Source organism: Choloepus didactylus, chromosome 4 (genome assembly GCF_015220235.1).
Source record: "Choloepus didactylus isolate mChoDid1 chromosome 4, mChoDid1.pri, whole genome shotgun sequence".
Lineage (NCBI taxonomy): Eukaryota > Metazoa > Chordata > Mammalia > Pilosa > Megalonychidae > Choloepus > Choloepus didactylus.
The window spans coordinates 3,072,127-3,331,028 of NC_051310.1; the positions used below are offsets into that span (position 1 = coordinate 3,072,127).

Genomic DNA, 258,902 nt, shown 5'->3' on the forward strand with positions numbered 1-258,902 from the left:
CAAAATACTTGCAAAACAAATTATACACTTCTAAATAACGCACAAGTCAAAGAAAAATTCAGAAGTAAATTATCAAGTATTTTGGATAGAATGAAAGTGAAAGTACAACATATCCAAATTTGTGGGATGCACTAAGCAGCGCTTGGTGCCTGCATTAGAAATGATGACCTCAACTTCCACCCTAAGAAGCTTGAAAAATAAGAGCAAACAAAACCCAAAGTAAGTAGAAAAAAGGAAGTAACAACAGTCAGAGCAGAAATCAATAAAATGGAAACAAACAAATAAACAAAAATAGAGAAAATCAATAAAACCAAAACTGGTCCTTTGAGAAGATCAATAAAAGTGATAAACCTCTATCCCGACTGAGCAGAAAAAAGAGAAGACATAATTTTCCCACATAAAGAATGGGGCCATTGCCACAGATTCTACAGATACCAGGAGGATAAAAATGGAATATTACACACTACTTCATAACAACAAATTCAAGAACTTAAATTACATAAATTCCTTGAAAGACGCAAACTACAAAACTTACTCAAGAAGAAATAGATGACCTGAATAGCCCTATTTCTACTAAAGATACTGAATTTGTAGTTAAAAACTTTCCAACGAAAAATCTCCAGCAGTGGGGGAGTAAGGCCAGGGCTGGAATGTCCCTTCTGGGGGTGATGGACATGTTCATTGTCTTCATTGGGGCGATGGCTTCACAGGTGTGAATGTATTTGAAAAGTCATCAAATTGAACTTCAAATGCGTGCCCTTTACTGTATGTCAATGATACTTCATTAAACCTAAAAAACAAAAATAGAGAGAAGGATGGCCCCCAAGAGGGGCTTGAGGAGAGCCTGCAGATCTGAAGAGAGGACAGACAAGCTCCTAAATTACTCCAGGATGAAGCTGGCTGCAGCGGGAACCCGCGGGAGGTGGAGAATGCCCGGCGGCTTCCTGGAGGAGGCAGACAGGCCCTGAGGGCTGAGTGACCCTTACCCCTGGCGCCCTCTCGGAGCCACCAGCAGCTGCTGCGAAAGCCGGTCACAGCTGGCCTCGCACCCTGGACGGACAGGAAAGACGGGTCCTCCCCAGGGCTCGCGCAGCCGCAGGGGGTGCGGGGAAGGGGCTCGGGCCCTCCCTTCCGCTGTGGCTGGAGTCCCACCTGCAGACACATCTGGAACCCGACTCCCTGGAGCCCGCGCCAGGGGCCTGCTCGCTGTGGCCTCTCCGGGGAGGGCCAGAGGGCCGAGGGGCGGCTCGGTTCCGGCCCTGCTCCCGTGGGTGTCAGCGGCCTGAGACGTCTCCAGAGCCGGGCCTCACCTCCCCACTTCAACCCTTTCCCTGGCGGGGGCCTGAAGACGATGGTTCTCAAACGCGGGCCCGTGGCCGTGCCGGGGAACACCCCGCCCGCTCCCCCAGCGCCGCCAGGCCCCGGTGAGTCAGAGCCACCCGCAGCCCGAGGGCCACTGACTCAGAACACCGCCCGGCCACTTCCACAGACGTCCAAACAACAGCGGCTTGAGAAAGTTGGTGTCTCCTGTGGGAGAGCTAAGCTGGGTGACAGCAGGGTGACGACTGTCCCGCTCGGCCCAGGCGAGGCTGTCGGCGCTAAGCCTGGAAAGCCCCGGGCAGCCTCATGCAGGGATGGCCCTGGGGGGTGGCCCTCCTCCTGCGGGGCCCACCCCAGCTCTACCCAGAGAGGGGTGCAGAAGGCGGGGGCAGGCAGAAGGGAGCCCAGAGCCTCCCCGGCGGCCAAGGGGCCTGGGAAATGCGGGCTCGCAGGGCTGACCCTCGGGGGCTTTCTTACCAGAGAGGAGGAGGAGGGAAGGTGGGGCGTGGAGGGAGGTGGGCGAGGGGGCCTGTCCTCCCAGAGGCCCAGGACCCAGCCCCGTTGCCGCTCGGGGCCTTCCGGTGACCCTCCACACACGGCCCACCCCGGAGCGCCGCCCTTCCAGAGCCCCCCAGGCCCCAATCCCCCATGAGCCCTACGAAGTGAGCACAGCACCCCGCTTTGCAAGAGAAAGAAATGGGTACAGAGACCAGACAAGGGGCTTGCCCAGGCCACGCGCTAGTAGGCAGCAGAGCTGGGATTTGAACCCAGGACTGACTCTCACTGTGGGCCATGCCTGGGGTGGGGGGGCACAGGGGAGGCAGCACAAGGCAATCCTCTGCCCCTCCAATCCCTCATGCCTCCAAGTCTGCCCCCGCCCGTGGCCAGGCCCTGGGGCCACAAGACGTGGCTGGAAGCAGGGAGGGCCGTGTGGGGTGGGCCTGGGGCCGCTTGCACCGGCTTCAGTTGGGGTCCCTGGGGCCAGACCCTCAGCCCCAGGCGACAGTTCAGAGCAGAGGGGAGGGTGTCCCGTCGGGCCCAGCTCAGCACAGGCCCCCTCTCCGGGCTGACAGCAGGAGTGGCAGGGGCAAGGGCTTCCAGGTGACGAGCCGGCCACCTCCACCCATGGCCGTCCCCTGCCTGCTCCTCTGGGGTCGGAAGGAAAGGGGGGTTGGTTGGCAGGAGAGACCGCCGAGGCCCAGGAGAAGAGGTCGCCAGCCGCGGGACACGGTGATGGTTTGCAAATTCAGTTTATTTATTTCAATCTGCAATGTATGTGTTCACACCAACAGAAGGATCCCAAGCTACAGAGAAGGGAAACGCCCCATAATCGCCCCCACCGGTCCCCCAGCCAGGAAGCCTTTCTCGCCGAGCTGCTGGGACGCCAGGAGCCACCGGGAAAGGGGGTGGGAAGTGAAGGCACCCCAGGGAGGGACCCTCCACCCACCCAGCCTCAGCCTGCCACGGCCGAGCCCCCGGTGAGCCTGAGAGGGACCGCGCTGGGCTTTGCGGCCAGGGGGCTGCAGCCTGGGCGGGGCCACATCCTCCCATGGCTGACCCTCGGTCACTCCTGCCAGGAGAGCAGGGCCCCCCACCTCCACCAGGGTGAGGGTGGGGCTCAGCGAGGGGAGGGGCCCGGCCAAGGTCCCCAGCCACGTCTGCCACCCAGGTCTGCCTGACCCGCCTCCCAGGCTGCCCAGAAGTCGCCTTAACCACTGGGCCGAGGAGGAGGGGACCTGAGGGGTGCTCTCTTCACCCCAGCTGGGGGGTCACCCTGAGGAGCAAGGCCGGCTGAGAGCACAGCACCTCCAGGTAGAAGAAGCCCCAGCAGGGCTGGAAGATGGAGCTGGGGTGCTCCTTGCTGAGCCCCTCCAGGGGGCCACTTGGGGCCTTCACATGGAGCTCCCCTGCTTGTCCCCCCACAAAATGGCTCAAGCAACACCACTTAGCAGGGGCGCCCCAGGCCTGGGAGGGACGTCTGGCCCCCGGCAGACAGGCCAGCAGCTCCCACCAGCACCGGCCCCTCCACTCCCAGAATGTGGTCTCCAAACTTACCCGCCACCCCCCAGCTTCAGTCCCTCGAGGGTCCTTCATTCATTCCACGAACTTCATTCATTCACTGCCCAGGCTCTCGGGGAGGCATGGCCGCCCCACAGGTCAGAAGGGCCTGACCCTCTGCCAAGTGGAGACTTGTTCTGCTGGGTGCTCCGGGCTCCTCCAGCCTGAGCCCCCGAGGACGCCCCTAACGCGGGCCGAGTAGGGTGCAGGCGCCGCCGCCCTATCCCGGGCGCCCAGGAAGCGGAGCGCAAGGCGAGCTCCGAGCGGGGTGGGGACCCTCGGGGCCGGCCGGCAGCGCCCCGCAGCGTGGACCGGCCAGCGCCCCCGACCCGAGGGTCCCAGGACTCGGCGCGGCCCCGACCGCCCTCCGCGGGCTCGTCCTCGCCGCGCGCCCGGGCCCCGGGGAGGCACGCGGGGTGGCCGGGGGGCGTGGAACCCGGCCGGGGGGCGCCCCTCGGGCGGTCGCCGTGTCGTCGCCAGGCCCGCCGGGACTAGTGGTCCTAAACATTTCACAATTGCGCTACAGAACTGTTGAACTGTTAAGAACCACTGGCCCCGGCGCGCGAGTTCGCGGAGAGGCGCTCGGAGCGCGTCCGGCCCGCGGCCCTTTATGCGCGCGCCGCGCCCCGCCCGGGACGGCCCCGCGCCGCGCTCGGCCGACCGGTTTTTTCCGGGCCCGCGGGTAGCGCGGAGGCCGTCGGCGGCCGGGACCTGCTCGGCGCGCCCGCGGGGGTGGCCTGACTCAGCCGCCGCCCCGCCCGGCCCCGGCGCCCCAGCCCCGGAGCACCTGGCCGGGTACCGGGGGCCGCGCGGGCCTCGCCGGGGACCGGGGGGTGTCTCGGGCCGAGGCGGCGTCCAGGCGGCACTGGCCGGGGAGCACCAGAGCCGGGGAGCCGGGCCTGCGAGCGCGCAGGGAGGGGGCTGCCGGCCGGGCCCCCCACGCCCGTCCCGTTCCTCCAACTTCAAAGGGAACCAGGGGTGCGGGGGAGGGAGACAAAGAGAAAGCGAAACCAGAGGGCGGAGGGCAGAACCGGCCCGGCAGGGTTTTGGTTCTCAGACCCTTGTCTCCTGCCCCGAGGGCTGAAACCCCCCTCGGCCCACACTGGGGGCCCCAGGCCTGCCCCCGCCCCGGCCGCGCCCACGTGCTGTGGCCCCGCTTGTTTGGCGCCGGCCCCCTTAGTCACCCGGAGGTGTTGGGGCCTGAGCGGCCTCCTGGGACTCATGTCACAGCCGAGCTGCCCACGCAGGAGAAACGGGGACTAGTGGGGAGGGCTCAGGCTTAAGCGGGGAAAGTTGGGGGGAGGTACCCTCTAAAGTCCTGAGTCTGGGGGCACTGTGGGAAGGGGGTGTCACAATCCATTCAACAAAATTGGGGGACCCACCCACACACTGACCCCAGCAGCCCGGGTCCCCAGGAGCCCCAGCCTCAGCGGGCAGTGGGCTCACAGGGCATTTCCGCATATGCTGTGTGCCACCCTGTGAGGTGAGTAACGAAGCTTTTATTATTTCCATTTGGCAGTCAGGGAAACCGAGGCTCAGAGAGGGGCAGGGACCCCTCCCAGGTCAAACAGCTGTCGGGGGTGGAGTGGCCACCCCGTGCCTGGGTGTCTGTGTTGAGTCCTTAGGCCCAGTGTCCGTGTGTGGGGCTGGGGGCGCCTGGGTGGGGGTGTTGACCACCGGTAGGTGATGGGTGGGTGTGGGGAGAGGAGCTTGGGAAATCTCTCCTGCCCCCCACATAGCCACCGCTGCCTCCCCAGAAGAGAGGGGCGGAAGGAGCTGCTTGGACCCTCCCCCCACCCACCCCCCGGGCGGCACAGTCTCCAGCATCAGAGGGGACTGACGGGGGTGGGGGGACCCAAGTATCTGTGCTTCCCATTGCAGCAGGAAGTACTGAGGTGTGACCAGAAGGGGAACTTCCTAACATTAAAGACAAATGCAGGTTACCTGTGGCTGGGGATAGGGGTGCCCCTGGATGGAGCCCCCACTGAAGTGTCTGATTTAATGATAGGAAACGCTGAGAACACTGATGGAGCGAAATGAAAGGCAGGTGGTCCCCAGAAGGACCCTGGGTCCCGGTGACTGTGGACCAGCTGTGGGAGCCGAGGCCCCTCCCAAAGTGGAATCACCAGGTGGGGAGCGTCAGGGTGCTGCCCACGCTAACCGAGCCCTCGTCGGCCCGTTCGGTCCCCCCACTGCAGGCCACCCTTGGCCATGATGGGGGGGGCATGTGCACCCACCACGACCGGGGCCTGGACCCCCTCCGTGCCTTTGTTTCCCAAGCTGGAAACAGGGAGGGAGGGCAAGGGGTGCCCTCAGCGGTGACAGCAAGGCCAGGACATGCCCACGGGGCCAAGCCTGGGCTCTCCCGGGGGTCCCTGTCCCGGCCGAGGAACCGGAGGCCCTGGGAGGCCCGTGGCTCTCCCCGTGCAGGGCTGTGGGAGCCAGAGAGCCCTGTCCCTTCTCCCGCGGCTTCATGGGGACCCTCCGAGGGGCTGGCCGCTCCCCAAGGGCCTGGGCTGCCATCTTGAAACCGAACAGCCCCCAAGGAAGTTTCCAGAGAGAAGTGCCTGAGACCCTTGCAGCTCTGTGCCTTGTGCCCAGTCCATCCCTGCAGTGCGTGGAGGAGGCAAGAATGGGGCTCTGTCCCCACTCTCAGGGGGAGCACCCCACGTCTGCCCTTGGGGGGGGGAGCTGTCTTCTGCCCCCCTGCCCCGGGGGCGTCCCTGTCAATGACCCACTTGGGAAAAAGCCAGCTCAGCAACTGCTGTCTATGGGACCGCAGGATGCCGTGGGCGTTTCCACGCCGGCAGGTTGGCACCTGCTCGGCGGGCGCTGCCAGCTGGGGCAGGTGAGCACCTGCGGCTCCCACACTCCGGGGCTCTGCTGCGGGCCAGGGGACGGCAGGGGGTGGCCGGCACAGGGCGCAGAGCAGGAGGAGGCAGCCGTTCCGGCAGGCCCTGGGGTGCAGCGCTCCGGGGACACCAGCGGCGGCTCAGGCCTCGCTCCCTGGTGACCTCGCCGCCCGGCCCCTGCTCCCTCCACACGGCGTCTGTCCCGCTGTCCTGCGCCTGCCTGCGGCTCCCTGAGGGGCCCGGCCCCACCCAGGTCGGCGGCCCCCACTCATCGAGCCTCCCTTTGGGGTGCAGGGCAAAGGCTCCCCCGCCCCACCCACCCCGTGCGCCGCTCCCCGGTTGTGCAAGGGCTGGCTGCTGGGGTCTGGATGGCAGCCAGCGCAGGGCCCGCCCGGGCCTGGGAACCAGCTGGGAACCCCGGGGGTGTGGGTGGAGCCACCCTGGCCAGGACCCGGGTGCTCGGGGTGCCCACAGCCAGCTCCTGGGGTCACCCCTTTGCCCAACACCTACAGAGCACCCGCTCTCAGGCTCCAGCCCTCCCGATCCCCCAGCCCAGGGCCCAGATGGACACACGGACCGCAGAGTGGAACCCCATCTGAGCAGTGAGAAGGGCGCCAAGGCAGTGGGGTCCCCGGGAGGCCGCCCCCACGGCCCCTCACACCCCACACGGAGGGCTCGGGGACCGCGGGTGACGGGAGGGGCAGGGGCGGCCCTGCCAGCGGCGCTGCTCGAAGCTGGGGTTCTGGGTTTGGGCCTCCGGGTCTCTCCGGCGTTCTCCAGCTGGGCCACCACGAGGCCGGCAGCTGACCCCGTCCGGTGGAGCGCCCGACCCCAGCCTGGGCCTGCACTGCCCATTGGCACACCTGCCAGGCAGGCACAGCTCACAGTGGGCGAGGTTTGGGGGCCACAGGCAGAGGGGGGGCCTGGAATCACCAAGCGCGAGGAGCTTCCCTCCGAACAAAATGCCAAGTCCTCCTTTGGGTGCACACTGCCCCTAACCACCCCGGAGCCCTGCCGTGCCTCCTGCCCTGTGCTGGGGGCAGGTGGGGGGCACTGCATGACCAAGAGGCTGTGCAAGTTCTTGGGAACACGGAAAACCATGCAGGGCCCATTGACCCCAACACGAGGAAGCACTTTGCCCCTGAGCCCGGGCCCAGCCCCCTGCCCGTGGCCCTCTCCCCAGCCCTGGCGCCCAGACAGACACACTCAGAGCCAGGCTGTGGGGGCCTGGGGAGGGATGGTCCCCAGGGCAGCACTGTATTGTCACCGTGTCCAACAAAGGGCCCTGGAAACAGGCACAGTCCCAGCAAGGGGGCAGGTCCTAGTCACAGAGACGTGGGGTGCCTGACATGCCCCTCACCAGGTCACAGCAGGAGGGGAAAGCTTGCTCTGCAGCAGGAGGGCTGCAGGTTAGACCCAGGCAGCACTTCCTAAGGCCCATGTGGCATGGGGGCAGGGCAGACAGACATGCCCCAGCCCGTGGGGGTCCAGCCTCTCACAGGGGGCTGGCCTGGGCAAGCCCAGCCAGCCTTGAGACTCTAGGGGAACCAGATAATGGGGTAGGGGTGTCAGCTGGGGGCTGAGACACACAATCACACATAGCCCAGTGCCCCAACCCTTCCTGGGGTTTGGGGATGGTCCCAGTGGGGTGGGTGGGGTGGGCATGACATGGCAGGGAGAGATGTGGGGTCCCCTCCGGGCTTGAAGAACTTCAGTTGGGGCTGGAGCCCTCCAGTGCTCGGGTCTGGTATGTCACGGGGTGGCCTGACGGGACAGAATGCAGCCCTTCCTTCAGGCAGCCCTCCCTGACTGCTCTGGTCCCCTCCCAGCACATCCCGGCTCCCCTGCAGTGGGTGCCCTGCCCCAGCCGACCCTCAGACAGGGTCCCCAAGCCCGATCTGGCTGTAGGCCTGGGAACTCTGTGCGGGGGCATCAGCCTGCCTGGGTTGGGGGCTTACTGGGCCGGGGGCCTGGCCTCCAGCCTCAGCCTCCAGGCTCTGCAGCAGGGTCACCGTTTCCAGGTTTCCAGTGGCTTCCGCCTGCAGAAGGGGCACATGGAGGGGTGCTGACCAGGACGCTCCTCTGGGAACCCTCCCTCCCATGCTCCGGCCGCCCGCGGGCCTCTCGGGCTTGTTGGCACCTCCAGCGTCTCCTCCACTCTCGTCCCCCAGCTCCAGGTCCAAGGAGGAGCCTGGGACAGGGAAGGGGACGGCCACCACCCAGCTCCTGCCTGTGACGCTCACCCACCAGGAGGAAAGCAAGGGAGTCCCTGCGCTCTGGGACTTGAGCGTTTGGTGGGGAGGGGGGAGGGGAGTGGAGCTGGTGGCGCTGTCAGGGAGGCCTTCCTGGAGGAGGTGGCAGAGTTGAGCTGTCGGGGGGGGGCACTGGTGGCCACTCACGACATGCAGGGCGCTGTGCCCGTCATAGCCCGGCTGCCCCAGGTCAGCCCCCGCCTGCCACCACGCCTGCAGGCCCTCGCCGTCTGCCCGGGGTGCCAGCCCGGGGAGGAGGGTGCTGCCATGCCCTGCTGGGTGTCCCCCGTCAGCCCTCCTGCCGGCCCAGGTGCCCAGGGCGCCTTCCCAAAGCCGGAGCTGGATGCTGACCGCGGCAGTGGGTGCGGCCGGCAGATCTGAGGGCGGGTTTCAGCCAGTCGGTCAAGGATGTGCAAGCACGTACACACAAGTACACACACACCCACAGACACGTACCCATGCACAACACACTCGTACAGAGGCGTGCACACAATGCACATAAACGTGTGTGTGCACTGCATGTGTGATACATACACACACCCTTACGCAGACTCCACTCGCTCACGTGTGTGCGCACGCCCTCTGCTTGCCGAGCCGCCTGTCAGTTTCATGTTTCACAACACAGCTCTCCCCAGGGCAGGGCCGCCCGTGGCGGGAAGCGTGTGGCACCGTGGGGTTCAGAGGTGCACCCCACCCCTCAGAGGCCTACCCCCACACCCCCCCCACCCCCGCTGGGGAGGCCGGGCTGGGCCCAGGGAGTACCCACTCCAGGTGTGCCAGCCCCTCCTCGAAGGGGACCCAATGGCTTCCTAACCAGAAGGACACTCTGCAGCAGCCCCCACAGTGGAGCTGGGTGATTTCTGGGGTGAAACATGCTGGATGGCACCACCAGGGCCCCCACCCCGCCTCCAGATCCAGCCAAGCAGCTCCGGGTTGAACGAGCTGCCTCCCGAGCAGCCCCTGGCACGATGGTCCAGTCCCAGCCACTATGGGGCCTGGCTACCCCTGCCCCTCTCCTGCCTCAGTCTCCCCATCTGTCAACAGGGCCAACAAGGGCCCCTGAGGTGCAGTCCTGGACTAAGTCACCGGGAAGCACCTCCGGAGCGAGACCAGCAGGGCAGGGACAGCCAACAGGATCTGCCCTCGGGGAGCCCTGACAACCAGTGGGGGGGGGATGGGCTGAGACCAGCGGGGTGTCTCCTCTGTATCCCCTTATCTAGGACTGGAACCGAGGCACTATTGGGAAGGGGGAGAAGCTGGCCCAGGGGTCGAGGTCCCACCAGGGTTCTTGTCCTGTCAAGCGCAGCCTGCCCCGCTGGCAGCCCACTGTTGTCCCCTGCACCCAGCCCACCTCATCGATGGCCCCCTCCCTCTCTCGTCCCCTACCCCAGTCCCTGACTCCTCGGGCAGCCCAGGCTCGGCACAGGAGGGGCTGGCACTGCGTCCCCGGGCGCAGGGGGGATGTGACCTCTCTGCCAGGGAGAGAGGAAGGAGCCCCCCGCCCCCAGCTGGCCCTCGTCCAGCGCCCTGAGGGGTCTCGGGGGTCCCCGGTTCGGTCTCGCCGTGATGAGATGGCGACGGCAGCCACACTGCTGCGTGGTGGCTGGGAGGGGAGGAGGCCAGGCAGGACCACGGGCCCCTGTGAGGGCTGCCCAGGGCCGGGCCACCCCAAGGCCTTCGCAATCGGGGCCGAGAAGGACCCTGTCCTCGGCAGCCCGGCCCAGCCCCCGGCCTCACCTGCACAGCTCCGTCCCCGCGCCCTCCAGCTCCTGGGGGGACAGGCGGGCCCCGGCACCCGCAGCAGCCCCATGACGCTCCAGTGCCTACAGGGAGAGCTGCGCTGACCGCCGGCCCCGGCCACGGGGTGCCCTCTCGGGCTCGGCCGTGTCCACCTCCCCAGACACCTGCCCGGGCCCGAGGCGCCCGCACCCAGCCCAGCCCGCACCCAGCCCAGCCCCTCCACCCGCATGGCCCCAACGTGGTCTCCTGCCACCCATCCCGAGGGCCCCAAAAGCCACCCAGCTGCCCGCCCCCACTGCCTCCCCAAACACATATCAGATGCCCGGGGTTGGGTCTGGGGAAACTGAGGCCACCGGGCCCAGACTCTGCCCCTGAGAGTGGGGTGGGGGCGCGGCAGGGGCAGGGGAACAGTGGGGTGGGGGGCCTGGGGACCACGGGGTTGCTGGCCGGGGTGGGGGCCCTCCCGGCCTCAGGTGCCTGGGTGTGCCCCGTAAATTCCATAATTCCATGCTCACCCCAGGCCTCGCGCACACACCCTCGCAGAGGCCCGCTGGGGGCTGCCGTGACAGCAGGAGGGGAGGGGCTCACCGTCCGCGCCTGGAGACGCGCAGATCACCCCAGACCGCGCCCTGCCCCGCAGCCCCAGCCTCCCGCCACCTTCAGGGAAGCCTCAGGACCCCCGGCTGGGGGGGCCCCTCTCCCGGCACCCCCCGAGAGCGCCCCCCGGAAGGCGGGGAAGCCCGACTGCACGCTCGCTCCGGCTCCCGCTGAGCGGCCAGACAGCTCTGGGTGCGTAACTTTCACAGAGGAAAGCAGAAGTTACTTCCGCACGTAGGAAAAATAAAGATTGCGAAGGAAAAAATGCAGAAACTGTGATTCCGGCAGCCCCAGCCCCCGCCTGGCACGCATGCGCACACACACAAGCTACTGCAGACACATGGTTTGGGGAAGGGGCAATGGGCGGAGACCCCGGCAGCGTGCGAGACGCGCCCGCCCCACGGCCACAGGGGCCGCCTTCCCGGGGTCAGCCGAGCCCCTTTGGTGGGGGCCCCGCCCCGCCCCGCCCCGCCCCGGTTCTGGCTGTCAGTCAAAGGCGGACCCCGCCCAGGGAGGGAGAGGCGGAGCCCCCACCCCACAGCCGGACGCCACCGGGGTCCCCAGTGCCCTCCCCTCGGCCACATGCCCGCCGGAGCCCGGCCCCACGACAAGGAGACTAGGTCGCACCCCGTGTCCCACCCCCATCCCCTGCGGGCGCCGCCTCTCCCTGGGGGGCATCCTGAGTCCTCACCCCACCCTGCCCGGCGCAGCCCCGCCCCCTGCCAGGCTCCTGGAGGGCGGGGCCAGCCTGGAGGAGCCCCTCCCACCACCCTGCAGGCTGACCCCTCCCCGGGAGGGCACCTGCGCCACATCCCACCCACCTGGGCACCTGGGCACCTGCCCCAAGCCCAGGGCTGGTCCTCGTGGGGCCTGCTCAGCCTGGAGGTCCCCTCCTCCAGGAAGCCATCCCAGCTACAGAGCCCCTCCCTCCCTGAGCACCGTCCTCGCCCGCCTGGAGAGTGGGACAGGTGGGCACAACCTCCTTGCTGGGACCTGGGCCCAGGCTGGGCCGGGGGTTGTAGGTAGCAGATGCCCTCGGCAACCCCCCCCACCCCCACTACCAGCTCATCCCAGGGAAGCTGTGTGGCCACTGCCGGCGGCCAGCCCTCTCTGCAGCTGCTTACAGCTGTCCTCGCAGCCTGAGAAAGCTCTGTCCAGGAGCACCCCAGCACAGGGCCACGACCCCAAAATACCTGCCCATTCCCCGGTACAATGCCCAGGGTCCCAAAGTAGCTACCCGCACCGCTGTGTGGCACCCACCCTGGCCCCCGTGCTCATCTGGGCCCCCACGCACCTGCCCCGCACGGCCAGCAACAGGGGGCTGTGCCCGTCCCCATCGAGGGCGTTTGTGTCCACCCGCCTGCGCAGCAGCAAGCTGACGGCACCAGTGTGACCCACCCGGGCAGCCGCGTGCAGCGGAGTCTGGCCGCTGAAGTCCTCCTGACTCAGGTCACTGCCCTGGGGGGACACGGGCACATTGGGCAGGCCCCAGGGAGGGATCCTGGGGGAGGGCAGCCTGGGGGGCGGGAGGCCTGGAGGGGTCTCACCATCTCCACGAGGGCTTGCAGGGCCTCCAGGTCGCTGGTGTGGGCTGCAGCCCAGGCCAGGCTGGGCCTCAGGACATCAGGCACGGTGTCCACCTCCTGGGCGGGGTGGGGGACAGTACCATGGAGCCCACGACCAGCGCTGCCCCTTACCCGGGGGCAAGGGGGGCTGGTCAGCAGGCCTGGGAGCAGGCGTGTGTGGACCCCGCAGCCTGGTCTGGGACAAGGGTCCGGCCACCTCAGTCATACCCACAGGGACGGAGAGCCCGAGGCCACCCAAGCCCCCAGCCCCGGGAGCCGCTCCAGGCGTGAGGCCCCCAGGCTCGTCCTCGCCAGCTGTGACCCACCTGGCACCACCCCTGGAGGGCCTGCACTTCCCGTCCGCACCGCTGTCCCAGATGCAGGCGGATCCGTGACGAACGGCCTGCTGGGGGTGCGGGACGGGGTGCTGTGACCCCTCGCCTGCAGGGAAAGGCTGCCCCCCGCACACCAGCACCTCTCTGCCGGGCCCCCGTCCCCAGCGCAGGCTGAAGGTGCTCTAGGGGCTCCCCGCGATGCAGAGGCCCCCCATCCCCTGCCGTGTCACCAGGTTCCCACGAGCCAGCCCATGGCACTTGCACCGTTAAAGGCAAAGCTGCCCTCACAGCAGGCCGCACCCAGGTCCTTTCACCTGTTGCTCCTGCAAGTGGCACGGAGCCCCGTCCCCAGGCTGCAGAGGGAAACCGAGGCACAGGGTTCACGCTGTGACCCCCAGGCGGAGCTGGGAGGCGGTGCTCTCGGGTGCCTGATGGGCTCCCAGGCCAGGCTCTGGCAGCAGGGGGCAGACATGGGGGGCCCTGGGGGCTTGGGACCCCATGAGTCTGGCCCAGCCTGGCCCCACATTCCTTGGATCCCCAGCCCCGCCTTGGGCCAGGACACCCTGTCTGGGTGCTGGTGGAGAGGAGAAGGGGCCCAAAGACGCACTGGGGGGGCGGCCACATCAGCGTTCTCACCAGGGAGCCCGCCCCAGGGTCAGCCCTCCAGCCTGTGCCTGGTGACTGACTGCCTGTCCCTTCCGGCGTGCCCCTCCACAAGTCCCCGTAAACCTCCCTTCTCCGCACCCCAAGTCCTCCTCCTGGGCCCGGCACTCAGGCCTGGCCAGCTTCCCGGCCGCCCCGGCCCCCTCCTGCACCAGGCAGCCCCCACCCCCATACCTGGTCTCCGCTCAGCCCAAGGAACCGGGCCACCTGCAGGCCAGGGGCGCTCCCCTGCAGGGAGGGCTGGGGCTCCCCCGCCGGTGGTGTCATCTCCCCCCACAGGTCTGTGGCCAGCAGCTGGGGGGACAAAGAGACCCACCTGCTCTGCCAAGGCCCGGGACCACCCGGACCAGCCCCCCAGCCTGGCACCCTAGGGGTGGCCTTTCCCAGCGTCCAGCCGACCTCTGGCACACACCAGACCCCCTGGGACCCCGCAGCCTCTGGCCCAACAGGGGGTTGGTGGCCCCCAGCTCTGGGGCCTGTGGTGTCCGTAGCTGAAGGGGTTGCAGGGAGGAGGGCATGTCCGGAACCATCCAGGGGGCCTCAGCTGGAGCCTGGGACTGCAGCTCCCAGAGAAGGGCGGGTCAGCCCGGCCTGGAGTGAGGCCTTCACCACTGTGGGAGGCTGCCCACCTCCCAGCCCCTTTCCAGGCCCACACGTGTGCACACACATGCAGACTGCATACACACACACCATGCACACACCACACATACATGTACACAATGCATACACCACACACGTGCACACACAATGCACTCACCACATGCATGCACACACAGACTGCACACGTGCATAACTACGTATGTGTACACACCGCACACGCGTCCACACAGACTGCACACATGCACACACAATGCACACACCCCATGCATGCATACAGACTGCACACAATGCACACACCACACAGTGTGCACACAGACTGCATACATGCACACACCACACACATGTGCACGCACATGTTGCACACGGCCTTGGGGACCGCTGGCACCTGTGTGCCCCATGTCCTCGCCCCCATGCCCTCAGCCCTTGGCCCACGCACCTGCTTCCTGTCTTCCAGGCTCAGCCCCGGCTGGCCCAGCACGTAAGACAGCTTGGCCAGGGCGGCCTCTGAGGTCACGTCAAAGCCGGAGACAACACCAGCCCCCACCATGGCCTGCAAGGGAGGGGCAGGGAGGTGGCTGCTCGCCCGCCACCCCCCAGGGCTCAGGGGCTCCTCCCCCGCCCCCACCAGCGGGCCCCCCCACCAGGCTGGCCGCGTAGTCTGAGGTCACGGCGCCCTGGAGGCAGTGGGTGCAGCTGACGATGAGGAGGCCGCGCTCGGCCGCCGCCCGCAGCTCCTGCAGGAGGTCCAGCTTGGTGGGTCCATTCCCCGAGCCGAAGCTCTCCATGACCACGCCCTTCGGGGGGGGCTGCAGGAAGGCCCGGACCTGCGGGAGGGGGCAGCTGGGGCACCGGGCCTGCCTGCCGCCCGCCCGGGGGTACGTGGGGATGAGCCCTGGTAGAGCCGGGCTGGGAATTGAGTGGGGTCCCCACACACAGGGGCCCCCCCAGCCCCTTCTGCAGCACACGGGAGGGCCTTGCTCCACGGGTGAACACGTCCTTTTTGGAGACAGTTCTGCTCCGCCTGAATGTGACCTTATTGGGGAAGTTTGTGGATGTGATGGGGGCCCAAACCTAGTACGTCTGTGTCCTTATAAGGGGCACCGTGCGCACAGATGGGCAGAGGGAAGAGCCTCTATGACGAGGGGTGCAGGGGCGGTGGCAGCTTTTTCCTTTGGGTTTCAGGGGCCTCCCCCAAGGGGCTTCCTTCATCGGGACCCAGGAGCCTGGGCCCCGGGGTGATGGGAAGGGAGGCCGGGCCTGCACTGGCTGGGGAGGCCCTGGGGAGCCGTGGGGGGCACGGGAGTCAGGGAGGGTGGCGGGAGGTGGCGGGCACAGGCTGGGCCGGGCGGGCGTCCCTACCAGGCTGGCGGGGATCCCCGGGTAGAGGTGCAGCAGGGCCCCGTCGTGCTCCACGCAGCTGTGCACCACCAGCGCGCCCCGCCGCCGCGCCTTCTGCACCAGCTCCTGGTTGACTGGGGCACGGGCAGAGTGGGGACCAGCTCCGGCCGCCCCACCGCGTCCCCGGCCCGAGCCCCTGGAGCCCCTGCAGGCGTTCCCACCGCCTCCTGCCCTGCGTCCACTCCCGGGTTCCAGCCCTCCCAGCCTCAGCTCGCCCATCCAAGGAGCGCTGCCCGGCTGTGCCAGGCTCTGTGGCGGGCGTGGCGTTCACAGGAGGCCAAGTGGCCGCCTTGGAGGCCAGAGCTCGATGAGCGAGCGGGGGCTCCCTCTCGTTGGTGAGGGGGCAAGGCTGACCCCCACCCCCAGGAGAGGGGGCGGCGGAGGGGAGGGAGTGCAGGCGGAATAAACGGTGTGTGCAAAGGCTGGAGCCCCAGGGCCCCCCTCGCCCCTCGGCACTCGGCGGCCTCGGGCAGAGCAGGGGTGGGTTGCCTGCCCTCCCGCCAGCCAGGGAAACCGAGGCACAGGGAGGGGAAGCTACCCAGCAAGCCTGGGCAGAGCCAGGAGGAACACTGGGGCTCCCCGGACCCCGGATCAGGGCTCTCCCTTCTCCCCAGCCGCACACCAGCTAAGTGTGAGCCTGTGGCCTTTCTCCATGGCCATTTGCATGTGGCAATAAATGGACACACGCTGCCTCCCCAAGCCTGGCTGGGGGTGGGAGACAGGGAGCGTCTGGGGGAGGGAGGCGGGACAGGAGCGGGGCCCCCGCCCCCCCGCCCCCACCCGGCTGCGCATCAGTCAGCCCCGCACAATAGCCGCACGCGCCGCCTTTAACCTCAGGCCGCACCACTCAGCTGGCAGCGCAGATAAAGCCGCACCGGGGGTGCTGCTGCCACCACCCGAGAGTTATGGCTCCAGAGGGGGCTCATGCAGGGGGGCTTCGGCACGGAAGGGACAAAGAACGCCCCTGCCAGCAGCCCCCCAGGCCCCCAGGCTCCGGGGCCTCAGCTCAGGACCAGGCAGAAACACCCCACCGGGGCGAGGGGAGCTGCCGAAGGACCCCACCACTCCCCAAAGGGGATCACGGCTTCGGCCCTAGCTGAGGGCTGGCCCCTCCTCAGCCCGGGGCAAGGCCTCCAGGCCCCCGAAAACTCCCCCCAAAGCTCGGCAAGTGCTGCCGGCCCTGGAGCCTCCTGGCGGTTCTGGTGGGTTCCCCGTAGCCAGCAGGTGGGGACAGGGCCCGAGCTCTGCCAGGTCCTCCCCCTCCACCAGGAGTCATGGTGGGTTGGGGGGCTGCCTTTAAATGCTGGGGTCCAGAGCAGAGGCCAGGCGGGGCCCACAGGAGGGGGTGCCAGATGGGAGTCGGGGAGGCAGTGAGACCCCGGCTGGGGTGGGAGCTGGGAAGGGCCCGTGGCGGGGGCAGTGCCCTGTGGAGGGGCACCCCATGGAGACGCAGCCCGGTGTGACCCCGTGACCCCATGACCCCGGGCAGAGCCGCGGCACCAGGGGCTGGTGCAGTCTGCCGAGGACGGGTGGAGGAGGCAGGCGGAGGGCCGGAGGACAGGGGGCTGCAGGACCCCCAGGGCCCCACGGAGCACACTGGGGACGGGGCCTCATGGCAGGAACCGGGGGCCGAGAGGCCCAGGCAGAGCCACGGGCAGGCAGCGGCAGGCACCCCGGGCTCGGGTTCCTGTGAGGGCTGGGGCTCTGCCTGGCCCCCCGGCTTCTGCCCACACCCCAGCACCCTGTCCCCCAAGCCAGGCGGACGTGCCCCGGCCCTTAGTCAGGATGTCAGCCCCCATGGTGGTCGGGGGCAGGTTGGGGGAGCAGAAGGCCGCGAGCCTCCGGGAGCCCACCTTGGCCGCCCTGTTGCCCCGGAACAGCTGGTTCTGGAAGAACAGACAGACCTGCGGCCAGGGAGGGTGGGGGGCTCAGCGCTGGCCCCTCCAGGAGCCCCGGCCGCCCGCCCCCGCCCTGCAGCTTGTGCCCGTGGGGGAGGCTGGGATGCAACCTGCCCCCCAACCTAAGGCCGAGAAGGGGATCCCCGGACAGAAGAGCCCCTGGACCAGGACTTGCAGCCTGAGCCCCTTCCTGCCTGCCGGGCCCGGGGAGGCCAGCACGGGGGCGTGGGCGGCTGCTCGGATGGGGGTGCCACGGCCCCCCCACGCCCTCTGCCCCTGGCCCAGCTTCTCCAGGGGTCCCTGGTGAACTCAGCCCACAGGGAAGAGAGGGGACCCCCTCCCGGTGCGCACGTCCCCCCAGAGCCCTGCGGAGCTTGGGGTGCAGTTCTGGCCGCCCCAGGGCTGGTTCCCCAGGGGGGCGGGTGAGACAAGGGACCTGAGACTGCTGCTGCCAGGAGAGCCCCTCCAGGGGGCTGCAGACCCTCCCCAGGAAACGAAAGGGCAGCAGCGGGCGCCTGGCCGAGGCAGGGTGCGGAGGAAGCGCCGGGCGCCGTCCCCACGAGGCCAGGAGGGAGGGGGCAGCCCGTGTCCACAGAGGCGCCTGCCGTCGATGGGTTCGAAGCCCGGGGGGACAGTGAGCCCCAACAGCGCAGTCCCCGGAAGGGAGATCGAGGGAGACCGGCTCCTTCTGCGCTCTCTAGTTGTTTTCTTTTCTTTTCTTAGTCGTTTTTGTTCATTTTTGTTTTTGTTCTTTATTTGCTATTTAAAAAAAAAAATTTTTATAATAACCTGCGTCACTTATGAAATGAAAAGATATTTTTAAAGAAAATGAGAAGATGGATTTTAAAAGCCAATTGCTTCAGCTCATGCCCCACCTGAGGCCCCCCAAGGGCATCTGGGTCCCGGGGAGCACGTGGGCCCCGGCCGGCCGGTGAGCTACCTCGGGGAGGGTGCACTGTCCGGCCACGAGCAGGGCCCCCAGCAGGTTCTCCCGGCCGTCGTTCCACAGGGCGTGGATGGGCACCTGCAGGGCAGAGACGGGCAGAGGGGCTGGGGCGGGCGGCCTGGAGCCCTGCGGCTGTGGGACAGCAGGGCCGGGCAGGCTCTGGGCTGGTGGGCCTGGGGCTGGGGGCCGCTGGGAATGAGGCCGCCCGCAGGGCAGGGGGTGCCACCGGCCACCCCCGAGGCTCCTCGGCAGCCCTCAGCTGACATCCAGGCTGCCTGTGCAGCCGCCCCCAGGCCCTCCACACTGCAGCCCTGCTGGCAAGGCCCCCGCCCTGGGCACCCGGTGGGGGAATGAGGCCCAGGGCCAGGCCAGAAGCCAGCGGCCGCCAGTCCCCACACTCGGGGTGATACGCGACGGGCCTCAGGGTGATGCGCACCGATCCCTCCCCACCCCAGCCATGCCTGTTCTCTGCCTTGGGGTGGCCACACCAGGCCAGGCCGAATCGTGGAAATGTAGGAACGTTCACCCACGTGCACACTGTTGGGGGCTCACCACCGGCCCCTGGCCCTCTGCTGCCCTCTCTGCTGTGGGGGCCATGGCCAAGAGGGGCTGTGGGCGTGCCGGGGAGGTGCAGAGGTGCTGGGAGGGTGCGGAGGCCAGCGCAGCTACACGGTCAGCACGGGGCCCCAATGGGCAGCCACGCTGGGAGTGCCCACGGCCCCCCTTAGTGACGGAGCAGGGCTGAGTTGGACGTGGGGCTCCAGGCACCCCCAGGCCTCACAGAGGAGCTGGACCCAGAGTCTGGCAAGGCCCCAGAAGCCCATGGGCCCCTACCCATGGGCTGCCAGGGGTCAGCACACCCCAAATCCTGGCCTAGCCCAGGCAGAGCAGGAGTGGCCTCCAGGAGTGACCCCTGCCTCCACCCCTGCTCTGACCCCCACCTTGGACCCCACCTCTGAGCCCCACTCAGATCCCACCCCTGACCCCGCCTTGGACCCCAGCTCGGCCCTGTTGCACTAGCCGGCCATGGCTTCAAAGCCTGGGGGTCCTGGCCTCACCTGGGCCCCTGTGAGGACGACGGTCTTCCGCAGGTTCTCCAGGACGAGGGATAGCATGGAGGCGGTGAAGGCCATGGTGTCCATGCCGTGGATGACCACAAAGCCATTGTACTGCTCGTAGTGCCTCTGGGGGATGGGGGGCAGGGCACGGAGAGGGTGATGGGACCCCCCGGAAGGCGAGAGCCCCCACATGCCCCCGCCACCAGGACAGTGTCCACCAGCCCTTGTCCGAGCTGATGCGGCCTGGGACCCCGGGCAGCCCCTCAGGACAGAGTCCCGTCCATTCCTGGCCTGCAGCGTTGCCCCCGGGCACAGCCTAAGGATTGTTCCAGAACTCAGCCCAGTGTCTGCAGCTTGCACAGGGCTGTGGGGGCTTCGGGGTGGGTGGGCCGGGGCCTCGGCCTGCTCCCAGAGCCTCATGGCCAGCAGGAGGGACAGGTGAGGACAGGATGTCCAGTGCAGCCAGGGCCGGGAGCCAGCCAGGTGCCCTGGGAGGTGCCGATGAGCAAACACGGGCAGGGGTCCCCAGAATCCCATCCTCTGGACACCCACAGGGCTGTTCTGAGAGCCCCGAGCTGTCCCCAGGCCCCTGGGGGTGGGCTCTGCTGGCCACGGCACAGGGGCGGCCAGGGCAGGGTGGGCGGGACACCAGGGACAGCAGGAGGGAGCTGGCGGGGCGGGGAGGGGGTTCCCAGCTACAGGGGAGGCAGCCACACCCGGCCCTGCGGCCCGGAGCCCCTCCTGGGGCTTTGCAGCCTTTGCGGGGCCTGCAGCCACCACGATGACATGGCCGGGCGGGCGGTGGGGGCCAGGTCATGGGGAGCAGCGCCCCTCCCGGTGGGATCCAACCTCCGACCGCCCAGGACAGACGCCGCCCGTTTTCGCACCTGGAGAGTGGGCGTGGCCCTCACCTGGCCAGGCCCCGGCACTTCCCTGAAGCGGCAGCTCCCCGGGGCCCCCAGGACTCAGGTGGGACAGGCAGACCCCACCGGGGACCTGGGGGCTCTCTGACCCAGAACGCCTTGCAGTGCAAGCCCCGCCCACCTCGATGGTCTGTGCGATCTGAACCCAGTCGGCGATGGTCACGTCACTGGAGTCAACCGTGGCTGCCACTCCAGCACAGTGCAGATGATCCTCTGGCCGGGCTGGCCGGGCTGTGGGCACAGGAGGCAGCTCCAGGCTCACCCGAGCCTCCAGGACAGGGATGCAAGCCGTGGGGGGTGCCAGCCGCAAGGGGCAGGGAAGCAGGCAGGGGCTGGGTGGGCACCTCCCCATTGCCCAGCTCTGAGGGAGGCTGTGCCCGGCACCCACAAGCCAGGGGCCGACCGTGGAGGGACAGCAACCCGGCCGTCAGCCGTGAAGGGCGCGAGGCAGCTCGGGGCCCAGCCCCAGACATGAGGGACTTCGAGGCAGAGATTCCCACCCGGGTCCCCGAGCCCCAGGGAAGGAAGAAGAGGGCAGGGGTCCCAGAGGCCAAGCCCAGGGGTGGGAGGTCCCAGGAGCGAGGCCTCAGTGACAATGCTGTGCGGGGAAACTGCCCAAGGTGATGCAAAGACCCCAACTGGCTCACAGGGTCCTGCAGGCCTGGCCCCTGTGGAGAGCCGCTTCCCGGGTTAGGGCCTGTTGGGCACGCCGCGACCTGCTCTGGAGTTACCCCCGCCCATCGAGTGAGCCAAGATGGCGCCTGCATCCCGTTTCCGCATATGACGCTTAGGGCGGCGGTTGCCTGCTAGCCTATTGTAAACGCTTACGTAGTGCCTGCACATTGGTTGTAACTATCGTATATAAGAAAGTGCCCGCGCTAGCCTCGGAGAGACAGCCCACAGGGAGCCGTGCCTGACGGCCGCATAGAGGTTGTTCTCCCACGGGGTGTAAGGCCTCGCGTGGAATATGTAACAGAGAAAGTTTTCTTCCTGGCTCCAGTAAAAGGCTTGCATTCACTGCCGCTGTGTGCCTCAAGTGTCAGTTTGTCTGCGTCTCTCCCTCTTTCCCTCTGTTCTCCTTGCCGGCCGAGGACAGGACGCGTGGGACCGAGCGAGAGGGCGCCGGACAAGTGGTGGCCCGTACGGGGAATTCGAACACTCGACCAAGCTCTGACCAGCTGAGCTGGTGGTGGACAGCGGACTTCCTGCGCCCGGCCAGCGCGAGAAGGTGAGTGCTCCTTTTACGTGAGAGTCAGGGCCCGTGGATTCTCAGGCGGTCCCGGGGACTCGGAAGAGCTCTCCGAGTGGTTGAAAGTACAGTGCCGACTGCAAGCATGGGGCAGTCTAAAAGTTTACCCTTGTTAGCTCCTTTAAAAGCCCTCCTGAAGCAGAGGGGTATTTCAGTTAGGAAAAGCTCCCTACAGAAGTTTCTTAATGATGTTGAAATTTTTGCCCCCTGGTTTCCCTCCTCCGGCAGCCTCGGTCTGCCTTCTTGGCTGAAGTTTGGTCACGATATAGATTGGGCGCGTCGGACTAACGTTTGTCTGAATCCACCTTTAGTCCCTATATGGGAGACCGTTCGCGCGATCCTTGAACTGGGGGTTGGCCGCGAGCCACCCGGGAGGCGAGAGTGTGTGCAGCGGTCCAGGCACTTAGAGGAAGAGAGAGCCGGCGAGAAAGGGTGGACTGGATGCAGATGGGAGCTCCCGCCTGGGCAATGTTTCCTTAACATTGAGAACACACTGCTAAGGGCAGCCACATTCTTAGAATTGTGTTCCATGTGTTACTTGAGAAACTCTCCTTTCTTACAGTAGGCATTTCAATGCTGTTGACTGAAATGAATACATTCATGTTATAGTACTGCTTTGAGGAAAGACTACATAATTTTATTCTCAGGGAAACATAGTTCATGATGACAACCATATAGAAGAGGTGCTGAGTATATAAATTATATAAACAAAAATTTGATCTGGACATAGGAGCCACGTCTTTCAGTTTGCTGTTGAATTGTACTATTAAGATCACAGTGCAAATCATTTCCATAACATGCACTGGAAAGTTTTTCCCTGATGGATTGTCTTTAGAGTTTAAAGGAATCTTATCATATAGCTGCATGCACTCTGTACTAAAATGGTGAACTCTTTTAATTTACAGATCTTTGTTTGCTGATAATTTTATTTTGCAGCGGCATAAAAATTTAAGATTGTGGATTAAAAGAAACTCTATAAGGTGGAAAAGGAAAAATTTGCTCTGAAATAATATTAATTTGATTTAGAAGCATTTAAAATCTTTAGGAGACATAACAATTCGAATCAGGGCTCTGGTTCAAATATGATTTTGATATAAAGCACATGGTGAGCTTTCTGTTTGAAAACAACCCTGTGTTGCTCCACCATTACTTAGGTTTTAAAGCTATAATTAAAGGCCTTAGCCATGCCCCAGATTTTAACCCATTACCTGGGGTATCTATGGAGGCCATCACCACATTGCACCTACAGGTACCTGCTCACATTTAAATCTCAGTGTGCAACTTCCTAATGATCCCTCCTGGTTACTCGGTCGAACCTGGGGCTTTAGGATTTATTGGAAAGGAGTCGACCCAGGTTCCCTTATTCTTGTAAAAAAGGAGGCTGTACTAAAGAACCCCTCTGCCATTGGTCCCAATAAGGTCATTAACCGAAATTCACAGCCAACCACCCGCACCTCAGCTCCAACCACCCGTACCTCAGCTCGAGCCAGCCACGCCTCAGCCGCAAGCAACGCGACGCCAAAACCACCACCCAAACCTTCTCTGCCCCCCTCTCATTATTCCTCTCCCCTCCTCAGCCTTATCCAGGCAGCCTTCACCTCACTAAATGTCTCCTACCCCAATTTTACTTCCTCCTGTTGGCTCTGCCTCTCCACCACTTCCTCACTGTATGAGCCCATCGCCTCCAACTTCTCCTTTTCAGAAAGTGCAGGAGACAACCCCTCGGAGTGCAATTGGAATACCTCTACTGTCCCCCTAACTTTCCATTCAGTCTCCTATACAGGAAAGTGCATCCGCCCTCGTTCAAGTAACTCCCAATCTCACAGCCTGTGCCAGCTATTCGTCTCCCAGTAGCTCTGCCAAGTTTCTCATTCCCCACAACTCCTCCCAATGGCTCTGCTCCTCTACAGGACTTACCCCCTGTCTCAGCACGAATGTCATCAATGAATATAATGAAACTTGCCTCCTGATTGTCCTTATCCCTAGGGTCCTATACCACAGTGAGGAAGACTTCTTCCTCCGCCTGGAAACAACTGCAGTTCCTGCCAAGCTGCAAAAGCGAGAACCCATCACCGCCCTCACGGTTGCCACCCTCCTAGGTCTTGCAGGCGCTGGCACCGGGATTGCTGCATTAGCCAGTCAAAGTTCCGCCCTAACTCATCTCCGGGCTGCTGTCGACGAGGACATCCGTCACCTACAAGACGCTATTTCCCATCTTAAAAATTCTATTAATTCCCTCTCTGAGGTGGTGCTCCAAAACCGCCGAGGCCTCGATCTTCTGCTCCTCAAAGAGGGAGGCCTCTGTGCCGCCCTAGGGGAAGAGTGTTGTGTGTATGCCAATACCACAGGTCTTGCAGAGAACAGTCTAGAGAAGGTCCGGGAAGGACTGGAAAAACGTAAAAGAGATTGTGAGGCTGCCAGTTATTGGTCCAGTTTCTTCGCTCTCGTCCTCCCATATATCCTTCCCTTTCTTGGCCCCCTAATAATAATTATTCTAGCTCTTGCTTTAGGACCATACATCATTCGCAGAATCGTCCAACTTGTGAGGAAGCAGACCGGTGCTATCTTTTACCAGCAGCTCGCCACCTCTGATGACCACTGCTCCGGAGGACCAGCCAATCCTCCGCGACCCCGTCGCCATCGGTCGGCTCGACGGCCACGAGGCTTTTCTCGGTCGCAAAAGCATCGCACCGACGCCGCGCTCCGGCTTCTCTGAACTGTTGGACTTTGAACCTCCCTCCGCCTGTGACTCCTTCACCTAGCCCGCAGCAGCTAAGCCATCGACAATCGACAAAACGCCTTGTCACTGCTGAGCCCCCGACTCGCTGAACTATCGTTGATTCCCTTTACTCCTCCCTCATATTGAACAGCAGGCTCTCGACTGATCGATCCCCTTCGGGGTGGGGCACTCTGGGGCAGGGTTCGCGGCAGAGTCCATAGCCATATCCCGGATTTAGCTGATAGTTCCAGCAGTCTCAAATTTTGTCTCAGGCGAGTCTCGTAGGTGGGAGCCCGGTGACGGCCGCACGGGGCTCTGGCCATTGCACAGAGACGCCTAGTGACGCCTTTGACGCTGGATGCCACTCTCCTGTCCCAACTATCACTACCCAGTTACAAGGCAAAGTCCGGTAGGGAGAGTCACGTCGTTTCCAGCTCACGGGCTCTCCGGTCTCTATATGAGGTAAGCATTCTGGTCGGTGCCAGAGGTTCTGCCGTGAAATGGCAGGGGCCTAGTCCAGACTCCCCAAAGCACCAAAACATGTAGTGGGTCACTCAAGCCCACGGGAGTACACTCATCAATGGAGACACTGGGTGAAATATATAAAAAAGGGGGAGATGTGGAGAGCCGCTTCCCGGGTTAGGGCCTGTTGGGCACGCCGCGACCTGCTCTGGAGTTACCCCCGCCCATCGAGTGAGCCAAGATGGCGCCTGCATCCCGTTTCCGCATATGACGCTTAGGGCGGCGGTTGCCTGCTAGCCTATTGTAAACGCTTACGTAGTGCCTGCACATTGGTTGTAACTATCGTATATAAGAAAGTGCCCGCGCTAGCCTCGGAGAGACAGCCCACAGGGAGCCGTGCCTGACGGCCGCATAGAGGTTGTTCTCCCACGGGGTGTAAGGCCTCGCGTGGAATATGTAACAGAGAAAGTTTTCTTCCTGGCTCCAGTAAAAGGCTTGCATTTACTACCGCTGTGTGCCTCAAGTGTTGGTTTGTCTGTGTCTCTCCCTCTTTCCCTCTGTTCTCCTCGCCGGCCGGGGACAGGGCGTGTGGGACCGAGCGAGAGGGCGCCGGACAGGCCCCCACTCCCGGCAGCGGGACCCCCAAGGGAGCGCACTCACGGCAGCACCAGCGTGTTCTCAGGGAACCCCCAAGTCCGGGCCTGCTCCTCGTCGTGGAACATGGGCAGTGTCCCCAGGATGGCAGCCAGGCCCCTCCCAGGCACCAGCACTGCGGGCAGAGTACGGGGGCATGGGGATCAGGCCCGCTGTCCCCACCCCTCCTCACAGCCCCCAGCCCAGAGCCACTGCGAGCCCTCCTCTCTCCACTGCAGCCCTAGGGGCCTCGCCCTTTGCACTTGTATCAGTTTCCCACACTGCGTAACAAAGCGCCTCGAACTCACCGGTTAAAACCACCCATTCTAGAGCAACTAGTAAATGGCCAGGAACAATTAGTAAACAGTCTGGAATAACTGCTGGGGGACATCTGTGACTGCTCACACATCATTCACCAGTCAGAAATGGGTGGAACGGCTGAGATCGCAGCATAAAAACTGTAAATTAAAACCGCAGACCGGCACCCCTACCCCCGGCATGGCAGGCCAAGCTGCAAAACTTTGCTGTGGGAAAAAGCAGCAGTCCCTGCCAGGAGCAAGGAAAAGTAGCTCAACCAATTTGGACTACTGAATACAACCTACAAGCACAGATAAGCCCTGAGCAAACAAGAATCTGTGGTTCCTCCCGGCAGAGGGGAGGCAGGGCTGAAGGAAAAAAAAATACACACACACACGCACAACTAAATAAAAACAGAGGCTTTTGGAGACAGCTGAGCTCAGAATACTGGAAAACAGCTGTGTCCCTAAAAAGGGAGCACAGAGAACTAGGTTCAAACTCTGGTCTAACGGCCAAACTGAGGGGCTGAGGACTGGCTTTGGAAAGGGGCTTTCACTCTTTTTCCATTTTTTTTCTCTCATCCTAAGCAGCTCATTGGAGAAAGCCTCAGGCATTTTCAATTGCTGACCCAGGCAAAGGTGGAGTTAAGAGTCAGAGAGACAAAGGAGGAATTCAAGTGTAGAGGAGAACTCCCTGGGGGGGTGCTGTATCTTCCCTAAGAAAAGGGGGGTAGGACCCAGCTTGGGTGACAGCCCTCCCTCAGGAAACTCGGACCCCAGGGACTGGGGGAAAACAAACAAACCAGAAAGTTTGTCCTTGGCCAGGACAGGGTCCACTGAGAATTAGTGAGAATTAGCACCTCTTTACACCTCTTTATACCAGTGGGGAGCTGCAGGCTAACAAGCACCAATTGCTGGGCTGGATAGGAAAAGCACAGAGTCTAGAGGCCTCACAGGAAGGTCTGACTGCGGTCGTCGTTGACTTGTCTATTGGGGGGGAGTGGCGGCCGGTTGCTAAATCCTAGGCTCTCAGGATTGCTTGGAGGGTACCGGCGGCGGGGGCTCTTTCCCGGAGGCGAAGGCGAGGCGGGGGACTGGGCCCGGTCCCCGGCGTAGGCGTGCAAAGTATGGAGGGCGGCGAGAAAGGAACAGGCGGGACACGGTTCTTTTAGGGTGAAGAAGCCAAGAGAGTTTATTAGGGGAGAGTACAAGCTTATATCGGGCGGTTTAGAGGGCGGGGTAGCTGTAGGGGTTAAAGGCTTGGATTGGTTCTGAGAGGGCGTGAAGGTTGATTGAAAAGGTGCGGGAGTTGCTCCGGTAACGAAGAGGGTGGAGGGTACGGGTAAGGCACGGGGGTGGGGTATTTCTCCGGCAAGCCCTCCCCAACGATTGTACTTTGGGGTGAGGAAATGGGGCCTGCCTCCGGCCTCACTTTCTCAGGCCTGGGGGGCTGTGGAGGGTGCTGTCGCCCGTGCCCACCACCCTCCCCAGGGGCTGATCAGGTCCCCCAGCCCAGGCCCACCAAGTCGAAGCACGTAATCAGTGTCCCGCATTTCCCCCTTCTGTTTTAATTAAAGGAAGAAGCTTACCGGAGAGGTCCACCAAGGGATGAGGGAAGGGGAGGCCGGGGAGGGGAAAAGGGGTTGACGGTGGCTCAGAGAGGCTGGAGCTCGGCGTTGGTGTGGCGCCCGGGCGCTCGAGAGGGGCCTCGCTGCTTGCGGGATGGACGAGGGTGGCGGCGCTGCGGAGGGTCAGCTTTTTCAGTGGAGGCAAGTCGTTGATACTGGACTTGCACAAATGATGAAAAGACAGCATCGGCTTGGTTCTTAGCAAGTTGGACAATTTTGCGGATAATGCAGGGCCCTAGGGTGAGAGCTAGAATAATCATTAGTAGGGGGCCGAGGAGAGGGAGGAGGTAAGGGAGGAGGGGGGTAAAGATGTGGGACCAATAGCTGGTGGCTTCACGGTCTCTTTTGCGTTGTTCCAGTCCCTCTTGGACCTTCTTTAGGCTGTTCTCGGCGAGACCCGTGGAATTGGCATATACACAGCACTCTTCTCTTAGGGCGGCGCAAAGGCCTCCTTCTTTGAGGAGGAGAAGGTCAAGACCTCGGCGGTTTTGGAGCACTACCTCAGAGAGGGAATTGACAGAATTTTTAAGATGGGAAATAGCGTCTTGTAGGTGACGAATGTCCTCGTCAACAGCCGCCCAGAGGTGAGTTAGGGCGGAGCCTTGACTGGCTAATGCAGCGATTCCGGTGCCAGCGCCTGCAAGACCTAGGAGGGAGGCAATCGTGAGGGCGGTGATGGGTTCTCGCTTTTGCAGGGGGGCAGAAGCTGCAGTTCTTTCTAGGCGGAGGAAGAAGTCTTCCTCGCTGTGGTATAGGACCCTAGGGATGAGGACAATTAGGAGGCAAGTTTCATTAGTTGTATTGAGGGTTTGCACGTTAAGGCAGGGGGTAAGTCCTGTAGAGGAGCAGAGCCATTGGGAGGAGTTATGAGGGATGAGAAATTTTGCAGAGCTGCTGGGAGATGAGTAGTCGGCGCAAGCTGTGAGGTTGGGAGAGTTACTTGAGCGAGGGCGGACGCACTTTCCTGTAAAGGAGACTGAATGAAAGGTTAGGGGGACGGCAGAGGTATTCCAATTGCATTTCGAGGGGCTGTCCTCTGTGTTTTCTGAAAAGGAGAGGTTGGAAGCAACTGGCTCATACGGGGGGAGGAAGTGGAGAGGCAAAGCCAACAAGAGGAGGTAAGATTGGGGTTGGAGGAATTCACTGAGGTGAAGGCCGCTTGGATAAGGTCAAGGATGGGAGAGGAGTAACGAGAGGGTGGCAGAAAAGGTTGGGGTGGTGGGGTTGGCGATGCACTGTTTGCAGCTGAGGTACGGCTTCCGGTCGCGCTGCTTGTACCTGAGGTGCGGCTGGAGGGCTGCGGCCTAGGGGGGTTGAGAACTTGGTTGGGACCTATGCCAGAGGGTGGTTTTACTGCAGTATTTTGGCATGGTTGGCTTGCAGCCTCCTTTTTTACAAGAATAAGGGAACCTGGGTCGACTCCTTTCAAATAAATTCTGAAGCCCCAGGTTCGACCGAGTAACCAGGAGGGATCAGTAGGGAGCTGCACACTGAGATTTAAATGTGAGCAGGTACCTGTAGGTGCAATGTGGTGATGGCCTCCATAGATACCCCAGGTAATGGGTTCTTCAGGTGGTTTGCAGTTAAAGGGGGCCCATCTTAAAGTTAGGTAAAGATCAGTGGCGTAAGGCTTCCAAGCAGTGGCTAATGTTTCACACCCCCAATATGCACAGTAATATTGGTTGGGAGCATTGCAGTACTGTTTTCCGGGGTTTGAGGATGGGCACATGTAATATTGAGCTTGATTAAGAGCACTAAGGGAGCCAACGGCGTGTGGGCCGGGAAATAGATCAGAGGCATAAAACACAAAAGAGGGGCGTCCTGCAGTGACATTGCAAAGAATTATTTTGGAATCTTCCCAACGTGCCAGGGTCCATTTCCAAGGCTGGTGGGGGGAGTGGGGCTGGTAGATAGCCTGGGTAGAAGAGGCGAGGGCCAGCATGATCGTTAGAAGGGAAGCAATGCTTGGGTGGGGGTTATGGAGGTGCAGGGGGCTGGCTTTTGCCCGTCTATAGAGGCGTATAATCTCTCTGATTTCTTGTTTCTCCGGGGTTTCACTCGGACTGGGGTCCAGGCTCAGGCGCACTGTTATCATTTGGTGCACCAGGCTGCGGAGACGACGGCATTCTCGTCTCGTCAGACGCGTGGCTGCTGGTGGCGGGTCGGATTGCTCTTCCTGGGATCCAGATTGGCTGTGCTGCATCATCTGGGAAAACACAAGCAAACCCGCGCCCCTGGGCGAGGAGTGGGGAGGGACCCTTCCAGGCATTATTCTCTGGGTCCTTCCAGTAAACCATCGGGCCCTGGGTGGGCCTATACGAGGGCCGCCAATGTTTATGTAGGGGCGAAAGTCCTTCTTTATTGAATGTGAGTAGATTAAGGTGAATGAGGGCTGCTATGATAAGGTCCCCTGGAGTTGCCTGGGGGAGCATTGCCCTCTCTTTTTCAACTTGTGTTTTTAAGCGGCGATGGACTGCTTCCACAATGGCTTGCCCCTGTGGATTATAAGGGATGCCGAAATGATGGGTGATGTTATATAACTGAAGAAAGGCTGCAAAGGAGGCACTGCGATAGGCAGGCCCATTGTCCGTTTTTAAGTCCCAGGGGACTCCCATGAAGAGAATTCCTTGTCTTAGGGCCTTGATACAGTGTTTGGCCGTTTCCCCGGCAAGGGGGACTGCATAACACATGGCTGAGAAGGTGTCAATCATTACATGTACATACTTGAGGCGCCCAAAGGACGGAACGTGAGTTACATCCATTTGCCATCTAGAATTGGGTTTTAGGCCTCGTGGGTTGACTCCCTGAGGTTGCAGGGGGCCAAGCGGCGCAAAGGGCGCACAAGTTGCACAATTGCGGACAAGATGTTTACAGGTATCTAGGGGGAGGCCACATAAATGATGCAACGACGTAGCCGAAAAGTGAAACCTGGAATGCAATAACTTGGCCTGGTTAACAGCGTCCCCCGGAGGGGCCGCTGTGTGGGTCAGCATAGCTTGCGTATTTTGAGCTGAGACCGCTTGGTCTACTATACTGTTGCCATTAGCCAGGGGCCCCGGAAGGCCTGAATGACTACGAATGTGGCTAACGAACCAAGGATCCTGTCGATGCTCCAGGATGCTTCTGAGGGTAGAAAGTGTTTTATCGATGGCCGAGTCCCCAGGGAAAAAGGTGGAAAACGCGAGGACTCGGCAGACCTGATAAGTGTAGAGGCTGTCAGTGAAAATGTTTACTGGGTGGTTACAGTGGGCGTTTAGCGCGTATGACACTGCCAGAATTTCCCCCACTTGGACTGAATGAAGGTTGACATAACTGAATAGGCGGGGTTCCGGGTGGTCCTGTGAATAAGAGAGGAAGGCGAAACGGGTTTTGGAGGCGTCAGTGAAGACAGTAGTGGCACCCGGGATGGGTGCAGAGGAGGGGAAAGGGTGGAAGGGGCTGCGGAAGGGAAGCTTGGCGAGTCCCTGTAACAGCCGATGGCTAGGATAATGACAGCTGAATTCCCCATGAAATCCTTCTAAGAGGATTTGCATGTCTGGGTTATCACGTATAAGCAGGCGGGTTTGGCCTGCGTCTAGGGGCCAAACAATTTTTTCTGGCGGCTCTCCGAATACATGAACAGCCAGGGTGACTAGATCTGAAGCTAGGCTGATCCAGAGCCGCACTGCGGGGCAAATTTTTCTAAGCCGGCTTTTAGCAGGGTGCACCCAAAGTAGAGGGCCTTCCTGCCACAGGCAGCCCATGGGTGTGCCGGGCGTAGGAAGGATGAGTGCTATAAGATTGCCCTCTTTAGTGCTGAACCTGTTGAGACAGCAGGCGGCGAGTGCCTTGTTAATTGCGGCAATGGCTTCCTTTGCCTCCTGGGTGAGCTTAATGCGCCGGGAGATTGCTAGCGGCGGGGCTTCAGGGACACTCAGCAGCATAAAGAGTGGTTGGAGCTGCGCGGTGGTGATCGGCAACGCAGAGCGGAGCCAATTGATCTGACCGCAGAGCTGTTGAAGCTCAGTGATAGTGACCCGATCCGGTATGTCCAGCTGGGGAGCGGACGGGGCAATGGTTTTATCAATACTAAACCCTAAGAAGGCTAATGGTGGCACAATTTGAACTTTATCGGGCTGAACCGTAAGGCCGAGGTCAGCTAAATTAGCGGTGAGGTCTTTGAGGATTAGAGGAAGCGCCTCGGCGTCCTCAGAGGCCACCAAGATGTCATCCATGTAATGGATGAGCATGGCCTGCTTTCGCAGGGGGGCCACTGCGTGATTAACATACATTTGGCAGATGGCCGGACTGTTACGCATCCCTTGAGGGAGGACTTTCCATTGGTACCTGCTAGCCGCGCCCGCGTGATTGGGGACGGGGACTGTAAAGGCAAAGCGAGGGCGGTCTCGCTCATGTAGCGGGATGGAAAAGAAACAGTCTTTGATGTCAATGGTGGCTACATGATAGTGGGCTGGGATGGCTACTGGATGGGGGAGGCCAGGCTGTGGGGAACCCATGGGAAGAATATGCTTATTGATTTCCCGCAGATCATTGAGGAGCCTAAATTTCCCTGTGGCTTTTTTATGAATAACAAACACTGGCGAATTATAGGGACTAGTAGAAGGTTCTATGTGGCCAGCGTCCAATTGTTCTTGGACAAGGGCTTGGAGTGCTACTAATCTATGCGTGGGAAGGGGCCATTGCTCCACCCATATAGGTTCCTCAGTATCCCACTGCAGGGGAACGGGCGCTGGAGGTGTTAAACGAGCAGTGGCGCACATTATTGGGGGGGGCTGCGTGGTGAGCACTGCCCCAGAGGCGGCGAGGATGTCACGGCCCCATAAAATTTGGTCTATGGTGTGTAGAAATAACGGGCGGAAGGTGCCTGAGTGGCCCTCTTCATCCTCCCACTTAATGGGCCCTATGGCCTGAAGAGAGGTGGAGGTACCAGTGGCTCCCACTACTGAGGGACCATCGAGAACCATGCACATGGTGGCATACTGAGCGGGCATGCAAGAGACTTCTGCCCCTGAATCGAGCGTGCCCGTGTACCATTGCCCCTCTATTCTTAATTTACGAGTAGGCTTTTCCGGAGTGATAGGGACTGTCCAGAGAAGCGTTTTATTGCCGGTGAGGTGATGAGTTTTATTAGAACCGGCTGGCACGTTGCCTCTTAGGGGCGGGGCTGAGGCTTGCCCCGCTTGGAGTTTAAAGCTTGCTCAGTGCCTTGGCGCTGACTGCCGTCAGGGCACCAGGGATAGCAGAGGTTTTTTAAGCTATCCTTGCTAAGATCTCTGGGGCTGCTCTTGCAATCGCGCGCCCAGTGATAGCCACGCTGGCAGCGTGGGCAGGGAGTGGGAGGGGGCACCCATTGCGCTGCCTGAAAGGCGGGCGGTTGATTTCTGCATTGGGGCACTCCCGGGCAAAATGACCGCTCTGCCCGCACTTAAAACAACCTGTGGTGGCGGCTAAGGCGGCAGTGACAGCGCCAGAGACAGCCTGGGCTAGGGACGCGGCAGCTGGGTCAAAGGCGCTGCAGGCGAGAACCCAGTCATCTATACTTTTTTCCTGCAAGGGGAGAATGGCTTGCTTACAGGGGGGGTTAGCCCCTTCTAGAATGAGTTCCCGGGTGAGAGCTAGCTGGGCTTGGGGGTTGCTAACTTTTCTAGTGCAGGTTTCTTCGACCCTGGATACGAAGGTGGCGAAAGGTTTGTTTGGCTCCTGGAGGAGCTTGGTAAAGTTGTCAGGTCGACGGGCAGAGCAGTTGGCAAACGCGCGTAAGGCGATGCCTCTGAGGATAGTCCAGAAGGTGGCAGGGACATTAATATAAGCAGACGCATTTAGAAACGCTCCCGTGCCTAGATAGGCTTCGGGGTGATGATAGACTCCAGTGGCTGCGTCTTGCTCACTTTGCTTAGCTGCTTCCGCCTGGAAGTGAGCACGCCAATCAACAAATTGGCCGGGGTTAAGAATGGAACGGGCAAGCGAGGCCCAGTCTTGGGGGAGGCAAAAGTCTATGGCGAGATCTTGCAGTATTTGGGAAGCGTATGGGCTACCTAACCCGTCCTCCTTGACGGCCCTGCGAAGCTGCTTGATAGTATCTGAGTCAATGGGATACCAGTCGTACGGTTTCTGTGGTGTGGGGGTAAGGTTAAGAGGAAAGCAGCGAAAAGCACGAGAGAAAGGAGGACGCGCTTGCAGAGGGCTTGGCGCGGGAGTGGGGGTAGGGGGAGCGTTGCCCCAAGGGTTGCCTTGAGGTGTAGAAGGCAGCCAGGGGTTGTTAGTCGGCAGGGTGGGAGGAGCGGCGGCAGCTGCCGGCAGCGGCTCCGAGGGGGAGCTTGACGGAGGGGGAGGCGGAAGTGGGAGGCCCCAAGCGTCGCAAGACGGCGGCGCGGTGGGAGTGGCTAAGGCATAAGATGGTGGACTAGCTCCGCCCTGTGAAAGGGCGGGGCCCAAGGCATAAGATGGCGGACTAACTCCGCCCTGTGAAAGGGCGGGGTAAAGCGCATGTGGTTTCCGGCCCGGCTTAGGGCTGACGTCATCGCCGGAGCATTTCCTCCCCTCAGTGGAAGAAGAAGGAGGAAGTTCGCCATTTTGGAGAGGCTTAGTATTGCTTTGTTTTTGGGGGGCGACTTCGAGCGCGTTGTTAATTTGCTCGACTAAGGATTCAGTGTCCGAATCGTGGTCTACATTAGTATCGCTGTCTGAATCTGTTGACTGGGTTGATAGGGCCTCCTTGGATTTAATGGGGCCTCGATCAGGGGGGAGGGAGCCTTGAAGGCAGGAGCGGACGGTTATTAAGGTGGGGAGCAAGCCGGGAGGGAAGCACTTGCTCTCATGTTCCATGGCGCTGGTGACCCGATCAATAAGGCGATCATAAGTGACGGGGTCCCAAAGGTGGCAAGTGGTGAGCCATGGGTTAAAGGGCAGCAGGAGGTCCCAGTATACTTGCAGCTGCCGGACAGATACCTTACAGCGATGTGTGTCTAGGAGACCAGCCAGAGCACGAACTTGGGGTGCTTGGCGTGCAGATAGACGATTACCCATAGAGGAGGGAGAAAAGAAAAAAAGAGGGGGGTTGATTATTGAGTAAAGAAAATGAGGTAAACCGTGGTCGCGAGGCCGAAGGAGACGGCAAGAATAGAAGGCAGGAGCCTCTAGTAGCGAGAGCAGTTTGGGGGGGCGGTCACAAAGAGGCACACCGCGTGAAACAAAGAAACAAAGACACAAAGGACCACAGCAAAGTAATGGAGGGGAAGAGGGAAAGCTACTGGAGGAAGAGTGTTAGGAGGAATGGGGGGACATAGGAAGAGAAGACGAAAGGTAGTCGGGGGTAAGAGTTAGGTTAACGCGGGAAAGGAAGAGCGGCCCGGGCGCGGAGCGGCGTGGGAGAGGCGGCTCCGGACGTGGAGCGGCGAGGGAGAGGCGGCTCCGCGGGGCGGCGAGGGAGAGGTGGCCCTTACCTTGCAGGCGAGGAGAAGGGGAGTTGGAGAGGCGTCCGGGCGAGCGGGTGGTTTCACTGGACCGCTGTGCGGAGAGGACTTTTAATTCCAGGGTCGTGGGTTCGTGCCCCACGTTGGGCGCCAGTTGCAGTCGTCGTTGACTTGTCTATTGGGGGGGAGTGGCGGCCGGTTGCTAAATCCTAGGCTCTCAGGATTGCTTGGAGGGTACCGGCGGCGGGGGCTCTTTCCCGGAGGCGAAGGCGAGGCGGGGGACTGGGCCCGGTCCCCGGCGTAGGCGTGCAAAGTATGGAGGGCGGCGAGAAAGGAACAAGCGGGACACGGTTCTTTTAGGGTGAGGAAGCCAAGAGAGTTTATTAGGGGAGAGTACAAGCTTATATCGGGCGGTTTAGAGGGCGGGGTAGCTGTAGGGGTTAAAGGCTTGGATTGGTTCTGAGAGGGCGTGAAGGTTGATTGAAAAGGTGCGGGAGTTGCTCCGGTAACGAAGAGGGTGGAGGGTACGGGTAAGGCACGGGGGTGGGGTATTTCTCCGGCAAGCCCTCCCCAACGATTGTACTTTGGGGTGAGGAAATGGGGCCTGCCTCCGGCCTCACTTTCTCAGGCCTGGGGGGCTGTGGAGGGCGCTGTCGCCCGTGCCCACCACCCTCCCCAGGGGCTGATCAGGTCCCCCAGCCCAGGCCCGCCAAGTCGAAGCACGTAATCAGTGTCCCGCATCTGACAATCTGCTGGGTCTCACCCTCAGGGAAACCTGATACTGATTACACCTTCCTCCTGAGACCTGGGCCCATCTAGTCAGGGAAAATCTGATTGGGGAAATCAAGGAAACCAGATGCTGAGACAATGAAAGACTTCAAGTCTCCTTAGGAAAAACGAAGATATGGCCCAGTCAAAGGAACAACCTTACTCTTCAACTGAGATACAGGAATTGAAACAACATTATCAATCAAACAAGTCTCCTAAATCAATTCAAAAATCAAATTAATGAGTGGAGGGAAGATATAGCAAAACAGACAAAGCATATAAAGAAGACATTGGGTGAACATAAGGAAGAAATTAAAAATGTGAAAAAACAATTGGCAGAACTTATGGGAATAAAAGGCACAATACAAGAGATAAAAAACACAGTGGAGACACGAAACAGCAGATTTGAAGAGGGAGAAGAAAGGATTCATGAACTGGAAGACAGGACATCGGAAATTCTACACACAAAAGAGCAGATGGCGAAAAGAATGGAAAAATATGAGCAAGGTCTCAGGGAACTGAATGACAACATGAAGCACATGAATGTACATGTCATGGGTGTCCCAGAAGGAGAAGGGAAAAGGTCATGTGCTGGTTTGTATCTATTATGTCCCCCAGAAAAAGCCATATTCTTTAATGCAATCTTGTGGGGGCAGATGTATTAGTGTTGATTAGACTGGATTTCTTTGAATGTTTCCATGGAGATGTGACTCAATCAATTGTGAGTGAAATGTTTGGATAATTTCCATGGAGGTATTACCCCACCCATTCAGGGTAGATGTTAACTGGATCACTGGAGTACTTTAAAAAGAGCCACACAGGCCCAGACACAAAGCAGCTGTGAGTGACATCTTGGAGAGCAACTAAGAGTGACATTATGGAGAAGCTGCAGCTGAGACAGACATTTTGATGATGGTTGTTGGAAGTTGACGCAGACATTCTGGAGAATGCCATTTTGAAACATGATCTAGGAGCAAGCAGATGCCAGCCATGTGTCTTCCCAGCTAACAAAGGTTTTCTGGATGCCAGTGGCATTTCTCCAGTGGAGGTACCTGTTGTTAATGCCTTACCTTGGATGCTTTATGGCCTTAAAACTGTAACTTTGTAACCAAATGAACCCCTTGTATAAAAGGCAGTCCATTTCTGGTATTTTGCATAATGGGCAGTGTGATGCTTGGGTTCATGTGTCAACTTGGCTAGGTGACCCAGCTGTCTGGTCAAGCGGGCACTGGCCTGACAATTGCTGTGAGGATATTTGAGGCTGGTTAATAAACCAACAGGCTAGTTTGTTGGATCATCAGTCAATTGACTGCGACTGACTGATGACTCATCAAGGGGCGTGCCTTCCACAATGAGAGAATGCAATTGGCTGGATTTGGTCCGGGTGATCAGTTGAAGGCTTATAATCCGGACGGTTAGAGAACCTTCACTTCTTCGGCTGCCCATTGAAGCATTTCCTGGGGAGCTCGTCGAAGTTGCCGGTTCGTTTCCTGAGGAGTTCATCAGACATCTTCCTTGGAGTTGACAGTGTTGACGGCTCTGCAGAATTTGGACTCATGCATACCCACAGTTGCGTGAGTCACTTTTACAATTTGATAATCAGAGACATCTCTCATTGATTCTGTTTCCCTTAGAGAACCCTAACTAATACAGGCAGCATTAGCAAACCAGACATTGGCAGAAACAATAATGGAGGAAATAATCATTGAAAATTTCCCATCTCTTATGGAAGACATAAAATTACAGATCCAAGAAGCACAGCATGCCCCAAACAGATTAGATCCAAATAGATCTATGCCAAGACACTTAATAATCAGATTATCAAATGTCAAAGACAAAGAGAGAATTCTGAAAGCAGCAAGAGAAAAGCGATCCATCACATCCAAGGGAAGCTTGATAAGACTATGTGCAGATTTCTTAGCAGAAACCATGGAGGCAAGAAGGCAGTGGTGTGATATATTTAAGATACCGAAAGAGAGGAACTACTAACCAAGAATTTTACATCTGGCAAAGCTGTCCTTCAAAAATGAATGAGAGTTTAAAATATTCTCAGACAGACACTGAGAGAATTTGTGAACAAGAGACCTGCTTACAGGAAATACTAAAGGGAGCACTACAGACAGACAGGAAAAGACAGGAGAGAGAGGTTTGGAGCACAATATTGAGTGAAGGTAACACAATAACGTAAGAACACTGAACAAAGACGACTGTGAGTAAGGTGGAGGGAGGAAGGTTAAGGGGCAAGTAGGATGACAGGGGGAAGGACAGAAGATAAAGACTAGATCTGTATAACTTAGTGAAACCTAGAGTGCTCAATGATTGTGATTAAATGTACAAATGTGTTTTTACATGAGGGAGAACAAATGACTGTCAACTCTGCAAGGTGTTAAAAATGGGGTGGTACTGGAGAAAAAAAATGCCATCAATGCAAACTAGAGTTTATAGATAACAGCCAGATTATAATATGTTTCCACTAATTGTAACAAAGGCAACATACCAAAGCTAAATGTCTGTAAGAGGGGGATATAAGGGAGGGGTATGGGGCTTCTTGGTTTTGGTGTGTTGTCTGACTTTTTTATTGTATTTTATTTTTATTTTATTTTTTCTTTCGTTGCTTTTTAGTTGTCATTTTTTCTTTTCTCTTTTTACTTTTTTCACCTCTTCCTCTTTCTTTGTGGAAGAAATGGAAATGTCCTTATATAGATAGTGTTGGTGAATGCATAACTATGTTATATGGGGAACCACTGACTGTTTACTTACGATGGAATGTATGGTATGTGAATAAAACTGTCTAAAAAACAAACAGGGATACAAGTGCTGGAGAAAATGTGGAGAAAGGAATGTACCTAATCACTGTGGGTGGGGAAGTAAAATGGTGCAGCCCATCTGGAGGGCAGGGTGGTGGTTCCACAGGAAGGAACTAAGCATGGGGTTGCCATAAGGTCCTGCAACTCGGTTATTGGGTATATACTTGGAAGAACTGAAAAGAGGGACATGAATGGACATTTGCACAGTGGGGTTTATGGTGTCAGTATTCATGATTTGCAGTGGATTGAGGTGGCCTAAGGGTATATCATCTGATGAACAGAATGGTGAACTGTAGTGCATGCATACAATGGAATATTGAGCTACTACAAGGAGTGCAGTTATGCGGTGAATGGACACTGAGGACAGTATGTGTGCTGGTTTGAATGTATTATGTCCCCCAGAAAAAGCCATATTCTTTGATGCAATCTTGTGGGGCAGACATAATAGTGGGGATTAAGTTGAAATGTTTGGATTAGGTTGTTTGCATGGAGATGCGCCCCACCCAACTGTAGAAGATAACTGATGGGATATTTCCATGGAGGCGTGGCCCCACCCACTGAGGGTGGGCCTTGATCAGTGGAGCCATATAAACGTGCTGACTCAGGGATGGAACTCAGTGCAGCTGTGAGTGATGTTTTGAAGAGGAGCAAGCTTGCTAGAGAGGAACGTCCTGGGAGAAAGCCATTTTGAAACCAGAACTTTGGAGCAGACACCAGCCACGTGCCTTCCCAGCTAACAGAGGTTTTCCAGATGCCATCGGCCATCCTCCAGTGAAGGTACCCAGTTACTGATGTGTTACCATGGACACTTTATGGCCTTAAGACTGTAACTGTGTAGCCAAATAAATCCCCTTTTTATAAAAGCCAATCCATCTCTGGTGTTTTGCATTCTGCAGCATTAGCAAACTAGAACAGTATGTTTAGTGAAATAAACCAGAAATGAAAAGAAAAATAATGCCTCACTAATATTGACTAACTATAATGTGCAAGCTCTGAGAATTGAGTCTGAGAGCACAGGTTATCAGGGGTAGACTTATTGTAAATGTTCCTAGATTGTAAGCTCTTACAGCAGTCACATCTATTCATGAGCTGTAATGGTTATCTCTAAACACTGAGATGCTGAGCTCTTTGTGTATAACCTGGTCAGTCCCTGGAACTTTGGGTATCTGTGTGACATCTGAGACTCAGAGCCAGAGTCTGGCAGCTATGAACACCAGCATTACCCCTTGAAGCAAATGTTAAGAGTCTGAAAAAAAGAGACCAGACTTCATTTAGAGAAATGAACGAAATGGACTTGGTTAGGGCTAAAGTAAATCAGAATAAAGGGTAAAGGACGATATCGATGGCATTTTTGAAGCTTCAGCTTCTGTGTGGGACCAAAGGAAGAGATGTTTATTAGGTGGAAGATCTATATTTTTGATAACACATTATCTATTTTGACTTGCATGGTCAGTTTATGCAAACAACATAATTACATGGAACACTGATTGGGGAGTGAGGTCTGGTTGGTTTGTGCAGGTTAGTGTGAAGCCCCAATACACCCCAGAACAATTCTGGCAGAGAATGAAGATGTATTTGCAAAGCCCCCTTGAGGGACTGGGGGAAACTCTGGAAATACTGTATTTCCCCACCTGGGGAATTAATGATGTTCTCACACGCATTGGAGGCTACCAAATTAGAAGACTGAGCCTGGGGCTTGCCCTTGTGAAATTTGTTGCTGCAAAGGAGAGGCTAAGCCTACTTAAAATGGTGCCTAAGAGTCACCCAGAGAATCTCTTTTGTTGCTCAGATGTGGCCTCTCTCTCGAAGCCAACCCTGCAAATAAACTCACTGCCCTCCCCCCTTACGTGGGACATGACTCCCAGGGATGAGCCTGGACCTGGCATCATAGGATTGAGAAAATCTTCTTGACCAAAAGACAGAAGTGAAATTAAACAAAATAAAGTTTCAATGGCTGAGAGATTTCAAATGGAATCAAGAGGTCACTCTGGAGGTTATTCTTACGCACCATATAGATATTCCTTTTTAGTCTTTAATGTCTTGGAATAGCTAGAAGGAAATACCTGAAACTGTTGAACTGCAACCCAGTAGCCTTCATTCTTGAAAATGACTGTGTAACTATATAGCTTATACTGTGTGACCACGTGATTTTGAAAACTTTGTGGCTTCCACTCCCTTTATACAGTGTATAGACAGATGAACAGAAAAATGAGGGCAAAAAGTTAATGAATAATAGGGAGGGAGTGGGGGATGGGATGTTTTGGGTGTTCTTTTCCATTTTAACTTTTATTCTTATTCTTTTTGTGTGTGGTAATGAAAATGTTCAAAAATTGAACGTGGTGATGAATGCACAACTATATAATGGTGCTGTGAACAACTACACTGGGGCTGACTGTATGGTATGTGAATATATCTCAGTACAATTGAATTTAAAAAAAATTCCACCCACACATCATCTCACAGTTCCGTGGGTCCAGGCCCCTCACGGCCAGGCCCAGTGGGCTGCGTCCTTCTGGGGCGACGGCCCTCTCCGAGCCCCTCAGCTAGAGCTCCGGCCTTCCTCTTCCGGGGCAGGCAGAGAAGGGGCTCCACCTCCAGGGGCTCAGGTGACGTCCCCGGTCCTTCTGGATGACCTAGGGTGAGCCCCCACCTCAGGCCCCGCAACCTCAAACCCCACTCTCTGCCAAGCCTCCTGGGCCCTGTAAAGTGACACAGTCACAGGCTCTGGGGTGAGGACACGGACACGGCTGGGGGGCACCACCCTGCAGGCTGCACTGGGCGTGGTGGGGGGCCGGGTGGAAAAGGCCCCTCCATCTCTGGCCCCAGGCGTGGAGAACCCCAGGCCTGGCCTCCCTCCCAGCCCAGCCTGCCTGATGCTCTGACTCCTCAGTGAAGGGCTGCCAGGCACCCCCTCCCCACCCACCCCCTCCCATGGAGGAGCCCAGCGGCCCCCGCCTCACACACACCCTACCTCGGCTGCCTGCCCCAGGCTAGGGCGCCTCCTTCTCGGGGCCACCAAGTCCGTTCCCTGGACATGGCGGGAAGCCCCTGGGGGCACCAGGTGAGGGGCTGGATTCCCTCCCCCAGCATAGCTCATTCCCTCGGGGTCACTGGCTGCCCCTGCCCTTGGCCCCTTGGCCCAGGCCTCCCTGGTCAGCCCTGAATCTGCCCCCTGCCCCCTGGGCACCCCTAGTCCTGTCTGGCCTTCACCCTTTGCAGGGTGTATCTGTTTCCTGTTGCTGCGTAACAAGCAGACCACAGATTCAGCCACTAAGTGACACCCGTCAGCACCCCCAGCTCTCCAGGTGGAGCCTGCAGAGCTGCTCCCTCAGCCTTACCAGAACCCTCTTTCCACCCCCAGGGGACCCTCATGGCTCTGGCTGTGCTCCCCACCCCAAATGTCCCTGTCCATGGTTCCGCCCACTGAACCCCAGGCCCCTCCTCGCTGCCTTGGCTGCTCCCTCGGGGGTGTCATGGTGCTGTCCATCCCCTAGGGAGGGGCCCTGGGGCAGGAGCTCCTTGGCCGCTGCCTAAGCCCCTGGCCCTCACCCTGCACGAAGTCCCCTCGCCGGGGCTCTGTGGACATTTGCTGGAGGCGTGAGCGGTGCAGGGTGAGGAGGGTGTCGGCTGCCCAGGACAATGCCAAGCCCGCGGGAGAGCCGGGCACCCATGCAGCTGGCCCAGCCACCCAGGCTCCCGGTGCCTAGGGTCTCTGTGAAGGCTGGGGCTCCCTACGGTTGGGGCTTCAGAACCTGGGCATCTGGGGAGAGCTTGGGGGCAGCCCGTCCACCCAGCAGTGATGGCCGGGTGCCCCCACCCCCAGAAAGCCCTGCGGTCTCCTCTCCCACAAGCACTGTCACCGGGAGCCCCCGGCCCCCGAGGCCTACCTCTGAGGCTTGCCGCCAGCCCTGTGGGGTCTCGGGTCCTGGCTCTGCCCATGGACAAGGGCAGGTTTGCTGGGAGGCACCTCATGGCCTCCACAGGGCCCCGAGCTTGCAAGGCCACCTCTCTTATACAACAGCAACTGGTGACTCGGTCACTCGGCGGTGGCCCCCAGAACCTGCCGAAGTGGCCTTATTTGGAAATTGGGTCTTCACAGATGTAATTAGGTTAGGGACCCCGAGACAAGGCCATCCCAGATTGCCAGGTGAGCCCCAACTCCTGGGCTTCCCTGCTGGCCTCTGTGCCCCCAGCGCCTGGCCTGCTTGTCCCCTGCGGCTTCTCCGGCCCCCAGGGTGGAGGCCGCCCTGGTTCAATGTGGCTGCAGCCAACTAGGCACTTCAAAGACCCCGCTCGCGAGCGAGGCCACACCATGACCAACACTGACCCTTCCAGGGCTCCTTCCGCCAGGGACCAGGAGTTGGGGCCTGGGCATGTAGGGCGGGTGGAGGCTGCGTTGGGCACACAGGGCCTCGGACGGTCCCTTGGCCAGCACCCAAGGGGCAGCTGGTCCTGCGTGGCCCCGGGCCCTGGGGTTCTCAGCTCACTTTGGATTCATGCTGCCCCTTGTCCTGTCACTACCTTGTGGGACCCAGAAGGACCGGGCCGAGGGGTGTCGCTGCTCCTGCCACCCACCTTTGCCCCGTCCTCCCGCGGCGTCCTGAACTTTGGCTCTGGGCGCGCTGTGCGCTCTGGCAAGATCGCTGTTTACCAGCAAACGCAGGAACTGTTTTGACAGTGACATACAGACAGTTTGCTGCGGTCACTGCCACCTCTGCCACTTACTGCCCTCATGGGAGCCAGAGGCCACATCAGCCGGGGTGAGTTAATCATTGATGCCCCTCAGCATCGGGATTCTAGGGCAGGGCAGGCCTTGGGGTCTCAAAGCCCCTTAGGGGGCTCAGAGAAGGGGCAGGGAGGGGGCTGCAGGCCACAGAGCCAAGGACCAGCCCCTCGGCCACCCGCCCCGCTTCTCCCTTCTTCCGCAGCCTGCAAGTGCTGTCTGTCCCTGCTCCTGGGCCTGAGTTTCCACTACCTGTTCTCAAAGGGGCCCTGGCCACGATCCGTGTGACCCAGAAGGACAGGTGACTCCAGGCACTCGCCCAAAGGCCCGAGAGCCTCCCGCCCTGGTCCTGCAAGTGCCCAGCTCCCCAGCCGTTTGGTGCACACGTTTTGTCCCCTCCACTGGATCTCACGTCTTCTTGTCCTCTGTCCTCTGGGGCATCACCCCAAGCCTTCCTGAAGACGAGGGACACGCTGACCATGGGCTCCCAGGAAGGCTCCTTCTGGAAGCTTCTGGTCTGGTGAAACTGCTGTGCCTCCTGCCTCTTCTTGGGACAAAGGCAGAGATGATAGCACCCACCCCCAGGGCTCAGAAGAGCAACAGCCCCAACTCGCCAGCGGAGCCAGGTCACTGGGTGGTGGGTGCCAGGACCAAGGGCAGGGCTTCCCGGGGCTGCCGCTGGCCTCCCGCACACAGGCAGACCCCCTCCTGCTCGCCGCAGTTCTCCCGGGGACTGAGGGACCCTGTGCAGCAGCAACTGCTTTGGGAGGCTAAACTTCCACTCATCTGGAGATCAGTGCACCCCAGCCCAGCTTTACAGCATGGAAGCCTCTTGTCCACCCTTCAGGCACTGGACTCTGCCACCTTCTGGGGGTGACCGTGGCCCAGTGTGCAGAGGGAATGGTGGCTACGGCCCCCCCTTGTGCCTCCCGGGGCCGCTCAGGGCTCTGAGGAGTCCGGGAACTGTGCTGGCTGCTTCCAGGCTTGGAGACCTGAGGGGGTCACAGGGGTCCCCACGGCTCAGGAGCAGCCCTGCCACTCCCTCTCTGCCCCAGGCCCTGGGGCCCACCACCCCTCTCGGCTCGGCCCAGCTCTGCTCCTCCTGCAGGATGGCCTCAGCCTCCCCTCTGCTGGGGGCCCCCGCACCCTTGTGAGCAGCCCCCCAACAGGCAGCTGTGTCGGGTTGACGCCAGCCTCTCTCCGGCTGGTGAGGTCCAAGCCCAGGGGCCGCCCCAGCTCCCTGCCGAGCCCTGGAGCACCACACAGGGCACCTGGGGACGCCGGCTACAAGCTGTCCTCCGCGCCGCGAAGCCAGGCCAGAGCCACGGGGCAGGGAAAACGCTGCGGCTCCACGAAGCTGCCTCCTGCGCCTCTGGAGTGTGAACCTGCTCCCACGGGTGTCAGGGAGTCCTGGCCCTCACCCCTCCGAGTGACTCCCGGCCAGGGACCCAGGGTGCTCGGGACCCTCCGGGCCGGGTGGGGCCAGGTTCCGGCTCCCGGGCACCCAGTGCCTCCCTGTCCAGGGTCGGGGGTCAGCACAGCTGCTGGGGGCGGGAGCCCCACTTTCCATGGTCCCACCTGCTCTGCCAGCGACCCCGGACACAGAGACCAGGCACAGCCCCGCAGGCGGCATTCGGGGTGTGGGTGGGGTCTGCCCTCCCGGCCCCTGCGCTTCCAGAGGGGCCACTCGCCAGGGCAGGGGCCGGGACCCGCAGAGCACGACCACCGCCACCGGGTGGCAGGGCCCGCTCGGCGGACCCCCTTCCGACACCAGCGCTCGCTCACCCCCACCCCGCCGCCCGCGACGGCGCAAGGGCGGCCCGGGTCACAGGCGGGGCGGGGTCCCCTCGGGAAGCGGAGCCCTCCAGGCCGCCCCCGGCGCCGACGCACCGCCGCGCTCCAGCCGCGTGCCCACCGTGCCGCGGGTGTAGACGGCCAGCAGCCGCCGCTCGGGCCCCGCCGCGCGCGCCACGCCGGGGACGCGGGGCCTGTGCGGGAGGCGGCGGGGCGCACCGAGGGCCGCGGGAGGGGGCGGGACCTGCGGGGGGGGCAGCGGGGGGGGCACAGCGGCGCAGGAGCCGGGGCCGGGAGGGCGTGAGCGGCTCTGGGCCAGGGGCCCTCTGCGCCTCGGTTTCCCCTCGGGTCGGGGACCCGCGCGGCTTGGCACAGCGGCCGCCCTCCCTGCCCCGAGCCCTTTCGGGCCGCCGGGCACCCCACGGTGCCCACCCCCTCAGCGAGCCAGGCTGGATCCCTGGTGTACCCCGAGCCCCGCCCGGCCCCTGCCCGGATCCTCCCGGGTGGGGGAACCTCCGCTTCCCTGGAAAACCGCAGCTGCTGACACCCGGCCTGGGCTGTGCCTCCCTCGGGCCTGGTTTCACAACCCTGTTCTTAGCAGCTGCCGAGCTGCAGATCACTCTTGTGTGAAGGACAAACACATGAGTCCAGTCCAGCGGGGGACCCCACCCCAAATTCCCGGTGTTGTGGGGTTTGCACACTCACGTCGTCCTCCTGCTCTCTAGCGGCCTCCGGCTTCTCCACAGCAGCCAGTTTGCCCTTTTGGGGACTCACCCCTGAACAACCCCCTGCCCTCAGCCCAAGTCAGGGCCGGGCAGTGCACACCAGGCTGGTGTCCTCCATGCCAGACCCAGAGGGTGACGGGCAGGCGCAGAGGCAGAAGCCGCCTGGTAGGTGGCCGCTTGGTGCCCTGCTCTCCCGGGGGCTCCTGCTCTGCTCTGACTGCGTTTGCACTACCGGCGACCTCCATCCCAACGCTCCCTTGCTCAATCACTCACGCGCCGTTTCCTCCAGGGCCTGCTCCGAGCCGGGTCCTCACCTTGGCACTGGAGACCCAGGCCCCATCCCCCTGGGGCTTGCATTCTAGTTGGGGTGGGAGGGGCGCGGCAGAGGGCAGCCCCGGGCTCTGCCATCCCTCCCGCCTCTCCCTGGCCTCCACCCCACCTGCTGGGGGGGCACCGCTCCTTGGTGCCCCGGGGGGGCCCACACCCACTTCCCAGCCGCCTCTGCCACAGGTGGTGCCCATCAAAACCAGGGGCTCCCTGCCCGACGCACGAATGACCGATTCCTGGGACTCGGGTTTCAGGGAGAGGAAGGGTTTACTGCCAAGTGTGAAGCAGGAGCTCAGGCCGCCCGTCGGCCTAAAAGTCTGTCTCCGCGAACTGCAGTAATTCCAATAGCTCTACAGTATCCAAAGATGGGCAGGTTTTAGGATGATGAGCACAATGGCTCGAGATGACGAGGTTACAGAAGATCTAACTGTTGAGCACGTGCAGACTGATGATGTGCTCAGTCAGAACGTTCGTAAGAAAACGGCGGCCTCGGTGTGATGACGGGCACGATTTTTGGTATCATAATGAGGTATAATCCCCTATGGGTTGAGGTCTAAGCTACTGTGCTTGTCAGGCGGGCCTGTTTTGGTCAGATCCAGCCAGACATTTAGGACCTGGGGGGAGGGGGGGGCTAGTTCTGTGCTGCCCCAAGGCCTTTCATTAATAAACACGAGGGGCTATCCGTAGTGATCATAAGACTCTAAAGTTGAAAAACAGGATAAGGGGAGTATAAGTGAGGGTCAGTCACAAGGTTTGCACTATCTCCAGGGCACAAGATAAAGGCCATACAATCGTTACCAGACATCAAGGCAGCCGGATGACAGTTCAGAGAGTTTAGATATTTCCCTCCGGCTATTCTGATGCACTGGAAAGTAAAAAGGAATATCGACATAATGACTCAGTCCTCCCAATCATCCCTTAAATCCTAACTTCTCCATTACAGAGGCTCCCCCTCCCTGCATCTCAGAACCCTCCAGAAGGCTGCTCCCCACCCACCCCTCCACCTGCTCACTCCCACGTGGTCCTCTGAGCAGGGGTTCCCACCATGTCCAGACTTCCAGACTCCAAACCTCCAGGGTGGGGCCCGCAGGCAGCCGTCCTGACTTGCCCTCCGGGCAACTGATGCAAGGTCAAGTCTGAGAATCCCTGGTCCAGACCGGAGGTCAGCAAACTATGGCTCAAGGTCAGAAGGCCGGGCTGCTGGCCCCTGCCCCCTGGGGTGAGTGCTGAGCCTCTGGGCCTCCCCTGCCAGCTGCCCTGCATATCCAAGTGCCCCAGGTACAGATTCCCCAGTGACAGGCGACAGGCGGGGGCATGAGGGAGCTGAGGCCGAGACAGGGCCCCTGGGGCTGAGTGGCGAGCTGGGCATCGCCCTGGGCGGAAGCAGGGCTGGACCCGGGCACAGGCCCGTGGGCAGCATCTCAAAGGCCAGGGTGAAGGGGAGAACAGGAATGACAGGGGACAGAGGGCCGGGGGACAGCAGGATAGCGGAGGCCCGAGGGCAGAGGCGGCTGGGAAGGGACAGGGCCCGGGCTCCTTTGGGGGTGGCAGGGCTGAGGCCCCGGCTCCACCCCAAAGCACAGGCACTCCCCCCCACATCGGCCCTGAGCGCCTCTTCTCCCTGAATCCTCTGCTCCCACCACCCTCCTCCTGGGGACCCCAGTCCCCAGGGCGCACAGACGCTGAGAAACCGACTGGCGAGTGTTAGGTTCGGAACCGTTCAGGAATCCACACAACGCAGCGAGTCAAAGTTTAAGTATAAAGTTTAAGATTTATTAGAGGAAGAAAGCAGGTGGGAGCCAGCGGAAAAGAAGAAAAAAGATAATGGCTCCCACTTTCTATCCGAGAGCAGCATTTTTTAACGAAAAAGGAACCCACGTTGGGTAGGGCGTCTGCTGTGATGTTCTGTGCCTCAGCTGGGTGAGTGCTTATCTAGTTTTGGGCTGATTGGTTGCTAGAATTGAGACAATACTCTTTTTAGGAAAGCAGCTGCGTTATCTAACTAGGGAGAGCAGGCCTTCTTGGTTGTTCATCTTACGGACATATCTGACCCTGCCTTACCCACCTTTGAGGGGTCACTGTGGCTGGAACAGCCGTGAACAGCTTTGAACAGCCTCATTCTTCAGTCTATGGGGCACCTGTTTTCTGTGAGATAAGCTGTGGGGCCCCTGGGTTAGAAACTCCTTCTACATTAGTTTCTTCTTCTGGGATCTAAAAGCGAGCAGCTGCTGCCTGCGGTCTGGGCTCCCCCCTGCCCGGCCGGGGCCCCCCTTGCTCGCCTGAGCAGCAGCCCTGCCCCCGCACCGCCCTCAGGCCACCCGGGACAGGGAGGGCAGCAGCAGAGAAGGGGCCAGAGCTGCCCCCACACCAGGCCGGCGCCTTGCAAGGTGGAGGTGGCTTTCCGCACTGCATCTCGGTGCTCCCCAACCCCTCAACAAACCTAAGGCTGGCTGTCTCCTCCGTCAGGTGACAGGCACGGCTGCCCACAAGGCCACACAGGCAGGGAGGGCTCTGACATCAGGCTGCCCTATTCCCTTCCTTTCCCAGCGGCCACTTGGCTGCCACCGCAGCCCCCGCCTGCTGGTTTGGAAAGAGCACACAGATGCACAGAGTGGAAGAGAATCCAGAAACAGCTCCTGTGGGCACCTGTGGCTCTGGAGGGAGCCCAGTGCCAGGCAGTGGGCAAGAAGCGCTGCTGACAGCTGATGCTCTGCGGGAGGAGCGAAGCAGGGTGGCCAGGGGCAAGGGGTTGTGGGCTTGGGAGCCAGCCTCAGGGAGACACTCAGCAGGGTTGTCGGGTTCGGGCCAAGGGACCTCATGTCCCCCACCCCTCTGATCCATCATTTGACAAGCGCTTCCTTCAGAACAGTGTCGTGTTGCGTAAGGCAGAGTTTTTGCAGCCGAAAGAAATCCCTAGAGAGGATCTTCAGGGACGGCCGCCGCAGCACCCCGGCCAGCCCTGCGGAGCCCAATGGCACCTGGCAGCCCCCAGCCCAGCCCAGGAGGTAGGGGACATCTCATAGCGGTGCTCATGAGGAGATGCCAGGTGGAGGAAAACGCCCCAAGACCCTTATCTCCCCAAATGAAGAAGGACTTGAAAGGCTCATAAACCCAAATACAAAGGTGAAGCTATAAGGCTTCTAGAACTGGGGGCTGACATAGATTTCTTAGATAGGAAAAGAAGGAGTGAGCCATAAAATAAAATCTAAAACTCGAAAAAAGAAACGTCATCAAAATCCCAAACTTCTGCTCATCTGAAAACACCAAGAAGAACATGAATAGGTTAAGGCAGAGTAGGAGAAGATGGTCAGTGACAAAGGACCCCTGCCCTGAAGAATGAACGAACTCCACAACTCAACGACAAAAAAACACAAACAGCCCCCAAAATGAGACACAAGACTTGCATAGACACACCATAAAGGAAGAGCAGGTAAAACAGGATAAGAAGAACCCTGGCCAGTGAAAAGCTCCTGCCCACGAGGGCCGAGGAGGTGCCCTGGGCCCCCTGCGAGCAGGAGTGTTCACCGGGTGCCAGCACGTGGGAAGTGGGAAGGGGACCCCCCCTCCTGCCACAGCCCCCTGGGCCCTCCACAGGCAGGGCTGACCCGGGGTGGACAGGGGCCACCAGGCGGGGGCTCCAGCTCACTTGGCAACCACTGAGGAGCAGCTGGTGGCTTCGCACCAGCCTCCCACCTGCCCCACAGCCCGGCCGGCCATCCAGCCACAAAGACCTGTGCCAGGCTGCCCGGGGCAGGCTCGCTCTCAGAGCTCAAAACCGAGAGCCACCCAAATGCCCACCAACAGGAGAACGGGTGGAGAAACTGGTGTGCCTGTTCAGAGGATAAAAAAAGAACCACTGATTCACACAGCCACAGGAATGAATCTCGCAAAACATTATGTTGAGCAAAAGAGGTCACCTGCAATAGACTGCATCCATCTGGACACCTGTAGCAGGTAAAACCAGCCAGAGTGAAAGAAATGAGAACAGTGATGCTGTGCGAGAGGGAACCCCGTGCTGCTGCCAACTCTCTCTTGCGGCGTGTTCTGTGGGCGTGTGAATCCATCAGAACTCACACAGTTACAGTTAAAATTTGTACATTTCCCTGTATGTAAATTACACCTCAAACTATTTTAAAGTGGGAAAAATAATCCGTAATTTAGAGCTACATTCAAAAAAGGAAAGACTTTCGCTGGAAGTTCCATTTCTCATCCTGGTGATATCCTTTGGCTTCATGCTATCCAAAGGCTATTTTATAATAAACTCAAACAACCAGGGATATCTAACAGCTCTCTAAATTATGAATATAAAGCTGGAAGAAGTTCTGCTTTCTTAACTTGCCGTAATTTTCCATCCATATTTCCAGTTGTGGTTTTTATTTTTTTTATTCTGAGGTAGTCCTCCTAATAATAGTTTAGAAAAGCTTCAAGTTTTGCCCACAAAACTAACAGCTAAGACAAGATCTGCAGTTCTGAAAAAAATGGGCTAGAGGGCAGTGCTGTACTCCCAGGGACATTTCTCAATTTATAAGGGAAAATGCAAACATTCTGTGGATGGATGAAACGGTTTACTGAAACCCAAGTACAGAAGTAGCTCATTATGAAATGCAATTGAAGCAAGAAAATATTATGTAAGAGACGATATGCTTCTTTCTAATTACAGGGCTTCAAAAGCACAATCTAATTTAAGACTCCTCTACAGGCTTTGCCTGTCCTTTCTTTTATACTACTTCTGAGGTTATAATGACATTCTTCTCTTCTGCTTAAAAAAAAAGGCTTTTCAAGTTAGCGTACTAAGATAATTATTCCAGCACAAAAGCTAGCCCGGAGAATAATCGAGCACATGCCGGGCGGCGGCACGACCCTCCCCGCCACTCGCCCACCCTGGGATGTAATTACTGCTCACTATTGTGCTCCGCTCGCTTCCCGAGTCTCAGCTGAGCCGCTCAGTCTTTTGTCTTCCTTGAAGCAGGGGTAACTCAATGGTGGAGAGAGAAGATGCTCAATCCATATTTACTTACTTGAACTCTGGTGATCTGGGTGCCATGTGTACTTCTAAAACTAAGAAAACCTGGGCTTTTTGGAGTGATGAGCAGGTGGTCAAGAGTTAATTTGAATTTAGACAAATCTGAATAAATCGCCTGGAGAAAACAGCCATCATCACACATGATCTAGGGTACACCCACATGACTCAGCCTCTGCTCTTTAACACTCCCTTCTGCAATTTAGCAGAATGTGAACGTGTATTTGTCGCGGCCCATGAAGGCTGTGCCAGTCCAGAGGCCAAAGAAGACAACGAGCATTTTCTGATACGTGAACTTTTACTCAGGGCTTACTTACAGGGTGAGAAGTCACGAAGAGATCCTGACGGCTCTCTCAGGCCGGGCGGGCATCACGTCTGCAGGGAAGTCGACCGTGCACTTGAGAAAGGACAGTGAGCCGCTTATAAGGGTTTAAGACAGACATCCCCAAGGGTGGGGGAGCATAGATGTGGGAACAGGTCACTGTGACAGGGTGGGGTGGGGTGGGGATGTGGTGCTAGATTAACATTTGACGGCGGGAGGTCTGGGGTACAATTACGTCTTGCTCTTTTGTGAGACCAAGAGCCTCTCACCTCCTGCCTGCTCCCCGTTTCACGTTTTAAAGTTACATTTTAAGGTCAACTTACCCTTTTTCTCTTTACTGGCTTACAAAGACGGTAGGTTAAACATTGGCTGCCTAGGTCATGCAGCCTGCTGTGCGCCAAGGTCTGCAGGCCCGTTTTGTTCAGGCCAGGGGATGCCACAGTATTCTTTAGTGCTACTGTGTCAAATAGGAACTATGTTTGGCTACTTGTAACATGGACCAGAAATAACAGAGACTTTAAAAAGTTAATTCCTGTCTCACATAAAGGAAGCCTGGAGGTTGGTAGTCCAGGGCCATGGAATGCTCCACGGGTGACAGGAACCCCAGCTCTGCCGTCATTAGGGGTGGCTGCCATACTCAATGTCCTCTCAGCATGGCTGTGGAAGCTCCAGCCATCGTGTCTGTGTTCCAGGCAGGAAGCGGGAGGACATCTAGAAGGACAAAACGGGTCCATACCATCTGTCTGTCTCCCTTTAGGAAGCTTTCCCAGAAGCTTTATCTGACAACTTCTGTCTTTCAACACATTGGTCAGAATTTGTCTCATGGCCATATCTTGCTGCAGGAGAGGCTGGGAAATGTCATCTAATTTCTTAGGGAGTCACACTGCTATCTTCTCAATAAATCCAGGATTCTGTCCCTACAGAAGTGGGGGAAGGGACAGACAACTGGCAGACTCTGCCACAGATGATGACTCACTCTTCCTCAGCCCCCCACTATCCCCCCTCCCACCTGACCTCCCCTTCCCAGACCACTATCTCCCATCCCCGACGACTCAGGTAATCACCCAGCACGTATCCTTCCAGTTTCTCTGTCCTCTTCGTCCAAACCAGACAAGTACGTGCACACACTGGCACGGCACCCATGTACGGGTTACTTGGTCACTGGCTGCCACATCTTGCTTTCTTCTTCCCAAACCTCGTGGACTGACGTCGCAGGAAGGCCGCTCAGCTTGTTCTCAGTGAGTCTGGCCGCTCCCCCAGGGGTGTCCACCACTCTTGAAATTTTGCTGCTGTGCTGCACAGTGTCCTCACGGAGACATTGCCAGACTGATTTCCAAAACAAGCTCATAGTCACCAGCGGTATACAAGCATTTTTTTCTACCTCTTGCCAGTTCGTGGGTGAAGAGCTCGTTGATTTACATTTCCCCTCTTGCTAAGAAATGTGAGCATTTCTGTGGTTGCTGGCCATTAAGATTTTCTCTTCCATGAACCATCTATTTACGTAATTTTCCATTTTTGTTGGATTGTTGCTCTTTCCTGACTTTTTTTAAAGTTTCTGTACAATATACATTAACCCTTTGTCATCTGCATCACAAATACCTGTCCAGTCTATTTATCGTTTTGGTCGTATCTTTGGCTGCACAAAATCTCTTGCTGTTTATATCGTCAAACACGTGTGGATCTTCTCGCACAGCTCGGGTTTTCCTACTTTGGTTATTAAGGGTTCCCTCATACCTAAAGGGGGATTCTATTCTTGCAAACTTATTCAGCCTTGTGAGTTTTAAGACACTTTTATCCAATTCCAAAGACACCCTTTCTTGGTTCTGCCAGGCTGCCGAGACAACTGCTGTCGGCACCTGCTCGCTGAGGCGGTCAGTCGGAGCGGACGCCCCGGAGATGAGCTGTGGAGCACAGGGGCTGGGGTGGGGCCCCGAGAAAAGGGCGTCCACTCCAGTGGAGCCCAGACACGAGGTCAGCGGGTCTCAACCTGCTGCTGACGCAGGGAACGTGCCCCTCTCGTGCCACAATGGAAGGACACTGTCCCCCACCCCCCACCAGGAACAGCCATACCATGGTGGAGGGTGGCCCCAGATGCCACAAACTCACCCGCTTCTCCTCGGTGGAGGCTCAAGTGTGCTGGGGGCCACACGGGAGGGGACTGGCCTGGGAGCTGGCACGGTCCCCAGTGCAGGGCCCCCCACAGGCCAGGCTTGGGCCTTCCCTTCCAACAGACACCACCCCGTAGTCCACTCTGAGGCGCATTGCCAGGCTCCCGCTTCTGGAGCCTAGAGGCCCCCAGCAGGGCTCTGCCTCCACGGGGGGCTGCTGTGTCCCAGGGCTGGCTGCACCCCTGCCTCCCGTGGGGCCCCCTCACCTGGTGCCTGCTCTCCTGGGCTCGCTGCCTCCAGCTTCTCCTGTGGCTTCCATGTGTCTTAGTTTCCTCTGCTTATCGAGTCCCCTGGTGATACAGTTTAAGGCCCCCCTTGACTCAGTCGGGCTACACCTTAACTAAAAATAACCTTTTCAAAAGGTCCTGCTCACAAATGGGTTCACATCCGCAGGAATGTGGATCAAGGGGAAGAAGAGGTCTTTGTGGGGGACATAATTCAATCCACTACACACCCCCGTTGGGATTCTAATTGGGATTGTATTATATTTGCACATTAACTTGGGAATACTGACATTTTTATAATATGAAATCTTCCCAAATATACTTTTTTCATCCATTCAGTTCTTGTTTATGTCTTTCAGCAAGATCTCAGTTGTCTTCATATAGGTGTAAGTTGTACACCTTTATCGTGAAACCTCTTAATTTCACTATATACATAGAATACTTCTCCCCATTCCTAGGTTCTTATTGCCACAGTGGAAAAAAGCCACTGACTTTTAAATTTTAACTTGTATCCTGAAACCTTATGAAAACATCTAATCTTAACAGTTTTCTAGGTTACACAGAGGAGCCTCCATGCAGCAACCTGGCCTGCTCTCCTCAGAGGCCTGCTTGCAGCGGGCCCTGGCTGCCATTGGGGACAGGTTTGGGGAGGCTCCCCCCCATCCTCTGACAACAGGCTCACTGTGCCCGCATGGTGTGAACAAACAACGTGGTTCCTGCCGAGCTGAGAACCTGCAGTTTGGGTACATGAGGGCCCCAAGCACCTGGACAACCAGCTGCCCAGTATCCACCTTGGGCGCCAAGTCTCTAATGGGCTTCCCGCTGGACGACCCCCCGGGAGACCCCACCTTCCTCTGGACATTGCCCCCTGCACCTCTTCCCATGGCTGACCCTGCTCTGGATCCCTTGGCTGTAAGGATGATGGCCACACACTGGTCCTTCCAGCAAGCACCAAGCCTGGGGTGGCCTCAGGGCCCTGACACATCGGCACATGGTCATTCCAGCGAAGAGCTTTACCACTTCAGTCTCAGGTTTGCATCAGTCCCTCCATCTTACTTGTCTCTGTCTGTTCCCTAATTCTAACTGAAACGGCCCGAGCGCTTTGCCATTTAAGAGAGCATTTGCTATTGGTTTTCCGCTGTCATTCCATTTTTCTGCAGGCAGGCCTCGCCGTGCATCGTGACTCACGTGAGTTTCCACCACCGCGGCTTAATTAAGCAACAGCAGTCCCGCAGCAGCACAGGTCAAAGGCCAGTTGCCACAGCGTGCTAGCTGAGTGACTGCGTGAAGGAGACTCTTCCGTGCCGGCTCCTCGTTCTGCAAATCACCACATAAATACAGGTGCACGTCACCACCGGTGAGCAGGCACATCCCTCCCTCCGAGGCCCGCTGAGACTGCTACTGAGTTCATGCTCAGAGAGCAACGTCTGCAGGGTGCTGCCTGCTTGTCTGCCGGTGACAAACCCACGTGACATTTTACATAAAGGGACACTCGGAAGAGAAACTGAAATTGAATGTAAATGGAGCTCCAGGAGAAACAGCTGACCGAGGGGACCCTGACACAGCTGTCATTCAAACTTGCTGGCTGCACAGCCAGGGAGCTAATCAGCATAAATGAGGAAAGCACAATGAAAAGGGTAGAAATGTCCCAGAGGAAGGGACACTGGCAAGAATCTTCACATTAAAGGACTGCTGGAGAGTGTTGACAACAGAAGGGTATATGGGAAAAATCTACCTAATGCTTACTGTGGACCATAATTCATAGGAATACCTTACTGGTACCACACAAATACTAGGGACAAATAATTAAGGGCTGACAAGAGCAACGAGGTGTTTGGGTCATGAGAATTGTTTAAAATGGTGATGAGGATGGGACAACTAAGTGATGATAATGTGAGATCTGGATGGATTACCAAGGACATAACATATGCTATGTGAACTTAGGAACCCCCAACGTTTGTAAGTCAAGCCCTCGATCTTGAGGCTTGCTCGGGCGAAACTTACGGTTGTAAAGGGGAGGCTAAGCCCACCTGTAATTATCCCTAGGAGTCACCTCCAGAGAACCTCATTTTTTGCCCAAATGTGGACTTCCTCTCTCTAAGCCTAACTCTGCAAATAAATTCATCATCCTCCTCCTGATATGGGACAGGATCCCCCAAATGAAGGAGTCTTCCCAGCGATGTGGGACACAGATTCAGGAATGAGCCTCACTGGCATTGAGGGGTTGAGAATGCCCATTTGAACAAAAGGGGGGAAAGAAAGGCAACAAAATAAGGTTTTAGTGGCTAAGAGAATTCAAATAGAGTCGAGAGGCTTCCTGGAGGTTACTCCTATGCAAGCGTCACCTAGATATGCCAAATGACCACAGTATAAGCCCAAGTCAACAGTAGTCCTGAAAACCTTAATACCCAGGTCCCTATCTGAGACTCTATAAAGGTTTTACTCACTAAGTTTACTCTTCAGAAATCTAAATCCTCCAGAGAGCTCCTGTTCTAGTTTGCTAACGCTGCCAGAATGCAAAACACCAGAGATGGATTGGCTTTTATAAAGGGGATTTATTTGGTTACACAGTTACAGTCTTAAGGCCATAAAGTGTCCAAGGTAACACACCAACAATCGGGTACCTTCACTGGAGGATGGCCAATGGCGTCCGGAAAACCTCTGTTAGCTGAGAAGGCATGTGGCTGGCGTCTGCTCCAAAGTTCTGGTTTCAAAATGGCTTTCTCCCAGGACGTTCCTCTCTAGGCTGCAGTTCCTCAAAAACATCATTCTTAGTTGCTCTTGGGGCATTTGTCCTCTCTCAGGTTCTCCAGAGCAAGAGTCTGTTTTCAATGGCCGTCTTCAAACTGTCTCTCATCTGCAGCTCCTCTCTCAGCTCCTGTGCATTCTTCTTAGTATCCCTCTTGGCAGTAGCTCCTCTTCAAAATGTCACTCTCAGCTGCCCTGAGTTCCTTCTGAACTCATTTATATGGCTCCAGAGATTTAATCTAGACCCACCGTGAATGGGTGGGGCAACACCTCCATGGAAATCATCCAATCAGAGTCATCACCCACAGTTGGATGGGGCACATCTCCACGGAAACATCCTAATCCAAACATTTGAACGTAATCCCCAATAATATGTCTGCCCCCACAAGACTGCATCAAAGAAAGAACATGGCTTTTTCTGGGGGACATAATATATACAAACTGGTACAGCTCCTATGCCAGCTAAGTCCCAAAACCCAGAGGCAATAGGCTCTTCAAGAACATCAACCAGATGGGTCCCCTTTTCTCATAAAGTGGACACCTCTTTTCAACATGAACAGGTTAGGGTGGTCACTGCCTAGACATCCCCAAAGATTGGGAAAGTGATTATTAAACTAGAGGAAGGGGGAGCAACAGATAAGATGGAATTTAGCAAAGGATTATGAATGCTGAATATATATAGTTTTCTTCTTCTTAGTTTCTAGGGTATTAGAATAGTAGAAGGAAAGAACTGAGATGGTGGCACTATAACCCATAGCATCCTTTGAAATTTGTTATACACTACCTGTTAAATTGCAATTTGAAAGTTATCACCTTTTTGTATATATGTTATATCTCACAATAAGGAAATAACAAACTGGTACTATACCCCATAACATTTTTGGAAATTTCTTATATAACTACTTGTTAAAATCATACTTTGACAGTTATTACCTTTTTTTCATATATGTTGTATTTCACAATAAGGAAATAACTGAAACTGTGCAACTGTAACACATACCATTCTTTGAAATTTGCTAACTACTTGTTAAATTACACTTGGAAAGTTACCACTTCTATGTATACATGTTATATTCTATAATAAAAAATATGATTAAAAAAGACTGTTAGAGACATTTCATAAATTAAAAGCACAAAGGATAGAAGGTGGAAGCTGATCCAAATTTAGAAAGGAGCCACAATTCACCAAGACATCAAAAACATGTGCACTCCCTATTCTACATTATATGACAGGAACCGGGCAGAAGGCACTGCTCCAACTACTGCTGATAAGCTTTTTACAAAGCAAACGCTTTAATTCTTGGTGTTCCTAAACTTTCAAATTACAGTGTATTACATATATGCCTTACTACTTTTTCATTGCCCTATATATTCATAACCAACAGTGAATGTTTTTAATGCTTTGAAAAATATTTTAAAGGTTATGGAACAATCATTATTAGTCTCATTAAGATGGTTTTGCCTGGTTTCGGCTTACACAATCATTTTTATGGTCCTGTCCTACCAAGCAAAGTGAGAACTGCTTGTAGTTTTCTCCTCTTTCTATTTTACTTCATTATTTTTCTTTTATATTAGGAATGAATGCTAAATTTCATCAAATGCCCTTTCAGCATCTATCAACAGGATCACATGATTTTCTACATTACTTTTACTGGACTTGGTTGCTATTCTTGATGTGGAATCTCTCACACTCCTGGAACAGGCTCCGCTTTGTCTCAGCTATTCCTCGAAACACCACTGGATTCTATTCGCTGATATTTACTTTTTCTATCTACGTATTCATTAGTGAACTTTGGTCCATAGTTTTCTACTACTGATGTTAGCTTCTTAAAATGAATTGAAGAGGAGGGAGGAGCTACGATGGCAGCAGAGAGAGGTGTGGGATTTAGTTAGCCCCCTGGAGTAGCTAATAAACAACCAGGAACAACTAGTAAATAATCTGGAACAATTGCTAGGGGACAACCATGACTGTCCACACATCGTACACCAACCTGGACTCAGTGGAACGGCTGAGATCGCAGAATAAAAACTGTAAGTAAAAACTGCGGACCCGCGCCAGGAGTCCTCTCCCCCGAAGGCAGGCTGAGCGGCAAAACCTCGCTGTGGGAGAAACCACCAGTCGTGGAGCAAGTGAATATAGCTCAGCCCAGCTCTAACTGGGGCTTTTTTTTTTTACATTTTATTTTGAAATAAATTCAAAGTTATAGGAACAGTTGCAAAAACAATACAAACCGCATACACAGGACTCCAGCATTCCCTGACCTCCCCCCCGATACCCCGATCCACTAACTTTAACATGTCACACCGCTATTTCTTTCCCTCCCTCCCTCCCTCCCTCTCTCCCTATCTATCATCCATCATCTATTGCTCTGTCTTCTGAACATGAGAGCTAGTGCACACATCCTTGAACAAACACTGTAATTCACATATACACTTCCCATCAACAAGAACATTCTTTTATGCAATCCCATTAAGCGCAGCTAAGAAGTGCAAGGGATTCAACAATGATACAAAGTTTACATTGTATATTTCCTTTTCCTTATGTCTCAACCGTGTCCCTTTGAGCCTCCTGACCTCCATCCTCAGATCCCATCCAGGATCATCCTTGGCATTCAATTGTCATCTATGTAGACTTTTTTTTTTTTTCTCAATTGTGGAAACATATGTACAGCCTAAATCTTCCCATTCCATCCCCTCCCCTAGCATTCCATTAGTGGGATTAATCACATTTAGAATGTTGTAATGCTATCATCTTCCCACCATCCATTACTAGAAATTTCCCTTCACCTCAAAAAGCAACCCTACACTCATTTCTTAACTCCCCATTGCCCCTTCCCCCATTTCTCTTAACCCATACTCTACTTTTCATCTCTATGGTCGTATTCTCTGATAATTTCTTTGTGTTTACTCTGGGGCTTAAAATTAAACTGTTAAATCCATAACAATCTTGTTTTTCTTTGATACCAACTTAACTTCAATAGGACACATAAACTATGTACCTATACTCCTCCATTTCCCCACCTTTCTATAGTTCTTGTCAAAAATTACATATTTTACATTGAGTTCAAAACCACTGATTTCTCATTAGAGTTTGTGTATTTTATATCATGTAGGAAGTAAATACAGGTAGAAAGTAAATTGTGGAGTTATAATTCAAAAATTATTGACTTCTATTTGTGTTCCATTGTGGTCAGAGATTGTGCTTTGAATATGTTCAATTGTTTTGTTTTAAATTTATTGAGGCTTGTTTTATGTCCCAGCATATGGTCCATTCTGGAGAAAGATCCGTGAACACTAGAGAAAAATGAGTGTCCTGGTGATTTGGGATGTAAGGTTTTATATATGTCTGTTAAAATTCTTTATATCTCTTTCTCCTTTCTTTGTTTCTCTGTCAGTAGGGCTCCCTTTAATATCTGAAGTAGGGCAGGTCTTTTATTGGCGAACTCTCTCAGCATTTGTTTGTCTGTGAAAAATTTAAGCTCTCCCTCAAATTTGAAAGAGAGTTTTGCTGGATAAAGTATTCTTGGTTGGAAAATTTTTCTCTCTAAGATTTTAAATATGTCATGCCACTGCCTTCTTGCCTCCGTGGTGGCCGCTGAGTAGTCACTACTTAGTCTTATGTTGTTTCCTTTGTATGTGGTGAATTGCTTTCTCTTGCTGCTTTCAGAACTTGCTCCTTCTCTTCAGTATTTGACAGTCTGACCAGAATATGTCTTGGAGTGGGTTTATTTGGATTTATTCTATTTGGAGTTTGCTGGGCATTTATGCTTTGTGTATTTATATTGTGTAGAAGGTTTGGGAAGTTTTCCCCAACAATTTCTTTGAATACTCTTTCCAGACCTTTACCCTTCTCTTCCCCATCTGGGACACCAATGAGTCTTAAGTTTGGACATTTTATTTTATCTATCGTATCCCTGAGACCCTTTTCAATTTTTTTCTATTTTGTTCTCCATTCTTTCCTTTGTTCTTTCATTTTCTGTTCTGTGGACCTCTAGGACACTGAGTCGTTGTTCAACTTCCTCTAATCTTGTATTATGAGTATCCAGAGTCTTTTTAATTTGACCAACAGTTTCTTTTATTTCCATAGGATCTTCTATTTTTTTTATTTAATCTTGCAATTTCTTCTTTATGCTCTTCTAGGGTCTTCTTTATGTCCCTTTTATCCTGCTCCATGGTCTTCTTCATGTCTTTTATATCCTGTACCATGTTTTCATTCCTCAATTGTAATTGTTTGATTAATTGTGCCAAGTACTGTGTCTCTTCTGATATTTTGATTTGGGTGTTTGGGATTGGGTTCTCCATATCATCTGGTTTTATCATATGCATTAAGACTTTCTGTTGTTTTTGGCCTCTTGGCATTTGCTTTGCTTGATAGGGTTCTTTCAAGTTGTAAAGAAAAAAATACCAATCTAATTTTTCAGAAATACAAGTTGGTGGCATACACTTTCTCCAACTAACCAGAAGACGGCATCTGCGAATCACCTATACCCCTCAAGTCAGTTCTCCCCAACTGTGTCTCTGTGGTGTGTGAAGAAATGATTTTTGTGGGGTTCAGCTGGTGAACTCAGTTTGGGTTTGTTGTTGGAGCTGTCTGTCCTGAAAGTGGTGCGTGTGTCTGGGTGGTCAGGGAGGCAGGGCAGCTTTAATATTCAAACCTCCTAGGGGTTCCCATAGATTCAACGATGTTGGAAGAGTCTAAGCCTTCATTTCAGTTTTGCCCTGACCCTCTCTGTCGCTGACCCACAAACCACCGGCATTGACATAGTGTCCCTGGGTTTTCCGAGCGGGCCCCCCTTCTCAGCTGTGATCTTCCAGGACCTCTGCTGAGGGAAGGCTGTGCTATGTCACTAGTGCACATCGTCCCTCAAGGGAAGCCCCGGGCCGCCGGGCCGTGCAGGGGCACTCCCAGCCTGATGCAAAGATTACCCTATAATTCTTGACTGGTGTAAGTTCTGAATGAAAGGCAGGTAGTAGAGCTGGGCCCCACCCCTCTCCTCTTAGAGAAGATAGACGCCCTAGGGGGAGGTCATTAGCATTTCAATGGTCTCTCTCTGCCTGTGCTGTCTCCACCCTTGTCTGGGTCACAGAACTGGGAACTGAAAATGGCTGAGGCTTTCTCCACTGAGTCGAAAAAGGAACAGAGCTAGTCCGAGGCAACCCTCCAGCTCTCTAAAGTCAGTCGTCACCCAAAGCCTCTGTCTGCCTGTTGGGGACTCATACCTCGTACTGTGCAGTTCACACTCACTAATTAAAACCCCAGGTGGCGCTCAGCTGAGCTATATTCGCTTACTGGGAGAAAGCTTCTCTCTGGAGCCACGAGGCTTTGTAGCTCGGGCTGTGGGGGAGGGGTCTCCCGATTTGCATCCCCAGTTCTTACTTACAGATTTTATGCTATGATCTCGGACATTCCTCCCAATTCAGGTGGGTGTATGATGAGTGGACGGTCACATCTGCCTCCTGCAGTTATTCCGGATTATTTACTACTTGCTTCTGGTTTTTTTTAGTTGTTCCAGGGGGACTACTTAGCTTCCACTCCTCTCTGTGCCGCCATCTTGGATCCCTCTAAATGGGGCTTTAATTAACAAATGTGGAAAGCTAAATACAAGCTGCAAACATAGCCAAACCCCTAACAAGCAGCAACATACCCTGAGGTCACTCCCAGTGGAGAGGACGTGGGGGAAAATTTTTTTTTTTAAAAAAAGGGAAGGAAAAATACAGAGGCTTTTAGAGACTGACCTTAGAGAGCTAGAAAACCCCTGTGCCCTGGGAAAGGGAGCCCAGAAGACTGGTTGCTATCTCTGACTGACGGGCGAAACTAGGGGGCCATGGACTGGCTCTGAAAAGGGGGCTTTCTTTCCACTTTTCTCTCTCTCAACCTGAGTGGCTCAGTGGAGAAAGCCCCAGCCAACTTCAGCTGGCAGCCAGACAAGGGTGGAGATAGCAGAGTCAGAGACAAAGGAGTAATTCAAATGCAGAAGATAACTGCCTAGGGGTGTATCCTCCCATGAGGAAGGAGGCAGGGCCCAGCTGTGGTGCCTGCCCTCCCTTCAGAACCCAGACCCCAGGGCCTGGGGGGAAACAGTCAAAACAGAAACAACCTAAGCTGAGAACTAAAGGGGCCACACCTCCTCACACCAGTCAGGAATGACAGGCTGACAGGCACCACCTGCTGGGCAGGTTAGGAAAAGCACAGCAGCTACAGGCCTCACAGGAAAGTCTGTCAATCTTCTAAGACACATCCTCAGGGAAACTTGACTCTGAATATAGCTCCACTCTGAGACCTGAACCCAGTCTGGTCTGGAAAAATCTGATTGTGATAACCAAGGAAACCAGAAGCCTAGACAACAGAAAACTACAAATTACATTAAGAAAAACGAAGATATGGCCCGGTCAAAGGAACAAACTTACACCTTGTTGTAGTTTGTTAATGCTGCCAGAATGCAAAACACCAGAAATGGATTGGCTTTTATAAAAGGGGGTTTATTTGGTTACAAAGTTACAGGTCTTAAGGCCATAAAATGTCCATCAACAAAGGGTACCTGCACTGGAGGATGGCCAATGGTGTCTGCAAAACCTCTGTTAGCTGGGAAGGCACATGGCTGGCGTCTGCTCCAAAGTTCTGGTTTCAAAATGGCTTTCTCCCAGGACGTTCACTCTCTAGGCTGCAGTTCCTCAAAAATGTCGCTCTTAGTTGCACTTGGGGTGTTTGTCCTCTCTCAGCTTCTCCAGAGCAAGAGTCTGCTTTCAATGGCCTTCTTCAAAATGTCTCTCACTCGCAGCTCCTGTGCTTTCTTCAAAGTGTCCCTCTTGGCTGTAGCTCCTCTTCAAAATGTCACTCTCAGCTGCACTGAGTTCCCTCTGCCTGTCAGCTCATTTATATGGCTCCAGTGATCAAGGCCCACCCTGAATGGGTGGGGCCATGCCTCCATGGAAATATCTCATCAGAGTTATCACCTACAGTTGGGTGGGGTGCATTTCCATGCAAATCTAATCAGCACCAAAACATCTGCCCCACAAGACTGCATCAAAGAATATGGCTTTTTCTGGGGGACATAATACATTCAAACCAGCACGCCCCTCAATTAAGATAGAGTTGAGATACTGTTTTCACTTTAATGAAACAATCAATTAAAGATTTTCAAAGAAATATGCTAAGTCATATCAAAAACTAAGTCAACCAGTTCAGGGAAGATATGGTAAAAGAGACGAAGGATATAAAGGATTAACACTGGGCATAAGGTGGAAATTGAGAATTTGAAAAAACTACGGGCAGAATGTATGGAAATGAAAGGCACAGCACAAGCGATGAAAAGCACAATGGAGATGTACAACAGCAGAGCTCAAGAGGCAGAAGGAAACAGTCAGGAGCTGGAGAAGGAAGCGCGCTCTGGCTCCGCGGGCGGTGAGGGAGCGGGCGGCGGCGGCGCCCGGGGAAGGGGAGCGCGACCCGCGAAGCCCCGAGGCGGGGGCCGCCGCGAGCCTCAGGCCCGTCCCCGGCGCGGGGTTAGCTGCTCCCCGCAGCTCAGGGGGGCGCCCGTCTACCCTTCGCCCCTCCGCCGTCGCCTCTGGATCCCCCCCGGAGCTGGGGCCGAGCGCTGGTGGGAGCGCGGGCCCGGCTCTCTCCGCCGCCGGGGAGCCTCGGACGCGCGGCGCTCAGCGGAGACGGGGAGGAGAGGGCCGCGGTGGACGAAGCGCCAGGCACGAGTCGGGCTCCGCTGTGCTCGGCGGCGGGAAGGGGCCGCGGGAGGCGGATCAGCCTCCGGGCCTCCGCTCCCTGGCGTGCGCGGCTACCCCAGCTTGCTTCCAGCCTGGAAATGGCCCCGTTTATTCTCCGGAGAATGAATCGATCCTGCCCAGTCTTGTTTCCCTCCTCTCCACCTCCTTTCTGCTCCTAGTCTTAGAAGAGGAAGAATTAAAAAGACGCATTCCAATGTGGAGTGTCGTGCACGTCGCGAGCTGCCGGTATTGCACTCCGGGGAAATTTTTCTGTATATTTTTTTCTAACATGAGCCCAGAGAAGCAGTGGCATTGCTGCTTTTAGAATTTTTATTTTCACGTAGGGATCTTTCAAGTGCATGTCGCGTTGGGTTTCAGGCTCCACCCCCAGGGACCTGGTGTGGAGAAATGTGAACCCGCGCCTTAGATAACACCGAAAAGGCCAAGTTACCTGGCTCTCCCCAAGTGTAGAGAAGGACATGAACGAAATGACCAGCGAACTCATTTTTTACTGGACTCAGTGAAACTGGATTCCGCGTTTTCCTACATACAGGCTTGTTTTGTGGAATAGAGTTGACCGCTATCTGCTCCGGGAAGCATTTTAACTCCAATAAGCAAATGCCACCTCAGGTTGTTTGAATGTTTTGGCATTTAAGAGAGAGAAATCATCTTACCTAAGGAAACCAATTGAATAGTAGGCATCATCGAAATACCCGGAAAAGGATCTCTGGGGGTGGGGGGATTGGGGGGTGGGGGGGTGGAAAGCAACTGCAAAAAAACAGACAAATTCCTTAGGAAGTTATTCTGTAGCCTAAGAGCAGAAACTTCAGAGCAAGTTTTCATTGGGCAAAATGGGGAAACAACCCATCTTCAGCACTCGAGCTCATGTCTTCCACATTGACCCAAACACATAGAAGAACCGGGTACCCACCCGCAAGCACGCAGTTACTGTGTCTTTTTTCTATGACAGCACAAGAAATGTGTACAGGATAATCAGTTTAGATGGCTCAAAGGCAATAATAAGTAGCACCATCACCCCAAACATGACATTTACTGAAACATTTCAGAAGTTTAGCCAGTGGGCTGATAGCCGGGCCAATACTGTTCATGAACTGGGATTCTCCTCTGAGCATCATCTCTCAAAATTTGCAGAAGTTTCAGGCATTTAAAGAAGATGCTCGACTAGCAAAGGAAAAATCACCAGAAAAAGTGGAACTTACCAGTACACCTTCACAGGAATCAGCAGGAGGGGATCTTCAGTCTCTAAGTCCAGAAACTATCAATGGGACAGACAATGAAAGAATGTCTGACGTGACACAGAACTCAGAGCCAAGGGTTGAACCAACCCATAATGCATTGCCCTTTTCACATAGTTCAGTGATCAGCAAACACGGGGAGGCTGAACTGGCTACCCTCAAAGGAAATAATGCCCAACTCACTGCAGCCCTGTTGGAGTCCACTGCCAATGTGAAACAATGGAAACAGCAACTTGCTGCATATCAAGAGGAAGCAGAACATCTGCACAAGCGGGTGATGAGCTTGAATGTGTTAGTAGCCAAGCAAATGCTGTGCATACCCATAAGACAGAATTAAATCAGACAATACAGGAACTAGAAGAGACACTGAAAGTGAAGGCGGAGGAAATAGAAAGATTAAAACAAGAAATTGATAATGCCAGTGAACTATAGGAACAAAGGGACTCTTTGACTCAGAAGCTGCAGGAAGTAGAAATTCCAAACAAAGACCTGGAAGGACAACTGTCTGACTTAGAGCAACGTCTGGAGAAAAGTCAGAATGAACAAGAAGCTTTTTGCAATAACCTGAAGACACTTTTAGAAATTCTTGATGGAAAAATATTTGAACTAACAGAATTATGAGATAACTTGGCCAAACTACTAAAATGCAGCTAAGGAAAATGAAATTTCAGTGCCAATCGATTCAAAGAGACACTGTCTCTCTTCATAGGACTGTTTGAGCTGTGTATCAGGATTGCACAAAAAGAATTTGAATATCACTCCTCCAGGAGGAGGATCTTTTGAAAATTGAAATTGTATATTTCATCATAAAATTTAGAATTCAGCTTGTAGCTAGTTGGGGAAAAAAGATTGAAAACTTGAACTACAAATTACCTCCTTGTATATTATTGGCCATAGTTAACTAGAAAGTAATAAATAGACATTTAATTAAAAAAAAAAAAAAAAAAAAAAAGAACTGGAGAACAAGACACCTGAAATCCTACACACAAAAGAACAGATAGGAAAAAGAATGGAAAAATACGAGCAACATCTCAGGGAATTGAATGACAACATGAAGTACATGAATGTATGTGTCATGGGTGTCCCAGAAGGAAAAAAAAAAGGGAAAAGGGGCAGAAGCAATAATAAAGGAAATAATCAATGAAAATTTCCCATCTCTTATGAAAGACATAAAATTACAGATCCAAGAAGTGCAGCGTACTCCAAACAGAACTGAATAGACCTATGCAGACACTCAATAATCAGATTATTAAACATCAAAGACAAAGAATACTGCAAGTAGCAAGAGAAAAGCAATCCATCACATACAAAGGAAGCTTGACAAGACTATGTGTGGATTTCTCAGTAGAAACCATGGAGGCAAAAAAGAAGTGGTGTGATATATTTAAGATACTGAAAGAGAAAAACCACCAAGAATCCTGTATCTGGCAAAACTGTCCTTCAGATATGAGGGAGAGTTTAAAATAATCTCTGACAGACAATGAGAGAGTTTGTGAACAAGGTACCCACTCTAGAGAAAATACTAAAGGAAGCCTTATAGACAGATAGGAAAAGACAGGAGTGAGAGGCTGGAACACAATCTTAACTGATGGTAGCACAGAAATGTAAGTACACTGAACCAAGATGACTGAGTATGGTTGAATGAGGAAGGTTAGGAGCATGTGGGACACCAGAAGGAAAGAGGAAAGATAAAGACTGGGACTGCATAACTCAGTGAAACCTAGGGTGCTCAACAACTGTTGTAAAAAACAGTTGTTTTGTAAAAAACAAATATGTTTTTACAAGAGGAAGAATAAATGAATGTCAACCTTGCAAGGTGTTAAAAATGGTGGGTAGTATGGGGGAAAGATACAATCAATGCAAACTAGAGACTATAAAAAAATGAAGATACCTTGTAATTTGGGGGGCTTGGAATAGTTTGTTAATGTTTGAATTATCTGTTCTTTAAAGGCTGTGAAACTACCAGATCCCAGACCCTTTTTTAGTGATGGGATTGTAATCCATTAAGCCTGCCTCAGCTCTCTCTCCTATCTTCCTACTCAGATTTATGAGGGGTTTGTTACTGTTATTTGTATTTTTACAGAACTAGTTTTTAGATTCATTTATCCTCTCTGAATAATTTCTATTTTGAGAAATTATCCTAGCAGTTGTTTTTTTTTTTTTTTTTTCTTTCCTAACTTAATAGTTCCTTTTTTCTTCTTTTAAATTTTAATCTGAGCATCCCACAGGTTTCAGTTTATGGTATCTTTTCATTGCCTTCTTGGTAGTTTGCAATTACTCTTTAAATTTCCTCTTTGATCCAAGGCTTATCTAGGAGCATGGTTGTTTATTGTGGTGGTTGTTAATTTCCAAACAGTTAAAACCTGGGAAAAGGGTCACCTTTTCATTTTTTCCAGATTTGATGGATTTGGGCCAGAAAAAATGTGGCCTTTAAACCACCACCACCACCCCCATTTTAAAAATTTGGTTCTGTTTTTGCAAATATTTCAGACAGAAGAAAAAAGAACATTTTCACATGGAAGGATGCTGGATTCTACATGTGTATTATAACAACTTTGAGAATATTTAATTCCTGTGTCCTAACTGGCCTACTAGACTCTCAAAATTGAACCGAGGTTGTGATGGTTCGGTTCCTGTGTCAACTTGGCCAGGTGATAGTACCCAGCTGACTGGTTGAGCAAACACTGGCCTAACAATTGCTGTGAGGACGTTTGAGGCTGATTAATAAACCAACAAGCTGGTTTATTAAATCATCAATTGACTGCAGCTGTGACTGATGACTCACCAAAGGGCGTGCCTTCCACAATGAGAGAATGCAATTGGCTGGATTTAATCCAATTAATCAATTGAAGACTTACAAGCAAGACAGATAGAGAACCTTCACTTCTTCTTCAGCTGCCCAGTGAAGCATTTCTTGAGGAGTTCGTCGAAGTTGCTGGTTCGTTTCCTGAGGAGTTCATCGGACATCTTTCTTGGAGTTGACAGTTTGCTGACTGCTCTACAGAATTTGGACTCATGCATACTTACAGTTGCGTGAGTCACTTTTACAATTTGATAGTCAGAGACACCTCTCATTGATTCTGTTTCCCTAGAGAACCCTAACTAATACAGAGGGGTACTGAGATCACCCATGACAATCACGTTTTCATGAAATTCTCCTTGCTTTTCTAGAATCTTTTTGCTTACATGGTTTCATCACTAGGCTGCCTGGTTCATCACATACCAAAATTGTGCTGTTAAGATTAAACACTATTTCTCTTTACACAGCACTCTTGACCTTAAACATCACCTTGTGTGATGCTAACAATGCAAATTCTTTTCTTTTTTTCTTGGAATTAACCTGATGTTTTTGCCCAAACCTTTATTTTCAACTTTCATCACTTTCTTCACTGCATTAGTCTCTTAGTAAATAATAGCTTAGCCATATTGTTTAGCCTATTTCAGTGGAAAAAGCCAGTCCATGTAATAACTGACATAGTTGACTTTATTTCCTCCATCTTTATGTTTGTTACTTACTATGCAGTTATTGCTTCCTATCCTTCCTTTCCTTATTTTCTGGCATGCTTAATTTGAATTCACTGCATCTTTCCCATCATGATCAAACATTTGATTATCATTTGAAAACTAAATTCCAGATCCTCCTGCTATGCCCCCACCCAGTACGATGGCACTTTAGAAACCCCCCCAACCACCTTGAACCACTGTGTCTTCCAACATGCAGGCCTTCTCAGTGTCTGCACACACACTTCCCAAGAAGGCTGAAACATCATCTTCCCTAAGCCCCTTTCATCTGACTTAGATAAGCTGAAATGCCGCAGCTTTCAGGAAACTTACCAGGCCTGCTAGCCCATGTGTCCATCCCTGACCACAAATGGTGTCTGTCCCGAGAACTGCACCCAGCACCACACTCATTTTTAAGGGTCTGTGCATCAACCCACTAAACTGTGCGCTCTTCTAAGCACAAAGCCTCGTTTGTTTCTACCTTTCATGCCCCGTACAATAGCCTGGTGCCTGGCAGGCACTCAGTGTGTGTTTTAAAAGCTGTAGGTTCTTTTCCTACAATTATTTACACTGATAATCATTTATTTCTGCATTTGTCAGTCATTTTGAGCTTGGTGATTCCATGTAATCCACTGATCTCCGACCAGCCGCTCTTTCCTCTGACTGGGGCACTTTAGCACCTCCAGCAGCAAAGCCTATGGGGGTCCCAGTGTTGGGAGCCTCTGGGCCATCCCAGGGCACTGAGCCGCCCTCCCCGGGGCCAACGCCTGGCTCCATCACGGGTCCTCCTGCTTCCACAGATGCAGTGCTCCCTGCTCCCTGCTCCCTGCTCCCTCCTCCCTCCTGCCAGGCGAGTCAAGGTCCTCTCAGCACCACCCTCAAGCGACTGTGGATTCTCAACTACGTGTCAGGTGCTTCGGATTCAGAAAATATTAAATACAGAGGCTACAAAACAGCACGAAAACTCCTATCTTACCAGGCTTACCCAGAGGGGCTGGGTCCTTTAACTATGATTAAAGAGACAATCAAAACCTTGTCAAAGAAGCTACTTGATTCTGGTAGTGAAGCGAATTTGGGGAACACAGAGAAAAGGCTACTTAATCCTGTATGGGAATTTAGAAGTATCACAGTCAAAGTGATTTCACTGGGGAGGATTTCACGAAGGAGTCAAGCAGGGGGAGCAGATGGTCCAAGCGGGGGGAACAAGTTGTCCGGAATGTTCAGGAGATAATGAGAACGGGCCCAGCGGGGCCAGGCCACAGGCAGGAGGCAGAGCAGAGACATGGGAGCCGGGAATACGCCAAGGACCGACTGGAGGGCCTCCTGCCGGGGGGTGAGTGAGGGGCACGCAGCGGCCGGGCAGAGGGTGGAAGGAGAGGCGGGCAGCAGTCGGGGCTCAGTGGGAGACCCCAGCCCTAAGGCCCTGCCCGGCCACCCTGACACCAACTGGACGAGGTGTTCGTGAATGCAAAACGTATTCATCAGCGCTGCGTCAACAACGATGAAGTTTCACGGAAAAAGTATTTTCTGGAACAAATTTAACGACATCACTATGATCCCCTGCTCAATTGTATAACCAAAGCAGAATTTGTTTTTCATTTTCTTCTTTTTAAAAATTCTCTCAAGGATTTTTCAAAGGGTTAATTCTCTTCAAAATAATTTTTGAAAAGGTGGGTTCCAGCTACAATTTTATCATTTAGTACTTCTATCACCGTGGAGTGTTTTGGAGACATTATTTTCCCAGCTCACGTATCACGAAGGTGACAACTTTATCAATTTTTAGTCAGTAACAATTTTCACTGACTGGTTTTAGGATTGATTTATTCTTACAAGGTGAGTTTTCCCAGGTAAATTGTAATAATTTTCAGTGTTACCAAGACTTTAATTCTTCAGTTTTGTCTGCAATGAAATTTACCAGTCTGATATATTTTGCGTTACATTTTCTACCAACATTTGTCACAAATTGTATCAGAAATTCAGCCCTCATGTCCGTTTCCCAGGTGTTCCATATGAGGCAGGATCGAGCGCCAGTCCCGGGGCGGGCGGCACCTTCCCCAGCCTGAAGCCAGGAGCAGGGTGGGCACCCGCAGCATCACGGCCTGCTCCCCCTCGCCCGGCGGGAAGGGCCTGGGCTCGGGAGCACCAGGCCGCAAGGCTCAGGGCGCAGCAACCCACCAACACCCAGACACCACCCTGGGGCCAAGGCCGAGCGTGGTTCCACCCCTGCAGCCCCCTCGGCTCCTCACAGCCACGGTCCAGTCTGCAGAGTCGGACCGAGAGGGTGGAGACGGCCTGACCACTGGGGCTCCCCCCGAGCAGGAAACTGGCAGGATTTCTGAAACCAGTGTGACCAGAGGGACACACGGGGATGCGCCGAGGCCAGGTCCCAGGAAGAAGGGGAAGACAGCAGCCAGCTGGCCCGGCCCTGACGCCGTCGGCTGACCCCGAGGTTCCCAGGCCAAGGGGCCAAGAGGCGAGTGGAGTAGCACTTCTGGCAGCCCCTCTGGATGCAGAGGACGCTTGCACTCAGTCCAGCTCTGCTGCAGACCACCGTAAAGGACGGAAAACTGGAGGAGAGAAAGACTGGGAGCAACATCTCCAGAGATAACAGCTCAAGAGTTTTTCTAAAGCAAAAAGATTTCAACACAGTGTTCCGCATAGCGCAGCAGGATGTGTGTGTGTGTGTGTGTGTGTGTGTGTGTGCGCGCAGAAATGTATGCAAAAATCTATGCACATCGTAGTCAAACTGAAAACCAAAGGCAAAGAGAAAATATTAAAGGCACCCAGAGAAAAAAAGAACAATTTACCTTCAAAGCTGCAATAAGATTGACAGCTGACTTCTCTACGGTGGAACAATGGAAACCAGAAAACAGAATGCCACAAGTAAAGCAACTGCCAACCTAGTCCTCCTTGCCCAGAAAAATATCCTTCAAAAATGAAGGTAAAACAAAGACATTTTTGGACAAAAGTAAATGGCAAGCATTGTAACAAGCAGCAGCACCAGACCCTCTCCCCTGATATCTGCCCCATCCCAGTCACAGAATTTGAGTACTGGATATTGCCACTTGGCCAGGAGATTGTAAGAGTATTCTCGGAGGATTCAAATGGCCTACAAAAAACGACATCCACATAGAATGACATTTGCAAGGCATCTCCCTGACCTGACTTTAAATCTGCCAAATTATTAAACCTGTTGATGTAACACCATTTCAGGTCATTGTTAGTGGCTTACCACCGAGTACACACAAGTGACACTCACCAGATGAAGGAAGGAAAGGGATTAGTGTGCAAGACCAAAACTTCTAAACAAGCAGGAAGGCCTTGATACAAGAGAGAGAACACAGAACAGGTAAAAATCGGGGCAAAAGCAACCCAGTTACTATCCTCAGAGACTTCTTAAATAACAACATAAAACAAGAACAGAATGCAATGAAAAGGAACAGAAACAAGAAAGAACTCTTCTTCAAAATTAAAAATATATAACAAATGACTGAAGAGAACAGGAAAAAGAAAAAGTAAGAAATAGTATAATAAATAGTACAATAAAAAGGCAAGGAGATGGAAAATGAGAGAATAAATGTGACAGAAACCAGAAGGACTAACCCAGCAAATTGAATATGCAATTGAAAGGAGTTCCAAAGGGAGAAAAAAGTAGAAATAAGGAAGAAGAAATTATAAGAGAAATAACACAAGGAATTTTCAGAGCTTAAAAAAAATAAGTACCTCATTAGAGCTGAGAAAAAATGAAAGAGAGACTAGAAAATACAGTAGAGAAAAATCAATAAAACCAAAAGTCAGTTCTTTGAGAAGATCAATAAAACTGACAAACCTTTAGCTAGACTGACAAAGAAAAAAAAGAGGACACAACTAAAATCAGAAATGAAAGGAGGGGGCATTACTACTGAATCCACAGAAACAAAAAGGATTATAAGAGGATACTACAACTGTACACCAACAAATTCAGTAACCTAGATGAAACAGACAAGTTCTTAGATACACACAAACCACATACACCTCAAGAAGAAATACAAAATCTCAACAGACCAATAACAAGTAAAGTGACTGAATCAATGATCAAAAACCTCCCAACAAACAGAAGTCCAGGACCAGATGCCTTCAACAGTGAACATCACCATTCAAAGAATTAGTGCCAATCCTGCTCAAACTCTTTCAAAAAACTGCAGAGGAGAGACCACATCCTGGCTCATTCTACAAGGCCAACGTCACCCTCATACCAAAGCCAGATAAAGACACCACAAGAAAAGAAAACTTATAGATCAGTATCCCTTACAAATACAGATGCAAAAATCCTCAACAAAATACTAGGAAACCAAATCCAACAGCATATTAAAAGAACTATAAGCCACAATGAAATGGGATTTATCCCAGAAATGTAAGGTTAGTTCAACATAAGAAAATCAATTAATGCAATACAACACATTAATAGAATGAAGGGGAAAAAATCCACATGATCATCTCAATTGACACAAAAGGGCATCTGACAAAATCTAGCACCCTTCCTTGATTAAAAAAAAAAAAAACACTGAGAAACCTAGGAATAGAAGGAAACTTCCTCAGCATGACAAAAGAGCTTATGAAAGGCCCACAGCTCACATCATGCTCAATGGTGAGAGACTGAAAGCTTCCCCCTTAGATCAGGAACAAGACAAGTGCCCACCGTCACCACTGTTATTCAACATTGTACTGGAAGGTCTAACCAGAACAATTAGGCAAGAGAAAGAAATAAAAGGCATCCAAACTGGAAAAGAAGAAGTAAAACCTTCCCTAACTGCAGACGACTTGATCCAATATGTACAAAATCCTGAAAGCTACTAATAAAAACATTCAGCAGAGTAGCAGGGTACAAGGCCAACACAGAAAAATCAGTGGTGTTTCTATACACTAGTAATTTGAGAAGGAAATCAAGGGAAAAAATCCATTTACAATGGCAACTAAGAGAATAAAAAATAGGAATAAATTTAACCAAGGATGTAATGGACGTGTACACAGAAAACTAAAAAACATTGCTAAAAGAAGTTAAATAATACCTAAACAAATGGAAGAACATTCCATGGTCATGGCCTGGAAGACTAAATATTGTTAAGATGTCAATTCCACCCAAAGCAATACACCGATTCAAAGCAATCCTAATCACAATTCCAACAGCCTTCTTTGTGGAAGGGAAAAAGCCAATCATCAAATTTATACGGAAGGGGAAGGAGCCCAAAATAGCCAAAATCACTGTGATGGTTTGAATCTGCCATGTATCCAGGGAAAATCATGTTCTTTTAGGTGTACACCTGTTGTGGGTGGGACCCTTTGATTAGGTTGTTTCAGTTGAGATGTCAACCACCTCATTCAAGATGGGTCTTAATCCTCTTACTGGAGTCCTTTATCAGAGGACACACAAAAAAAGAGAGAAACACCCAGAGAAGCTAAGAGAGTCAGAGAAGCTGAGAGGCAAGGACACACACAGACGCTCAAAGAAGAAGCCACTGCAGCCACAAGCTGGAAGCAAGGAAACCCAGGAGAGAAGGGAGAGACCTGCGGACATGGCCATGTGCCTGGTCATGTGACAGCAGAGGTGAGCACTGCTGGTAGCCAGTCTTTGGAGAGAAGGTATCATCTTGTTGATGCCTTGATCTGAACATTTTCACAGCCTCAGAATTGTAAACTTGTGAGTTAATAAATCCCCACTGCAAATGCCAACCCATTTCTGGTATACTGCATTTTGTCAGCTTTACCAAAAATAAAAGTCATCTTGAAAAAGAACAAAGTTGGAGGATTCACACTTCTCTATTTTAAAACTTTTTGCAAAGCTATAGGAATCAAAACAATGTGGTACAGGCACAAGGACAGACATACGAACCAATGGAACAGAACTGAGAGTTCAGAAATCAACTCTCACAGCTACCGGCAACTGATTTTCAACAAGGGTGCCAAGTCTATTCAACGGGGAAAGAAAAGTCTGTTCAAAAAATGTTGCTGGGAAAAGTGGATATCCATATGCAAAAGAATAAAAGCCAAATCTACCTTACACCATATACAAAGATTGAACTCAAAATGGTCAAAACCTGAATATAAGAACGAAAACTTTAGAAAACTCTTAGAAGAAAACACAGGGGAACATCTTCAGGACCTTGTCCTGGCAATGGATTCCCAGATTTTATACGGAAAGCATGATCAACAAAAGAAAACATGGGTCTTCACCAAAGTTAAAAACTTTGTGCATCCAAGGACATTATCAAGAAAGTGAAAAGACAACCTACAAGAGTGATCCAAGATGGTGGATGAGGAGAGAGAGAGCAAAATACTTCTCTGTGAAAAACACAAGATAAAAGACAGAAAGTGCCCGAGAATAGCAGTTCCAGGGCTCCACTGGCTGGACAAGGCCCGGACACCCACAGTGACTGTGCACCTGCAGAAACTGAGAGATTGCGTTCAGAATTGAGTAACTGTCCCAGAGTCAGAACGGGCCGCTGCAGCAGGCGGAGGACTGCGGAAGTGGGAAGTTACCACGCCCCATATGGCCATCTTTTCAGCGGGCTGGGAGATGCTTCTTCGTGGCACCTCATCTGAGAGCTTCCCTTGGGGATTCCACTTGCCTCTGATGTTGCATAGTTTTCCTCCATGGAAGCCCGCGGAGAGCATAGCTCAGAGGCAGGGGTTCCACACAGAAGTGCCAAGAGCCCTACACCAATCCCAAGCACTTACAGGGCCACAGCAGAGAGAGACTGTGGGGAATCTGAGCTGAAGGGCTGGACTCGTGCAACAGCCCCAGAGTGTTCCAGCCACAGCCCCAGGAACGGTTGGGAGATCTGGATCATAAGCCATCTTCCCTGCCTAATGGCACAGGGCACACCCCCTACCCTCAGTGCCAGCAGTCCCAACTGCACACAGAAAATTGGTGCACTAATTGGACCTCCATAAGCTTTGGATCCCCACTCACTGCACAGACAAAGTTGGGGAGAACTGGCTTGAGGATAATAGGTGGCTCAGGGGGTGCCATCTGCTGGTAGGTCAGGGAAACTGCACTCCACCAAGCTATACCTCTGTCAAATTATAGATAATTGTTCAAATAAGCCTGCATACCCTAAAATAACCCTATCAAGATAAGCAAATGCCAAGAGGCCAAAAACAACAGAAAATTTTAAAGCTTATGAAGAAACCAGAAGATACGGATAACCCAAATGCCCAAATCAAAAAACTAGAGGAGACACAGAACTTGGAGCAATTAATCGAAGAAATAATCACAAACAACAAGATCATGGCTCAGGATATAAAGGACATCAAGAAGACCCTGTGTACCAGTTTGTATATATTATGGCCCCCAGAAAAAGCCATGTTCTTTGATGAAATCTTGTGGGGGCAGATATATTAGTGGGGATTACTTTGGAACGTTTGGATTAGGTTGTTTCCATGCAAACGCACCCCACCCAACTGTGGGTGATGACTCTGATTGGATAATTTCCATGGAGGTGTTACCCCACCCATTCAGGGTGGGTCTAAATTAAATCTCTGGAGCCATATAAATGAGCTGACAAACAGAAGGAACTCAGTGCAGCTGAGAGTAACATTCTGAAGAGGAGCTACAGCCAAGAGGGACACTTTGAAGAACACACTGGAACTGAGAGAGGAACTTCAGCTTACAGAGATATTTCGGAGATGGCCTTTGAAAGAGACTTTTGCTACAGAGAAGCTAAGTGAGGACAAATGGCCCAAGAGCAACTAAGAATGACATCTTTGAGGAGCCGAAGCCTGGAGAGGAATGTCCTGGGAGAAAGCCATTTTGAAACCAGAACTCCAGAGCAGACACCAGCCACATGTCTTCCCAGATAACAGAGGTTTTCCGGACGCCATTGGCCATCCTCCAGTGAAGGTACCCGATTGCTGATGCGTTACCTTGGACACTTTATGGCCTTTACACTGTAACTGTGTAACCAAATAAATCCCCTTTATAAAAGCCAATCCATTTCTGGTGTTTTGAAAAAGGCAGCATTAGCAAACTAGAACACCCTGGAAGAGCATAAAGAAAACTTTGCAAGAGTAAATAAAAAAATGGATGAGCTTATGGAAATAAAAAAAAAAAAAAAAAAGCTGATGATCAACTTAAAAGGATGCTGGAAACACAGTAGCAGATTAGATGAACTTGAAGAATGAGTAAGCAAACTTGAAGAAAATGTTTTGGAAAATGAAAGTACAAAAGAACGAATAGAGAAAAAAATCGCAAATTTGAAATGGATCTCAGGAATATGATGAACTAAATGAAGCACATAAATTTAAGAATCACTGGTGTCCCAGAAGGGGAAGAGAAGGGTAAAGGACTAGGAAGAGCATTCAAAGACCTTGTTGGGGAAAACTTCCCAACCCTTCTAAACGACCTAAATACATACATCATAGACACCCAACAGACTCCAAACAATACATCCAAATAAACCCACTCTGAGACACATTCTGATCAGATTGTCAAATGCTGAAGAGAAGGAAAAAGTTCTGAAAGCAGCAAGAGAGAAGTAATTCATCACATACCAGAGAAACAACATAAGACAAAGTAGTGACTACTCAGCGGCCACCACAGAGGCGAGAAGGCAGTGGCATGACATATTTAAAATTCTGAAAGAGAAAACCTGCCAACCAATAATTCTATTTACAGCAAAGCTCTCCTTCAAAATCGAGGGAGAGCTTAAAATCTTCACAAACAAATGCTGAGAGAATTTGCTAACAAGAGACGCGCCCTACAAGAGATACTAAAGGGAGCCCTAGTGGCAGAGAAAATGGGGAGAGACATATGGAGAAGGGCTCACAACTAAAGAGTTTTAGTAAGGGTACATTAAAGGAAATAAAGAGAGAGTGGGAAAAAATATATCTGACAAATAAAAACCAAAGGATATGATGGATTATTCAAGAAATGCCTTCACAGTAGTAACACTGAATGTGAATTGATTAAACTCCCCAATTAGAAGATATCGATTGGCAGAATGGATTAAAAAAATATGAACCATTAATATGTTGCTTACAAGAGACTTATCTTAGACCCAAAGAAACAAAGACATTGAAAGTGAAAGGATAGAAAAAAATATTCCATGCAAGCTACAGCCAAAAGAAAGCAGGAGTAGCAATATTAATCTCACATAAAAGAGACTTTAAATGCAAAGATGTTATAAGAGACAAAGAAGGCCACTATATAATAATAAAATGACAATTCAACAAGAAGAAATAACAATCATAAATGTCTATGCACCCAATCAAGGTACACCAAAGTACATGATTCAAACATTGGCAAAACTGAAGGAAGCAATAGATGTTTCCACAATAATTTGTGGGAGACTTCAATATATCACTGTCTCCTATAGATAGATCAACCACGCAGAGGACCAGTAAGGAAACTGAAAACCCAATGTGATAAATGAATCTGACTTAACAGACATATATAGAACATTACATCCCAAATCACCAGGACACACATTCTTCTCTAGTGCTCACGGAACTTTCTCCAGAATAGATCATAAGCTGGGCCAAAAAACAAGCCTCAGTAAATTTAAAAAGATTTAAATTATTCAAAGCATATTCTCTGATCACAATGGAATACAATTAGAAGTCAATAACCATCAGAGATTCAGAACATTCACAAATCTCTGGAAGTTAAACAACACACTCCTAAACATTCAGTGGGTTAAAGAAAAAATAGCAAGAGAAATTGCTAAATATCTAGAGATGAATGAAAAGGAGAGCACAACATATCAAAACTACGGGATGTAGCAAAGGTGGTCTTGGGAAAATTTTATAGCTCTAAATGCATACATTAAAAAGAAAGAAAGAGCGAAAACCAAAGAACTAATGGAATTGAAGAAGCAAGAAAATGAACAGCAAACTAATCCTAAACCAAGTAGCAGAAAAGAAACAACAAGGATTAAAGCAGAAACAAATGACATAGAGAACAAAAAAAATAAATAAATAGAATAAATAAAACCAAAAGTTGGTTCTTTGAGAAAATCAACAAGATTGACAAACCCCTAGCTAGACCAATAAAATCAAAATGGAAAAGACCCAAATAAACAAAATAAATGAGAGAGGCAACATTACTGCGGATCCTGAAGAAATTTTAAAAATTACTAAGAGGATACTATGAATACCTGTACGCCAACAAACTAAATAATGTAGAGGAAATGGACAATTTCCTGGAAACACATGAACAACCTAGACTGACCAGAGAAGAAACAGAAGACCTCAACCAACCAATCACAAGCAAAGAGATCCAATCAGTCATCAAAAGCTTCCCACAAGTAAATGCCCAGGGCCAGATGGCTTCACAGGGAATTCTACAAAACTTTCCAAAAAAGAACTGACACCAATCTTACTTAAACTCTTTCAAAACTTTGAAGAAAATGGAACACTACCTGAGTCATTTTATGAAGCTAACATCGCTCTAATAACAAAACCAGGTAAAGATGCTACAAGAAAGGAAAACTACAGGCCAATTTCCCTCATGAATATAGATGCAAAAAATCTGAACAAAATACTTGGAAATTGAACCCAAAGACATTTAAAAAATCATATACCATGACCAAGTGGGGTTCATTCCAGGCATGCAAGGATGGTTCAACAAAAGAAAATCAATCAATGTAATATAACATATTAACAAATCAAAAGGGAAACATCAGCTGATCATCTCAACAGATGCTGAAAATTATTTGACAAAATCCAGCATCCTTGTTTGATAAAAACACTTCAAAAGGTAGGAATTGAAGGAAACTTCCTCAATATGATAAAGGGCATATATGAAAAACCGCAGCCAGCATAGTACTCAATGGTGAGAGACTGAAAGCCTTCCCTCTAAGATCAGGAATGAGACAAGGATGCCCGCTGTCACCACTGTTATTCAACATTGTGCTAGAAGTGCTAGACAGAACAATCTGGCAAGACAAAAAATGAAAGGTATCCAAATTGGTAAGGAAGAAGTAAAACTGCTATCATTTGCAGACAGTATGATCTTATAAATGGAAAACCCTGAAAAATCGATGACACAGCTACTTGAGCTAATAAGCAAATTTAGCAAAGTAGCAGGATACAAGATTAATGCACATAAGGCAGTGATGTCAGAAAAGAATGAAGTGAAGAGACACTCAAGAAAAAGATTCCATTCGCAATAGCAACTAAAAAAATCAAGTACCTAGGAATAAACTTAACCAAGGATGTAAAAGACCTATACATAGAAAACTACAAAACTTTATTAAAAGAAATAGAAGGGGACCTAAAAAGCTGGAAAAATATTCCATGTTCGTAGATAGGAAGGCTAAATGTCATTAAGATGTCAATTCTACCCAAACTCATCTATAGATTCAATGCAATTCCAATCAAAATTCCAACAACCTACTTTGCAGACTTGGAAAAGCTATTTATCAAATTTATTTGAAAGGGAAAGATGCCTCAAATTGCTAAAAAAATTCTAAAAAAGAAAAACAAAGCAGGAGGACTTACACTCCCTGACTTTGAAGCTTATTATAAAGCCGCAGTAGTCAAAACAGCAAGGTACTGGCACAAAGACATATCAATGAAAGGAACAGAATTGATAATATGGAGGTAGACCCCCAGATCTATCGTCGACAGATCTTTGATAAGGCTCCCAAAACCAATGAACCGGGACATAACATTGTCTCTTCAACAAATAAGTCTGGGAGAGCTGGATATCCATATCCAAAAGAATGAAAGAAGACCCCTATCTCACACCCTACACAAAAATTAACTTAAAATGGATTAAAGACCTCAATATGACAGACAATAATATAAAACTCCTAGAAGATAATGTAGGGAAACACCTTCAAGACCTTGTATTTAGGAAGTCACTTCTTAGACCTTACACCCAAAGCACAAGCAACAAAAGAAAAAATAGATAAATGGGAACTCTTCAAAATTAAAAGCTTATGTATCTCAAGGGAATTTGTCAAAAAGGTGAAGAGGCAGCCAACTCAATGGGAAAAAATATTTGGAAACAATGTGTGCCAGTTTGAATGTATTATGTCCCCCAAAACACCATTATCTTTGATGTAATCTTGTGTGGGCAGACCTATCAGTGTTAATTAGACTGTAATTCTCTGAGTGTTTCCATGGAGATGTGCCCCACCCAACTGTGGGTGATGACTCTGATTGGATAATTTCCATGGAGGTGTTACCCCACCTACTCAGGGTTGGTCTAAATTAAATCACTGGAGCCATATAAATGAGCTGACAAACAGAAGGAACTCGGTGCAGCTGAGAGTGACATTTTGAAGAGGAGCTACAGCCAAGAGGGACACTTTGAAGAATGCGCTGGAGCTGAGAGAGGAGCTCCAGCTTACAGAGACGTTTTGGAGATGGCCTTTGAAAGAGACTTTTGCTCCAGAGAAGCTAAGTGAGGACAAACGCCCCAAGAGCAACTAAGAGTGACATTTTTGAGGAGCTGAAGCCTGGAGAGGAACATCCTGGGAGAAAGTCATTTGAAACCAGAACTTGGAGCAGATGCTGGCCACATGCCTTCCCAGCTAACAGAGGTTTTCCGGACGCCATTGGCCATCCTCCAGTGAAGGTACCTGATTGCTGATATGTTACCTTGGACATTTTATGGCCTTAAGACTGTAACTGTGTAACCAAATAAACCCCCTTTTATAAAAGCCAATCCATCTCTGGTGTTTTGCATTCTGGCAGCATTAGCAAACTAGAACACCATGTATCGGACAAAAAACTGGTATATTGCATATATAAAGAAATCCTACAAATCCTAGTACAAGCCCAATTATAAAATGGGCAAAAGATATAAAAAGACAGTTCTCTGAAGAGGAAATACAAATGGCCAAAAAACGCATGAAAAGACGTCCATCTTCACTAGCTATTAGAAGATGCAAATTAAGACCACAATGAGAGATCATCTCACACCGATTAGAATGGCTGCCATTAAACAAACAGGTAACTAAAAATGCCAGAGAGGATGTGGAGAAATTGGAACTCCTCTTCATTGTTGGTGGGACTGTATAATAGTTCAGCCACTCTGGAAGTCAGTCTGGCAGTTCCTTAGAAAACTAGATATATAGTTACCCTTCAATCCAGCGATTGCACTTCTCCGTATATACTGGGAAGATCTGAAAGCAGTAACATGAACAGATATTTGCACAGTGATGTTCCTAGTGGCTTTATTCACAATTGCCAAGAGATAGAAACAATCTAAATGGCCTTCAACAGATGAGTGGATAAACAAAATCTGGTATATACACACAATGGAATACTATGCAGCAGTAAGAAGGAATGAGGTCATGAAACACAGGACAACATGGATGAACCTTGAAGACATAATGTTGAGTGAAATAATCCAGGCACTAAAAGAGAGATATTGTATGTTACCACTAATGTGAACTCTGTGGAAAATGTAAAACAAATGGTTTATATTATATGTAGGAGACTTAGCAATAGACAGCAAATAGTAAAGGGAGAACGATAACCGAGCAGCATAATTACGCTAGCAGCATAATTCACAATAGCCAAGTTATAGAGGGTAAACTTAATGTTATGGGGATGCTCAGGAATGACTATGGTTTGTTAATTTTGGGGGGATACGGCAGGAACAAGTTGGCGGCAATGTAGTTATTTTTTGTTATTTTTCTTATTCCTTGGTTCAGTTACGGTTTGTTAATTTTCTTGGGGTACAGTAGGAACATATTGGAAGCAAAGTGGTTATTTTAGGTTATTTGTTTTTTCTTATTTCTCTTTTGGTTTTGTTTGAAATGTCATTTTTCAATTTTTTGATAAAGTTAAAAAAAGAAACAAAGAGTGAGTGTTTAAAAAAAAGCAAATGAACAATGGGGGAAGAGGGGAATGGAATGTTTGGGATGTTCTTTTTTATTTTATTTTTTGGGGTAATGAAAGTGTTCAAAGATTGATTGTGGTGATCAATGGACAACTATATGATGATACTATGAACAAGTGATTGTACACTTTGGAGGATTTTGTTATGTGAATATACCTCAGTAAAATTGCATTTAAAAAAAAAAGGAAAGACAACCTACAGAATGGGTGAAAATAGTTGTAAAATATACATCGCACAAGGATTTACTATCCAGGACATAGAAAGAACTCCTACAACTCAACAACAAAAAGGCAAACAAGTCAATTTTTAAAAAAAGAGCAAAGGACTTGAACCAGGACATTTCTCCAAATAAGATATAGAAATGGCCAATAAGTACATGAAAAGATGTTTAAATTATTAGTCATTAGTGAAATACAAATCAAAACAATAATGAAATACCACTTCACACACACTAGGATGCTTATAATCAAAATAATGGAAAATAATGGCTGGTGGCAAGGAAATGGAGAAATTGGTGCCCTCATATATTGCTGGAGGAAATGTAAAGTGTACAGCTGCTTTGGAAAACAGTTTAGCCGCTCCTCAAAAAGTTAAACACAGAATTAATTACCATATGACCTGTCAATTCCACTCCTAAGGTATATACCCAAAAGAATAGAAAGCAGGGACTCAAAAACAGACACTTTGTACACCAATGCTCACAGTAGCATAATTCACAATAGCCAAAAAGTTGGAAACAACCCAAATGTCCATCAACAGATGAGTGGATAAACAAAATGTGGTATATACATGCACTAAAATATTATTAGGCTGTAAAAAAGGATGCTACAACATGGCTCTACATTGAAAACATTTTCCTGAATGAAATAAGACAAACACAGAAGGACAAATATTGTATGATTCTGCCTGTATGTAGGTATCTAGAATAGTGAAATTCATAGAGACAGAAGGTTGAGTAGTGGTTAAAAAGGGCTGGGGGGAAGGGACAATGGGGAGTTACTATTTAACAGAATTCAGAGTTTGTGTCTGGGATGATGAGAACACTCTGGAAACAGACAGTTGTGACAGATATACAACATTGTGGATGTCCTTAATACTGGTGAATTGTATACTAAAAAATGCTGAAAATGGTAAATGTTAGCTTATGTATATTTTACCACAATTTTTTAAAAAGGCTGAAAAATAAAGAAATGAGTCCATGACTGTTCAGCAGTTTTCTACTGTACTGCTAATCTCATTCTTCTGATCATTTGCCTACTATGTTTTAAATACTCATTCCTGACAAAAGAGCAAACAGCAGGGTTTAAATATCCTGCTTACTTTCACAACATGAGCTTCTGAAAAGACAGGTGAAACTTAATGTGATAAGATGAACAAACTTTTGGATGCTCTCAAGTGTTGGGATGGATTGTGTGTTAAGCTGGTACTATGACTCCTGTCTAAGGCTGTGGAGCACATTTTCCAAACTGCCCTTACTTTTCTGCTGGCGGGTTAGAGTTGGCCCAGAGCGCATCTGAAGGAGAATGGAAGACGGACGTGCAGGCGGCATCACTCTCAGGAGGCAGCGATGGTCAGGTGCGGAGGGCTGAGCACAGCTCAGCGCAGCTCGCCTCCCACCCAGCGTCCAGCTTGTGCCACCAAGGCCACCAAGGGCCCCCAGCCTCCCACCAGGCCCTCGGCTGTGGCCCACAGGGAGGGAGTTCCAGCGACACAGTGACTTCCCAGATATGACAGCCTCCAAAGCCTCTACAGAGCTCCCCGTTCCTAACCCCCTTTTGTTGGCCAAATACACATGCTTCTCATATTTTCTTACAAGCGTCAAACTGTCCACCTGGGACACATCTGCTTTAAGAAGACCAATTTCTCTGCCCCTTCAGCTCCCCCTTGCAGACCTTCTCCTCACCAGCTTTCCTTGCATTCGGGAAGGGCAAATTTATATGTATTACATCTTTTATTGCTCCCTTTACAGAGACTCTGCTTTTTCTGACTAAACCCTGGCTAAAAGAGTTGACTTTTTAAAAGAGGCTTATATGCCTTTATTCATCAATTTTATAAATTTGTAGTTTTTAGAATGAAATACATTTTAATCTCCTCTGATTAAAAACAGTCACAAACGAAATGACAATGCTTTTATTGTTTTAACACAGATATACTATTTGCCAGGTAATCGCTATGATTTCCAACATGTGGACCAAGAATTCTAACTTACGTAAAAACATAAAATATACAAAACTGAAGTTAGTTTAACCAAAATTAGATACTTTCCTTCATGGAGAAAAAAAATTAGAAACTGCCACATGGTTTTTAAAAAACCTAGCTTTCCCTTGTGGCATACTGGGAAACTTGTTTTTCCTGTACCCTAGTTTAAATTACTATAACAGAATATAACATACAAGCACATTTTGGAACCACACATGTAATATCAGCTACTTCTTTTTACCCTAATAAATTTAAAGTAAAATATAGCTTTTTTTCCCAAACAAATTCTTTCAAAACTATTTTTTCCCAAAATATTTAATACAGTGATTTTTTCTGTTTTTAGAAAAGACTAGACTTCCCAATCTTTCCCATCTTGGAGGAAAAAACAAAAAGGCACTGACTACTACCCAGAGTGGGAAGGAACCAGGATGCAGAGGACCTTTCTGGGCAGTGGGAAAGGGTTATGAGGCTCAGCTAGAGGAATGTCAGCCGGGTTCCAGCCTTCTAATCTGCTTCTCCGCTGCTCCCGTCATGGTGAACGGCGGGCACAGCCTGCTGGCACGTTCAGGTGCTTAACACAACCAGCTTATGAAGCTGGTAGAGAAAAGTGGCCTTCTCTCTGCCAGTCTCCCTCTCAGCCTGCTCCATGACCAGCTTTGGGTCGACCTAACGAGGCAAACAAAGGGGCCAGTCAGGCTCCATCTTACCAGCATGGGCTTTTCTAGACATAACATAAATAAGTAAATAAAACTATACACGCACATATACAGAGACATGTAACATACCAGGAAGTAGTCATTCATTTTTCTAAAAATACTTACATAATGCTTCTCTATTCTCAAAATACTTCATACAATATACTTGATAGTTCACTTTTAAATTCATGTTTACTTCCATAATCTTAACTCAGAAATCTCCCCTACATTCCTTCCTACGTAAACACAATAACATCAGTAGAAGCACTGAAAGCATGTGAGTTTTCTAAAACAGGCCAACCTCAAAATGAAGTTCTACTTTCAAGCTAACTCCTGCTACTGTATCCAGCTTCCAACAGCCCCGACCAAGCCCTGGCAGGCGTGACCCTGCCCCCCTTAGGGTTAGGGTGGTGCAACCCTCCCCCCCACCCCCGTTCCCACTGGGCAGAGCACTGGGCCCACAAGGGAACTGGCTCCAGAGACTGGCCTTGAGGATTCTAAAAAGGGAAACCAGCCAAAGGGCAGTGGAGAGAAGGGATTTCTCACAGTGAAAGTCACCTGTAGACTCAGGATGGAAGGATCCATCCTCCAGGGCATCGTCTGACGTCCACTGCCGAAAGATGAGGGATTCATGCCCAGCCGGCTTATTTATAGAGAACCCCCTGGCCCTAGAACTAAAGCTCAAATTCCCCCCAGAGTTTCACTGAGAACACATCTTACTCAGAACTCGAACCCTTACAGACAGGAAACAACAAGGTTCCCACAACGGACCCGGCCCAATCACAACCAGTGAGGTTAAAGCCTGGCAAGCAAACAATGTGGCGGGACGGGCAAGATCTGTGTCTACATACATGGCCAAACCCAGTAACTCACAACCTGATCTTCCCCAAATTACAGGGAAACTGGCCTGGGCCTGCCCTTCCCCTGAGGCAATGCAGGAAGGGCTCCAACAGGGCTTGCCACTGCCCCCACGCTCGCCCTCTCGGTCTCCCGGAGCAACCCCTGCTCTGAGCCGGAACCCACCCTCCTCAGCGGGCCCTGCAGCCTCACTCACCTGATCCCAATCATACGGTTTCTCATGCCACTTAGGGACAATTCTTCCTCTCGGTTTCAACTGACAGAATAAACTGAAATTTAAAAAAGGAAAACTAAATTACTTTAATTACTTGTTAGTAATTGAAAACTCACTGTAACTTTTAAAAAGATTTAAATCCTATATATCTTCCCTCAGAATTATAACTAGAGTAAGTTTTTAAAGGGTCAGATTCTATACAGTTAGGATCTGAGCATATTTTAACTGCAGCACATTCAGAAAAGGGGAAACTGAAGCAGCAGTCTCTGAGGACAGCCCTCAGGCTCTCTGGGCTTGCTCTGTCGCTGCAACTGCTGCACTGCTCAGTCAAGTTCTGTGAAATGCAACAGGACATTTCATATCATCTGCTCTTAAGCAGCCGTTGACAGGTGACAAATACCAGCTTAAAAAGCTTGAGAGACATGGAATTCTAGCAATGAGGAACTGACGAGTTTGCAAATCTTCTCCCCAAAAAACAACTACAAAATTGTACAAAATTACCAACAACAACCATTTCAAGGCTCTAGAAATCAACCCAAGGCAAACAAGCCCAGAAGCACAGATTCAGAAAAAGCCGCAGAACTTCAGGTGAGAAGAGAAGGAGGCTGTGGAGCAACTGCCCACACCTGCCTGCTCAGTCTCCCGGAGGAGAGAAGCCAGGGCTGGGCCGGCCACGAAAGCCAGCCATCTCCACCGCAGGGGCTGGCAGCACTGTCAGGAAACAGCGAACCTGGTAGGAAACGAAAGGCGAAAGCCCACAGCTCTACAGCCTTGGGCTGAGGTCCTGCTTGGGGCATGCGAGACAGGCTCTCCCACACCCCCAGTGGACAGGGAGGTGCAGACACAGACCCCTGGGAAGGCCCGTGCTCCCCCCACAACCCTGGCTGACCCAGAGGCTGCATGCATGCATCAGAAAGACCTGGGGAGCCCTGGCAGAAAATACAAGGCAGGCAAGGGCTGAAAATGGACAGAACTTTGAATGACCTCCCCAAGCCACACAGAGATCCACAGGCAGGCTTAGAAGCCTCAGTGCCCAAGCATCGAAGCATGGCCTTGGACGTGTCACCACTGAGCACTGAGCAGTGCAGACACAAGCACTCCTTTAGGAGGCTGGGCTAAAACCCAGAAATGACAACCAAAAAGCACCACACATGGGGGAGATTAAGTCCAGGCAAGTTACTACTCTGGTACATTTGTCAACAAAACAAAACAAAACAATGACAAAAAATGCAAAGACAACCTTTGAGAGAAAAAGAATCAAAATCCTAAACTGCTACACTGCATTATCTAAAATGCCCAATTTTCAACAAAAAATCATGAGGCATACAAAGACAAGGAACATGGGACTCAAATTCAGTAAAATAAAGCAGCTAACAGAAACGCACTGAGTCGCCCAAGTGCGGGATTTAGAACACAAAGACTTCAAAACAGTTGTTATAAACATGCTCAAACAATTAAAGCAAGCCATGTTAGAGAATTAAAGGAAAACATAATGACAATGACAGAAAGATAATCTCAGTAATAACTAAAAACTCTACAAAAGAACAAACAGAAACTTTAGAGATGAAAGTACAATAACTAAAATGGAAAATCCCACCCTTCGCTCCCTTCCGGAGCCCTTGAGGCTCGCAGCCCCTGACATCTGGATTCCAGTTAGGTTGGACAACGGGAACACCCAGCAAGAGGGGTGCAGGAGGGAGGAGACGGGGGTCAGGATGCTTACCCCTGGCCTCCCCCCCTGGGGGAAGGCTCAACCGAGGGCCCCGTTCCTGGACAGGGGCCCTGGCCACACAGCCTCGGGTACTACCTAGCACACTTTTCAAAATGGCTCCTCTATTACATTCTTCTCGAACGACTTGATCTGAGCCTACCAGTGACTCCTGCCTAATAACGAGACAGGGACAGTGGCTCTCCCAGCAAGTCCATGCCTACATTCTGGCACCTCCGAAATGCTGCTTCTGGCACTGAAATTCCACTTCAGATGATCAGTCGTGCATATCTCCTAAACAACTTAAATCATTCACAGTCGAGACAGCTAGGAAAGGTGACTGAAAGGAAAGAAGCCCATGTCTTCACACAACTTACCCTAAAAGTTTCTGGCGAGCATCATCCTGCAGCTGAGCGGTTCTTTCTGGCCCAAGATACTTAGAACCATTTGGTCCATCACACACTAGCTTGTTAATTGCTGCCCTGACAATGTTAATCTGTAAATAAACAGCAACTCAGAAGCTCATAAGATTTCCGGAGAAAATTATTTTAAAAACATAAATAACATCAATAACCACCATTATAATTTAAGGATTAGTAACAAAAGGAAAACTGTTTTACAGTCAACAGGAATAGTTCAAATTATTTACTATAAGCACGATTTTTAAAGTCCTACCTTATAATTTAATGTATTTTAACCCATGGGGTTACACAGTTTGAAATTAACTATTAGCCTATGTATTCTTTCGACTTTGTCTACAAGGTTTATATGAAAGGCTAAGGTACAACATGTACACTTTACAGCTCTTACCACTTTTTTTTTTTTTAAGATAAACTTTTTATTTTTGTATAATTTTAGATTTATGGAAAAGTTGCAAAGCTAGAACAACAGTTCCTATCTACCCCTTGCCCAGTTTCCCCTACTGCTCACGACTTACGTTAACTACTCTGGCACATTTGTCAAGACTGGGAAACTGGCTTTGGTACAAACTATTACCTGAACCCCAGTGTGTCCTGGGTCTCACGGGGTTTCCCACTCACAGGCGCCTCGGCCCGGGGTGCACTGCGGAATGTCATTCTGTACAGGGATCCTGTCCCCCAGCTCCTAGGCTCTGGGACAGCGTCTCAGCCTTTTCCTGCTTTTTGAGACTGCGACAGTTTTGATGCGTTCCAGTCGGGTGTTCTAAGAACATCCCCCAGTTTGGGTCTGTCAGTGCTTTCCCCATGATTAGAATAGGGATATGGGTTTTGGCCTTTCTCAAGGCATCATATTTGGGGGCACTCGATGAATACCCCCAAAACTTGTCCTGGTGATGTCACCCTTCACTGCTTGGTGAATGCACGTGGTGTCAGGTTTTGCCACCATAACCTTTATCTTTCCCTCTTTCCTGGCTCTGTTGTTCGAAAACATGCTGCTAAGTCTAAGCCACCCTCGGAGGAGGAGGGGAGGCTAAGCTGCAGCTCCCAGAGGGGGAGTCATGGACCACGTCTTACTGGGAATGCGATTATAAGAAATGTGCTTGTTCCCCCCACTTATCTATGGAACTACTCACGTATTTCCAGATGAACTTGTGGGTATTTTATGCTTTGGGTTACGATGCAACACTGCATTATTCATTTCTTGCTCGAATTGGTCCAGCTCTGACCACCAGGGCTCCCTCAGGTTAGCGCCTGTGTCCTTGGACACGGCTCTATCTTCTAGTTTCTCAAGGCACTTCCTTACTTTCTGGCACCACAAGAAGCTCCAGGCTCATCTTTTATTTTCCCCTGACCCAGCCCTAGAATCAGCCATTTCTCCGAGCCCTGGTCACTCTTGCTGGAGAATGGTCTTGACCCCACGCTCTGGGTCTGCTCGTCGCTTCTGGGCCCCCACAGTGAGTGGAGCTCGGCAATGTGGGGGGTGCACGGTCCCGTGTAGAGCACATCCGTGACGGCGGCCCTACCTACCCGCACACATGCACTAGGCCATGCCTGGGTCTGCGCAGGGTGGTGCTCCAATCCAGCACACAGCATGGCTTCTGGCCTGCCGTTCTTGCTTCTCTGTGGTTTCCCACTCCAGTAAGCAGCAGTCCGGCTCCCACCATCCATTCTCTAATCTGTTCAGCCCCAGGAACACAGAAAGCCACTTCATTTTTGCCAGCCTGTGCCCCCAGGAGAATCAACTTGAACAGCCAGACTGCAGTGCTCACGTATGGTTCCTTCTGTTGCTACTCTTACCGTTTTCAGTCCAAACACCGGTTTCCAAAGCTTCTTTGTTCTTTGCCCACTTCAGTGCCACTGTGTCATACATCTGTGGCCCAGTGACATTCATTTGTTGCCGCCTACATGTCATCTCAGGACCTCCCAACACCCTGTTGGTATTTCTCTGGGTTTACTTTCCATAATTAGATTTCTTTACGATGTACGGTTTCAACAAATGCACAGAGCCATGTATCCACTCTCTCAGGATCATAAACAATGGTTCCTTCACCCACTTCGTAGTCAACCACTCCTCCCATCTCCCTCCCATCACCACAAACCTGTCTTTTCTCCCCATAGTTTTGCCTTTTCTAGAATGTTATATGAACAGAACTGTAAAATATATTGACCTTGGGGGCCTGGCTTCTCTCACTTAGTAAAATGCACTGAAGATCCACCCATACTGCTGCGTGAATCAACCGCTCACTCTTTTCTACTACACGACAGTATCTATTATCCTGCTGTGTAGAGGTGCCATGGTTTACCCACTCCCGTCACAGGGCCACCCTGGTTGCTTCCAGTGCTGAGTAGCTGTTAATAAAGCTACTCCAAACATTCACATACAGATTTTACATGGATGAAAGTTTTTAAATAACTCAGATAAATACCAAGGTGTCAGATTAGTCAGTCACATGATAGGTATACGTTTAACTTTAAAAGAAACTGCCTGCTCTTTCCCTGCCGCCACCGGTTTGCGCGGAGGCGGAGGCTCGGGTGCTTTCAAGATTCGGCTCCACCCGTAATCCACCGCCATGGCCGAGGAAGGCATTGTTGCTGGAGGTGTAATGGATGTTAACACTGCTTTACAAGAGGTGATGAAGACCGCCCTCATCCACGATGGCTTAGCACGTGGCATCCGTGAAGCTGCCAAAGCCTTAGACAAGTGCCAAGCCCATCTTTGTGTACTTGCATCCAACTGTGATGAACCTATGTATGTCAAGTTGGTGGAGGCCCTTTGTGCAGAACACCAAATCAACCTAATTAAGGTTGATGATAACAAGAAACTAGGGGAATGGGTAGGCCTCTGCAAAATCGACAGAGAAGGGAAACCACGTAAAGTGGTTGGCTGCAGTTGTGTCGTTAAGGATTATGGCAAAGAATCTCAGGCCAAAAATGTCATCGAAGAATATTTCAAATGCAAAAAATGAACAAATAAACATGGCTCTCACTCGTCAAAAAAAAAAAGAAACTGCCAAATCATCTTTGAAAATGGTGGTACTATTTTGCATTTCCCCAACAATAAACAGGAGTTTCTGTTGCCCCACCTCCCTGTCAGCATTTGTTACTGTCTGCTTTTCAGATTTCAGCTCTTCTGATAGGTATGTAATGGTATCTTGTGCTTTTAATTTGCATTTCCCTAATAACACAAACCATTAGCAACAGCCCATGAATCAGTCTACAAATACACCTCTGGCCAGTTCTCTTTCCAAGCAAAGTGAACACACAGGTGCAGCACTCAAAGTTCCACCCACTGGGAGGATTTCCCCTCACCACTGTCTTTCAGGGACATCCCAGAGAGGGGCTGCAGTGCTGCAGCTGTCCACTTTCAGGTGGTGCCCACATATCATGCAGAACCATTGGTAAACCAGGCCCGAATTTTCTCTTCCTCAGTCAACTGATTGTAAGGAACTCCCCAAGATGCCACAGCTGTGGGCTGGGAAAGAGAAGGTAAGGTGGTAGGAGTGGGGGCCATGGGCATTTGGGCCACTTCCTCATGTAATTCACTTGTGCCTTCAGGACCCACTCAAGCTCTATCTCGTATATACCATTTCCATTTTATGAAGGAGTGCCGCTGTGCATGCCCAACTTTATGGCTTGGCAGGTCAGACAATACCCAGCTCATGATAGGTAACTCAGGTCTCATGGTAACTTGGTGGCCCATGGTTAGGCGCTCTGTCTCTACTAAGGCCCAGCAGCAGGCCAACAGTTGTTTCTCAAATGGAGAGTAGTTATCTGCAGAGGATGGTAAAGCTTTACTCCAAAATCCTAAGGGCCTGCGTTGATTCTCTTATAGGCTCCAAACAGCATCTCTGTTTGCCACTGACACTTCCAGCACCATTGGATCAGAAAATTCACATGGTCCAAGTGGCAGAGCAGCTTGCACAGCAGCCTGGACCTGTCACAGAGCCTCATCTTGTTCTGGCCCCACTCAAAACTAGAAGCTTTTCGGTTACTCGGTAAATGGGCTGAAGTAGCACACCCAAATGAGGAGTATGTTGTCTCCAAAATCCAAAGAGGCCAACTAAGCGTTGTGCCTCTTTTTTTGGTCATAGGAGGGGCCAGATGTAACAGCTCATCCTTCACCTTAGAAGGGATCTCTCGACATGTCCCACACCACTAGACACCTAAAAATTTTACTGAGGTGGAAGGCCCCTGTATTTTTGTTGGATTTATCTCCCATCCTCTGACACGCAGGTACCTTATCAACAAATCTAGAGTAGTTGCTACTTATAGCTCACTAGGTCCAGTCAACATATCATCAATATAACGGACCAGTGTGATGCCTTGTGAGAGTGAGAAATGAGCAAGATCCCTGTGGACAATATTATGACATAGGGCTGGAGAGTTGATATAACCCTGTGGTAGCACAGTGAATGTAAACTGCTGCCCTTGCCAGCTAATGCAAACTGTTTCTGGTGGTCCTTACTAATAGCAATTGAGAAAAAGCATTTGCCAGATCAATAGCTGCATATGCTCAAGCAATGACACCACATCTGGAACAGCAGCTGCAACTGGAGTCACCATCTGGTTAAATTTATGATAATCTGTCATCCTCCAAGACCCATCTGTTTTCTGCACAGGACAAACAGGAGAGTTGAATGGGGATGTGGTGGGAATCACCACCCCTGCATCCTTCAAGTCCTTAAGAGTGGCATTAATCTCTGCAATCCCCCCAGGAATCTGGTATTGCTTCTGGTTCACTACTTTGCTAGGCAGGGGCAGTTCTAGCGGCTTCCACTTGGCCTTTCCCACCATAATAGCCCTCACTCCACAAGTCAGGGAACCAATGTGAGAATTCTGCTAGTTGCTGAGTATGTCTACTCCAATTATGCTTTCTGGAACTGGGGAAATAACTACAGAAAGGGTCCGGGGACCCATCGGACCCACTGTGAGACAGACCTGAGCTAAAACTCCATCATCAATCACCTGACCTCCATAAGCCCCAACTCTGACTGGTAGACCAGAGTGACATTTTGGATCGCCTGGAATTAATGTCACTTCTGAACCAATGTCTAATAATCCCAGAAATAGCTGATCATTTCCTTTTCCCCAATGCATGGTTACCCTGGTAAAAGGGCGTAGGTCCCCCTGAGGAAGGCTGGAAGATTAACGGTATAAATTTTTGGCTGTTTAACAGAGTACTTCCCCAAGGGTACCTGACCTTCCCCTCATTCAAGGGGCTCTGGATCTGTAAACTGTCTCAAGTCTGGGAATTGATTAAGGGGCCATGACTCTGCTTTTGTAATTCAAGTTAGACTTTTGTTCACTTGACCTAGAATTCTGCTGCTGTATAAGTCAACTAACAATTTAGTTGCTGCCCATCTATTTTACTACTAGGTACTCCATGATCTACTAGCCAATGCTAGTTTCTGCAAGTCAGATTATTCTGACTGCTGCTTTGTGCCTGTTTTCCATTATGGTAGCCACACCCACCTTGTCTTTGACAGTTAACTGGTGCCACATGGCTTCTGCTAACTTGGGATTCGATTATCCCCACTGTGTTTAAGGATTCCAGCTCAGCGACAGCAGATCCCACAGTAATATCTAACCTGCAGAGAAGGATGACTACAGAGCTCTTCAGGGATGACAGAGCTAGTCTCACAAATTTATTTCTCACAGTCCTGGTGAAAGGTGTGTCCTCTGGACATTCCAGGGGTGTGTGAGCAGGTCTTCCATGATAAATCCACTCTAACATTCCAATCTCTCTAAGCCTTTGAATCCCCTCCTTTACATTATACCAGGCAGCTCTGGCATTTTGACCTCAGGTAATGTCGGCCACCTTTTGATCCATGTTTCAGCCGACCACCCAAATTGTTAATCCCCTTTCTAACCCCTCAAGCCACAACACTGACTGCAGAATCTCTGCTTAGTGGGCCCGTATCAGTAAATTCAGCCCGATCCAACTTCATATTCCATCCAGCATTATCCCATACCCTTAATACCCATTCCCACACATATTCCCCTGATTTCTGTCTGTATAAATTATAAAACAGTTCTTTTGGAGTATCGCGTACTTCCTCATGGGTCACACTTTGTACCTCACCCTTCGGAGTCTGTTGAGACCTTAATCTAGTTATAGGTCTTGAAGCAAAGACTGGTGGTGGGGGTGGGTCATGAAGAATTAGAAGTATCCCTCAAGCCATTTACCTCAGGACATTCTGTTGCACTTTCATCTCGTGAAACAGGATTAATCTCTCCAGGCAGAGGAGTGAGGGCTGCTTCCTCAGGGGAAGGGATTACAGGTTTAGCGGGCACCGAAGGGTTAATTTCTTTAGGTGGAGGTTGGAAGGCAGGCCCCTCAGGGCAGACTGGAGGTTGGGAAGCTGTTTCCTCAAAGCAGGCTGGAGATTGGGTAGCTGTCTCCTCGGGGAAGACTGGGGGGGGGGGGGCTGTTTCCTCAGGGTAGACCTCTACAGGTATATCTAGCAAAGACTCAGCAGAATCCAGGGTTCCACTGTCCTCACTGCTACTATTATCAATCCATATGTCCCCATCTCAAGTTTCAGGATCCCATTCTTTTCCAATCAATGCCTTTACTTTAACAGCAGACACCCTGAGAGGTTTAGATTTTAGTTTACATTGTAAATCTGCTACTTGCACAATGAGACATGGAATCTGGTTTTCAGAAATCTCAAGTCCGTGGCCACAGGAAATAAGATTTTCTTTCAGGGCACACATAGAAACCTGTATCTCTGTCATATGGCACTTAAGGGTCAAATTTGAAGCCTTTAGCTCATCCCTTTCTCTTATAACTTTATCCAGCCAAAATCATACCTCTTGACTCTGCAAAACTGTGTTAAGGTGTCAAAAACACGGTCAACCAGAGCCTTGCTCCATACAAGGGTATGATTAGGAGAATCAAACGGTGATATTTTGCGTATCTCTAGTGCCAACTCATGCCATGGACTGTCAGTGCCATCTTGATTATTGGAAATGGAGTCACTAGTGCCTTTGAATCTAATCAGAATAGAAAACCAGTTGCAAAAGCCCATTTTAAGATTCTGTTTCTCAAGAACCACTCCTGGTACCAACTTGTCTTAGTTAGGGTTCTCTAAGGAAACAGAATCAACAAGAGATATCTATAAATATAAGATTTTATAAAAGTGTCTCATACAACTGTGGCTATGCAAGAGTCCAAATTCCATAGGGCAGGCAGCAAACTGGCAACTCCAATGAAGATGTTCGATGAACTCCTCAGGAAACACTTTGCTGGCTAGCCGAAGAAGTAGTGAAGGTCCTCTAACTTTCTTGCTTAAAAGTCTTCAACTGATTGGATTAAATCCAGCTGACTGAATTCTCTCATTGTAGAAGACATGCCCTTCATTGATGCAATCAGTCACAGCTGCAGCCAAATGACTGATGGTTTAATAAACCAACCTTCTAGTTTATTAACAAGTCACAAATGTCCTTGCAGTAATGATTAGGCCAGTCCTTGCTTGACCAGACACCTGGGCACCATCACTTGGCCAAGTTGACACATGAACCTAACCTTCACAAACCCCTCCAGGGAATCTTTAATTTCTGTTACTGTGGTCTTCATCAGTATTTGGTTCCTCTTCATAATTTCCATCTCTCTATTGATATTCTCTTTGTGTTCATCTATCATTTTCCTGATTTTCTTTACTTCTTTGACCATGTTTTCCTTTAGGTCTTTCCTTTAGCCTGTTTAGGACCTTTTTAAAAAAAAGTCTTCACCTGTTTTGTCCCAGGTCTAGTCCTCCCTCTCAATGGTTTCTAAAGCTTTAATCTCCTCTTTTTAATCTTCTCATTGCTTCCTGTTCCCTTGTATGTTTTGTAATCTGCCGTTGAAATCTGGACATTTTGATATTTTAATATGTTATAATTTATACTCTGAGGCATCTGTGCCTGTCTTTGCAGACTGACCTGACAACTGCTCTCCTTCAGAGCTTAGTCACACAACAAGTTTAGAGAAGAGCTCAAGGTCACAACACAGGGTCCCTGGTCCTTTCTACATGTGTCACGTTTTGGGCATGTGCGCCTGGCTCTGGGAATTCCCCCATTTTCATGAATATGAATGGCCCCTCTCCCTTAGGAAACAGTTTCTTGCGCTGTTATGTCCTACAGCCAGCAATTCCCCCACAGCCTTCTACAGGAGAGTTCCATGAGCCGCCCTATACATGGGGTAAGTTCTGGGTGGTGAAACTGTGATCAGTGTCCTGGTTCAGCCCCTCAGCTGCCACCAGAGAGACCAGGCCAGACACACATACTTCCAGTATGAATACAAGGGTTACTCTGCTCCCGCCAGAACCAGGACCAGGGATCCGCAATGGGAGTCTGGGCCGGCCCCACACTGAGCCGGTGGGGGCTGGGAGAGGGGCCAGCCAGGGCACCAGATCTCAGATAGGGATCCACTTTTCTGTGGCCCTTTTCTTGATCCAGCACTCGCTCTGCTACTGCCGTCCTTTAACTGTTTTCTGGAGCTTTGAGAAAGATGCTTCTGCCAGTTCTCGTGGTTGTCGAAAGCTTCTGTGGCGGACGAAGAGCCCCGGGACCTCTCACTCCACCATCTTGATCAGCCACGAGCAAAGGTTTTTAATTTTTATAAAGTTCAAGCTTTTTCTTTCACAGATTGTGCTTTTGCTGTTATAGCTAAAAACTCATTGACAAAGCCAAGTCACAGAGATTTTCCTCCTATATTTTCTTCCAGAAGTTTTCTAGTTTACCTTTTACATTTGAGGAGCACGTTTAAGCCCTTAAGCCTCTTTATGTGAAAGGGTGGTTAATATTTAACAACATGATGGTCTGAAGCTGTTATATACACCAGAAAAGAACATGTTCTTAAATTTAATCCACTCCTGTGGGTGTGGACCTGTTCTAAGTAGGATCCTTTGGTGAGTAAGATCTTAAGTGGAGATGTGATTCACCTCATTCAGGGTGGAGGATGGAGTCCTTTGTAAGAGAGACAGAAAAGAGAAAAACCCCAGAGAAGCTCACAGACAAAAGCCAGAGAAGCTGAGAGAGAAAAGGCAGAGAAGCTAAGAGACAGAAGCTAAAAGAGAGAAACACACAGAAGCTCAGAAAGCCACAGCGGGAGCTGCCGGAAGCAGAAAGCGATGACACCCAGGAGAGGAGGACCAGCAGATGCCACCAGTGTCCTCCCACGCGATGGAGGAGCCCCGGATGCCGGCAGCCTGTCTTCAGGAAGAAAGCACCACCTGTTCATGCCTTGATTTGGATGTTTTCACAACCTAAGCACAGTAAGTTTTTAAGTTAATAAATCCCTGTTGTAAAAGCCAGCCCACTTCTGGCATATTGCATTTTGTCAGCTTTAGCAAACTAAAACCAACCAACCAATGTATCAAAATGTAGAAAACTTTCAACAGCAGTGCCATCTGGAAGTAAGGACAGCATGTCTCAGCTCCTTTTCCCCCTCCCTTTTCTTTCTTTCCTTTTTTTTCTGGCTCTTTCCTGCCTTCAGAATAAAATCCCAATCTCAAATGCAAGATTATAAGCATCTTTAGTATTGTTTTTTTTTCATATATACACAGAAGTGATAACTTTCCAAGTGCAATTTAACAAATAGCAAATTTCAAAAAATATTTTAGGTTATAATTCCACAGTTTCAGTTATTTTCTTATTGTGAAATACATATATACATACAAAAAGGCAGTATCTTTCAAAGTATGCTTTAACAAGTAGTTATATAGAAAATTTCCAAAGTTGTTATGAGTTATAGTACCATAGTTTCAGTTATTTCCTTATTGTGAAATCTAATATATATACAAAAAGGTGACAGCTTTTAAATTACAATTTAACAAGTAGCTATAGAACAAATCTCAAAGGATGCTATGGGTTATAGTTCCATCATTTCAGTTCATTCCTTCTAGCTATTCTAGTACCCTAGCAACTAAGAAAAGGAAAATTATATAGAGATTCAGTATTTGTAATCTTTTGTTAAATTCCATCTTGTCTCCTCCTACCCCTTCCTCTAGTTTAATCACTTTTCCAAACTTCAGAGAAGTCTAGGGAGTGACTACCTGTGCCAGTTTGAATGTATTATGTCCTCCCAAATGCCATTATCTTTGAGGCAGTCTTGTGGGGCAGACGTTTTGGTGCTGATTAGATTTGCATGGAAATGTGCCCCACCCAAATGTAGGTGATAACTCTGATGAGATATTTCCATGGAGGTGTGGCCCCACCCACTCAGGGTGGGCCTTGATCAGTAGAGCCATATAAATGAGCTGACAGGCAGAGGGAACTCAGTGCAGCTGCAGCTGTGAGTGACATTTTGAAGAGGAGCTACAGCCAAGAGGGACACTTTGAAGAAAGCACAGGAGCTAAGAGAAGAGCTGCAGATGAGAGACAGTTTGAAGACGGCCATTGAAAGCAGACTTTTGCTCCGGAGAAGCTCAGAGAGGAAAGTCCTGGGAGAAAGCCATTTTGAAACCAGTACTTTGGAGCAGACACCAGCCACGTGCCTTCCCAGCTAACAGAGGTTTTCCGAACACCATTGGCCATCCTCCAGTGAAAGTACCCGATTGCTGATGTGTCACCTTGGACACTTTATGGCCTTAAGACTGTAACTGTGTAACCAAATAAACCCCCTTTTATAAAAGCCAATCCATTTCTGGTGCTTTGCATTCTGGCAGCATTAGCAAACTAGAACACTACCCTAACTTGTTCATGTTGAAAAGGGTTGTCAATATTATGGGAAAAGGGAACCCATCTGGTTGATGTTCCTGAAGAGGCTATTGCTCTGGGTTTTGGCAACTTAGCTGGCATAGGAGCTCTCTGAAGGATTTAAGTTTCTGAAGAATAAACTTACTGAGTGAAACTTTTATAGAGTCTCAGGGATCCGGATATTCTGGTTTTTGGAACTCCTGTAGACTTGGGTTTACCATTCTGTGTCCATTTGGCATATCTAGGTGAAGCTTGCATAGGAGTAACCTCCAGGACAGCCTCTAGACTCTATTTGAGTTCTCTTAGCCACTGAAACCCTGTTTTGTTGCCTTTCTTTACCCCCCTTTGTTCAGAAATGCATTCTCAATCCCTTGGTGCCAGGGTCAGGCTCATTTCTGGAATCCATGTCCCACGTCGCCAGGAAGGCTCATTCATCTGTGGGGTCCTGTCCCACATTGGGGGAGGGTGACGAATTTATTTGCAGAGTTGGGCTTAGATAGAGTCCCCCTCCCTTTTCAATGATGCTGCTTCACCCTCATCAATTTCACGGAACTTCGGAGAAGGGAAAGAAGTGCAAGTACTTTAGGGTAGTGCTTCTCAAACTTTCTGTGGTGAATGACTAGAATTTTTTTAAATTATTCTTTACAAATACTCTCTACCCACCAAGCAAAAACTTTCCCCTCCCCTCCCCCCATTCCCTGGTACCTCTAATCTACTTCAAGTCTCTGCAAATCTGCAGTTTCTACATGTCATATATAAATGACATCATCCAATACTTAACCTTATGGGCCTTGCTCATTTCACTGAGTATGTTTTCAGAATTCTTCCATGTGGTAGCATGTCTCTGAACTTCATTCCTTCTTATTGGCCAATAACACTTGATTGTGTGTATGTACCACATTTTTTCCATATCCATTCATCTGCTGGTGGACACTTAGGTTGTTTCCACCTTCTGGCTATTGTGGATAATGTTGCTATGAAAGCTGGTGCTCAAGTATCTGTTTGTGACCTTGTTTTCACTTTCTTTAGGTATTCACCCCAGGAAGGGAATTGCTGGATAATACAGTTTAACTTCCTGAGGAACTGCCAAACTGTTTTTTCAAAGTGGTCGCACCATTTCTCATTCCAACCGACAAGGCACTAGAGTTCCAATTTTTCTGCATCCTCTTCCAACATTTATTTTCCTTTTTTTTTTAAATAATAGCCATCCTTGTGGGTGTGAAGTGGAATCTCACTGTGGTTTTCGTTTGCATTTCCCAAATGGCTAATGATGTTGACCATCTTTTCAGGTGCCTATTGGCCATTTTTATATCCCCTTTGTAAAAGTGTCCATTCAAGTGCTTTGTCCATTTTTTATCAGGTTGTTTGTCTTTTTATTGTTGAGTTGTAGGATTTCTTTATATATCTGGGATATTAACCCCTTATCTGATACATCGTTTGCCAGTATTTTCTCCTCTCTGTAGGTTGTCTTTGCACTTTTTTGATAATGTCCTTTGCTCACAGAAGTTTTTGGTTTTTTATGAAGTCCACTTTATCTAGTGTCTCTTTTGTTGCTCATGATTTTGATGTATAACCTAAGAATCCATTACCAAATCCCAGGTAATAAAGATTTTCCCTTACGTTTTCTTCTGAGACTTCTATGGTTATAGCTCTTGTATTAAGGTCCTTGATCCATTTCAAGTCAACTTTTGCATATGGTGTGAAGCAGGGGCTCATCTTCATTCTTTTGCATGTGGATATCCAACTGTCCCAGCACCATTTGATGAAGAGACTATTCTTTCCCCACTGCATGGTCTTAGCACCCTTGTCAAAAATCAATTGGCTTTACATGTGTGGATTTACTTCTGGATTTTCAAATCTATTCCACTGATTTATATGTCTGTCCTCATGCCAATACTACACTGTTTTGATTACTGTACCTATGTAGATCATTTTGAAATCAGGAAGAACTTTGTTCTTCTTTTTCCAGCTTTTCATTTTTTTCACTTTGGTAAATGCAATAAAAACAAATTACAGAACAATGAAATATACAAACAAAACATAGAAAATACAATTTTTCAGTATTAGATTCAAAAGACATAGCTTTTTAAAAAGATACAATTGCTCTATCAAGTTGCTGTACCAGGTTCTAAATGCCTAACCTTCACTTCTGTACTCGTTGCACTACAGAGCAGTACTGGCATCCATCCAGTGTCGTGCTTGAAGCGGCACAGCCCTAAAGCACACCTGCCCTGCCCGGCAGCTCCGCCAGCCTACCTGAGCCTGGGAAAGGACCACGAAGGCGGCAGCACTTGGCTCCCACGTTTCCCAATACGAACCAGCAAGACGTTCAGCTGGCCCCGACCTAAACCCAAGGGACACAGAACAGAACCCAACAGGGACCCACAAGGGTCCTGCTGTCCTAGTGTCACTCAACTGCCCTGACACATCTGCTGTTCCAGGAGAGGCCACATGAAGAGTTCAGAGAGTGCCACCTCTGTCAGGAAGATGCTTCTCTGAGAGAAGACAAGCAAGACAGGCAAGTCAAAGAGTGACCCTTCCACTCTGGCCAGTGCAGAAGGCGCGAAGGGGCACAGGCACTGCTAGGGGAGAGCTCTGTGCCTGCACCTGCGTCTGGCAGCATGTCAGATGCCATGCTCAGGGTTACATGAGCTGACACCCAAAACTGGAGAGTCACATGACAGTATGTTGTGATGAGCAGTAAGTTTTACCTCTATGATATCCTCTGCGTTGAAGTGAACATCAAATGCAAGCTCGATGTCATGCTCCGGCAGGACTGGGGTCCCTGTAGTTGGATTGCACCCCAAACCACAAAGGACTCCAGTATAGCATTTTCCATCCCGATCAACCCTAAGTGAAAAGTTTTCAGAAGAGTTAATATTTCAAAATTGTTAAATCACCTTTTTAACAGGAGTGACCAATGCCACTTCTACTCCTCCTCCTTTCACTCCATTTTCCACACTGCAGGGTTAGCTTTCCTAAACAAATCCAGGCGTTTTATTTCCTTAAGGCTTTCAAGGTTCCCTATTACATGTAATGTAAAGTGTGTATTTGTCACCAGGACCTACAAGCCACCAAACCACCGTATATATAACCGGGGCTCTGCTCAGCTGGCTCTCCCGCACCGTCTCAGCCCCTTCTCCCTTCCCTGCCAGGCACCAGCTGCTCTGAGCCGCCCATCTTCAGCCTAGGGTGTACTGGCTCTCCTGGCTGGGAAGCCTGGGAAGCTTCCTTCCTAACCATCTCCTTCCCCCCCTCACCCTGCCCCTCGGAGATGGTGTCTGCTAGGAGTCCGCCAGGCTCCTCCTTTTTGAGGGGTATTAATTTAAATGCTGTCCATAACAGGACCAACAAGTAGTTATAAATGAATGAACAAACACTAATACTAAATGCCCTTCCTTTAAAATATTTTGCTAATTTTCTTTGGCTTTTAATAAACTCGGATCTTTTTCCATTTTCTGGAACAATTTAGCTATGATAAAAGTCTAGGCAAAACAGACTTTACTTCTTAGTCCTAAAGAAACTTTCATTTCCTTTTCAGTTTAATGTAAATGAAAGAGACTCTTACTTTTAAGTAAACTCAAAGAGCAGAGACCAGAATCCAGATTTACAATAAATTAGGGGGTATTTGTTTTACAGAGCAGTCACCAAAATGTTTCTTTCAATAGTTAAGCGCCCGCCCTTACATTATTTTAAATGTCTTAATTATTATGATTTCAATTTATATCAAGCCTTTCCAGAAAAGAAATGAATAAGCAGAGGTCACCAAAATTAAAAGTAACAGCTACTTCAATTCTAATAAGATACTGCATTTCCTCCACCTTACTGACAGCTGCTTTCAGTCTCAGGCAGCCCAATCGTGCATGGGAACATCTGTACTTCAGCCAGCATCACCTTCAAAGATTTGGCCTTGAACTGACCCTTATTAGGGTAGTAATTCTTTGCTCATCTGCTCTAAGTCTGAAGGCAAATAAAGGTAACCAAAGTAATGATTTATATGAATGCTAAATAGTTATATGCTAAATATTTCTATGAACTTAGAAAACAGTACTTAATTAAGACCACAGAAAATGTTTTGAACTCATTTAGTGCAGAGTTTAGACTCAAACTGAAAAATGCAAAACACATGATAAGCACAAAAGAAAGCACATTCCACACAGAGTAAGCACAGCAAGGGCTTGTGGGAGCCCTAATTCATCCGGAAACAACTTACATGAAGGAGCTGAAGTCTACAGAAGCTGACTTCTATGACATGTGGAAGGGCTAACTGCTCCAGACATTTACATTTAAAGCCAACACAACAGAAAAGAATATTGCTAGCTCATACTGCAGGACTCCCTATGTGAGCCGATAAGGAAATGTATTTCCTCAAAAGTTAAATGGCGGCCAATGTGAAATTTCCACATGGAAACTCTGTGGAACTCTGTCCCATGCATTATCCTCACCAGCAGATGCTGCACTGCAGTATTCTCTCAAGGTCTAATGGTGTTTCTGTGTCCTCTTAGAACACTCCCTGCAAAGCACTTTCTGACTTGCCACCCTCCTGTTCCCTGCCCAGGAAACAGCTCCAGGGCAGGACTTCACATGGCATTTGAGGAGCACTTATCCGGCCCCCACACCTGCTTTTCAGCCACAGACATCACCTTCATCCCTCCAGGGCCCTATAAGGTCAAATGGGGAACCTCAGAGGTCAAAGACCCTCCCCACAGAGGGGAGTCAAGGGCAGGGCTGTTGTCCGAGGTCCCAGCCTTCCCCCAAGTTCTGGGAAGGCCCTGGCAGCACACATCCTCACCACCTCTCACTTCCGGGCTTCGAAGGCCTCTTTGCTGCAGGTCCCTGGCCACAGCTCCTGGGGACACACCTGAGCCTCTGGAAACCCCCAGGAGAGGAGCCCCTTGCTCCTCCTGCAGTCCCAGGACCACACCTGAGAGCTCACATTCTAATAAGACAGCAGGGCGGGGCCAGGCACACCTGCAGCCTCGGGGGAGGGGCAGCCCCACCAGAAACACCAACCAGGTAACCAGGGTGGGGGCTCTCAACCCCCACACAGCCACCTCTGTGACCTCTCGGTGGTGAGGAGGCTGCAGGTGAGCTCAACCACATAATGAGACCCCACAGAAACTCGGGACCCTTGAAGCCACGACGAGCTTCCACGTGAGAGAACACACAGCTGCTGTGCCTGGAGAGTGACGTGGCCCCACTCCGTGCGCAGGGGACACGGAAGCTGGCCTTCCAGCCCCCCCCAGACCTCGCCCCGTGTGTCTCTTGTGTGGCGTCTTCCTATTTGTAGCCTTTTACTCCAGTAAAGCTGTAATCATAAGCATAGCACTTCAGCGAGTACTGCGAGTCGTTCTAGCGGGTTATTGAACCCCCAGCCTGCGGCGGGTGCCTGCAGGCTCTGGCCTCACTCTGGGCAGTGAGAGTCAGAACTGAGGTGACCACCGAGTGACTGGGTAGTCTCTGCAGTTGGTGTGAGAGCTGCTGCGGAAGTTACTGTTGAAGTTGCAGAAGATTTTTTATACATTACAGCTTAAAAATATTCTCATATTTTATAAGGCTCTTTAAAACTATAGGATGTGGATAAAACTTATTACTTTTTTTTACTTATTTTTTTTATTCTTCCATGTGAGGCAGGTCCAGGGTCCTTCACCCGGTGCTGGCTAAAGCCGCCAGTCTCAGCCAGCACCAGCAACCGGACACGCAAGTGAGCAGATACAATCCCCACTACCGGCCCCGCTGGAGACCCGGGTGCCTTGGAACGGAGATAAGCTGGCCCTGCCGAAACTCGTACAGTAAAAAAGTCAAAATCCCCTTTAAGCCCACCCTCATTTGAAGCCTTACAGTTTCCATTGTTTCGAAAGGCTCCGCCGGGCTCGGGGGCTGCTTGGAGACAGCACCTCTCAGGGCCAGAGCGCTGCTCTGGAGAAGAAAAAACCTCTAAGATGCACCAACAAATGGTTCTGTCCCCCCGATTTTTGCTTCCATTCTGGAGCCTCCCCAGGGAGAAGTACTCCCTTAGGGTGTGCGATCATGCATCCTCTGAGTCCGGAAGTCCCATTGTCAGTTGCTCTAATTACGTAAGGAATCTGAGGTTTCTGCTCCCCAGTGGGAGACGGGAGGAGTGAGAGCCGAGCATTCCTGGGTAGACATAGGGTGACAGGCTTCATGGCAAACAGAACTTTCAGCACCTTACGTTCAGGCAGAGCCATCAGGGCTGGGTTGCCCCTGATATGTCCACTTTGTGCAGAGGTCAGGAGGGAAGGGAAGGAGGGAAGTCATAAACATCCACTACAGTCAGTCCAGGGTCCTGGGCAAGAGTGGGGACAGTGGCCTCCACTTATATTCCTTTGCTTACTGGATGGAGGGAAACATACACTCCCTTTTCCTTTTAAAAATAGAAACAAAATGAAAACAAACGAAACAAAATGTAAAATCCTCTTTTCTCTTCCTTTCCTTCCATACAAAGAGTATGCTGAAGTGACAAGAAAAAAAAATTATTGTTTAATTTCCAGGTTGCAAATGATTGCCACAGAACATCAACAGAACTAGAAGCAACTTCACCCGGAGACCCCGACTTTTCTCTGAAGAAGTGGCCGAGCCAAATGCCCCCTGGGGTTGCCTGTCTATGGAGGTGTGCTCCTTCGCAGGTACACATTAGGTGGTCACCGAGGGAAAGGAAGGGGTATGTGTGAGAGGGAGCAGCTGCCAGCTCCCGAGGGCACTCCTATGACAGTGACAGGTGCCCAGAGGCCAAGTCTGAGTGTCAAGACCTGGCCGTGCTCGATGCAAGAGACAGAACATCCAGGATGAAAGAAAATGACAGACACCCCAGACCGAACACTTTCTTCACCTTCCAAAGCTTCACAGAAATGGTTATTATTAATGCCATAGTTTAAACAATAACAGCTACTACTACTACTACTATGGGATGTTCTAGTGTCCCTCTCTCCCGACTGCCTTCCTGATGACCACGTAGCTGAGCCTATGGACACTAACCCGATGCACATGGTGAGAGCAGCTGCCCCGTATTCTGGCTCATTACAGTTACACTCAGGAAGGAGGATGTCTGTTCAGCATCACCTACTCGCAGAGCTCTATGCACAGCCTGTATGACTTCCGCCTGTTGTTTCTCTAGAAAGATATTCTAAAAACCCATTAATTATTTCAGTACTACCTGAGTGTCCATGACAACCACTTGCACTTTGGAGATTTAAAAATAATGCACCGTATTACTCATTTCCTCAAAAAGCTTATGTTTAAGCGACGTGACAGCATGTTAAAGTTGGTGGATTGGGCTATCGGGGGAGGGGGGTCAGTGTATGATGGAATTCTGTGTATGGGGTTAGTATTGTTTTTGCAACTGTTCCTATAGCTTTGAATTTATTTCAAAGAAAAATAACAACATTTGGTCTATCGGTTTGGTAAAAGTGTAAAAGATTGCTATATTTTTATTAGGTGGAGGAAAAGGTCATGAACCCTCTGGGAAAGTGGAGGGCATTTATACAATATTTACTGAAATTTGCAATGTACCCACTTTCAACACAGGGAGTTCACTGTACCATCATTTGTAACAGCAGAAACTTGAAAAAAAGCAAATTGTCCTTCAGTAGATTATTTGTTTTTCTTATTCCTTTGTTTGGATAGGGTTTATTAATTTTCTTGGGGTATGGTAGGAACATGTTGGAAGCAAAGTAGTTATTTTAGGTTTTCTGTTTTTCTTAATCCTTTGCTTTGTTTTGTTTGAAATGTATTTCTTTTGTTGCTTGTTTTAATTTTTTGATAAATAAACTTTAAAAAATTAAAAAAAAAGAGTTAATACTATAAAACTCTTAAAAGCAAACATACAGGCCTTGTAGTAGGCAATGGAGTTTTAGATTTTACAGCAGAAGCACAAAGAACAAAAGGAAAAATAGACAAAATGAACTTCATCAAAATTAAAAACTTTCATTCATCAAAGGACATTATCAAGAAAGTGAAAAGACAACCTACAGAATGGGAGAAAATATTTGGAAACCATATGTATCTGTTAAGGTTTTAATATCCAGAACATATAAAGAACTTCTACATCTCAACAAAAGAGAAACAACCCAACTTAAAAATAAGCCAAGGAAAACTGTAGAAATATTAAACTTCCTCACCTGGGGAATTCCTGATATTCCCACAAGCATTAGTGAATCCCAATTTAATAAGTCAAGACCTTGATCTTAGGGCTTGCCCTTATGAAACTTATTCCTGCAGAAGAGAAGCTAAGCCTATTTATAATTATGCCGAAGACTCACCCCAAGGGAACCTCTGTTGTTGTTCAGATGTGGCCTATTTCTCCAGCCAAATCTGCAAATAAACTCATTACCCTTCCCCCCCAAGGTGGGACATGACTCCCAGGGGTATAGGTCTCCCTGGCAATGGGGGACAGGACTCCCAGGGATAAGCCTGACCCTGACATTATGGGATTGAGAATGCCATCTTGACTGGAAGGGGGAAAAGAAATAAAATAAAATAAAGTTTCAATCGCTGAGAGATCTCAAATAGAGTCAAGAGTTCAATCTGGAGGTTATTCTAATGCATTATATAGATATTCCTTTTTAGTTTCTAATGTATTAGAACAGCTAAAAGGAAATACATGAATCTGTTGAATGGTAATCCAGTAGACTTGATTCTCAATGGTAACTGTGTAACTACATAGTTTATATGGTGTGACTGTGTGATAGTGAAAACCTAGTGACTGACTGTCCCATTACCCAGTGTATGGGCAGATGAGTAATAAAATGACGTGTGTGTGTGTGTGTGTGTGTGTGTGTATAACGGGGCAGTAGGGTGAGGATAAAGGATATGGGATGGTTTGGGTGTTATTTTTTATTTTATTTTTTTCTTTATTCTGGAATGATGAAAATATTCTAAAATTGATTGTGGCCATGAATGCACAACTATATGATGATACTGTGAACCACTGATTGTATACTTTGAATGTGTTACATGGTGAGTATATCTCAATAAAATTGCATTTAAAAAAACGAAAAAAATGAAAAAAAAAGCTTATATTTAAAGAAGAGTTGAAGCAGGAGCTTGGTCTAGTCGAAGAGGCAAAGAGGGTATCAGAAGCAATTAGCAAGGAAGGTATTTGTGTATTTACTACATTTCACCCCTACTTCTGCACATGCAGATACTTGCTATTAGATCATCATACCATAATATATTATTTTATACGTCTGTCTCCCCTACATGGATTCGGAAGATACCTTTATTCAGAAAGAGATTCATCACATCATCATTGCCAAGTCAGAGACAAATCAAATTCCAACAATTAAAGCATATTAAATCTTTTCAGGACAAGAACAGATCAGAAACAAATGTGAATGTAAATAAAATAAGACAATGTTTGTTTAAACCATTGTATGTTTACTCAGTGGCTTATGATGCAATTATTAAAATGGATATTTACAAACACATAATAGTAACATGAAAATGCTTAAATGCTTACAGTATTTATGGAAAAGAATACAGTATGAGGACAAAAAATCTAAAACCAAGACTGAAAGAAATCATAACTAAAAATATTAAAAGTGATTTAGTGTTTTTGTGCCCATTCACATTTGTCCAGATTTTTCTAAGCAGCATATATTTTAATGAAAGAAAAAAAGACCACTATGCTATTATTTTTAAAACTGAAAAAAGCACTAACTATTTTGCAATGGCAAGATTCATTTCTGAAAGGGCTTGATGGCAGCGAGGATCGAGTCAACGACGAACTCCTTCAGTTTCCTTGCCCCGGACTCAGCCAGCCGGGTCTGCGGCCCTGCACGCCCGTGCCCAGCAGCCGGCCGACAGAAGGATGGGGCGGAGGCATTTTCTTCCCCAGCTCCGCACTCCTGAAGTCCCAGAGGCCTCTACTTTGTTTGTTGCAGCTATTTTTGTCTCACCCACCAGAACATGGCTGCCCAAGACCACGTCTTCCTCCTCCCCCAGCCCTCCCACCCGCCAAAGCCCAGCTCAGTGCTTCGTCCACAACAAATGCTGTGTATTTCAAAGAGCTCTGCCCACATCACACTGTTCTCTCTCCTGAAATCTCTGGGAGCAATTCCTGTTTGATCTTGGCATCCAAAAAAGCATCAGATCTGCCAAGCAATTTGGCTCCCTACCTCATGCTTGCCGTAGTAAGAGGACTGACATGGTCTCCCGCTGACAACTTGTTGCTGGAAAACTTACAACACACTCACAGTCGACTAATGACTGAGTGTCCACCATCATGATATTTATCTTGAGCCTATTCCTGGCTCCAATTTTTTCTTCTTTTGCCCCACTTTTAACTTAAGCTCCCATGTGATGTTCTGTGTGCCATTCTAAGCTCTCTGAAGCACCTTTCTGAAGTAAGTACAAGTATAAATGTGTCAGTTACGATAAAGGCTTATGGGAATGCACTGAGCATGGGAAGGCTCGACAGGCACTGGACATGCCATCTCCGAGGGAGGAGGGAGGCACCCCATCTCCCACCAGCCTCGGGAAATGCCTGTGTGGCCAGGCACATACCTCAACTCCATCACTGGCGTGAACAGCATGCAGAGGAGAGCTGGGAGGCCAGGAATGTGGGGCATCAGAGAGGTCTCTCTCAACAGCATAGTAGATCCTGTCAGACAGTCACAATCAAGTCGAGGCCAGGCATTTAGTCCACACTGCTCAGAAGGTCCTGCTCTCCCAGAAACTCCTCCTCCTCCATGGAGTCTGTCCCCACAAACCCACCCCAGCAATGCAGTGCTCCCTGTCCTGTTCCCTCAGAACCTGCAGATGGACACCCTGCTACACCGCTTCAGCATTTATTCCATTTGGTAAAGACCGCTCTTCTCCTCCTCGTTAGGCTATAAGATTTCTTTCATGGCCAGGAACCTGGGTTTGTTCTCCCTGACAGCCAAGCACAGCGGATGGAATGAATGACCAAGGAGGTCATTTCCAGGTCCTTGTATGAATGGAAAAGTCATTTGTGCCCCTCTAAACTTGCACCAGAAACAGCTGAAGAGTACAGGACACGCACACAGACACATGCACAGACATGCAGACACATGCATGGACACACACAAAGAAACAAGCATACACGTGCATAGACACACAAATACACACGCATACACATGCATAAACACACGCATACACATGCATGGACGCATGCAAAAACACACGCATGGACACATGCATAGACAAGGGGACGTGTGCATAGACTGCTCACTAATTACAGGAGAAACCATCTCTAGGACAGAAGTCAAGGAAAAGGAGAAAACAGAAACAGAAGCCCTGAAATTACCGGTTGCATTGACTGAGAGAGAAGCCGCAACCAGCATTCTCTGGTGCAGATCTTCGGGGGCGTCGCTGATAATTACAGAGTTGATGCTCTCCTTCTCAATCCAGACAGACCTAAAAGCAGGCGCAGCCAGGGACAGTCATGGGGCGCAAAGGGAGTCTCACCCGACAGCTCAGCAACACATTACACCCACCCCAAGGTAAAGACTTTCAACAGCACAGACACAACGGCCAGCAGCGTGAAACGTATGAGACTCTTCCCGATCTCCCTTGCGGTCCCCTCTTTTTCACACATGCTGGGGCTGCCCAAGCTGGCCCTCAACCCTGCTCCCCGCATGCCCTGAATGGTCCTGACCACTCCTTCGCTCTAGTACCACCCACGTGCTGCCAACTTCCAAAGTTCTCCCTCTACCCCGGACTCCTCCTCCTTGCACTCCCAACCTGTACCAATGGACATCACTTCCCCACCATGCAAAGGGAACCCACAGGCTCACCGCACACCTTACCCTTCACCTCCCAGCACTCCACACTACAGCAGTCAAGCAAGCGCACGTCTCAGCTCTCCCTCTTCCCTCAGCACTGACACCTGACCACACGGCCTGCTGACTCCACCCCTGCAAACTCCCAGGAAGCGCCCCATCCCAGCCCCTCCAGCCCCCACCTTAGGACAGCCCTCAGGCTTCTCGCCCTGGGTTATCCCCGGGGCCAGCTTCAGAAGCATGCTCCCTGCTCCAGGAGCCTTTAACTCCAGAATCCACACTGGGACTCCTCAGGTGTTTATGCAAATACAGACCACCTCGAGAAGTGATGTAGAAATAGATTTGGTTCAAAAGGTCTTGGGCAGGGCCTCAGATCCTGCAGGTCTAACCCGCTGCCAGTCCTGGGCGGACACTCTGAGGAGCCAGGGTTCACTCTGCAGCCAAAGTGGCCATTTAAAAAGTTTCCCCACTGACTTCAGGATGAACCTAAAATGTGGCCTGTAAAACTCACCCTTGCCTGATCCCCTGCTTATTTCCACCAGCCTCACCGCTCTGTGGTCCCCTACTCTTTCCAGTCTAGTCTCCAGTCAATCCCTCACAAGTACACACTCCCAAACTTAGGCCTGTGTCCATGCCCCGGGACAAACCCACCTAACCTTCACAGACCCTCCCTGCTAACTCCTTCGTAACTTTCAGGTCTCACATTTCTCTGGAAAATCTCTATGGCCTTTGGAGTGTGGTCCCCCCTCCTAGTTCCTTTGTAATGTCCCACTGCCCCTATCAAAACCCTCATCTTGTTGTAATCACTGGCTTCCTCTTCTGAGCCCACACCACGCTTAATTTTTGCAAAGGCACTAACTATAACTTGTTCACCAATTTCCCCCAAAATTTACCCTCTTCCTGGCACATACAGTGGGCACACGAAGACTTACTGAATGAATAACAATTACAACAACAAGAGAAAAAAATGAAGTATTTGATGAAAGAGACTCAAAAATATCCTATATAGAATAACTTTCATATGGGAGAGAAAGATTTGAAACTAGAAGAAAAATTAGGAGGAGTCAGAAAAGACAGCACATTCCAACAGTTTAAAGAAAGATTCGTTTCTGACAAGTTCTGGAAATAGAGCAACAGAGATAAAAATTTCAAGAGAGAGTTAAATCAATCATACCTGAATTTGGATACTCTTGTCAAACTATGACACTTCAGTTCATAAGGGTTAAAAGGTCCATGAAGTACTGCCTTTAGACACAAAATACACACATTACTAAAAAGCAAATACCAGTTAACACACATTTAAAAAATCCCAAAGTCAACTCTTTCTCTCTTTTTTTAAAGTTACATCTCAATCATAATGTCTTCAAAATTCAGTGGGGGAAAAAAAGCCTTAAAAAGGTGTTTTTCTGGGATCTAATTAATTCTTCAATGAAGATTTCACTAACATTCCTTAATGTCAGTGTGTGTGTGTGTGTGTGTGTGTGTGTGTGTGTGTGTGTGTGTGTGTGCATACATATGTAAGAAAGCCTTTAGCCAAAAATGACAACTTCGCCAAATACTTCAGCTGGTCTCTGACTGCAGCAGACCCACCCAGTTGAAGAGGTGGGGGAGGCCACGCAGCCACAGGCTGGGCGACTCCAGGTGGACCTCTGGAGCAGGGAAGGTCCACTGCCAGCTGCCACCACCCGGGGACACCTGTCAGCTGAGGGAGGGGCCCAGTCTCAGAGGAGGGGCGGAGACCGGAAGCCAAACACCCTAATTCCTTGGATCTGATAAACAAGCACAGGTTGCCTTTGGGGAGGACGGTATAAAAAACACTAGTCAAAGCTTTTCTCATCACTAAGCACTATGATTCTCTCTCATGAATGTAGAATTCACTACAAGAAAAACAACATTCAGCACTGAACACCAGAAAAAGAAAAACCCATCATGAGTACTGGCTGTAATGCTTAGCATATAAATGTATAATAAAATTAATTTTAAAACAACTTCAAATTACCTTACAGTTCGGAGTACCCAATTTATTAGAAGAAAAACTCTCTAATAAAATTCGGATCAAATATTTTTCATCGTCTTTCACAGGAGATGGCACAGAAGTTTCTATCACAGAATTACTTTCTGCTGATTTGGAAAAGAGACCCTTGAGAAACTCATGGCTTTGCTAAACAAGAAAAGAAGTATTTGTTTAATTAATAGAAAAAAAACTGTCTGAAAAGCAGTTTATTCCAACCTAATCAAAGTTTTTCACAGTATGATTTTACTCCTAGCTAAGATCTACGCCCTTAAGACACAGGAGATAATTTACCAGGAGTATTTTTTGTTTTCATTTTATCAGGAGTATTTTAAAACCCAAACAAAGAAAATAAGACAGGACCAAAAAGGCTGAATTCATCAGCCTTCATTACTTTGCATCCATCAGACAAATTAAGAAAGAAACAGTCCACAAAACAGGAAATACCTTAAGAACAATTTTGCATGGAAAATTCTGGCTTTACGTTAAGAACCACGTGAAGGACTTTTTTCTCTGCCGCTCCCCTCCCCCCTTCTCATCCCACTGCCCCTCCCCCGGCACGCAGGCACGCAGGCACGCAGGCACGCAGGCACGCACGCAGGCTCGCTCGCTCGCTCGCGGCCGTACCCGGGACTCGTACGACTCCTCGGCGAGCTCGGCGAAGCCCTCGCGGACGAGCACGTCCCTGACGCTGACGACGCCGTGCGCGCCGGCGCAGCGGAGGGCGTCCACGTGCAGGACGCTGTGCACGGCCGAGAAGACGCGCACAAGCAGCGCGTCCCCGCGCACGAGCGAGGTGAACCTGCCGCCGGCCGCGCCGCCCCAGCGCCCGCCGCACACCAGCGAGGCCACCGACGGCCGCATCTTGCAGAGCTTGAACTCCAGGGCCTGGGGGCGGAAAGGCGCGGTGTCCGTCCGGCGTCCCCGCAGGGCAGCCAGAGGCCTGAGAGACTCCGGTGGGAAGTGCTACCAGTTTGCTGAAAACTGGCTTGAACCCAGCCCCATCCCAGAACAAGGCTGGGAAACCCGTGAGGTGACGTGTCCTTTAGAGAACAGCCGGCAGGACGGGGCATCTCACCTGGAAGGGGAGCTCCAGGAGCTGGCTGGGGATCTCCATGAGCAGCCCCAGGTCGACCAGGGCCCGGTTCCCGTAGTCGACGAAGAACACCTGGGGCGAGAGCGGGGCCCGGGGGCAGGAGACCCTCCGTGAGCCGCGGGGAGCGCGGCCGCGCCGCCCCCGCCCGCCCGTCCGGGAAGGCGCACCTCCGCGGAAGTCCCGGACACACAGAGGATCTGCGCCCTGAAGTAGCTTTCTCTCCCGAAATCCGCGAAAGGTGCCAGGCAGACCAAATCCGGATGTGGATGCACAGGCAAGGGCACCAGTCTCAGCTGGTTTATTTCAGCCGTAAGTTTCTTCAGGATCTTTGAGTTTTTCTCATCAATTCTATATCCCCAAAAGTGTCCCACTTCGACCACCTAAAAAGAAGGAAGAGGTGCAGAGGTGAAACTGAGGAACAATTCCCGCAACAGGAGGCTGCGCTGAAGGTGCCGGCGCCCCACGCGGCACCCCTGGGTACCTCCCTAGGGGCAACAAGACCCGCCCGCGGCTCGAGGACAATGAAACAAGCACCCCTTCTTTGTTTAACGCCCAGGAGGCAAGCCCAGCTCCCCCGGAGCCTGCCAGGGTGCAGGGCCAGCTGGGAGGCGCCGGCCCAGGCAGGAGGACACCAGGTGGCTGCTCCCCCCGAAAGGGCCCTGGGTGGCAGCTTCCAGCCACTGCTGCCACGATGACAGCTTGGAGCGCCCCAGTCTGCCAGCAATCCAGATCTGTACATGAAGTTTTCCACGTGAGGTGCCGCTGCAGATTTACCAAAAATTAAGAAGTGAAAAGCATCCTCTAAAGAATAATGGTGCCTCTGCTAGTTTTGTTGATATAAAATGAATTACACAAGCATACAACATTGTGTATCTTGTTGCTAAAACTGATTTTAGAATATTTTAAAAACTAAACTTTCATTCTGTAATAATAAATATTTGCATTTCATTTTCCATGTACTAACCACATTTCAGTTTAACAATTACAGTAATTCAGGCTCATCCACGTATACTGGATCACCAAGGTGCGTGTGTGTGCGTGTGTGTGCGTGTGTGTGTGTGTGTGTAAGGGTATGCATATAAACTTGTGTCACATACACAATGTGACAATCTTAAATCAAGACAGCTGAAAAGCTAAGACGATTCCATCAAACTATTCTTACCTCAGTAACATCAACGGTTAAAAGGAGATCTGTAATTGCCCAGAACTTGTGGAACGTATTAAATGAGACTTGCATAGGATCTACTGTCTGCTTTTGGAAGTCCACATTGACCCTATTTAACATGATTTAAAATAAATAATAAAAATCAAGTGTTACAAAGAAAACATGTTTATATATATGAAGTCACCACTTCAACTATTACACTGTTCCCATAAGAAAAAAAATTTAATAAAATACCTTAGCCAGAGAGGACACATTTGATCTCACGTCAGATGTCAGCTTTGGGTGGCCTCCTGTACACGCTGCCACACAGAGGGGCAGGCAGGGCTGCCCTGGATGGGGCGCTGCACAGCCACCCTGAGGAACGTGTCCTCCATTTGGAGGTGTTACAGGATACCCACCTTCAAAAGCACAAATTCTAAATCTAGGACTTGCAATGCTTTGTAACCGTGGCTTCAGAGCTAAGGAGCTTTGACCTTTAGAAAACTTTAAAAATGCATTCTTGGTTCAATGCTATGTTAGAAAACAAATAATTCTTAAATAAACCCAAGAAGTATCCCCCTCATCTCTTACAGCAACAACATAGCAAATGCTCAAGTTCTGGGGTATTTTGGAAAAAGACAAGTTTGATAAAAATTCCCTTAATATTTTTATTCTTAAAAAGGGGAAAGAATTATAAGAGAGACCCCAGACCAACTCTTTTCCCAACCTGCAGACACATTTACTAAAAAAGAGTGGCTCAGGAAAAGATAACCCACACTCAGTTACACATGAAAACAGAACCTGACTTAAAGCAGGACGTTTTTTTCTTCCATGACACTCCCAAACTCTCAGACACCCAAACATCACTGACAATGGATGAAACTAAACAGAACACATTTCCTGTTCTTCACCACGTCCTCCAATTCTTGCCAAGTTCCTCATGGAATCAGAAAGACTACAAACGGGCAATGATGGATGAGAACGTGGCCAAGAGAGCGAAGTGATGTGTTCAAATGCTGAAGGGTGATTTACTTTGGTCCAAAAGGCAAAGACCCTGGAGGCTCGATGGCGCTGCCAGGGCGGCAGTGTCCCTCCCTCAGGGTGGGAGACGGAGGGACGGACACCGTGACAAGGAAGAGGCAGGGGCCTGTGCTGGCGAGTAGGTGCTCCTGGCTGTGCCTCCACTCCGTCCCACTGTCTGCTATGCTAAAAACAAAGAATATTCTAGTTTGCTTTAAAAGGAAAATTCCCAAAAAGGAATGCTTAACTCTGAGGAGGAAGGAAGGACACCATTAGGTTGAATCCCTGCTGCTAAACTGGAAGTTGCATGAGTGATTCCGCTCAGTCCTTCCCACAGCCTGCGTGAAGGTAGCATAAGTGAGACAGCGGGCCCGCGGAGGGCCAGACGGGGGGCAGCGGGGGGCGGCAGGCGGGGGAGGGCTGCGCCAGCACACTCCGCTGCTCCATGAGGCAGGTGACTCCAGCGGGTGTGGGATGTGGGGCTCGCCTAACTGCGCAAAAGCCAGGCAGGTAAACAAGCATGTAAAACGCCACGTGGACATCTGAGAGCAGATGCAGTCTCACCCTCTCCCTTCTGAAAATACCTTGTGTTCCGGAGCTTGGAGACAGTCCCCCCTTGCACCTTCCCTTCAATTTCCTCCGCGGGGTGAACGTTGAGTTCAAGTGAAACTTTTAGTTGAGACATCTTAATTGCCATGTATACTGCAGGAAGTGTTTTAAATCTCTCTGTTGGATTACGAGAGAACTCCACAAAGGCTCTGCTCCACAAATTTAAATAAAAAAGCAAATTTATCAGGTATCTGAGAAAAAAAAAGAACTAACTGCATATTAATTTCTCTCAAGATTACAAACTTTCACTGTCACACATCTCTTCAAAATGCCAGTAACTCTTCATTCTATTAATCAGTAAGAAGTATTTAAGAAAAAATTACAACTTGTTACAGGATGTATTTTTGTACAATACAGTTCATTGTTTCTCCAAGAAAAACTAAAGTCTGCTTAATGCCTTTACAATCTCAAAGCATTTTCAGGCATCTGTGAGGGAAACAGCATCCTGAATATGTCCATTTGCAAGTCAAAGAAGTGAAGGCCCTACTGGTGGGAGGTGACTGGCCCTAAATCACACAGTGTGTGTGTCTGAGCCAAAACTAAGTATCACCTCCTTGTAAAATATAATTTTCAGCCAAGAAATCTTAATTCTCATAATTACAACAGAATAACAGGTGGGAAGTTTTTATATAATTTTATTGTAAAACAAAACAAATATAGAGATTTCAATTAGGTTTTACTGAATTCCTCCTGTTCCTGGCTTTTTGGGCATAGTTCCGATGTTACGCCAATTACTTGGAAAGGTAGAAGTGTTCCTCCTGGAAACGTCGGTGTCACTTCTTGTGCCTCAAGTATGTATTGAAAGGCAAAGGATAGATAAAAAATAGTAATTCAGAGTCAAGGCTGTGCTCCTCCTGGGCTCTTCCAGGCCTTCGCTGGTGAGGAGGCGTGTGGGCCACACCGGACGTGTGGTGCTGGTGAGAGGAAGATTCATTCCCCTGTCATGGAATGCCATGGGAGAGGTCCGGAAGGAAATTTTCAATTTCCAAATTGAAAATGAATTTAATATGTTCGAGTTAAGTGGACATTAATAAAAAAAAGTATAAGTTGTCTTTTCTTATAATTATTAGATTTTGAAAGCTTGATAAGTTATATAAAAATGTACACAACACTTTTTTTTTAATTTTCCAACTCTAAAAATTAAAAATCAAATCTAACCTCCTAACTACAGGATCTAGAAAAGGAAGAGCAAACTAAACATAAAGCAAGCAGAAGGAAGGAAATAACAAATATTAGAGTATAGATAAATGAAATAGAGGATAAAAAAAAAACACTAAAGAGAATCAACAAAACCAAAAGTTGGTTCTTTGAAAACACACAAATACATACCTCAGAGATTTTGTGATTTGCACCCCCCCACCCCAAATAAAAACCATTAAATTTATTACCAAGTAATGCTGATGCATGGCACGCCCTTCCCACCCCTCTCTGGGTGGTGGGGGCAGGGGAGGGAGGTACACGCATGAGTACCAGTGCCTGCTGGACATTTCCTGGTCAGAAACAAAAAAAGCCTCAATTTTAAATTTGTCTGTGAAGTTCATAATGTCCCTCGGTCAAAGCACCTAACATGGATGCAAAGAGACTTATGACCCCTCGATTATAAAACCATTCTGGAGAAAGATCAGTCATGGAAAGTTTTATTTTGAGCAATGTGGACAACATAGCAAATGCTAAAGTTCTGGGATATTTTGGAAAAAGACAAGTTTGATAAAAATTCCTTTAATACTTTTATTCTTAAAAAGGGGAAAGAATTATAAGAGAGATGAAGAACATCAAGTGGTTACAGGAAACAGATCCCTAACTTGCCTCCATCCTTCCGAGACTCTAAGCCTCCATGGCCCCACCAGGGCCACAGCCCACACCCGTCCTCGCAGCCCCAGGTGGAAAAGCCTGGGGCCCCTTTGGCTCCTCTCTCTTCCTGGTCCTCCAAATCCCAGAGATCTGTGCTCCCAGAATAAAGCCATGCTGATCCTCTCGACACAGCCTCAGGGCCTCTGGCTCGGGTTCCTTCAAGGACTCCACTAGTCTCCTCTCCTCACCTCCAGCCACTTCTGTTTATCCCGAGATGCTGCTCCTGGATTGAGTTCCGTAAAACATGGTTCAGATCAGAATGCTTGGGGGCGGGGGGCCTCCAAATGCCCGTCATGAAAAGGCACCCAAGACCAGGCGCTGACCTCCCGCAAGGTGGACTCCACTGGGCACCCGCTGGGCTCGGCCCGCCCCCTCCCTCCTGCAGCAGCACTGGCTGGCGCCCAGGGCTTTGTGGTGCCCGCGTCCCCCTCAAAGGTCTCCTGATCAACTTCCAGTGACTGTGGTTCCTCCTCCTTTGAGCCTCAGACATGATGACTTCTTCTGACCTTCCGGACCTCTCCCATGGCATTCCATGACAGGGGAATGAATCTTCCTCTCACCAGCACCACACGTCCGGTGTGGCCCACACGCCTCCTCACCAGCGAAGGCCTGGAAGAGCCCAGGAGGAGCACAGCCTTGACTCTGAATTACTATTTTTTATCTATCCTTTGCCTTTCAATACATACTTGAGGCACAAGAAGTGACACCGACGTTTCCAGGAGGAACACTTCTACCTTTCCAAGTAATTGGCGTAACATCGGAACTATGCCCAAAAAGCCAGGAACAGGAGGAATTCAGTAAAACCTAATTAAAATCTCTGTAAGGAAGTCCCAGACAGGAAGAGCATGAAACACACAGAAAGCAATCCAGCAGTAAGACCAGTGACGGGGTTACTGCCATTCCCATAAGTCAAAAGATCACCATCTCTGACCTACTGGATCCCGGACGAAGCCAGCAGACTGTCTACACCCAAAAGGACAGTTTAGTGGGGTGATTCCAGTTTTAAAAAGGGATTTTATAGGTGTAAGAATTTGACTGGAATTTGTACTGGATTTTTAAGAGAACCTGAGACACTGTATTTACAAGTTTAATTTATTAAACTTGTAAGAGTTGTTAAGAATATCTAAAAAGGGTTTTCTTATTACGGTTAAAAATTTGCCTTCTGAAGCATTTACATGCTTACAAAGAAAATTAATATATTAATCTTAGAAAGACATCTTTAAATGTTTGAGGGAACTAATCCAAATTGAAAATGAATTTAATATGTTCGAGTTAAGTGGACATTAATAAAAAAAGTATAAGTTGTCTTTTCTTATAATTATTAGATTTTGAAAGCTTGATAAGTTATATAAAAATGTACACAACACTTTTTTTTAAATTTTCCAACTCCAAAAATTAAAAATCAAATCTAACCTGCTAACTACAGGATCTAGAAAAGGAAGAGCAAACTAAACGTAAAGCAAGCAGAAGGAAGGAAATAACAAATATTAGAGTATAGATAAATGAAATAGAGAATAAAAAAAAAAAACACTAAAGAGAATCAACAAAACCAAAAGTTGGTTCTTTGAAAAGATCAATAAAATTGACAAACCTTTAGGCAGACTGGCAAAGAAAAAAGAGAGAGGGTGCAAATAACTAAAATCAGAAATCAAAGAGGTAGTACATTACTACAAACCCCACAGAAATAAAAATGACTGTGAGAGGATACTATGAACAACTGTATGCCAACAATGAGATGAAATGGACAAATTCTTAGAAACACACAATTCCCGACACTGACTGTGGGTTCAGGAGTCAGCCTAGCAGTGCTAGTGCCCAGCTGTCTGGTCAAGCACACACTGGCCTATCTGTTGCTGTGAAGACATTCTGTGGACTCCAATCATCAGTACATTGATTGCCTCTATGGCTGATTGCATCTGCAGTTGGCTAAGGGGAGTGTCTTCCACGAGAAACGTCTGATAAGTTGAAAGCTTTTAAGGAGGAGGTGACGACTTCAGCAGTCAGAAGAGAGAACTTTCTTCTCTACTTCAGCCAGCCAGCTTCTCCTGGGGTATTAATTCACTGAAGACCTTCATTGGAATGCCATCCTGCAGTCTGCCTTACCAAATTTGGACTCGTGAATCCCCACAGTTCACGAGACACTTTTATAAAATCTCATACTGTTTAAAGGTATCTCCTGTTGGTTCTGTTTCCCTAGAGAACCCTGACTAATACACTGACTCAAGAAGAAACAGAGGATCTCAACAAAACATTAACAAGAAAACAGATTGAATCAATAGCCAAAAACCTCTCAACAAACAAAAGTCCAGGACTAGATGGCTTCAACAGTGAACATTACCATTCAAAGAATTAGTGCCAATCCTGCTTGAATTTTTCTGAAAACTTAAATAGGAGAGAATACTTCCTGACTTATTCTACGAGGCCAACATCACCCTCGCACCAAAAGCCGAATAAAAACACTAGAAGAAAAGAAAATTACAGACCAATATTCCTTAAGAATATAGATTGCAAAAATCTGCAACAAAATACTAGCAAACCAAATCCAACAGCATATTAAAAGAATTATGCATCATGATCAAATGGGATTTATCCCAGGGATGCAAGGATGGTTCAACATAAGAAAATCAATTAATGTAATACACCCCTTCTTGATAAAAATACTCAGAAAACTAGTAACAGAAAGAAAATTCTTCAACACAAATAAAGGACATATATGAAAAACCCACAGTTAACATGACATTCATTGGTGAAAGACTGAAAATTTTCCCCCTAAAATCAGGAACAAGACAAGGATGCCCACTGTCACCACTGTTATTCAACATTGTACTGGAAGTTCTTGCCAGAGCAGTTAGGCAAGAAAAAACAATAAAAGGCATCCAAATTGGAAAAGAAGTACTAAAACTTTACCATTTGTGGATGATATGATCCTGTGTCAAAAATCCAAAAAAAAAAAAAATCTACAACAAAGCAACTAGAGCTAATAAGTGAATTCATCAATGTTGGAGGAAAAAACCAGTACACAAAAATCACTGTGTATTTCCAAAATTACTAATGAACAATTGGAAGAGTAAATTAAGGGGGACAAAAAACCATTTACAAGAGCAACTAAAAGAACCAAATATCTGGAATAAATTTAACCAAGGATTTAACAGACTTATACACAGAAAACTGAATAAATGGAAGGACATACCATGCTCACAGATTAGCAGATTAAATGATGTTAAGACATAAATCCTACCCAAAGCAATTTACAGATTCAAGCAATCCCAATCAAAATCCCAACAGCCTATTTTTCAGAAATGGAAAAGCCAGTCATCCAAAATATACGGAAGGATAAGGAGCTTCAAAAACCCAAAACTTTCTTTAAAAGGAAAAACAAAGTTGAAGGACTTAACACTTCCCGAACTTAAAACTTATTACAAAGCCACAGTAATCAAAACAGTAATCAAATCTGGCATATAGACCAATGGAATTGAACTGAGAATTCAGAAATAGACCCTCACACCTCACACAAAATTGATTTTCGAGAAGGCTGACAAGTCACTCAGTTGGGAAAGAACAATCTCTTCAACAGATGGTGTTGGGAGAACTGGACCTCCATATGCAAAAGAATCACAGTGGACCCCTATCTCCCATTATTAATTCAAAATGGATCAAAGACCTGAAGATAAGAACTGAAATTATAAAACTTCTAGAAGAAAACATAGGGAAGCATCTTCAGGACCTTGTGTTAGGCAATGATTTCTTAGATTTTACACCCAAAGCCCAAGCAACAAAAGAAAAACAGATCAATGGGACTTCATCAAAATTACAAACTTCTGTGCATCAAAGGACTTCATGAAAGTAAGAAGACAACCTACAATGGGAGAAAATATTTGGAAATCACATATCTGACAAGGGTTTAATATCCAGAATTTATAAAGAAATCCCACAACTCAATGACAAAAGAACAAACAACCCAACTAAAACATGGACAAAAGACTTGAATATAAATTTCTCCAAAGAAGATACAGAAATGGCCAAAAAATTCGTGAAAAGAGGCTCAAATTAGGGAAATGCAAATTTAACATAATGAGATGCCAGAGCACACCCACTAGAATGGCTACTACTTAAAAAAAAATGGCAAATGACAAGTGTAGGAGAGGATGTGGAGAAATGGGAACGCTCGTTCACTGTTGGTGGGAGTGTGAAGTGGTGCAGCCGCTGGGGAAGGCAATCTGGTGGCTCCTCAGTAAACTAGGCATCGTATCACCCGGCAATCCTGCTCCCAGGGATACACCCAGAAGGACTGAAAGCAGGGGGCTGAACGGAGTATCTTCACACTGGTGTTCACAGCGGCAGAATTTACATTTGCAAAAAGATGGAAGCAGCCCAAGTGTCCGTCAACAGATGACTGGATAACCAAAATGTGGTATATTTTCATATGTACAATGGACATGTTATTCAGCTCTAAAAAGGAATGAAGTCCTCATACATGGATGAACCTTGAAGACGTGATGATAAGTGAAATAAGCCAGACACAAAAGGATAAATATAGCATGATCTTGCTGATAAGAAATAATCAGAATAAGCAAGTTTATAGAGTCAGAAACTAGAATACAGGTTAACAGGGGCTAGGGTGGGGTTAAAGAATAGGGAGTTAATGTTTATATTGTACAGAGTTTCTATATGGGGTCTTGGACAAGTTTTGGCAATGTGCAGAGGTGATGGTAATACAACATCATGAATGTAATTAACAGCACTGAATTGTTTATTTGAATGTGGTTAAGGGGGAAAATTTCAGGTGGTATATATGTTGCTAGAACAAAAAACGAAGTAAAATAAAAACCTTAGGACAGTGCAACACAAACAGTGAGCCCTAATGTAAACTATGACCTATAGTTAATAGCACAATTACAATAATACTCTCTTATTAATTTTAACAAAGGTACCACACTAATGCAAAATGTTAAAAATGGGAGCAGGTATATGGGAACTCTGCATTTTCTACATGATCTTTCTGTAAACTTACAACTTCTCTAATAAAAAATGTTTTAATTAAAAATCAATTAAAAACTGTAAATATCTTTTCTGTGCATAACATTCCCTCTTGAAAATAAGAATTCATAGTGACACTGCAAAACGTATCACTTGGTCCTGACCTGCTATTAAAATAGAGCCAGAGACAATTGAGTTTTATAGTATTTGTCTCCCCAAAATGTTCAGAACAGATTTGTTCTCAACAACTGTAAGCAGATAAACTCTGTCTTAAAGCCTCCTTGTGGCCTACAAAATTCCTTCATCCTAGGGACTGGCCGTGGACGCCCGGGCTCAGGTGTGCACACGGTGATGTGCCCTCTCAGAGGACCAGCCGAGGACCACACTTCCACTAGGGCAACTCTCTGGCCTGTGACTACCAACCACATGGCTCAACTCCTTTAAGGGGTCACCTAGGTGAAAGAGAAGACAAATAGCTCCCGACAAGACGACAAACCAAAGGTACATTATAAGAGCCATCTGCTCCAGCCTGTATTTCCATATGCACCCAGTTTTTAAAGTTGGCTTCTGTAAACATTTATAATTTTATGGCTTTTTCATAATTACAGTGGATTACAGAAAGACACCACTTACTTTGCACCATCAAATACAATGGACTTCACTTGACCGCACTGTCTAAAGAGAGACTGCAGCTGTTTATGGTAGAGAAATCCATAAGGAGGAATGTGCTTCAACTGCAAAACATGCACAGCGTTAGTGAGAGCAGGGGACACGGGCCCCACACACAGCTGGGAGCCACTGCACACACTACTTCAGTTCTCAGAGACAGAGTTTAGATCAGTGTATTTAATGACTAATGGCTTTCAAAGTATCACAACTAAATCTTAATAAATATGTTACATAAAGGTTTGTCTTCTCCTGTTAAAACAGTCCAAGAGTCTAATACAACAGAATTAAGATTTGTTTTCTTCTTTTTTATTTGATTAAGCTGACCAAATACATCTTTTTTAAAACCTAACATTCCTATACAAGGAATAATGTAGAACTTAACAAATTAACTTATAAAGCATACAATGTTACGTTTATACCCCTCATTAGTAAGAGAACTTGAACTCGACAGGAAGGCATCTTCCTGGGAGAGGAGGACACCTGGGCTGTCTGCAGGTCCCCCCAGCACTCGGCCCTTCCACGCAGCTTCAGGGTGGCCTGTGCTCCAAGCTCTGGCTCTGCCCTGAAATGGGAAGTCCCCAGCCACCGTGACCAGGTCCTGGTTATCTCAGGGCCCACCCCAGCACTGTGAGAGGTCCTGAGTGGGGGAAAGCATCGGCTGTGGACTGAGATCTGAGTTCAAATCCTGTCCCTGTCACCCCCATATGTTAAGTGATTGCCCTAAAACCCAAATGGCACACTGATGGAATAAGGATGATAAAAATGAACCCCCAACTCAAAGGGCTACTAGGAGGACCAAGGAAAAAAGGATAAAAAGGCCTCAACACAGGACCCCTCAGCTAAGGGCTAGGTAAATATTAGCTATTAATGCGTCTTTACTAAGCATGTGACAGGCAGCTTTCTGGCCCCCCGACTCCATGGTGAATGGGCCGCCTGGTGGCTGAGGGCGCAGCCCAGCTACCCGGGGAGAAGAATCTTGGGGGATTCTCCCCCAAGGGCAGCACTGAGGAAGGAGCTCCATGACGTGGTGAGAGGAGACACACCGTTTTGAAGCCATCGAAAGAGCTTGACCAACACTGAGGATCCGCGAGAGCGGAGGTCCCAGCCCAATTATCCCCAGTCATGAGAAACGGCCACCTTCTCAACTGAAAGCCTCTCTGCAGGTATAAAGTGCACCTCAGCTGCCCCTCTCACCTCCGGTACAAGCACTGGCTCCTTTCAGCACTCTTTGAGACCTCTGCCTGACCATCTGTGGCCCTCCACTTCAGACCTTTTTATTCCTGGAGTAATAGCACTATGGTGGCACTAACACTGACCAGAATAAAAGCTAGCAGCGAAGAGTGCTACTCCATGCCAGAAACACTGCCAGGTGCTTTTTATCCACCTTTATTAGATATGGGCTAATAATGGAATCAAGTGGCCCAAAAAAGCCCCATCCCCCAAAGGCTTTATTCCATCTGTGTATCACGGTGCCGCTGAGGTTCACATAAGCGGCCTACAAGGTCGAGCAGCACAGTGCCTGGGACCGCTCAGCAGAAGGACCCAAAGGACGTGAGATTTAAATGCCAATTTCAAGGCCCTACTTCCCAAAATTCTAGTTCAGATGACATGGCTTGGGATCCTCAAATCTGAATTTAAAAAGAAACACACACACACACCCTCCAGGTGATTCTGCCATTCACCAAGACCTAGACTGGGGATTACTGGTTTAAACCACAGTACTGAATTGGCAACCAGTAATGGTTTATTTTGTGCAAAATGAAATTGTTAATTAACAAAATGTTCTTAAACTTATGGCACGCCTTCAAAATGGCACATGATCAAATTGGCATCAGCCACAAACACATAATTTCTCTGGGCTTTCATTTAAGTTCAGGCCTGCAAAAAAGGAAGAAAGGAAGAAGCAGACACATCTGAAAAGGTTAAACAAGTCACAATATTCACATTAGGGAAAAAAACCCACTTAATATTTATCAAAATAAAACAATCAGAGAAACAAAATGTCTGTATTAGCCACAGTAAAATTAAGCTCCATGTGAACACCAACGAGCCATCTATCCTCTCTGGAAGGTGTCTTACAATCTCCACCTACCACAACAGTCGTCTTTGGATCTTTGCCAGCCAGCTCCCTGACAGCCATTTCCTCATCGGGCTGTCCAAAAGTAAAGTAATTTGGATAAAAAGCACCTGCCAGTACAACCTAGGAAAGAAATTTATATTCGTGAAGTAAAAGCATTACTTTATCAGTTATTCTCACTAATATACTAATCTCATCCTGGAATGGAATATCTGCTATAAATGTAAAAGATGAGGATCATTTATAATAAAAACAAGACCTGTCACCAATCAACCAGAAAGCAGAATTCTGGTTATTTAATGGTAAAATAAACACTTTATACACAATCTTTCTTCCAAGGCGCCTGAGTACTTCTCAGAATGAGGTTTAGGAACACTGGTGAGTTAAAACAAGGATATTAGCCGTTGTGCAGGTAGTAGATCAGGGGGCTAGCCAATTTTTCTCCACCTTCTCCCCTCCATCCTGTCTTCTACTGGGGCCAAGGCCCTTTCTTTTCCCTATGTTTAGAGAGATTCCAGTTGGAATGACTGTACCTGAGACAGCAGGCCGGTATCATCCAATATGCACATCTAAAAAGCACTCTGCAAAGAGCCCCTTCTTCAATAAATATATACCTTGTTTGAAACATTTATCCACTGAAGACTCTCCCCCACCCTTAAGCCAATTTTACATCCAGAAAAACTCTCTCATTCCCCACATGACCCAGTTTACAGGCATCTACCTAGAATCCAACTCTACACGCACCAGCCAACACCGCATATGTTCCTCCTCTGAAATCCTTTTAATGGAAGCAATTTGCCTTTCTAGGATATACTTCCTGTCAGGTTCCACCCAACCAGCTACTAATCTGAATTCATGGCCTCCAAAGTTAAAAATAATAGTTTTAGTTTAGGAGAATAGCTAAATACACTGAATGATATGTAGAGCATTTTCACTTTCTTAAAAGCTAAAACAAAAAGATCTCTCCTGGGACAGTTATAACTGTTGTACTTATTATGATGGCTTGGAGCTCTGTACCCCAGGAAAACATGTCCTTAATTTTAATCCATTTCTATGAGCGTGAACCCATGTAAATAGGACACTTTGATGAGGTTACTTCAGTCAGGGTGTGGCCCAACTTTATCAGGATGGGCTTTAATTACTGGAGTCCTTTATAAGAAGAGTGGAAGTCAGACAGGGAGGATACCACAGGAAGGAACCAGAGTTCAACAAAACCCAGAGAGGCCAGGAGAGGCCTCAAGGACCAAGGACCACCAGCAGCTGCCCCAGAGTGCAGGGTCTTCTGGAAGAAAGCATCACCTTGATACCTGGATTTTGGACTTCTGGCCTCAAAACCATGAGCCAATAAATTCCGTTGTTTAAGTCGCCCCACTACGTGGTATTTATGTGAGCAACGAGGAAACTAGAACAGTGCTCCAGAGAAACACTCCCAGGAATTTAGATATGGCTCCAGAATCACCCACTCAATTTCTTGGGATACCGCAACTGCAAAAGACAAGAGTTTTTCCTGATTCCTAAAGGAAATGTGAACATTCTGAACCTAAAATCTCTGTTGAGACATGACTGGTATCAGGAAGAAGGAATAAGCACTTTGTCAACCACAAGACCTAGTGAAGAGAAGTCATCAGGAAAAGATCCCCAGGAAATCCCACACACCTGTAGGATGAACCGCTGCTTATGTGTGTACTCTTGGTCCAGGACAGGTCGCTGAGAACCAACGTACATGTTGAACTGTGAGATTCTAGTCTTCAACTCTTCATATAATTCAGCCACCTAAAAAGACACACTGAAATCTAATATCTCAAAATATATATGTTATCCAGAATAGTGAAAAAATTAGAAAATAAGTGCACAATGGGGAAAGCATTAATACACCTATGGGATGGAACAATAGAAGTCATCTTATTCAAGTTTAATTAATAAGGAATGGGAAGGATGCTCAACACAATACCAGAGACAAAACCTTATATGCTTCATGATCACAACTCATAACCCCACACACACAAGGCCAAGGCCAAGGCGTAACTGCAATTCTCTGTGGATGCCAGAAGAGCGGGTGACGATATCCTTTACTTAAGTTCTTTACACACTTTCAAAACCTCTGCCACGAACACGTACTACTTTTCTGATTAAAAACAAGCTTAGTGAACAACTGCTAAACAGACTCTCTGAATGAAAAAATCCACACTTAGTTATAACAAAAAATATTTCACACAAAACATCAAACTTTAAACATATACATAAGAGAACACATCAGTCCAAATACCTTTGAGCTGATCATAAATTGTTTTACTTTCTTTAAAAAACCATCAAGACCATGGGCGTGAACATAACTGGAAAAAAATGTGAAAGGACAGAACAATTTAACAGCCATTAATTCTGAGGAGGAGCGAAGGAGCAAAAAGCCTCTGGTTGTGGAGAGGATGGGAGCGCACATTTGCATGGGAACTTCTGTATTTTTCTATGATAAGAATCGTTTATTGATTGTAAGCACATATTAAATTCTCTGATTAAAAATCAATTAAAATTATAAAGTCACTTTTTCTAATAAAAATGAGATAAAATCAGAAATTAACAACCGTATATCTAAAAATCTTTCTTTCTATCAGGAAACTACAAAATACTCTTCCAAAAAACTCTTCACTCAAAGAGGAAACCAACACTAAAAAACGTTATAGACTACTTAGACAATAACAACAAGATCCTACATTTCAAAAATCAGTGAGTCAACTGGTTTTCAACACGAACTCCAAGACCACTCAATAGGGGAGGAACAGTCTCTTCCACAAACGGTACCAGGACAACAGGACAGGAACATGCCTAAGAACGGAGGTGGACCTCTGTATCTCACACCATATGCAAAAATTAACTCAGAATAGATCAAAAGCCTAAATGCAAAAGCTAAGAGCATAAAACTCTTGGAACAAAACATAGAGGCAAATCTTCGTGACCTTGGATTTGGCAAAGGATTATTATACATGACACTAAAACCATGACCAACAAAAGGAAAAACAGATAAATTGGACTTCATCAAAATTAAAAACTTTTATGCTTCAAAGGACACCATCAAGATAGAGATATTTTTAAATCTTATCTCTGATAAGGGACTTGTATCTAGAATGAATAAAGAACTCCGACAACTCAATAATAAAATGACAAACCAATTTAAAAATGGGTGTTCAAAAATGCAAAACACCAGAAATGGACTGGCTTTTATAAAAAGGGGTTTATTTGGTTACAAAGTTACAGTCTTAAGGCCATAAAGTGTCCAAGGTAACACATCAACAATCAGGTACCTTCACTGGAGGATGGCAAATGGTGTCCGGAAAACCTCTGTTAGCTGGGAAGGCACGTGGCTGTTGTCTGCTCCAGAGTTCTGGTTTCAAAATGGCTTTTTCCCAGGATGTTCCTCTCTAGGCTGCAGTTCCTCAAAAATGTCACTCTTAGTTGCTCTTGGGGTGTTTGTCCTCTCTTGGCTTCTCCAGAGCAAGAGTCTGCTTTTAATGGCTGTCTTCAATCGGTTTCTCAGCTGCAGCTACTCTCTCAGCTCCTGTGTGTTCTTCAAAGTGTCCCTCTTGGCTGTAACAAGCTCGCTCCTTCTGTATGAGCTTATACAGTGCTCCAATAAACTAATCAAGGCCCACACTGAATGGGCGGGGCCACACCTCCATGGAAATAATCCAATGAAAGATCTCGCCCACAGTTAAGTGATCACATCTCCACGGAAACATCCAACCAAAAGTCTCCAACCCAATCAAAACCAATACATTTCCTGCCCACACAAGACTGAATCAAAGATAATGGTGTTTTGGGGGGCATAATACATCCAAACCAGCACAATGGGCAAGTGATGCAAATATAAATCTCTCCAAAAAAGACACAAACAGTCAACAAGCACATGAAAAGATGGTTGATGGCACTGATCATCATGGAAATGCAAATTAAAAACGCAGTGAGACACCCAGTTTTTCTGAGTTCTGTGTGTCTTGAACTGAATCATTGAACCTGAGCGTGGTCTTTGGGGACCCCCACCTGAACACACAAACCTAATCAAGAAACAATGATAGAACATAAGTACACAACATTCAGAATGAGAAAGATATAACCACTGACACAAATTTGAAATCATACAAGAATATTGTTTATAACTGTATACCAGTAAATTTGAAGATCTAGATAAACTGCATACTTAAATCAAAAATATAAAGCTCATCAAGAATGACTCCAGAAGAGTTAGAAACCAGAATAAGTAAGAAACTATCAAAGGCACTCAAAAGATTTTCTTTAAAAATCTATCCCTCAAAATAGCACTGGTCCCAAATGCTTTAATGGATGAGTTCTATTAAACCATAAGAAACATATTTCCAGTTATGTAAAACTGTTCCTGGGCCGAGAAAGATGTTCCTCCTCCAAGAAAGCACAGCCCTACACCAAAATCGGAGAGTCATGTGCACACATGCAAGCACACGCACGCACACGCACCAATTTAACTCATGAATACAGATGCAGAAACTCTAGAAAAAACGCTGGCAATTAGAATACAGAATTATTTTGAAAGAAAATATTATAACCAAGCAGAGCTTATTCCAATACCCACAAGGCTGGATCACATTGTATTTAGCTATATTAATAGGTCAAAGGTAAAAAGACCATATGATTACCTTGATACATACTGAAAAGACAGCTAACAGGATTATACAACCTTATCTTTATTAAGTTATGTACAGAAAAAACTTCTTTAACCTGAAAAAGAGTATTCATTGGAAACCGATAAACCGTCTTTCAGAGGGAAACACCCAGGCGCTGCGACAGTGGTGGAAACGCAGCAGGGCTGCGTCACCACCCCAGGTGCTGTCGGTGCCCATGTATTAGAGAAATTTGCATTCAGTTAGTCAAAGAATTTACAACTCACCTCTCTAATTCTCTTGATTTGAATGTAATTTAACCTTCCCCAGTGAAGTTCATCCTTTAAACACATAAAAGCATTGCACTCAATTAATATAACAAATTAGAATTTAATTGGGCTACTATTATATAAAATTAAAAAGACTGACAATAAATACGAATTCTTGAACTAGTTATTGAACATTCTACTCAACTTGACCAGGGCTTGATATTATTCCCTCTTTCATACCAAAGCCAGAAAACATGATTCCTCAACCCCAACCACAAACATTATACAGAAACTCTCTTTCTTATGAGCCCATCTGTCCTGAAAATTAAAGGTAGTTACAACTTGTTTGCCCTGATCAAGGATGTCAGACAGAACATACACCAACAAGAAAAACAATGTGGCCTTTTCTAAGATAGCTTAAAGGGTAACTCGTACAATTATCGAATAGAGACTCATCTAGGCACAGCCAATTTGAATACAAATTTAAAGACTGATGAAAAGTCTTTTGAACCTCATCAGCTGGGAACAACCATCACCACAACTTCCATAAAACGAAGAACATCAATTAAAGTCTAAGAATAAATAAAATGGAGGCTGACAGGTTAAGTTTCTTTTAAACTCACTATTTAAAACTTAGCTGAAAATAGTAAAAGAAAAGACTTCAGCCTTCTTAATTTTGGAAAAAACATCCTGTCAAATACCAGCAGGTATTGATAAGCCCCTCGGAGCCAAAGGGGCAAATGACACTTAAGAAAAATGAATACAAGCAGCACAGCCCCACTGCAGGCATGCTCTAAGGCAGACATCTGCAAAAGAGTGCACCCATGCGGCAGGGTGCCTGCCGCCATCAGAGGGCAGCCCTGAGGGAACCATCCCGCCACCCGGGAGCCTCAGCTCAGGCCCTGGCGCCCCATGTTCCACACGCAGTGACCCAGTTGAGACAGACGGTCCTCAGGGGATCTCCTCTGACCACTCACAGCCATCGACAGAAAAAGGAAGAGCTAACCAACCTTTGGATGCCGCAGCTCTCCTCTTTGTCTGCAAGCCTGCCAAGTCTAAAAATGAATAACCCAGAGTTAAAAAATACTTCATTGACTAATTGAACTATTTTTAAAAGTTCAACTGTAATATATTTTGACCACAGAAAATTTATAAATTTAGCATTTCCATCTATTCCATAAAATTAGACACCCATCCCCACCCTCCCACCCTCTTCCTCTGTCTTAAACTGTTGAATGTCAGTAAATTTAGTAACTTTGACAGAGAAAGCATTTTCTCCTTCCACGTCAGTTTTACTAAAAGTCTGCGGGTGCTGCTGTCAGAGTCTGCGTAACAAAAAGCTTACCTTAAATGCCTCCATGAGTGCAATGCAGTCACTCCCACTGTTGCCCGAGAAGTTCACCTTGTTCCTATAAGCAGATAACAGAAAGTGTCATCTGATGCCATTAAAACAAAGTGACATATTAATGTAGGAATACAGAATACCTATATCCATCAAGATGCTGCCTAAAAGGCATTGCAAAAAAATTCTTCAAAGAAAGCGCTGCCGCTAACAACAGAAAAAACAAAGAGAATGTTAAGATTTTTAGTGTGGCAGTATGCACACTTCTCATTAATACTTCTCTGCACTTACACTTACCGATAATGAGACATTCATCCAGACATCCAAACACATGCCCGAGGACTATCAGTTTACCAAGCTGCTGGTTAACAGGAAGCTGGGCCAACACTCTTCCCAAGAAGGTCAATTCACCATCATGGGGGTTTTCATCTTCTCTCTGCCCGCCCACTGCAAGTGCTCCAACCTTTTTGAAATAAATTTCTACTATTAGGAAGCAGAGACCTGTTCACACTTTTTTCTAAAGGGGAGGGAGGTCCAAAACAGGAAATGAAAACCAAATGTTGGTACTGAGGGCCTAAAGAATACCTAACTCAATTTACGAATGGTCAATCTACTAAAAAAATTTTTATTTGCTCTTTAAAACTTAGAATACATTGAAGTGTGATAACAGGGGGTAACATTTACGTGTTCTCCCACACAAGTCTACTTAACTCACAATTTAATAACTACAGTGTGCACAGGACTAAATCAATAATTCAACTGCCATATCATGGTGGCCACTCACCATAAAAATGTATTAAACTATGTATGGAAAAATCACTTCCATAATTTGCCCAAGCGCATTTCACAGGAACCCAGGCAGGCATTATGTTTAAATGTAAAACAGCAGCGGCCTGAGGTGGAATGTCCCCAGCCCCATAAAGGGCAGGTAAAGCAGGATGTGCCTTGTAGCAGACACTGGTTGTGAAATGCACGGCCCAGAGCAGAGTTCAGAGCAGAGTACAAGTGGGGTACAGGGTCAAAGAATCCTAAAGCAGCAGCAGGGTTTCCAGTAATGCAATGCGGGCAAGGAACAGAGCGAGAGAGGAAATGAGGAGACTGGTGGAAAGAGAGTGGGGGAGCCACGTCCCTTCTCTCTGCCACCCCGCCCCCCCAACTTGCTGCTCGATGCTGGAGGGGAGATGGGGTGGGGGGAGGCACTGGAGAGGCACGAGAGTAGAGGTTGTAAATTTGTACATGACAACTAATAACGTTGGTCTGAAGAACATGGACAGAACCTGGAATCAAAAGTAAGTCATTTCACAAACTTTTCAAGCAAATACAGGATATTTAAAATAGTGAAAATACCTTACAGATATTCACATTGTGGAATCCAGCTCCCCCTACCAAAAAAATAAAAAAAAAAAACCCACACTTTAGCGTTTCCCAGGACCAACCAACGCTGACTGACCTACCTCCTTCAACAGCAGGACGGTGCGCTCGATGTCGCTCAGACTTGGTGGAGAAAGGGCAGTGGCCAGCAAAGCTCTTGGCTCGCCCATGTCAAGTAATTTCACCTTTAATATTGTACTTCCCAATGGACAACGCTGAAAAGAATACAATTTAAATTTAGAAACAAAAGAACAACTAAACCAATTAACCTATTCACAGAACTAGTGCTTTAGAAAGAGAGGAGCAGAGAAGAAGAGAAAAAGAAAAAGAGGAGCAAGAAAGAAAAACAAGATGCGAGAAAGAAGTGAAGAAACAGAAGAAAGAAAGGAGAGAAAAAGAGAGGGGGAAAGAAAAAGACATGAGAAAAGGGAATGAAGAGAGAGAGGAGTGAAAGGAGAAAGGCAAGAGAAAAAAGTAAGAGAAAGAAAAAAAAAGAAAGGAGGTAAGAGCAAGAAAGAGAGAAGGGGAGAAAGAGAAAGAAAGGGGGGGAGAGGGAAGAGAAAAAGGAGACTGAAGAGAGAATAAACAAGCCAATCCAACAACTATTAATCATACAAGGAAAAAAAACATCAGCAGTTAAGGACAATGATGCTATGGAGCCAGTAGACCCTGAAAAGCATTCTTCTCATGAAAAATTTTAAATGTGCATTAAGTCCCTAATTGAGCACTTGGTGCTTAATAAATAGTGAGTATTGTCATTACTGACTAGAATTGTCAGGTGTAGTAAGTTTTCTGGAATCAAAATCATACAAAACCTAAAATTATATTCGATATCCCCAATCAAGACAGCAGATTGAGAAGCTCCAAGGCTCCGTCTTCCCAACAAAAGCTTTTGGGAGAGGAGCTAAGATGGCAGCATAGAAAGGAGTGGAAGACTCTTAGTCCCCCCCGGAACAATTCATAAATGACCAAAAAACTAGTAAATAACCTGGAATAACTGCGGGGAGACAAACGTGACTGTCCTCTCATCATCCACCAACCTGAATTGGGAGGAATGCCCGAGATCGCAGCATAAAATCTGTAAGTAAAACTGCGGACCTGCGCTGAGAGCCGAGAGCCAAGAGCCCCCCCTCACGGAAGCCAGGCAGTGCTAGAGAGCAGCACTCTCTCAGCCCAGCTCCAACTGGGGTTTCAATGTTAACTGCTCAATACAGACAGCGAATCCTCAACAAGCAGGCAGAGGCTTTTGGTGACAACTGACCTTGGGAGAGTCGGGGGACATATCAGTCTCAGGATGGGGAGCCCAGAGGATCGGATGCTGTCTCTGGCTGATGAGTGAACCTGGGAGCTTTTCTGTCCCTTTCTCTCTCTGTGGAGAAAACCTCACCTGTTTTCAGCCCACAGCGCTTTGCAGTAAGACAGCCTCAGCCATTTTAAAATCAATGAGTTTTTAAATCAGAGTTTAAAAACTCTGATCCGCAGAGTCAGAGAAACAAAGAACTTATTGATATGAAGATGACCTCTCTGGAGGGGGCATAGCTTCCCAAGAGGAAAGGGAGGGGCCCAGCTCTACTGCCCGCCTTTCCGGAACCAGACCCCAAAGCCTGGGGGAGGAGAGCCACAGGCCACACACTCTTACATAGGCAGTGACAGGCTGACAGGTGCACCTGCAGGGCAGAAAAGCACAGGTGTATCAATCCTCTAAGAAAAACCATCAGGGAAACCAGATACTGAATATTTCCTCCTTCTGTGACCTGAGCCTGTTCTCATCTGGGAAAACCTGATTGGGGTGGCCTAGGAGGTCAGATGCCTAGACAACAGAAAACTACAACCTACACTAAGAAAAACAAAGCTATGGCCCAGTCAAAGGAACAAATGTACAGTTCAACAGAGATACAGGAATTTAAACAACTAATGCTAAATCGATTCAAAAAGTTTAGAGAATATTTCGCAAAAGAGATAGAGGCTATAAAGACAACACTGGGCATACATAAGGCAGAAATTGAAAGTTCAAAAAAACAACTAGTAGAATCTATGGAAATGAAAGGCACAACACAAGAAATGAAAGACACAATGGAAACATATAACAGCAGATCTCAAGAGACAGAAGAAAACACTCAAGAACTGGAGGACAAAACACCTGAAAGCCTACACGTGAAGGAGCTGATGGAGAAAAGAATGAAAAAAATATGAGCAACGTCTCCGGGAACTTAAAGATGAAACAAGGTACAAGAATCTACGTATCACTGGTGTCCCAGAAGGAGAAGAGAAGGGAAAAGGGGCAGAAGCAATAACAGAGGAAATAATCAATGAAAATTTCCCATCTCTTATGAAAGACATAAAATTACAGATCCAAGAAGTGCAGCATACTCCAAACAGAAGAGATCTGAATAGGCCTACGCCAAGATACTTAATAATCAGATTATCAAATGTCAAAGACAGAGAATCCTGAAAGCAGCAAGAGAAAAGCAATCCATCACATACAAAGGAAGCTTAACAAGACTATGTGCGGATCTCTCAGCAGAAATCATGGAGGCAAGAAGGAAGTGGTGTGATACATTCAAGATACTGAAAGAGAAAAACCGCCAACCAAGAATCCTATATCCAGCAAAGCTGTCCTTCAAATATGAGGGAGAGCTCAAAATATTTTCTGACAAACAGACAATGAGAGACTTTGTGAACAAGACACCCGCCCTACAGGAAATACTAAAGAGAGCACTACAGACTGATAGGAGAAGACAGGAGTGAATGGTTTGGAACACAATTTTGGGAGATGGTAGCACAGCAATGTAAGTACACTGAACAAAGATAACTATGAATACGGTTGAGAGAGGAAGGTTGGGAGCATCTGAGACACCAGAAGAAAGGAGGAAAGATAAAGACTGGGACTGTGTAACTTGGTGAAACCTAGAGTGTTCAACAATTGTGATAAAATGTACAAATATGTTCTTTTATGAGAGAGAACAAGCAAATGTCAACTTTGCAAGGTGTTAAAAATGGGGAGGCATTGGGGGAGGGATGCAATCAACGTAAACTAGAGACTGTAACTAACAGAACCATTGTATCCTTTATTGTAACAAAGGCGATATACCAAGGTAAATGCAGGTAAGAGGGGGTATAGGGGAGGCATGTTAGACACTTGACATTGGTGGTGTTGTCTGACTCTTTACTCTACTTTGATTAAAGGTTACTTTTCCTTTTGCTACTTCCTAGCTGCCACTTTTTTTTCCTCTTTCTTTTGCCTCTCTACCTTCTTTGACTCTCCCTCCTGCCTTGTGGAAGAAATGTAGATGCCCTTATGTAGACAGTGGTGAAGGTGGTGAACACATAAATATGTGACCATACAGAGAACCATCGATTGCTTACTTAGGATGGAATGTATGGTGAGTGAACAAAACCATCTTAAAAAAAAAAAATGGGTTGATGACAAAACCTGAAGGGCAATATACTGAGTGAAATAAGCCAGACACATAAGGACAAAAAATGCAGGGTCTCACTGATAAGAACTAATTATAATATGTAAACTCATAGACATGAAATATAAGGTACCAAGATATAGGACGAGGCTTAAGAATGGGGAGCGGTTGCTTAGTATGAGCAGAATGTTCAACTAGGACGAACTTAAATGTTTGGAAATAAACAGAGGTGTCAGTAGCAAGATGTGAGAATAACTAACAGTGCTGAATGGCAAATGAATGAGGTAGAAAGGGGAAGCTCAGAGTCATATATGTCACCAGAAGGAAGGCTGGAGGTCAAAAGATGGGAATGTATAAAACTGAATCCTATGGTGGGCAATGTCCATGACTAACTGTACAAATATTAGAAAACTCTTCCATGAACCAGAACAAATGTATGACAATACAATTGGAAGTTAATAATAGAGGGGTGTATAGGGAAAAAATATATACCTATTGCAAACTATATACTACAGTTAGTAGTATTTCAACATTCTTTCATAAACAGTAATAAATGTACTATACCAACACTACGAGTCAACAACTGAGGGGGGCTATTTAGGGATATGGGAGGATTTGTGTTTCCTTTTCTTTTTTTTTTTTTTTTTTACATCTTTCACTTTATTTCTTGTCTGGAGTAATGAAAAGGTTCTAAAAATTGAACAAAAATTAAGTGTGGTGATGGATGCACAGCTCTATGAGGGTACTGGGGCAACTGATTGTACACTTTGGATCTTTGGATAATTGTATGGTATCTGAACAATCTCAATTAAAAAAAAAAAAAAAAAAAGCTTTTGGAACAACCAGCAAGAATTGGCAGAAATATCTTTTTCAAAGTTCTAGTTACAAAAGTGCCAAATCAAAGAAAGACCAGTTACAAGTGGGAGGTCCTTGGGTCGCCCTGGCAGGAGCACCCCCACCCCTCACTGCTCAGTGCAGAGCTGGCCCTGCTCCCAGTGCAGGTCCCTGGTCCCGGTTCTGGAGGGAGCAGAGTAACCCTCATGCACATGCTGGGAGTGTGTCTGCCTGGCCCAGTCTGTTCAGTGGTGCCTGAGGGGTTCTCCAACCCAGAACCTGCCCAGATGTGGAAGGCGGCTCACTGAGCTCTCCTACGGAACACTGAGGAAAAGTAGTCAAGTTATACTGTTTGCAACAAGGGACGCTAGCTGTAGGACACACAGTGCAGTGCCCAGGACCCTAAAGAAACTGCTTGCTAGGGAAGAGGGACATCTGTATGCCTATCAACAGGGAAAGTCCTAGGGTCACATGTGCATGCAATGACCAGAAAGGATCAGGGAGGCTCCTATGCTTTGTCCTTGAGCTAGTCACTAAACTTATTGTATGGATAAGCCCCTGAAGGAGAGCAGATCAATCTGCAAAGACTAGTAAAATGTCTTCTTGTCCCGGCCCGCCGGATGATCAATGGAGGCTCTGACTCCTGTGAGGGAAGAATGGTATGGGACAAGAGACACGAGGAATGACAGCAAGACAGGTTTCTGATCAAGCTGCAAAATTTTATTGAAAAGGCAGGGTATATATACTCTAAGGGTGGAGGGAGTGGCTAGTAAGGACGGGTGGCGACCTAGGATTGGCTGCTGCTGTTGCTAGGGTGGAAGGCAGATGTAGGGGGATTGGCAGTTGCTGTTGCTGGGGTGGAAGGCACAAGTACGGTTAGCTTTTGGCGCAAACTGGCTACTGCTTAGGCGGGAACTACCGTTACTTCCTTGAAGAAGGCTAATTATAGCTTAGGCTGTTCTTGCATCAGCTCTGGCGGCCATGTTGCATGTTACCGGTATCGCTGAAGGTGAATATTATATATGCTACCTTAATTGTCCCCAACATCTTTTTTTCTTCCTTTTTGTTAGCTCCCAGCATTCAATGAGAGCTTTGTCACAACAACGGCTGGATTCAAAGAAATAATGGCTGAAAACTTTCCACACTTAATGAGACATGAACATATACATCCATGCCATGCCAAACTGTAGTCTAACTGTCAAACGCCAAAGATAAATTGCCAACCAAGAATTCTGTATCCAGCACAACCATCTTTCAAAAAATGAGGGAGGGAGGGAGACTTCCAGAAAGATGGCAGAGTAGGTGAGGCAAAGTGAGCTTCTCCTCCATGAGAGTAACTAGAGAGGGGCCGGAGGACGCCAGGGACTGCAGTTCTGGGGTGTGACCAACAACAGAGGGCCCCCCACGGTACATGGAGGGGATGTCGACAAAAACGCAGGAGACGGCAGCTGGAGGGATAGGGTGACTATGTTCCGGTCAGGTCTGCCTCCCTAGCCGGCAGCAGTGAGAGGGCCGCTGGGCAAGGCAGTGAGCAGCGGCCCTCCATTCCCGTGTGCCTACCTTGACAGTTAGCCTTAGAGGAGATCCTCCACAGCCAGAGGGCAGGGAGCCCCACGAGGGAACCTGTGGGCAGCATGTGCTGTCCCCCCACGGTGGTCCAGGGTGCCTGGCGAGAAGCGGGGAGAGGAGAGGCACCACACCAACAAACAGGAGCCCTCCCACACCCCAGAGACTGGCGGGCGCAAGGCAGGCAGAAAACCAGCAGGCAGGGCCTGCGTGCCATCAGCGGGGTGCCTGTGAGCAGACTCCCTGCCTACCTGCTAGGGGCCCGTGAGGCAGCCCAGGGCAGGAAGTCCCTAGAGCACAGGGAGATCGGAGATCCAGAGAAACCATCAGTTTGGAGTCCACCCACAACACAGATGAAGTTGAAGGAAGACCTACTTGAGAGAGCCACCTGCTGGTAGCCAGGGAAACTGCACTCCAGAAAACCAAATTATATATAAATGCTCAAATAATCCTGCATTCTCCAAAATAACCTTAACAAGACAAGCAAATGCCCCAAAGTCAACAGAAAATTACAAACCACTTGAAAAATCTAGACGATATGGACAAGCCAAACAAATTAAAAAGCCAGAAGAGACACAAAATTTGGAGCAATTAATTAAAGAAGTACAAACAAACCTCCCAAACAACTTCAACAAGATGGCTAAGGATATAAAGAAAATCAAGAAGACTCCACAAGAACATAAAGAAGAATTTGAAAGAGTAAATAAAAATATAGCAGGCCTTACATAAATAAAAGACACTGCATCAAATTAAAAATAGACTACACAATATTTTGTGTTGACACATAATAGCAGATTTGAAGAGGCAGAAGAAAGGATAACGGAAGTTGAGGACAGAGTAATTGAATACGGGCACAAAAAAGAACAAATGGGGCAAAAATCGAAAAATTTGAAATGGATCTCAGAGAAATGAGGGACGACATGAAGTGAACAAATACAAGAATCACTGGTGAACCAGAAGGAGAAGAAGGGTAAAGGGCTAGGAAGAGTGTTTCAAGACATAGTTGAAGAAAATATTCCAACCCCTCTCTTCCAGTTTGCTAATGCTGCTGTTATGCAAAATACCAGAAATGGATTGGCTTTTATAAAGGGGGTTTATTTGGTTACAAAGCTACAGTCTGAAGGCCGTGAAAATATCCAAATTAAGGCATCAATACGTGTATACCTTCACCGAAGAAAGGCCAATGGCATCTGGAAAACCTCTGTTAGCTGGGAAGGCAAGTGGCTGGTGTCCGCTGATACCATGTAATGTTCCAGCTTTTCTCTCAACTCCTGTGTGTTCTTCAAAACGTTGCTCTTGTGGCATTTTGTCTACTATTAGCTTCTCCGGAGCAGAGACTGGGCCAGCATAAGTCTGCTTTCAATGGCCGTCTCCAGAACGTCTCTCTCAGTTGCTCTCCAAAATGCCACTCACAGATGCTCTGAGTTCCTTCTGTTTTTCAGCTCTTTTATATGGCTCCAGTGATTTAATTAAGACCCACCCTGAATGGGTAGGGTAACACCTCCATGAAAATGATCCAATCCTAGGTCTTGCCCACAGTTGATTGAGTCACATCTCCATGGAAACAATCAATAAGTTCCAACCTAATCAACACAAATATGTCTGCCCCCACAAGACTGCATTAAAGAACATGGCATTTTGGGGGACATAATACATCCAAACTGGCACACCTTCTAAATGACAGAAATACACAAATCAAAGATGCCCAATGAACTCCAAATAGAATAAACCCAAATAAACCCACTCTGAGACATACATTGATAAGATTGTCAAATGATGAAGGGAAGAAAAAAGTTCTGAAAGCAGCAAGAGAGAAGCAATTACCACATACAAAGGAAACCATGTAAGAAGACTAAGTAAGTAGTGATTACTCAGCGGTCATTATGTAGGCAAGAAGGCAGTGGTATGACATATTTAAAATTCTGAAGGAGAAAAATTGCCATCCAAGAATTCTTAATTCAGCAAAGCGCTCCTTCAAAATTGAGGGAGAGCTTAAAATTTTCACAAACAAATGCTGAGAGAATTAGAAAACAAGAGACCTGCCCTGCAAGAAATAGTAAAGGGAGCTCTACTGGCTGAAAAAAAAAAAAGGAGAGAGAAATATGGAGAAGGGTTCAGAACTAAAGAGATTTAGTAAGAGTACATTAAAGGAAATAAAGAGAGTATGGGAAAAAATATATGTGACAAATAAAAACCAAATGATACGATGGCTGATTCAAGAAATGCCTTCACAGTAATAGCACTGAATGTGAATGGATTAAACACTCCAATTCAAAGATATAGATTGGCATAATGGATTTAAAAACATGAACTATCAATATGTTGCTTACAAGAGACTCATCTTAGACCCAGAGACAAGAAGAAACTGAAAGTGAAAGGATGGAAAAAATATTCCATGTAAGCTACAGCCAAAAGAAAGCAGGAGTAGCAATATTAATCTCAGATAAAATAGACTTTAAATGCAAGGATGTTACAAGAGACAAAGAAGGCCACTATATACCAATAAAAGGGACAATTCAACAAGAAGAAATAACAATCATAAATATCTACACACCCAATCAAGGTACACCAAAGTACATGAGACAAACATTGGCAAAACTGAAGGAAGCAATAGATGTTTCCACAATAATCATGGGAGACTTCAATACATGACTCTCTCCTATAGACAGATCAACCAGGCAGAGGACCAATAAGGAAACTGAAAACTTAAACAACATGATAAATGAATTAGACTTAACAGACATATATTCATCATTACATCCCAAAGTACCAGGACACACATTCTTCTCTAGTGCGCATGGAACATTCTCCAGGAACAGACCATATGCTGGGGGCATAAAACAAGTCTTAAGAAATTTAAAAAGACTGAAATTATTCAAAGCACACTCTCTGACCATAACGGAATGCAACCAGAAATCAATAACCCCCAAAGAATCACACCCTTCACGAATATATGGAGGTTAAACAGCACAGTCCTAAACAACCAGTGGGTTAAAGAAGAAACTGCAAGAGAAACGAGTAAATATCTAGAGTCAAATGAAAATGACATCACAACATAACAAAATCCGTGGGATTTAGAAAAGGCAATGTTGTGAGGGAAATTTATAGCTCTAAACTCATATATCAAAAAGCAAGAAAGAGCTAAAATCAAAGACCTAACTGAACAACTGAAGAGGCTAGAGAATGATCAGCAAAGTAACCCTAAAGCAAGTAGAAGAAAAGAAATAACAAAGATTAAAGCAGAAATAAGCTGGAGAACAACAACAAAAATAGAATAAATAAAATCAAAACTTGGTTCTTTGTGATCAACAAGAGTGACAGACCCTTAGCTAGACTAACAAAGTGAAAAAGAGAGAAGACCCAAACAAACAGAATCAGAAATGAGAAGGACATAATTACTATGGATCCCGAAGAAACAAACAAAAACTCCTAAGAGGATACTATGAACAACTCTATGCCAACAAGCTGGACAATTTAGAGGAAATGGATAAATTTCCTGGAAACACATACACAACCTAGGCTGACCCAAGAAGAAATAGAGGACCTCAACAAACCCATCACAAGCAAAGATATCCAACGAGTCATCAAAAATCTACCTACCAATAAAAGCCCAGGGCCAGATGGCTTCTGTTCTAGTTTGCTAATGCTGCTGGAATGCAAAATACCAGAAATGGATTGACTTTTATAAAAGGGGGTTTATTTGGTTACACAGTTACAGTCTTAAGGCCATGAAGTGTCCAAGGTGACACATCAGCAATTGGGTACCTTCACTGGAGGATGGCCAATGGCGTCCGGAAAACCTCTGTTAGCCGGGAAGGCACGTGGCCGGCGTCTGCTCCAAGTTCTGGTTTCAAAATGGCTTTCTCGCAGGATGTTCCTCTCCAGGCTTCAGCTCCTCAAAAAAATGTCACTCTTAGTTGCTCTTGGGGCAATTGTTCTCTCTTAGGTTCTCCAGAGCAAAAGTCTGCTTTCAAAGGCCATCTCCAAAATGTCTCTGTAAGCTGACGCTCCTCTCTCAGTTCCAGTGCGTTCTTCCAAGTGTCCCTCTTGGCTGTAGCAGTTTGCTCCTCTTCAAAATGTCACTCTCAGTTGCTCTTCAAAATGTCACTCATAGCTGCACTGAGTTCCTTCTGTTTGTCAGCTCATTTATATGGCTCCAGTGATTTAATTTAGACCCACCCTGAATGGGTGCAGTAACACCTCCATGGAAATAATCCAATCAGAGTCATCACCCACAGTTGGGTGGGGCGCATTTCCATGCAAACAACCTAATCCAAAGTTCCAACATAATCCCCACTAATATGTCTGCCCCCACAAGATTGCATCAAAGAACACGGCTTTTTCTGGGGGACATAACATATACAAACTGGTACAGCTTCACAGGGGAATTTTACCAAAGTTTTGAAAAAGAATTGACACCATTCCTGCTCCAACCCTTTCAAAAACTTGAAGAAAAAGGAGGACTACCTAATTCATTTTACAAAGCTAATATCACTCTGATACCAAAACCAGATAAAGATACTACATACAAGGAAAACTACAGGCCAATCTCCCTAATGAATATAGATGCAAAAGTCCTAAACAAAATACTTGCAAAACGAATCCAAAGGCATATTAAAAGAATGATACACACAACCAAGTGGGGTTCATTCCTGGCATGCATGGGTGGTTCAACATAAGAAAATCAATCCCTTTTTGATAAAAACACATCAAAAGCAGGAATTAAGGGAACCTTTCTCAACATGATAAAGAGCATATGTGATGGTTAGGTTCATGTGTCAACTCGGCCAGGTGATGGTACCCAGGCATCTGGCAAGGAAGCACTGGCCTATCTGTTACTGCAAGGACATTTGTGGCTGCTTGATAAACCAGAGGCTGGTTTGTTAAATCATCAGTCAGTTGGCTGCAGCTGTGACTGATTACATCAATGAAGGATGTGTCTTCCACAATGAGAGAATGCAGTCAGCCGGATTTAATCCGATCAGTTGAAGACTTTTAAGAGAGACAGATAGAGGACCTTCACTTCTTCTTTCGCTGACCAGAGAAGCGTTTCCTGAGGAGTTCATCGAAATTGTCAGTTCATTTCCTGAGGAGTCCATCAAACATCTTCATTGTAGTTGTACAACTTTATCCAAAGTATCCAAAAGCAGCCAGCCAACATCATTATACCTCTTAATACTGCAAAACTCTGTGAAGGTGTTGAAAACACTGTCACCCAGAGCCTTGCTTCGTACTAGAGTATGATTAGGAGAATCAAACTGTGCTATTTTTCATATTTCCTTTGCCAGCTCATGCCATGGACTGTCAGTGCCTTCTTGATTATTGGAAATAGAGTCATTAGTGCCTCTGAATCTAATCAGAGTAGAAAACAAATTGTAAAAGCCCATTTTAAGATTCTATTTCTCAAGAACCACTCCCGGTACCAAGTTGTATTAGTTAGGGTTCTCTAGGGAAACAGAATCAATGAGAGGTGTCTCTGATTATCAAATTGTAAAGGTGACTCACGCAACTGTGGGTATGCCCGAGTCCAAATTCTGTAGAGCAGTCAGCAAACTGTCAACTCCAAGGAAGATGTCTAATGGACTCCTCAGGAAATAAACCGGCAACTTCGACGAACTCCTCAGGAAATGAACTGGGATCTTCAACGAACGTGTTCGATGAACTCAGGAAACGAACCGCCAACTTCGACGAACTCCTCAGGAAATGCTTAACTGGGCAGCCGAAGAAGAAGTGAAGGTCCTCTATCTGTCTTGCTTATAAGTCTTCTACTGATTAACCGGATTAAATCCAGCCAACTGCATTCTCTTATTGTGGAAGGCACGCCCTTTGCTGAGTCATCAGTGACAGCTGCAGTCAATTGACTGATGATTTAATAAACCAGCTTGTTGGTTTATTAACCAGCCTCAAACATCCTCACAGCAATTGTTAGGCCAGTGTTTGCTCAACCAGACAGCTGGGTACTATCACCTGGCCAAGTCGACACATGAACCTAACCATCACAAAAGGTATGGTAATGGATAGGGGTGACAATTGTTTGTTAATGGGATTATAAGTATCAGCGCTGTATTGGAGGTGAATAGGATTGAAAGGGGTTGTTTAAAGGCATGTTTCCCACAGATCAGCACCACAAATACAGATAGGTGCTTGCATGATATACTTCTAAGGTATGACACTAACCCACAGACTTGAAAACAGAAGGGTATGTGGGAAAAATCTACCTAATGCATACTAGGGACTATAAATAATAGAAATATCATACTAGTACTACACAAATACTAGGGACAAATAATTAAGGGCTGACAAGATCTATGAGGTGTTTCGGGACATGAGAATTGTTTAAGATGAAGAGTGATGAGGATTGTACAGCTAAATAACAATAATGTGAGATATGGATAGATTATTGTGAACATAACACATGCTACATGAACTTAAGAACCCCCTACTTTATAAGTCAAGCCCTCGATCTTGAGGCTTGCTCGGGTGAAACTTATGGTTGTAAAGGGGAGGCTGAGCCCACCTGTAATTATGCCTAGGAGTCACCTCCAGAGAACCTCTTCTGTTGCTCAACTGTGGACTTCCTCTCTCTAAGCCCAACCTGCAAAGAAGTTCATCACCCTCCCCCTGACGTGGGACAGGAGCCTCTGAGATGAATGAGCCTTTCTGGCAATGTGACCCTCGGATTCCAGGAATGAGCCTGACCCTGGCATCGAGGGGTTAAGAATGCCTTTTTGACCAAAAGGGGAGAAAGAAAGGCTACCAATAAGGTTTTAGTGGCTAAGGGAATTCTAATACAACCAAGAGGCTGTCCTGGAGGTTACCCCTATGCAAGCTTCACCTAGATATGCCAAATGACCGCAGTATGATAAGCCCAGGTCAACAGTAGTCCCAAAACCTTAAAGAATACCCAGGTCCCTATTTGAGACTCTCTAAAAGTTTCACTCACTAATTTTATTCTCCATAAACTTAAATCCTTCAGAGAACTCCTATGCCAGCTAAGTCCCCAAACCCACTGGGAATAGCCTCTTCAAGAACATCAACCAGATGGGTCCCCTTTTCTCATAATGTTGACACCTCTTTTCAACATGAACAGGTTAGAGTGGTCACTGCCTAGACATCCCTGAAGACTGGGAAAGTGACTAAACAAAGGATTATGAAAACGGAATCTCTATATAATTTTCTCTTTCTTGGTTGCTAGGGCATTAGAATAGCTAGAAGGAAAAAACTGAAATGGTGGAACTGTAATACATAGCATCCTTTGAAATTTGTTCTATAGCTACTTGTTAAATTGTAATTTGAAAGCTATTACCTTTTGTATATATGTTATATTTCACAATAAGGAAATAACTGAACTATGGTACTGTAACTCATAACAACTTTGGGAATTTCCTATATATCTACTTGTTAAATCATGTTTTGAACAATATTACCTTTTTGTAAATATGTTATATTTCATAACAAGGAAATAACTGAAACTGTGGACTATAACCTATAATATTCTTTGAAATTTGCTAATTACTTGTTAAATTGCACTTGGAAATTTACCACTTCTATGTATATATGTTATATTCTACAATAAAAAATATGATTAAAAATAGGTAGAAGGGACTATAACCCATAGCATCCTTTGAAATTTATTCTATAGCTACTGGTTAAATTGTAATTTGCAAACTATCACCTTTTTGTATATATACTATATTTCACAATAAGAAAATAAACTGTGGAACTGTAACCCATAATATTCTTTGAAATTTGCTAATTACCTGTTAAATTGCACTTGGAAGGTTATCACTTCTATATATATATTCTACAATCAAAAAAATGAGTAAAAAAAGGACTAGAAAGAAAAAAAATGAGGGAGGAATTAAAACATTTTCAGATTAATATTCTAAATCTATAACCGCTTTGTTTGCTTTGATACCAGCTTAACTTCAATAACATCCACAAACAACATCCTACACCCTTCTGCACCCCCATCGTTATGTAGTACTTGTCACAAATTATGTATTTATACATTATGAATCCAAGACCACTGATTTATCACATTTTATGCATTTGCCTTTTAGATCTTGTGGGAAGTAAAAAGAGGAGTTACAAATCAAAGCTACACTAGTACTCATATTTGTATTTACCCATTATCATTATCTTCATCACCACTAGACCGGCCTTACAAGAAATGCTAACGGGAGCTCTGCAGATTGAAGGGAAAGGACACTAGACAACTGACTGATGCCATGTGAAGAAATAAAGATTTAGAGTACTAAAATTAAGACCCATGGCAACCACAAAGAAAATGCCCAAGAATGTCATGGAGACAGAAAGGAGAGGACAGCTTACCAGGGGTGGGCGGCAGAATCAACGGGGGAGTTACTGCAAAACGAGTACAGGGTTTTTGTTTGGGGTGCAGGAAAAGTTCTAGTAATGGACGGTGGTAAGGGTACTGCAACAGTGTGAATGGGATTAATCCCATTGAATGGTGTGCTTGGGACTAGTTGGGATGGGACAATTTAGGTTGTATATATGTTTCTACAGTTTAAAAAAAGGGAGCAACTAAAGAAACAATGAAGATTACATGCAATACATGATATTAGATTGGATCTAAGAATGAAGGCGAACAGGCTCAAAGGGACATTACCGGGACATAAGAAAAATTGGAATATAGACTGTAAGCTTTATATCAATGTTAAATCTTTTGAACTTGGTAACTGCCGTTAAGGTGATTACATAAGTGACTATCTTTGTTCATAGGAAATGTACACGGACATATTATGTGTTCAAGAAATATGATGTGTACAACCTGCTCTCAAGTGTTCAGGAAATATAAGGAAAGAAAGAAATACAGCAAAGGTGGCAAAATGTTAAAATTGGTGGATCTGGGTATCTGGCGGGGCGGTGGGGGGTGTTGGATTTCTGTGTATGGGTTGTGAATTATTTTTGTAACTGTCCTGTAAATTTGAAATTATTTCAAAATAAAAGTTTTTAAAAATTATATTACTCAGACTGTCCAGTAAAATTCTATCATTAGAAATTAACTTTGAAAATGAGAAAAGCAGATTACCAACATCTCGGGAACGACACAGTCTGGGATGGAGCTGTTCCAGAAATCCTTGTGAACTAGTCTGTAACAGTAGCCTTTTGACACTCGTCCAGCACGGCCTTCACATGTGAAAAGGGAAAATACCATTTGTCGCTAATTACTCCATTGTTAACATAACAATATACTTATTTAAGAATAACACATTAAATAGTAATTATGAAAAACCTTTGTTATCTTCTACCAGACCAAGTTAGTACAAAAATTTCTTTAGAATAAGTAAATGTTAGAGGTCATCTAACATACCGAGATGAAGGACTGACTTTCACTCTGATTTACATTATAAAATTCAACGTATATTTCTAAAGAAAACAACTTTGGCCCCAATATGCAATGGAAACCAAAACATTTTAAATACCACATATTAACTGCAAATGCATAGTTCTTATCAGTAAAAAGGCAGAGGTTACCAAAGACGACTAGTGAACTCAGCACCGCGGAGCTGCAGTTCGCCCAGTGACGGGCTGTGCAGCGAGGCACGGGTGGCGGGAGAGGTGCAGAGGTGCCAGGCCCGCCCTGGCCCTGCCAGGCTTCCACCCGTCCTAAACCCTCGGGAGCTCGGTGTGAAGCGGGTCAGGACCTACGGAGAGTTCAGAACTGAGCCTAGCACACACAGGCCATTACACAAGCTGCCATTCTCAGATGACAGGTCACTTGTAGGGACTCTTTATCCCAAAACATAATAAAACCTCCTCAAGAGAGAAAGTTGAGGGGGGGGTGCACCTTAATAGACACCCAACTTTAAAAACAGGAAGGTTGGTTCAGATGGGAGCAGGCAGTCCAGGGGGCACTTTTCTCGCCCTCTGTGGCTCCAGGGGGGTGGGAGGAAGTCTGGACCCCACGGGGTCACCCTGTGCCTTCCCAGCCCCTCGGCACCCCCACAGGGGCTCCCTCGGCACCATTCCTGACTAGCAGGCCTGTGACACGCTGCACCATGGTTACGTCAGATGTCACCATCGGAGGGGGGCTCAATAGACTCTATGGCCTACTCCTGCAACTTCCTGCAGGGGAACAGTTAGTAAACACTTTCCTATTCACAGAAATTCTGACCAAAAAATTTGAAAAATTTTGAAAAGATATACAAAGAACAAGACTCCTTTAATCCTAAGACTGACCCAAAGATAATCACTGTCAACATGTTCATGTATTTCTTTCCAATCATTTACTCTAAGCATAGTTCAGGGGAGTTTTGTTGTTGGGGTGGGAGGAGGTGGCAAAGCATGAGATGACTCGTATCCTTTTTTCACTTAACTTCCTAACAACACATAACTCAACATAAGCTTTTCTAAAACTGATGAGAAACTCCTGGTGACACTATCTGAATGGTGGATCATCTTCTCTCAATCCTTCTCTAGACTGATCATTTCAAGTGAAGACAAGTGGCAAAGTGGTCAGGACGAGGGTGAGGGCCCAGGCCTCCCCGCCATGTTGCTGGTGCATGGGGATGTCAGCAGGGCGCCCACCTCATAGGGCGGCACGAGGGCCAGGAGCAGCTGCATGTACAGGACCTAGAATAACGCCTAACAAATGGTTGACATTCACCGCGTGCTGCCTTTGTTACTCTTTACTGGGGCAGATCTAGCACCCACCATTCAAGAGGAAATTCGGGTGTTTGGGATGGGCCTTCACCCACCCACACCGACAAGGTTCGCCAGTAAAACACAAGCCATTTCCCTGCCTACATCGAGACCCCCATCCCCAGGTGTCTCTTCCATTCACCTCCACTGTGGCCACAGCATCCCCCGCTGAGATGAGAAGGACCCCAACCTCCGTCCCTCCCCAGAAGACAATGTGTGGGGCTGGCAGCAGACACTGAACCCTCTGTGGAGCCAGTTTAGGAAAAATAACCCTGGAGAGGTCAAGGCTGGATAAACCATCAATTAGGAAGGATTATCAAAAATTAACAAAGGGATCCACTTGGTTGCCACAACTATTCACCAAAAGTAAGAAAAACTCACTGTGAAAATGATACCACCTCATACAGCAGGAGGGGGCACAAGGACTCAAAAGGAGAGTTGACAATATATGAGGTGATGACACTTAAAAATTAAAACTGTTTCCAATAAGGAAAGCGTCTGACTAAGAACTAAAATACACATATGAAATAAATAAGTAAATGAGGGAGAGCCAGCTGGCTGTGCCACCAGCTGCCTGTATCACCCTGATTCATTATTGAGCTTGAACACAAACATCTTACCTTTTCTCTGGTTACAACTGGTTTTAGAGGCCCAACTCAACCGCAGACTCTGATAATTAGTATCTTCGTCACAAATCAGAATTCTAGTCAAGCAAAAATCTATAACTGTCATTTAAAAAAAGGAATGTAAACACCATGCTTACAAGAGGTGACCATATAATAAATCACAATGCCCAGCGATAAACATGAAACCCACAGCCTGTACAATCAGTGCACACACAGGGACCTTTGGAAACCCTCTGACCGTTCCATGGCATCAGGCCAGGGAGTTCTGAGGCGTGCAGGGAGCCCCCGAGAGGCCCCGTGGGCCACGCCCAGCATGTCCCCAGGAGCACCCATCTGGGCTGGCCCCGAGGGTCCTATCAACAAGCTGCCAATCTCCAGGCTCACACAGCCAGCGGCTTCCTCAGCCCTCCAAGGGAACATCTAGTAGCAACCTCAGACCAAACATGCCTGCTCCTCCCACCGTCTCTGTGACTCACGGGGAACTCCATTTTCCCGGCTTCTCAGACCACAGGTTTCGAGCATCAGCCGTAGTAAGGCTCCCACCGTCCCCACAGGAGATCTGGCAGCACATCCTGGGAACCTCTCCAGAATCTGGCCGCACCTCACGTCCCCTACTGTGACTGTCCCTCAGGGAACCACCATGGATCCTCCCTGCTGAGTGGCCTCTCTCTCCAGGGCCTCCCTTCAGTCCAGTCCCAGCAGAACCTGGTACTTGTGGTTGGGTCGCATCGTTCCTTGTCCCACGGCCTTTGCGAGGGCCCTGGCCCTCCGTGGAGGGCGCGTCATTGTCCCCTGACCGCTTTCCTGCTCCTGGCTGCTTCCTGACCCTCCATGCTCATGCTTGTGGGCTCAGTACCTTCTCCTCTTTCTACCCAAGTCGCTCTTCCCTGGAGACCCCCACGACTCCTCCCCACACCTCCAGGGGGGAGCCTTCCCTGGCCCTCCACCCACCTTTCCAATCGCCCTTCCCTAAGCTCCCTACCACACACTCCCCTACATTATTTTCCTTTCTATACTTATCACCATTTAACTCCCCACCCTTATTAACTTATTCCTCGTCTGTCTTTCCAACACCCACCCCTGAATGTAAATGAATGAGAACAAAGACTCCTGTTTACTCTGTTACTGCTACATCCCAGCACCTACAACCTGGCACACGAGACGGAAGCTAAAAAAAACCCTTGTTGACCATGACCCCCCCCACCCTGAGTTCACTCCGTCCCTGCCCCCCTGGCCTGCCTGCTGCTCCTCAAGCCCTCCCCATGCCTGGAAAGCATCACTGCATGGCTCACTCCTCACGCTGCTGGGCTCTGTTCGAGCATCGCCTCCTCAAAGAGGTGCTACCACACCATCCTAATGGACCGTTTTTCCAAACGACTGTAACCCCTTTCCCTGCTTTATTTTCTTGCATCACATTATCCCCACTTGAGATCATATACTGATTTACTCATCCCTTGTCCTTCTCTCCCACTGCAGTGTGGCCACCCTGAGGCCAGGGACTTTATTTTACTCACCCCTGTACTCCTAGCAACCAGCATGCACAGGCCAGGCTTTCAAATATAAAACGATGCATTTACGAAAGTCATAATAAAGCAATCTCACAAAATAACCCAGAGCACACCCGCAGGAGACCAGATCACTGCATGGTTTCCTTCGAAGCTGCCCGCAGGATCAGAGCTCACCGACCTGCCTGCCCTCCAGTCACAGGACTCCACTTGGGGCAGCCCCAAACCTTCTTTTCCAGAAGGCCCCCTGAGCATGTCCTGAGGGCCACCCTGCCCCACAGGCTGCCTGTGTGAAGCAGCAGCTAGGAGGAAAAGGGCGTGCAGAGCAGACGAAGAGCCGGGGAAACCCATGGACCTGTTTTCCTAAATTCTTCCTTCCAAAATACGGGAAGAGAAGGGGAGGAGGAAGAGGCGCAAGTCCTGAGGGGGCAAATAGGTCTGCAAAGATAACAGCTTATGTCGTGAAGAAAGAGAGATGCATCTTACCATATTTGACATCTGGAACAGTGACAGAACTCTCTGCAATGTTGGTGGACAGAATAATCTAAAAAAAAAATTAAAGAAAAGTATCTGGTATTCTTACTATATTCAGGATATCATCAGCCAAAATTAACAAAACTTTTGAACTTGAAAATTATTTAAAAGCTTCCTGATGTGAACACTGACCAATGGTCCTGGAGAGTGGGGGTGGCAAGGAGAGTAAGTTCAAGAGCAAAACTTGCTGTTAATGCCGGCTCTGATCTACTAGCTGTGGGACCCTGGGCAAGGTACTTACACTCTGAACCTCGTTTTTCTCACATACGTAACAGAGACAGCACCAGTACCTACCACCCACATGGGGCCGTTATGAAGAGCACACGAGTCAGCAAACAAGGGCTCCCAGCACAAACCAAGGGCTCTGGGCCTGTTCGCTAACACTTGCAGAGCTCCGCCACACCACCTGCTGGTCAGGTACTGCAGCCCAACAATGACTCAGATATCGACATGCACTATTATAATTACGCTTCCTAGCAACTGTTCAAGGTAAATACTGGCCCTAATTTCAAGAGATAAAGTCTAAGAGAAGCGATGTGTCCAAAGCCACACAACTGCAGGTGACAGAGACAAACACCAGGTCTGTCTGTTCAATTGCCAAGTGCGTGCTGTTTACACCTCAATGTAAAAGTCACAGCCCTTCCCAGACAAAACTAGAGTAACTCTCAGGAGCCCACCAAACGTACCTGAGATACAGAAAACCAGCCATGGACAACACAGCAGGTGCTTAAAGGCAGAAGGCAAGAAGCAGGGCAAAGATCTGTTCCTATATGACCTCTGACACCGAGTGCTCCAAGGGGTTCCTGGAACCATCCAAGGGGCAGAAAGCCCAACAAGATCAAAACCCTGAGGAAGGGCTGCAACCTGTAATTGCCCTGGGATCCCACACAAGGCCTAGGCTGTCCCAAGATTCGGGGACCCCATGAAATAAGCCCCTGATTGCAGGTCCAGAGCTTCTGATCATCTGGAGCATCTCTGGAAGGGCTGTGATGAGGGATCCCCATCACTCATGCACAACTTGAGGTGAAAGGAAACCTCCCAAATCAGGACCGAGAGGGCAGGTTCTAACCAAGTCCAGACTAGTCCCAGTGACACCAGAACAGTCCCCAAGTCTGACCCATGCCAAAGACCACAAGACATGGAAATTCACTAGCAACAACACCCTGAAGATGAGCAAATAAAAACCCTGGACTGGTGAGCAAAGTGATTTACAAAACAAAAGACAAAATTAAATAACAACCAGTTCATCATGCAAGCATGTGATAAGGAGAGTAATCCACTAACTACAGAATATATTGTAGACATAAGCTGAAATATTAGCATTTTTCATTAGTAGTCTCTAAGGAAAACTTAAAGTGCTTAGAACTTGTCTTTCTACTTTTCCTACCTTTCTGTACCCAGGAACTGGACTTAAAAATACATTATTCTGTTCTTCCAAAGTCACACTTGAATGGAGGGGATAGACCTGTAACCTAAGAAACAAAGTACTAAAATAAAATATGTATAAAGGATAGATATACATGAGATACTTAGAAAAATTAATAATTATTCATTGAGATGCAATTAAAAATATTTAAGGCAGAAACAATTCAATGATTTACAATATAGCTGTATCATTTTAAACACACCTTTTGTGAACCATGTTTGTGAGAAGCTCATGCATATAGTTTATCTCACCCAGACCTAGAGAGGGGAAAAAAGTGGAAGGAAAAAAAACAGATTTGTATTTACCAACCTTTAAATTAAGATGACTTATTTTTCAAAGAAAGTCCTACCAATTCATTTCACCTGACTTTTTTTATCCTCATCACCTAACCATCAGAATTACAAGTAGAAAACGCACCCTGACAGTGACTATTGGATAATTCGAAAATTTGGAAGGAAAGAGCATGTGCTTCCAGTGTTTTCCTTCCCACAAGAGCCATGGCCTGTGGGTGTGGGCAGATGAGCAACTCTACAGTTCTTTATTCTTCTCCAGATTTTCCAAATTTCCTACAATAAGCACACAAAATCTTTACAGTGAGAATAATATTTTTGAAGTCTTGGGTCACAGAGATATGCTAAATTTTTCATTATACTTAAAAATGTCTATTAGTATATAAAGTCTGTGTGTGCTTTTTTCCTCAACCTAAATCAATATCTGAACCCTTCACAAAAGTTAGAATGCTTAAATATGTATCAAACAAATTCATACAAACACATAACATGGAGACAACAAACCTGAACTGTGAAACTTTATCAATATTTTATTCAGGCCATTTTTAGCAAAGTATTTCTCTTATTTTAGGTATTCTTAAACTAGTATTGGCATGACTCTGCACTGGTGATTTTTCCTTGATTCAATATTATACACACAGATTTTTGATCAATATTCACTGGGGCAAATGTAAGTCCACCCCACTGTCAACCAACAGTTGTTTCCCAAATACAAAACTAATCCATATCGATTTAAGCAAAATGTGACTAATTTTTAAACCCGTATGTTGCATTCCAAAGTTAAGTTACTTTCATTGCATATTTTTTGTTCTCCATCACTACTAGCACAAATACCCACGTGCTGTACCATATTACCTTCCAACCATGAAAACTGTTTCAACTGTTGTCCTAATGTTTCATCAAGCTATATCACTTGATTAAGAAAATCAACATGAAGATCATTTTGAAAAAGTACACATAACATCAATCAATATTTTCAGGCATTTTAAGAGCCAATTTTTCCGACACTGTGAAAGGAACTCAAAGACGACCCTGATGGTTCTCCTGACATGACAATAACCATGTGGCTCACTATTAAACAAGTAGACGGGTGGCAATTACCTCCCACATTTAAAACCATCTACAGAGGAGGCAAGAAAAGGAGCAAATACACTTAAAAGAAAGCTGTTTTACATTTTCAAGGGAGGGGTACTGGTGATGTCCAACATCCCATAATAACCACTTTGAAGGGCTTCTAAAAGAAACACCTGAAATTGTCTCCTCCCGTCCAGCTTTTTCAAGTGCAATCTTAATTAACATGTAATGTTTTCATCCAGGACTAGAGCCAAACATCCTTACTTATCCAGAGTCTTCTATTTTCTTCCAGTCAGTGTATATATATTCCAAAGTAACATTACATTATGAAAAACTCTGGGAAGGGAGTACAGACTTCTGGAGTACAGTTTATGCAACATTTGTAGAGAGACCACCAGTGCCCATCCCCCAGACCCAAAACAAATGCCTCACTGGTGCCCCATTTTTTTCCACCACCAGCTCCTGTCTTCTCCCTTCCCCAGAGGTAACCACAATCCTGGATTTTATAGAAATCATTGTCTTGCTTTTGTTTATAGATGTACTGTTTATGTAAACCTAACAACACCAATTGATTTTCTTTATATATGAATGGATCATATTGTGTACATTTTTTAGGAGTTGTTTTTCTTATTTGTCATTATTTACACAGTTCCTCCATGTTAAAAGTATCATGGGTTTATTCCTTTTCTTTTCTATGTAATCAGTCATTGCCTGCCTATACCGTAATTTATGCACTCTATTGTTGATTAGTGCATATTTGCCTTGCACTTTTTTGTATATGTGCCCCGATGGTATGAATTTATATAAATATTATAGAGTAGATAAACATATCCCAGATCAAAAAACAAAACAAAACAAAACCATTTACATGAAACAGCACATTTAACAGCCAAATATTTTACTGAAAATTTTCAAGATGGCACAACTGCCTTCAAAAAGTTAAACTCCTCATTATCAGTGAGAAATCTTTTTCAAATACCCAGAGTGCGTTTGTGTTCTCAGTGTCTGAAAAGCCCCCAGGCCCGCGGAGGATGCGCGAAGCATGAGGACCCCAGGCCCAGAGACTGCCGCTCACCTGGCAGGAAAACCAAGACGCTGCTCCGCTCGGACACAAAGGGGGTGCCCAACGAGGACTCGTTCCTGCAAAAGTGAGTGCACAGCTATGAGTCCAGGCTCAGAGCCATTGTCTCTCCAGAATTCTAACACACAGCCTGTGGGCCGTGAAAGGCCCCAGGAGATGACCATGCCCATGGCCCACAGCTTTTGGGGGAGCACGAGCACAGAGATCCCACACCTCAGAACTCCTGTGGTTTTATATGAACGCACCATCTATAAAAAGCCTTCCTTGAAATTTGGTTGTTTTAATCCAGAACCTCAACATACAAAACACTTAAAGTAACTATAGGCAAAATTTAAAAATTAAAGAGTCCAAACTATTCAGAGAAAGCATTTTTACAGACAAAGATCTCAGTTTGTGCACTTGCCTCCCATCACTGATAACTTGTTTATCTTTTTGTGAAATTACTACTTTCATCTTCTGCAAACGTGAGTGCTTCCCATGTGCCGGGCCGTCTTCCGTGCAGGATGGCCACAGCAGTGACAAGACAGACCAGGTCCCTGCTCTTTGGAGCCCATATTCCAGGTGGAGAGACAGACAAGGAACAAGCAAACAAACACAGCACCTTCAGTTCAGCAGCAAGACCACGGGGTGGCAGAAGGAAAAGGTCAGGGAACAACACTCCAGGCTTTGCTGGGCACAGGAATCACAAAGGGGAAGGGTGTGAGGGACAAATGAGGAACTGCAACAACAGGTGGCCCAGAGTTCCTTGGTGCCCATCTCTGCTGCTTAGTTGCCTACCTCGACCACACCTGTGGCCTCACAGGGCAGCTGCTATGACAAACGCACAGGCACAGCTTATGGGTGGGCCAGCATGGATCACGGGCAAGAGCCAAGCGTGAACATCTGCTGCACCACAGCCCCATTCTAATGGGAATCTTAACTGCAGGGGAGAAGAGAAACCCTCTCAGAGAGCAGGAGGCCAGGCAGCAGAAGCGGTCCACTGTGCATGGAAGGAGCCATGGCCCCAAGGGTTGGTATACTGATCCGCGACTGGCAGAAGACAATGGGTTGGCTAATTGGTCAGGGACTTGGAAATGAGAAGAGTGCAATACTGATGACAAGGAAACACGAGGGAAAGTATCTGAGTGAGCCTCTTGGAGTGGGTGCCACAGAAATGTCCATCAGAAGGCAGCTCCAGTGCAGGCAGCTTCCTGTGCTCGGACGGCAGGAAACCCTGCCTTCTGGGTGTCAGTTGGCTGCCTCCAGTCTCCCAGGAGTTGCTCAATGGCCCACGTGCAAAGCAGCCATGTGAACAGGATGGAGTTTTCACAGGGACTCAACAACAGGGACCCTCCCTAACCAAGGCCAGTATGGCTACCGCCATGGCTGAGTACCAACCTGCTGAAAGTGGGTGCCAACGCGAAATCCCAAATACGGCACTCAACCCAGCCAGCTGACGGCAGATCGCTTACATTGAAACTCTTCTATCAGAGAATGTGCTACGACACAAAGCCACGTCATCGTCTAGGAAAAGCTCTTTATATGGTATGTGAATCTATCTCAATAAAACTGCATTAAAAAAAAATGTTTACCCTGAATCTAATCAAGCCCCACCTACACCTAAATTTTCAGTTTTCAGGACATTCAGGAGAGAGTGGAGAAAGTTAATCAGTACCATAAGGAAGTTGGACAAACCCAAAATGTGGAATATTCTACAAGTCAAGTGGGCTAGATGCTTCAAAAAGTGAGTATCACTTAAAAAAGTGAGGGGGTTAGATTACAGGGGACTAAAAAGACTTAAATAAAATGTAGGAAACATGTTAGGATCCAGTTTCAGGAAAAAACAGCTATAAAGACATTCTGCTAACAATTATGGGAAATATGTGTATCAACACCATATTAGGGAATTATTGTTCATTTTCTTCAATGTGATCATGGTTCTGGGTTACGTAAGAGGATGTCCTTACTCTTAAGCAATAAACGCAGTCACAGTGAATGTCCACAGCCAGAGCCTTGCAGTTCAAAGGCACAACAAATACACACCGAAATAGAGCACTCTGCTTCAATAGCTCAGCACTAAAATATAGGTAGACAGAACAAATACAGCTAAAGGCTAATTGCTGAACCTAGACAGAAGGCAAATAGTTGTTTATTTTTCTTTCAACTTTTCTACATCAAAAATTTTTCACAATAAGAAGTTGAAGGAAATGATCAAACAGCTTTAGAAAAATAACAAAATTTAAAACTTTAAGAAATGAAATACTTTTTGAAATGGACACATTCAGCTATATACTAGATGTATCTGGAGAATCAAGAACAGCGAAGCAAGAAGATGGAAAATACACAAGATGAGAGACCTGGATGACAGAATGAGAAAATCGAACATGTGTCTAATCAGAGTTCCAGAAGGAGAGGGCAGAGAAAGGAGCAGGGGCAATATGTAAAGAGGTAATAGTGAGAATTTTCCAGAATCAATCAAAGACACCAATGTTTAGAGATTCAGTACACCCACTTAATCTTAAGCAAGATAAATGAAAAAAAAAATTCACATCTATTTACAGCGGTGAAACTGCAGAATATCTAAGAGAAAGAATGCAACTAAAAATTGGCCAGAGTAAAAAGACAGATTTACTTACAAGAAATCACAATGAGAACAAAAGCTGATTTTCATAGTAATAGTGGAAGCCAGATGAAGATGAGAAAATGTTAGTATAAAAAAATAATAAAAATGAGTGTATTTTATTCTATGTAAACTATATTTCAATAGTTTATTTAGATTAAAAAAATTAAGTATGAAGAAAAATAAATAGCAACCTGGAACTGTATGCATAACAATGATGGTGGAATAAACACATTTTTTAACTTTTTATTTTGAAATACTTTCAAACTTACAGGACCATTATCAAAACAGTACAAAACCACCCAGAGAACTCCAACATACCCCTGTCCTCCCAGGTACGCAGTTCTATCAATTTTAACATTTTGCCACATTTGCCAAATCGTTCTATCCATCTATTTATCTATTTATCAATTAATTTTCTAAACACTCAAGTGTGGACTGTATACATCATGCTCCTTGAACACTTAACACTGCTGTGTACAAAGACATTCCTTTATGTAACCACCTGAAATGCAGCTGCCAAACTGAAGAAATTTAACACTGACATATATCTTACAGTCTATACTCCAAGTTTTTTTATATTTCCCCAATGACGTCCTTTAAAGCTTTTTCTCCTCACTGGCTAGATCCCGTCCAGGATCATGTACTGCATTTCATGGCCCTTGTTTCTTTAGCTGCTTTTTTTTTTAACTGTGGGAATAAACAACATCAACTTTCCCACCCCGACCACTCCCAAACACACCAGTCAGGGGGTTCCTCATATTTACCATACAGTGCCCTCACCACCACCCACTGCTAAAACAACTTTCCCATCTCCCCAAGCAGAGACCCCACCTCCACCCCATTACGCATCAAATCCCCATTCCCTCTGCCCTGACTGTGCCCCCCCCAAACTGTACTCTAATTTCTGACTCTCTGAGCTTGTATATTCTGATATTTTCTCTGTAGTTACTCTGAGGCTTAGATTTAACATCCTAAATCTTTAACAATCTCAAAAATAAACACACTTTTAGCCAAATAAAAACAGAATTTACCAACAGATGCTTACTAAAGAAACTTTTGAAAGATGTGCTTCAGAAAGAATGAAAATGATTCAAGAAGGAAAGTTTAAGATGTAAGACATAACAATGTATAAATAAAATGATACATATATTTGGGTAAATCTAAACACACTGATGATATTAAAAATGTCAATTCTGTGGGCATTTTAAAAAGAGCTAAAATACTTAGTCCACAACTGCATGTAGGCTGGAAGGAGCAGGACAGGCAGCACCTCCACCCAAGATCCCTGGTTGTTCAGAGGGAAGGGAAAGCCAACTAATTGCAGACCTAAGTGCATGTGTTTAAGTAAGAAACACCCGGCACGTTCACGTGTGAACATGAGACCTGGAAATGAAGAGCTCTCCAAGCCATCTGGCTCCGGTCACCATGAAGAGGTGGGAGCTACATGCTACCATCCGCTGTTCCAAGTTTTAAATGGTATTTGTGAGCTGTAGTAAAATTAGTACAGAAAAGGTGCAATAATACAGTATAGTATAATAGTTTTTTAATTATGTCTAATCACTACTTATAATTTAAAATTGTTCCTAAGGGAAAACATGTCCCAAGTTTCAAACAGCCAGCTAAACAAAACAACTTTTGGATTACCACAGGAGATTGCTTTGATTCAAAAGTATACCTTTATAACAGATGAAAACAGAAGCAAATAACAATTTCAATGGTTTCTGTTATTAAGTTTTACCTCAGGCTTATGAATATGACTTCTGCTATAGTTACTAGCTTTGAAAACTATCTGTACTAAAACTACACTGGCCATGGGTTTAATTACTTTAAAGTGGAAATTTCCAGTAAAAAATTCGCAAAATTATTGACTTGATTTTTAAAAATACACAGTAACTCACAGAGAGAACCTAAGATGGCAGCTAGGTGAGACAGGACAAAAAAACACCTCCGTGAAAAATACTAGATAAAAACCAAAAAGTGACCCACAACACCACTGCCAGCGATGCACCAGCCAGACAAGGTCTGCTAAATCCACAGGGAACGTGCATCTGGTGAAACCAGGAGCCTGCGATCTGAAACGAGCGAGTGAGTCAGCTGAAAGTCCCACGGCTGTGCTGCAGTGTGGGGAAACGGTGGGCTGGCGTTTGGAGACAGACTAGTTCTTTAAAAACAAAAAGCCCGGGAGTGGCTACAGATATGATGGGGAGAGTCATGCAGTGAAGCACGGCGGGAGCGGGCTGGGCTAATGCCTCGGTGTCTGGCGTGGAGGATACCCCTTCCCACATACACTGCTGATTGTCTTGAAACCAGAGGAGCAGAGAGGAGCCAAAAGGAGAAAAAAAAACTGCATTCCTTGCAGCCATCTCCCCAGCGGGCAGGGGACACTCCTGCCCAGGGCCAGACCCACAGCCCAGAGCCGCGCCAAGAAACCCAGTGTGATGGGGAATCTTTCCCGCAGCACTACACACAAGCCACAGTATCGGCCGTGGACAGTGGCCTTTAATACACCCACGGCTGATTGTCCCGGAACAGGGAGGGCGGAGCTGTGCGAAAAGGAGGAAGTTAACGCGTCCCATTTAACCATCTTTGAAGCGGGCTGGGAGCGCCCCGGCACGGCCCAGCGACCCAGGGCTTCCCTGGCAGGCCGGGATGCACTAGTGACGTGGCACAGCCTTCCCTCAGCAGAGGTCCTGGAAGAGCACAGCTGGGAAGGGGGACCCGCTCGGAAATCCCAGGGACCCTACACGAATACCAAGGACTTGCGGGTCAGCGGCAGAGACAATTGGTGGAAAGACTGAAATGAAGGCTTAGACTCAAGCAACAGCCTTAAATCTCCGGGAACACCTAGGAGATTTGATTATTAAAGCTGCCCTGCCTGCCTAACCACCCAGACACAAGCCCTACATTCAGGGTGGACAGCACCAGCAACACACCCAAACTTGGTGCACCAATTGGACCCCACAAGAATCAGACCCCCACACACCACAAAGACTAAGTGGGGAAGAACTGACTTGAGGGGAATAGGTGACTCATGGACGCCATCTGCTGGTTAGTCAGAGAAAGTGTATACCACCAAGCTGTAGATCTGACAAATTAGACGTCGGTATTTTTTATATCTGGAAAGAACCCTATCAAGTAAAGCAAATGCCAAGAAGCCAAAAACAACAGAAAATCTTAAAGCATATGATAAAACCAGACAATATGGAGAACCCAAACCCAAACACACAAATCAAAATACCAGAAGAGACACAGTACTTGGCACAATTAATCAAAGAATTACAGACAGGCAACAAGAACATGGTTCAGGATATAAAGGACATGAAGAAGACCCTAGAAGAGCATAAAGAAGAAATTGCAAGAGTAAATAAAAAATAGAAGATCTTATGGAAATTAAAGAAACTGCTGGCCAAATTAAAAAGTCTCTGGATACTCACAATACAAGATTAGAGGAAGTTGTGGTCCTGATGAGGATCACATAACAGAAAATGAAAGAACGAAAGAAAGAATGGGGAAAAAATCGAAAAGATCGAAATGGATCTCAGGGATGATAAATAAAATAAAATGTCCAAATTTAAGACTCATTGGTGTCCCAGAAGGGGAAGAGAAGGGTAAATAAAGGTCTAGAAAGAGTATTCAAAGAAATTGTTGGGGAAAACTTCCCAAACCTTCTACACAATATAAATTCACAAAGCATAAATGCCCAGAGAACTCCAAATAGAATAAATCCAAATAAACCCACTCCAAGATACTTTCTGATCAGACTGTCAAATACTGAGGAAAAGGAGCAAGTTCTGAAAGCAGCAAGAGAAAAGCAATTCACCACATACAAAGGAAACAACATAAGACTAAGTAGTGACTACTCAGCGGCCACCATGGAGGCGAGAAGGCAGTGGCATGACATATTTAAAATTCTGAGAGAGAAAAATTTCCAACCAAGAATACTTTACCCAGCAAAACTCTCCTTCAAATTTGAGGGAGAGCTTACATTTTTCACAGACAAACAAATGCTGAGAGATTTTGCTAATAAAAGATCTGCCCTACTTCAGATACTAAAGGGAGCCCTACCGACTGAGGAAACAGCTGAGGGACTTCACCACCAGTACATAGATCAGTCCTATAAGAAATGCTAAAGGGAACTGAGCAGGCTGACAGGAAGGGACACTAAACAACTGACTGAAACCACATGAAGAAATAAAGGGTACCACTAAAGATCACATGGTAAATATAAATACCAACAGCACCGTATTTTTGATTTGTAACTCCACTACTTACTTCCTACAGGATCTAAAATACATAAACTGTAATGATAAATCAGTGGTTTTGGACTCAGCGTAAAACATGTAATTTTTGACAAGAACTACATAAAAGTGGGGGAATGAGGGAGTATAGGAACATAGTTTATATGTCATATTGAAGTTAAGTTGGTATCAAAGAAAAACAAGATTGTTATGGATTTAAGATGTTAAATTTAAGCCCCACGGTAAACACAAAGAAAGTATCAGAGAATATGACCATAGAGATGAAAAGTAGAGTAGGGGTTCTGAGAAGGGGGAGAAGGGGCAATGGGGAATTAAGAAATGAATGTAGGGTTTCTGTTTGGGGTGAAAGGAAACTTCTAGAAAGGGACAGTGGGAAGGTGATAGCATTGCAACATTCTAAATGTGATTAATCCCACTAATGGAATGCTAGGGAGGGGGTGGAATGGGAAGATTTAGGCTGTATATATGTTTCCACAATTGGGGGGAAAAAAAAGTCTAAATAGATGACAATTAAATGCCAAGGATGATCCTGGATGGGATCTGAGGATGGAGGAGAGGAGGCTCAAAGGGACACAGATGCGACATAAGGGGGAGAAAAAAAAAAAAAAGAAAGAAATACAGAATGTAAGCTTTGTATCAAGGTTGAATTTCTTGAACTTCTTAGCTGTGTTTAATGGGATTGCATAAAAGAATGTTCCTGTACATGGGAAATGTATATGTGAATTATAGTATTTGTTCAAGGATGTGTGCAGCTTGCTCTCATATGTTCAGAAGACAGAGCAATAGATGATGGATGATAGGGAGGGAGGGAGGCAAAGAAAGAAAGAAATGGTGGTGTGAGAGGATGTTAAAGTTGGTGGATCGGGGTATCGGGGGAGGAGGGTCGGGGTATGCTGGAGTTCTGTGTATGGGGTTTGTACTGTTTTTGCAACTGTTCCTGTAAGTTTGAATTAATCTCAAAATAAAATTTCTTATAAAAAAATAAAAATAAAAAAAATAAAGTGTAACAAACAAACCTGTAACACTAACACAAAGTCCCTTTAACAGCCTTGTTTAGCCAATAAATAAAACTATGTTTACTCATTTTATAATAAATAAAACTTTGTAAATGTAAAAAAATATATACAGTAACTACTGTACAAGTATCTACAGTTACATCTTAATATTGTAAAACACCAAAAAGTTTCAAAATGAATAATAAATTTTTTAATCCTATGTACGTTAAACTCATCACCGCATGGAGTGTCTCTTACCCACTCTCTTTCATATCCAAGTCATCAAACATCTGGATGAGAGAGACGGCAACTCCATATATCTCCTTGGTTATCACTGGTTCCTCCAGGAGATGAGGAGACAGCTGAAGCCAGAAAAAGACAAAGCTGGAGCAACAAACAGGATTACTGGGTTGGATAGTCACAGTACCAAATGTCCCAAACCAAAGTGACCCCAGCAGCAGACCCCACCTGCGCACGTTCTGGTGTCAGCCCAGCTCTAGGCGGTCCTGTCCCCTTGCCCAGGCCCTGGAGCAAGAGTGGAGACAGAGTCCAGACAGACAGAAAAGAACAGCGTGACAGGGCAAGCCACTCAGAAGACACAGACCACACCGCACCAAACTCTATGGAAGCCAAGTGTTTCCCACTCCCCAAAAACCTACCTCCAAGAGCCCTAATATTTCAGCATCATGAGGTGTAGGAAAGAAGTCTTGAAATCAAAAGTACCATCAAGTATAAAAATAGTATCACGTCTCTATCTTCCAGCTTACAGTAAACAGTAATAACCACGCAATTTTAGGCTGCTGCCTACCACATCTGATTAGGGTTGCTGGGCTACTTTAATCGTTTACAGGAAACAAAGCCCAACAAAGCCCAGGGAATTTAAAACTGCAGACGTCCCCAGCATCCCCCACAGCCGGCACTGGGCACTGTGCCTTCCTCGGCCCCTGCAGACGGCCCCAGCCGCAGGCAGCAAAACCCCGAGTCAGGCCACGATTCCTGCTCTGCACTAATGGCTTTCGTGGACATGATGTCACAGCGAAATAACTACCTTCCTTTGATATTTGGCACAATATCTATGTCACAATTTTACAAAAAAATGTATTTTATAGCTGTATTGTCTTTTTTGAGCATGAGTTAGAAGGCCAACTGTTTAATAATTTTACTTATCAAACTACCATATGCAAGACATTGCATCGGATTTTGTGAAAGACGCATCAAAGGAGGTCTTCAGGTGATCGTGATCAGAAGTTAGCTAAAAATTCAAATTATTTTTTCAACTCTTACTTAGCATAAATTAAGTCCACTAGTATTACAAATAATTCATTTCTCATTACAATTCTAGTGATATTAAGTATGACATTTATTTTTATTCAATGATTTTTAAGAAGCACCCTTATTTCCTTCCAGAAGTTTAACTTTAATGTAAATAAATTGCTACCTTACCGAAATAACAACTGATATTTACAATAACCCAACTGTACAAAACAAAGATTTATTTTCACGAACTCCACCTGTAGCATCCAAACCTGTGAGAATAAGATTAAGTTTAGCTTTCACACAGGATAGGTGTGCCTGGCCGGGTGGGGCAGTTTAGGAATTGGCAGAAGGTTAAAAAGACAAACTGTAGTCTACAGTCAGTCCCCGTTTATCCGCCCACTATCCATGGTCAGTCTCCCTGTTTATCCGCCCACTATCTACTGCCCTTGCAAGGTGGAGATTCAGGGTAGAGGTTCCCAAAATAGCCTCATAACTTGTTACCAAACTAGCCCAGACTGGCTCTAAAGAGGCCTGGGCATAACCATTATAGTCAGGAATGGAGATTTGTTCCAACCATTCCAAATGTTGCAAATTCCCACGGGAACCTTATTTCAAATGTTTCCAATTTGCTGGGCTAGTTAGGCTTGTGGAATAGCATGTAACCTCTGGAGTATCCAGCCACTGGAGAAACAGGGGAGGGACTTGCGGTTAGGTGTAGGAAATAAATACTGCTGGGTCTATTGTTCTGGGTGCCAACCCTCCCCCATATTGATTGGCTGCCCATTCTTGCAAGATTGTGAATAAATTCTTTTCTTCTCCACAATCGGGTGAGCGTTTATTCCTTTTAGGAATAGTGCTTGTTTCTCACAAACTCATCAAGAATTGCTTTCCCACAAATAAGCAAGCTGTGGAAAGCACCTCTCGTCAACTCACAAGCAATCTCTTGGTGTTCTGAGACTCCGAACCCAGGGGATATGTGCTGACACGCTGCTGAGGTACCGGTTGCGGCCTTGCTGCCCAGAAGCCAGCCTGGCACGGCCAACAAAGGTGATACACAGCTATGCAGCCACGGATCCACCTGGTGAGAACCTTATGCAGGCCAGGGATTTGCAAGGAAACACAATAAACAATGCCTCTGTTCTCCTGGACAGCAGACACATCAAGGTGCACAATGCCAGGTAGAACACTCTGACCAAAATAAAGCAGGGGACAGGGGCGGGCCACAGAGGACAGTCAGTCAGTCCACGGAGGGGTTGGCAGGGGAAGGTAAACTGGCCCAACTCTTCACACCTACTGCCCCCAGGCCTTCTCCATAAGGCTCCGCTGCTCCTCACACGAAGGCTCAGCCAGCTTGACTGCTGACAAAACCAGGCAGAAGCAACCATGTTCTGCTTCCAGGTTGAGGCGTTGGGTCACTGGACATCTGCCAGGAGAGGATCACGCCCGGGCGAGTCCCAGAAGCAGAGCAAGTGAGAGGACAGCCTCGTAGATGGAGGGAAAGTCAATGGCACCACGACAACTGGCTGCGCACCCCTTTCCCACCATCCATAAAACCCATTTTTGGTGAATTAAGTACCAAAAGGGGAGAGTGAAGCCCTAAAACTGGTTCCCGTGGGTCCTGCTCTATGTCTGGGTGGCACTGCCCGACTTGGGCTGTGGATGGGGTGGGTATGTGCGCCCCAAGGTCATCACAGTGCACACTTGCATTCTGGGTACTCTTCTAAGGGCCTGATTGCTTGCAATTACAAAAAGTAAAAGACGAAAATGCAGAACTCTTCAAAGTGTACCAAGAAAGAACAGCTGAAGCCAATAAGAAAAAAGCCAGGCAGGCAGCAGGGGACCCCAGGAAAGGGCGAGCTTCAAGAAAGACAAAGTCAAAGGGTCAAATGCAGAGAGGCCAGGCAGGCTCAGGGCGCAGCCCTCCTGGCTGGACGAGGAGGCCGTGGGTGACCTGGGCGGCCAGGGATGGGAAACTGGTCGACGCAACGATGAGCACCAGGGGGTGGGGGTGGGGGTGCTGTTCCTGCAGACAAAGTTTGCCCAAAGCTGTGGAGAAGTGTGGGTTTGGGGGTAGGGGGTCGGCGGCAGGGAAGGGAGGCCGTCAGGTTTCAGAGAGAAGGAGGAGAGGAAGGGGCGGGCGCTCACTCCAGGAGGAGGCAGCTCGAGCGGAGTGGTGACACTCCCTGCAAGGAATAACACTTCCCTCCTGGTGGCAGTGGACTGTGTGCGGAGGCAATCACAAAAGCAGGAAGAAGAAATGGGGAATTTGAACAAAGGGTCTCTGACTTTAAAAACTATATAATAAAATCTACATAAAACACAATCAACATAAAGCCCAGTCATGGGTGTTCATTCATTGAAACATATGCTAACCACCAAAGACAGGCTACTGGGTAAACACACTGAAACCAGATATTGTCTGGCCGGCATGGCCCGCATGGGGAGAGGGGCCTGGCCGTCCTGCCCTGATCATTCAGGGAACTAGGGCCAACCCCAGGTCCTCCATGCGGACTGCAGCCCGAGCCAGCCCTCAGCATGTCCACAGGGAATGACGGTGACACAGAAACAAATCTGCATCGACAGGAATAATTAGACTACAGAAGAAGAGTAAACAAACCAGCATTTCTCTCTCATTCCAAAATGGCTCAGCAAATGCAGAATTTTAAATATTATAAATCAATGCTCCATGCCCAGCCTGCCCCTTTGATGAGCGGCTGCACTCAAGGAGCTGCTTCCCAAGAGCGGAGTCTGGAAAGCAGGGAAAGCGTGCCCTCAAAGCGGAGAGACCTGCCAAACACCAGCTGGGCCGGGTGACAAAGGTCAGCATCACCCGCAACAAAGGACAACAAGGGCCACGACGAGATGCCGAGGCCCCCAGCTCTGGGGTCTTCCTCTTAAACCCATGTCCCTGTCTACACGCGAGAAAAACACCAGACCAACCCAAAAAGAGGGGCAAGGTCCAAGACCCCTAACCAGGGCTTCTCAACACCGGGACGTCTGAGAAAACTCTGCAGCCCAGAGGAGGCTAAGGAGACGCAGCGCTGACTGCAATATGGGGTCCTGGGGGGTCCTGGGACAGGAGAGGACATTTGGGAAAAACTGTGAAATCCAAATAAAGTGGAGATTAGCTGATAGTAATGTACCGATGTTAACTTCTTAGTTGTAACAAGCGTACTTTTTAAAAACAAGTGTTATAAAGTAATAAAATGTTAACTGTAGAATCTAGGTGATGGGTGTATGAGTGTTTTCTCTGTTCTTTAGGAAAACTGTCACTTAGAGCGCTGGGAGAAAAGAAGTGCTACATTTCAATGCTCACCACAGAGTTAACTCAATTAAGCCGACATAGGGGGTTTGAAAAAAACGTGCCTTCTTACATTAGATCAAACCCAGGCAGCCATCTCATGGTAGTGGACACCAGTGTTTGCTTTAGCATCACACATTAGGCTGCTGCATGGGGCAACATGGCAGCACCCACCAAATTCCAGCTGCCCGTCTCCTCTGACCCAGCATCCCCACTCCCAGGATCCATAGCCCAGGCAGGTCCTGCCTGCACAGTGGCTCTCAGAGGGGCGCCGTGCTCCCCAGGGGACACTGGCCACAAAATCTAGAGACAATTTTGGTCGCACCATCTGTTACGGGGGGTTCCTGGTGGGTGGAGGCCAGGGCTGCTGCTCAGTACCCCACAGTGCCCAGGACAGCCTCCCACAGCACAGGGATACTTCGCCCAAAATGTAGGTGCTGAAGTTGAGAAGCTCTGGCCTATAAAATATACTTGCACATGTGCAAAACAGTATGTCATGGATTCACTGCAGCACTATCTGTAGTGACAAAATCCCAGAAACATCGGACATTAGTTAAAGGTATATTCACAAGAATGAATGTTAATGAAGGGCATACATACATACTGACATGTAAGGATGTGAAAAGGTGGGTGAAAAACACAAGGTGCACACAGAATGCTGCCACTGATGTTAAAAAGAAGAAGCAATACATTTGTATGTGCTGGTATGTGCACAAAATTTTCTGGAAGGATTAATAAGAAATTAACAGCAATGGTTTCCTCCTGTTGGCAGGGGAGCTAGGCGGATAGGGGACAGGAGCAGGAAGGAGATATTTCACACCTGCTTATACTTCTGGATTGTTGAGCCTGTAAATACACTACCCATACAAAAACCATTTGAAATCAACTGGAACTTTCCCTGAAAATGCATTACCATAGTTCCTTACTGCCCTAACCACCAAAATATCATTTTGGACTCATACCTAGATCAGAAAATCTGGATCATACCTACTAAAGTGAAAATTCTAAATTCATTTAAAATAAAATAGTATTCGAAATAAAATTACTTCCCCCTTGTAGCTGACCAATACCTGACATTTTACTTTTCAACATCAAGTATAAAACAAATCCCAATGCTTTCCACAGGGATGTATACTGCATCTGTTTATGCTCAGGGCTCACAGCCATAAGCCCAGGCTCCTCCTTCCTCTCACTCTGCTGCACTCCAACTCCAAGCTCCAACAGGGCCTCGCAATCCAGAGGTAACGGGTACAGTGGGACATTGACCACACAGAAACGATGCGCTCCACCCAACATACTCTGCTATGAAGGATGTGCTCCAAGTCGTCAAGATAATACTCTTCAATCGAATGGGGCTTGCCTTCCACTTCGAACACACACGCAGGGCTCATCCTGTTCTGCACAGGAACCGCGAAGTAGTCTGCAAACTCCTTTCCGTTAATGGTAGCTGACATCAGGATCACCTACAGCACAGAGTAAGAGAACCATGAAACAAAAGAGCAATAACTGGGAATGAAATACTTTTAAAATTCCAAGCTTATCTTCTGCTTCATTCTTGTATTTCCTAACATTTGAGACTTTAAAAGAATACCTTGATTTAGTCTCTAGAATAATACACGTATCACAGTGCAAAGAATGCTCAGAGATACCAACTTTTACTATTTCTCTTCAAATATTTTATCAAATGAGAAACTACATACTTCCAACAAAGCTAAATTATAACCATTTATCTAAAAGGAAACTCTGAGAGAAAACTAACTTTAAAAAAAAAAAAAGGTAAGTTACTAGACGACAGGTTCCAGAAGAGTGAGGAGTCCACCAGGAAAGGGGAAGATAAGGGATCAGACCTCAGCCGCCCCCCAAGAAAACAGAGCAGTTCTCAGAAGCAGCCACACAGCGGCCAAGGGCAGGGCCCACCCAGATGGAGGCTCTGGAACTGCAGACTCCAGGTTTGCCAACAAGCAACTGGCGATGCGTCCTTAAGAAACTCAGCCAATGCTAAGAGGACAGCATGAGCCTGCCCCGCCCACCACAGACGCCCTGAAGGAGGCGGCAGCAGCACAAAGCGCTGGGCAGGTGCCCAGGTGACCGGCCCTGCTGGCTGACCAGGCACTCAGCAATCAGGAGCCCAATGACACACCTCAGCAGAAATGCCAAAAGCTTTATATAGACACGATCAGCACAGTTTTGAGGATAAAAAAGTCTTCATTTTCTCCTTTGACGTTATATACAAATGGCAAAAATTGTATTTACCCTAAGAACTCATTCTGCACATATGAGAGAAGCCACTTGAGGGGAAGGGTAGCCCCCGAGAGACACAGCCCCGCAACGCTGGGTGGGGAGGCGTGGGGACGGGGTCTCCCTTCTGTGGAGCAGGGAGTGAGTGCCACACTCTCCCCACTTCTCCTCGACCCGCCGGAGGCCTCGCCTCCAAACAGGCAGATCGGCAGCCTGCCCATGACGGCGTCTAGGATGGCCGGTGCTGAGTTAGAGGTGACAGCAAGGTCAGTGGGCTAGAGGCCAGTGCAGAGAGGGGACAGAGGAGAAAACCAGAGCCACCGGAAGGGACTGCTGAAGGGAAGGGTGGGCGAGGAAAAGAGCCCTCTAGAACCAGTGCTGCCCGCTCTCTTGCATCTAGGTCCTCCAACGGCTGCTCTTAAAAAAATACATAAAGATTTTTTAAAATTTTTGTAAAAGAAACTTTTTACAAAGCCATCTAGAACTCAACTGTAACTACTTGGCCCAATTCCATGCACCATATCAGGTTCCATATTTAGAAGATATGCTGCTTCATATATTTTTTAATAAGTCACAAACATACTGAAACTGACAGACCACTTCTTACTGCTTAGACAACAGGCACCAAACTCACGACTGCTGTCAACACTGCGATGAACCTTTTTTAAATCCACAACACTCTTAACTCTCTCCACTATTGAAAATTTAAAAATAGGTCATCAAGTCATCTTCAAGTAAAAAAAGAAGTCTTAAAATGACAATCAAGAAAGGCTCCAATTTTCATAAACAATCTTCAACACCATCTTTAAGTCATGATTTCAAAAAAGAAGTAAAATAGCCAAGTTCCATTTGTTTCCCGGTCACATCCGGCAATGACCCGACCTACTGCCAATGAGAGGCCGTGACAACTCTAAGGGAGTTTCCCGTCGTGGGGGGTGGGAGGAGAAGTACTTCCCTAAACAAACAAACATTTGAAGACAAACCACTTTATGATTTAGAAACCAACGGTTTTCCAATAACAGTAAATCCTTCAGCAGTAAATCTCATTATATGAAACACCTATCCAACCACTACCTTCTCTAAGGCTGTTTCCACAAAAGCTCTCCTTAGCGAGTCTGGGTGAACCTATGCTTAGACTTCTTAGATTGAGTAATTATTATAAACCCTTTGCTATTGGTGTCTTTACACCCTCCTCCTTTTAGTTCAAGCAAGATGTAAACAGTATTTCCCATTCCCACTGACTTCTGGTTAACTCATAACTTACATCTCTGTAATAGTGCAAATACAGTTCTCAAAACCAATGTACCTTAGTGCTATGTTTAAAACAGGGGCTGCATATTCATTCACTTACCTTTCAACTATGATACTTATTCAACCAAAAGCACTGCTGCAATACCCAGCACTTCATTACATTCAACTATCAGATTATTTTTCTGGAGCCTTGAGAAAATTTTAGAATTTAATACAACAGAATAACCAAAAAGTATTCTGTACTCTGATCTCAAGAGAATGCCCTTTGGCTTGCAGGAGTACTACACATGATGCTAAATTTTAAGAATCACTGTTTTCAACTGTTTCTGTAAAAATAAAGAGAAAAAAACACAACAATAACTCTTTAACCTTAAACGTTTCTGTTACTTAAGAAACCAAATTTACCTTCACAAAACGTGAATTTGTTCTTAAAAGTTTGCGGACTACCAACAGCAAGAAATCCATTTCTTCAGTTCGCTCATGGACCTACAAAATAAAAAAGGGGACACCACCCACCACCATGGCATCAAGCAACAGACACATCACTGCTGGAAGGTGTCTTTACTGGGGCACCTGGGCGATGGCGAGAAGATATCAGCTGTCTCTGCTAAGGGCAGTTCTCGGGGAACCCTGAGTGCACCTGGTGCAAGAGCCCACAAACCGCTCACCGGCCCGCTCAGTGCATCTCTCCGGGGCCTGACAGGCGTGTGAGCAGAGCCACGTTTAGCACCCTTGGCCCTTCCCTCTCCATGCAGCCGGTCCCAGGTCACTGTGATAACCAAAACCATCCCTGTCCATCCGCAGGCAGAGAGCCACCGGCCCAGCCTCTCTGCAGCAAGCCTTGCCCGGCGTACACCCCTGCCGGGGCCTCAAGCCACCCTAGCATGATGGCAAGCAAGCACAGGGATGGCGGCGTGGCCCCTGATGGTCTCCTACCGACCCGACTTTCACAAGGGTGGGCAGGGGTGGCCCTGGAAGAGCTGGGTCAGTCAAACCAGGTAAACTAGAACTAGGTCTGAGGTCAACGGGGAGAACCTCAACAGCTGTGATGCTAGTGAGTCCTCGGGGAGTGCAGCGGCTCCACGGCCCCACTCATACCGAGGCCCTCTGAGCTCTGCCAACCCAAGGGTCTACGGCAGCCCCACCTCCACCCCAGAACAGCTCAGAGCACAGGCGAGGTCTGTTCCGGGACACCGCTCTGCAAACATCAAGAAGACAGCTGCTAAGTTGGGGAGGGAGGCCCCCAGAGAGAGGCCGGCCGTGGACTCCACGATCACTGCCTCCCAAGGTCCTAGCGTCTCCTTGCTTCCCACCGAAGCAGGTGTGCAGGGAAGCAGGGCAGAGGGAAGAAAAACAACAGAACAGCTGGAAATCCTGGCGGAGCGCACCCATAAACCTAATTCTTACATCATCATCTCCAAACTCCAGGACACTTCCTCAATACGAACACCCCCTCTTACTTGAGAAAGAAAACCAGAGGCCATCATCAGGGTCGCACCCCCAAGTGGCGTCCCCCAGCATTTAGCTCGCCATCATCTCCACACACACTAACCCTTTCCTCCGACTTTCTCCAGCTAAGTCTCCTCTCCAGCTTCTGGAGGCTGGCCCTTCCTCCTCCTGCTGCCCTCTGAGGACCCCTCAGGCCACTCCCCTCCTCCAGAGCACAGACACACAGCAGCAGACGGCACTCCTCCCCAGGACGGCTCCTGAGGCCCCATTCTTCTCTACTGCCTTGGCACCTAACAAGGTCAACTTTCCATAGCTGGCACTCCATACATGTTTATTGAATGAACGGTTTTCCTGGAGCTAGTTTCTTCTCTTTTTCAGAGCTGACAAGTTAAAAATACTGTCATCATTCCATTTTCAACTGCCTGGCCATCTTCAGCTTTTACTCTTATATTTCTTTTAAAACCAAACCATCTCACAGAGTATGAAAAATACTGTTTCTAAACCTAGAACTTCAGATCTACCCAGTCTGTTCACTCATTCGCACGAGGTGCCCGGGACGCAGTGACAGAGCAGTTTCAGTGCTCTGTGGCCACCGTGCCCCCGCAGGGCAGCTCTTCAGGGAGCAGCGCCTTGTTCAAATCCTACCGCCCAGCCTGGCAAAGGCGGCCATCAGTAACAGGGTGTGTGTGGGGGGTGAGGGGTCGGGGAGAAAGCCATGGCAACAGCCAGGAGAGCAGTCTAAAGAAAATGCATCTGGGCATTAACGGGACAGGCTCCAGGAGAAATGCCCAGGCGCAGGCTCGGCAGCACCATTTGCGACCTGGAGCCTCAGCACTGAACTTCTTTAAGCTTTGATTTCCTTTTGCGTAAAATGGTCCCAATATATAGTAAAAGGCTCAATAACTACCATGAGTCGTAAAATACCACCTTTTGGCATATTAACTATTAAATTTGAATTTCTTCTCTACCAGTACAAAGATGCTCAAATTACCAACGGTCATAAAGAAAAATTCTGAACCACACTGTACCTCACACTACCTTTCAAAGAACGCCAACAGATCATTTTGCCACCTTCTCCTATTCTCCCAAACACCCCAGAGTAATTTAAAACCAAGTAAATGCTCCCCTCAAGATTTTAGTACACTAGCTCAGTTTACCTGGAGTGTATTTTAGCACAACCACCAACCACAAGCTTGTTATGTGTTAGCTGATCACACACACATCGCATACGTGTGATCGACCACACCCATGAGGGAAGAGAGCAGAGACCCACCCTAACCAGCTGCCCTAAGGTTCCATCAGGCACCCAGCCCCACCTGACAACCTTCTGCAAATCCTATTTGCTGATATTTCTAATTCCTCCAGAAATAAATACAGCTTCTCAAGACATAATGTCCAATGAGTTTTAAAAGTCAAGAATTGGGGTGGAGGCATATACAAAGTTCCCATGAAAGCTGTTCAAACACAACATCTCTCCACCTCAAAAAAACTCTTCTTTAAAATGTAAACAAAATCAGCTAAATATTCCATCCTTACCAAGAAAAGTCCAGAAACTGTGAGGGAAGGGAAGAATAAAGAAAGCTAATACAGACACAAAGACAAGGTTCACAATACTTTATTACAGGTGTTTTATCTGAAAGGTAAACAGGGCAATCTCTTGTAGTTGCTTTACTGATTTCTTAAAGTTATTATTGCCCTTCGTTTGTACTAGATGAGAAGTACCTGTGATGTGGCTGAAAGTGTGTGAGATTAAAGTCTTTTTAACTGATTATGCACAACACTTTAAACCAAGGGTCGCTGACTTTTCCCGTAAAGAGGCAGAGAGTAACTATTTCAGCTTTGCAGAACATACAGTGTCTGTCACAACTACTCAACTCTGATGCTGTAGTACTAAAGCAGCCACCAGCAATACAGAGACAAATGGGCAAAACGAGTTCCGACAAAACTTTACTCACAAAGCAGGAGCCAGATTTGGCCCGAGAGCTACAGTCCGCCAACCTCTGCTCTAAACAATGAATTTTTCATTGTCCTCAACCTTCCAACTATTATTTTGAAACCAAGAGCAAAGAATGAAAAAAGAAAATTAACATTCATGAGCAGAATAAGCAGATACAGACCCAAAGCTCGTGATGACACTTTTGTTTACGTTGGCCGGCCTGCTGCTCTACGGTGAATCAACAACGTGAATGCAAGTACAGAGTGATTTTTAAATGAGCACTTACTTCATCAATGAAGACATGAGTGAATTCCATCAAACTCTTGGCACTAACTATTTTCTGAAGCAGGACCCCAGTTGTCATATAAATTAACTTGGTGTCTTCTGTTGCTATTTTCTCTAACCCTACCTAAAATCAAGGAAGGGAAGAAAAGAACGGAGAAAGTTTCCAGGTTTCAATGCCTTGCACTTAACTATCAAAAAAGGTTATACCAATTTAAATGGAGGTAAGGAAAAGAATAAAAAATTACTGCATATCACAAAAAATACAGAGAGCCCAAATTAAAATGAAAGGTCTCCAACTGACCTTTTTCCTCCTTTTTTAGTGGGGGGTAAGGGGGTGGTGGTGGCCCATCCAGTCATACCGCCTATAACATTTTTATGTTAAAACAATTGTGTATGAAGACTCATCTTCTGGACCACAAAGATACAATTAAAAGAACAAAATGATAAAAGCCATGAACCTGAGAATTCTCACTTCCTTCCCATTTTACTTGGAAAGAAATTAAAGTTACTTTCAAGAAATTCAGTTTCACTGTTTTTTAAATTATGCCACAGTTCGGCTCTATAAGCAATTGGTTTCCTTGTAATTTCTAGCACAAAACATCTCGTACACTCATCAACATGCACAGACTAAGACATCAGCAAAGAGCAGGCTGGCACGGGTTTCGCTCTCACCTGGTAGCCCACCAACCCACCCAGGGTCCAGGAGCGCTCTCTACTGATCCACCGGGCAATGCTGCTGGCTCCAATTTTCCGGGGCTGTGTGACCACGATGTTGCAGTAGGCAGAACGCTGAATATAATGATCCAGGATGTACTGCGGCAGCAGAGTACTTTTACCACTACCTGTGGCACCGTGTATAATTACCACAGAATTACTTTCTATCAAAGAAAGAACCTAGAATTACAAAAAAACAAAACAAAACAAAACAAAAAAACTCTTTCATAATTGCCACCCAGTTAACAACAGTGGAAAGTATTATCTGTGTAGCAAACACTTTATTTTGGGGAGACTTTGAGGATTTACTTTCCTCTCACTTTGAAAGTTAAATTATTAACCATCTAAACATCACAAAAGAGAGCAATCTGGCTACAAAGGGTTATAACATTTAAAACAGATTCCACCAACTGCAACAAATAACTATTAATTTTTGTGGAAAAATCAGACCAAGTTAACTTCATCTCTTTAGGTCTCAATTTTTCATGTACAAAAATGAAAATACTGATTGGAGATACAAGGTGGCAGATTACGAGAGACAAAGCAAAAGTCTCCTCCGTGAAAAACACTAGGTAAAGGACAAACAGTGCCCAGAACAGCGGCTCCAGGGCTCCACCAGCTGGGCAGAGACTTCTACACCCACAGTGACTGTGTGCTGGGAGAAACTGAGAGGCTGCGTTTAGAGGCAGGTGAGTGTCTGGCCCGGAAGGCAGACAGGGAATAGGCAGCCAGAGCCGCAGTCAAGTACGGTGGGAAGTAGCCTTCCACGCCCCGGGCACCATCCTCAGTGCCTGGCATAGGTGATAACCCTTCACAGACCTGCGGCCAAGAACCCCCATGCCAGGGACTGGTGGTTGGAGCAGACAGACGAACGCAGAAGGAGGTAGTTTCCACACCCCATGCAGCCATCTTTGCAGCTGGCTGTGGAGATGACCCTTCACAGCCCAGCAGCCAAGAGCTTCCCTGAGGGAATTCAGGATTTGGCGGGCTTGTAATAGCATCCACTCTTCCTCCACGAAACCCCCGGTATGTACAACCTAGAGGTGAGGGTGCCACACAGAAGTGCCAGAAGGCTTCCCCCAAACCCAGGGACTCGTGGGTGCACTGCAGACAGGAACTGTGGGATATCTGAGCTGGAAGGTGAGATGCACAGCCCTGCAGCCCCAGGGTACTCAATCCACAGCCCCGGGAGCAGCTGGGACCACTGTCTCCTGGAGCCAACTTCCTGCCAAAGTGCACAACACATGCCACCACACAGGGCTGGCAATCCCCACACTACAAAGAAAATTGGTGCCTGATTGGACCGCCACAAGGTTTGGACCCCCACTGGCTGCAAGACAAAGTTGGGGGAGAACTGGCTTGAGGGTAATAGGTGGCTCGGGAGCGCCATCTGCTCGTAGGTCAGGGAAAGTGCACTCTACCAAGCTGTAGCTGTCAAATTGTAGATAATTGTTCAAATAAGTCTGCATATCCTAAAAGAACCCTACCACGATAAACAAATGTCAAGAGGCCACAATCAACAGAAAAATATAAAGCATATGAAGAAACAAGAAGACATGGATAACCCAAAGGTCCAAATAAAAAAGCCAAAGGAGACACAGAACTTGGAGCAATTAATCAAAGAAGTACTCACAAACATCAATATCATGGCTCAAGATATAAAGGACATGAAAAAGACCCTAGAAGAGCATAAAGAAGAATTTCCAAGAGTAAATTAAAAAATAATGGATCGTATGGAAATAAAAGATACCGTTGATCAAAATTTAAAAGATTCTTGAGAAGTACAACACCAGATTTGAAGAAGTACAGAAATGATTTAGAAAACTCAAAGATAGCATGATGGAAAGGGAAAGCACAAAAGAACGAATGGTGAAAAAAATTAAAAAATTTTTGAAATGGATCTCCGGGACATGATAGACAACATGAAGAGCACAAATATAAGAATCATTGGTGTTCCAGAAGGGGAAGAGAAGAGTAAAGGGCTGGGAAGAATATTCAAAGAAATTGTTGGGGAAAACTTCCCAACCCTTCTAAATGACATAAATATGTAAATCAAAGATGCCCAACAAATTCCAAATAGAATAAATCAAAATAAACCCACTCTGAGACATATTCTGATCATACTGTCAAATGCTGAAGAGAAAGTTCCAGAAGCAGCAAGAGAGAAGCAATTCATCACATACAAGGGAAACCACATAAGACTAAGCACTGACTACTCAGCAAGCACCATGGAGGCAAGAAGGCAGTGGTATGACATATTTAAAATTTGGAAAGAGAAAAACTGCCAGCCAAGAATTCTTTATCCAGCAAAGCTCTCCTTCAAAATTGAGGGAGAGCTTAAAACCTCACAGAGAAACAAATGCTGAGACAATATGCTAACAAGAGACCTGTCCTACAAGAAATATTAAAGGGAGTTCTACTGGCTGAGAAAAAAAAGGAGAGAGATGTCTGGAGAAGGGCACAGAACTAAAGAGCATTAGTAAGGATACTTTAAAGGAAATAAACACAGAGACATGGAAATAAACAGAGAGACACTTCTGACAAATAAAAACCGAAGGAGAAGATCGCTGATTCAAGAACTGCCTTCACAGTAAAAATATTGAATGTGAATGGATTAAACTCTCCAATTAAAATATACAGTTTGGCAGAATGGATTACGAAATATGATCCCTCTATATGCTGCATACAAGAGACTCATCTTAGACCCAGTGACACAAAGAAATTGAAAGTGAAAGGATGGGAAAAATATCCCATGCAAGCTTCAGCCAAAAGAAAGCAGGAGTAGCAATACTAATGTCAGATAAAATAGACTTTAAATGCAAGAATGTCGTAAGAGACAAAGAAGGACACTATATTCTAATAAAAGGGACAATTCACTAAGAAGAATAACAATCATAAATGTTTATGAACCCAAAGTACTCAAAAGTACATGAGGCAAACATTCACAAAACTGAAGGAAGCAATAGATGTTTCCACGATAATCAGGAGAGACTTCAATACACCACTCTCTCCTATAGATAGATCAACCAGACAGAGGACCAATAAGGAAACTGAAAAACTAAACAATGTGATAAATGAATTAGACTTAACAGACATACACAGAGCATTATATCCCAAATTACCAGGATATACATTCTTCTCTAGAGTTCATGGGACTTTCTCCAGGATAGATCATATGCTGGGGCATAAAACAAATCTCAATAAATTTAAAAAGATTGGAATTATTCAAAGCACAATCTCTGATCACAATGGAATGCAACTAGAAGTCAATAACCATCAAAGATCTAGAACATTCACAAATACCTGGAGGTTAAATAACACACCTATAAACGAATAGCGAGTTGAAGAAATTGCAAGAGAAACTGCTGAATATCTAGAGAAGAATGAAAAGAAAAAAACAACTTATCAAAACTTATGGGATGCAGCAAAGGCAGTACTGAAGGGGAAATCTATAGCTATAAATGCATAATTTAAACAGGAAGAAAGAGCTAAAATCAAAGAACTAATGGAACAACTGAAGAAAACTAGAAAATGAACAGCAAACTAATTCTGAAGCAAGTAAAGAAAATAAATAACAAGGATTAAAGCAGAAATAAATGATATGGGAAACAAAAAACAATAGAGAGAATAAATAAAACCAAAAGTTAGTTCTTTGAGAAGATCAACAAGATTGACAAGCCCTTACCTAGACTGACAAAGTCAAAAAGAGACAAGACCCAAATACACGAAATAGCAAATGAGAGAGGGGACATTACTGTGAACCCCAAAGACATTTTAAAAGTCATAAGAGGATACTATGAACAACTGTATGCCAACAAAGTAGATAATTAAGAGGAAATGAATATTTCCTGGAAACACATGAACAACCTAGACTGACCAGAGAGGAAACAGAAGACCTCAACAAACCAATCACAAGCAAAGAGATCCAACCAGTCATCAAAAAGCTTCCTACAAATAAAAGCCCATGACCAGATGGCTTCAGAGGGGATTTCCACCAAACTTTCCAAAAAGAACTGACATCAATCCTACTTAAACTCTTCCAAAAAACTGGAGAAAATGGAACACTACCTAACTCATTTTATGAAGCCAGCATCATTCTAATATCAAAACTAGATAAAGATGCTACAAGAAAGGAAAACTACAGGCCAATCTCCCTAATGAATATAGATGCAAAAATTCTCGACAAAATACTTGCAAACTGTATCCAAAGACACATTAAAAGAGGCGGGGCAAGATGGCGGACTGGTAAGCTGTATGTTTTAGTTACTCCTCCAGGAAAGTAGGTAGAAAGCCAGGAACTGCGTGGACTGGACACCACAGAGCAATCTGACTTTGGGCATACTTCATACAACACTCATGAAAACGTGGAACTGCTGAGATCAGCGAAATCTGTAAGTTTTTGTGGCCAGGGGACCCACGCCCCTCCCTGCCAGGCTAAGTCCCGTGGGAGGAGGGGCTGTCAGCTCCGGGAAGGAGAAGGGAGAACTGCAGTGGCAGCCCTTATCGGAAACTCATTCTACTGATCCAAATTCCAACCATAGATAGACTGAGACCAGACACCAGAGAATCTGAGAGCAGCCAGCCCAGCAGAGAGGAGACAGGCATAGAAAAAAAACAACACGAAAAACTCCAAAATAAAAGCGGAGGATTTTTGGAGTTCTGGTGAACATAGAAAGGGGAAGGGCAGAGCTCAGGCCCTGAGGCGCATATGCAAATCCCGAAGAAAAGCTGATCTCTCTGCCCTGTGGACCTTTCCTTAATGGCCCTGGTTGCTTTGTCTCTTAGCATTTCAATAACCCATTAGATCTCTGAGGAGGGCCCTTTTTTTTTTTTAATCCTTTTTTCTTTTTCTAAAACAATTACTCTAAGAAGCCCAATACAGAAAGCTTCAAAGACTTGCAACTTGGGCAGGTCAAGTCAAGAGCAGAACTAAGAGAGCTCTGAGACAAAAGGCAATAATCCAGTGGCTGAGAAAATTCACTAAACACCACAACTTCCCAAGAAAAGGAGGGTGTCCACTCACAGCCATCATCCTGGTGGACAGGAAACACTCCTGCCCATTGCCAGCCCCATAGCCCAGAGCTGCCCCACACAACCCAGTGTGACGGAAGCGCTTCAAATAACAGGCACACACCACAAAACTGGGCGTGGACATTAGCCTTCCCTGCAACCTCAGCTGATTGTCCCAGAGTTGGGAAGGTGGAGCAGTGTGAATTAACAACGCCCCATTCAGCCATCATTTCAGCAGACTGGGAGCCTCCCTACACAGCCCAGCAGCCCAGAACTGCCCTGGGGGGACGGCACTCACCTGTGACATAGCACAGTCATCCCTCAACAGAGGACCCGGGGTGCACGGCCTGGAAGAGGGGCCCACTTGCAAGTCTCAGGAGCCATACGCCAATACCAAGGACTTGTGGGTCAGTGGCAAAGACAAACTGTAGCAGGACTCAACTGAAGGATTAGACTATTGCAGCAGCTTTAAAACTCTAGGATCACCAGGGAGATTTGATTGTTAGGGCCACCCCCCCTCCCTGACTGCCCAGAAACACGCCCCATATACAGGGCGGGCAACACCAACTACACAGCAAGCTTGGTACACCAATTGGACCCCACAAGACTCACTCCCCCACTCACCACAAAGGCTAAGCAGGTGAGAACTGGCTTGTGGAGAACAGGTGGCTCGTGGACGCCACCTGCTGGTTAGTTAGAGAAAGTGTACTCCATGAAGCTGTAGATCTGATAAATTAGAGATAAGGACTTCAATTGGTCTACAAATCCTAAAAGAACCCTATCAAGTTCAGCAAATGCCACGAGGAAAAAAACAACAGAAAATTATAAAGCATATGAAAAAACCAGACGATATGGATAACCCAAGCCCAAGCACCCAAATCAAAAGATCAGAAGAGACACAGCACCTAGAGCAGGTACTCAAAGAACTAAAGATGAACAATGAGACCCTAGTACGGGATATGAAGGAAATCAAGAAGACCCTAGAAGAGCATAAAGAAGACATTGCAAGACTAAATAAAAAAATGGATGATCTTATGGAAATTAAAGAAACTGTTGATCAAATTAAAAAGATTCTGGACACTCATAGTACAAGACTAGAGGAAGTTGAACAACGAATCAGTGACCTGGAAGATGACAGAATGGAAAATGAAAGCATAAAAGAAAGAATGGGGAAAAAAATTGAAAAAATCGAAATGGACCTCAGGGATATGATAGATAATATGAAACGTCCGAATATAAGACTCATTGGTGTCCCAGAAGGGGAAGAAAAGGGTAAAGGTCTAGGAAGAGTATTCAAAGAAATTGTTGGGGAAAACTTCCCAAATCCTCTAAACAACATAAATACACAAATCATAAATGCTCAGCGAACCCCAAATAGAATAAATCCAAACAAACCCACTCCGAGACATATACTGATCACACTGTCAAACACAGAAGAGAAGGAGCAAGTTCTGAAAGCAGCAAGAGAAAAGCAATTGACCACATACAAAGGAAACAGCAAAAGACTAAGTAGTGACTACTCAGCAGCCACCATGGAGGCAAGAAGGCAGTGGCACGATATATTTAAAATTCTGAGTGAGAAAAATTTCCAGCCAAGAATACTTTATCCAGCAAAGCTCTCCTTCAAATTTGAGGGAGAGCTTAAATTTTTCACAGACAAACAAATGCTGAGAGAATTTGCTAACAAGAGACCTGCCCTACTGGAGATACTCAAGGGAGCCCTACAGACAGAGAAACAAAGAAAGGACAGAGAGACTTGGAGAAAGGTTCAGTACTAAAGAGATTCGGTATCGGTACAATAAAGGATATTAATAGACAGAGGGGAAAAATATGACAAACATAAACCAAAGGATAAGATGGCTGATTCAAGAAATGCCTTCACGGTTATAACGTTGAATGTAAATGGATTAAACTCCCCAATTAAAAGATATAGATTCACAGAATAGATCAAAAAAAATGAACCATCAATATGTTGCATACAAGAGACTCATCTTAGACACAGGGACACAAAGAAACTCAAAGTGAAAAGATGGAAAAAAATATTTCATGCAAGCTACAGCCAAAAGAAAGCAGGTGTAGCAATATTAATCTCAGATAAAATAGACTTCAAATGCAGGGATGTTTTGAGAGACAAAGAAGGCCACTACATACTAATAAAAGGGGCAATTCAGCAAGAAGAAATAACAATCGTAAATGTCTATGCACCCAATCAAGGTGCCACAAAATACATGAGAGAAACACTGGCAAAACTAAAGGAAGCAATTGATGTTTCCACAATAATTGTGGGAGACTTCAACACATCACTCTCTCCTATAGATAGATCAACCAGACAGAAGACCAATAAGGAAACTGAAAACCTAAACAATCTGATCAATGAATTAGATTTAACAGACATATACAGGACATTACATCCCAAATCACCAGGATACACATACTTTTCTAGTGCTCATGGAACTTTCTCCAGAATAGATCATATGCTGGGACATAAAACAAGCCTCAATAAATTTAAAAAAGATTGAAATTATTCAAAGCACATTCTCTGACCACAATGGAATACAATTAGAAGTCAATAACCATCAGAGACTTAGAAAATTCACAAATACCTGGAGGTTAAACAACACACTCCTAAACAATCAGTGGGTTAAAGAAGAAATAGCAAGAGAAATTGCTAAATATATAGAGACGAATGAAAATGAGAACACAACATACCAAAACCTATGGGATGCAGCAAAAGCAGTGCTAAGGGGGAAATTTATAGCACTAAACACATATATTAAAAAGGAAGAAAGAGCCAAAATCAAAGAACTAATGGATCAGCTGAAGAAGCTAGAAAATGAACAGCAAACCAATCCTAAACCAAGTACAAGAAAAGAAATAACAAGGATTAAAGCAGAAATAAATGACATAGAGAACAAAAAAACAATAGAGAGGATAAATATCACCAAAAGTTGGTTCTTTGAGAAGATCAACAAGATTGACAAGCCCCTAGCTAGACTGACAAAATCAAAAAGAGAGAAGACCCATATAAACAAAATAATGAATGAAAAAGGTGACATAACTGCAGATCCTGAAGAAATTAAAAAAATTATAAGAGGATATTATGAACAACTGTATGGCAACAAACTGGATAATGTAGAAGAAATGGACAATTTCCTGGAAACATATGAACAACCTAGACTGACCAGAGAAGAAATAGAAGACCTCAACCAACCCATCACAAGCAAAGAGATCCAATCAGTCATCAAAAATCTTCCCACAAATAAATGCCCAGGGCCAGATGGCTTCACAGGGGATTCTACCAAACTTTCCAGAAAGAACTGACACCAATCTTACTCAAACTCTTTCAAAACATTGAAGAAAACGGAACACTACCTAACTCATTTTATGAAGCTAACATCAATCTCATACCAAAACCAGGCAAAGATGCTACAAAAAAGGAAAACTACCGGCCAATCTCCCTAATGAATATAGATGCAAAAATCCTCAACAAAATACTTGCAAATCGAATCCAAAGACACATTAAAAAAATCATACACCATGACCAAGTGGGGTTCATTCCAGGCATGCAAGGATGGTTCAACATAAGAAAATCAATCAATGTATTACAACACATTAACAAGTCAAAAGGGAAAAATCAATTGATCATCTCAATAGATGCTGAAAAACCATTTGACAAAATCCAACATCCCTTTTTGATAAAAACACTTCAAAAGGTAGGAATTGAAGGAAACTTCCTCAACATGATAAAGAGCATATATGAAAAATCCACAGCCAGCATAGTACTCAATGGTGAGAGACTGAAAGCCTTCCCTCTAAGATCAGGAACAAGACAAGGATGCCCGCTGTCACCACCGTTATTCAACATTGTGCTGGAAGTGCTAGCCAGGGCAATCCGGCAAGACAAAGAAATAAAAGGCATGCAAATTGGAAAAGAAGAAGTAAAACTGTCATTGTTTGCAGATGATATGATCTTATATCTGGAAAACCCTGAGAAATCGACGATACAGCTACTAGAGCTAATAAACAAATTTAGCAAAGTAGCGGGATACAAGATTAATGCACATAAGTCAGTAATGTTTCTATATGCTAGAAATGAACAAACTGAAGAGACACTCAAGAAAAAGATACCATTTTCAATAGCAACTAAAAAAATCAAGTACCTAGGAATCAACTTAACCAAAGATGTAAAAGACCTATACAAAGAAAACTACATAACTCTACTAAAAGAAATAGAAGGGGACCTTAAAAGATGGAAAAATATTCCATGTTCATGGATAGGAAGGCTAAATGTCATTAAGATGTCAATTCTACCCAAACTCATCTACAGATTCAATGCAATCCCAATCAAAATTCCAACAACCTACTTTGCAGACTTGGAAAAGCTAGTTATCAAATTTATTTGGAAAGGGAAGATGCCTCGAATTGCTAAAGACACTCTAAAAAAGAAAAACGAAGTGGGAGGACTTACACTCCCTGACTTTGAAGCTTATTATAAAGCCACAGTTGCCAAAACAGCATGGTACTGGCACAAAGATAGACATATAGATCAATGGAATCGAATTGAGAATTCGGAGATAGACCCTCAGATCTATGGCCGACTGATCTTTGATAAGGCCCCCAAAGTCACTGAACTGAGTCATAATGGTCTTTTCAACAAATGGGGCTGGGAGAGTTGGCTATCCATATCCAAAAGAATGAAAGAGGACCCCTACCTCACCCCCTACACAAAAATTAACTCAAAATGGACCAAAGATCTCAATATAAAAGAAAGTACCATAAAACTCCTAGAAGATAATGTAGGAAAACATCTTCAAGACCTTGTATTAGGAGGCCACTTCCTAGACTTTACACCCAAAGCACAAGCAACAAAAGAGAAAATAGATAAATGGGAACTCCTCAAGCTTAGAAGTTTCTGCACCTCAAAGGAATTTCTCAAAAAGGTAAAGAGGCAGCCAACTCAATGGGAAAAAATTTTTGGAAACCATGTATCTGACAAAAGACTGATATCTTGCATATATAAAAAAATCCTACAACTCAATGACAATAGTACAGACGGCCCAATTATAAAATGGGCAAAAGATATGAAAAGATAGTTCTCTGAAGAGGAAATACAAATGGCCAAGAAACACATGAAAAAATGTTCAGCTTCACTAGCTATTAGAGAGATGCAAATTAAGACCACAATGAGATACCATCTAACACCAGTTAGAATGGCTGCCATTAAACAAACAGGAAACTACAAATGCTGGAGGGGATGTGGAGAAATTGGAACTCTTATTCACTGTTGGTGGGACTGTATAATGGTTCAGCCACTCTGGAAGTCAGTCTGGCAGTTCCTTAGAAAACTAGATATAGAGTTACCATTCGATCCAGCAATTGCACTTCTCGGTATATACCCGGAAGATCGGAAAGCAGTGACATGAACAGATATCTGCACGCCAATGTTCATAGCAGCATTATTCACAATTGCCAAGAGATAGAAACAACCCAAATGTCCTTCAACAGATGAGTGGATAAATAAAATGTGGTATATACACACGATGGAATACTACGTGGCAGTAAGAAGGAACGATCTCGTGAAACATATGACAACATGGATGAACCTTGAAGACATAATACTGAGCGAAATAAGCCAGGCACAAAAAGAGAAATATTATATGCTACCACTAATGTGAACTTTCAAAAATGTAAAACAAATGGTTTATAATGTAGAATGCAATAGAGAGCAATTAAGGAAGGGGGAACAATAATCCAAGAAGAACAGATAAGCTATTTAACGTTCTGGGGATGCCCAGGAATGACTATGGTCTGTTAATTTCTGATGGATATAGTAGGAACAAGTTCACAGAAATGTTGCTATATTATGTAACTTTCTTGGGGTAAAGTAGGAACATGTTGGAAGTTAAGCAGTTATCTTAGGTTAGTTGTCTTTTTCTTACTCCCTTGTTACGGTCTCTTTGAAATGTTCTTTTATTGTATGTTTGCTTTCTTTTTAACTTTTTTTTCATACAGTTGATTTAAAAAAGAAGGGAAAGTTAAAAAAAAAAAAAGAAAGAAAAACAAGGAAAAAAAAAGATGTAGTGCCCCCTTGAGGAGCCTGTGGAGAATGCAGGGGTATTCGCCTACCCCACCTCCATGGTTGCTAACATGACCACAGATATAGGGGACTGGTGGTTTGATGGGTTGAACCCTCTACCATAAGTTTTACCCTTGGGAAGACGGTTGCTGCAAAGGAGGGGCTAGGCCTCCCTATGGTTGTGCCTAAGAGCCTCCTCCCGAATGCCTCTTTGTTGCTCAGATGTGGCCCTCTCTCTCTGGCTAAGCCAACTTGAAAGGTGAAATTACTGCCCTCCCCCCTACGTGGGATCAGACACCCAGGGGAGTGAATCTCCCTGGCAACGTGGAATATGACTCCCGGGGAGGAATGTAGACCCGGCATCGTGGGACGGAGAACATCTTCTTGACCAAAAGGGGGATGTGAAAGGAAATGAAATAAGCTTCAGTGGCACAGAGATTCCAAAAGGAGCCGACAGGTCACTCTGGTGGGCACTCTTATGCACACTTTAGACAACCCTTTTTAGGTTCCAAAGAATTGGGGTAGCTGGTGGTGGATCCCTGAAACTATCAAACTACAACCCAGAACCCATGAATCTTGAAGACAGTTGTATAAAAATGTAGCTTATGAGGGGTGACAATAGGATTGGGAAAGCTATAAGGACCACACTCCACTTTGTCTAGTTTATGGATGGATGAGTAGAAAAATAGGGGAAGGAAACAAATAGACAAAGGTACCCAGTGTTCTTTTTTACTTCAATTGCTCTTTTTCACTCTAATTATTATTCTTGTTATTTTTGTGTGTGTGCTAATGAAGGTGTCAGGGATTGATTTGGGTGATGAATGTACAACTATGTAATGGTACTGTAAACAATCGAAAGTACGATTTGTTTTGTATGACTGTGTGGTATGTGAATATATCTCAATAAAATGAAGATTAAAAAAAAATAAAATAAAAAAAATAAAAAAAAATAAAGCGCAAGCTAATCTGCTCCAAAAAAAAAAAAAAAAAAAAAGACACATTAAAAAAATACTACACCATGACCAAGTGAGGTTCATTCTAGGCATGCAAGGATGGTTCAACATAAGAAGATCAATGTAATACAGAACATTAACAAATCAAAAGGGAAAAATCAAACAATCATCTCAATAGATGCTGAAACAGCATTCAACAAAATTTTTTTCAGCACCCATTTTTGATAAAAACACTTCAAAAGGTAGGAAATGAAGGAAACTTCCTCGATATGATAAAGGGCATATATGAAAAAACCCACAGCCAGCATAGTACCCAATATTGAGAGACTGAAAGCCTTCCCTCTAAGATCAGGAATGAGACAAGGATGCCCGCTGTCACCACTATTATTCAACATTGTGCTAGAAGTGCTAGCCAGAGCAATCCCGCAAGGCAAAGAAATAAAAAGCAACCAAATTGGAAATGAAGAAGTAAAACCGTCATTATTTGCAGATGATATGATCTTATATTTCAAAAACCCTGAGAAATCGATGGCATAGCTCAAGCTAATAAACAAATTTAGCAAAGTGACGGATTACAAGATTAATGCACATGTAAATAATGTTCCAACACACTAGAAATGACCTAACTAAAGAGTCACTCAAGAAAAAGATTCCATTCTCAATAGCAACTAAAAAAATCAAGTACCTAGGAATAAACTTAACCAAGGATGTAAGAGACCTCTACACAGAAAATTACATAACTTCACTAAAAGGAAGAAAAGTGGACCTAAAGAGATGGAAAAATATTCTGTGTTCATGGATAGGAAGGCTAAACATCATCAAGATGTTAACCCTACCCAAACTGATCTACAGATTCAATGCAATTCCAATCAAAATTCCAACAACCTAATTTGCAGTACTGGAAAAGCTAGTTATCAAATTTATTTGGAAGGGAAAGATGACTCAAATTGCTAAAAACATTCTAAAAAAGAAAAGTGGGAGGACTTACACTTCCTGACTTTGAAGCTTACTATAAAGCCACAGTAGTCAAAACAGCATGGTATTGGCACAAAGACAGACATATTGATCGATGGAATCAAACTGAGATTTCAGAAACAGACCTTATCTACAGTCGACTGATTTTTAATAAAGCCCTAAATCCAATGATCTGGGACAGAACAGTCTCTTCAACAAATGGTGCTGGGAGAACTGGATATCCATATCCAAAAGAAAGAAAGAGGACCACTACCTTACACCCTATACAAAAATTAACTCACAGTGGATCAAAGACCTCAATATAAGAGACAGTACCATAAAACTTCTAGAAGATAATACAGGGAAACATCTCCAAGACCTAGTATTAAGAGGTCGCTTCTTAGACCTTATACCCAAAGCACAAGGAATGAAAGGAAAAATGTATAAATGGAAACTCCTCAAACTTAAAAGCTTCTGTATCACAAAGGAATTTGTCAGAAAGTTAAAGAGGCAGCCAACTCAACAGGAGAAAATATTTGGAAACTGTGTGTCTGAAAAGAGACAGGTGTCTTGCATATATAAAGAAATCCTACAACTCAACAACAGTAGTACAATCGGCCAATTATAAAATGGGCAAAAGATATGAAAAGACATTTCCCTTAAGAGGAAATACAAATGGCTAAAAAACATGAAAAAATGTTCATCTTCACTAGCTATTAGGGAGATGCAAATAAGACCACAATGACATATCATCTCACACCAATTAGAATGGCTGCCATTAAACAAACAGGAAACTACAAATGCTGGAGAGGATGGGGAGAAATGGGAATGCTTATTCATTGTTGGTGGGACTGTATAATGGTACAGCCACTCTGGATGACATATTGGTGGTGCCTCAGAAAACCAGATATCATGTACCCATGATACAGCAATTTCACTTCTCGGTATATACCCAGAATATCTGAAAGCAGTGACACAAACAGATATTTGCATACCGATGTTCGTAGCGGCATTGTTCACAATTACCAAGAGATGGAAAAACTCCAAATGTCCTTCAACAGATGAATGAATACACAAAATGTAGTATATACACACGATGGAATACTACATGGCAGTAAAAAAAAAACAAGGTCGTAAAACATATAACAACATGGATGAAACTTAAAGACATAACGCTGAGCGAAATAAGCCAGACAAAAAAAGAGAGACTGTATGTTAGAACTCTGTGAAAAAGATAAAATAAGGGTCTTAAAATGTAGAACATAGGAGACCTAGAGATAGTCAGAATCTAGTGAAGGGGCAACAATAATCTAATATGCACAGACATAATAATGAAGGTGATCTTAATGGTATGGGAATGGTCAGGTTGTGATTAAGGCTCGTTAATGGGATTATAAGTATCAGTGATGCATTGATGGCAAAACATCTTTGTAAATGGTTGTTTAAAGGTATGTAACCCATGGAGCAGCACCACAAACCTAAATATTTGTTAGTATGATATACTTATAAGGTACGACACTGCTGCAGAGGGTTAACAACCGAGTGGTATGGAAAACTACCCATTAAGTATAATGACTATGTTTAACAGGACTATATTACCAACTCTACACTAATAATAGAGATGAGCAATTAGCAGCTGATAAGAACTCTGATATGAATTATGTTATAATAATTGTTTAAAGTTGACAGTGATGATGATTGCACAACTAAGTGACGATAATGTAACAAACTGACCATTTATCTTTGGAATAGACTATACATTAAGTCAAGTTAGGAACCCACTACTTAATAAATCAAGCCCTTGAGACTTGCTCTTGTGAAATTTAGGGTTGTAAGTAGGAGGCTGAGCCCTCCTATAACTATGCCTAAGAGGCACCTCCAGGGAACCTCTTTTGCTGCTCAGATGTGGCCTTTCTCTAAGCCCAACTCGGCAAATAAATTCATTAACCTTCCCTCCACGAAGGACATGACTCCCAGGGGAATGAATCTCCCTGGCGACGTGGGACATGATTCCCACCTTCCATTCAGAACCAGACCCCAGAACCTGGGGGAAAACAGTCACATGCACACCTCCTTACACCAGTCTGGAGTTACAGGCTGACAGTCAACACCTGCTGGGCAGAAAAGCACAGTGATCCGAGGCCTCACAGGGTGTAACAATTTTCTAAGACACACCGTCAAGGAAACCGGATACTGAATAGTTCTTCCTTCTGGAACTGGAGCCAATTTTGGTCTGGGAAAACCTGACCGGGGTAACCAAGGAAACCATGCCTAGACAACAGAAAACTACAACCTACACTAAGAAAAACGAAGTTATGGCCCAGTCAAAGGAACAAACTTACACTTCAACTGAGATACAGGAATGTAAACAACTAATTCTAAATCAATTCAAAAAGTTTAGGGAAGATATGGCAAAAGACAAGAAGCGTATAATGAAAACACTTGGGTGTACATAAGGCAGAAACTGAAAGTTCATAAAACCAACTGGCAGAATCTGTGGAAATGAAAGGCACAACACGAGATGAAAGACACACAACAGCAGATCTCAAGAGACAGAAGAAAACAGTCAGGAACTGGAGAACAAGGTACCTGAAAGACTACACACAAAAGAACAGATAGAGAAAAGACTGGAAAAATATGAGCAACGTCTCCGGGAACTTAAAGATGAAACAAAAAGCAGGAAGGTACGTGTCATTGGTGTCCCAGAAGGAGAAGAGAAGGGAAAGGCGGCAGAAGCAATAATAGAGGAAATAATCAATGAAAATTTCCCATCTCTTACGAAAGACATAAAATTACAAATCCAAGAAGCGCAGCTTAACCCTAACAGAATAGATCTGAATAGGCCTACACAAAGACACTTAATAATCAGATTATCAAACATCAAAGATAGAGAATCCTGAAAGCACCAAGAGAAAAGCAATCCATCACATATAAAGGAAGTTTGATAAGACTATGTGTAGATTTCTCAGTAGAAACCATGGAAGCAAGAAGGCAGTGGGGTGATATATTCAAGATACTCAAAGAGAAAAAACCACCAACCAAGAATCCTATATCCAGCAAAACTGTCCATCAAATATGAAGGAGAGCTTAAAATATTCTCTGACAAACAGACAGTGAGAGAGTTTGTGAACAAGATACCTGCTCTACAGGAAACACTAAAGGAAGCACTGCAGACAGAAAACACAAGACAGGAGTGAGAGGTTCGGAACACAATTTTGGGTGAGGGTAGCACAGCAATGTAAGTACATTGAACAAAGATGACTGTGAGTATGGTTGAAAGAGGAAGGTTGGGACCATGTGGGACAGCAGAAGAAAAGACGAAAGATAAAGACTGGGACTGTGTAACTCAGGGAAATCTAGGGTGCTCAATTATTGAAATAAAAGGTACAAATATGTTTTTACGTGAGGTAGAACAAATGAATGTCAACACTGCAAGGCGTTAAAAATAGAGTGGGATTGGGGGGAAAATAAAATCAATGCAAACTAGAGACTATAATTAACAGAAACATTGTATTATGCTTCCTTTAATATAACAAAGGCAATATATCAAAGCTAAATGCATATGGTGGGGAAGAGGTAGGGGAAGGGTATGTGACTCCTGGCATTGGTGATGTTGTCTCTTTATTCTACTTTAGGTTGATGTTATCTTTCCTTCTGCTGCTTTCTAGCTGTTATGATTGTTGTTTTTCCTCTCTCTCTCTTTTCTTTTTCTTTTCTCTCTCTGTCTTCTTTGGCTCTTCCTCCTTCTTTGTCAAAGAAATGGAGATGTCTTTATATAGATAGTGGCAATGGTGCTGAATACATAAATATGTGACTATACAGGGAACCAACGATTGTTTACTTAGGATGGAATGTATGGTGTGTGAACAAAACCATCTTAAAAGAAATGGGCTGATGAAGAAACCCTGAGGGCACTACATTGAGTGAAATAAGAAAGACACATAAAGGCAAATGTTGCAGGGTCTCACTGATATGAACTAATTATAATATGCAAATTCATAAACATGAAATACGAGTTACCAGGATATAGAATGAGGCAAAAGAATGGGAAGCAGTTGCTTATTATGAGCAGAATGTTCAACTAGGGTGAACCTAAACATTTGGAAATGGATAGGGGTGATGGTAGCATGCTGTGAGAATAATTAACATGCTGAAAGGTATGTAAAGGTGGTGGAAAGGGTAAGCTCAGAGTCACGTATGTCACCAGAAGGAAAGTGTATCTTGTGGTGGACAATGTCCATGATTAACTATACAAATGTCAGAAATCTCTCTCATGAACTAGAACAAATGTATGACACTATAACTAGAAGTTTAATAATAGAGAGGCATATAGGAAAAAATATATACCTATTGCAAACTATATACTACAGTTAGTATTTTAACATTCTTTCATCAACAGTAACAAATGTACTATACCAAAACTATGAATCAATAATGGAGGGATGGAGTGGTCAGATGCAAGGGAGGATTTGAGTTTCCTTTTTTTGTCTTTATCTCTTTTCTGGAGTAATGAAAATGTTCTAAAAATTGAAAAAAAAATTAACTGTGATGAATGCACAGCTGTATGATGGTACCATGGGCAAATGATTGTACACTTTGGATCTTTGGGTAGTTGTATGGTATGTGAACAATCTCAGTAAAAAAATATATATATATTTTTAAAAAAAACAGTAAAAACCCAATCTAACACCTCCCACCAACACTTCCCCACCTCCACCCTAAGCTTATTTAAGCTCTCTGACCCCTCTCACAATTGATATGGGTGGGGAATACAAATTAATTTAAATACTGGCCTCTAAAAAATAATTAACGCATATTTACTATACAAAAAATTTTTACTATATTAATAAAATTTTAATAAAATATATTTCTTAATAAAATTTTATTAAATTTTGGACCATTTACAATTCTGTTTTATCTATAACTTTTTTCCCACTCACAAAGTTAATAAAGGTTTCAATACACAACTTTTTAACACGTTTAATAACAAACAACTCAGAAGCTGACTCATCCTGGTGATAATCTGGCCTGGCATCATTAATAAAACAATGCATCAAACCACTTAAGCATAGGCACACACACACAAAACAGAGCAAAAGCAAAAAGAAAGCCCAGGGGAATTCGGGAGAGGCCTGCAGGCTAGGGTGCAACATTTGCTATAAAAAGATGTAGCAGTGAGTTTCTTTAAATAAGCGGCTCCTCTGAGCAACAGCACATGATTCTTCACAGATATTTCAGAGGATGGAGGATAGACTTGACGACTAGCTAAATGTTAGGAGATCTACTCAGTTGAATGTTCAGCGAATCATTTCAGACAAGTCAAAAGGAGAGCAGCTGGAAGCCACCAGGCAGGTGCCAGGCCAGCAGGCACGCACACCCCCATCCGCTCCGCAGCGCCTCACATGCCGCAGCAGGGCACACCGGGCACCTTGAACTTGCAAATAGTCAACCCCAAGTGCAGAGCCTCAGGTATTTATTAAAGGCAAAACTGCATTCTGACAAGATACGTTACTGATGGCAAATCAAAGGTATGGTAATGGATAGGGGTGACAATTGTTTGTTAATGGGATTATAAGTATCAGAGCTGTACTGAAGGTAAATAGGATTGTAAGGCGTTGTTTATAAAGGCATGTTTCCCACAGATCCGCACCACAAAAAGAGATAGGGTCTTGCATGACATACTTCTAAGTATGACACTAGCACAGAGAGTTGACAACAGAAGGGTACATGGGAAAAATCTACACACTGCATACCAGGGACTATAATTAATAGGAATACCATATTAGTATTACACAAATACTAGGGACAAATAATTAAGGGCTGACAAGAGCTACAAGATGTTTCGGGTCATGAGAATTGTTTAAAATGGAGAGCGATGAGGACTGTACAACTAAGTGATGATAATGGGAGATCTGGATAGATTACCATGGACATAACATAGGCTATGCGAACTTAGGAACCCCCTACTTTATAAGTCAAGCCCTCAATCTTGAGACTTGCTCAGGTGAAACTTATGGTTGTAAAGGGGAGGCTAAGCCTAGGAGTCACCTCCAGAGAACCTCTTTTGTTGCTCAAATGTGGACTTTCTCTCTCTGAGCCTAGCTCTGCAAATATATTCATCATCCTCCCCCCCCCGACATAGGACAAGACACCCAGATAAATTAGTCTTCCTGGCCACATGGGACACAGATCCTGAAAATGAGCCTGACCCTGGCATTGTGGGATTGAGAATGCCTTTTGACTAAAAGGGGGAAAAGAAAGGCAACAAAACAAGTTTCAGCGTCTAAGAGAACTCAAATAGAGTCGAGAGGCTTCCTGGAGGTTACTCCTATGCAAGCGTCACCTAGATATGCCAAATGGCCACAGTATGATAAGCCCAAGTCAACAGTAGTCCTGAAAACCTTAAAGAATACCCAGGTCCCTATCTGAGACTCTATAAAGGTTTCACTCACTAAGCTTATTCTTCAGAAACCTAAATCCTCCAGAGAACTCCTATGCCAGCTAAGTCTCAAAACCCAGAGGCAATAGCCTCTCCAAGAACATCAACCAGATGGGTCCCCTTTTCTCATAAAGATGACACCCCTTTTCAACATGAACAGGTCAGGGTGGTCACTGCCTAGACATCCATGAAGATCATGAAAGTGATTAAACTATAGGAAGGGATAGCAAAAGACAACATGGAATTTAACAAAAGATTATGAATACTGAATCTTCACATAATTTTCTTTTTCTTAGTTGCTGGGTATTAAAATAGCTAGAAGGAAAGAATTGAAATGGTGGACCTGTAACCCATAGCATCCTTTGAAATTTGTTCTATAGCTACTTGTTAAGTTGTAATTTGAAAGCTATCACTTCTTTGTATATATGTTATATTTTATAATAAGGAAAAACAGAAACTATGATACTATAACTCAAAACAACTTTGGAAATTTTCTATATAACTACTTATTAAAGCATACTTTGAAAGACATTACTTTTTTTAATATATGTTACATTTCACCATAAGGAAATAACTGAAACTGTGGAACTGTCACCTATAATATTCTTTGAAATTTGTTCTCTACCTGTTCAATTTCACTTGGAAAGTTATCACTTCTATGTATATATGTTATATTCTACAATAAAAAATATGATTAAAAAATTACATTATGACAAAAATAATTTTACCTCTTCCTTACATCGACTGATAGGCAAATCAAGGTACTTGTAAGTTGTCTCTGGCATGCAGGTCACATCGCTCAATTTAGCCACAGGTGGCCTTGGACCTGGACTCAGACAAAAAAAACACACAAACACAATTTCTTTTCTGAAAAATAACATAGTAAACAATCCAATGTTCTATCTCATCATATAGCACATTATATATATGCGTATGTATACACATATACATATAAATATACACACACACATACACACACAAATGTAGAAATACAGACTCCACAGGCTGATACTGCCAGCAGGGTAATTACACAGCTCCTTCAGCAGCCCACTTAGATAATGGATACAGACTAGGGGAGAACAGAACTCTACATCACTGCAAGCACTGCAGACTTAGAGACCAGTAGCACAAGCAGTCATCCCTTTACTAAAGGGTACTAAAACGGTTAGCTTAAAGAAAAACTTTTTTAGAAATGTCAACTGAATGCACCAATTTTTATGCATTCTTTCCTGACTACTAAATAAATCTCTACTAGACAGTTAAACACTACTTGTAGACTGCAGGCTTTACTCTGGGAAGGGTGTGCTCATGGAGATGAATGATGCAATCTGACTAATCTCACTTATTTAACATCCTCTTGTAAATATATGGACTGCTTTCTTGGTTATGACACAAATTTCTGGACCTCTGGTCATCACTTGATAAACTGAGAAACCATCAATTCGTGGGATGCATACTTTTATTGGTAGGTACTTACCGCCAAAATAAACAAAAACTTTTGCACCTCCCGGTCTCTCTCCCAAATTTAGACCCAGGCTCCTTGCCCTGTCTCGGGCTTTCTCTGCTGCAACCCCCCTTTCAGGCCCCCCAGACCTTCATTTCCCTGCCCCAGCTTCCCCTGCCCTCCATGTTCCCCATCATCCCATCCCTCCCGCCCGATAAACATGCCACTGACTCCAGAGAAACTAAGTTCTCTTGCTGCTGCCCTGTAGAGTGTCCTGATCATCTAGTCCGCCTCAGGACTGATGGTTGAGCTTTTCCTTCCATTATCGTGCCTCACTTGCCTTCGCTGCTCCTCTCAGTTTTGAAGAGACCCACTGATGCCTTCCTGTTTTCCCGACTGGTGGACCTACCCTTCCAGAGTCCTTAGAACTAACTACCCAACTGCCTTCAAGGGCAGCACAGCAAAACTCAACCTGAAAACAGCTCCAAACTTAAAAATGGCTCCAACAGTTCATTTTAAAGTCAGCTTTTTAGAACTCAGAATGGTGGCTAAGTACCCAGGGCAGTCCGCAAAGGCTACAACTGAAGTAACACACAGATGCATTCAGAGGGAAAAACCAAACGGACACTTCCCACCCTGATGCTGCAGTTTATCAATTATGAGGACTTGTTTAACATAATATATGTGGAAATTCTGTAGATAAAATATTGTAAACTAGAATGTCTCGCTTTGCTATGCTGTGTTCTTGCACGCAGTCCATTCCACTCCCACGGCCAGGCTTATCTGTTGTCTACTTGCCCGTCGATCTTTGTGTCATAAAGGTCAAAACATCCTGCCTCCCCTCCTGCCTCCCTAAACAGCCTTGAGTGCCAGCACGTGTCCCTACCCCGAAAATCTCAATAAAAACTGAAATGAGAACAGCTTGGGAGGACACTCTCCCTTGAGTTGTTCTCACTCTCCCCTCTCTTGGCTTTTGTCTTGAGTAATTCATTGAGTCACTGTGGTTACTGCTGGACAGAAAACCACAAATACATGAAAAGAATGTGAATCGACACTGCCCTGGAGAATGAGAAAAGACCAGAGGGAGGCGCTCCAGGGGAGGGTGGAAGCCAAGGACAAAGACTCTCCTATAAAGAGGAGAAAGAAAGCAGTGGTTCTTTTTGCTAAGAGATTTTAAACCCGTGGCCTACAGGGCTGCTGCACCAACCCCATCACCTTGACAATATCGATGGGACTTACATTCCTTGATTACCTGCCTTCTGAGGGCTGCTACTGAAAGACAGAAATTTTACACGGGAAAAAATTCCAAAAGACCTAACTGTTCTGTCTAAAATAGAGCCCTTCCTCCACATAACACAAAACACAATCTGACGTTTTCAGGTCACTGGCTGAAGCAGACCGAGCACAAACCAAATCCCGCCTCCATGGATGCTGCCAAAGGGGGGACAGGAAGAGCAGAAAGGATCACGGCCCCCCAGGCCTTTCTCCCAGCTTCCTGTCAGCGAGAAAACAGAGAGCAGGCGATGGGGAAAGCATCAGGGTTAAGTTCTCAAAGAAAAGAACAGGGGTAATTTAAGGCAAATCAACAAACTATGCATGGCAAAGCGAACTCAAAGGTGACAGGAGAAACCTAAAATTTGCTATTTTTATTTTTCCATTGTCTCTACCCTAGGAGATTAACAATAAGATACTTTATATGAACTAGAAAAAAGCTAGAAACCACAAAAACTGCTAGTTTCCCCTCCCCTAAGCCACCCTACAACATCACCATCAACCAAGTACAAAATATAACCAAAGTTAGTGGTTCCAACAGTAAATAAAGGATTTTAACTGCTGTTATACCAACTCACATGAAAACATAATAACATTTCTTATTTAAAAAGCTAGACACTGTCATTAAAGAAAATAAGTTTAATTGCTGCATCACTGATTTAACCATAAAATTAATTCTTCAAAAATAGATAATTATGTATCATTTTTCACCATGGGATGGTATTCTGAATACAAACAAATTTAACTTGAAGGGAGAGTAATTGTTTTCCTTTTCAGTTATTAAACAATCCACATAGGCCATTCTCTTAAAACCAGAAGAAAAGCTACAAGGGTTGGATGAAAACAACCACTAAAAATACCACCCAATCAACAAAAAAGTAACAATGTGGCATTTAATCACAACCAAAGACCCTATCTAAGGCTAAATTCAACACTGTCCTGCTGGAGCCACAGAACCCTGCAGGAGCTGACAACCTGGGACAGGTGCAAGGCTATTAAATCTCATTTTAAAAGAAATGACTTACCTTTTAACTATATATAATAGTTTTAATGTAACCTACAGAATATCACTGAATGTATGTTCTTAGATTCTATTTAAGAAAAAAAATTAAAGAACTTATGTAAATCAATACTGGTGTCACACCATAATTAAAAGTATTTTGGATCAAAGTATCTCGTAACTGGACGTCACAAAATGTCCAGGTTGAAACCTGTGGTGTTGGATCGGAATTAGAGATATCAGTGTGAACTTGCAGTTTTGAATCTAAACCGGGCAATCACGCGCACACACGCAGGCACAGGGCAGTCTGCCCTTGTCCTTGGTGCCCCCTCAGCACCAGCTCAGCAGCCCGATCGTGGGCAGCACCTCCACGTCTCCCCCGGCCCTGCCTCTGGCTTACCCTCCACAGCCAATGCATCACCAAAGCTGCCCACTCCACCCCAGAACCCGCTCTCCCCGGCTCCTGCCGTCACCCTAGCCCAGAGCCACCACCACGGCCCGCTGGCCCGGGGCAACCTCGTCTTTACCATCCTATGCTGTTCAACATAGCTAGAGTGGCCTTTCCAAAACACAAATCTAATCACACGACAGCCCCTGCCTCCCTTCACGCCCATCCCAAGAAAATCCTAAAACCTTTAAGTGCTTCCTGCTGCTCTGAGTTTTAAGACCAAAATTCTTAGTATGGCCTGTAAGGCCCAGTTACTGGTCATGCCACATCAAATACAACTGCCTGGGTTTCTCTTGCTGCACTAACAAATGGCCATCGCTTCGGCACTTAAAACAGTGCACACTTTTCTCGCAGTCCTGGAGGTCAGAAGCCTGAAATCAGCCTCCCTGGCTGAGGCCGCGGTGTTGGTATAGCTGTTTCCTTCCGGAGGCTCTGAGCAGGGGTCTGCTCCCTGGCCTTGTCCTGTTCTAGAGGCGGCCGCATCCCTCACACCACTCCGGTCTCTTGCTCCTAAGGCCCCATCCCCTATATCCCCTAAAGCCCTCCCACCTCCCTCCTACAAGGACTCTGGTGCTTCCATGGGCCCACCTGGACTGTTTTTCCCACCCCAGGACCCTCCATGAAACCCCCGAGCCAAGGCCCATTCACTGTGTGCAGCAGCAGGGCCACGGGCTCAGGACACCAGGACGTGAGCTTCTCCAGGGACATCGTTCAGCCACCCACAGCGACTCACCTGGCCCCCCACACCCACTCTCCATTCCCAGCAGTCCCGGCCCTCCGTCAGCACCTAGAGCAGCAGGCTCCTGCCACCCCAGGGCAGCTTACATGGTTTTCCTGACCTCAGCTCCACCTAGGGAGCTGCTACTCCTTCATCCACTCCAAGCTCAGGTGCTCCTTTCTTGACAACACCCCTCCCCACCCAAGTCAGAAACCCTAGCTGAGCACTCAACTCTTTTAGAACACTTATCTCCAAAAGTATTCATTTGTGTAACTACAATCTCTGTAAGAGGAGCCACCATATCTAATTCCACACCTCAATCAATACTGGTGGCTGAATGAACCCTGCGAGTACAGCAGAGCTGTTGTTTATGTGACTGCCTAGTGCACGGCTCCACATACATTAAAGTGGACAGAGAAAGCAAACAGCAGCTTCGAAGGTGAATTTAAATCAAATGACACCTGTAATCTAGCAAATTCTGAACAGCAGCCATAAACTTGGTTGGCTCCAGGGCCACGGTTGGGTGCCCAGAGGGTGGGGGCGGGTTGGGCTCTGGGACCAGCACAAGGATGAAGGCAGAGAGCAATACACATGATCATCTGTAGACTCACATGTTTTCCAAATGGAAGTATGAGATCTAGGACATGTTTCCACAACAGTACACGCAGCTACCTCACACTCAAGGTAGAGCGGCAGAGTACCCTGCTATACAGGGCAGTAAAGTCACCAGTCCTCCACCAACCTACACTGAGAGACTCCTCATGCTCCCACAGACAAGCAACGATGCAATAAACACGTTCACACACACAACTTTGTGCTTTTCTTAACATAAATGAAAACAGAAGCTCAAAGAGCATACATATTTTGAACTATCACTTCCGGTAATCGTGTGCTGGGTTACACAGACAGATCTTCCTCCTAAGAGCAAATTAAAATGCTAGGTGAGGTGTACAAACATCTTCTCAAAAGCAATGAAGGGTTGATGAGAGAGTGGGGAAATGCCAAGCCAAGATGTATAATAAAGCTAGGACTCAGAGAGAAGGGCAAATAACTCAAAGCTGCTTTTGCCTTTAAGGTAGAAGATCAACAATGAGACATTAACCAGAATACAGCATAGTGAAGAAAGAAGGAAAGAAGGAAGGAGAAAAAAAGGACGGGGGGGCAGGGGGGGAAGGCAAATGGGAGAGAGAAACTCTGAGAGCGAGGCCTAGATATAATGACTCTTGAATTTTCCAGAACTGATGAAAGATACCAATCTATAATGTCAAAAAGCCCAAATAAATCCCAAGAAGGATTAAGAACAATGTACTGTTGTATCTGTACTATATTTCATAATTTTAAAAAAGGTTAAAAAGGAAACTGTTACTCTACCCACAACTTCTCTCCGTAAGTCTGAGCATAGGAGATAAAGCTTCTTGGTTGAATTGGTAGGAAGTCTGTGATAGACAGACTTGTCAAACAAACAATCAAAAGGTGACTTCATAACATATGAATAGGGTCTGATGCTATTAAGATAATAAGTTCAGAAAAAGAAACTTAATTTTCAAATTCTTAACAGTTGTACACATGGTGGAGAAGATTAAGACTGACTTTTTCGCCTTTTTCTGTATAAACTTATGCACTGCTTAAAATTTTGTTTTAATAGGTTTACTGCCAAAAAAGTGTAATACTGTTTATATAAAAATTTTAAGTAGTTTTAATTAATACTAACTTAAAGGCCTATTAGCCTTCCAAAGAACAAACTATTTGGGAACTATATTAAAGATAGAAAAAAATGAGCTTTTTATAATCTACCATATACCCTCCTCTGCAAAAAGAAAAAAAATCCTGAATTGACAAGCAAGTTGGATTCCTTACTTTGACCAAACTACATGATTTAAAGACTTTTAAGATCTGAATTTTTAAAACATGTAGACACTATGCCCCATATTTTACACTTAAGTCAGCTGCTCACCTGGCCCATCAGGCAAAGGGTCACCGCCATACATATCCAATTCCTGGGCCTCGAGTTGCCTGTATTTGTTAATATACTCCATTTCTGAGTGCTTTTGGCTGAGTGGCCTGCAAAGAATTTCAGAAGTTAGTTTAACTGTTCCTGAAGAGCCAGGAAATTCACAAATACAAGAAGAACTCTTGAATAGTTACTTTTATATTAAATCATGGGGAAAAAATGAAAATAATCAATTAAAAATGAAAAGATGCTCAAACTCATAGTTACCAGGTAAGTGCAAATTAAACTATGAGGAACCATTTCTCACTCATCAAATTGGCAAAAGTAAAAGGGTCTGAGAAACGCTGGAGGAGAGCCGAGCAGCGACTCCTCTTAGCCCAAGCCCAGTGGGGTGGCTAGGGAAGGGGCCCGTCCTCTTCTCGGGAGGGCGCTCAGTCAGCCACAGTTAAAAGGTAGAGCACACGTCTCCTACACACCTGCACTTTCTCTCCTCAGTATTTCCCCTAGAGAAATGTTTGCACACACAAACAGGGAAGCAGGTTCCCAGACCTGCAGCACTGCACGCACTCACCCAGCAAATATTTACTGAGCACTGCGCTGGTTTGGAGCTGCCATGTACCCCTAGGACGCCTATGTTCTTTTAATCCACTCTTGCGGGTGCGACCTAGTGTGGGTGGGACCTTTTGATTACGTTGTTTCCATGCAGATGCGACCCACTCAACTGTGGGTGGGACCTTTTGATCACACTATTTCCATGGAGCTGTAGCCCCACCCATTCAAGATGGGTCTTAATTAGTTTACTGGAGTCTTTAAGAGAGCTAAGAGCCAACACAGACCCAGATGCTCAAAGACACTTAGACAGAAACGCCCCAGGAAGAACAAGCAGAGAAGCTGAGAGAGACATTTTGAAACCAGAAGCCAGGAGAGAAGGGCCAGGAGACATCACCACGTGCCTTCCCATGTGACAGAGGAACCCTGGATGCCATCCCATCGGCCTTTCCTCAGGGAAGGTATCTAAAATCTGATGCCTTAATTTGGACATGTTCATGGCCTCAAAACTGGAAAACTGTGAACTAATAAACCCCCACTGTAAAAGCCAATCCGTTTCTTATCTTTTGCATTCTGGCAGCTCTAGCAAAGCAGAACAAGCACGTACTACAGGTGGGACGCTGTTTTAGATACTAGAGAGACACAGCTGTAAACAAAACGGCCCTGCCCTCACGCAACGTGCATTCTGGTGCAGGAAACCTAACAGCGCCTAAAAGCGTGATACGGAGAACAACAAAACGGGTCTGAAGGATCCCAGGAAGGCAGGGCATGTCTCAATAATAGTCACAACAGTGAAAGCTTGAAACAAAGTGCCAGCGACCCAGGGACAAGCTAAACTACGGCAGAGCTTTCAGACAGACCACTAAGCAGTATTTTAAATAAGAATGTCATGACTCTAGTCCTGCAAACAGAGATGTCCAAAACATTAAGTGAAAAAAGACAATTATCAATTAGGGTGAGCTACATTTTTGTTGTCAACATCTAACTGAAACATACTGCTGTCACAGGAGAGGCTCCATGAGCCTGATTCTGACGTTTGAGACTTAGTAAAATTATTTTTGCATGAAGTCTGCTTTTGCCTGATATCAGTGGTTGTGTCAGCATCCTCTTGGATACTGTTTTCCTGATATTCCCTCATTTACTCACACAGCAAATAAACTAACAAGGCCCAACCCCATGCTGAGCTCCATCTGAGCAGTTCGCAGCCTGCCCTCATAGATCTTACAGCTGGTGGGGACGAGTGCATAAGTGAAGCACACTGTATATCAGACGGTGACAAGGAGAAGGAGAAAGCCAGGGGCGGAGGTGGGGGGGGGTCGCAATGATAGGGTGATAAGGTAACAGTCAAGCAAAAATCCCAACAAAGACGGGGCAGCCCTGCAGCACTGCAAGGGAAAAGCTTTCCTAACCAAGTAACCAGAAAAGCAAGGAGTCCTGAGGCAAGAATGTGCCAGGCACGGTCAAGGAAGGCCAGTGTGGCTCCACCGAGGGAACCAGGAAGAGAAGAAGGCCAAGACTGAGAGGGTCAGAGGGGCCTGGGGGTGGCAGGGAGGGAGGACTGGAAGGTGCCAGGGGAAGACCAGGAGCAAGCACAAAGGTCTGGGTTTTGCTCTTTGTGAGATGGGTTCTGAGCAGAGAAACAACAGTATCTGACTCCCATTTCGACCGGCTCACTCTGTGTGAGGAGGGCGCAGCAAAGCACAGCAGCATCCGCAGTAATCAAGGCCAGAGACCCCAATGGCCACAGTCAGAGTGGACAGAAGAGCAGTTCTGGAAGCATGGTGCAGGCAGAGCCACAGAATATGCTAACACAACAGATCTGAGGTGTGAGTTTAAAAAGAGGCCTCAAGGAGGATTCTGCAGCTCCAGCTGCGGCTGTGATGCCCTCTGTCTCCCACAGAATGATGCTATAAATCCCGAAAGAGCAGCCATTTGAGGACCCTGAGAAGTAAACAGTAACAGGAGACCAAGGAAGGAGGCCAGAATTCAAAGTACCACCAGCCAGCAGGGAGGGCACCATGGATCTTCCTTCAGGTACCCCCAACCTCAACTCAACCCAATCCAAAATCCACATATGGGTGAGGCCCAGGAGCAGGAGGAGGTTGCCTAACGCCAAACAGGGCAATCCCAGTTCCTGTGTATTACTGTGTCCTCCGTTCCTCACACCCCAGCCTGTCACCATCCCAGGAGCAGAAGCCACAGCAGCACCCGCGGGGCCAGGTGGAGCCACACTCTTGCTGCTGTCTCCCACCACCCAGCCTGGACACCGAGGCACAACAGGAGGCAGCGGCAGGAGGAGCAGGCCAAGTGGAGAGAGCCCCAGACTTCCAGCCGAAGGACCACAAAGAGCCCCAGGGGGCAGGAAGGCACCTGGGAGATGGGGGACCCCCAAAAGCAATTTATGAACCATGGGCTCACCCCTGAGCTGGGCAGGCATGGATCTGACCCTAAACAGCCCATCAAAGACTCTGAGAACCGAATGTGGGCCAGAGCAGCCAGTGGGTGAGCAGCACACACAGGACGCAGCCGAATAGCTCTGAGCAGGCTCTGAACCAATGTTGGAACAAAACCCACAGAAGGCTGGCTGGAACCTGCCACCTGAACCCAACCAAGGGGATTCGCTGCTGACAAAAGTATCAACATTCTCCATAGGATTTAAACAAACCCCAAAGTCCCAGAACCTCATATTCAAAACACCCAGAATTCATGCCAAAACAATGCGACATACAAAGAAACAGGAAAATCTCATGGGTGAAGCAATGACCCCTTACCCGGAACAGTAGCCATCCAATCTGGGACCAAACAAAGTCAGATCCCTTCCTCACACCAATCCAAATCAATTCCAAACAAACTAATCACCCAGGCACTTTTATTAAACCTATTAAACTGATATTCTTCTATATTTTCTAACTGTGGAGGAGAGTAGGCCTTCCTCAATAAGAGCATAAAAATAAAAGCCAAAAAGGAAAATTATAGATAAATTTAACTATATTATAACTTAAAACCTATGACCAATGTCTCTATGAATGCTAAAGGGCAAGAACAGTGGTCACTTGAGAGAAAACATTTGCAACATACAACAAAGGGGTGTATTAAAAATTCCTATAAATCAAAAAAGATACAGTCAACCCAATAGAAATGTGATTTTCAGTTTAAAAAGTAAGGGTATTAGTGTATTTTAATTAAAATATTTTTAAAGAGAAAATAGTGAGAAAAATTTAACATCATAGTTTCTCTTCAAATATTAACTCCATCTTTATTAGAAAAAATAAAAGAACCAATAATCTAGAACTTTCAATGCAGTAGCAAAGGGGCTGAAAATGGAAGGATATGAAGTCACCCCCACATGGAAAAATAACCCTTCCTGCCAAATACTCCAAGAGGGCCCTGCCCGCGGCGCAGCTCAGGCCTAGGAGGGCAGGCTGCTCAGCTTGCCCTCCAGGGCTCCCCATTTCGCCTCCAGGCCCCTCTGCAATGCGCTTCCTTCCACACAGACACACACACAGTGAACAATCGGTCCTATTTCACTGAGTCTCACAAAACTTTATACCACTCAGCCAACAAGCAGTAGTCAAGAAAACCACAACAATAACCAAAAAGACAGTGATCTAATTGTTTAACAGTCTGAACTTCGTGTCTTCCAGACAAAATACTGTAATGAGGTTGCAATTCATTTCAAACAATCCACTCATTCAGCTGACTAAAATGTTTAATAAAATCCCCTATTAATCTGCTAATACACTGATGAACAGGAAGGATTAATAAAAAGGTCCTTCCTCACCTTTACCTATAAATATATATACTTATTTATGTTTTCTGTCTACACAGTGGTAGCTGAAAAAACTAATCAGAGTATAGGATTTGGTCTCCACTTCAATATAACAATAGAAACAGTAAAAAACAAAATTTGTAATAATACAAGCAGCACACTGTAAACACGAGAAAGGAGCGCGAAGGCAGGCCTCCCGGAGGGGCGCCAAGGTGGTGAGGGACCGTTCAGCTTGTCGGGAGGGGAAGGGAGAGCGCCCTGGAGAAGCTCCCGCGGCCAGGGCCAGGCCTGGGCTCGGGGGACGCCCCCTCCACGCAGACAGGCCTCCCCGCCCTGCGGCTGCAGCCAGCCCGCGGGACCTCCCGCACCCGACATTCTCCCATTCTCCCTTTCAATACCACCATTCTTCACAGCTCGCGCGGGAGAACAACAGAAGCAAGGTACAGGACCAAAGGAAAAGCCACTACAGAGTCATCTGACAAAGACCTCAAGAACACAAGGCCTTTTGTTTTATACCCTTGTCCACTCTTTAGCAAAAGACAAACAGCAGTCGTACAGAAAATGAGCATAATAAAGACTATTACACGCAAGAGACCTCCCAAACAGTAAATGTGTTTCACCCTCAGCTCCGAAAGGGACATCAAAAGCACTAAAATGACTTTCCGTAATGAGTTTTAAGATTTCATTTTATTCTCATTATTTTTAGAGTAAGCAGGTAGAGACTCTATCAGGAACGCTTGGGAGCGACACGCCAGCACTCTCGCAAGAACAGGCAGGTCGGAGGCCGTTTCCAGGTCAGCCTTGCTACCCTACCCCTCCCCCTTCCTCGTTCAGGGCTCCAAGATTTTACTTTGTACTTTATTTACTATTATGTCTCTTTTTTCCTGGCCTTAACTTATTATTGCCTTATCACCAGATATGTAAAGAGAATCTGAAGTATATTTTAAAGTTATCTATTTAAGTGTTTTTAATTTATCCAGCATTCCAACTTGCTTACATATTCAAATTTAACTATTAAGCTAGAAAAACAAAAAGGGAACAATATTCGCTAAATATCTCACACATGACTGACAGCAGCATTTTTTTTTTTTTTTTTTTGCCTATTTTGCTCCTTACAAGCTTTCTCAGAATGTGGTTTTTGTTGGTATTCTTTTTTTTTTTTTTTGTGAACAGTCATGTCTGATCTATTTCTCCTGCTTTCATTAGAGGGGATACTGACCTGGCTTCTAAATGGCCTGAAAGTTAACTGAGGAATAAAAGCAACATGGTTATTTTTAGAGCTCTACAGGCATAAAAATACAGCACTAAACTGTGACCCACAGCTCTGCACAGCGAAACAGCGCATCATGGGACCGCCCCACTGGAGCCGGGCGCGAGGGGCGCTTGCCCGGCCTCCCCATCTCCCAGGGCTGGCTGCTGCAGGCGGCACCCACAGCTGCCACCTTCTCCACACAGGCTGAGCGACATGTGAAACACAGGTCCTGACATAATTTGTGAAGATTAGTTATTTTTGTCATTCTTCTGGCTGATTTACAAGGTGAATTAATGAGCATCTTCTCCACACCGAGACATCACAGCCTTGTTCCTAACATAGAAAGTTGTTTATTTCAACGACAGTTCCGGTGAGTAAACCTGGCGGCTCATTCCTTCCACCGGGGCATGTCCAGGAGAGCGGGTGCTGAGCAAAACGGTCTCATCGCCAATTCAGGTAAACTCCAGCAACATCACCACCTTGGATCCATCAACTTAAAAGGTATGCTTTAAACCTTTTCTTTACAAAGTGCAAATCAAAAGTGAGTTTTTAGATAGTATTTTTCCATAACTTAATATTTTAGAGCCTCCTAAGAACTTTTAATAGCATGTAAGTGTCAATATTTTCAGAAATTGTTCAGTCGGTAGGTTATCCCTGACTTTTTATATTTAATTTCTGTTTAGTCACATAAAATTATTTTCAAAGCTCATTTTTTTGTCACTGACCTAGTTTAGAAATTAAAATACTTAATCCCATGTTCTAATCTTATTTTGACCTGCATATCTAACTGGTGAAAAATTCATGTACTTTTCTAGCAAATTTATTATAAAGAAAACAAATATTGACTCATCCGGACCATAACATTTTATGCAAATAAACAAGTGAGAATATCTCCATAGGCTAAAAAATGCCACTTTTTGGCTGGATGAAATGGCCAAAAAATGATTCCTACAAACCAACACATAATCCTGGCTCAGAAGCAGTGACTAAAACTCTGCTCCGGGAATTAAAATGGCATTTAAAAGAACGAGAGAGATTAATACAAGAGATTGAAAATGAACAAAAAGTGAAAAAAACTGGTGTGGATTACAACTGGCTGAGAAACTACCAGAACCCCCACACAACCATCCCCGCCACTGAGCAGAGGCAGCTCGAAGCTCTCTGTTCCCAAGTCCAACCCTGCCAAACCGGAACTATTCTCAGCAGGTAAAAACACGACATTCTTTTCTTGTGGTATTTAATATTCACTACTTTCAAATCTAAGTGCCCCCTATATTTGGACTGGAAATGTATTCTATGGTGTAAGTTATTTAATCATGGTATAGTGAAGGACTGGACAAAAATATCTGTTTGTATCTTAGTGGGTTGGAAATTTTTTTAAGTTGCATTCAAAATTTCTTTACTAGAAGCATAATTTTAAAGCAGTGTACTTAAAAAGTAGATAACTACTATCACAAATACACTATTTAAGCTGTATTTTAGAGATTAAGGGATATGACAAAGGAAATTTTCTGAATTGATTACTCATTACTGCTTTCCTTCTAGATTTAGAGAAGTTTTGGCAGAAAATGACGTACTGCCGTGGGAAATAGTCTACATCTTCAAGCAAGTTCTAAAAGACTTCCTGAGTGGTACAGACAAAGGAAGTCAGCGAGAGGGTCTAGAGAATTCGCGGAAGACAAACACTTCTGTTCATTCTGCTGACCCAGGTGAATGCTCCAAGAGTTCAGGCAAAGATGAAATTCCCACTATTTCAAGTTATGTAGACAAAAACACAAACAGCAGGTTCCCAACATTCTCATACAGAATATGGAACCTGCCATACTATTATCCATCAAGCTAAATCACTTACAACCAGAGGAGTTTTCATAACCATCTTAACAGCAGAACTCTCAATATTAAAAATAAGAAGTAATATGACTTCATATTTCTGTTTTTTGCAAAATCAGAAGATATAATTCCTGTGGATGTATTAGATGTTTTAAAGTGTTCCTTTTTTAACTAATCTAAAAATGCAATGTTTTCACTGAACAGTATACTTTTAACTAAAATGTTTCCTAAATATTTTGAAAAAAATGTTTGAAGTATTTTCTTACACCTCAAACACATCTCAGAAGAACTAAGGCAACTTTATTTAGCATGGAAGTTGGCAGACTCTGTGTGAAATTTAGATATTAACCTTGACTTTTATTCTAAAAGGAAGCTATGCTTAGAATAAAATAAATGAGTAAGTGTAAATCTTATCTTTCCAATATAATGCAGAGTTGAAAAAAGGGTCACGATCCCACGGGGTGCGATTCCCTCTCGACCAGCCGAGTGGGCGGGTAGGGAGGAACCCGCAGGCAGCTGGAGAACAAAGCAGGGCTGCTCCGGACACCCATGCTGCTTTGGTCACAATATTCTCATCACAATAGGGAAACCATGAAGGACACAGGAAGATTAGGCTGGTTTAACAACATTAGTAGCTACTACCCTCAAAGACAAACATTTAAACAAGCAAGTAATTTAAACCTATATATTATTAGTCTAAAAAATTCAAAATTTCATAACTCCATTAGGGTAGGAAATTATTTATTAGTGAGATTTCTTAATTTTCTGATAAAGAGCCAAAAGCATAACTATGCTTACAGGTTAAGTCCAAGGAACATAATGTCTATAACTTTATATTTGAATATTTGTTTTTCTTTTATCTGAAAAGAAAAATATTCAAGATTGGAAAAAAATACTGGAAAAAATAACTTTAAATGTTCTGACTCATTTCTCTCAGCACTCTTAGCAGACTTCTATACCATTTGAACTGGCCTCAATTTGGTTTTAAATCCAGCAGTCTAAACAAACATGTCCACAAGCGCATGAGACAAAGTAACCAGGAACACAGAGCTGGGTGGTTCTGAAATAAAGGCGGCCTCAGTCCAGTTCCCTTTCTGTGCAGCTTTCACAACATCCCCCTAGGGCTTCTTCAAGAGAATGTAAGATGTCTCATGCACTGTTTGTGGGAGAGAGAAATGTACCCAAAAGGACACAGCTGCTTATGGAGTAGTGAATATAGAATTAGCAAACTAGTTGGGAAAAAGAATTGCTTTAATAGCGAGCACAAAATATTTGTTTTAAGCAGAGCTTGTAGCTTGTCCATGAAGTCCAGAACTAGAACTGGGTGACCTCGTGGGGCACATCACGAAATACAGGCCACGAAGAGGCCCAAAGCATTTCATTCCCCTCCAGAGCATCTCAAACATGCAGAACAAAGGAAATGCCAGAGGCCACCACACTTTCAAGAGAGGCTGTCTTCCATGTTCAGGCAGGAAGAAAATAAGTTCTTAAAAGTCTCATCTACCCCCACGGGAAATCCTGCGGGGCCTAGAGAAGCCCTGTCCAACAGCCCAGGACAGAAGGGAATCCTGTACCACACTAAGTCACCCAGATTTAAGAGAAGTGAAAAGCACACTGAGTTTTAGCGTTCATTCTGAGTTCTGATCTCTTGCTCCATAACTGGCCATAACCCAATAACCATGTTTCCTATGAGAGGATTAGTAAATGTAATTTAAAACTATAGTTGTTTCTGAAAAATCTAACAATTTCTAACACAACTTCCTGAATGTTAAGAGGTGCATGTTTGTATTTGTGATGGGCTGTTTACAGTATCCAAAGCTGGCAAAAGAATCCAGGCCGTAACACTGTGTAGGAAAGTGGGGTTGGGGCAGATGGGGGAGGACAGGACAACCGGCAAAGCAACAGGGCCATTTGCTAAAGAGAAAGCAGTTAGCCCGAGGGCAAAAATTTGTAACTGGGCAATAGTTAAGGGGTAAATGAACTAGTCCACGCAAAAGCATTCCACAGAGCACCAGACGTGAACAAGGCTCTCAAAGCTACCAATAACCAGCTCAATCCATTTAATAGTAAAAGCCCCTCTTCTGCACACCAGCCTGTGCCACACACTAAGTGGAGTAAAGGAGGTGATGATGTATCCGTCTCACAGCTTCGGACAAGCTCAATGGCTTGTCCAAAGGCAGAGGTGGTCAACATCGGAGGTGGGATTCACCTTCAGTCTGCCAGCCCCCTGCACCCTACCTGATGCCTCCTCTGGGATCTTGGCTCTTCTATTAGCGAGACTGGGACAGGAGATGGGGGAGGACTCCTTTAGCTATGGAGGTCATGGGAGATAGCTCGGAGGAGGTGACGTTTGCGAAGGGACCTGAATGATGAAAGGAATTTCTCCTGGTCAACGGGCAGGGGGGTTGGGCAGGAAGAGGGCAAGCAACTCCAGGCAGAAGAAACAATAAACGTGAAACCCCCAGATGGGAATGAGCTTTGGATTCCTGCAAGATGCAGGGCAAACGCCAATGTGGCCCAAGTACAGCGAAGGAGAGCAGAGAGGGGCAGGAGCCAGGGGGCATGCGCTGTGAGCCATGACAGTCTGGACTGATTCTAAGAGCAGCCTACCCACAGGAAGTCCAACACGCACACAAAGACCCTTAGGTGGGGGTGTTTACTCAAGAACAAGCCCGTTTGTTCTACAAATGCTCACCCATCCGCATCCTTCTAGATTAGAATAGACTAGGGGGACGGGAAACCAGGATACCAGGTTAACAGGCTCCTGCCATGGTGGTCTGGACTGGGGTGGTGGCAGTGTAGGCAGTGAGAAATGGTCTTATTCTGGGAATATTTCGTGGCAGAGGTACTAGGATTTTCTAGGTTTTACTGGATTGTTTAACATGGCAAAAAAAAAAAAATTTGACACCCAAATCTATGAAATGCCAGGCAGCTGTTCTAAAAACTGATTTAGAGCTATGTCCTGAAGTAAGGGGTGCCTCAAGGCATACATAAGTATTTGTGTGTGCATATCATATGGTCCTACTTAGGCATCAAACTACATTTCCATATTTGGGAACATATAGGTAAATGTCAAAGAAAAATATCTCAGACAGACACTGAAGTGGTAACGGGATAACCTTTGAAAAGGAGAGTGAACCTGAAGGCAGGGCAAGAGGGCCCTGAAGTTACTGTAAGATTCAGACAAGAGAAGTTTTCATAAATTACATGTGTAATTAAAAGAACAACTTTTTTGGGTTCATTTGTTTTAAAGAAAAGAAAGGATTTAAAAGTTCTGTCCAGCCCAAGCACTGGCTTCCCTCTGATCAGGTGCAAAAATATATGGGCGCACACGGACACACACACCCCCTTGGGAAATCAGCAACAGCTGGAGGAATGTGGCAGGTTTATGATTCAATCAAAGCAGAGGTGGATGAGGAAGCAATGCTCATCATTCTAGAATAAGGGCCCACCTCTGTAAGCACTCAGTACCTGGGAGCTCCTAGGGCAGTTTATCCAAACAAACATGAGTTCTACAAGCATCCAGCACTGTGCCAGAAGATGGAGAGTCACAGAAAATCTGTGGCCTCAAGAAGCTCTTCATTTAGTAGGAAAACCGCACAAAATAATTCCGATAAAAGTACTGAGATGCACGTTCGGTGTACCAAGCGAAGCCTGTTTACTTAAAACGGGGTCACTCGCCTGGCTTACACTAATCCTTCTTGGCCGCTCCTTCTCAGTCGCCTTTGCTCAGGCATCTCATCACCTCTAAATGCTCAAGCTCCCCAGGCCTGAGCCTTGGGACCTCTTCTCCCTCTACACCCACCCTCCAGGATCTAGTACCTAGAGCTCACTGGTCTCCAAATCCTAAATTCCCAGGTGTCTAACCCAGCACAGACTCTTTCCGCAACTCCAGCGGCTACACTTACTGTCCTCTAATAAGCACTTCAAGGTTAACATGTTCCAAATCAAGTTCCTGCTATTCCTCCACAACCAGGTCCCGAAGCCTTGCCTTTCTCCGCGACAGCAACACCTGTCAGGTGCTCAAGCCTGAAACCCTGGTGTCGCCTCAACTGCTCCTCCCTCAGAGCCTCTGTCTGGTCCTTCTACCTTAAAAACACATCCCCAATTCCACCCCTGCTGCTGTCACCCTGGTCTCAGCCACCGTCACTCCTCCCTGAATGCTGTCAACAGCCTCCTGCCTGATCTCCGTTTCTGCCCTTGGCCCCTTCAGGCCGCTCAACAAGCCTGTTAAAAACCGCAAGCACATCCGGCCACAACCCTGCCCAAAACCCAAACTCTTCTCCAAGGCACACTTGGCAGACCCCACACTCACACATATACACACAACGTCCGTCACACAGAACAACCTTAGCTGTGCTACTTAGAGCGCATTCTGGTATTTTCTATTTCTATCTTCTTTTTTTTAATGCTGGTCACTACTCATTACTGCAGACCCTGAAGAAATTAAAAAATTATAAGAGGATACTATGAACACCTGTACACCAATAAACCAGATAATTTAGAGGAAATGGATAATTTCCTGGACACACATGAACAACCTGGTCAAGAAACATAAGACCTCAGCAAACCAAACACAAGCCAAGGGATCTAATCAGTCATCAAAAAGCTTCCTACAAATAAAAGCCCAGGGACAGATGGCTTCACAGGGGAATTCTACCTAATGCCACAAAGAACTGACACCAATCCTACTTTATTTCAAAAACTGAAGAAAATGGGACACTACCTAACTCATTTTATGTAGCCAACATCACTCTAATACCCAAACCAGGTAAATATGCTACAAAAAGGAAAACTATAGGCCAATCTCTCTAATGAATATAGATGCAAAAATTCTCAACAAAATATTTGCAAATTGAATCCAAAGACACATTAAAAAAAATCACAGAACACGACCAAGTGTGGTTCATCCCAGGCATGCAAGTGTGCTTCAACGTAAGAAAATCAATCAATGTAATACAACACATTAACAAATTGAAAGGGAAAAATCAAATGATCATCTCAATGGATGCGGAAAGAGCATTCAACAAAACTCAGCATCCTTTTTTGATAAAAACACTTGAAAATGTAGGAATTGAAGGAAACTTCCTCAATATGATAAAGGGCATATATGAAAAACCCACAGCCAGCACAGTACTCAATGGTGAGAGACTGAAAGCTTCCCTCTAAGATTGAGAATGAAACAAGGATGCCCGCTGTCAACACTGTTATATCAACATTGTGTTAGAAGTTCTAGCCAGAGCAATTTGAAAAGACAAAGAAATAAAAGGCATCCAAATTGGAAATGAAGAAGTAAAATTGTCATTATTTGCACATGACATGATGTTATATTTGAAAAACCCTGAGAAATCGACAACACAGCTACCTGAGATAATATACAAATTCAGCAGACTTGCAGGATACAAGATGAATGCACAGAAGTCAGTAATGTTCTTATACACTAGAAATGACCTAACTGAAAAAGACACTCAAAAAAAAATTCCATTCTCAAAAGCAATTAAAAAAATCAAGTACCTAGGAATAAACTTAACCAAGGATGTAAAAGACCTCTAAAAGGAAATCACAGAACCACTAAAAGAAATAAAAGGGGACTGAAAGAGATGGAAAGATATTCCTTGTCCATAGATAGGAAGGTTAAACATCGTTATGATGTCAATCCTACCTAACATATCTACAGATTTAATGGATTTCCAATCAAACTTGCAACAACCTACTTTGTAGACTTGGAAAAGCTAGTTATCAAATTTATTTGGAAGGGAAAGATGCCTCGAATTGCTAAAAACATTCTAACAAAGAAGAACGAAGTGGGAAGACTTACACTTCCTGACTCTGAAGATTACTATAAAGCTACAGCAGTCAAAACAGCATGGTGTTGGCACAAAGAAAGACATACTGATCAATGGTATCGAATAGAGAATTTGGAAATAGACTCCCAGATCTATGGTCGACTGATTTTTTATAAGGCCCCCAAATCCAGTGAACTGGGACAGAACAGTCTTTTCAAAAAACAGGGCTGAGAGAACTGGACATCCATATGCAAAGGAATGAAAGAGGACCCCTACCTCACACACTACAGAAAAATTAACCCAAAGTGGGTCAAAGACCTCAATATAGAAGACAGTACCCTTAAACTCCCAGAATATGTAATATTAGGAGGTTGCTTCTTGGACCTTACACCCTAACCACAAGCAACAAAAGACAAAATAGATAAATGGGAACTCCTCAAAATTAAAAGGTTCTGTATCTCAAAGAAATTTGTCAAAAAGTGAAGAGGCAGCCAACTCAATGGGAAAAAAATATTTGGAAACAATGTATCTGACAAAAGACTGGTATCTTACATATAAAACGAAATTCTACAACTCAACAACAATAGTACAGACAGTTCAATTATAAAATGGGAAAAAGATATGAAAAGACATTTTTCTGAAGAGGAAATACAAATGGCTAAAAAACACACACAAAAAAATGTTCATCTTCACTAGCTATAGGGAGATGCAAATTAGGACCACAATGAGATATCATCTCACACCAATTAGAATGGCTGCCATTAAACAAACAGGAAACTAAAAATGCTGGAGAAATTGGAACTGTTATTCATTGTCAGTGGGACTGTATAATGGTACAGCCATTCTGGAAGACAGTCTGGAGGTTCCTTAGAAAACTAGATATTGAGTTACCCTATGATCCAACAATTTCACTTCTCGGTATATACCTGGAAGATCTGAAAGCAGTAACATGAAAAGATATTTGCACGCTGATGTTCATAGCAGCATTGTTCTAGTGTGCTAATGCTGCTGGAACGCAAAACACCAGAAATGGACTGGCTTTTATAAAAGGGGGTTTATATGGTTACACAGTTACAGTCTTAAGGCCAAGAAAGTGTCCAAGGTAACACATCAGCAATTGGGTACCTTCACTGGAGGATGGTAAATGGTGTCCAGAAAACCTCTGTTAGCTGGGAAGGACCAGTTCCAAAGTTCTGGTTTCAAAATGGCTTTCTCCCAGGACATTCCCCTCTAGGCTGCAGTTCCTCAAAAATGTCATTCTTAGTTGCACTTGGGGTATTTGTCCTCTCTTAGCTTCTCCAGAGCAAGAGTCTGCTTTCAACAGCCTTCTTCAGACTCTCTCTCATCTGCAGCCCCTGTGCTTTCTTCAAAGTGTCCCACTTGACTGTAGCTCCTCTTCAAAATGTCACTCTCAGCTGCACTGAGTTCCCTCTGCCCGTCAGTTCATTTATATGGCTCCACTAATCAAGGCCCACCCTGAATGGGTGGGGCCACACCTCCATGGAAATGATCTCATCAGTGTTATCACCTACAGTTGGGTGGGATATATTTCCATGCAAACAACCTAATCCAAACGTTCCAATTTAATCCCCACTAATATGGCTGCCCCACAAGATTGCATCAAAGAATGCAGCTTTTTCTGGGGGACAAAATACAGACAAACTGGCACAAGCATTATTCACAATTGCCAAGAGATGGAAATAATCCAAATGTCCTTCAACAGAAGAGTGGATAAACAAAATGTGGTATGTACACATGATGGAATACTATGCAGCAGTAAGAAGGAACGAGGTTGTGAAACATGACAACATGGATGAACCCTGAAGACATAACGCTGAGTGAAATAAGCCAGGCATAAAAAGAGAGATATTGTATGTTACCACTTATATGAACTCTGTGAAAAATGTAAAATAAATATTATACATTGTAGAATGTAGGGGACACAGAGATAGCAACTAGTGAAGGGGGAACGATAATCTACTAAGAACAGATAAACTATTGAGGGTAATCTATCTCAATGTTACGGGAATGCTCAGGAATGATTGTGGTTTGCAAATTTTCTTGAATATGGTAAAATCATTTGGAAGCAATGTAGTTATTTTAGGTTATTTGTTTTTCTTATTCCTTTGTTCTGTTAAGAGTTTGTTAATTTTCTTGGGGTACGGTAGGGACATGTTGGAAGCAATAGAGTTATTTTAGGTTATTTGTTTTTCTTAATCCTTTGTTTTGTTTTGTTTGAATTGTTTTTTAATTTTTTGATAAAGTAAAAAAAAAGCTATTGCATTAAAAAAATTAGCTTCAATGTAGTTATTTTAGGATATCTGGTTTTTCTTATACATTTGTTTGATTATGGTTTGTTAATTTTCTTGGGGTATGGTAGGAACATGTTGGAAGCAAAGTAGTTATTTTAGGTTATTTGTTATTCTTAACCTTTTGCTTTGTTTTGTTTGAAATGTGTGTTTTGTAGTTTGTTTGATGTTTTAATTTTTTGATAAATAAAGGTAAAAAAATTAAGAGCTTTTGTACCTCAAAGGAATTCGTCAAAAAGGTAAAAAGAGCCAACTCAATGGGAGAAAATATTTGGAAACCATGTATCTGATACGAGACTGGTGTCCTGCATAAATAAAGAAATCCTACAACTCACCAACAATAGTACAAACAGCCAATTATAAAATGAGCAAAAGATATGAAAAGACATTTTTCTGAAGAGGAAATACACATAGCTAAAAAACACATGAAAACATGCTCATTTTCACTAGCTACTAGGGAGATACAGACAAGACCACACTGAGATATCATTTCACACCACTTAAAATGGCTGCCATTAAAAAACAGGAAACTAAAAATGCTGGAGAGGATTTGGAGAAATGGGAACTCTTACTCATTGCTGGTGGGACTGTATAATGGTACAACCACTCTGGAAGACAGTCTGGCAGTTCCTCAGAAAACCAGATATCAAGTTACCCTTCAATCTAGCAATTTCACTTCTCAGTATATACCCAAAAGATCTGAAAGCAGTGACACAAATGGATATTTGCACACCGATGTTCATAGCAGCATTGTTTGCAACTGCCAAGAGATAGAAACAATCCAAATGTCCCTCAAGAGACGAATGGATAAACAAAATGTGGTATATGCACACGATGGAATACTATGCAGCAGTAAGAAGGAACCAGTTTGTGAGACATATGACAACCTGGATGAATCATGAAGACATAATGCTGAAATAAGCCAGACAAAAAAAGAGAGATACTATGTTAACAGTAGTGCGAACTGCGAAAAATGCAAACTAAGTGTCTCATAATGTGGAATATAGGGGACCCAAAGATAGTCAGATGCTAGAAAAGAGGGAACGATAATCTAATAAATACAGATATGATAATGAAGGTGATCTTAATGGTATGGGAAGGGTCAGATGTGACTAAGGTTCGTTAATGGGATTATAAGTATTAGTGATGCACTGAAGGCGAACATGCTTATAAATGGTTGTCTTAAAAGCAAGTAACCCACAGAGTAGCACCACAAACCTAAATATTTGCCAGCATATTATACTCAAAGTATGACACTAGTGCATACTTTAACAACAGAGTGGTATGGAAAAACTACCCATTACATATTAAAGACTATATTTAATAGGAATATCTTACCAACTCTACACTAATACTAGGGATGAACAATTAGCAGCTGATAAGAGCTCTGGGATGAATTATGTTATGATAATTGTTTAAAGTTGAGAGTGATGATGATTGTATAACTAAGTGAAGATAATGTAAGAAACTGACCATTTATCCTGGATAGAATATGTATTAAGTCACGTTAGAAACACACTACTTAATAAATCAAGCCCTCAACTTAAGGCCTGCTCTTGTGAAACTCAGGGTTGTAAATAGGAGGCTGAGCCCTCCTATAATTATGCCTAAGAGGCACCTCCAAAGAACCTCTTTTGTTGCTCAGATGTGGTCTTTCTCTCTCTCTGCCCAACTCAGCAAATAAATTCATTAACCTCCTTCCCACGAGGGACATGACTCCCAGGGGAATGAATCTCCCTGGCGACGTGGGACATGACACCCTACTTGACCAAAAGGGGGAAAAAAGAAAGGTAACAATAGCTTCACTAGCTATTAGAGAGATGCAAATTAAGACCACAATGAGATACCATCTCACACCAATTAGAATGGCTGTCATTAAACAAACAGGAAACTACAAACACTGGAGAGGATGTGGGGAAACTGGAACTCTCATTCATTGTTGGTGGGACTGCATAATGGTTCAGTCACTCTGGAAGACAGTCTGGCAGTTCCTCATAAAACTAGATATAGAGTTACCCGTCAATCCAGCAATTGCACTTCTCGGTATATACCCGGAAGATCGGAAAGCAGTGACATGAACAGATATCTGCACGCCAATGTTCATAGCAGCATTATTCACAATTGCCAAGAGATGGAAACAACCCAAATGTCCTTCAACAGATGAGTGGATAAATAAAATGTGGTATATACACACGATGGAATACTATGCGGCAGTAAGAAGGAACGATCTCGTGAAACATATGACAACATGGATGAACCTTGAAGACATAATACTGAGCAAAATAAGCCAGGCACAGAAAGAGAAATATTATATGCTACCACTAATGTGAACTTTGAAAAATGTAAAACAAATGGTTTATAATGTAGAATGCAATAGAGAGCAATTAAGGAAGGGGGAACAATAATCCAAGAAGAACAGATAAGCTATTTAACGTTCTGGGGATGCCCAGGAATGACTACGGTTTGTTAATTTCTGGTGGGTATGGTAGGAACAAGTTCACAGAAATGCTCCTGCATTAGATTATTTTCTTGGGGTAGAGTAGGAACATGTTGGAAGTAAAGTAGTTATTTTAGGTTAGTTGTCTTTTTCTTATTCCTTTGCTTTGGTCTGTTTGAAATGTTTTGTTTTTTTATTGTTTTTTTCTTATTTTTGTGAGATAGTTAATAGTTAATCTTAAAAAATTAAAAATCCATGAAATGAAACAATGAATATGCAGAGCAGAAAAAAAAAAGAGAAGAAGAAAGGTAACAAGCTAAGGTCACAGTGGCTGGAAGATCCCAAATAGAGTCGAGAAGCTATCCTGGACGTTTCTCTTATGCAGGCTCCAGTCAGACATCCCAAATGGCCACTGTATGCTATGCCCTTACCAAAAGTAGTCCCCAAATACCTAGGTCCCTTTCTGAGATTCTATAAAATATTCACTCCCTAAGTTTATCTCTTAGAAACTTAAATCCACCAGTGTTTCTATGCCAGACAAGTCCTAAAACCCAGAGGCAACAGCTTCTTTACGAACAACAATCAGATGCAGCCCCCTTCCCCATACAGTTGACACCCCCTTTCAACACAAACAAGTCAGGGCACTCACTGCCTAGATACCCCTGAAGACGGAGAAAGATTAAGTGAGAGGAAGGGGTAACAACAAACAAGGTAAGATTTAACAAAGTCTATGAATACTGAAACTCTTTATAATTATTGTGTGTGTGTGTATATATATATATGTATATATATATATAGGATGCTGGGGTGTTGAATGACATGGTGGACAGTAGCCTATAGCATCCTTTGGAATTTGCTCTCTAGCTGCTGGCTGAATTGCGCCTTGAAGGTCATCACCTTTCTGTATATACCTTGTATTGCATAGTAGGGAAGAGACTGAGACTGTGGAACTGTGACCCATAACAGTTTTGAAATTACCTACATAACTGCTTGTTGAGCTGTACATCGAGAGTTGACTGCTTTCCATTTATATGTTATATTTTACAATAATGGAAATGGCAGAAGTTGTGGAACTGTGACCCACGACATTCTTTGAAATTTGGTAACTACTTGTGAAACCATACTTTGAAGTTTATCACTGTTACGTATCTACGTTAAAGTTCACAATAAAAAAAAATTTTAATTAAAAAAAAAACAAGAAACAAAAATAAAATAAAATAAGAGCAATACTGTTCTGTCCATTAATAACAGGGAAATTTTTTGTAGCATTAAGTCGGGGTGGGTGGTCCACGGGATCTTTTATCAGAGTAACTCAAGGAAATAAAGTGCACAAAAGTATGAAAAGCTCACTCCAAAGCTACACAAGAGGTCTCTTTAGGTCCTTTCTCCGCCTCCAAGAAAAAAATTTACTGAGGACAGATTTCAAAGTTGCACTTGACTCTACTGAGGCTTGAAGCAAGCCACAAAAACTTGACCCCCAGTCTGGGCGAGGCCAACAAGAGGAGCTTAAAAAAAGTAAACAAAGCAAGCAACCAAGAAACACCCACCCTGAAGCGGGACATGGGAATGGGGGCGGGAAGAAGGCACTACTCCAGGCTGGGGTGCACGTGCCCTCGGCCGGCTCTAAAGGGGCAGCAAGTGTGCCTGCTCACCGACCGCGCCTCTTTATTCCCGCCAGCAGACGGACGGCCTAACAGCAGTCAGCTGGGCCACGGTGCCTGGGGCAGGAGGGTAAAGAAGTGGAGCCAGGAGCGGCCACCTCCCCTGACGCTCGGCTTCCTGGAGGAGCCGGGACAAGCGCCCGGGAAAGGGCTCCTTGAGGCACAGGGGTAGCCGCCAGCACAGACGAGGCGAGGAGGGCGCAGCTGAGGTGCCCCTGGAGTGGACGCCGGCCCGCACCTGCTCCCCGCACGCCGGGCCCGGGCCTCACCTACCTCCCGCAGGCCGGGGCCGCGGGGTCGGCCTCGGGGGCCACTCCCTTGCATGGTGCGTCCTCCCGGGCCGCCTCGGCCGGCAAGGCGGGCGGGGAGCCCAGGAACTCCACATCCGTGACCGTCTTGCCGATGGTGAACCAGTCGTTGATCTGGTCGAGGGTGAGCTTGCGCAGCATGGCCGCCACCCAGCCCGCCCGACGCCGCCTCAACCGCCGGACTCCGCGCGGCAACCCGCAAACGACAGTTCTCTCGGCCCCGCCCCCGCCCCGGGTCCTCCAATCAGGACTCTGACCAGGCGCGTGCGACCCACGAGCCTCCGCGGCCTCGTGCCGTCAAGCCCCGCCCCGCCGCGCTAGGCCTGCCGGGAGCCACTGGCCGCCGACGCCTGGCGTGGCCGAGGCCCGGGCGCTGGGCTTCCACTTCCGGTCTGGAACGTGGGGCTGCAGCGCGGTTCCGGCCGTTTTGAGGCTCGTGTTTCCTCTGGAGGGGGTGGTGGGTGGTCAGCAAGAAAATGGCCTTGAAGCTCTCTTGGGCCTCTCCTTTGAGGGTTCCTCGGTCAGAGGCTTGCGCCCCCAGGCAGACGAGAAACAGGCGTTTACGGAGCACCTGCTGTGTGCCTGACCCCGTGCAGGCCGCGGAGTTCTGCGGTGAAGGAGCTCAGGCTGCGGGACGTGGAGACAGACCCGAGAAGATGTTTGGGTTCGTGTTGTATTTAGAGGGGAACTACAGTGGACTGCTAAACTGGACTTCCTTGCACCTTACCTGGGGGGAGAGGGGCAAGGAGAAGGTCAGGGGAGGCTTCTTGGAGAAAGGGGCACCTAAGTGGATGCCAGAAGGACAACCAGTAATGAGTCAGGGGAAGGGGCTCGGATAATAGGGGAAGATACCCGTGGGTGAGGCCTGAAGGCAAGCTGCCCTAATGCCTGAGTTGAGGAACTGACCGACGTTCTCGGGGGTTGAGCAGAACTAGACCAAATTCGCCGTCTGCATCTCAGGCAGCAGTATCCTGCACACAGCTGGTCAGAAGACAGGTGTAGGTGAGAGGCACAGATGTGGAGATCGCTAGCAAATGGATGGCAGTTAAAACCACAAGAGCCACTGACACCATCCAGGCCAAGCTCTGGAAGAGTGAGGAGAGAAAATAGAATCGGAGGAAACACCCTGAAAGAAGGGGCAGAGGAAAGAAACCGAGAAAGGTAAACAAGGGCTGGCAGGCAACAAGGGGGGCCAGAAGCATGGAGTTGGGACCAGGCTGCCTGCCCGCCTTCGTATCCCAATGCCCAGCCCCTGGCACTGTGTGTGTTCTGAGGAAAAACTGTTGAGTGAATGAATAGGGGCGTGAATTGCAAAGCAATGACCATCAGTGTGAAGTCCAGTGAAGGCCTAGAAAATGCCCCAAACAGTGGCAAATAAGGGTCAGTTTGACAACAATATGGGCAGGAGTCAGACTAGGCTAGGTTGAGCTGTTGGTGTGTCCTAAGGGCACCCAGTGCAGTACCAAAGAAAACAAGAGGTTTGGAACCAAATCCTGGCCCCACCACTAAATCATTTTGTGATCTCTGAGCCTCATATCCTGACTTACTCTTAAAATTACTAAGGTTTCCAAAAAGTGCCCACACATGCACATATGCTTTCAGACGAGAGAGAAATTTTGTTTTGTTTTTTTTCAATAAATTAGGAAAAAAGTAATCACAAAATCGTTGAAACGCTTAATATGTCAATCAATATTGTTTGGAAAATATTACAACTTCACACTTTATGTGAAAACTACAACATGGTTCTAAATTTCACAAAGTGTATTAAGGTAAAACACTTCAAACAACTCCAGAACTCACTGGCAAATTCATTTCAGCTAGTATATTACTGTTCTCACATGCCATCATCCTTTGTCAACGTCACAGGGAGATTTTGAATACATTTTAAGAGGGGTTGCTCTTTTTCTGAGGAGGGCTTGTTTCACACAAACCTTTTGTCTAGGGCATTTTCCATGTTCTCTGATTCTTTGGGTTACTCTGTTCTTCAGTCCTCTGCATTTACAGTTTAAGGGCACTGCCTTGATGCTTCTTGAGTTTGGAAACTGGTTGTTTGACCGCCATTTTCCAACTAAATGCTTGTCAACATTCTGTGTCGTCACGACTGAATGGCTTGAGCTTCCTTTGTTTGATTCAGTAATTCGCAGAATTTGACCCAGTTCATGTTGCATTTCTTTCCAGAGGTCGGAGTTAAAGGGACAGCCTGACATGGGGGCAGTTCTTCATAGGCTTGTAGATGTGGGGCCCAAGCACCTGGGAAGGCCGCCAAGGCAGCCTAAGCCTCCGTTTCCCTGGGAGGTTTTGCATGTCCGCGGTCTCTGGATGGCTTGCACTGCAAAGCTGCAGGAAATACCAACAGCTAAGAGCAATGGCGCCTGAAGCAGTGGGATGGCTACGGGGCCTGGAGCCATGGCCCAGCGCTCCTGCAGCAGTGCCTGCCACCCAACTGCAAGTCCGCCCGGTGGAGGGGGACGCAGCCCCGTGGGTGGAGTTTCAGAGAGGAGTCAAGATCTGCATGTGCTTTTTCAAGGGAGCTGATAAAGAACTTCTTCCCAAAATGGTTAATGAATTGTTAAATATGAAATTAAGTGAGACAGAAAATGGCAAGCATGTCTCTATATTAAATCTACCTGGCAACATTCTTATCCCTCAAGCCACCCTGGGGGGGGGGGTAGGTAAAAGGAAGAAACGTGCAGTATCACTCTAACTCTGGAAAAGAAGAAGGGATAGAACTTTATTCCCAATTTGTGACTCTGTGAAAAAGAATTAGCTGCTAACAGCAAGTGTGGTGAAGCTGGATTGTGGCGGAAGGGGCAGATGTTGGAGCTGGATACCAACGGGCCATACACACCTAATTGAGTTTTGAAAAAATAAAGTTAGTTTTTATAATTGTTTTCTGGTATAAAATGATCTGAACTGAAATTAGATTTTCTTCCTCTTCATCTTGAACACACTAGCATTTCCAGATTCTGCAGCATTTTCTGCCAAGGAAAAGCCTGGGTCCCACGTACTCACAACTCTGCAGCCTGCTAACTGGGTGACTTTGCCGCGTCACCTAAACTCTGGGTGTCAGTTGCCTGTCATCCTCCTTTCCCCCGACCCTTCCACTCAAAAATTTGAAAAGTGCTTTTGACTCATTGCATAGTCATCGTGAAAATGTTCTTAGAGAACTGTATTTAAAAGGTTTACATATATTTGTATTTAAAAGGTTTTAAATACAACTGTGTTTAAAAGTTTACATACATTTGAAATATTTTGCAATGAAGAGTTTTGTGCAATTAAGAAAAAGACATTTCTTACACTCTCAGATTTATGCAGTATGTAATGAAAATAACTACTTGTATTAAAATACAGCACAAACTGACCGTGACTTTGTCAATTTTGTTTTACTGTTTTAGTTTTCCACATTTTGAGTGAAATGTGGTTTACTATTCCTTTTAATAATATCTGTGAAATTTTAATATAAAAATGTTTTCATGCACTAAAATATTACTTTTCACAGACATCCAAGAGCTTTAAATTATTTTAGGAATTTTTACTTGAAATAGGAACAAGGTCTAAGGGATTAAAAGTTGTTTTTATTTAATATACAGATAGGTTAATATTCTGTTTCTTAACTTTTTACCAATGTCACGTATTTCTCATTTTATGTCTGGTTTTTAAAAGATACTGCTTCATGAAATTAGTGTTAATTCATAAACTTTTTAGAAAGTTCATTTCCTGTCAAATTATATTGCTACAAAAGGAAGAAAAGGGGGACACTTTGTACTGGAATTACTTGAAAACAAGTTGACTTGTTCATTTCCATTTTATCTATGTGATTTGGAGCCAGTGTTAATTTTTCTATTACTGATATGATAGACAATAAGTAGCGATTTCAAATGCAAGAGAGGAAGAAAGAGAATTTAAGAAATAGAATAAGTGAGTCAATAAGGTAATAGCCAATTTTTGCAAACTCCTCTGTCCTGGTTTTAAAAGATGTTTTTAAGAGTAAAAAAACAAAAAAATATTTATTACCAAAAAGATGAAGACATTAACTTGAATAAACATTTAAAGTAGCTACAAAAAAAGAGAGCAATGACAACTGACTGTTGGTGCCATTAAACAACACTGTCAGTAAAGCAGGAGAAGGTTTGCTCAGATAGTATCTTCCTGTCTTCTCCATCCTTCCCAGTGACAAAATGCAGTGTTCCACACTTTGAATAAATCTGGTGGGGTGGTCTTTTCTTTAAACATTTCTCTCTTTCTTTGAAGATTTTTTAAGGTGTTTTGTATTTGAAAGTAAAGACATTAAAATTCTATTGCTCTCAAGTCCAGTATATTTTTTTTTTTACATTTTTATTGCGAAATATCAACAGAAAAGTGAAAATGTTCAAAGTACAATTTAACAAGTAGCAAATTTCAAAGAATGTTATGGGTACAATTTCACCATTTCAGTTACTTCCTTCTAGCTGTGCTAATACCCTCAAGACTAAAAAATATAAATATTTATATAAGGATTCAGTATTCAAAATCCTTTGTTAAATCCGATCTTGTCTGTTGCTACCCCTCCCTCTCATTTGATCGTTGTCTCAATCTTCAGGGATATGTGGGCAGTGACCACCCTAATTTGTTCATATTGAAAAGGGGTATCGACATTATGGGCAAGGGGGATGCATCTGGTTGATGTTCTTGGAGAGGCTGTTACCTCTGGATTACGGGAATTATCAGGCATAGGAACACTCTGAGGGATTTAAGTTTCTGAAAAGTAAACTTAGTGAATACTTTTATAGACTTAGGTAGGGACCTGGTTATTCCTTAGGATTTTCAGGACTGTTGATTTGGGTTTGGCATACTGTGTCCATTTGGAATATCATTCTGGACCTTGCATAAGAGTAACCTCCAGGAAGTCTCTCAATTCTATTTAAAATCTCTTAGCCACTGAAACTTTATTTTGTTACCTTTCTTTTCCCCATTTTGGTCAAAAAGGCATTCTCAATCCCTTGATGCCAGGGCCAGGCTCATTTCTGAGAGTCATGTCCACATCGCCAGGGAGATTCATTCTGCTGGGAGTCATGTCCCACATAGGGGAGAGATTGATGAATTTATTTGCAGAGTTGCACTTTGAGTAAGGCCATATCTGAGCAACAAAAGAGGTTCTCTGGAGATGCCTCTTAGGCATAATTATAAGAAGGCTTAGCCTCCCCTTTACAGCCATAAGTTCCACAAGAACAAGCCTCAAGATCAAGGGCTTGACTTATTAAGTAGGGGGTTCCTAATTTCACGTAGCATATATTCTGTCTAAGATAAACAATACCTCACATTATCTTCATTTAGTTCTACAATCATTATTACTCTCAATTTTAAACAATTATTATAACCCAAAATACCCAAAGCTCTTATCAGCCCCTAGTTTTTTATCCCTAGTATTAGTGTGGTACTGCTAAGGTATTCATATTAAATATAGTCCATAATATGCAATAGGTAGTTTTTCCCATGTACCATTCTGTTGTTAACTCTTTGTACCAGTGTCATACCATAGAAGTAGATCATGCAAGCACTTATTTATATTTATAGTGCTAATCTGTGAGATGCTACCTTTAAACAACCCCTTTTCACCATGTTTACCATCAATGCAGCACTGATACTTATAATCCCATTAACTATCATCACCCCGTCCATTCCCATACCTTTAAGTTCACCCTCATTAACATGTCTGTACATATTAGGTAATCATTCCCGCTTCACTAGCTTCTATCTCTAGTTCCCCTATATTCTACATTATAAGACACTGATTTTACATTGTTCAGGGAGTTCATAGTAGTGGTAACAAACAATATCTCTCCTTTTGTGTCAGACTCATTTCACTCGGCATTATATCTTCAAGTTTCATCCATGTTGTCGTATGTTTCATGACTTCATTCCCTCTTAATGCTGCATAGTATTTCATTGTATGTATATACCACATTTTGTTTATCCACTTGTCTGTTGAAGGACACTCGGGTTGTTTCCACCTCTTGGCAATTGTGAACAATGCCACTATCAACATTGGTGTACAAATGTCTGTTTGTGCCCCTGCTTTCAGATCTTCTGGGTATATACCAAAAAGTGAAATTGCCAGATCATAAGGTAACTCAATATCTAGTTTTCTGAGGAACAGCCAAAACGTCTTCCACAGCAGCTGTACCATTATACATTCCCACCAGCAATGAATTAGAGTTCCCATTTCTCCACATCCTCTCCAGAATTTGTAGTGTCCTGTTTGTTTAATGGTAGCCATTCTTATTGGTGTGAGATGATATCTGTACTGGTTTATATATATTATGTCCCCCAGAAAAAGCCATGTTCTTTGATGCTATCTCGTGGGGACAGACACATTAGTGCGGATTAAGTTCAAATGTTTGGATTAGGGTGTTTCCATGGAGATGCGCCCCACCCAACTGTGGATGATGACTCTGTTTGGATAATTTCCATGGAGGTATTACCCCACCCATTCAGGGTGGGTCTAAATTAAATCACTGGAGCCATATAAATGAGCTGACAAACAGAAGGAACTCAGTGCAGCTGAGAGTGACATTTTGAAGAAGAGCTACAGCCAAGAGGGACACTTTGAAGAAAGCACAGGAGCTACAGATGAGAGACAGTTTGAAGACAGCCATTGAAAGCAGACTCTTGCTCCGGAGAAGCTAAGAGAGGACAAATGCCCCAAGAGCAACCGAGAGTGACATTTTGAAGAGGAGCTGTAGCCTAGAGAGGAACGTCCTTGGAGAAAGCCATTCTGAAACCAGAACTTCGGAGCAGACGCCAGCCACATGCCTTCCCAGCTAACAGAAGTTTTCCGGATGCCATTGGCCATCCTCCAGTGAAGGTACCCAATTGTTGATGCATTACCTTGGACACTTTATGGCCTTAAGACTTTAACTGTGTAACCAAATAAACCCCCTTTTTTAAAAGCCAATCCATTTCTGGTGTTTTGCATTCTGGCAGCATTAGCAAACTAGAACAATATCTCATTCTGGTTTTGATTTGCATCTCCCTAATAGCTAGGGAAGAGGAACATTTTTTCATGTGTTTTTTAGTCATTTGTATTACCTCTTCAGAAAAATCTTTTCATATCTTTTGCCCATTTTATAATTGAGCTATTTGTACTATTGTCATTGAGTTGTAGGATTTCTTTATATATGCTGGATATCAGTCTCTTATGTGATATATGGTTTCCAAAGATTTCCTCCCATTGAGGTGGCCGCCTCTTTACCATTCTGACAAAATGCTTTGAGGTACAAAAGCTTTTGATTTTGAGGAGTTCCCATTTATCTACTTTTTTCTTTCATTGCTTGTGCTTTGGGTGTAAAGTCTAAGAAGTTACCTCCTGTTACTAAGGCTTGAAGATGTTCCCCTACATTATGTTTTAGGAGTGTTATGGTACTGTCTCTTATATTGAGGTCTTTGATCCACTTTGACTTAATTTTTATATAGGCTGTGAGGTAAGGGTCCTGTTTCATTCCTTTGGATATGGATATCCAGTTTTCCCAGCCCCAGTTGATGAAGAGACTACTGTCCCAGTTCAGTGGATTTGGGGGCCTTATCAAAAATCAGTCAACCATAGATCTGAGGGTCTATTTCCAAACTCTCGACTCGATTCCATTGATCAGTATTCTGGTTTGCTAATGCTGCTGTTTTGCAAAACACCAGAAATGGATTGGCTTTTATAAAGGGGGTTATTTGCTTACAAGGTTACAGTCTTAAGGCCATAAAGTGTCCAAAGTAAGGCATCAACAATAGGGTACCTTCACTGGAGGATGGCCAATGGTGTCCGGAAAACCTCTGTTGGCTGGGAAGGCACATGACTGGTGTCTGGTTGCTCCTAGGTTGTGTTTCAAAATGGCGTTCTCCAAAATGTCTCTTGGTCAGCTTCTCGGGGCAGACTCTGGGCTTCTACCTCCAAAGCATCAACAAAACTCTGCTCAATGGCCATCTTCAAAATGTGTCTCTCAGCTGCAGCTCTTCTTCAAAACGTCACTCTCAATTGCTCTGAGTTCCCTCTGTGAGCTCTTTTTTATAAAAGACTCCAGTGAACTAATCAAGACCCACCCTGAGTAGGTGGGGCCACATTTCCACGGAAACATTCAATCAAGAGGTCACACCCTAATCAAAGGTGTCACTCACAGTTGCATGGGTCATATATCCATGGAAACACTCAACCAGAAGGTTCCAACCTAATCAACACTAAAATGTCTGCCCCCACAAGACTGCATTAAAGAATATGGCTTTTTCTAGGGGACATAATATATACAAACCAGCACAATCAGTATGTCTATCATTGTGCCAATACCATGGTGTTTTGACCACTGTAGTTTTACAATAGGCTTTAAAGTCAGGAAGTGTAAGCTCTCCCACTTTGTTCTTCTTTTTTAGGATGTTTTTGGCAATTTGAGAACCCTTTCCCTTCCAAATAACTTTGATAACTATCTTTTCTAAGTCTGCAAAGTAGGTTGTTGGAATTTGGATTGCAATTGAGATGAATCTGTAGATCAGTTTGGGTAGAATTGACAGCTTAATGATGTTTAGCCTCCCTATCCATGAATATGGAATATCTTTCCACCTATTTAGTTCCTCTCTGATTTCTTTTAAGTTTTGTCATTTTCTGTGTAGTGGCGTTTTCCATCCTTGTTTGAGGTTATTCCTAAGTACTTGATTGTTTCATTGCTATTGTGAATGGAATTTTTTTTATGAATGCCTATTCAGTTAGGTCATTTCTAGTGCATTAATTTTGTGTCCCACCACTTTGCACATTAATTTTGTATCCCACAACTTTGCTGAATTTGTTCATTAGCTCAAGTATCTGTGTCATCGATTTCTCAGGATTCTCTAAATATAAGATCATGTCATCTGAAAATAATGACAGTTTTACTTCCTCCTTTCCAATCTGGTTGCATTTTATTTCTTTGTCTTGCTGGATTGCTCTGGCTAGAACTTCTACCACAATGTTGAATAATAATGGTGTAAGTGTGCATCCTTGTCTCATTCCTGATCTTAGAGGGAAGGCTTTCAGTCTCTCATCATTGAGTACTATGCTAGGTGTGAGTTTTTAATATATGCCCTTTATCATATTGAGGAACTTTCCTTCAATTCCTTCCTTTTGAAGTGATTTTATAAAAAAAAAAGTTGCTGAATTTTGTTGAATGCTTTTTCAGCATCTATTGAGATGATCATTTGATTTTTCCCTTTCAATTTGTTAGTGGGTGTATTGCATTCGTTTTCTTATGTTGAACCACCCTTGCATGCCTGGGATGAACCCCACTTGGTCATGATGTATGATTCTTTTAATTAGTGTCTTTGGATTCAATTTGCAAGTATTTTGTTGAGAATTTTTGCATCTATATTCATTAAAGAGATTGGCCTGTAGTTTTCCTTTCTTGTAGCATCTTTATTTGGTTTTGGTATTAGAGTGATGTTAGCTTCATAAAATTAGTTAGGTAGTGTTCCTTTCTCTTCAATTTTTTGGAAGAGTTTGAGCAGGAACGGTGTCAGTTCTTTTTGGAAAGTTTGGTAAAATTCCCCTGTGAAACCATCTGGCCCAGGGCTTTTATTTGTAGGAAACTTTTTGATGACTGATTGGATCTCTTTACTTGTGATTGATTTGTTGAGGTCTTCTATTTCTTCCCGGGTCTGAACAGGCTGTTCATGTGTTTTCAGGAAATTATCCATTTCCTCTAAATTGTCTAGTTTGTTGGGGAACAGTTGTTCATAGTAACCACTTAGGATTTTTTTAATTTCCTCAGGATCCATAGCAATGTCCCCCCTCTCATTTCTGATTTTGTTTATTTGGGTCTTCTCCATTTTTTTACTTTGCCAGTCAATCTTGGGTTTGTCAATCTTGTTGATCTTCTCAAAGAACAAACATTTGGTTTTATTTATTCTCTCTACTGTTTTTGTTGTTGTTGTTGTTGTCGTTGTTGTTGTTGTTGTTCTCCAGCTCATTTATTTCTGCTTTATTTCTTTTTATTTCTTTTCTTCAACTTGCTTTAGGGTTAATTTGCTGATCATTCTCTGGCTTCTTCTGTTGTCCCATTAGGTCTTTGACTTTAGCTCTTTCTTCCTTTTTAATATATGCATTCAGAACTGTAAATTTCCCCCTTAACACCACCTTTGCTGCATCCCATAGGTTTTGAGATGTGGTATTCTCATTTTCATTCATCTCCAGATATTTACCGATTTCTGTTGCAATTACTTCTTTGACCCACTGATTATTTAGGAGTGTGTCAACCTCCACATGTTTGTGAATGTTCTGATTCTTTGGTGGTTATTGATTTCTAGTTGCATCCCATTATGATCAGAGAATGTGCTTTGAATTATTGAAATCTTTTTAAGTTTGTTGAGGCTTGTTTTGTGCCCCAGCATATGATCTAACCTGGAGAAAGTACCATGAACTCTAGAGAAGAATGTATATCCTGGTAATTTAGGATGTAATGCTCTATATCTGTCTGTTAAGTCTCACTCATTTATCACATTGTTTAGGTTCTCAATTTCTTCATTGGTCCTCTAATTGTCCCATCTATAGAAGAGAGTGGTGTATTGAAATCTCCTACTATTATTGTAGAAATATCTACTGCTCCCTTCAGTTTTGTTAATGTTTGTCTCATGTACTTTGGAGCACCTTGATTGGATGCATAAACATTTATGATTGTTAGGTCTTCTTGATGAATTATCCCTTTTATAAATATATAGTGTCTTTGTCTTTCATGGCATTTTTCCATGTAAAGCCTGTTTCGTCTGATATTAGTATTACTACTCCCAGTTTCCTTTGGCTGCAGCTTGCATGGAATATTTTTTTCTGTCCTTTCACTTTGAGTCTTTTTGTGTTTCTGGATCTAAGATGAGTCTCTTGTAAACAGCATATCAATGGGTCATATTTTTTAATCCATTCTCCCAATCTGTGTCTTTTAATTGGGAAGTTTAATACATTCACATTTAATGTTATTACTGTGAAGGCAGTTCTTGAACCAACCATCTTATCCTTTGGTTTTTATTTGTCAGATCTATTTTCCCCCTCTCTCTTTTTTTCCTTTAAGTTACCCTTACTAATACTCTTCAGTTCTGTGCTCTTCTCCAGACTTCTCTCTCCTTTTTTTTTCTCAGCCAGTAGAATTCCCTTTAATATTTCTTTCAGGGCAGGTCTCTTGTTAACAACCTCTCGGCATTTATTTGTCTGTGAAAATTTTAGATTCTCTCTCAATTTTGAGGGGGAACTTTGCTGGATAAAGAATTCTGGCTGGCAATTTTTCTCTTTCAGAATCTTAAGTATGTCATACCACTGCCTTCTCACTTCTATGGTGCCCACTGAGTAGTCAGTACTTAGTCTTATGTTGTTTCTCTTGTATTTGGTGAATCACTTCTCTCTTGCTGCTTTTCAGACTCTCTCTTTCTCTTCAACATTTGACAATCTGATTAGGATGTGTCTCAGAGTGGGTCTATTTGGATTTACTCTACTTGGAATTCATTGGGCTTCTTTGATTTGCATATTTATGTCTTTTATAAGGGCTGGAAAGTTTCCCCCAACTATCTCCTCAAATACTCTTCCTAGCCCTTTACTGTTCTCCTTCTGGGACACCAATGATTCTTATATTTTTGCACTTCATGTTGTCCATCATTTCCCTGAGATCCATTTCAAATTTTTCCATTTTTTTTCACCATTTGTTCTTTTGTGCATTCTCCATCAATTGCCTTGTCCTCCAGTTTACTTATTCTTTCTTCTGCTTCTTCAGATCTGCTGTTATGTGTCTCTAGTATATTTTTAACTTGATCAACAGTCTCTTTTATTTCATACCTTCTGCTATTTTTTTATTTATTCTTTCAAATTCTTCTTTATGCTCTTCTAGATTCTTTTTGATGCTACGTCTTTAGGCAACCCATTGAAATGGTTTTGGAAATTTGTGTGTACTTCTTTGATCAATTGCTCCAAGTTCTGTGTCTCCTTTTGCTTTTCAATTTGGTTGTTTGGCTTGTCCATATGTTCTTGGACCTTCATATGATTTTTGATTCATGTTGACTTTGGGGCATTTGCTGATCTTGATAAGGTTATTTTGGGGAAATGCAGGATTATTTGAATGTATATAAATGCAGGGCTACAGCTTGCTGGAGGGCACTTTCCCTGTCTTCCCAGCAGATAGCACTCTTGAGCCACCTCTTACTCTCAAGCCAGCTCTCCCCCAACTTTGCCTGTGCACTAGGCGAGGTCCAACCCAGGTGGAAATCTAAACAGTGCACCTGTTCTCCATGTGCACTGGGGACTGCCAGCCCTGGGAGTGCAGTTAGGCAGGGAGTCCACTTGAGGGCACCGTGGGTCTAGTGATTCCCGGGCCTCCAAGTGGATCACTCCCAGGCTGTGGGGCTGTGCAGCTCACCCTCCAGTTCAGTCGTGCCCTGTTCCCAGCCTGATGCGCACCCACGGCCTCTGAGGTGTGGGAGGGGCTCCTGGCCCTTCCGTGTGGTGCCCTTGCCTACCATCTTGCCTGTACACCCCCTGGACTTGCGTGGGGGGGAGAGTAAATGCAGTCAACACTGGTCCCCTGCCTCCCGGGTTCCCTCACAGCCTGAGGCTGAGGAGGGTTATCTCTCCAGTTAATTGCTGAGATGGGTGCGCGGGAGTGGGGAGCTGCTCCCTCCCCTCTTTGGCGGCCAGCTCACTGCTACCAGGCCCTGGTGGTGTTCCCAGCTGAATAAACTCACCCTGTCCTTTTAGACACAGTTTCTCCACTTTTTCATCCAAGTCCCCACCATATCCTGTAGAGGTCCCTTTCTGGCTGCCTGCACCCTGAAACCACTGTCATGGGCATTCTCTGCCTCTTCTCTAGTTTCTTTGTCAAGTCTAGTTTTAAAAGCTATCTCAAAAGCTTTGTATTATATCTACTTTTTGGAGATTGAAACTGAGAAATATTTTAAATATTTACTTATTAACTCATTTAAAAATAACAATCATCAACCCACTTGAAGTGAACAGTGTATTTTTATGAAAAGTCACTATATTTCTAAAATCTAGAGAAATTTCATGACAAGAGTGACACGTCTCCATTTTCCCAGGTCTCAGTGTCTGGCTTCATGGAAGACCACTGGATTCTCAGGTCTGCTTCTCTGTTCACTCTGTTGTGACATAACAAGTCAAATGGCCTCTGGAAAACTCCACTGTATACTCATGAGAGAATGCTCATGAAGAAGACAAGATTTTAGCATTATTATGAAAATAGATTTGACCCCAGGGGGGTCTTGAAAACCCCCAAACCACACTTCAATAACAGCTACCCTAAGACAGCAAACTTTTTAAGCTTTGTGTGCAGCTTCATTTGACCCTGAGCTTCTTTCCCTTTGAAGCAGGACCACATTCATTGCTCTTTGTTGCCTCCTGCACCCCCATCCTTCCATCTGAGATCATTTTCTTTCAGCCTGAACAATGAACATTAATATTTCTTTTATTGTGGGATGTGTCAGTGATTACACTTTCAGGCTTACTTCGTCTGAAAATGTCTTTATTTTGCCTTCTGTGCTGAATGATAATTTCCCTATAAAGAGAATTCCAGCTTGGCAGTTATTTACCGTAATATCTGAAGAAAACCCTGTCTTCTGGCTTCCATTGCCTCCATTGAGGAAAAGTCTAAGTGTGGTTCTCTTGACTAATTTGACTTTTTTTCTTCTGGCTGCTTTTAAGATTTTCTCTGTCTTTAGTTTTCTCTGGTTGTATTATGAGGCTTCAGAGTGTTGATTTCTTTCTATTTATTTGCCTCCTTGGCTTCTGTAGGGTTTTCTGAATCTTTGGTTTGATTTTTTTGTCACTTTTGGAAAATTCTCAGCCATGATCTTTTCAAATATTGCTACCCCATCTCTTTCATTTCCTTCTAAGATTCCAATTACACATATGATGGACTTTCTCACTGAATCCTCTATATATCTTCTCTTCTGACTCCCAGTGCTTTTGCATGATTTCTTCTAGCTTCAAGTTCAGTAATTCTCTCTCCAACTGCCTAATCTGCTGCTAAACCCATCCAATCTCTAGTAGGCTCTTTTTAGTCTGCTAAGTTTATGTTCGTATGTATGTCATGTATTTAACAATTTCCAGTTCTCCACTGACATTTTCGATCTTGTTTTGTATTTCCCGGAACATAGGAATCACGGTTATTTTAAAGGCTGCGCCCGCTAGGTCCAACATTGCAGCCCCAGCGGTTTCATAGTCTGTTGCGAATTACCATACAGAGAGTAAGAGGATAAAAAAAGATCACACCACCACAGGGTTGGGATACTTAACTTCCGCTCCTTTAACGTTTAACAAAAGAGCTCCCCTGTTTATACGTTGAGCAACTCTGAGTCCCGCGTTCCTGGACGGTTACTCACCCCGCTGGGATGCCCCGCCCAACCCCAGCGCCCCCACCCTCCACCAGAGGGCGCCGGAGTGCGCAGGCGCGACGTCGGAGGCCCTCTGTCCTCGCGGGCGCCGCTGCTCTTTCCGCCTTCCCGGCAGGCCCCGCGCTGCGCTTGCGCGCTGGGTGATCTCTCGAAGTCGTTGGTGGTGGTTTCCTGGTCGCGTTGAAGTCGCTTGTCCAGCGCCGAGGTGAGAGCGGGGACGGGGCCCGCTGTCCGCGCTTGGGGCCAGGCCGGAGCCGGGCCGGCGGGCGGGGGCCGCGGGGTAGGGCCCTCTCGGCGCGGTGGGCTCTCGGCCTCCGCTGACCTTGGGTCCTGGCCTGCGTGCGCCTCCGGCCCCGGCCTCGCCGTCCGCGACGGGAGCTCGGCCAGTAGCCTGCCGCGGGCAGCGTGGCCGGGGCCTGCTCCGCGCTGGTTTGCCCGCGTGCTGACCCTGTCCTCGTACTCTTTTGGCCGTGGAGCTCCCACGACCTGCCAGAGGTGCGCAGCTGGTCAGTGGCGGAGCCAGAAACCAAGTCAGGCGACCCCCGGCCGGGGCCTTGCGACCGAGGCTCAAAGGGCCAGGCCCACTGGGACTGTAAGTGGAAAACCTTGCAGAGGACATGGGTGCGGTGGACGCCATGTGACCTTTGACGAGGAGGGCGCTGGAAGGGTCTCGAGCTGTAAAACCGACCTAGAACTGGGATATGTGGCTAGATAGGATGGACTTGGGAGGGGGGAACCTCACTGTTAACTGGTAGGAACATGTCACTTGGGCCCAAAGGAAAGTCAAGGAGAAAGAAAAGGCTAGCATTTGCAGTGCGCTCTATCACAGGCCCCTACTTGTCTGGGGAAGATACCATGACCCCAGGTGCTGAGCAAAGTACCAGTAAGATTGAATTGTCTGTGGCCTCTTCTTACCTCCTTTGCGGTCTCCCAGTGTATCTTGCCTTTTTCCTTCTCTTGTACCCTCATCTGACCTTGCTTTTTCTGGAGCCCCTGCCTGGGCCTGGCCTCACTAAGTGGGGATGTCTTTTAAAGACCTCCTTTTAGAATCCAGTGGCTTAGCAGTCCCAGTGGTTGCTGCCAGAGAGGTGTTGTAGAAATTCTGTTATTGCTGCGACCTTTTTTTTTTATTTTTGTGGTGGCATGCATACAACGTAACATTTCGGTTTTAGCCTCTTTCAAGTATACAGTTCAGTGGTGTTAATTACACTCACGATGTTGTGTGTCCATCACACAGAACTCTGCCTTCACTCCCCACCCCACCCCCACCCCTGGAACCCGGCAGTCTACTTTCTGTCATTTCATATAAATGAGATCATAAAATATCTGTCCTGTTGTGTCTGCCTTATGTCACTCAACTTGAGGCCTTCAGGGTTTGTCCACATTGCGTGACCCTTCTCGTGAGTTCTTACTCCATAACAAGCCCTAGGCCAGGGCCACACGTTTGCTCCTTGGGTCCTGGCCTGCCTGGTGCACCCTTTTGCTGTGTGAGTGAGTAAGTTGTGGTGCCCTCCAGGTTCCAGTAATAGAATACCTAAGAGAAGTAAAATTCTGTGCAGCCTAAGTAGTGACAGGAAAGGAAGCCAAAGTAGAGTTTTCAAGTAAGGAGTTAAGTGGGAAGCATTTAGATCTGGTTATTCCTGACAACTATTTGAATGACTGTAGTTTAGTAGGCCATTTCAGGGGCTATAAAACATATTAAAATGAAAATTAGAGTTCGTATAGTAATTTGTGTGAGCACACAAAAACATTATTTTGAGACCTGCACATAAAAGTGAACTGGGGAAGTTCAGAATTTGATGGTGTTTCCCAGTCAGGTTCAATAATTAGTTAAAATATTATTTTTATTCATTGAACAAATTCTGTCAACTTGTAGCTCTTAGGAAGTGGCCTTGTTGTCAGCTTATGCCACCTATGTTGTTATTCATTGGTGGATTTCAAGGCTGAGACACAGCTGATCAGAGTGTACCCAAGCCTGAGTGCTGGTTCCACAAGGGAATCACATGTGCTGCCACATTCTTTTTCAGTTTGAATACTGACAGTTCTTAATGTGCTGAGTACATGAGGTTTTTCAGTTTAAAATGTGGACTGTAGCTTTGGACATAGTATAAGATGACTGTTGGAGAGGGGTGCATTGGCTTGGCGGTCAGCGGGCAGCCCTGGGGTCTGCGAGGGGCGGCACGAGCCCGGCCAGGCAGACACCGTGGAGGGGCGGTCAGTCCAGAGGAGCTGTGGGCAGGCCTCGAGTCCAGGCAGTGGTGAGCGGCAGCCGTGCTGCTCCTCAGCCCTGTTCTTCGTTTTCAGATGCTTCAGAGCATTATCAAAAACGTCTGGGTCCCCATGAAGCCCTACTACACCCAGGTCTACCAGGAGATCTGGGCAGGGACGGGGCTGATGGCCTTCATCGTTTACAAAATCAGGAGGGCCGGTAAGTTCCTTTATGTTTAATTTATTTGAGATCAGGAAGGAAATTATTTTCATAGAGTGAAATGGAAACCTCTGAGAACACATGTGTCTTGAGCACATGGAATGCCACAGTGCTCCAGGGGCCGCAGCAGAATCACCTGCCCTTGAACCTGAGCCTGACCAGGTCCCAGTCCCCACCCCCAGTTCACAGGAAAGGTGAGCGAGAGAAGGGACGAAGGCAGCACCGGGCGTAGGATGCTCTTTAGACATTGTGGACACTTTGTCAGAGGTGAAGTGGCAGGGTGGTTGTGTTTAAGGGGAACGGGTCCTTAAAAGAGCTGCGGGTTGGCGGGCGTTTGATTAAAATGCTGCAGGGAAAAGAGAAGTCTGGGGGATGGAAGGGGTGGTCAGGGATGATTGAAACAAGTTTGGCAAAACGTTGATAATGGTTGAAGCTGGTGGTGGGTACTTGGTTGTTATTCTGTTTGTGCTTTACACGAAAGCAGGACGATGTCCAGCTTAATCTCTTTAAAAAGTCAGTGTTGAGTGAGGGGACTGAAGGGGGGCTGCTTCAGAGTGAGAAACCAAGTCACCCCTCCAGTGCAGGGCAGGGCCGGGGGTCCTGGCTGCGGTGGCGGGGAGACCCTGGGGAAACCGGAACCAGGCCTTGGTGTTAAGAAATTGTGAACAGAGTGGTGATGGGGGGGGGGGTGCAGGTGTGGGAGAATGTTCTTATTTAAGAGGTGCAGGCTGAAGTGTTCAGGGATTAACTGTCGTGGTTTATGGTGTTTGTGGTGCCTGTTCTGAAATATTTTCATAATGAAAAGTTGGGAGGAAAAAAACATTTAGTTCTCAGCAGATTGGAGAATATTAAATAGAAATCCTGCCACTTCTTGGCTTTGAGACACTACAGTGACTTTTCTATTTTCAAAAAGCTTTCTATTATAGCTTTACTTTAGCTTTGAAGCTTTCAGCCAAATGTTGATTTTGACAATGAATTGTCTAGAGGCATTTTTGTAAAGCATCGATATGACCAATTTTTTTCCTTCCTTTTATTTTAGATAAAAGAAATAAAGCTTTGAAAGGTAAGATTTTTGCTTCTTAAAAAATCTTTAATGCCATGGGTGGGGCATGAAAAACAACATTTATTTCAGGACAAGGTGTATCACGGTTCTGAATTGAAACTGATACATGGTTCAGTAAATGTATGAAATGCAGCCGGAGCACCTTAGAGTAGGAAGTGTGCTGCTCCTCCGGGAAGGGAGCCTCTGACTGTCTGGTTTTTATAGCCCTAGTGTTAAAACCCACTGCCCACCCCTCTGGGTAAAGTCATACTTTCCGAGATAGTAGAAAAAAATGGGTTTATCTGAGGGAGTTGATGTCACCCACGGGGACGCACAGGTTAGCTGTGCCGGCTGTCCTGGTGAGACTCCCTGGTGGCATGCTTGCTTTTCTTTTTGTTTTTTAAATTTATTTTTTATTTAGTTTTATTAGAGAAGTTACAGGTTTGCAGAAAGATCACGCAGAAAATACAGAGTTCCCATACAGTCACCCCATTTTTAACATTTTGCATTACTCTGGTACTTTGTTAAAATTGATGTGAGAATATATTTATAAATGTACTGTTAACTTTAGTCCGTAGTTTACATTAGGGTTCACTGTTTTGTACCAGCATATAGTTGTTTTTTGTTGTTGTTGTTAATTTTTATTCTAGCAACATATATACCACATAAAATGTCCCCCTTTAACCCCATCCAAACATGTAATTCAGTGGTGCTAATTACACTTGCACTGATGTGTTACCATCACCACCTGTCTTGCCGAAACTGCCCGATGGCATTTTTTTAACGTACAGTGTTTTGAAAGGAAGGACTGCAGGGCCAGATGTTTCTCCACTTTGTTTCCCAAATAACACTGAGACTGCGGTCACTGGAGTCCCCTGCGAGCCCCGCCCTGCCTGTGGGCTCTGGGAAGGGGCCTTTAAAATCCGACCCTCGACTCTGCACCCGCGGGTGAGTGGCTGTGTGGCCCATCGGCACCGGCCACTCAGGTGTTCCCTGTAGAAATCCTCCCCCTGGTGCTTTGCTCGTCACACTTACAAACATCCCACCTGTCCCTTCCTCCCTAAACTGTCACACTGTGCTTCTATTTCAAAAGCTTCAAGCCCGGCGCCTGCTCATGGTCACCATTAACCAGCTCCGCGTGGAGAGTGCGTTGGACGAGCCACCAGGCTGGCTGTTAGGTGGGGCCCCGGACGTGGCTCTGCCCTCGTGTAAGCACTGCTGGCTGTGTGGCATGAATAAATGTGTCTGTGACGTGACCTCTGCCTGTGCGGTGTGCTTTAACGCTCCCCGGTGGGCCCCCGGGTTCCGAGCAGACCCCTGGATGCAGCAGATGCAGGCAGAAACCCCCGAGCCTTCCCGCCTCTGGGAAACCCGAGGACGGAAGAGTGAACAGCTCCCTTTCCGGGGAGTCGGCGATCAGGATCTGGGTGCTCACTTCCGAAGTCAATAAATGTTTGATACACAGATGCTTCTGCTACTTCCTCTCGTGACCTCTCTGAGCCTTGGCTTTCTCATTTGGAGTTAGGAGGATCAGTATTAGAAAGTGTGGGAAGGCATTCTGTAAATGGAGATGCTTTACGAATGCAAGGCAGTATTAGATCACAGGGTAAGTGAGATGATAAGCTCCAGGAGAAAATTTCATCAGGAAATGATCACTTGTAAAATAATGCACATTGTTTAAAAAAATCAGTTATTTCTTCTGGTTAAGGAGATGTCAAATGAATTCCTGTCTTAAGGCAATTACCAGAACCCCTAGGACTGTGTGCAAAAATGATTCTCAAGCAATAAGCCTCAGTTTCTCGTTGTCGACCTCATAACAACCTCAGAAATTTACGTGGAAATTATGCATCCCAGTGGGAGGTATGAGAGTGCATGAAATGGGACTTGGTGTCAGTTAACCGTGAGAGTCACGTTTTCTACTGTTAGACATTTTGTTCTGTTCCAACTCCCGTAAAAATTATGAACGTCTCTAACCTGGGCGGCCTCAGACTCGCTTCGGGGGCTGTTGGCGCTGCTGGCCCCAGAGCCACACTCTGCACACCCTGGTCCAGGCAGAGTGACCCCCGTGGCCTCGGCTCCGCCGGAGTGTGCAGCCCCCAGTGCATCGACAGCTGCCCTTCGCTGGACGTGCCAGGTGCCTTCAGGCCTCAGACCCTGGCTGGGCGGTGCCTCGGTTCCCACTTCACAGAGGAGTGGGGGGCCCTGCTGCTTCCCCCTTACTGCCTGAGGGTCCCTTCCATTAAATCTGGCAAGTAAAAATCAGCTTGTAAAAAGTGTGTCTTGCCCCCTGTGCCACACCTTGAGCAGAACTGGATGAGAGGTCACTGGAGGTTTTATTTGTGAGGGAGACTTCGGTGGAATCTAGAGAGTTCTGAAGAGGTGGAACGACTGGGTGGGTTGATCCTGCTGTGGGGAGCTTGTGGACCGAGAATCACACAGGCAGGCTGGAGGAGGTCAAAGATAGAACCCAGCTCCGGGAATTGGCCGTGCCTCAAAGTGGGACAAAATAATCTGCTCCACCAAGTGGCTTTCTGTCCCTAGAACCCCAAGTGAAGGTGCTGCGCTTTGAAGCACAGTGGAGGTGTCCATGGCCAGCCAGAGCCCGAGGGAGGAGCACCCCTGGGTCCTTTGCGCCCTTGGGGGCTGCCGGGGTGGGCACCATGCCCCTCAGGGAGCAGGCCCAGAGACGTCTTGCTTGTCATTGCGTATCACGAGGGCACAGGGTGCTGGCTCCCAGTGGGGCTGTCTCCCCCGAAATTCGGGCCTCGAGTACCCTAGTGCCGGCCCCAATCTAACAGTTTTGCGTCCAGCCCATGTCATCTGCACGACCCCCTGTTGGCCTGTTCCTCAGACAAGGAAGTGGGGACCCGGCGAGGGTAGTTAGCTCACCCGTTCCCGCAGTGAGTTGGCTGCAGGCCGTGCGGCCGCCTGGCCTGGGTACCACCCCAGGGAAGAGATGGGAGCCCCGGGAGCTGGCAGCAAGGAGGGGCCCCCAGGGGTCTGCTGTCCCCCGCTGCTGCCCCTGCTCTGCCCCGGGGGCCTGGGCCCCCACCCTCCCCTGGTGCAGCGGCCTTCTCGGCCCCGACGGCACCTCCTTGCTCAAGCCGGCCAGCTCCAAGGTGGCCAGGGCAGTGTGGACGCTGGTGATGGGAGCAGCTGACACGGTAAAATTGTCCGTTTTATTGGGTTAATTTACTCATTGCCACAATAACAGGACCGCTGTCACCAAAGAAAATGTCTGGTTTTAGAGCTGCAGGTGAGAGGATGCAGGGTGAAGGGGCCGGGCCGAGGGTTGCTTCACAGCAGTGAGTGCAGCAACAGAGCAGAGGGGCCTGGGCCAGGGGCAGGTTGGAGCCGGGTGACGTGTACCCGGTACGTGGGGCTCGTTACACTCGTCTTCCTGCCTTTATGTGTCTTTTCAGTTCTCTCCATTAAAAACGTAAAGCAAAATGCGAAGTGAGCCATGCGGTCAGTCCCTGCCAGGATCATGGCACCCGCGGGAGGAGCCGGCCCTGCCACTCTACATGCCAGCGGCTGCCCGAGTGTCAGACAAACGGAAGCTAGTCCGCCTCTGCGTTGGTGCCCTGCTCCAAGACTGTTTTATGTGGGGCCGAGATGACAGATGCCAAAGTCACGAGGAAAACAATGTCCGAGAACTCCCATTTTATGTCATTAGGAATATTTTTAAAATTACACCTCAAAAGTGAAATGTTCATGATTATGAACGTTTCTATAATTTCAGCTTGATCTGCTTTCTCTTCAAATATGATAATATATTTATTTGTTTTTTTCCTGCCATCTTTATGTTCAAGAACTATATTCTCCATATAAAAAAAAAAAGTCAAGAATTGCAATTTGAAAAGCTTTCAAAGTACAGTGTTGGATGAAGGTTGTGGCTGAATTTAAATTTTAAAAAAAGGGATTTACTTGTCATTTTAAAAGAAGAATAATATTAAGTACCTACTTTTTTTTTTTTAATTGGGTATTTGGTGGTTGAGTGTTCTAGAAACCGTGAAAGAGAAGCCGAAAGGTTGAAAACCGCTCTCAACTGCAGGGCGCACCACCACTGTGGCCGAGCCGTCAGGAGCCACCCGGCTGCATTGGCAGTGACGGTGCAGCAGACCCCACAGGCAGGAGGGTTGCCCCCCCAGCAGGCAGAGGAGGTGAATTTAGCTGAGTGAGGATCGAGTATTTTGGGGTTGCAGGGAGGCAAATCCCCACCAGCACCGGCCCTGACGGCTGTGCTCTGGGGACCCCTCCAGATCCGCAGCGCCTGGCCCCACCGCACCTGGCGAGGGTTGGGGAAAGCGTCGGAGCCTTGTGGCCGCCACACGTCCTGGCACCCGGGGGCGGTGTCTGCCAGGGGCAGCGGGCACTGGAGAGGAGGTGGAAGATGCTGTCCCCCCGCGGAAAGTGTCAGTTTGCTCCTGGTGTTGGGGTTGGACTGCTACAGGCATCAGGAGGATTGGTGGAAAGTCAGGAGGGAAGAAATTGAATACTGAATTTTTTTTAAAGCTACAATAAACTCATAAAATATGGCATGCAAAGTATGTTTTTTTGGTATTATTTAAAAAGCTTTTCCCAACGTTACAACCTGTGGGGGGAGTTTTACTGGGGGTTTCATCTTGTAGAACATTTTTTAACTGGCAGAGTGTGCGACAAAGTGCTTTTAAGGTTACAGACATCAGGAAACACTCGTGAAGTGAGGCCTCCTTCTTCCGACAGGTGTTTCATTGAGCTCTTGCCACGTGCCACACACATGCCATCTTCACATCCGGAATTCTGTTCGCTGAATGCCTGGCACACATTTGTGACAGTTGCTATTAAAAGTGGATTTCTGTAAATGCCTTTAGTGACCAGCTGTGTCCACCTGTCCCTGGGTCGCCCTGAAGGTTAGTTGGGTCCCCACTGGCACGACCCTTTATTACTTGGGTGAACTTCAGGCAAACTCCCTAACTTCTCTGGGCCTCAGCTTCTTCATCTCCAAAGTCCTTTTTGACTGTAATTCCATGGCTAATGGATTTGTAATGTAAATTCCATCATCCAAAAATAAACTGTCTGTGAAGCAACCGTAGGATGACAGATCGTCAGTTACAAGCTTTGTGTGAAGGACGTTAATTCATCTCCGTCTGTGTGATATCCAACACAGGACCAGGCGCTTGTCATAGGCACTCAGATTTTTTACGAATTTAATAAAAAAGGGATGCCAGTTTACAAGGTGCTTCCTAACTCTTGGAAAAATAGAATAAGGCACATCTTTAGTGACTATATTAATAGTCTTCGTGACAAGAAAGTGAGAGCGTGGCTTCTGGCTTCACCGGGCCCAGTGCGGTTACACTGGTCCACGAATCTGGCCCCTTCCACGGCCAGGGCAGAAGCCTGGTCGGCTGGAGGGAAGGGGTCACCGAAACTGAGCTCCAGGAGGCTGTGTTGGCCAGGCCAGAGAGGGCAACTTCACGAAACTACAAAGAGGGAGCAGGGCAAACCCTAAGGAAGCAGAATAAAGGAAATTATTAACAGAGATGAGAGCAGGGATTAATGGAATAAGAAATAGAGAACAGAAAAAACAATAGATAAAAACCAATAAAACTGGAATCTGGTTCTTTGAGAAGCTCAATAAAATGGATAAAACTCTAGGCAGAGTGTCAGGAAAAAATAAAGGGAGAAGACACAAATCCTGAAGCCAGGAATGAGTGGGGTGACAACACTGCAGATTCCACAGCTATTAAAAGAATAATAAGGGGATCTCATAATTTATTTATGTCACCAAAAAATTTGACAAAGTATATGACACGGAAAAATTCCTCATTAGACACAACCTACCGAAGCTCACCCAAGAAGTAGATAACCTGAATAGCCCTCTATCTGTTAAAGAAATTGATTTTTGATTTTGTAGTTAAAAGCTTTCCTATGAAGAATATTCCAGGCCCAGATGGATTCACCGGTGAATTCTACCAAACATTTAATAGTGAACTAATACCAATTATGGTTCTTCCTTAATAGAACAATTACTACTCATTCTATGATGCCAGCATTATCTTGATACAAAAATAGAAAGATGTTAAAGAAAACTGTAGACCAATATTCCTCATTGACTTAGATGCAAAAATTCTTAACAAAATTTTAGCAAATTGAATCCAACAACATATAAAAATGATAATACATGATGACTAAGTGAGCTTATCCCAGGAATTCAGGGTTGATTGAAAATTCAAAATTCACCATATTATTAGAATAATAGAAGAAAAATTAAAACCATGTGATCATTTCAATAGATGCAAAAAAAAAAAAAGCAGTATACAGAATTAAGCATATATTCATGTTAAAAGCTCTCAGCACACTAGGAATAGAAAATAATTTCCACAATACAAAGTGCATGCATGAAAAGCCTACAGCTAATCTCATACTTACTGGTGAGAGACTGAATGTTTTCTCTTTATAAACCAAAGCAAGGCAAGGTTATCCACTCTCACCACTCCAATTCAACTTCCTGTACTGGAAGTTCTGGGCATTGCAATAAAGCAAGAAAAGTATATGAAAGGCATGGAGATTGAAAATAAGTAAAACTTTATATGCAGATAGCATGATCATCACTTTAGAAAATCTTAAGGAATCTACCACAAACCTACCAGATCCATTAAACATGTTTAGCAAGGTTGCAAGGTCAAAGCCAGTATGCAAAAATCAATTGTATTTCTATATAATAGCAGCGGACAAATGGAAATTGAAAATATGACACATGGATAACTTTGAAAAAAGACATGCAAGACCTGGACATTGAAAACTCTAAAACATCAATAAGACCAAGTTTTTCAACTCCCAAATATTTACCTAGGAGAAATAAAAGCATATTGCCACACAAAATTGTATGCAAGAATGTTCATAGCAACTTTACTTGTAATTGCCAGAAGCTGGAAACAACCCAAAGGTGTGTGTAAATGGAGAGACATACCATGCTCATGGATCAGAAGACTCAGTCTTGTTAAAACGCCAAGTTCACAAAATTTGTCTGTACCTTCAAGACAATCCCAGTAGACTGCTGTAGACTTTGCCAAGCTGATTCTAAAATTTATATATAGCCAAAGCATTTTGAAAAGAAGTACCAAGTTGGAAGACTTAGACTAGCTGGTTTCAAGACTTGTTATAAAACTACCATAATCAAAACAATATAGGAGAGGCAAAAGATAGACATACAATCAATGGAGCAAATTAGAGAGTCCAAAAATTGTCCCATGTTCATACACTTGTTGATTTTTGATGAAGGTACCAAGGCAATTCAATGGGGAAAGGCAAGGATAATCTTTTCATCAAATGATGCTAGAATAATTGGATAGCCAAATGAGGGGGAAAGAAAAGAACTTAAAATGGGTCATAGATGTAACTTTAGGAATTGACCATTTTAAAACTTCTAGAAGAAAAGCTTAGTAGCTTTGGATCAGGCAAGGATTTCTTAAATAGGACCCAAAATGCACTTACTATAAAAGAAAAAATGATAAACTGAAAAATGGGCAAAAAATTTGAATAAATAGTTCACCAAAGAAAATATACAAATGGCAAATAAGCACATGAAAAAAATTATTATTGCTGATTGTGCTGGTTTATATATATTATGTCCCCCCAAAAGCCATATTCTTTAATGCAATCTCATGGGGGCAGAGTTATTAATCTTTTTGATAAGGGTGTGACCTCTTGATTGAATATTTCCATGGAGATTTGACCCCGCCCATTCAGGGTAGGTCTTTGTTAGTTTACTGGAGTCCTTTAAAGGGAGCTCACACAGAGAGCAGAGAGATGAAAATGCCCTGGGATGTGCTAAGCCAGGACACACAGATGCTTGCTGATGCTTGGAAACACTTGGAGATGCAGACAGAAGGACGTTTAGAGATGTTAAGCTAAGAGATAAAGCCCGGAGTTTTTCCTGGAGAAGCTAAGGGATACAGAAGCCCGGAGACATTTTGGAGAAAGCCATTCTGAAGGACAACCCAGGAGCAAAGGACCAGCAGACGCCAGCCATGTGCCTTCCCAGCTGACACAGGTGTTCCAGACGCCATCGGGCTTTCTTCAGTGAAGGTATCCTCTTGTTGATGCCTTAGTTTGGACACTTAGAACTTTAAATTTATAACTGAATAAATCCCCTTTATATAAGCCAATCCATTTCTGGTATTTTGCATAACTGCAGCTTTAGCAAACCGGAACATTTATCATTAGAAAATTGCAAATTAAATCCACAATTTCATGTCACTACTTATCTATTAGAATTGTTAAAATTAAAAAAGACCGATCATAGCAAGTTTGGTGAGGATTCTGAGCGACTGCAGCTTTCCTGCATTGCTGATGAGACTATAAAAATAATACAATCATTTTGGAAAATAGCTTATTTCCTAAAAAGTTAAACATATACCTACCATCTGACCCAACTATTCAACACCTAAATATCTACCCAAGAGAAATAAAAGCATACGCTCACAAAAAAACTTGTACATGAATATTCATGGCAACTTTATTTGTAATTGCCAAGAACTGGAAACAACCCAAATGTCCATCAACAGGTAAATGGATAGATAAACTGTGGTATATCCATCCAGTATAGTTTATTCAACAATAAAAATTATTATGGACATATAATAGTGATGGATGAGTGTCAAAATCATTATAGTAAGTGAAAGAGGCCAGACCAAAAAGTACATATCATATGATTCCATTTATAGAATATTGTAGAAAATGTGAACTAATCTATTGTTGCAGAGAGCAGATCAATTGTTTCCTGGAGCTGGGGATAGATGGACTATAAAAGGACAGAAGGAAACTTCTGGGGGTGATGGAAAAGTCCAGTTCCTCATTGTAGTGATGGTTTGATAAATATGTACATCAAATTGTGCAGTGCAAATATGTGATGTTTATTTACATCAATTATACCTCAATAAAACTTTTTTTAAAAGAAAAAAACTTCCAGGCACATCCTCAGAAAATAAAGACATAGTTGTTCAATGAATGAATCAGAGTACCTGGGAGGGTATAATCAATCTTACCAGCCTTTACTGTTTCAAAACCTGTGACAGTGTCACAGTGCTTGAGCTGAAATTTACCCTTATAATAGCAAATAATTTCTTAGTACATGGAGAAATTTAGTGTTATTTAGATGACAATGCAGGAATAATATTAAAATAATTGTGGACTTATATAAATAAAAGGGATAAGGGGTGTGAGATGTTTTGGGTGTTCTTTTTTATTTTTATATTTTTCTTTATGTTGGAGTAATGAAAATGTACTAAAATTGATTGTAGTGAATGCACAACTATATGATGACACTTCGAGCCATTGATTTGTATACTTGAGATGCCTTATGTGGTGTGTAAGTGTAACTCAATAAAATAACATTTAAAAATTAAAACTAAAAAAAAATGATTGAGGACTGTGCCAGTTTGAATGTATTCTGTCCCCCAAAATGCCATTATCTTTGATGCAATCTTGTGTGGGCAGACGCATCAGTGTTGATTAGATTGTAATTCTTTCAGTGTTTCCATGGAGATGTGACCCACCCAACTATAGGTGATAATTCTGATTGGATAATTTCCATGGAGGTGTGGCCCCACCCATTCAGCGTGGGCCTTGATTAGTTTACTGGAGCACTATATAAGCTCAGACAGAAGGAGCGAGCTTGCTACAGCCAAGAGGGACACTTTGAAGAATGCACAGGAGCTGAGAGAGGAGCTGCAGCTTCCAGAGACATTTTGGAGACAGCCTTTGAAAGCAGACTTTTGCTCTGGAAAAGCTAAGAGAGGACAAACGCCCCAAGAGCAACTGAGAGTGACGTTTTGGAGGAGCTGCAGCCTAGAGAGACACATTTTGAAGATGGCCGTTGGAAGCTGACACTGACGCTTTGTAGAATGCCGCTTTGAAACACAGACTGGGAGCAAGCAGACGCCAGCCATGTGCCTTCCCAGCTAACAGAGGTTTTCCAGACACCATTGGCCACCCTCCAGTGAAGGTACCCGATTGTTGATGACTTACCTTGGACACTTTATGGCTTTAAGACTGTAACTTTGTAACCAAATAAACCCCCTTTTATAAAAGTCTATTCATTTCTGGTATTTTGCATAACGGCTGCATTAGCAAACTGAAACAAGGACCCTAAAGTTTAAGTATCCGTAAGCATTTAGAAATACCCATTTACAAGCAAATAAATGAGATGGTAAACATTCATCAATCTCATCCAGTAATCGAGATTGAGATCCCGCGTGAAGTTGCAAACGGCAGAGAGGGATAAAGATGCCTTCCTCATACGGGTGAGGATTAGTTGAGATATGAGTGAGGCTTATTTTTAAATAATTTACCACTCAGTTTTTCATAACTGAAACTTCCTTCCTTTTGTTCAGTGAACGTGGAGGTTTTGTTGTATTTGCTGGTCGAATTCTAAACGGGCTCCATTTAGGACTGCTCTGGAAGCATCGTGTCCTCAGCACACAGCCCAGACACCCGGGACTGTCCCACGTGAGAGGTCTGGGGGTGCCCGGCCCCTGCTGGAGAGCGTGCATGTGCACACTCACATCTCACAGGCTCTAGGTCCTGCCGGGGACAAGACAGGGTCGCCCAGACTGTCCCCAATGTATGTGACTGCGAGGGCCTTCCTGGAACACACTTTGGGGTGCTGGCTTGAGCCCCCAGGTTCCGTTCCTCAATCCCTTCCCAGGCGTGCACTGGCCATGGGGCCCAGGGTCGGGTCAGGCCTCCCGTTTCTTCCACACGCGCTGCACATGCCTGTCCAGGTCCCAGGGCTCTCGCAGTCATTCGGGAGAGAAGGACCTCAGGGGCCTTCTCCTCCACAGCCTGCCCCAGGGCCGCGGGGAGAGCCTGCCCCAAAAGCTCCCCCGTGCAGGCATCCCCGTCCCAGCACCAGCCGCTTTTGAAATGATCCCCTGGTAACCTGGGCGTCACCTCCCTTCAGGTGATGGGATCGCCCAGACCTGTGGCTTGGGAATATCTCGATGGCCCCAACAGTGTCCTGAGGACGCTGCCCAGGGACGCTGTGTTGCAAGCAGGCGCAGGCCCTGGTCAGGTGTGGACATGGCCGGACTCGGCGAAGACACGTCACTTTGAACCTGGGTTTTCTCTCCCATGGAAAGGGGCCAGAGGAACCTTGGCTTTGCGTCTCCTCTCTGGCCTCGATCCCGAGTGGCTCTTCAGCAAAACCAGCCCTGTGGCCTCCAAGCCCATGTGGGGTTCCCGAGGGTTCCGGAGCCCGGCTTCTGGGCTTTGGAGTCTCCGGGGTTCCCATAACAGAGCCCCACAGACTGGGGCTTAAACAGCGGGTGCTGACGGCCTCGCGGTTCTGGAGGCCAGAGGCCCCTCCGGCCGGTGGGCAGGGAGCACGGGTGCACCCCTGTCTGGGCAGGCGGCTGCCCCTCAGAAAGGAGCTGGGCTGGGGGTACTGCAACATCAGTCCTATTGGAGATGCCTGAGCAGCCGCCATTCCCAAAGAGGGGTCCTTGGGGCGGCTGCAGCACGCGCTGGGACTGTCGGGGTGCTGCTGCGGGCTCAGGCTGGGGGCCCCGACCTGCAGGCAGCCAGGCATCCCCTCCCGTGCGGGCGACACTTCCTCCCGCCGCAGCCTCTGGGTGTCAGAGCAGGGCCTGGGAGGCCCCAGATCCCTCCAACTCACGCCACAGGAGCTAGGCTGCACGTCTCCTGTTTTCGGCCCTCCTGCCTCAGGCCATCCCCTCTCTGGGAGGAGAGGGACCCTCTCCTGACCCCCAAGTTGTGGCCAAGAATATGACAAGGATGTAGCTGGTATCACTGCTGACCTCACGCCCTTGCTGTGTGCCCTCCCGCCTGAGCTGTCCCCACGTCCAGCCCAGGTTGACCACTTTCCGCAGAAGCCAGGCCTGTACCCAATACTCGCCACCCGTCGCCCAACGTGAAGTCCCAGCTCTCCTGGCTGCTGTGCCCATTCAGGGGTCCCAGGGCCACCAGAAGGTGGGCATTTGCTGTCCCATAGACTCACCACACTGGGCTGCCTTCAGCCGCTGACCACGGGAGACGTGGCCCTGCTCCGGGCCCGCCCTCCCCATGCCTGCACACCTATGGCTGGGAGCATGGCCCACTTTCCGTGGGTGCCTTCCTGGGGGTGTCCTCACAGGGCATGTCAGCCTCAGGAAGCCGAGCTCCAAGCCACGGGGCCCAGGGGGGCCCAGGGTACCCCTAGGAAGGTGCTGCGGGCACTGGGGCAGTCTCAGATTTGGGGGCTCTCTGCACCCCTCTAGGGCCTCGGTCCCCTCCTCCCCAGTGCCTGCGTCATTCCTCCATGTCCTTCTGGCCTCTGCCCAGTGACTGCCCTCCCAGGTGGGCTCCCGGCTCCAACACCTGAAAGGGGCCCCTGACAACCCGCTCACCTTCCGCCCCACGCCAGGTCGTGGCCGGCCAGGGAGCTGCTGCCTCCGGCCCGGGTATCCACCCCTGTGCCGTCCACGGGACTGGGGAGCCGGGTCCCCTTCAAAGGGTTTCTTCTGGTCAACACCTCCGGCTCCTCATCAAGGTCCACACGTGGGTTTTGTATTGATTTGTGACACTCCCATCTCCATGGAGTGTGACTTTGACGGTTGAGGGAGTGGGTGGCAATGGCTGTGCCATGAGGCTGGTGTGTGCTGGGCCTGGTGCCATGGCCTGGGGGTCCGGGCAGCCCCTCGAGGAGCCCGAGTCAGCGTGTGTGCTCTCGAGAGCAGCTCGGGGGCACGTCTCCTTGTCGAAGCACTGGAGAGTCCCGGCACAGCCACCCCAGCTTTCCCAACGCCAACGGGGTGGATGAGCCGTGGGTGGGCAGGGCAAGGCCTTTCTTCCAGGAAACTAGTTCAGGGGAGCCCTGGGCTTCAGATCGGGTCACCTGTTGGAGAGTAACCTACACCCCATATTGCATTCACCCTGGGAGCAAATATGCAGGGAAGTGTTTGTTCTAACAGGTGAACAAAGCGTCCTTTGTCGCAGAGCCCACAGCGCCAGGCTCTCCTCTGACCAGAAAGGGCCCTGGGGCGAGCTCCTCCCGGGTGGGAGGAGGAGGAGGGCTGGGGGGGGCTGCTGGCACCGGCTCCAGGACCCCCCAAAGTCAGCATGTGGTCGGGGCCCACCTTCACGCAGCTGCAGCTCCGATGCTGGTTTCTCTCGTGGCCTGGGGGTACAGCCGCACCACCCCTCGGAGGGGGCCCGTGGGGGCACCCGGCACCCCGTCTGCGCACAGCCTCGGGGTCTCCCTGCGGCTCCCCGCCCCCTGGAGACGGCGCCACCCTGGCTGCCCCTCAAAGTATCCAGGGGAGCTCTGTTCACATACACTTTAGGGGGACCCCTCCTTGGATCTACCAAATTAAATTTCCGGGCGTGAGGGTCTGGCAGGGTTTTTGTTTGTTGCTTCCAAATAATGCACGAAGGAGACTGGGTGGCCCTGAGTGGATAGGGGTGCGTGGGGGGTGGTTGTAAATTGTTGTTACAAATTCTCTAACGTGTTTGACATGGGAAATATCAAAAAATGTGCGGCATTTTCCATAGTAAAAGCTGCGTGTTTTTAAATGTTCGCAGGAGACGGAGCCCTGCAGCGGGGTGGCGGGATGGCGTTGGGGAAGCCGGAGGGCGCGCCTGGGGCCGCGAACACAGGACACGAGACCTGCCGGGGGCCGTTTGCAAATGTGCAGGTTGGGGGTGATCCCGCGTTCACGGCGCGCCCCGAGCGCCTCCGTCCATCCCCAGACCTTTCCGTCTCCCCAGCAGGAAGTCCGTCCCCCCCAGGCAGACGCCCCGACCCGGCCCTCGGGGCACCCCGTGTCTGTGAATTTCTCTTCTCCACGTCGCCTACGCTGGTCGGGAGCTGCTGGGGCCCCACCTACGGGTGCCGAGGCCTGGCCGGGGCGGGGGGCTCCCCGCAGCCTGCTCGGGAATCGGGGGGATGCGACCCCCAGGGGACCCCCGCGCCCATCTCCAGGGCCTGGGACAGAGGCGCCGGGCCAAGAGGGGGCTCCGAGAAGATGGGGAGACGGGCGGCAGCCTCCCTGCACCCCGCAGGACCCCCACCCCACCCCACCGCACCCCTGGGGGGAGCAGGGCCGGGCAGGAAGCAGCGCGCGGGGGGAGGGGGGCTGGAGGCGTGGTCCCCCCGGGGCTCCCTCCACCGTCCCTCCTTCCCTCTGTCCCCCGGGACACGGCGGCCGCAGGCCTTCGCGGGAAGCGCCTCCTGCCCGGCCCGGGCCTCGCCCTGACCCAGCTCCCGGGCACTGGCTCCCGGCAGCGCCCCCGCCCCCAGAGCCCAAGCCTGGGACCTCCGGCCACCCTGCCTGGACCCCTGTCCTGCACAGCCTGGCCCGGGCCAGCGGCGGGAGGAGGCGCAGTCGGGACTGTGGCCCCAGGAGAGAGGGACAGGGCAGTGTCACGCCCGAATGACAGCCGTGATCATGGAGATTGCCAAACGCCCCTGGCTACCCCCTTGGGGCATCGGAGACCAGCTGTGGCCCCACTCCACCCGCCACCCCCATTCTCAGTGCCCCCTCTCAGCCCTCGCCCAGGCGGCTGGCACCCATGGACCCCAGGCTCGTCTGTCCCTCCTGGAGACCCTTCTCGGGACCCTTCTCTTCCTTCTTGGCCCCGGGTGCCTCGGACCCACCCCTGCTCTGGGCACTGCTGACTCCCAGGGGGCCACCTGGGGCAGGGCATGCCCCTCCCTGGGCCTTGACTTCCTCACCCCTAAAATGGGGATAAGGACGCCCGGCCCGGCCCAGGGGTCCTCTGACAGTGAGGAGCTGTGACCCCGAGGCAGCCAGAGCGCAGACGCACTGGGCTGGCGGGGAAAGCACTTTGCCTGACAATATGGTTTGAGTTAAAAAAATATACACACAAAACCCAAACTATGTGTTTATACAGGCGCATACATTTACATAAGTAGCGCACAGGAAAAAGCCTGGCAAAACATACACCAAAACCAAACAATACATACTCTGAGAAGGGGAGCAGGATTAAGGGGGCATGATCAAGATGGACTTGAATTTTATGGGAGAAGTTTTAATTTTTATGAGAATGTGTCAAGAATTACTAGATGATTTAAAATAAATAAAACGTAAAATGGCACCCTTCTTAGAAGGGTATGGCGAGCATTACCCCATCCGGGGCCCGTCCCCTTCCACCTGGCTCCTCGCAGCTCGGTGCTTCCCTTGGAGGAACTAGAGGTCGGTTATTCACTCAACAAGCATGCGCTGCCGCCGCCCCTGTGCAGACCTCCGCTGGGCTCTGGGTCAGAGGGGATTTACAAAGCGGGCCCCGCCCTGCCGTGGGAGCCGGGGAAGGGCAGGCCTAGGGCACGCTCTGCCCGGCCCTCATGCTGCCCTTCCCCACCATGCCTCCCCCACTTCCTCCTGGCCTCCCCTCCCAGGCCTCTCCAAGCTGGCAGCGTCCGGCCCCACAGGATGGTCCCCGGGGCTCCATGAAGGCCCCTCTGGGCCAGACCCTGGGGGCGCAGCCTCCAGCCACAGGAGGTTCCCCAGCAAAGGCCGAGGAATGCTGTCCCCAGCAGGGCGCCAGGAAAAACAACTTCCTGGGGCGGCTGCCTTTGGGAGCCACACCCACTGCCCAAGACCATGGGGCACCCAGGGCGTCCCTGTCCCCGTAGGCCGGGCACACTGTGCAGCCAAGCTGGGGGCGCAGAGCTGGGGGCACAGGGGTCCGGCCAGGGCCTGGAGTAGCCCAGCAGGGGAAGCCACCTGGGTGGGCAGGAGGGACGCCCGGGACCAGGGAAGGACCCCAGCAAGGGCAGGAAAAGGACGGGCAGGAGCTCAGCCCGGGCCACTCCCTGCAGACTGCCTGCTGTGAACACTTGAGCGTCCCCCTCCCTCCAGGGGAGGCAGGGCCTGCGGGCCAGCTGGGAGGGGGGACAGGAGCAGGAGGGCAAGAGGACAGCGCCTCCACCGAGCCACCAAGCAAGCCAGGAAACAGCCTTCCTCAGGACACTGCCAGGAAGCGGTGGCCTCAGCAGGCGAAGCGGGGGCCCTGGCCGCAGCCCCTACACTTCCTGCCTGCTCGATCGGGGCCAGCACTCACAGGCCAGACCCCACGTCCCCTCTGCTCACCCTCACAGCAGCTCAGGAAGCCGACAAGGTGGTGACTCCCAACTGTCCAGATGGGAACAGAGGCTCAGAGGGGGCAAGTAACCTGCCCGAGGGCGCACAGCCAGTGCTCAGCAGGCTTGCAGCTCTGTGCTCCCGGCGGACCTCCTAGCCCTGACCCTGCCTGCCCGGACCTGGCGCTTGGGAAGCCGTGAGATGGGCTGGAGGAAGCAAGGGCTTCCGCTGTCCCATGACGCCAGGTTCAAATTCAAATTCAGCCTCTTGGTAAGGATGGACTTCGGGCACGTGAACTTCACACACGCGCAGACCCCGCCCCCAGCCCTGGCTTCCTCACCTGTGAAGTGGGTCCCTGTGGGGCCTCGGCTGCTGTGCCCCAGCGGGCGGGGGCGGGGCCGGCCCTCACCTCGGGCCGCCTGAAGGGTCACAGGGGACACCCCAGGCGGGAAGCCCGGGGCTGCGGCGGCGGCGGGGGGGTGGGCTGCAGGGCGCGGGCCCCAGCCTCGTCCTCCCCCACCCGGGCGGCGGCAGGAAGCAGCTGCGCAGGCCGGATAGGCGGGGGGACCGCCCCAGCACCCCACTCCCGGCCCGGCCCGGCCCAGTGGTCCAGAAAACACCGCACCCGGGGGCATCTCTCGGTTCCTCTGCAGGGCACCTGGGGCGGGCGGAGGGCGCGGGCCGAGGCCTGGCGGGGACCAAGGCCGAGACCCGGGGCCTGCCATCGGGAGCCCGCGCGGTGCCCCCACATCGGGGATGGGGATGGCGTTTAAGGAGGAAGAAGCAACAAAGTCGTCACCGCCCGGCTGGCCTCTGGTGGGAGCGTCCGGCCGCCCCGACGGCCGCCCCCGGTGACTGGCGCTGGGACCTCGCCCTGCAGAGCTGCCTCTGGCAGGAAGAAGGAGGCGGCCTCGGGGTCTGCGGAGCGGCGGGCAGGGCGCCCCCGACCCCTGGGTTCCAGGCTGCCCGGGGCTCCCCTTGAGCACAGAGGAGCTGGCGGCCTCCTCGAGCCTGAGCCGCTGCCGTCCAGCTGCCGCAGAGCCCCGCTGTCCGCACGGATCCCGCCCGGGAGCTTGGACCCTCCGAGGGCCACAGGAGCCCCCCCACTTCTGCTGGCCGCAGGGCCGCGAGCACAGCGGCGCTGCAGTTACATTTCCGCGTCATCTTTCATTTGCCCACCCCACCCAGCCCCCTCCCGGCCCCCGGGGAGAAGGCCTGAGGGCCTGGAGTTGGGCCTTTCCTGAGTGGGCCCCGGGCACGGCCCCCGCCGCCCGCCCCCGGCCTCGGCTTCCGGCTCTGCACCCGCGTCCTCCAGGCCTGGGCTGGCCCCCGGGGCTGCAGGCTCCCGTAGGCTGAGGGCAGAGCCGGGGC

General features: G+C 46.9%; 5 protein-coding genes and 2 pseudogenes across 8 annotated transcripts; 5 read left to right on the forward strand and 2 right to left on the reverse strand.

The window, feature by feature from the left end:
- Window positions 1-6,920: 6,920 nt before the first annotated feature.
- Window positions 6,921-45,666, reverse strand: ASPG (asparaginase). Its single transcript, XM_037835001.1, is given in 20 exon segments — window positions 6,921-7,660; window positions 8,189-8,269; window positions 8,630-8,730; window positions 10,221-10,277; window positions 10,280-10,305; window positions 12,114-12,277; window positions 12,367-12,462; window positions 13,557-13,676; window positions 14,419-14,532; window positions 14,624-14,806; window positions 15,342-15,454; window positions 17,155-17,284; window positions 18,219-18,302; window positions 19,283-19,408; window positions 20,327-20,385; window positions 20,388-20,436; window positions 25,292-25,404; window positions 44,793-44,940; window positions 45,402-45,455; window positions 45,547-45,666. Coding segments are annotated over 20 exon segments (2,004 nt in total). The 3' UTR covers window positions 6,921-7,594.
- Window positions 45,667-64,797: 19,131 nt separating this feature from the next.
- On the forward strand, window positions 64,798-65,856 carry LOC119533119 (annotated as a pseudogene).
- Window positions 65,857-84,659: 18,803 nt separating this feature from the next.
- Window positions 84,660-204,364, reverse strand: TDRD9 (tudor domain containing 9). The gene is made up of 36 exons (XM_037831705.1): window positions 204,277-204,364; window positions 203,709-203,815; window positions 197,601-197,698; window positions 177,399-177,620; window positions 176,728-176,850; window positions 173,462-173,542; window positions 170,866-171,030; window positions 165,268-165,371; window positions 157,148-157,212; window positions 154,911-154,965; window positions 154,670-154,754; window positions 153,235-153,292; window positions 151,238-151,342; window positions 149,005-149,102; window positions 134,217-134,348; window positions 133,060-133,225; window positions 132,906-132,969; window positions 132,766-132,829; window positions 132,431-132,475; window positions 131,439-131,492; window positions 128,183-128,299; window positions 126,542-126,649; window positions 124,414-124,514; window positions 116,928-117,101; window positions 115,342-115,453; window positions 114,347-114,559; window positions 114,162-114,251; window positions 113,711-113,971; window positions 113,072-113,233; window positions 112,247-112,317; window positions 110,598-110,707; window positions 109,835-109,931; window positions 102,022-102,160; window positions 88,589-88,707; window positions 86,486-86,558; window positions 84,660-85,402 (listed from the first exon to the last, which is right to left on the reverse strand). The coding sequence occupies exons 2-36, from the start codon at window positions 203,788-203,790 to the stop codon at window positions 85,301-85,303; spliced, it is 3,915 nt and encodes a 1,304-aa protein (XP_037687633.1). The 5' UTR covers window positions 203,791-203,815; window positions 204,277-204,364; the 3' UTR covers window positions 84,660-85,300.
- On the forward strand, window positions 91,123-91,596 carry LOC119531025 (40S ribosomal protein S12-like). The gene has a single exon (XM_037831709.1). It carries the CDS (start codon window positions 91,201-91,203, stop codon window positions 91,594-91,596), a length of 396 nt encoding a protein of 131 aa, XP_037687637.1. The 5' UTR covers window positions 91,123-91,200.
- A 4,291-nt stretch (window positions 204,365-208,655) lies between the features above and the next one.
- Window positions 208,656-211,454, forward strand: RD3L (retinal degeneration 3 like). 3 transcript variants are annotated; one of them, XM_037831706.1, is made up of 4 exons: window positions 208,656-208,817; window positions 209,230-209,776; window positions 210,091-210,481; window positions 210,821-211,454. In XM_037831706.1, exons 3-4 carry the CDS (start codon window positions 210,183-210,185, stop codon window positions 211,116-211,118), a joined length of 597 nt encoding a protein of 198 aa, XP_037687634.1. In that variant the 5' UTR covers window positions 208,656-208,817; window positions 209,230-209,776; window positions 210,091-210,182; the 3' UTR covers window positions 211,119-211,454. The 3 variants fall into 3 exon arrangements, with proteins under 3 accessions (XP_037687634.1, XP_037687636.1, XP_037687635.1); XM_037831708.1 differs by having other exon boundaries at window positions 210,175-210,481; XM_037831707.1 differs by having other exon boundaries at window positions 209,346-209,776.
- A 12,291-nt stretch (window positions 211,455-223,745) lies between these two features.
- Window positions 223,746-226,469, forward strand: LOC119532540 (annotated as a pseudogene).
- Window positions 226,470-238,045: 11,576 nt separating this feature from the next.
- Window positions 238,046-242,910, forward strand: ATP5MJ (ATP synthase membrane subunit j). Of its 2 annotated transcripts, none has more exons than XM_037831710.1 (4): window positions 238,046-238,181; window positions 240,281-240,404; window positions 241,444-241,467; window positions 242,540-242,910. In XM_037831710.1, the coding sequence occupies exons 2-4, from the start codon at window positions 240,281-240,283 to the stop codon at window positions 242,572-242,574; spliced, it is 183 nt and encodes a 60-aa protein (XP_037687638.1). In that variant the 5' UTR covers window positions 238,046-238,181; the 3' UTR covers window positions 242,575-242,910. The 2 variants fall into 2 exon arrangements, with proteins under 2 accessions (XP_037687638.1, XP_037687639.1); XM_037831711.1 differs by lacking the exon at window positions 238,046-238,181 and adding an exon at window positions 238,260-238,568.
- Window positions 242,911-258,902: the final 15,992 nt, after the last annotated feature.

Coding starts and splice junctions, on each gene's coding strand:
- LOC119531025 (XM_037831709.1), top strand. CDS start 91,201: ATGGCCGAGGAAGGCATTGTTGCTGGAGGTGTAATGGATGTTAACACT.
- TDRD9 (XM_037831705.1), bottom strand. CDS start 203,790: ATGGAGTATATTAACAAATACAGGCAACTCGAGGCCCAGGAATTGGAT. Junction 117,102..124,413: donor ATTGTATTTGATGGTGCAAA/GTAAGTGGTGTC, acceptor TTTGTGGAGCAG/AGCCTTTGTGGAGTTCTCTC. Junction 113,234..113,710: donor AGGAGTCGTACGAGTCCCGG/GTACGGCCGCGA, acceptor TTTCTTGTTTAG/CAAAGCCATGAGTTTCTCAA.
- RD3L (XM_037831706.1), top strand. CDS start 210,183: ATGCCACTTTTTGGCTGGATGAAATGGCCAAAAAATGATTCCTACAAA. Junction 210,482..210,820: donor ACCGGAACTATTCTCAGCAG/GTAAAAACACGA, acceptor CTTTCCTTCTAG/ATTTAGAGAAGTTTTGGCAG.
- ATP5MJ (XM_037831710.1), top strand. CDS start 240,281: ATGCTTCAGAGCATTATCAAAAACGTCTGGGTCCCCATGAAGCCCTAC. Junction 240,405..241,443: donor TTACAAAATCAGGAGGGCCG/GTAAGTTCCTTT, acceptor CTTTTATTTTAG/ATAAAAGAAATAAAGCTTTG. Junction 241,468..242,539: donor AAGAAATAAAGCTTTGAAAG/GTAAGATTTTTG, acceptor CTATTTCAAAAG/CTTCAAGCCCGGCGCCTGCT.